Raw genomic sequence first — 255,204 nt, forward strand, 5'->3', positions numbered from 1 at the left:
AATCTCATTGTGGTTTTGATTTGCATGTCTCTAATGATCAGTGAAGTTGAGCTTTTTTTCATGTTTGTTGGCCACATAAATGTCTTCTTTGGAGAAGTGTCTGTTCATTCCTTTGCCCACCTTTTAATGGGGTTTTTTTTCTTGTAAATTTGTTTAGATTCTGGATATTAGACCTTTGTCAGATGGATAGATTGCAAAAATTTTATCCCAATCTGTTCACTCTGATGACAGTTTCTTTTTCTGTGCAGAAGCTCTTTAGTTTAGTTAGATCCCATTTGTCAATTTTTGCTTTTGTTGCAATTACTTTTGACATTTTCATCATGAAATCTTTGCCCGTGCCTATGTCCTGAATGGTATTGCCTAGATTTTCTTCTAGGGTTTTTATAGTTTTGGGCTTTACATTTAAGCCCTAACCCATCTTGAGTTAATTTTTTTATAAGGTGTAAGGAAGGGGTCAATTTCAATTTTCTGTGTATGGCTAGCCAGTTCTCCCAGCACCATTTATTAAAAAGGGAATCCTTTCCCCATTGCTTGTTTTTGTCAGGTTTGTCAAAGATCAGATGGTTTTAGGTGTGCAGTCTTATTTCTAAGATCCCTATTCTGTTCCATGGGTCTATGTGTCTGTATTTGTACTAGTACCACGCTGTTTGGTTAATGTAGCCTTGTAGTATAGTTTGAAGTCAGGTAGCATGACTCCTCCAGCTTTGTTCTTTTTGCTTAGGATAATCTTGGCTATACAGGCTTTTTTTTTGGTTCCATATGAATTTCAAAGTAGTTTTTTCTAATTCTGCAAAGAATGTCAATGGTAGTTTAATGAGAATAGAATTGAATGTATAAATTACTTTGGGCAGTATGGCCATTTTCATGATATTGATTCTTCCTGTCCACAAGCATAAAATGATTTTCCATTTGTTTGTGTCCTGATTTCCTTGAGCAGTGGTTTGTAGTTGTCCTTGAAGAAATCCTTCACTTCCCTTGTTAGCTGTATTCCTAGGTATTTTACTCCTTGTAGCAATTGTGAATGGGAGTTCATTCATGATTTGGCTCTCTGTCTGTTGTTGGCGTATAGGAATGCTTGCAATTTTTGCACATTGATTTTGTATCCTGAGACTTTGCTGAAGTTGCTTATCAGCTTAAGATGCTTTTGGGCTGAGACGATGGGGTTTTCTAGATATAGGATCATGTCATCTGCAAACAGAGACAGTTTGACTTCTTCTCTTCCTCTATTTGAATACCCTTTATATCTTTCTCTTGCCTAATTGCCCTGGCCAGAACTTCCAATACTATGTTGAATAAAAGTGGTGAGAGAGGGCATCTTTGTCTTGTGCCAGTTTTCAAGGGGAATGCTTCCAGCTTTTGCCCATTCAGTATGATATTGGTTGTGAGTTTGTCATAAATGGCTCTTATTATCTTGAGGTATGTTTCTTCAACACTTAGTTTTACCACAAATAATAAGAGCCATTTATGACGTTGAATTTTATCAAAGGCCTTTTCTGCGTCTATTGAGATAATCATGTTTTTTGTCTTCAGTTTTGTTGAATTATGTTTATTGATTTGCATATGTTGAACCAGCCTTGCATCCGAGGGATGAAGCCGACTTGATCATGGTGGATAAGCTTTTTGATGGGCTGATGGATTCTGTTTGCCAGTATTTTATTGAAGATTTTCGCATTGATGTTCATCAGGGACATTGGCCTGAAGTTTTCTTTTTTTTTTTTTTTTTGTATCTCTGCCAGGTTTTGGTATCTGAATGATGCTGGCCTTGTAAAATGGGTTAGGGAGGAGTCCCTCCATTTCAGTTGTTTGAAATAGTTTCAGAAGAAATGATACCAGCTCCTCTTGGTACCTCTGATAGAATTCAGCTGTAAAGCCATCTGGTCCTGGGCTTTTTTGGTAGACTCTTTATTACTGCCTCAATTTCCAAACTTGTTATTAGTCTGTTAGTCTATTCAGGGATTCAACTTCTTCCTGGTGCAGGCTTTGAGGGTGTATGTGTCCAGAAATTTATCCATTTCTTCTAGATTTTCTAGTTTATTTGCATAGAGGTGGTTATAGTATTCTCTAATGGTTGGTTGTATTTCTGTGAGGTCAGTGGTGATATCCCCTTTATCATTTTTTATTGTGTTTAGTGTTTATTAGTCTGGCTAGCAATCTATTTTATTAATTTTTTCAAAAAGTCAGCCCCTGTAGTTATTGATTTTTTTGAAGGTTTTTTTTTGTTTTGTTTTTTGAGATGGAGTCTTGCTCTGTCACCAGGCTGGAGTGCAGTGGTGCTATCTCGGCTCACTGCAACCTCCACCTCCCAGGTTCAAGCAATTCTCCAGCCTCAGCGTCCTGAGTACCTGGGACTTCAGGTGCACGCCACCATGCCCAGCTAATTTTTGTATTTTTAGTAGAGATAGGGTTTCACCATGTTGGCCAGGATGGTTTTGATCTCTTGACTTCATGATCTGCCTGCCTCGGCCTCCCAAAGTGCTGGGATTACAGGCATGAGCCACCGCGCCTGGCTGAAGGGTGTCTCTATCTCCTTCAGTTCCGCTCTGATCTTTGTTATTTCTTTTCTTCTGCTTGCTTTGGGGTTTGTTTGCCTTGGGTCTCTAGTTCTTTTAGTTGTGATGTCAGGGTGTAGATCTGAGATTTTTCTAGCTTTTAGATGTGGACATTTAGTGCTATAAATTTACCTCAATACTGCTTTAGCTGTTTCCCAAAGATTCTGGTACACTGTCTCTTTGTTCTCATTGGTTTCAAAGAACTTCTTGATTTCTGCCTTAATTTCACTATTTACCTAGGAGTCATTCAGGAGCAGATTGTTCAGTTTCCTTGTAGTTGTGTGGTTTTAAGTGAGTTTCTTAATCACGAGTTCTAATTTGATTACGCTGCGGTCTGAGAGACTGTTTGTTATGATTTCAGTTCTTTTCCATTGCTGAGGAATGTTTTACTTCAAATTCTTTGATCAGTTTTAGAGTAAGAGCCATGCAGTGCTGGGAGAATGTATATTCTGTTGTTTTTGGGTAGAGAGTTCTGTAGATATCTATCAAGTCCACTTGATCCAGAGCTGAGTTCAAGTCCTGAATATCCTTGTTAATCTTCTGTCTTGATGATCTGTCTAATATTAACAGTGGAGCGTTAAAGTCTCCCACTATTATTGTGTGGGAGTCTAAGTCTCTTCGTAGGTTGCTATGAACTTTTTTTATGAATCTTGGTGCTCCTGTGTTGGGTGCATATATATATTTAGGACAGTTAGCTCTTCTTATTAAACTGAACCCTTTACCAATATGTAATGCCCTTTTTTTTTTTTTTTTAATCTTTGTTGGTTTAAACTCTGTTTTGTTAGAAACTAGGATTGCAACCCTTGCTTTTTTTCTGTTTTCCGTTTGCTTGGTAAATTTTCCTCCCTTGCTTTTTTCCGCTTTCTGTTTGCTTCGTAAATTTTCCTCCATCCCCTTATTTTGAGCCTATGTGTGTCTTTGCACGTCAGATGGGTGTCTTGAATACAGCATACCGATGGGTCTTGACTCTATCCAGCTTGCTGTTCTGTGTCTTTTAATTGGGGCACTTAGCCCATTTACATTTAAGATTGTGTGAATTTGATCCTGTCATCATGATGCTAGCTGGTTATTTTGCAGACTTGCTGATGTAGTTGCTTCATAGTTTCATTGGTCTTTGTATTTCAGTGTGTTTTTGTAGTGGTTGGTAATGGGTTTTTCCTTCATGTTAGTGCTTCCTTCAGGAGCTCTTGCAGGGCAGGCCTGGCGGTGATGAATTACCTCAGCATTTGCTTGTCTGAAAAGGATTTTATTTCTCTTTCGCTTATGAAGCTTAGTTTGGCAGGATATGAAATTCTGGGTTGGAGATTCTTTTCTTTAAAAATGTTGAATATTGGCCCCCAATCTCTTCTGGCTTGTAGGGTTTCCACTGACAGGTCCACTGTTAGTCTGATGGGCTTCCCTCTGAGGTGACCTGGCCTTTCTCTCTGGCTGCCCTTAACATTTTTACCTTCATTTTGACCTTGGAGAATCTGAAGATTATGTGTCTTGGGGTTGATCTTCTCATGGAGTATCTTACTGGGGTTATCTGGATTTCCTGAATTTGAATGTTGGCCTGTCTTGCTAGGGTGGGGAAGTTCTCCTGCATGATATCCTGAAATATGTTTTCCAGCTTGGTTCCATTCTCCCGTCTCTTTCAGGTACCCTAATCATTTGTAAGTTCAGTCTTTTTACATAATCCCATAGTTCTCAGAGGTTTTGTTTGTTCCTTTTCATTCTTTTTTTCTCTCATCTTTTCTGACTGTCTTATTTTAGCAAGATAGTCTTCAAGCTCTGAAATTCTTTCCTCCGCTTGGTGTATTCAGCTATCGATACTTGTGGTTGCACTGTGAAGTTCTCATGTATTTTTCACCTCCATCAGGTCATATATGTTCCTCTCTAAACTGGTTTTTCTGGTTAACGGCTCCTGTAATGTTTTGTCATGGTTCTTATCTTCTTTGCATTGGGTTAGAACATGCTCCTTCAGCTCAGCGAAGTTTGTTCTTACTCACCTTCTAAAGCCTACTTCTGTCAGTTCATCCATCTCAGCCTCAGCCTAGTTCTGAGCCCTTGCTGGAGAGGTGTTGCAATTATTTGTAGGAGAAGAAGCACTCTGGCTCTTTTGAGTTTTCAGCAATTTTTCATTGATTTTTTTCTCATCTTCATGAGTTTATCTAGCTTCGATCTTCAAGGCTGCTGAACTTTGGATGGGGTTTGTGTGGGGACTTTTTCGTTGATGCTGTTTTTGTTTTTTCTTTCTGTTTGTTTGTTTTTCATTTAACAGTCAGGCCAACAAGCATATGAAAAGATGCTCACCATCTTTTTTTCAAGCATATGAAAAGATGCTCACTAATCACCTGGGAATTGCAAATCAAAACCACAACGAGCTATCACCTTATGCCCATTAGAATAGCTACTATCAAAAAAACAAAAAGTGGGCTGGGTGCAGTGGCTCACACCTGTAATCCCAGCACTTTGGGAGGCCGAGGCGGGCAGATTACCAGGTCGGCGGATTATGAGGTCACAGTTTGAGATCAGCCTGGCCAACATAGTGAAATCTTGTCTCTACTAAAACTACAAAAAAAATCAGGTGGGTGTGGTGGTGGGTGGCTGTAATCCCAGCTACTTGGGAGGCTGAGGCAGAAGAATCACTTGAACCCGAGAGGTAGAGGTTGCAGTGAGCTGAGATTAAGCCACTGCACTCCAGCCCAGGCAACAGTGCGACACTCTGTCTAAAAAAAAAAAAAAAAAAAAGTATCAAGTGTCAGTGAGGATGTGGAAAAACTGGAACTCTTGCAAACTGTTGGTGGGATTGTAAAATGGTGTACTGCTATGAAAAATAATATGGAGGCTCCTCAAAAAATTAAAAATAGAACTACCATATGATACTGCAATCCCACTTCTGAGTATATATCCTAAAGAATGAAAAACAGGATCTCAAAGAGATATCTGCATTCCCATGTTCATTACGACATTATCCACAATAGCCAAGATGTGGAAGCAACCTAAATGTCTGTGGATGGATGACTGGATTAAAAAAACATAGTATATACATACAATGAAATGTCATTCAGTCTTTTTTAAAAACCGGAAATCCCGTCATATACTATACCAATGATAACCCTAAAGACATCATGCTAAATGAAATAAGCCAATCACAAAAAGGGAAATATTGCATGATTCCACTTATAAGAGGTACCTAAAGTAATCAAATTCATAGAGACAGAAAGCAGAATGGTGGTTTCCAGGAGCTGAGGGGAGGGGAAATGGGCAGTTGTTGCTCAACGGGATAGAGTTTCAGTCATGGAAGAGAAAAAAGTCTGGGAGAACTCTTGTACAACAATGTACATATAGTTAACAATATTGTGATGTACACTTAAAAGTTGTTAAGAGAGGGCCGGTGCAGTGGCTCACGCCTATAATCCCAACATTTTGGGAGGCCAAGGCGGCAGGATTGCTTGAGTCCAGCATTTCAAGAACAGCTTGGGCAATATGGAAACACCTCTTCTCTACTAAAAATCAAAAAAGAGGCCAGGCACAGTGCCTCATGCCTGTAATTCCAGCACTTTGGGAGGCAGAGATGGGCGGATCACCTGGGACTGGGAGTTTGAGACCAGCCTGACCAACATGGAGAAACCCCGTCTCTACTAAACATACAAAATTAGCCAGGCATGGTGGCACATGCCTGTAATCCCAGCTACTCGGGAGGCTGAGGGAGGAGAATCACTTGAATCCGAGAGGCGGAGGTTGCAGTGAGCCAAGATCGTGCCACTGCGCTCCAGCCTGAACAACAAGAGCGAAACTCCACCTCAAAAATAAAAAAATAAAAATAGCTAGCCAGGTGTGGTGGCACACACCTATAGTCCCAGCTACTCAGGAGGCTGAGGTGGGAGGATTGCTTGAGCCCAGAAGGTCGAGGTTGCAGTGAGCCAGGTATGTGCCACTGCACTCCAGCCTGAGTGACAGAGCTAAACCCTGTCACAAAAAAGGAAAAACAAAACACAAAAAACAGAAGGGAGTCACCACACTGGGGCTAAGAGGCAGCCACAGCCCCTGGCCCTTTCACTCTTGCACCCCAGGCTCCTGCCTGGATCATTGCTGAATTGACTTGGTTTGGGTATTTTACCTTCCTTAGCAAGGAAAGGGCACTTCCACTGGCAGGCTCTTCCATGGCTCTCTCAGGCTCTCAGGCTGCTCATCTGAATCCCACTGTGCCCCTTCCACAAGTCTGCTGAGCCTATCTTTCTGGGCTACTGTGAACACAAGCTCTGGCTTAGCCATCTCTACTTCTCCAGAGCTTGGCTGCAAGCTTGGCTTAGAGTGGGCAGCCAACCAGTGTCAAATGGATCCCAAAGAAATTGGGTTTACTCGGCTCAATGGCAAGACTCAGTTAAGCCCCTCCAGTCTCCCCAGCTGGAAGAAATGCCCCTTCAGCAAAGAACACAGGGGAGAAAGAGAGGTGACATTATCTCCAATTGACAAGTGACTACACAGAGGCCCAGAGAAGTTGGCAGCTTGTCCAAGGTCACCCAGCTAGTTAATGGCAGAGCTGGAACCAGCTTCCACAGTCCTGGCTCCAGGCCTGGTGTTCCTTCAGGGACACACACACAAATCACCATCACTGCCCTCAAACAGGCAGATTTCTCTATTAGGCAAGACAGGCCCAGGCCTAGTGCCTATGAGCTTTACAAGGGCCCAAGAAAATGTACTGGCTCCTAAATTTAAAAAGAAAACAGCAAAATTAATAAAAGTAAATGTTTATGAACTGTAAAGCTGTCATCTGCAATTAAGCTCAGGCCTTCTTTAATTATTTTTCGCTTATAACCACGTGCCCCCATTTTTCTATGAAAAAGAGAATGGAAGCCAGGTGCGGTAGCTCACACCTATAATCCCAGCACTTTGGGAGGCCGAGGCGGGTGGATCACCTAGGGTCAGCAGTTTGAGACCAGCCTGACCAACATGGTGAAACCCCATCTCTACTTAAAATACAAAAATTAGCCAGGTGTGGCAGCAGCTGCCTGTAATCCCAGCTACTTGGGAGGCTGAGGCAGGAGAATCACTTAACCCAGGAGGCGGAGGTTGGAGTGAGCCGAGATCACGCCATTGCACTCCAGCCTGGGGAACAAGAGTGAAACTCTGTCAGAAAAAAAAAGAAAGAAAAGCCAGGCACAGTGGCTCACGCCTGTAATCCCAGCACTTTGGGAGGCTGAGGCGGGTGGATTCCGAGGTCAGGAGATCGAGACCATCCTGGCTAACAAGGTGAAACTCCGTCTCGACTAAAAATACAAAAATTAGCTGGGCGTGGTGGCGGGGGCCTGTAGTTCCAGCTACTCGGGAGGCTGAGGCAGGAGAATGGTGTGAACCCAGGAGGCAGAGCTTGCAGTGAGCCAAGATTGTGCTACTGCACTCCAGCCTGGGCAACAGAGCGAGACTCCATCTCAAAAAAAAAAAAAAAAAAAAAACAAACAAAGAAGAAAGACAGAGAGAGAGGAAGGAAGCGAGAAGGAGTTATTTTTAATTATTTTTTCTCTTCTCTTTCCTCTATTTCCCTATTATCTACGTCCCACTTGTCCCTTTAGGAATGCAGTTATAACCTTTTACTTCCCCTTCACCAGACACTCCCTACAGGGCAAGTTCATCTAACTACGTGCTTAGAAGCTCCAGGGTGGAACTCTGTCCCACCAGGGGACTGCCCCTTGAGAGACAACAGTCCATTTACAACCCAAAGTATGCCTGCTATGAAACTCTCTCCCACCTGGAGAGTTTTGGCCACCTTCACAACCCAGTTCTGACCTCAAAGACGCCAACTCTCGGCCACCTGGTAGATATGGCACCAAAGCAAGTACACAGCCCCCCACCTGCCTGCTTCCTCCGCTGTGTGCCATTCATGTCTGTGTGCCAGGCACCCTTTAAAAACACCCACCTTCCACTCCAAAAGTAAAGTGATACTCTTTTTTTTTTTTTAGGAGTCTTGCTGTGTTGCCCAGACTGAGTACAGTGGCATGATCTCAGCTCACAGCAACCTCTGCCTCCTGGGTTCAAGTGATTCTCCTGCCTCAGCCTCCTGGGTAGCTGGGATTATAGGCATCTGCCACTGCGCCTGGCTAATTTTTGTATTTTTAGTAGAGATAGGGTTTCACCATGTTGGCCAGGTTGTCTCGAACTCCTGACCTCAGGTGATCTGCCTGCCTGTGCCTCCCAAAGTGCTGGAATTACAGGCATGAGCCACTGCGCCCAGCCCAAAGTGGTAGTCTTTTTTGTTTTTGCTTTGTTTTGCTTTGATTGTTTTTGAAGCAGAGTTTTTCTCTTGTGGCCTAGGCGGGAGTGCAATGGCGTGATCTCAGCTCACCACAACCTCCGCCTCCTAGGTTCATGTGACTCTCCTGTCTCAGCCTCCCGAGTAGCTGGGATTACAGGCATGTGCCACTACGCCTGGTTAATTTTGGATTTTTAGTAGAGAAGGGGTTTCTCCATGTTGGTCAGGCTGGTCTTGAACTCCCAACCCCAGGTGATCCACCCACCTTGACCTCCCAAAGTGCTAGGATTACAGGCTTGAGCCACCTCGCCCAGCCCCAAGGTGGTACTCTTAAGGCAAGAAGCCTGTACCTCTTCCCCTAAGCTAGTTTTGAAATAAAAAGTCACTTTATTTATACCAGACCTCACTCTTATTATCTGGACTCTGCAAGTGGCAGGCAACTGAATCTGTGTTTCGGTTACAATGCTGCATGTGGAATGTAGGCATGTTTTAATGTGTTTGCCCTGATGTGCAGTGGGGCCTCCCTAATCTGAGTGCTGGGCTCCTAGAGGTCTTCACACAGATCCACATACAGCTCTGAACTCTGAATGGTGCAGGCCTGAGTGTCCCAGCTGAGGTCACTGTACTCTGGTAAAATCAGACACCGGCAAGCAAGAGCAGAGAGCAATTGGTAAAAACTCTTCCTGTCTCCAGTGAGCCCTGGGGCCCAATGCCATTCAGAAGTGCTCATCAACTCCATTTCCTTAATTTGCTTAAACAACCATTAAGATTTAGACACTCCAAGAGGCAGTAGTGGCTCAAGTGAGACCCAGTCAGACAAAGCTCAAGACCTTTTCACAATGCTTGTGAGATGGGGCAGGGCAGGGGGTCCTAACTTTACCCCTGGAAGAAGGAAGCCTGCAGCTCTGGAGGCTGCTGGAAGACAGCCGGAGGATGAAGCCCGGTGGATGGGAGCGGATCTGAGAGAATCACAGAGAAACGGGGCCCAAGCCCTGATGGAACCACGTCTAAAGTCCACCTCGTCTGGGCTTTTCAACTCCACGAGTCAATAAATGCCCCTTGTTGCTTAATCTATTGTGGGTTGGGTTTTGTTGCTTGAAAGCAAAGTCATCCCGACTGAAGCGAGACCTCCCAGCTCTCTCCTCCATCCACCCAGGGCACCATCTCAGAAGCCATGTCTCTCCAGAGTGATTTTCCCTGGAGTATTTTTCACAGGGGTTGGTCTGGAGGCAACTGCACTCAGCCCTTCCATCCTAACACTGACAGTGATGACAGCCCATCTGAAATTCAGGACCTTTTCAGAAATATCCTCCTTCCCTGGGAATGGCAGAGAGTAAGGGCATGCAAGAAGCCTGGCTCGGGTGGGATATCTGTGCCAAGGACTGATCCCACAGTAAGACAGAGCTGCAGCATCCAGCATTTTTATTTATTTATTTTTTTGAGATGGAGTTTCACTCTTTTTGCTCAGGGTGGAGTGCAATGGTGCAATCTCAACTCACCGCAACCTCCACCTCGTGGGTTCAAGCGATTCTCCTGCCTCAGCCTCCCATGTAGCTGGGATTACAGGCGCAGGCCGCCACATCTAATTTTGTACTTTTAGTAGAAATGGAGTTTCACCATGTTGGCCAGGCTAGTCTTGAACTCCTGACCTCAGGTGATCCACCCGCCTCAGCCTCTCAAAGTGCTGGGATTACAGGCGCGAGCCACCGCGCCTGGCCCAGCATCCAGCATTTTTGTTGTTCCCGCTTATTCCCTCCATGCCTTGCTAGGGATAACCTGGTAAACAAACAGAAATCTCAAATTCAATAACCACCCCCATTTGATAAGCATTTACTAAATCCCCATATGGGAGGCACCATGCTGGGTCCTGGGCAAACAGTGGAATGACAAGTGGATAACAGGATGGAGCCGAATGATCTGGGCAGTGGGTGGGGACGAGGAGCGGTTCAGAGTGTGGGCTCTGGATTGGAATAGCAGGTGTGTGTCCTTGGGCAAGTTACTTTGTAGTTCTGTGCTTCGGTTTCCTCACCTGTCAAATGACATGTTTGGCCTATGTAGTAAGGGGTCAAGAAGTATCTGCTTTTATTAATAAGTATTAGTTTTTATTCTTACTTGATTCATTTTAAGAAAAGAGTCTGAGTCTAACCCACCTAGCTGGGTGGAGCTTGGGCCTGAGGACCCCTGCCCTTGGAATACAGGAGTTTCGGGCTAAAGAGCTGACCAAGCTGGTTGGGCTTAAGGCAAACTCCAGAGACCAGTTCCAACTCCCGAGCCTCCCACTCCAGGCTCTTATGGGGAAACTGCAGGACGGGCCCTCCCTTACCTGGAGTTAAGTGCAAAGAACCATCTCTCACGGGGCAGTACTGGCTCAAGCAAGACCCAGTCAGACAAAGCTCAAGGCCTTTTCACAATGCTTGTGAGATGGGGCAGGGCAGGGGGTCCTAACTTTACCCCGTTTCGTCCCCCAGCAGGGCAAGGATTCCCCTTTCTCACAATGATTCAATCACATCCAACCAGAGTCTTAGCTGAGGCCCTGCCAGGTGCCAGGGCCTGGTCCCATTCCTGGGAGCAGAGATGAAGACCAGCTTCCTACAAGCCTCCTGTGATGCCTTCCTACGAGCCTCCCCTATGATGATGCAATGGCACAGGGCCTCCTGTCATTCAGTAAAGGCCGAAGGAATAAACATTAGCAGGAATAAGAGACAAGCTCTGAATCCAGGAAGACTTCTCGGCAGAGGCAGGATCTGGACTGCAGCTTGGAGAAAGGGTGGGTCTTTGATAGATAAAAGTGAACAGCTAGGGGAGGAAAGACTTCAGCAAAGGACAGAGGCGGGGGACCAGGGGTGTTGTGGGGCACCCCAGGGGCTGGTGTGGATGAAGCAGAGGACTGATGGGGCCCAGAGGAGAGACACCAGAGGACAAGCCCTCAGGCAGCCCCATGAGCCTGTTTTGCCCCCTGCCAGAGAGCTGAGGCTGGCACACAGGGGCGGGTGAAGTTCCTTTGTCCTTCTCCTCTTTCTCTGCAACCCTGCCCAGGAAACCAATGATAGCCGCTTGGCACAGAGTTCCCTGTGTTTTTTCATAATCACATAACTGTATGTGAGCACTGCCAGAAGAATTTAATCTCAGGAAGCAGAGAAGCATGAGGAAAGAAGGCTGGTGTAGGAGTCAGAAGGCCTAGGTTTTGGTCCTTGGCTCAGCCACTGACTTTCCCTGTAACCCTGATCTGGTCACCCCAAATCCCCAGCCCCAGATATCATTGTCTTCATCTAACCCAAGGACTGGCATAGAGCTGGCATTTTAAAATGTTTGAAGCCAGGTGCAGTGGCTCAGGCCTGTAATCCCAAGCTTTGGGGAGGCTGAGGCAGGAGGATCTTTGGAGGTCAGGAGTTTGGGACCAGCCTGGGCAATATAGTGAGACCCCATCAAAAATTGCTTTAATTAGCCAGGTGTGGTGGCATGCACCTGTAATCCCAGCTACTCAGGAGGCTGAGGTGGGAGGACTACTTGAGCCCAGGAGTTGGTGGCTGCAGTGAGCTACGATCGTGCTACTGCACTCCAGCCTGAATGACAGAGTTGAGACCCTGTCTCTATTTTTAAAAAAATAATAACAAAATAAAAACATTAGTTGAGTGATTGAAAGTATTAGATAGTCTCAAAGGCTCCTTCCTGTCTTGAAAATTCTGTAACCCATGCAGGAATCAGTTGCCATTTAGATGATGTAAAACAGTGGTCCCCAACCTTTTTGACACCAGGGACCGGTTTTGTGGAAGACAATTTTTTCCATGGACAAGGGATGGGGGAGGGAGATGGTTTCAGGATGAAACTGTTCCACCTCAGATCATCAGGCATTAGTTAGGTTCTCCTAAGGAGCACACAACCTAGATCCCTGTCATGTGCAATTCATCACAGGGTTCACACTCCTATGAGAAGCTAATGCCACTGCTGATCTGAAAGGAGGCAGAGCTGGGGTAGGCAGCAGACAGAGCTCCGAGGTAATGTTCATTCACCCACTGCTCACCTCCTGCTGTGCAGCCTGGAGGTGCACAGTCTATGCACCTCCCGTACCAGTCTATGGACCAGGGGTTGGGGACCCCTGATGTAAAAGGTAAGTTGACTGAAAAATCTGTTGCAAGTAAAACAAAACATGTCTATCCCTGAATCTAGGGATGGAGGCAGTTCCAATTATAGCACATCACAGAGGTTGGAGGGAAGCAAATAGTTCCCCAGAGGAAAATCTGGATCTAGTGTCCAGAAGGTGGTGGATATTGGGGAGTAGGTATGGATCTGGAGAAATCAATTCCAGAAAAAAGCAAAAAGCAAAACATCCGGATTCCTGCCACTACACATACACACCCCTGTCCACCCACATACACACCCACGATATTGAAAGGGCAGCTGGATAGGTGAGTAAATAGTGGGGAAAAACGAGAGCCACTTGGTTCCAACTAATGCTTTCAAAGAATTACAAAAGGCAGGGATGTTTGACAGGGGGTTAGAATATCATCCGTGCAGCTGGAAACAGATGAGAAAGCTAATAGCATGTAAAGCCCCTTCCCATGGGAAGGCTCTCCTGGCTCTGACTCGGGCCGACTGGCTTCTGAGCATCAGAAGCTTTGTCAGAAAGGTGGGTGAGCCCTCTGCACAGAAAACCAAGGGTGGGCTAAGGCCCCAGGGGAGGAGCTGGTGTTGCCCCAGTTTGGAGGTGGGTCATCCTATGCTTTCCGGCATGCAAACAGCTTCAGCTCCAGAGGCCCCGAGACTCTTTCAGGCAAGTTTATACGGTTCTCAGATCCTACATAGGAATGAGGCACCAAGAGACCCTCAGGGAAGCATCTCCCACCGCTCCCTAATATGGTGTGTCTTGTGGCCCCCAGCCCCTGGGAGGACCAGCCAAGCACAGTGGGAGTACTGAGGGTCTAGATGAGCCAGCCATGGTCCCTGGGAATTACATGCTCCAGAAATACCCTTAGCTCTCCCATGTGGGCCTAGACCCACTGCCCTGCTCAGAATGCCACCAGATAGCCACCAGTCTCCAGGCTGCCCAGGCATCTCCTGGGCCTGCCAGCCATTAGCACCAAGTCCAGATAACTCAAGACCAAGTCCAATTCGCTAAGCCCTGCCGCGAGATCCCCAAGAGTGCCTTCCGAAGAACCACTAAACTCCCACCAAGCAAACAGACTTCAGTTACTAATCAAATCAGCCCATTAATTTCAAAGATCACCCGTGACAGCTTTGCTGCTGGTAGAATCACAGCAACTACTTTGAAAGCACCCGCGGCCAACTCCGGTGGCTTGAAGCGGGGTGCTGGCTCGCCTTCAGGATTCAGGGCTGCAGGAAGTGCTCTCCACCTGCAGGGATATTTCAGAAGCCTCAGCAAGTGGAATCTTGGAGCTCTTCTTCCTGCGTGCTTCAAGATTAAGGGTAATGTATGTGCTGAGTTTCAGAATTGCCGTCATGGCTGTGTCAGGGCACCAGATTTAGAAAATTGCACCACAATCAGAGTCCAGATTCTGGTCAGAGCCCTGTCTCTTACCAGCTGTGCAATCTTAGGCAAGGCTGTCTCTTAACCTCTCTGACTTCCACTTTCCTCATTGGATAAAGGAAACCTCTGCTGCCAGCACGGCTACCTGCCCTACCTACTCAGAGGTGCTGTCAGTGTCAGCCCCAAAGGTGTCAACTTACTTTATGTAAAAATCTCTGTTATGTTTATGGAATGAAAACCCCAACAATGCACTGGCCCACCGCCAGGAAGGATAGGACATTGTTTTGTAGTAGCAAACTGATTTTATACCAACCCTTCTTGCTTTCCTCCCACATCGGTCCCTAGTGACAGCCCACAGATTCCTCCAGTTGAGGAAACACTCTGTGGCCACAAAAGCAAGCCACAGGAATTGGTCCTCAGAGCCACGGAGCCTGTGACTGTGACATCTCCATCCCCTTGGCAACGCTGGTCCCAGCCCTGACTGCCTCACAGTGTCTTCAGGTCTCTGCCTAGGAATAATCCTGCCTAGGAGGTAGAAACAGCTGGTAGTCTTAATTAAGTAAAGATGGAAAAACCAAACCTGGCCGGGCCCAGTGGCTCACGCCAGCATTTTGGGAGGCTGAGGTGGGCGGATTGCTTGAGGCCCGGAGTTCGAGACCAGCATGAGCAAAATGGCAAAACCCTGTTCTACTAAAAATACAACAATTCGCTGGGCATGGTGGTACATGCCTGTAGTCCCAGTTACTCAGGAGGCTGAGGTAGGAGAATCACTTGAACCCGGGAGGCGGAGGTTGTAGTGAGCTGAGATGGCCCCACTGCACTCCAGCCTAGGTAACACAGCAAGACTGTCAAAAAAACAAAAAACCTATGAGGCACGGGGTAGTGGTGGGGCAGCCTAATGCTCAGTAACAGAAAAGATGAATAAGAGTTGGGCTAAGAGCTAAGTCCAAGTTAAATCCAGCCCATATTTGTCGGTAGTCTGGGAGCCTGTGAAACTGTGAGTGCTTTGCCAGGTGCTGAGGTGGGAAAGGCAAAGGCATGGCCAAGATAAACAGGGCAGAAGTTCCCTTGCTGTGGGGGAGGTGAGTATGGAGCAGGTCACTGCAGTACTGTGTGGCAGTGGAGACCACGGACTTGGAGTGCTGGAGGGCACAAAGAATGGAAATTCTCAGCTCCGCGGGGCAGTGCGGGGAGCTTTGGAAGGATATTTGAGCCTGGATGTTGAAAGCTGGGTACTTTTTCATGCAGAAGAGTGAAGGGCAGGCCGTCTGGGCAGATCAACCAGCTGTGCCAAGTCCCAAGGTGTGAGGGGAACCCTGGAGGGCTAGAGAGAAGCCTGGGGGTGAGTGGCCGGGCCACACCCAGGAATTACAATTATATCCCAAGGGCAGTGGAGAGCACTTAAGGAGTTTTATTTTATTTTTTATTTTTATTTTTTTAGAGACAAGGTTTGGCTCTGTCGCCCAGGCTGGAGTACAGTGGCACAATCATTGCTGACTGCAGCTTCGAACTCCTCGGCTCAAGCAATCCTTCTGCCTCAGCCTCCTGAATAGCTGGGACTACAGGCCTGTGCCATCATACCTGGCTAATTTTTGTGTTCTTTTTGGAGAGAGGGGGACTCGCTATGTCACCCAGGCTGGTCTCAAACTCCTGGGCTCAAGCAATCTACCCGCCTCGGCCTCCAAAGTACTGGGATTACAGGTGTGAGCCACTGTACCGGCCTCCTTTAAGGAGTTGTAATCACAAAGTACCTATCTTTGTATTTCGTAATGCTGGGACAGACAGAAAAGAGACAAGTTAGAGAGAGCGGGACTGCAGGAGGTGGTACAGGCAGGAAATAAGGAGCCTGGGACAGTGGGAACAGTCACAGGCTGGAGGGAGGCCTGATCCATGCTGAGGGTGAGATCTTTGGGGTCCTGACCCTCTCATAGGACACTCAGGATTTCCCTCTGCTGACCGAGGCCCCATCTGCTGGCCCAGCAAGACTCACTAGCTCTCCTGGATTGTGCCCCTTCTCTGGGGGCAGGAAAGCTCTAGCCGCTCCTTCCGTCTGCCTCATTCTGCTGCCTCCCAGCTGGGTTAGTCCCTGGCTGCTGATCTCTCAGATCCTCTTGATCCCTACTCCCTCCGCCCCGGTGCTCAAGGGACTGTGCTGTGCAGCCATCGTTCCCCTCCACCATAGTGAGTGTCTACACGGTGAAAACTCCTGAGGCACAGTTCCCATTTCCATGAGGAGGCACTCCCAGTCCCTGGCTGCCAAGGCCTCTGGCTGCTGAGGTCCCTGCCCAGACTTGCAAGACATTTTTCTGTTTTTTCATCTTCCTCCCAAGGCTGCTAGCCATGGCTCCCACCTGTCACCTGCGCTGAGCTGGGCCTCCCGTGATTTGGCCAGGGTGAGCACAGCTGAGCCTGGATGGGGTGATGTGGGGATGCCATGTGGCTGGGTCCCAGCTGACGGGGTGCAACGGGAACTGTGGTTAAGAGGGCGCCCAGAGCGGGTACTCAAGGTAGCATGGGAGAGGGCTGGCTTCAGATACCGTAAATAATACAGGAATCAAAGTTCAGAGAGGCCAGGTGGCCTCTTCGCTGTGTGCAGATCCCAGGGGCTCACTGGGAAGGATACACCTGGGGACTGTTAAAGGCAAGACCCTTGATCTCCAGGAGCCGCTAGTCCAAAGGTAGAGAGCAGATGCTCTGCTGGGCATGACCATTCCAGAGAAGAGGTACAGAGCTGCAAACTGCTAGAACTGGAAGGACCCCTGGGCTGTGCCAGGGTTGGGGACACAGCTTGAAGTTCAAAGTCCAGCCAGGAGGTAAACACATAGCTGGGGCCCCACGTGATAAGGTCTCTGGCAGAAGTCTGGAGTGTAGTGAAGCCTGAGTTAGCATTCAAAAATGGGCCTTGCCTTCCATTCACAGTTGTCCTCAAACATCGCAGGCTGTGGCTCTCGTTAACCTGGAAGGGGTGATTCCGAGTACCTAGACTCTGAGTTTACATGGCCTCAAGGGTTTTCAAGAAATGATTTAAGGACAAGCTCTGTGAGTACGATTGCATCATCCAGAAATGTACCCAAATACTGACTTAGTATTGTTTTTCCTTTGGTCTGAATTTCAAAACTCGAATTTCCTGCTTTACTTCACTTCAGGGGAAATCCCAGACATTTAAAACACCAGCGCTTCAGTTAAAATATCACGTAACCCATTCTCTCCCAATCCTCATCTACGTCTCCAGCCCTGAGGTTTTTCTTTGTTGCAATCAGCCTGTGGAACGGTTTGGGGTCTGGCCTTTTCCCATAGCATTCCTGCACACACACATTCCAGCAACACACTTATTAAACACACTTACTGTATTTAATGGCCATGCGGGGTTCCATCATGTGCCCTATCCTAGTTTTCAGCTTGTGTTTCAGCCAGTGACTCTATGGCTTTGGGCAAGCCTAACCTTTTTTGGGTCTCACCTTATCTGTAAAACACGATGATTTGGAAGCTCTAACGTCCTTTCCAAAGCCTTAAAATTTGTGGGGGGTCTATGATTTCCTAGCTGTGGATCCTAAATTGTGACCACACAATAACAATCCCTAGAAGAGAAAGAGACTCAACATCTATTGAGAATTCCCCATGCGGCGGGAAGGCACTGAGCGAGGGATAGGTAGGAAAAGTGACACCTCGGCTTGCCAGCAAAAACACCATCAGAGGTCCCCCTGGGTGATCTCAGACCCCTTTGTTCCCAGTCTGGCCTCTTGACTTTGTCCCATTAGGAAATGAGGGGAGGGGGACACTCGCCCTCCTTCCCTCCCTCCCTCCACAGTGAAGCCACAGCCCTCCAGGTCTTATGACTGCTCCTCTCCTCCATGACAAAGCACTTTTTGAGCCCAAGCCCAGTCTAGCAGAGTGCTGAGTCACGGTGGGACAGCAACTCTCCACCACAACCCCCAACGCCGCCCCCTCCTGCTCCAGGATGTGCTGAACCTCCAGAAACCACCGGCTTGGCTCTTCTCTCATCCGTGGTCCCTCCCGCCACTCCTGGCCCTGGGAGGCGGCTGTCCTGGGAGACCAGCCAAACTCTCTGCTGCCTCCAAGTCACGAGGAGCTGAGCTGGAGGGTGGGGGAGGTAGAACCCTGGTCAACAAAGGTCCCGAGACCAGGCCACAGCTTCGGAAGAATCTAAAGGCTTGGACATTGCAGTTCTGACACCTCAAGTTACCAGAAAGTAGGACACAAGCAATCATATAAACAATCATAAACACACACACACACTCACACTCCCCTACCAATAGATTTCCCTTCCATTGTTCCCAGCCAGCCTCCTCCCAGTGACCTTCCACAGCACAAGCTGTCCCTCAGTCTTGCTGCGATGTTCACTGCAGCTACGTGCATGTTTAGCCAAGCATGGAGCCAACACTGATTCAGGAAACCTACTCCCTGCAGCAGACCGACTTCCCTCCGGTGGGTCCAACAGCTTCATGCTGGCTTTGTCCCCCTGGACATCCCGGAAGCCTGGAAACTCAGCACATCTAGTCCAAAACCAAGCAGGCCTTCCCCAAGGGCTTTCCCCGAAACCTTCATTTCCTCCTGTGCTCCTTGGCTCAGGGAATGGCAGCAGCAGCCAGGCCTACCAAATCAGAAAGCTGGGAGATCTCTTACACACTGCCCACCCCTGGCCCCCGACTTTCACCAATCAGTCTGTTCATTTGATCTTCTCCAGATCTGTCAAATCTGTGTTCTATCTTCTCTGCTCACTAATAACTAAGGCTGCTGCCTCCTGACTGGTGCCCAGCTCTCTAGCCTCACTCTCATCCATCCTCCACATTCAATCATGAATCCATCTGTTCATGCAACAGATACTGGGCACCAAGTAACAAGCACCTTGCAAAAAGCTGGGAGTGCAGAGACAAGACAGAAACAATGTCTGCCTTCCAGGAGCTTACCATCTACAGCACCAGTGCAGGCAATCAAAAGGGTCTCATAAGGCCAGGTGCGGTGGGTCATGCCTGTAATCCCAGCACTTTGGGAGGCCAAGGCAGGTGGATCACTTGAGGTCAGGAGTTCGAGACCAGCCTGGCCAACATGGTGAAACCTCATCTCTATTAAAAACACAAAAATCAGCCAGGCTTGGTGGTAGGCACCTGTAGTCCCAGCTACTTGGGAGGCTGTGGCAGGAGGATCTCTTGAACCCGGGAGGTGGAGGTTGCAGTGAGCCGAGATCAAGCCACTGCACTCCAGCCTGAGCAACAAGAGCAAAACTCCATCTCAAAAAAAAGGTGTGACACATATATAGTATTTCATTAAACATATAAATAGATATTATAGTTCCTAATCTTCATCACTTATATGAGCTACAAATATCAACCCAATTTGTCATCTCTGTTTTAACCTTGTTTACAACATCTTTTGTCTTACAGCTTTTCATTTTTAAGCAGGCAAACCTGCCAACTGTACTTTTACGGCTTCTGACAGCCTCAGAAGAACATTCCCTACCCCAAAATTATAAAAATAATCTTCTGTATATTCTTCTCAAAACTTTATACTTTTTTTAAGGCTTGGATTTTTAATCTATCTGGAATGTATTTTTAAATACTGAGTGAGTCATTTTTCTCCATATGACTGTCAATTGTTTCAACATAATTTGTTAAACCCATTCTTTCTTCCCTAATTTGACACAACAGTTTAGCATATCCCAAGTTCTCATAATAGGGGGGCAGGACTATTTTGTTGCATTAATCTAGTCATCTCTTCCTGTGCCAGTACCATACTGCTTATAGCACTTTACTGTACCTTTATTATAGCACCAAATGCAAATCTATCAACACACTGACTCCTCCAAATGAACTTTAGAATCATTTTGTGAAGTTTCAAAAAAAAAAAAAAAATACTGTCCCAGAGACAGTAATGGCTGAGGAAAAACAAAAACAAAAAACTGCCTCTTATGGAAATTGCAGTGAATTTATGCTTATTTGGAGAAACTGACATCTTTACAGAATGAAGATTGACTGACCATTTGGGAATATGGTACCTCTTCATTTATGCTAGGCTTTTTGGATTTTTTTTTTTTTTTTTTTTTTTTGTCCAGCAGTAAGCATTTATAGTTTTTTCTATATATTTCTTGTTAACTTTATTCCAAGGTACTTTAAGCTTGTGTTGTCAATGTAAGTGAAAAACATTGTTTTTTTTCCATTCTTTTTTCCCCCTATTTTCTAACTGGTGGTTACTGTTATAAAGGAAAGCTTTGGATCCTATATATGGTGACTTCGCTATACTCTTATCCTAAGAGATTCCCAGTGTAAGGTTTCTAAAAACAAAGCTAATGTGGTGTCTCTATGTTGTCTCTAGGATCAAGTTTAACCTCTTTTTATGGAACACAACCCTGCCCGATCTTGCCCCTATTCTCCACCCTAACCAGCGTCCCCCAACATAAACTGTACTTTCCAGGCCAACATTCTTTCCTTCTTTTTTTTTTTTTTTTGAGACGGAGCTTTGTTTTGTCTTCCAGGCTGGAGTGCAAAGGCGCGATCTCGGCTCACTGCAACCTCCGCCTCCCAGGTTCAAGCGATTCTCCTGCCTCAGCCTCCAGAGTAGCTAGGATTACAGGCGCATGCCACCACGCCCGGCTAATTTTTGTATTTTTCAGTAGAGAAGGGTTTAGCCATGTTAGTTAGCCAGGCTGATCTCCAACTCCGACCTCAAGTGATCTGCCCGCCTTGGCCTCCCAAAATGCTGGGATTACAGGCGTGAGCCACCGCGCCCAGCCCCAGGCAACGTATTTTCTTAAGGCAGCTTGAACAGGCCATGCGTTTCCACATTGCCACACCTTTGCATTGCTGCTCACCCTGCTCCAAATTCCCTTCCCTGTTTATCTCCCGCACTTCACCTTCCTTTTAACCTTTTCTTCAAACTTAGCTCACGTGTCTTGCTTAGGGAGGGCTTCCCCGACCTCCTCCTAACCCAGACTGGGTAAGGTACTCCTGGTCTAGCAGCACCCTTCTGTTTACCTTATTCTTGTAGCTCTAGCACCACTAAAACGTTTTTCCTGTAAGTAACATAGGTGCATTTTTAAATGAAACCGTGAAAAAGAAGTCACCCTAATTCCGTCGGCAATTTGTTTTCGTATTTCAGTACAGTTGCTTTTTTAAAGTAAGGTTTGGAAGTCTAGCTTCTAGCTGCAAGTTTGTGAGCATCCTGAAATTGATAGTTCTTCCACCGATGCGTCAAAAGACGCGACAGAACAGTGGACCTCGAAGCCAGGACCTAGGTAAGGGCAGGGCCTAGCTCTAGCTCTGCCACCCATAAATTCACATCCACCCTGTGCCTGGGACTCAGCTGCAAGCCACACACACTGGCCCCGCCCCTCCGGGGGTCTCTTTCACCTGTCACCCGCCATTAACCCCGTCAGCTTCTCTCCAATGACACCCCAGAGTTGTCCTACAGGGCCACCGAAGCCTGAAGCTCCTGTGAGTGGGGCCGATAAGAGGCCATTTTGAAAAGGCCTCAGCATGGGCTTCGCCTTTAGATCCACGTCGATTCTCCTTTCTAACCCGAGATGTCTCCCTTGGGTGCGAAGCGACACCAGCGATTCTCTCGGAGGCCCCGGTGGCTCACCCCCACGACTCCCGGGGGAGGCGGTCCCCATCCCTAGGGAAACCGGCCCGCCCACCCTTTGTTGCAGAAACTGCACACGGAGCCATATTTGCTTTCAGCCAAAGGCAGACGTGGTCGGAGGAGTCGGAAGGGCAGGGGCGGACCCGAAACCCGCCGTGCGCCCCACTTCTCCATCGCGCTCCTTCCTGGACTCTGAGGAAGAGAAAGTGCGCTCGACCACCTAAGGACCGCGTCTCCACCTCCCACCTTCCCAAACTGCAGCTTCCCAGTCTGCAGCAAGGTGTCACAAGGGCTTCTCCGCAGCTATGATTTTTAACACCATGCCCCGGGCCAGGAGCCTCAGGGTGCCCGTTCGGGAAAATGGGAGCCGAATCAGGATCACCCCATGCGCCCCCGCACCCTGCCCCCGCCGGTTCCAAGGCCCGGGCGCCCCTAGAACGGAGGGAGCTCTGAGGTGGACTTCCCGCGCCTCCTCGCAGCTTCCCTCCAACTCCACTAAACGGGCACAGAGACGCCACCGCTGTCCCCCAGGCAGTCGGCTACCGGTCCCCGCTCCCGAGCTCCTCCACACCGCGCGAGGGCCTCCAGCGGCCGCCCCTCCCCCACAAGCAGGGGCGGGGTCCCGCGCCCACCGGAAGGAGCGGGCGCGGGGCGGGCGGCGCTGATTGGCCGGGGCGGGCCTGACGCCGGCGCCGCTATAAGAGACCACAAGCGCCTCGCAGCGCCAGACGTTCTTCGCCGAGAGTCGTCGGGGTTTCCTGCTTCAACAGTGCTTGGACGGAACCCGGCGCTCGTCCCCCACCCCGGCCGGCCGCCCATAGCCAGCCCTCCGTCACCTCTTCACCGCGCCTTCGGACTGCCCCAAGGCTCCCGCCGCCGCCGCCGCCGCCTCTCCTTAGTCGCCGCCATGACGACCGCGTCCACCTCGCAGGTGCGCCAGAACTACCACCAGGACTCAGAGGCCGCCATCAACCGCCAGATCAACCTGGAGCTCTACGCCTCCTACGTTTACCTGTCCATGGTGAGCGCGGGAGGGCCGGAGCGGTGGCGGGGGCCGGGCGCGGTTCCCGGGGCGCGCACTGGGGCGGGCCGGGGGTGTGGCCACCCGCGGGCTCCCCCGCCTGCCTGCGTCCTTCTGGAAAATGGAGGCTGCTCGAGGTTTCCGAGGACTTCTCTGGCGCAGAAAGTCGGGGCAGCTGGTTCTTCTCGGCTGTGCCCTGAGAATGCTCCCTCCTAGGCCAGGGCCGCCTCTGCACACCTTGCTTTTTTTAAGGAGAGCTTGGTGTCCTGAAATCCTGGGGTTGCAAGACTGCCAGCCTGTGTGATCAATCCTGCAGTTAGGAAGGTGGAGTTTTGCTTTCCCATCTTTTCCTCTGCCTCCGGCATTTGGCCCTAAAGCCCAGCGTTTTTTGCTTAGGTATCCAGCTCCCGTCCGCCTAGGTGTGGCGGAGCTGCTGGGTAACGGTGTCGAATAGCAAACCTTGGGGGCTGGCGGGAGGTGGCTTATCTTGCGGGCAGATCCCTCGAGCAGCCGTATCCACCTTTCGGCTCTGCTTATCTCTAAGTCCCACTTGCTTTGAAGCATATCTCTAGAAATCGCCCCTTCTGCAGTCACCGAAGTGTCACCTGACCTTGCGCCTAGGGAACTTAATTTATCTTTTATGTATCTTACCGTAAGAGGTGTGGAGTTTGGCCTACTAATTGAATCCCCAGTTCTTGGATAAAGTCCACCGACAGTTACTGGGCAAGAAATTTTTCAGTGATCAGTGGAATCAGTTTTCCCAAATCTTGGTCTTAGGCAGTGTCGTGGGAGTCTTCCTTAGAATTGCCTTGTGATTGTCCAAACTATCCCAAGAATAAATGTGTTCCAAATGGATTTGAAAACAGGCCTGTATTTCTGTGACTGTCACTGCCTTTCACAAACACTTGACTACATCAGATGTCTAAAACTGAAAATCAAATTTTTGTGATATAATTATTATAAAAGTATATTTACATCAACATACTGTCCACATTTGCCACCTTGCATGGGGGTTTTTAATTTGTGTGTGTGTGTGAGAGACAGAGTCTCGCTCTGTCGCCCAGGCTGGAGTGCAGTGGCGCGATCTCGGCTCACTGCAGCCTCCGCCTCCTGGGTTCAAGTGATTCTCTTACCTCAGGCTCCTGAGTAGCTGGAGTTACAGGCGCACGCCACCACGCCAGCTAATTTTTTTTATTTTTAGTAGAGACGGGGTTTCACCATGTTGACCAGGATGGTCTCGATCTCCTGACCTCGTGATCCGCCTGCCTTGGCCTCCCAGAGTGCTGGGATTACAGCCACCGCACCCAGCAGGGGTTTTTAATTTTATAAATAAATCTGCGGTACAGCTGGCAGGCTCCTGAGCTCAGTTTTAACCATGCTTTAACATGGTTAATACAGGAGTAGGGAGGAGAAAAGGACTAAGTGCAGGGTCAGTACTCCAGCTCCCTCTCATCAGACAATGAATTTTGACACTGGCTGTAAGTTTTCTGTGCACTAATACAGATCCTTAAGACATTGGCCCAGGCAATGCCCATAATATCCTAAAGGTTCCTTGAAGTTAACTTTCAAGGATCAAGTTTCAGTTTTCTATTTTAGAATAGAAACATTACTCTTGGGTTCAATCCAGTAGCTCATCTGCCCCCAGTCTCCTTAGGCACTGACTCCTTCATGCTGTGCTTTGAGAAAGGAAGCCTAGGCTGACGAGACCATCTTGCCCCCCTGTAGACCGTCACAGCTACTTGTCTGGGGATCCCCAGTATAACACATTCAGTGTTCCCCTTTCAGTCTTACTACTTTGACCGCGATGATGTGGCTTTGAAGAACTTTGCCAAATACTTTCTTCACCAATCTCATGAGGAGAGGGAACATGCTGAGAAACTGATGAAGCTGCAGAACCAACGAGGTGGCCGAATCTTCCTTCAGGATATCAAGGTGAACAAAAGATCCCAGGGGTGTCATACTTCATCATCTAGCAGTGTTCGGGTATCAGAAATCACTTAAACTAGCAATTGCCCTTATAAAGTGATGATACATTGGGCTTTTGCCTTTTGTGCTTTTTTAGGCTTACCATCTAAACTAAATTAGGCAAATAGTAATGTCCCTTTTGCCAAAACGTGGTGGTTAGAGATGATGGGCTTGCTGACTTCTAGGTTAGTTGGTAGAGATGCGTTAACCTATTCTCCTCATTCAGAAACCAGACTGTGATGACTGGGAGAGCGGGCTGAATGCGATGGAGTGTGCATTACATTTGGAAAAAAATGTGAATCAGTCACTACTGGAACTGCACAAACTGGCCACTGACAAAAATGACCCCCATGTGAGTATTGGAACCCCAGGAAATAAATGGAGGAAATCATTTGCCTTAGGGATTGGGAAAGCTGCCCACTAACTGTATTCCCCATTGTTTTGTAGTTGTGTGACTTCCTTGAGACACATTACCTGAACGAGCAGGTGAAAGCCATCAAAGAATTGGGTGACCACGTGACCAACTTGCGCAAGATGGGAGCGCCCGAATCTGGCTTGGCAGAATATCTCTTTGACAAGCACACCCTGGGAGACAGTGATAATGAAAGCTAAGCCTCAGGCTAATTTCCCCATAGCCGTGGGGTGACTTCCCTGGTCACCAAGGCAGTGCATGCATGTTGGGGTTTCCTTTACCTTTTCTATAAGTTGTACCAAAACATCCACTTAAGTTCTTTGATTTGTACCATTCCTTCAAATAAAGAAATTTGGTACCCAGGTGTTGTCTTTGAGGTCTTGGGATGAATCAGAAATCTATCCAGGCTATCTTCCAGATTCCTTAAGTGCCGTTGTTCAGTTCTCATCACGCTAATCGAAAAGAAACGAGTATTTGTATTTATTAAACTCATTAGTTTGGGCAGTATACTAAGGTGTGGCTGTCTTGGATTCAGACAGGACTAAGGGTTCCTGACTTTGAATCCAGTGTCTGAGTTAAATGTTTCCGATGGTTCAGTCTAGTTTTCACAGCTTTTATGAATAAAAGGCATTAAAGGCTGAAGTAGTCCTGGGATTTTTATCTATTAAGCTAACCATTTGATTCAGACTGTTGTAGGACATGTTCTTCAGTGTGGACAGCTGTATGGCTGTGACTGGATCAGTGTCCTGCTGGTGTACACAGGTGAGGACCTGTCTGGCGAAGCATCCCCGTTAGGAAGCAGGTTAGGAATGTGCTTCATCCCTAGTGAGAATGAGAGAATTAACAGCATAAGTATGGAAGGTACCTTCATTTCAAATACTAAAATGTTGCAGTAGGAGGGCAAAGGTTGAGACGATCCTTTTTTTTTTTTTTTTTTTGAGACGGTCTCACTCCGTTGCCCAAGCTGGATTGCAGCGGCTCAATCTCACTGCAACCACCACCTCCTGGGTTCAAGCAATTCTCCCCTCAACCTCCTGTGCTGGGACTACAGGCACACCACGATGCCCAGCTGATTTTTGTATTTTTTTTGGTAGAGATGGGGTTTCATCATGTTGGCCAGGTTGGTCTCAAACTCCTGACCTCCTGTGATCCACTTGCCTCCACACCCAGCCCAAGACAAGATTCTTAAATATTAACATCCTTTGCTAAACAAGCCACAGATGTTTGCCAAGTTCCTGTCTAGCCCTAGAAGCAAGACCGAAATTGTTGCCCTTTTAAGTTTTCAATCATAATAGCTGGGTGTTCTGACCGTGAAAGTAACTGCTTGAGAATCCAGGAAAGGGAAGTTATACTTCCTCCCACGTGATTGGGGTTGAAGTGGGATGTTTCTAATTGGGTGAAAGTGCCCAGGAAATCTGGAATAAAGGGAAACATCTGATTTTGTGACAGCTTTGGGCTGACCCCAAGGAAGCAAGAAGTATTTTGGTGAGGTCCCCAGGCAGTGAGAAAGTGACCTAAGGGCCCTGGATACCCTCAACGTCACCATCTACCAGTTCCTAGGAGTGAGGCAGTTCCTGCCACCTTTTCCTGTAGTGCTTGGGTACTACCCTAAATAGTTACAGGGGAAGTGTTCATCTGTCATCCAGCTGACTGCCACCCCGTGGTTTTGGGTCAGCCACCCTTGCTCAAAGTAAGTTGGGGCCAGTGATATCTGCTCAGCTAAGCCTGGCCTGTCAGCCCTGGGGCAGTTCTGCAGCAGCATTCTGGTCAGCACAACCTCATCTTCCTTCACCTGGTCCCAAGCAATCTTCCTGGTGATACCAGGGTGAAGTGAGAAAAGGTCCCGAACACTTCCCTAGGATCCCTGTGAAGGTGGCCAAGTATATACCCCAAGCCAGTGCTGGGCATAGGTCCAGTGTGCTCTGGCAGTGATGGAACCCTAGGAAATTGTGGAGGAAGGGTAGGCTCAGAGCAACGGAAGCTGGGGTGGGGCACAGGGCAATGCAGTGCCCCTGGTTCGGGTGGAGGACAGACCTGTTTTCCAAGGCCCAATAAGGATCCATGTGATCTTTGAGTGTAGTGTGTATGTTGGTTGGTGATTGTTCCAAAGGTTCTTTGAGGTGATTTTCAGGGATCTCTGGCATATCCGTCAGGTTAAACTCCACGGTTTTCCTCCTCACTTGAGATACTTCTGGGTGCTCCATCAAGGCCCCATCACTCTCTGAGAGCAATTCAAAACTTTTCTTGGCCCCAGAACTCACAGTCTTTAAGCTTTTGTCTTTGGTGTCTATGCCTGTGACACTGTGAAGCTTTGACGGCGCTGATGGTTCTAGGGGGAAGAACATGGGAGTGGGGCTGAGGGGCGTCTGTGGGGCACTGTAGTAGCCTGGCCTCTGATACAGTGGGGCAGACTTGAAGGCGTCCACAGCCTTAAGCTTCCAGGCCTTGTCTTCCTGGCCCCTAACGTTCTGTTTGGCTGCCTTGTGGTTTTTGGGCAGGCCCTCGTGGAGAAGGGATTCCCTCTTGGGCCACAGTAGTTTGGTCCTTGAGTTTGCCCTGGGAGGATGGTGATCATGGGACTGCAGCCCTAGGAAGCGGCCAATGATGCCAGCATGAGCGTCCTCGTCATCCTCCTGATTGGGCTGGAACTCCATCTCCTCTTTGTTCAGGCTGGAAAGAAGCAGGAGATGCAGGGCTGAGCCAGTGGACAAAGGACCGACACCTGGCCTTACTTCTCCCTTACCCCCGCTCCTCTCTCTCGGCTGGCCCAAGCCAAGGCCACACCATCTTCCTCACCATGCCCCAGCTCTCACCTCTCTCCTGATCCATCCTGTACCTCCTGGTGATCCCTCCAGGCCCAGCTCACCTCACTGTTTGTTGATTCCCTCTTGACCAGAGTTAACATCCAACCCCCCCAACCACCCTGCCTGGCGTGTAAAGGCCTCCTCATCATTCACTTCCCCTGTAAAACCCCTCACTCCAGGCAGTCAGAAACACTGGTGCCCTGGCATGAGTGGTTCAGATGAGGCCCATGAGTGACTCTGGGCAATGCCAGGGATTTGTGGTTCCAACTGGGAGTGACATCCACAAAGAGAAATTTGGCTTCCTAGCAACAGGCATCCCGGGAGCCCAAGACCTTTACCCTGCAAGGGAAAGCTTATCTACCACAGAGTATGGCCTGCCCTTGCCCAAGTTCAGATTCTTCCCATGTTCCACGGTCCAGCTCCAGACCCAGCTGGAAGCCGCCTCCCAGGCAGACAAAGATGACTGTGTTCTATGTTCTGTCCCTTTCCTGGACATCCAGTACTTTGTACCTTGTATCCAGAGTTTGAGGCTTGGGTTTGAGCTCCCTCCGTAAATTGCACATTCCTTGGAGATGAGGTCTATGCTTTATCGTTCTGTTTTCAGCCTTCCCCCCCCCCCCGCCCCAACAACCTTCAGCTGCTGGGGTACAGACCATGTAGGGCTCAAAGTCATCCTCCAGAAATGTTTCTGACCTAAGCAAGCCTCCAGCCTTCATTTGATCACCTTCCCAACCCTTCCTCACACTATCTATAGACTCTAGTTAAACTCGATTGCAGTCTAGTAGGATATTTGGTTCTTAAAAGAAGAAGCAGCCAGGCACAGTGGGTCACACCTATAATCCCAGCACTTGGGGAGGCTGAGGAGGGTGGATCACCTGAGGTCAGGAGTTCGAGACCAGCCTGGCCAACATGGTGAAACTGTCTCTACTAAAAATACAAAAATTAGCCGGGCTTGGTGGCTGGCACCTATAATCCCAGCTACTCAGGAGGCTGAGGCAGGAGAATTGCTTGAATCTGGGAGGAAGAGGTTGCATGAGCTGAGATTGTGCCACTGCACTCCAGCCTGGGCAACAAGAGCGAAACTCCGTTTAAAAAAAAAAAAGAGAAAAGAACAAGCGAGAACAACACTGGATACCGTGGAAGAAACCCTTGAGTATGAACCCTGAAATGTGCCCAACACTCTCCAAGGCACTTTCAACTCTGTTATCGTGGGGAGAAAGGACCAGCTGGGATAGCCCTTCAGCCCACTGCAGCTCAAGAGGGATTCAGATGGAATCAGGGAAGTGGGACCATATAGGGATAAGTCTGGCTGCTGTGGGTGACCTGAACCCTTTACTCGGTAGGACAAAGTCAATTCAGGAGGTACCTGTGATGGCCTGGCTGCCTGCTGGGACATTTGCTGCCCCTCCCCCCTCCCAGGGAACCCCACTTCCACTTCCCATCCAAGCACCGTAGCTTATCAGAAAACATAGTTTTGACACGTATAATTCCAGCACTTTGGGAGGCCAAAGCAGGCAGATTACTGGTCAGGAGTTCGAGACCAGCCTGGCCAACATGGTGAAACCTCATCTCTACTAAAAGTACAAAAATTAGCCAGTTGTGGTTGTGGGCACCTGTAATTCCAGCTACTGGGGAGGCTGAAGCACTTGAACCCAGGAGGCAGAGGTTGCAGTGAGCCAAGATCACGCCACTGCGCTCCAACCTGGGCGACAGAGCAAGACTCTGTCTCAAAAAGAAAAGAAAACATAGTTCTGGATGACAGGAGCCAGGTCCTAATGTTCCACTGCATCACTGATCACAGGCTGTCCTTCGAGTAGCAAATGCACCATTTGGTAGCTATGTGGCCTTGGACAACTTACTCTCTCTGAACCTGTACTTTAATTGTCTGAAAACTTGGGATAACAAACCAGAATTATTGGGAGGAAAAAAATAGTTAATATTTATAAAGAGCATAGTACAGTGCCTGACACTTACTGAGGCACCCTGTATATATTAACTAGTGCTATTCTAAGTTCCTAGGCAGACCCCTGCACTAGGAGGGGCTTCCCACCCAGCCCCCTGGCACTGGCCACACCTGATGTTGAAGGTGGAGCCCATAAAGGAGGCTCGACGGAACTGGGCGGAAGCAGCTGTGTAGGGGGGCTGTGGCTCGGGCTCATTCCAGTACATGTCCGGCTCCATCCGAGGCAGGTCCTGGTGCATCTCATCCACAGCCAACAGGGACACCTGGTCACCAGGGACAGAAGAAGTCCCACAGAAAGTTCATCCCAGGCAGGACCTTGTATGTGCCTGATGACTTGGAGGAATCTCTCCCTCTCTCTGGACCTCAGTTTCCCTGCCCGTGAAATGGGGAGATGGGTGCCTGCCTGCAGCCTCAAAGATTGAGGTGAGAATCCTGTGAGTGAATGACTGGCTGCAGGAGGGAGGAGGGGAGGGGGTGATCATTCACTGTGAGGCCTCCCTACAGAACAGTGGGGTCCTCTCTTTGGGTCCACTTTGGGGAAGGTCCATGATATGGTCTGTCTCCCTCTCCCCGTACCTGCAAATTCCTGTCGACGATCCAGTTGGTCTCAAAATCATCATCATCCTCTCCAAAGGGGTTGATGAGCTGCTCTGCCACCTTGGGGACAGGCGAGGCTCTGTAAACCCTCAGGCAGAACTCCTCAAAGCCAGCCTCCCCCTTTAAATCTCAGCTGCTGCCATTTCCACACCCCATGACACCCTTCCTGCCTGACCACTGTCTTCAAAGGCAGAGTTTAGGGCTCCAGCCCCCCACACTTGTGGGCACCCACACACTTCTGGACACAGCCCCTCTAACTCTTCTGAGCCAGTCCTTCCCTGAACACCAACAGCTGTCCCTGAGTGTATCACTCAGCTGAGTCACCGTCTTTATCTCACCTCATGTATCTTACCTGGAGTTGCATAATTTTATTCATTCATGCAACAGAGATATATACTGAAGCTGGGCTGAACTAAAGGTCGGTCTAGGTGGGCAGATTCCTGGACAGCAATCTCTAAAATGCCCTAACAAAGCCCCGAAGAGGTGACACGCCTCTGCCTTAGGGGTCCAGGGGACATCTTGCAGGCCACTGGGGCACCCTGGAGAATTTCAAGCACAAAAGTGTGATTTGTTTTGATCTGTAGAAACCAAAGATAACTGCGGGGCAGGGGGAATTTAGAGGAATAGGAATGCACGTGTGTGTGTGTGTGTCTGTGTGTGTGTGTGTCACAGCGACAGGAAGGGCAGAGACAGAGACTTACACCCCCACTACCAAAAAATAAAGGAAGGTAGGAAGGGAGAGAGAGCGGGTGGGCAACAGAAGGAAGGAAAGATAAAGAGGTGGAGAGAAAACTGTGTGATTCAGAACACCTGTTCGGAGTACTGGCTGTGGTGGGAGGGAATACCTGGACAAGCCACTTGAGGTGAGGAACAAGACAGCCCAAGAGGCATCTTGAATAAGGAGAGGTGGTGCCAATCTGCCTTCTAAAAGGCGGGGGCTAGTGAACCTTAGGGCTTTGTTTTGTTGTTGTTGTTGTTGTTTTTGAGACAGAGTTTCATTCTTTTGCCCTGGCTGGAGTGCAGTGGCACAATCTCAACTCACCACAACCTCTCTGCCTCCTGGGTTCAAGTGATTCTCCTGCCTCAGCCTCCTGAGTAGCTGGGATTACAGGCGTGCACCACCACGCCTGGCTAATTTTTGTATTTTTAGTAGAGACGGGGTTTCACCATGTTGGTCAGGCTGGTCTCGAACTCCTGACCTCGGGTGATCCACCCGCCTCGGCCTCCCAACGTGTTGGGATTACAGGTGTGAGCCACAACACCCAGCCTCAGGGCTTTGTTTTAAGCAGAGATGAGACGTGGCCTCACCAGCAGGGCCTGCCACTGCCACTCTTATTCCATGAATTCCCCTAGTCTCCAGACAAACGTTTGAAGAATATTCTCTTGAGGGAGCAGCAAATGGTTAGACTGACTGAGCTCTCCCTGTCCCTCAGGCTGCTAAGTCCAGGCCTTGGGTGCAGCCTTGGAAGCAGACCCAGGCCTCAAGAAGTCCCCACTGGAGTCTCAGTTTCCTCATATATAACAACATGGGAAAGTGCAGACCAGACAGGGCTGTGGTTGGGGCCCTGCTGGCTACTTTCTACCCATGAGACTTTCCTTTCCTGACACTGCATCCTCATCTCAGGCAGCTGCTGGCCATGACCCCTCTGGCCATGCCTCCAGCCCAGCGGGGCCCTGGAGAGGCTCACCTTCAGCCAGCCAACGTAGAAGAAGAACTGCAGGAACGTGAAGACGGGCACAACGAGGTCCAGCTCATGGCCTGGGTAGGCCTTGGCCGGGTTCAGAAACTGCCGCCCAACTAGACAAGTCAGGAAGAAGCTGTACACCGCCACAGTCACCACCTGGGAGGAGGAAGAGGAGGGTGTGGTAGCAAAGGGCTAGGTGGGAACCCTGAAATCAGGATGCTCCCGGGGCTGGGAGTCCGAGACAAGAGACCAAGGCCTTGTTCTGACTTACACACTCATGTGACTTAGGGTCTCTGTTAACCCCTTTTTTGTTTGTTTGTTTGTTTGAGACAGAGTCTTGCTCTGTTGCCCAGGATGAAGTACAGTGGCGCGATCTCAGCTCACTGCAACCTCTGCCTCCCGGGTTCAAGCGATTCTCCTGCCTCAGCCTCCCAAGTAGCTGGGATTACAGGCATGCACCACCATGCCCAGCTAATTTTGTATTTTCAGTAGAGATGGGGTTTCACCATGTTGGCCAGGCTGGTCTTGAACTCCTGACCTCAGGTGATCCACCTGCCTCAGCTTCCCGAAGTGCTGGGATTACAGGCGTGAGCCACTGCACCCAGCCAACCTCTCTTTAATATAGGGATAATCACGTTGCCTCTACTGGACTGGGCCAGGCAGGAGCCTGGACTCTTAGAACTTGGCACTTCAAAGTCCAGACCCAACTTCAAAGTGTGGACCCAACTCCCAGGGGAGCCACTTAGCCTCTAGGTGAGCCCTTCCCACCCCAGCTGCTTCCTTGGTCCTTCTAGCCTCAGTTTCCCAAAAGGGCAGCCTCACCAGCCTAGTCCTCACCTGTGTATACACCAGTGGGATACTAATCCAGTCGTAGGCATACAGGTGTCCACACTGAGTACGCAAGGTGTTCATCTCCTGGGGGGCAGCAGAGAGGGATGGGGTTCTGAACACCACCTGCCCCCACCCTGGGCTCGCCCCCACCTCTTCTCCAGGTACCAGGGCCTGGTACCCATGGTCCATCCCTGGCTGTGTGGTCTTGGGCAGCTCACTAAACCTCTTTGTGTCTCAGCTTCCTCATCTATCAAAAAGGAACCAGGACCTCACAGACTCGAAGAGGAGGGAGGGGCATGTTAGGAGGGACCACCTCGGGCTGTGGATTGCTGTTGGAAAAGATTCTGCAACCCCACCTCAGGCTCTCGGAAGACCCTCAGGGGCTCGAGGCTTCTGTTTGTAGGAAACCTTGTTTCCTGTGGACCACAACCCTTCCCACTCTGCGGCAGCCCTGTGCACAGTGGGCTCACGTTCAGCAGGCTCTGGAGCAGGATAGGGTCCCGGATTCGACCTCCAAGCCACGCCTTCATCGACAGGTTGGCAAACCACACCCAGGGCACCCAGAACATGTTGTGTGGTAAGCTCAGTTTCTCCAACTGCTTGTGTTCTGCTGGAGTCATAAAGCCTGCAGAGTGGAGTGAAGGCGGTGGGTGGGAGAACCTGCAGAAGGGATGGCCAGCATCTGCTGACCTATAGGAACCTCAGCACTCCTTTGCAATCCTCTTTCTTTCAACAACAACAAAATTTCTGAGCACCTACTATGTGCTATTGTGGGCTGAGCATGTGGGCAGGGTATTTATTTATTTCCAGAGACAGGATCTGGCTTTGTCACCAAGGTTGGAGTGCAGCGGTGCGATCCTAGCGCACTGCAGCCTGGAACTGCTGGGCTCAAGTGATCCTCCTGCCTCAGCCTCCCGATACTCAGCCTCAGACTACAGGCACACGCCACCATGCCCTGCTAATTTTTAATGTTTTTGTAGAGATAGGGGTCTCGCTATGTTGCTCAGGGGCGTCTCAAACAGCTGGGCTCAAGCGATCTTCCCACCTTTGCCTCCTAAAGCGCTGGGATTACAGGCAAGAGCCACCACGCCTAGCCTGGGTCTGTCTTATTAACCAGCACCAGGTCAGGCCAGGCTGAGGGGGTGTCAGAGACCAATGTCCCATACCTCCAGAGTGGAAACCGGAGATCAAGAGGGGCAAGGGCAGAGGGAAGTAGACCCTAGTACCTCACCAGTTCCCAAGCCGTCACCCTTCTTTCCATTATCCCTCGAGGGTCCTTAGCCCTGCCTCAGACTCCTACTCTCGGAGGGTGGGCTCCTGGCCTCGCCCCACCTTCAGACACCCGACTCTGTCCCGCCCAATTGGACCCCCAAATCTTGACCACACCCCACTCCTGGCTCCACCCAATCCCCTGAGTCCGGGGGACTTTGGCTCCACCCATCTTCCATTCCTGCCGCGCCCATCTCGGCCCCTGGCTCTGCCCGGTGCCTCCCGGTTGCTCCCGATCCGCCCACCTGCTTGCACCAGGTGCTGGGCGCTGGGGAAGCGCTTGTAGACGGCGGTGCTGACGCTGCGCAGAATGAGCACGTTGCCCAGGTTGGCATAGCGGATAAGCGTGCGCCGCAGCAGCCGGCCTTGCTCGTCCTTGCCTTCGACGAAGCCCGACACCAGGCTCATGAGGCGGTCGGGCCACGGCAGGTTCTCGTACTGGTTCCACCAGCGGGTCACGACCAGCGTCACGTAGAAGCCTGGGCAGGAGGGGCGGGGGGCGAGGGGCGAGGGGCCAGGATACGGCCAGAGCCCAGGGTCCAGCACCCGGCGATGCCTCGGCTCCTCCAGCTTTCTGCTGCGAGCAGGCCTAGCCCCCAACCCTCCTGGAAGGCGCTCGGGAGCGGGAGGCAGGCAGAGCCTCGCATGGAGGCGCGAGAGCCCCAAGGGGTCTGTCACCCGGGGGTCCCCATGCTGGTCCCAGAAATCCGCCAGACCCTCTCCCCTCCCGTGCAGAGGCTCCAGGGACCATGATGTCAGCGCTTCCCTCAGAAAATGGGGTTTTCATTGCTAACGGCAGGACGTCTTAGCTAACGTCTAACTTCAGTTTCTCTGGCTGCAGTCCGCACCTTTCCCTGAACTACAGAGATGCGCCGACCTGCCGCTGGCTTTCCCCCGCCCGCCACCCCAGCCCCTTGCCGCAGCTCCTCGTGATCCTCCCCCGGAACAGCCGGAAGGGGGAACTCACCCAGCACGAAGGAAATGGGGATGAGCTGGATGTAGCTGTCGCAATACAGAGTCAGTTTCTCAAACATCAGCTGTTGCTCTTCCGTGAGGGCCAGCCTGGGGGTGGGGGTGGGGGTGGACATGTGTGGACGCGGCGAGGAGATGGCTGAGACTGTCCCCAGGTCTAGCCCGGCCCTGGGTAGGAGTGGGACTGCCTCGATGCTGTCCCACATTTTCCCCAGCCCAGGGCCCCTCCTGAGGCTTGAGACAGGTCCATGATGCTCCTTGTGCAGCCCCAAACCCGGACAGGAGAAGGCCCCCTCCAGTGGTTTCTTGTGGGGAGAATCATCACACTGGCCACTGGGAGATGTGTAGGAAGGAAGGTCCTGCTGCAGAGGCCAGCTTCAGACACCCTGATCCTTTGAAAGCAGCCAAGGGTCAGTTGTTTAAAAGCAGGTAGAAACAGAGTGTTTGGGATGGGCTCGGTGGTTCACGCCTGTAATCCCAGAGCTCTGGGAGGCTAAGGCAGGACCAGGAGTTCAAGACCAGCCTGGGAAACATAGCAAGACCCCATCTCTACAAAAAATTAGCTGGGTACGGTTGCCATATGCCTGCAGTCGTAGCCACTGGAGGCTGAGGTAGGAGGATCACTTCAGCCCAGGAGTTGGAGGCTGCAATGGGCTGTGATTGCCACTGCACTTCAGCCTGGGTGACAGAGCAAGACCCTGTCTCTAAAAAGAAGAAAAAAACAAAACAAAGAGTGTTTGGCTTTAACGAGAGGGGTGAATAGGCAGACAGAGGATTTTGTTAGAGCAGTGAAACTACTCTGCCTGATGCTGTGATGGTGGAGACATCATTACACATTTACCCAAATCCATGGAATGTACAGCCCAAGAGTGAACCCTGCTGTACGCTATGAACTTTGGGTGATAGTGATGTGTCACTGTGGGTTCAGGGATTGTAATAAATCTACCACTGTAGTGTGGGGGTGTTGATAGTGGGGAGGCTGGGGGCAGGGGGAGGAGCAAAGAGACACATGAGAACTCTACCTTCTGCTCAGTTTTGCTGTGAACCTAAAACTGCTCTAAAAAATGAAGTCTGACTTTTTTTCAGCATACATTGGTGCCCAAGTAAAAACCAAAGACCAATGTGCTTTGTTTTTGGTATTAGGAGGAACTCAAGAATTTTATGTATTTGATGTTTTATAATCCATTGTAGTCATTAGTGCTTTTTCAGTTTAAAATGCTATCATATATTCGGTGATTATATCTGTCCTTTATTTTATTGTTTAGATAAATGTTTTTGGTTTATTGGTTTTTGTTTGTTTGTTTGTTTGTTTTGAGATAGGATCTTGCTCTGTTACCCAGGCTCAAGGGCAGTGGCACAATCATGACTCACTGCAGCCTCAACCTCCTGGGCTCAAGCAAGCCTCCTGCTTCAGCCTCCTGAGGAGCTGGGTGGGACTACAGGCATAAGCCACCATGCCCAGATCATTTTTCGATTTTTTTTTTTTTTTTTTTTTTTAGACGGAGTCTCACTCTGTCACCTAGGCTGGAGTGCAATGGCATGGTCTCGGCTCACTGCAACCTCTGTCTCCCGGGCTCAAGCAATTCTCCTGCCTCATCCTCCCGAGTAGCTGGGACTACAGGCGCCCGCCACTACACTCGGCTAATTTTTGTATTTTTAATAGAGACGGGGTTCACTATGTTGGCCAGGCTGGTCTTGAACTCCTGACCTCATGATCCACCCACCTCGGCCTCCCAAAGTGCTGGGATTACAGGCATGAGCCAATGCGCCCAGCCAATTTTTTTTTATTTTTTTATAGAGACAGGATCTCCCTATGTTGCTCAGGTCCTAAACTCCTGGGCTCAAGTGATCCTCCTGCCTTGGCCTCCCAAAGTGCTGGGATTATAGGTGTGAGCCACTGTGGCTGGCCCTAACTTTTTTTTTAAGTACCTTGGTGCCCTAGTAAAAATCGAATGTGCTTTGTTGCTAGCATTATTAGGAACACAAGAATTTTATGTATTTGATATTTTACAATCCATGTAATCATTAATGCTTTTTCAATTTAAAATGCTATCATATATTCTGTGATTATATTTATTGTTTAGATAAACATTATTTTGTTTGCTTTTGAGACAGCCTGTGACTCAGGCTGAAGTGCAATGGTGCAATCATAGCTCACTGCAGCCTCGACCTCACAGGCTTCAGCCATCCCCACACCTCAGCCTCCCAAGTAGCTAGGACCACAGGCAAATGCCATCACTCCCAGCTAATTTTTTAAATTTTTGGTAGAGACGGGGTCTCACTATGTTGCCCACGCTGAACTCCCAGGCTCAAGTGATCCCCGCACCTTGGCCCCTCAAAGTGCTAGGATTGCAGATGTGAGTCACTGCTACTGGCCTTAGATAAACATTTCAATTAAAAAATAATTTTAAAAAATGTACCATGTGGGCTGTGCATGGTGGCTGACACCTGTAATCCCAGCACTTTGGGAGTCTGAGGTGGGTGGATCACTTGAGGTCAGGGGTTCAAGACCAGCCTGGCCAACATGACAAAGCCCTGTCTCTACTAAAAATACAGAAAAAAAAAATTAGCCAGGCATGGTGGTGTGTGCCTATAATTTCAGCTACTCAGGAGGCTAAGGCAGGAGAATCGCTTGCACCTGGGAGGCAGAGGTTGCAGTGAGCTAAGATTGCCCCCACTGCCCTCCAGCCTGGGTGATGGAGTGAAACTCTGTCTCAAAAAAAAAAAAAAAAAGTATACCATGTGATTGGCCAGGCGCAGTAGCTCACACCTGTAATCTCAGCACCTTGGGAGGCTAAGGCAGGGGGATTGCTTGAGCCTAGGAGTTCAAGACCAGCCTGGACAACACAGTGAGACTCCATCTCTCTCTCTCTCTCTCTCTTTTTTAATGTACCATGTGGGCCTATGAGTCTGTGTGGGATTCAATAAAACAGGCGCGTTGAGTGGGGCCAGACAAAGCCTGGGCTCCAGGGCTCCTCCTGGGGTTGGAGGAAGGGTGGCTAAAACCCTGCTGGCCTGGGTTGAGCAGCCTCTCAGTCTGACTTCTTTTCTCTCCCCAGCCCCCAGCCCCCAGCCCCAGCCTCAGCTCCAGTGCCCAGGACCTGGTCAGGAGCTCAGCTTAGTCTTGTAGTGAACTGGTACACTGGCCCCTGAGCTGGCTGGGAGGCCCCCAGGAGCTCCCAGCCCCAGCCACATCCCTCCCAGGCTCCCAGCCCCAGCCCTGCCAGCTTTACCTATAAATAAAGCGGATGATGTAGTAGCAGAGCAGGAAGATGAAGAACTCGCCATATAGCAGCTTGTAGATGCTGCCCCGCCAGCACAGCAGCAGGCGGGAGAAGGAGCCTAAGCGGGCATTAGCCACTTGGCTTGTGTAGGTGATGGTCATGGCCAGGCAGTGGGCTGCAGCAGGTGGGCTTGGGTCCTGGTAGAGAGGGACACTGATTGGGGGTTTGTAGGGATCATAAGCCCTGGTCAGAGCCTGTCAGGACCCTTCCCTGCTCTGGGCCTCAACTCTCCCATAGGGACCCTGGGAGGTGGATGAAGTGGTCTCCAAGGCCCTGCCAGCTCTGACTGCCTGCTGGAAGTAGAAACCCAAGAAAGTGAGCCCAGAGGCTGCCCATTGCTTTGGCAGGGGAAAACGTAGATAGGCGTGTGCATTGCCATGTGCCTTTAACTTTCTATAATCACTGGGCGCGGTGGCTCATGCCTATAATCCCAGCACTTTGGGAAGCTGAGGCAGATGGATCACCTGAGGTCAGGAGTTCGAGACCAGCCTGGCCAACATGATGAAACCCTGTCTCTACTACAAATACAAAAAAACTATCCAGGCGTGGTGCAGGTGCCTGTAATCCCAGCTACGCAGGAGGCTGAGGCAGGAGAATCGCTTGAACCCAGGAGGTGGAGGTTGCAGTGAGCTGAGATCACGCCATTGCACTCCAGCCTGGGCAACAAGAGCAAAACTCTGTCTAAAAATAAATAAATAAATAAATAAATAAATAAATAAATAAATAATTTGTACAATGACAAAGGCAGTAACAGCAGCAATGTCTACACACTAAGCTCAGGTCCTCTGGGCTAGGCAGTGTTCTCAGCCCATCTTGTTCATTAGCTCCCAAGCTCTCTCAACCACCCTAGTGTGAGAAGTATGGAAGGGACCAGGCAGCCCTGTCCACCATCATATTCCTATTCCCATAACGGAACCTAGCTGGTAGAGATGCTCAGACGATGTTTACTGAATGGTGGCTCCAGGGCCTTTCCACCTGCTGATCTTCCTGCCTGGAGGAAGCTCTTCCTGAGATACCTGCACGGTTCCTTCCCACTCCAGGTTCCCTTTAGAAAGGATGTTCCCAGCCATCCTACCTGGAAACAGAGCCCCACTGCCACCGGTGCTCTGTGTCTCCTCACCTTGCTTGATATTTCTAGAGAGCACTTATCACTACTTGAAATTATACAGGATATCTGCCTGTTTACTGCCTGTTTCCTCCTCAGAATGGAAGCTCCTCTTTTGTTCTCATAGAAGGTGCTCAATAAAAATTTACCGAAGCAGTGATTGATGCCACCTCCATTCTTTCCCTGTGTTTTGCTGCAGCCACAGTGGCTGGCTGTGCCTGATGCACACCAAGCTCATTCCCACCTCAGGGCCTTTGCACAGACACACAGGTGCCCACACACCTGCACAAGTGCTGCCTGTGTGTGCACATCCCACACACATATGCAAGACGGCCATCCAACCCTGAAGGCCTCAAAGCCCCAGCCCAGTCCACCTGGGGCACCTTGTACTCACAAGTGGGGTTCCAGGTGGGTCCGGTGATCCCACAGAAGGTCTGGCCACTAGGCTGGTGGGACTCCCTGGGACTCTGTGGCCAGTGCCCTTGCCTACTCTTAGAGGCTGGCACTGCCCATGTGAGTGCTGAGCCGTCACTTGACTCCCTAAGCCAGGACCTCCACAAAGGAGTCCTTGTCTTGGTTCCTCCTTGTAATCTGCTCAGAAGCAACAGCCAGCACAGCCTGGCCATGGCCCCTCTAATTTCTTCTTGGAGGGCGTTGGGCTGAGACCAGGGCTGGAATTTAGGGCAACACCTCCTCTACCATGGCCCTAAAATCCAGAGGCTGAAGGATCTGCTCCACCAGTGTTCTGACCCCTGAGGCCTTGCAGAGAGAGTTGGGGGTTAGGGGGCTGTGCTGAGCCTCAACTCCTGTGCCAGGAACTCTCCAGGAAGGAGGGGCCTCTGACTAGGCCCTGGGGACTTTGACAGCCCTGTGGGTTGTGGAGAGAATGAATACCAGGCTGCAGTCACCAGTCCTGGTTTCTGGTCCCAGCCTTGCCACCTGTGTGTGGTGACCCCGGGTGGGTTTCAGCTCCTCTCTCAGCCTCAGTGCCCTTATCTGAAAAGGATGGTGTTGCTTGGGAATTTCATCACCCTAGTAAAATGACAGAATTCTGCATATACTGATGAGGAGCTCTGATTGGCTGCTGGTGACATCATATGTTATTCTGGCTGTGATTGGCTGGCAGGGCCCATCAGTAGGTTGCTTCAGAGAGATGGAAGGAGAAGTCTGCCAGGGCTGGTGGAGGGGGGTGAGTCTGGTGGAGTGGGGTGAGTCTGGTGGGGGTTGACAGAACAGCCCTGGAGTTTATGCTGCTGGCTTCCAGCCAGCCAGTGCAATATGGGAATAAATGCCCAGATCCCCACGGGCAGCTGGTGAAAATCTCAGCATGTGATTCAATAAATTTTAATACATCAATCCATACTCAAGGGCTCTCCTAAGCTGTTGGAAGTGATGGGTGTCTACCTACACACTCCTCTTGTATTGTTCAATGAAGAGAGCAGAGCTCTAGGCAGCAGTGGTTCTTGGTCTTTAGAGGCCATAAGAATAGCCCAAATGTTTATTAAACGTGCAGTTTTCTGGATCTTTCTCCAGAGTCTGAGTCTGTGGCCTTAGGGATGTTGCATTTTAATCAAGCACTGCCGGGGATTATGAAGTGTGTGGTTTTGGGACTAAACTTCCAGAAGCCCTGATTTTATAATATGACCTCGTGCCTTAAAATAAACCCACTCTCATCCTCCCTTTCCTGTCACCCTCTCTCTGAAATGTACTAAGCGTTAACTATGCGGAGATTGCAGGTGATTTTTCTACACACCACTTTTTTTTTTTCACTTTAAGTTCTGGGATATGTGTGCAGAATGTACAGGTTTGTTCCATAGGTATACATGATGTGCAGGTTTGTTACGTAGGTATACATGTGCCATGGTGGTTTGCTGCACCCATCAACCCCTCATCTAGGTTTTAAGCCCCGCATGCATTAGGTATTTGTCCTAATGCTCTCCCTCCCTTTGTCCCCTACTCCCGCACACCATTTTTGCCTTTATATAATTATCTGCCTAGAAAAAAAAAACACTATTTCACAATGACCTTGAATATTTTTCTAATCATGGCAAACAATAAAGCTGTTGTTATTATAAGAATCTCTTTAGAGGCAGCCTTGTAGGAGTATTTGCTGCCTCCCTGCTGCCCCATTGCTGTCCTCAACTGATATGGGGAAAGAAGCAGGTTCACTTCAGCCTCAGTCTCCTCATATGCAAAATGGGACAACGATGCCTACCTTGGCAGCTGAGTGAGAATGATGGATGGGACATGTGGCTGTCAACTCTCCAAACCACTGGTGCCTGTGCCTGACCCCTACGAATTCTGATTTGATTGGTCTGGATGGACCCCAGGTGTTGGGGTTGTTCAAGTTCTCCAGGTGATTCTGATTTTATGGCCTGTGCTGAGTCACTGCTTAAGGGATTATTTCCCTATCCTATATTCCCTTCCCCACCAACACATCCTGAAACTCAAGAGAGAGTTTTCCATTTAGAAGATGATAAATAAATATATATTATATATATTTCTATGTTAACATATGTAAATAAGTATTAATATGTCTATAATATTACAAATATATTTATTTATCTGTATACATATATTTATACATATAAATATATAAGTAAATATATAAGTATATTTTTGAGACAAGGTCACCCAGGCTGGAGTGCAATGGGTGTGATTTTGGCTCATTGCAAACTCCACTTCCCAGGCTCAAGCAATCCTCCCATCTCAGCCTCCCAAGTCACTGGGACTACAGGCACACGCCACCACACCCAGCTAATTTTTTTTTATAGAGATAAGGTCTCACTACATTACCAAGGCTGGTCTCGAGCTCTAGGTTCAAGCAGTCCTCCCACCTAGGCCTCCCAAAGTGGTGAGATTACAGGAGTGAGCCGCCACACTTGGCCAATAAGTATGTTTTAACTAAAGTTAACACACATGCCTGGCACCATGCCTGGAACATTGATGCTCATTCTGTACTCTCTGAAGGAATAAATGAAAATCCTGCCTTTGTGGAGACAAGTTCTTGCCTTCCCTTTGGTGGCCACTAGAGAGCGTGCTTGACTAGCTGCCTCTGGCTGGGGAAGCCTGGTTCACTGGTCGGGATCAGTGTAGACCACGGAGCTGGCACTCCTTCATCTCCCCGACCCCGACCAGCAGCCATAGAGCCATGAGAGGGAGCTGGAGACACTAGAGTCCCTCCTCCCTGTTCCCTGAACCGCAGGCTCCTTGGCAATATCCCAGGAGTACCACCAGGACCATCCACAGTGCATGCCCAGTCTCCCTTCCCCTCCCAGAGGCCCCAGCATGTCCCCAGAGACATCTCATGAGCAGCTGCTCCTGGCCCTGCCCCAGAGCTGAGACAGGCACACCCTGGCACAAGTCATGGCCTCTCCTACTGGGTCTCAGCTATGAAAATGTCCCCAGTTAGCCAGGCACGGCTCAGGCACACAGCAAAGTCATGAGTGCTGATTGACCCAAGCCGTGCCTGGAACAAGAGTCCCAGGATTGACCCCTGCAGAGATTGCACCCAACCCAGTCAAGGTCGCCCTCTTCTGCTTTCCGTTCCGCAAAGAAAATACTCGCCAAACCATTTCTCCTTCCAGAACTGAGCCTAATCTGATTCCTGCCTGTATGTATTCATAGTCAAAAAATATGGAAACACTTAAATAACTCTAACACAGAATGGCAAGGCCTAAGATCTGTGCCAAGTGCACAGAGGTCAGGGAAATTTTTACAGACAATGGGGCATTTGGGTTGGGTCTTGAAGCATGAGTAGAAGTTCATGGAGCTGAGAAGAATGGAAGAGCATTACACATCAGGGGAACAACCTACGGAAAGTCATAGAGGTATTACTGAAGGATGGTTCAGTATCGCATGTTTATTCACATTTTACAAAGGAGGACACTGAAGCTCAAGGCCTGCCTTGTCCAAGGTCACACAGCTATAAATGGCTTTAGACTAGGATCTAGGTCTTTTGATTTTGGATCCTGAGCCCTTTCCCACTATCAGCTCTACAGTAGAGGTCAGTATCTGAGAGGTAGAGTCTTACCTGCTAGGGTAGTGGTCTCTCTTGGGGTTGAAGGGAGGTCCAAAGGATGGGGCCTGCATGAAAGATACTTGTTTTTTTTTTTGAGACGGAGTCTCGCTCTGTTACCCAGGCTGGAGTGCAGTGGCACGATCTCGGCTCACTGCAACATCTGCCTCCTGGGTTCAAGTGATTTCCGGCTAAGTTTTGTATTTTTAGTAGAGACGGGGTTTCACCATGTTGGCCAGGTTGGTCTTGAACTCCTGACCTCAAGTGATCCACCCGCCTCAGCCTCCCAAAGTGCTAGGATTGCAGGCATGAGCCACTGTGCCTGGCCACATGGAAGAGACTTTGACTGCAACAGATTCCAAGCTCTCTAGCTCCCCAGCAGAGAGCCATCTCTTGGGGCAGCAGAGCAGAGCTGGGGAGATGGGCGGGGGTGCCAGACACAGAATGCTATGGCCTTCTCACCTAGGATTACCATGGCAACAGGAGCATCACAGAGGGCCTGCCACGGTGCCCTTCTAGGCCCTGCCTCAGCTGGGCAGGAAGAAGGAGACCCAGCTTGGCTGGGGGCAGTGGGCAGGGGGCCCCGGGGTAAGTCAGCCAGGCCTGGATGCTGCCTCCAGGCTTTATGTGGGACACCTGCCAGCCCACACCCCTCTCTTGGGCCAGTCACAGAACAAATAGGGCAGAGGCCAAGAAAGAAAAGGAGGGGGCTTGGCATAGCTGGACGGGGTGCTGGGGGACACTGCCAGTCCAGGGCCCAGAAGCCAGACAGACAACAGCACCTCCACCCTGAGCTCAGCCAGCCCTGATCCCTGAAGGGCGGAGTAAACTCAACATTCAAAGAGATGGAAACATAAGCCCTGGGCACCACAGAAAGACGACAGAAACCAGGAAAGGCAGGAGAGGCTGGGATACACCTAGGTCCAACTTCATCAAACCCAGTCCTGCCCATGACAACGGAATAGCATGGAATAGACCAGAGCTGGACCAACTAGAGACACGAGGCAAGAGGATCCACTGTGCTGTGAGGTCCCCCATGGACTCTGCCAGGCTGCAGCCGGCCAGGTGAGGCACTGACCACTATCCACCTTCCACCCACCCCCATCCCTCCAGCTCAGAACTGGGGCTTGTAGCAGGTGAGTAGCGGAAAGGACATCATGGGTCAGGCTTCTCCTAGACAACTGTGCAGGGCCTGGATGCTGTCAAAGGTTCACACCCAGTGAGTAGCCTCAGTGTCTTCAGCTCAAATGGGCATGTTGAGTTTGATGTGCTGTGAAAGAATGGTAAGTTTCTCGTCCAGCTGCTCATTTTGCAGACAAAGAAACTGAAGTATAGAGAAGGAAAATGACTTGCCTGAAGTCACAGTAGGCTGCCTGTCTAGGTGAGTGCAGCATCTCCCCGCTGCTCCAGGATGCTCCTGTGGTTCGCTTCCACGACGAGCACTGAATGCTGACCGACCGTGCTTAGCGCTGCGGTGGCTACGTGAGAGGGAAAGAATAGTAGAAACATCTTGACCACTTACCAGGTGTCAGGCAGTGCACTAAGCGCTCTTTAGAAATGTCATCTAATCATCAAAACAACCCCTGGGGAAGAAGGGTCATCCATCTATCATGGTGGATGGATGTGGGGGAGGACGGCACAAGGGTAGGCTGGATGAGGAGTAAGCCACATTTGGCCACTATCTTTCAGGTCAATGGGCTGACAGCAGGCTGCCTTAGCTGCCTTTCCCTGCCTCAGATGCGGGCTGGTTGGGCTTCCACAGCTACAGCCGTCTCCACCCATGCTAGGGCTACCAGACTTAGCAAATAAAACTACAGGCCAGGCCACGCCAGGCGTGGTGGCTCCTGCCTGTAATCCCAGCACTTTGGGAGGCTGAGGCGGGTGAATCACCTGAGGTCAGGAATTCAAGACCAGCCTGGCCAACATGGAGAAATCCCATCTCTACTAAAAATACAAAAATAATTAGCCAGGCATGGTGGCGCATGCCTGTAATCCCAGCTACTCGAAGAGGCTGAGGCAGGAGAATCACTTGAACCCGGGAGACAGAGGTTGCAGTGAGCCAAGATCGCACCATTGTACTCCAGCCTGGTTGACAAGAGCGAAACTCCGTGTCAAAAACAAAAACAAACATTAGATGACATCCTGACAAAACAACTACAGGACAGTCGGGCAAATAAAAACTTCAGATAGAAAAGTGAATAATTTTTAGTGTAAATATGTCCCGGGGGAGGGGCCCGGGAGCATCGTCCTTTTTTCTGTGGTCCCTCTGCTTTGCTGATTTGCTTAATCTGTCCATTTCTTCCTGCTGCTGACTTCTAGAACCTGGCTTCTCAAACTGAGGTCTGGGGCCCAGTTACATCATTTGGAAGCTTGTTTCCAATGCAGAATCTGCCCTGGTGCAGTGGCTCACACATATAATCCCTGCATTTTGGGAGGCTGAGGTCGGAAGATTGCTTGAGCCCAGGAGTTTGAGGCTGCAGTGAGCTATGATCACACCAGCTCAGAACTGCAGTCCAGACTGGGTGACAGAGCAAGACCCTGTCTCAACAAAGGAAGGAAGGAAGGAGGGAAGGAAGGGAAAGAAAGGAAGGAAGGGAAGGAAGGGAAGGAAGGGAAGAAGGGAGGGAGGACCCCAATCTGTAGGTCGTCTTTTTTACTTTGTTGAGGAGGTTCCTTGATGCACAAAAGTTTTTAATTCATTTTGAAGGAGGGACGGAGGGAGGAGAGGAAGATTCATGTATGCCTGCTTTATACAATTATGAGAGATTTGAGATTATCGCTTACACTTCAAAAGGACTAAATGCTTGTTATAAACAATTAGGAAACTACAGAGCAGTTTAAAACAAAACAAAACAAAACAAACTCCCAAACAAGTTTATCATTTTGATGTATTTCCTTCCAGTCTTTTTTTTATAATTTTAATATTGAGGTGCAATCCGTGTCCCGTAAAATTCACCTCTTCCACTTATGTATGTAGCGTTTACATATTTATTGATGCTAAAGCCATCCTAGTAGATGTGCAGTGGTATCTCATTGTGGTTTTGATTCTCATTTCCCAGATGGCAAACGATGTTAAGCATCTTCTCATGTGCTTATTGGCTATTTGTTTATCCTCATTGGAGAAATGTCTATCCAAGTCTTTTGCCCATTTTTTCAGTTGGATTGTTTGCCTTCTTGTTGTTGAGTTGTTAGAATTATTTATATATTCTGGATACTAGACCATTATCAAGCATGTGATTTACAAATATTTTCTCCCATTCTGTAGATCATCTTTTTTACTTTCTTGAAGAGGTTCCTTGATGCATAAAAGTTTTAAATTCATTTTGAATTTTAAACATTAAAATTTTAGTTTAGATAAATTTTGACCCTGTCAAATCCAAGGTCATGAAGATTTACCCCTATGTTTTCTTCTAAAAATTTTATCACTTTAGTTCTTACATTTAGGAATTTGACCTATTTTGAGTTAATTTTTATATATCATTTGAGGTAAAGGTCCAACTTTCTTCTTTTGCATGTAGCTATCCAGGTGTCCATGTATATTTGTTAAAAAGCATATTCTTTCCTATTGACTTGTCTTGGCATACATGTTGAAAATCAATTGATAATACATATATGGGTTTATTTCTGGACTATCAATTCTATTCTATTGCGCTATATGTCACTTCAATATTGCATTGTTTTAATTATGTAGTTACGTAGAAATTTCGAAACCAGGAAGTGTAAGTTCTCCAACTTTGTTCTTTTTCAAGATGGTTTTAGCTATTTGGGGTCCATTGCAATTCCATGTGAATTTTAGGATCGCCTTGCCCATTTCTGCAAAAAACGCAGTTGGAATTTTGATGGAGATTACACTGAGTCTGTAGATCACTTAGTCATCTTTACAATATCAAGTCTTCCAATCCATGAACATAGGATGTCTTTTCATTTATTTAGGTCTTCTTTAGTTTCATTCACCACTGTCGTAGGGTTTTCAGTGTACAAGTCTTGCATCTTCTTGGTTAGAAATATTCCTAAGTCTCTTATTCTTTTTAATAAGAATAAAATTCCATTTTGTAAATGGCATTATTTTCTTAATTTTATTTTCAGATTGTTTATTGCTAATGTATAGAGATACGGCTGATTTTTGTATATTAATCTTGTATCCTGTAACTTTGCTGAATTTCTTTACTAGCTGTAATAGTTTTTGTGCGGATTCTTTAGGGTTTACTACATATAAGATCATGTCACAGTTTGCCAGGTGCAGTGGTTCATGCATGTCATCCCAGCATTTGGGGCGGTCAAGTAGGGAGAATTGTTTGAGCTCCGGTGTTTTTTGTTTGTCTGTTTGTTTGTTTGTTTTGAGACGGAGTTTCGCTCTTGTTGCCTAGGCTGGAGTGCCATGGTGCGATCATGGCTCACTGCAACCTCCACCTTCTGGTTTCAAGCGATTCTCCTGCCTCAGCCTCCCAAGTAGTTGGGATTACAGGTGCACGCCACCATGCCTGGCTAATTTTTGTATTTTTAGTAGAGGCGGGGTTTCTCCATGTTGGCCAGGCTGGTCTCGAACTTCTGACCTCAAGTGATCTGCCCGCCTAGGCCTCACAAAGTGCTAAGATTACAGGCATGAGCCACCGTGCCTGGCCTTTACACTGATTTTCATATGTTCAACTACCTTGCTTGCATTCCCATGATAAATCCCACATGGACACGATGTATAATCTTTTTAACACGTTGCTGGATTGGATTTGCTAGTATTTGGTTGAGGATATTTGCATCTATATTCATAAGGGATATTGGTCCGTATATTCCTTCTTCTTCTTTTTTTTTTTTGAGACAGAGTCTTGCTCTGCTGCCCAGGCTGGAGTGCAGTGGTGCCATCTCGGCTCACTGCAAGCTCCGCCTCCCGGGTTTACGCCATTCTCCTGCCTCAGCTTCCCGAGTAGCTGGGACTACAGGTGCCCACCACCACACCTGGCTAATTTTTTGTATTTTTAGTAGAGATGGGGTTTCACCACGTTAGCCAGGATGGTCTCGATCTCCTGACCTCGTGATACACCCGCCTCAGCCTCCCAAAGTGCTGGGATTACAGGCCACCGCGCCTGGCCTGGTCTGTATATTTCTTTCCTTGTGAGATATTGTCTGGCTTTAGTTTTAGGATAATACTGGCACGAGAGAATGGGTTATGAAGTATATTCTTCTCTATTTTTTGGAACAGTTTGAGGATTGGCGTTTATTCTTTATTTGCTCCTAATCGTTTCTCTATTGGAAGTTTTTTGATTACTGATTCAATCTTGTGTTTGAGGTCTATTCAGGTTTTCTGTTTCTTCTTGAGGAAGTTTTGGTTTCTAGGCATTTGTTCATTTAATCTAGGTTATCTAATTTGTTGTCATACAATTTTTCATAGTGTTCTTCTATAATTCTTTCTGTATCTGTAAGGTTGGTAGTAGTTTTTCTTTTTAAAATGTTTTATTTATTTTATTATTTATTTATTTATTTATAGAAACAGAATCTCACTTTATCACCCAGGCTGGAGTGCAGCTGTGTGATCATAGCTCACTGCCACCTTGAATTCTTAGGCTAAAGGGAGCCTCCCGCCTCAGCCTCCCAAGTAGCTGGGATTACAGGCACGTGCCACAGTGCCTGGCTAATTTTTACTTTTTTTTTTTTTGAGATGGAATCTTACTGTGTTGCCCAGGCTGGAGTGCAGTGGTGCATTCTCGGCTCACTGCAACCTCCACCTCCCGGGTTCAAGCCATTCTCCTGCCTCAGCCTCCTGAGTAGCTGGGACTATAGGTAAGTGCCACCATGCCCCACTAATTTTTGTATTTTTGGTAGAGACAAGGTTTCACCACGTTGCCCAGGCTGGTCTCAAACCCCTGACAAGTGATCCGCCCACCTCATCCTCCCAAAGTGCTGGGATTACAGGCGTGAGCCACCACGCCCAGCCTAACTTTTAAACTTTTTGTAGAGATAGAGTCTCACCATCTTGCCCAGGCTGGTCTCGAACTCCTGGGCTCAAGGAATCCTCTCGCCTTGGCCTCCCAAAATGCCAGGATTACAGGCATAACCACTATGCCTGGCCACATTTTTATTTTTAATTTTTATTCATTCATTTATGTATTTACTTTTTTTTTTTTTTTTTGAGACGGAGTTTCACTCTTGGTTGCCCAGGCTGGAATGCAATGGCATGATCTCGGCTCACCGCAACCTCCACCTCCCAGGTTCAAGTGATTCTCCTGCCTCAGCCTCCTGGGTAGCTGGGATTACAGGCATGCACCAGTATGCTCGGCTAATTTTGTATTTTTAGTGGAGACAGGGTTTCTCCATGTTGGTCAGGCTGGTCTCGAACTCCCGACCTCAGGTGATCTGCCAGCCTCGGCTTCCCAAAGTGCTGGGATTACAGGCGTGAGCCACTGCGCCCGGCCTATGTATTTACTTTAGAGACAGCATCTTGCTCTATCACCCAGGATGGAGAGAAGTGGTACGATCATAGCTCACTGCAGCTTTGAACTCCTGGGCTCAAGGCAATCCTCCTGCCTCAACCTCCCCAGTAGCTAGGACTACAGGCACGAGACACTATGTCCAGCTAGTAGTAATTTTTCTACTTTCATTCCTTTTTTTTTTTTGAGACAGGGTCTCACTCTGTTGCCCAGGCTGGAGTGCAGTGGCAAGATCATAGTTCACTGCACCCTCAATATCCTGGGCTCAAGTAATCCTCCTGCCTCAGCCTCTCGAATAACTGTGACTACAGACATGTGCCACCACACCTGGCTAATTTTTTAATATTTTATTTTTAGCAGAGACAAGGTTTCCCTATGTTGCCCAAGTTGGTCTTGAACTCCTGAGCTCAAGCAATTCCCCCGCATTGGCCTCCAAAAGTGCTCAGATTACAGGCGTGAGCCACCCCAGCCTTATTCCTAACTTTAGTAATTTGAGTCTTCTTTTTTTTTTTTGGTCAGTCTAAAGTTTCATCAATTTTCTTGATCTTTTTGGAGAATCAACTTTTGTTTTCATTGATTCTTTCTGTTGTTTTTCTCTTTTCTATTTCATTTATCTCCACTCTTAATTTTTATTCTTTACTTTCTTTTGCTTGTTTTGGGTTTAGTTTATTCTACTTTTTCTAGTTCCTTAAATTGGCAGTTTAGGTTATTAATTGAAGATCTTTCTTCTCTTTGATGTAGGTTTTTACAGCTATAAATTTCCCTTTGAGTACTGCTTTTGCTGTATTCGATAAGTTTTGGTACGCTGTATTTTCATTTTTATTCATCTCATCTAATTTCTCTTGTGATTTTTTTCTTTGATCCATGGGGCAGTTAAGAGTGTGTTGCTTAATTCCCACATATTTGTGAATTTTTCACTTTTAATTCTGTTATTTCTAATTTCATTCCCTTGTGGTCAGAAAGATAATTTGTATGATTTCAATCCTTTAAAATTTATTAAGACTTATTTTGTGGTCTAACATATGGTCTATCCTGGGGAATGTTTTATGTATACTTTGAGAAGAATGTATATTCTGCTATGGTTGGGTAGAGTTAGCACTGTTCAAGTCTTCTATGTCCTTATCTAGTGTGTAGTTCTAGCCATTATTGAAAGTGAAGTATTGACGTTTCCAACTATTCTTTCTATTTTGTTTATTTTTTTTTTTTTACTTTTTTTTATTTTTTGAGACAGAGTCTTGCTCTGTCACCAGGCTGGAGTGCAGTAGCATGATCTTGGCTCACTGCAACCTCCGCCTCCCAGGTTCAAGCCATCCTCCTGCCTCAGCCTCCCAAGTAGCTGGGATTACAGGCACGCACGGCCATGCCCAGCTAAATTTTGTATGTTTAGTAGAGACAGGGTTTTACTATGTTGGACAGGCTGGTCTCAAATTCCTGACCTCAGGTGATCTGCCCACCTCAGCCTCCCAAAGTGCTGGGATTAGAAGGGTGAGCCACTGTGCTCGGCCGATATTTCCAGCTATTCTTGCTGGCCTGTTTCTGCTTTGAATTCTGTCCATTTTTGCTTCAAATACTTTGAGGACTCTGCTGTTAGGTGAAATATACAATTGTTATATCTTCTTGATGAATTGAGTCTTTTATCATTACAAAATGTTTCTCTTTGTCCTTTGTAACAATTTTTGCCTTAAGGTCTATTTTTTATAATATTAGGATATCCACTCCAGCCCTCTTCTTGTTAGTTTTCATGGAATATATAAATTTAGATACAGAGTCCCTTGTCACTCAAGCTGGAGTGCAGTGGCTGCAGCCTCAAACTCCTGGGCCGAAGGGATCCATCCTCCCACCTTAGGTTCCTAAGTAGCTGGGAACTACAGGTGTGTGCCACCATACCAGGTGTTTTTTTTTAGTAGATAGCATAACTTTGTTGCCCAGGCTGGTCTTGAACTCCTGGCCTCAAGAAATCCTCCCACTTCAGCCTACCAAAGGGCTGGAATTACAGGTGTGAGTCACTGCCCCTAGCCTGGAATATCTTCCATCCTTTCACTTTCAACAATTTGGGTCATTTGAGCTAAAGGGAAGCTCTTGTAGACAGCATATATAGTTGGATAATGTGGGGGTTTTTTTATTTTTTTATTTTATAATGGAAATCTTCACAAATTTGCATGTCAACCTTGCGCAGGGGCCACGCTGATCTTCTCTGTATCATTCCAATTTTAGTGTATGTATTGCTGAAGTGAGCACTGGATCATGTTTTTTTAAAAAAAAATCAATTCTACTAATCTCTGCCTTTCAATTGGATAATTCAATCCATTTACAGTTAATGTAATTACTGATAAGGATTTATTCCCATTTTGCTATTTTTTATATGCATTATATATTTTTGTTTTTTTGTTCCTCAATTCCTTCATTATTGCCTTCTATCGTGTTAAATATTTTCTAGTGCCCCATTTTGATCCTCTTTTTTTCTTTTGATTCCCTTCTTTTCTTTTCTTTTAGTTATTTTCTTAGTGGTTGTCTGGGATATTGAACAATTTGGCTGGGCAGGGTGGCTCAAGCCCTACCACTTTGGGAGGCTGAGGTAGGAGGATTGCTTAAGGTCAGGAGTTTGAGACCGGCCTGGGTAATAAAGAAAGACCCCATATCTAGCCGCACACCCCCCCCCAAAATTAGCCAGATGTGGTGATGTGCACCTGTAGTCCCAGCTACTCAGAGGCTGAGGTGGGAGGATCACTTGAGTCCAGGAGTTCATGGCTGCAGTGAGCCATAATCGCAACACTGCACTCCAGCCCAAGCAACAGAGCAAGACCTGGTCTCAAAAACAGCAACTACAACAAAAAATTTAAATAATAATATTTAACAATCTAATTCTAATTAATACCAACTTAGTTTCAATAGCATACAAAATCTTTGCACCTCTACAGCTTCATCCCCTACCTTTCATGTTTTTATTGTCAGAAATTACATTTTTATGGCTTGCATGCCCATCAACATAGATTTATGGTTATTGTAGATGTATTTAAATTATATAAGGGAAAAAAGAGGAGTTTAAACTAAAAATACAGTAATACTAAGTTTTATATTTATCTATGTATATTTACCTAAATGTATTTATTTTAATGTTGTTCTTTATTTCTTCATGTGGTTTTGAGTTGCTATCTAGTGTCCTTTAGTAGCAACCTGAACAGCTCCCTTTAGCATCTCTTATAGGGCAGGTCTACTAGTGACAAACTCTCTCAACTTTAGTTTATCTGAAGATGTCTTGAGTTCTCCTTTTTTTCCTAAAGGATAGCTTTGCCAGATATAGAAATCTTAGTTATATATAGATAGATATAGAAATCTTAATCCTCTTTTGTTTGTTTGTTTCAGCATTTTCTGAATATTATCATCCCACTATCTGGCCCCCATGGTTTCTGATGAGAAATAAACTGTTAATCTTATTGAGATTAGCTTATATGTGATGAGTCACTTTTCTCTTGTTGTTTTCAAGATTCTCTCTTCAGGCAGGGAATGGTGGCTTAAGCCTGTGATCCCAGCACTTTGGGAGGTCGAGGTGGGTGGATCACTTAAGGTAAGGAGTTTGAGACCAGCTTGGTCAACATGGCAAAACTCCGTCTCCACTAAATATACAAAAATTAGTCAGGCATGGAGGAGGCAGATGTTACAGTGAGCTGAGATCGTGCCACTGCGCTCCAGCCTGGGCAACAAAGTGAGATTCTGTCTCAAAACGACAACAACAACAACAAAAATCAAGATTCTCTTTTTATCTTTGTCTTTCAATAGTTTGATTCTAATGTATCTTGGTTTTGATCTCTTTGTGTTTATCCTACTTGGGATTCATTAGGCTTATTGAATGTGAAGACTGAGTCTTCCATTACATTTTGGAAGTTTTGGGCCATTATTTCTTCAAATATTCTGTCTTCTTCTTTCTCTGCCTCCTCTCCATCTGGGACTTTCATTATGCATATGTTGTTATGCTTGATGGTATTCCATGGGTCTCTTAAACTCCATTTGTTTTTCTCCATTCTTGTTTCTCAGATTGTTAATCTCAATGGACTTATCTTCAAGTGTGCTGATTGTTTCTTTTGCCTGCTCTAATCTATATTGAGCTCCTCTAGCGAATTTTTATTTCAGTTATTATACTCTTCAACTCCAGAATTTCTTTTTCTCTTTTTTCTTTTTTTTTTAAATGTTCCTCTTGGCTTATACCTAAAACTCCAGGATTTCCGTTTGTTTTCTTTTTATAATTTATCTTTATTTATACTCTATATTTAGTGAGATATAGTTCTCATGGTTTCCTTTAGGTTTTGAATAGATTTAAAATAGTTGATTTAGGCCAGGTGTGGCGGCTCACTCCTGTAATCCCAGCACTTTGGGAGGCCAAGGTAGGTGGATCACCTGAGGCCAGGAGTTTGAGACCAGCCTGGCCAACATAGTGAAACCCCATCTCTACTAAAAATACAAAAATTAGCCAGGCATAGTGATAGGTGCCTATAATCCCAGCTATTTGGGAGGCTGAGGCAGTAGAGTCACTTGAACCTGGGAGGTGGGAGTTGCAGTTAGCTGAGATAGTGCCCCTGCACTCCAGCCTGGGTGACAAAACAAGACTCCATCTCAAAAAAAATTAATTAATTAATACAATAAAATAGTTGTTTTTAAAGTCTATCTATAAAGTCTAATGTCTGTGCTTCCTCAGAAACCATTTCCTTTTTTTTTTTTTTTTGAGACAGAGTCTTGCTCTGTCACCCAGGCTGGAGTGCAGTGGCTCAATCTCAGCTCACTGCAACCTCTGCCACACAGGTTCAAGCGATTCTCCTGCCTCAGCGTCCCAAGTAGCTGGGATTACAGATGCGTGCCACCATGCCCAGCTAATTTTTGTATTTTTAGTAGAGATGGGGTTTCAGCATCTTGGCCAGGCTGGTCTTGAACCCCTGACCTCATGATTCATGGCCTCCCAAAGTGCTGAGATTACAAGCGTGAGTCACCGTGCCTGACCTAACAGTTTCTATTAATTTATTTTTCCCCACACATAAACTATGCTCTCTTGTTTCTTTGAATGTGTCATAATTTTTGTTTGAAACTGGACATTTTTAATATTTAAATGTAGCAACTCTGGAAATCAAATCTGAAATCCCCCAGTACCCCAGAGTTTGTTATTGAGGCTTGTAGTACTTGTTGGGTTGTTTTTGTTTTGTTTTGTTTTGTTTTTTGGTGACTTTTCTGAACTAATTTTGTAAGGTCTGTATTTTTTCTTGTGTATAGCCACTAAAGTCTTTGTTTCATTGGTTAGTGATCAGCTAATCACTTGACAGAGATTTTCTTAAATACCTAGAACAGTGATAAAAATCTTCCAGTCTTTGCAGATGGGCTCTGTATGTGTGTTGGCACATACCTTCAACTCTAAGCCAGGCAATTTACAACTGTGCCTTAACCTTTGTCTTCTGCTTACAGAGAGCCTGAAGATCAGGTAGAGGTGGGAATTTAGGACCCCTTCAGGTCCTTTCTGAGCATGCACCCCGCCCTAGGCACGCATGTGCACCTCTATTCCCTGGACTATGTAGGAGATTTTCAAAGCCCTTAGGGACTTTTGAAGTTTTCTACTATACCATTTGCACTGAAATCTGATCCTTTTCTTTAGGCATAGAATATATATATATATACATACACACACACACACACACACATATGTGTATATGTGTGTGTGTATGTATATATTTACTCAGGCCAGACACAGTGGCTCACACTTGTAATTCCAGCATTTTGGGAGGCTGAGGTAGGAGGATCACTTGAGCCCAGGAGTTTGAGGATGCAGTGAGCTAGGATTGTGCCACTGCACTCCAACCTGGATGACAAAAGAAGATCCCATCTCTTTTGCTTGGAAATCATCTCTACTAAATATTCAAGTGCATCACTCACAAATTCTGCTTTCCATGCAACTGTAGGACAAAGTATAGCTAGACTTTCTACCTCTATAGAACAGGGATCTCATCTCCTTCAGTTTCTAGTAACATTTTATTCATTTTGTTCTGACTCCTCACTGGTAGAGCCTTAATATCCATCTTTCTTTTTCTTTTCTTTTCTTTTTTTTTTTTTTTTTTTTTTTTGAGACAAGGTCTTGCTCTGTTACCCAGGCTGGGGTGCAGTGGCGTGATCTTGGCTCACTGCCACCTGCACCTCTTGGGTTCAAGTGATTCTCCTGCCTCAGCCTCCCTAGTAGCTAGGACTACAGGCCACACACCACTATGCCCAGCTAATTTTTGTATTTTTAGTAGAGACAGGGTTTTGCCATGTTGGTGTGAGCCACCACACCCAGCCAATATCCATATTTCTACTAACAATCTGTTCAAGAAAACCTAGGCTTTTTCTGTCATGCTCCCCAAAATTCTTCATCTCTACTCATTACCCAATTCCAAAGCTACCTCCACATTTTTAGGTTTTGGTTACAGCAGCACTCCACTCTTGGTTCCAAAATCTGCATTACTTTTTTTAATGATAATTGTAACAAATTATCACAAACTATGTGACTCTAAACAACAGAAACTTATTTTCTCACCATTCTGGAGGCCAGGATGTCCAAAATCAGTATTACTGGGCCTAAAGCAAGATGTCAGTAGATCTATGCTCCCTCTGGAGGCTCCAAGTGAGAAACCATTTCTTGTCTCTTTCAGCTCCTGGTGGCTGCCAGCACTCCTTGGCTTTTGGCCACATCATTCCTCCATCTTGTGCCTTTTCCTCTTTTGTCTGTGTCAGATCTCTTTCTGCCTCCCTCTTATGAGGATACATGTGATTGCATTTAGGGTCTACTCCAATAATTTGGAATAATCTCCCCATCTCACGGTCCTTAACTTAATCACATCTTTACAGACTCTGTTTTCATATAAGGTAACATTTACAGTTTTCAAAGATTAGGATTCAATATCTTTGAGAGGCCATTTTTATCCTACCACAGTTATGGTCCTATCATGGAATATTATACAGCAATAAAAATGAATGAACTGGCCAGGCATGGTGGCTCACGCCTGTAATCCCAGCACTTTGGGAGGCTGAGGCAGGCAGATCACAAGGTCAGGAGTTTGAGACCAGCCTGGCCAACATGGTGAAACCCCATCTCAACTAAAAATACAAAAATTAGCTGGGCATGGTTAGCGCAAGCCTGTAATCCTAGCTACTCAGGAGGCTGAGGCAGGAGAATTGCTTGAACCCAGAGGCAGAGGTTGCAGTGAACTGAGGTTGTGCCACTGCACTCCAGCCTGGGCGATAGAGCGAGACTCCGTCTCAAAAAAAAAAAAATGAATGAACTATAGTTACATAAAATAAGGTATGTCTTGGACATAATGTTGAGTTAAAAAAGTTCTAGAAGATTTTATCACTATTCTCTATTTATGTCTTTGTTTTCTCTTTTATTTATGTCTTCTATTTCTTTGTAATGTCTTTTATTATATTGTAAGCCCTATAAAGCTTAGAATGTAAACCTCATAGGGCAGGGCCTTGTTTTGCTCATTGCTGTACACCCAGTGCCTGGAAGAGTGACTGTCAGGCAAAGAAATACCAAACAAATAACTGCTGAATGAATGAACTATTAAAGTGGATGTTTTTGAAGACTGATATAAGCAAATAAAAAATCTTACAGTATAACACTAATTTTTTTAAAAACCAGAATCCCAAAGTGCTGGGATTACAGATGTGAGCCACCATGTCCAGCTAAGGTGGCCTTTTTCAATTTGAAAACTCATATACTTCAGTTTTGGGAAATAATCTTGAATTATTTATTTGATGCTTTACCCCCTTAATTTTCTTTTTCTTTTTTCTTTTTTTTTTTGAGACAGAGTCTCGCTTTGTCACCCAGGCTGGAGTGCAGTGGTGAGATCTCGGCTCACTGCAAGCTCCGCCTCCCGGGTTCACGCCATTCTTCTGCCTCAGCCTCCCGAGTAGCTGGGACTATAGGCACCCGCCACCACACCCAGCTAATTTTTTGTATTTTTAGTAGAGACGGGGTTTCATCGTGTTAGCCAGGATGGTCTCGATCTCCTGACCTCGTGATCCGCCCGCCTCGGCCTCCCAAAGTACTGGGATTACAGGCTTGAGCCACCGCGCCCGGCCTACCCCCTTCATTTTCTTCTGTTGCTTCTTTATTCAGACATTGAATCTCCTAAATTGATTCTCTACTTTTCTAATCTTTTCACTATTTTCCATTTCTTTCTTTCTGAGGGATATTCCCTCAACTGTGTCTTCCAACCTTACTCGTTGTTTTCATTTCTACCATCATGCTTTTAAAAAATATATTATTTTCCAGTAGTTTTTGTTGTTCTGTGAATGTTTACTTTCATAGAATCAGGTTATTATTTCATGAATGCAATACCTTCTTTTCTCATCCTGAGGTTATTAATGCCTCTCCTTCTTCCTCCTCCTTGCCTTCCTTCTCCTCCTCCTCCTCTTCACCTCCTCTTCTTCTTTTTCCTACAGAGTCTCTGTTTCCTGCAAGTTGCTTTTTCTCTGCTTACTGGGTTTGGTCTCTCTTAAGGTAGAGGTTCTCCTTAGTTGTCTAATAATCCTTGATTGCTCATTATTAAGAGCGAGATCTTAAAAACTGATGGCAATCATGTTGACTTTGAGCTGGATGGATATTTTGTTGGGTAACATTCGTCTTAGATCTCTCTTCTTGGGTTGGCCAGAGTCCCATAGAGGGGCTGTCTGGAGGGTAAAAGTCTGTCTTTACCCTCCTGGCGACTGAGTGAGTTGCCACTTTGGCTGACCAGTGAGATAAGAGGGTTGGAGGTCTCCGATTTCAGTGTGTATACAATCACTTAACTCCCTTATTCAGCTACTGGCCCAAAGACCTTCTGTTTTGCCTTCTCCAGAGAATAAATCTCCAGTGTTATGCTAGACTAAGAAAGGGGCAGTTGGTCAGTGACATGGAGTAGAGGAGGGGACCTAGGGATCAAATTGCTTATTGGTTTGCTTTGATCTAGTGCTTTATACTTCAATTACTACCAAGGCCAGTGATCTCTGCTGCCGCCAGCTCCTGATGTTTTGCTGCCTTGATGTAGCCATAGTTCAGAGAGATTTGTTGACATCTCACACCATAATGATAGATGTGTCTATTTTCCCCTGTAGCTTTAATTATTTTTGCTTTAAATATTTTAGGCTATTTTATTAGGCACATATTAATTTAGATGGTTATATGTATCTGGTGAATTTTTTTTAAACATTGTCATCATTTTATTATTACTGCATAGTGACCACCTCTACACTAATAATGTTTTTCGTCTTAAAGTTTGCTATTAATTTGGTCTTTTTGAGACAGGGTCTTGCTGTGTTGCCCAGATTGAATGCAGTGGCATGATCACAACTCACTGCAGCCTTGACCTCCCAGGCTAAAGTGATCCTCCTGCCTCAGCCACCCAAGTAGCTGGGACTACAGGCCTGCACCACCACGCCTGGCTAATTTTTGATTTTTTGTAGAGATGGGGTCTCCCCATGTTGCCCAGGCTGGTCTCGAACTCCTGAGCTCAAGTGATCCTCCCTTCTCAGCCTCCCAAAGTGCTGGGATTACATGCATGATTCACCATGATTCGTCTTAAAGTTTGGTTATTAATGCAGAAATACCATCTTGCTTTTGGTGTAATTTTTCAAGCTCAGCCTTTCCATATCCTTATGCTTAGGTGGTCAGATATGACTTTTTAAAAAATATTTTGAACATTTTTAAGTATATAGTTTAGTGACATTAATTACATTCCCATTGTTGTGCAACCATCATCCATCTCTAGAACATTTTTTACCTTCCCAAATGAAACTCCATACCCATTAAACAAATATCACCTCCCCTCCATTCTCTATTTTCTATTTTGATTTCATAGACCTTATAAGTCTATGCTTGGCTGGAAGCGGTGGCTCAGCACTTCAGGAGGCTGAGGCAGGTGTATCGCTTGAACCCAGGAGTTTGAGACCAGCCTGGGCAACGTGGCAAAACCCTGTCTCTACTAAAACCACAAAGATTAGCCGGGCATAGTGGTGGCGTGCTCCTGTAGTCCCAGCTACTTAGGACGCCAAGGCAGGGGAATCACCTGAACCTGGGAGGCAGAGGTTGCAGTGAGCCGAGACTGCACCACTGCGCACCAGCCTGGGCAACAGCAGAGTGAGACTCTGTCAAAAAAAAAAAAAAAAAAAAAAGCCAGGCGCGGTGGCTCACACCTGTAATCCCAGCACTTTGGGAGGCTGAGGCAGACAGATCACTTGAGGTCAGGAGATCGAGAACATCCTGGCCAACATGGTGAAACCCTGTCTCTACTAAAATACAAAAAATTAGCCAGGTGTGGTGGCGCACACCTGTAGTCCCAGCTACTCAGGAGGCCGAGGCAGGGGAATCGCTTGAACCTAGGAGGCAGAGGTTGCAGTGAGCTAAGATCACGCCGCTGCACTCCAGCCTGGCGACAGAGCAAGACTCTGTCTCAAAAAAAAAAAAAAATCTGCTTGGTTCTCCTTGATAATCTCTTGTTTATTCATCTTCAGTTGATACATTTTTTTTTTTAATTTTTTAAAAATTTTTTGAGACCAAGTCTCACTCTGTCACCCAGGCTGGAGCGTAGTGGTGCGATAAACTGCACCTCTGCCTTCTGGGTTCAATCGATTCTCGTGCCTCAGCTTCCCGAGTAGCTGGGACAATAGGCGCGTGCCACCAAGCCCAGCTAATTTTTGTGTTTTTAGCAGAGACAGGGTTTCACCATTTTGCCTGGGCTGGTCTCGAACTCCTGGGCTCAAGCGATCCACGTTCGTCAGCCTCCCAAAGTGCTGGGAGCCACCATGCCCACCCATACATATATATTAACAATAACTTATCATACATGTCAAAATAGCTACAAGAGATGATTTGTAATGTTCTCAACACAAAGAAATGATAAATGTTTGAGGTGATGAATATCCCAGTTACCCAGATTTGATCATTATACATTGTATGCTTGTGTCAAAAGGTCACATATACCCCACAAATATGTACAAGTATAATGTAGCCATAATTAAAAATTTTTTTTTGTTTTTTGTAAATTTTGTGTGTTCTTTTTCTTTAAAAATAGATTCTAAAAATTCATGTGTTAACCTTTCAATATCATATATAGGAGACCACTACCTGGAGTCCTGTAGCATCTAAATCTGTTTTGTGTTGTTTCTGTTGATTCTTACTCATAGTAGCTAGCATCTTTATGTGCTGGTGATCTCTGATTGTGAGCTCACTGCTTAATATTGAGCAATAGGAATCTTTCATATCTAAATTTGGACACATTCCTCCAAAGAGGAGTTGAATCTGCTTCTGCCTGGAGCCAGGGGTGTCACCAACATGAAACACTTCAGCCCTCTTTGAGGGTCCTAGCTCCATGTATTTTGAGGGTCCTCACTTCGTGTAGTTGGAGGGTCCTAGCTCCAAGTATTTGTAGGGTCTTAGCTCCATGTATTTGGAGGGTCCTAGCTCCATGTATTTTGAGGGTCCTAGCTTCATGTATTTTGAGGGTCCTAGCGCCGTGTATTTTGAAGGTCCTAGCACCGAGTATTCTTAGGGTCCTAGTGCCGTGTATTTTGAGGGTCCTAGCGCCGTGTATTTTGAAGGTCCTAGCACCGAGTATTCTTAGGGTCCTAGTGCCGTGTATTTTGAGGGTCCTAGCTCTGCGTATTCTGAGGGTCCTAGCTCCGTGTATTTTGAGGGTCCTAGCTCCGTGTATTTTGAGGGTCCTAGCTCCATATATTTTGAGGGTCCTAGCTTCATGTATTTTGAGGGTCCTAGCACCGTGTATTTTGAGGGTCCTAGCGCCGAGTATTCTGAGGGTCCTAGTGCCGTGTATTTTGAGGGTCCTAGCTCCGTGTATTTTGAGGGTCCTAGTTCCGTGTATTTTGAGGGTCCTAGCTTCATGTATTTTGAGGGTCCTAGCGCCGTGTATTCTGAGGGTCCTAGCGCCGAGTATTCTGAGGGTCCTAGTGCTGTGTATTTTGAGGGCCCTAACTCTGTGTATTCTGAAGGTCCTAGCTCCGTGTATTTTGAGGGTCCTAGCTCCATGTATTTTGAGGGTCCTAGCACCATGTAGATGCCCAACATTCATGTCCCCAACCTCCCTCCTGGAGGCACTTTCCTTTGTGGGTAAGGAAGTGGCTTTGGCAGACAAGGCCTAGAGCTTGATAGACAACATGTCCTCAAAGAATTATAGCCTCTTTTTCTAGAATTTCTTTTTCTGTAGCAGGAAGGTTCCTCTCTGCTCCAAGTCCACCACATCACTAAGGAGCAGAAATTCTCCAAGCCATGCCACACTTATCCATAGGAGCCATCTTTTTGATACGTAAATCCGTTCACATCACACTCCTACGTAAATCCTTCAATGACTCCTCTTAGTCTTTAAGTATAAAGTTTGAACTCCTTACCTAGCATACTGTATTAGTTCATTCTCACATTGCTATAAGAACTACTCAAGGCTGGGTAATTTATGAAGAAAAGAGGTTTAATTGACTCATTGTTCTGCAGGCTGTACAGGAGGCATGGCTGGAGAGGCCTCAGGAAACTTACGATCATGGCTGAAGGTGAAGGGGAAGCAGGCACATCTTACATGGCCAGAGCAGGTGGAAGAGAGCAAAGGGGGAGGTGCTACAGACTTTTAAACAACCAGATCTTGTGAGAACTGACTCACTATCACAAGAACAGCAGGGGGGAAATATATTACCATGACTCAGTCAACTCCCACCAGGCCCCTCCTTCAACACTGGAAATTACAATTCGACATGAGATTTGGGCAGGGATGCAGAGCCAAACCATACCACATACAAGGCCCCACATGATCTAGCCCCTGACTCTCTTGCCAGCCCCAACTCTTTCAATGGTCTCTGTTTCCACTCCCAAACTCCTGCCTCAGGAAATTTTTCCAGACTCCTAACCTTAAGTCTAGGTTAGGAATTCCTGGATGTGCTCCCAGATGACTTTGCACTTCCCCTATCCTTGCACCTGACCTGTGGTCCTGTGTGTTAGTCTGTTTTGCATTGCTATAGGGAATACCTGAGTCTGGGCAATTTGTATAGAAAAGAGGTTTCTCTGGCTCGCAGTTCTGCCAACTGTACGGGAAGCATGGCACCAGCATCTGCTTCTGATGAGGGCCTCAGAAAGCTTCCAATCATGGTGGAAGGTTAAAGGGGGGCATGCATGTCACATGGTGAGAGAGAGAAAAAGAGAGAGATGGAGGGAGGTCCCAGACTCTTTTTAAGAATCAGATCCGGCTGGGTGCGGTGGCTCATGCCTATAGTCCTAGCACTGAGAGGCCAAGACGGGTGGATCAGCTGAGGTCAGGAGTTCGAGAGCAGCCTCGCCAACATGCTGAAACCCCGTCTCTACTAAGAATACAAAAATTAGCTAGGCATAGTGCCTGTAATCCCAGCTACTCAGGAGGCTGAGGCAGGAGAATCGCTTGAACCTGGGAGGTGGAGGTTGCAGTGAGCCAAGATTGTGGCATTGCATGGGCCTGGCACCAGGCAAGAAAGAGTGATGAAATAAAAGTTTTCTGTATCTCGGCCAGGCGTGGCTCACATCTACAATTCCAGTACTTTGGGAGGCCGAGGCGGGCAGATCACAGGGTCAGGAGTTCGAGACCAGCCCGGCCAACATGGTGAAATCCCCATCTCTACTAAAAATACAAAATTTAGCCAGGCGTGGTGGTGTGCACCTTTAGTCCCAGCTACTCTGGAGGCTGAGGCAGGAGAATCACTTGAACCCGGGAGGCAGAGGTTGCAGTGAGCTGAGATGGCGGCACTACACTCCAGCCTGGGCGACAGAGTGAGACTCGATCTCAAAAAAAGAATCAGATCCTGCAGCAACTCATTACCACAGGGACGGCACCAAGCCATTCATGAGGGAACCAAGCCCCCATGACCGAAACACCTCCCACAAGGCCCACCTCCAACATTGGGGATCATATTTCAATGTGAAATTTGGAGGGACAAATACCCAAACCATATCATGCTGTAATTAGATGTCTGAATCCCCCCCTACACATAATCCCCTCCTAAACTGTATACTTCATGAGTGCAGAAACATTGTCTGGTTCACTAATATGCCATCAGCACTTGGCATGTGTGTTCTTAAAAATCTGATGAATGAGCGAACACCTCTACTGAGCTCCCAGTGTTTTTTCTTATTGATTTTTGCAAATTCTTTATATGTTAAAGATATTAACGCATTGCCATTGCCTGGGAATATTTTCGCCAAGTTATTTGCCTTTTAATTTTGGCTTTTTTTTTTTTTTTCTGGCAGGAAGGAGCATAAAGCAGCTTTACATTTGAATGTGGACAGATCTATTGATCTTTTTCTGTTAAGATCTCTTCAAAATGTTTCCAAGTTTAGAAAGTCTTTCCCTTGCTAGATGTGTAATAAGTGTTCACTTCTATTTTTTATGCACACAGCTGTCCATTTAATCTTCCCAAAGCAGGGCTCTGATCATTTCTCTCGTCTGCTCAAAAATGTTTAACCATCTCCTCGGAGCCTTTAGAATAAAGTCCAAATTCTTTAACTCGCCTCCAAGGCTTTTCAGGATTTAACCTGAGGCTGCCTTTCCAGACTTTTTTTTCCTGTCCCAAATGAGCCTGAGCTCCTGGCAAAGTGAAGGGTTTGCCTCTCTCTGTCTGTGTTCTGCCCTTCCCACCTCCAGGCCTTGTACCTGTTGGTCCCTCTGCAGGGGATGTCCATCCTTCATTTCTATATGGATTTTTTTTTTTTTTTTTTTTTTTGAGACACAGTCTTGCTCTGTTGCCTAGGCTGGAGTGCAGTGGTGTGATCTTGGCTCACTGCAGCCTCCATCTCCCGGGTTCAAGCAATTCTCCTGCCTCAGCCTCCCAAGTAGCTGGGATTACAGGTGTGTGCCACCATGCGTGGCTAATTTGTGTATTTTTAGTAGAGACAGGGTTTTTACCATGTTGGCCAGGCTGGTCTTGAACTCCTGACCTCAAGTGATCCGCCCACCTCAACCTTCCAAAGTGCTGGGAATTACAGCTGTGAACCACTGCACCCGGCTCTATATGGATATTTAAATCCTATTTATTCTTCAATCCCTACTTTCTTTAAAAAGCCTCACTTTACCCTTCCTCCTGAGAGAGTGAGTGGTGGAGGGATAGGAAAACAAGCTTTGGAGTCAGACAAACCTGGGTTAAAATCCGAGTTCCTTTACTTGTTAGCCATTGGCCAAATCCTTTAACCTTTCCAAATCTGTTTCCTCATCTTTAAAATGGGAACAGAAAGCAATGAAGGACCACCAAGGACTGTTGGGCCGCTGCAAGGATGAACAGAGTCTGAGATTGCGCATAAAGATCCTAGCACAGTCTCCAGTTCACCCCACATTTGGCCACCTTGGAAGGCAGTCATCAGCCCTCTGGGGGTCACACCCTCCCCCACTAGTCATGTTTTCCCCCTGAAGGTTTCTGATGGATTCTGTGTTCCCTAATAATTCCACAAGGTGGCTGAGCTTTCCTTCTGAGGAGTTGAGAGTGGGCGAACAGGTTTCATCTCTAGGAATTCAGCTCAGGCCCCAGGCACCTTGGTTGGACTCCCACACCCATCTGCGCCCAAAGGAATCCCCTTCTCCCTTCCTTCCTTCTTCATCTGAGGTCAGTTTCATTACCGGGAAATGTTGACATTTCCAAAGGGGTTCACCAGCCCCTCCCGCCCCTCACCATCAGCACCCCACAATATGATGATAAGTCAAGTGGAACAAAGATAATCCTCCCAGGTTTAAGGTGGGTAAACTGAGGCTCAAACTAGCTTCCATATATTTGTGTCTAGAACTTACGGTTCTTCACAGCCAGAGAACGGATTTGTTTCGGCGGGGGGTGGGGGGCGCTGAGGGGCCTGGGCAGCTGTGGTGGAGAACTGGGGGAGCTCTGGCCCCAGAGCAGGAGATGGGCCAGGGATCCTCTCTCAGGGCCTCTGCCTTGTCCTCAAGTAGGTTAATGCCAGTCTCTCAGAGGCTGGCCTGGAGCTCAGTGTCTGTGCTTGCTTTGTGAACTGACTTTGTGAGTAGATTCTTTTGCCTGCGTCATTTGGGGAAGAAGCAAAGATGACGACTCACTGGCAGGGGCTGTATCTCTGGGGCTGAGAGTGAGGATGGGAACTTCCTGGACAGTGAAAAGAGCAATTTTAGCTTCCGGAGGCCTGGCTGCTAGCCCAGCTCTGTACCCAGCCTGCTGTACCACCTGGGACAAGTGCCTGCCCTCTCTGGACCCCAACTGCCCTCCCTAAAAAATGGAGATGGTGTCGAAGGAGGTCTGTTGTGAATCTTAGTGTTCTCAAAGTGCTGTCCTGGGCTGAGCTCCTCCCTGAGCCCAGACTGTCCCCGGGGCCTGGCTTCACCAGGTTGGCCTGACCAAAGCTGTGACCCCATTCGGCCGGCCGCCTCCACACCCTCTGTCCTGCCCTTCCCTGAGGGGCCTGGGCCTGGTCTTGGTCAGGCCTGGGGACAGAGCAGGGAGCCTCCAGGCCCAAGTTTGACCTCCTGAGTCGCTTCCCCTCTCCCTGGAGCCAGAGCCAGCGTACTCTTTCCCTCCTGCTTGAAATCTGAGCTCAGAGATCCAGGGAGGACTTTGGCTGCAAAACATTCCATCCCCGCTGTCCAAACACCCTGCACAGCTGGCGGAGGGAGGGGCAGCCAGAACCGGCTTTCAGGAGCCCTGGGGCTGTTGTTTTCATGGAAATGGGGGAGCCCTCACTCTGAAGACCAGCACCGGCTGACCTGAGGAGGTTCGCAGGGTCAAGGAGACCAAGGAAGGGCCCACCTGCACACATGTTCCTGGAGCTTACCCAGGGCCCCTCTGCTGAGCGCCCAGCCCTGCAGGGGAAAATCCAGGTGCTTCAAAGTCTGCCCAGCCAGGTGTGCGTGGCTGCCTCGAGCCTGCCAGCTGGGAGGTGTCTGCGCCACAGGCAGGCGGAGGGTGGCCTTGTGAGCCTCCCCTCGTGACTGAGCTCTATGCAGAGGCAGGGGAAGGGCAGGCAGGAATGACGCTGAGATAGCAAGCAGGGGAGGTGACTTCAGGCAGCGGCTTTTACTGACAAGATGTCCCAGACCTGGCTGCTTCTTGCTGTGACTCACCAGTGACCCTGGATGAGTCTCTGAGCCTCAGTTTCCTCATCTGCAAGAAGAGACAATCGGGCCTTTTCTGGCTCTGCTTTTTTCTAAGAAGTTACAACCAAAGACAAGATCCTCAAAGCTTCCCATCCAGTCCAAGCTGTGTCTAAATGTCCAGAAACATAACAGGTTTTTCCATACAGTCTCCAGCAACTCTGACTCAGTTTCCCCTTTCCCCTCCCACCAAGAGGCTGGTGGGGCCTTGGCAGGGAGGGACCAACTCCCACATACGTTGCCACCAGCCAGGCCAAGCCCCTTCCCCTCCTGCCATGTTGGGGTGATGGGGAGACCCCCACCCTTCACATATCCTGTTTTCCATTAATTGTTTCCAGGTGGGCCCAGAGGTTGCCCAGCAGAGGAAGGTGGGGGCACAGGAGAACTGAGCAGGGGGATCAGAGAGGAGCAAAAACAGGAAGGGGGTGGGAGCAGGCCATGGAAAATTCATTGCCAGGAAAGGGAGGCCAGCATCTGGTTTGCATTAGGCTGGAGAGCTTCGCAGCCCAAAGCCCAAGTGGGAGATATTGTTATCCGCTGGGCGGGGCAGGGCGGGGCGGGGTGTGAGGAACTGGCAGCTTCTCCCCAGCAGGGACTCAGAGGCTACCCAGAAAGAAGAGGGAAGTCCGGGGAGAAGGGAATAGGAAACACTTCTTTCAGTCTACACTGTGGCAGACACTTCACAAATGTTATCTTCTTCTTCTTTTTTTTGAAACAGAGTTTGGCTCTTGTTGCCCAGGCTGGAGTGCAATGGCGGGATCTCAGCTCACTGCAACCTCTGCCTCCTGGATTCAAGCGATTCTCCTGCCTCAGCCTCCCAAGTAGCTGGGATTATAGGCATGCGCCACCACGCCCGGCTAATTTTGTATTTTTAGTAGAGATGGGGTTTCTCCATGTTGGTCAGGCTGGTCTCAAACTCCCAACCTCAGATGATCTGCCCACCTCCGCCTCCTAAAGTGCTGGGATTACAGGTGTGAGCCAACGACCCCAGCTGTCTTCTTTTTTTAAACTTTTTTTTTTTTTGAGATGGAGTCTCGCTCTGCCACCCAGGCTGGAGTGCCGTGGCGCGATCTCGGCTCACTGCAAGCTCCGCCTCCCAGATTCACTCCATTCTCCTGCCTCAGCCTCCCAAGTAGCTGGGACTACAGGCACTTGCCACCACACCCGGCTAATTTTTTGTATTTTTAGTAGAGACGGGTTTTTTTAAAAAATAATAGAGATGAGGTCTCGGTTTGTTACCTAGGCTGGTCTCCTGGGCTCAAGTGATCCTCCCACCTCGGCCTCCCAAAGTGCTGGGATTACAGGTGTAAGCCACAGCACCTGGCCACAAATGTTATCTGCTTTAATACTCACTACTTCACAGGGGAGAACTTCCCATTTTATATAGATGAGGAAACTGAGTCCCAGAGAGGTTAAGTGACTTGCCTAAGGCCACACAGTCAGCGAGTGGCGGAACCAGGATGAGAATTTGGGCCAAATGAAGACAGGGTAGCACATTCACACCATCCCACAGGTGGATGGAGTCTGTGTACCAGGCAAGGCGACACTGAGAAGGGTGACAAGGATGGCCCAGCCTCTGCCCAGAGGGCCACTCAGTTCTTGTGGGAGTGTCCAACAGTTCCAGGGGGTGTTTGTCATAACGCAGGGCTAACCATGTGTCTGAGGGCTCTGGTGCCTGCAGAGGAAAAAAGTAACCCACAGGGGAGGGATTCCTAGAGGAGGGAGTATGAACAAAAGAGAAACTTACCAGCAGAGGCAGGATGCAGTGGAGATAGCAGTCAGAGGGGATAGTATGTGGAAAGAAGAGGAATGGGCACATCTGGGCAATGGCAACTGGCCTGGTGTGCTTTGGAGGGTGAGAATCCATTTCACAGTTGGAGAAACTGAGGCACAGAGAGGCTAACGTGCTCAAAGGCACACTGTCTGAAAGTGGGGTTGAATCCAGTCTGTCTGACCCCAGGCCTGTGTTCCCAGCTGCTACCACTGAGTTGTTCCTGGGTGGTGGTGGTGAAAAGTTTTAAGGGTAGTGAGACCCCGTCTCTCCAAAAAAAAAAAAAAAAAATTAAAAAATTAGCCAAGCATGGTGACACATGCCTGGAGTCCCAGCTGCTCAGGAGGCTGAGGTGGGAGGATGGCTTGAGCCGGGGAGTTTGAGGCTGCCCTCCAGCCTGGGTGACAGAGCGAGACCCTGCCTTGAAAAATTAAAAACAAACAAACAAACAAACAAAAAACAAAACTGGGAATCTCAAATCTAAGAAAAAGATTTAAAATAAATCTTTTAAATCTTTTTTTTAAAAGATTTAAAAAAAATCTTTTAAATCTTTTTTTTAAAAGATTTAAAAATAAAGAAAAAAATAAAAAATAACAGTTTTTTGTTTGTTTGTTTTGTTTTTTGAGACGGAGTTTCGCTTTTGTTGCCCAGGCTGGAGTGCAGTGGTGCAATCTCAGCTCACTGCAACCTCCGCCTCCCGGGTTCAAGCAATTCTCCTGCCTCAGGCTCCCGAGTAGCTGGGATTACAGGCATGCGCCACCATGCCTGGCTAATTTTGTATTTTTAGTAGAGACAGGGTTTCACCATGTTGGTCAGGCTGGTCTTGAACTGCTGACTTCAGGTGATCCGCCCGCCTCAGTCTCCCAAAGTGCTGGGATTACAACCGTGAGCCTCCGCGCCCAGCCAATAACAAAGTTTTAAGGGGATATTCAGGTCTGTGGTCACAGACGGGAGGGCCTGTCTAGGGCTACACAGCCAGCTATGACAGCTATGACAGGATCAAGGCTGGACGGGCTCTTTCCAACACCCCAGCCTGCGTGGTGAGGGGACAAGCAGACCATCTGGGAGCCTGGCTGAAACACGGGGCCTCCCCTAGAGGTGTCTCACCTCCCCAGAGCCCAGGAAGGAGGGCCCAGTGTCTTCTGCTGCCTGAGGAGCCACAAGAGTTAATAATTACGGGGTTGAAGGAGATAGTGGCTGTCCTGGGAGGTGGTGCCTCCCTCCCAGGCTGCTGCTCTGGGGAGATAGCAAAGGTCAGTGTGAGGCTCAGCCTGGTGGGGGGAAGAAGGCTCCTGCTACCTCCCTTCCCGGCACCCTCCAGAGGGACCCTCAGTCTGGCCTTCCAAGCATGGACTCTTCTGAGGAGCGCGCTGGGTGCCCCGCCCGAGGGACATGTCCCGTGTTCCTGGCCATGAGTGCAGGGACTGTCCGCTACGCCCCATCAGGCCTGTGCCCTGCACTTGAGGGGAACTTGAGAGAAGAGCCCTGGGGCACAGACAGGTGAGCTCAAGACCTGGGGCATGGAGGGGAGGGGGAGTCTTGGCAAGCTTCAGGGCAGCCGGTGTGAGAAGCTGGGCTCAGAGAGTCCTAGGCAATGGCTCTGATTGTCTTGTCCAATTTGGTGGCTGTACAGAGGTGGAGACTGAAGCTCAGAGAGGGCAAGACACTCATCCTGGGTCACACAGTGTGCTGAGGACAGACCTCTAAGTCCAGAATCAGGGCCTGGGTCATCCAGGCTGACTGTCTCCTGCTTCTCAGCTGCCTTCAGCCAAGGGTCTGTGGTCAAGGCTGCCAGGCTTGGGATGGAGCAGGCAGAGGGAGATGGAGGGAGGGAGGCTGAGGAGGGCAGTGGCTTGTGGGCAGAGGACACAACTTTTATTTATCCCTTCCCTGCCACTGGCCGGACACCTAGCATGTGCTCAGGAACCTCTTGTTGCCTGGCTGCACACAGCTGCAGCTGCCAGTGAGCCTCTAGTTTCTGGGTGGTCTTTTTGGAAAACGGGTGTAAGAGGACTCAGCCCCACTGCCCTGGGTGTGTGATATCAGACAGGTTCCTTAACTTCTCGGAGCCCATCCTTTTCAACTGAGGAGCAAGTTCAGCTGAGCAGTAGGGTCCTCCCTACTGGGGGTGGCAGTGAGGCCTAGGAGTCCATGGTAGCAGGAAGCATGGATGACAGGCTATTTTTCGTTAGAAACTGAGTGTGGATGCTTCCAGAGTGGTGACCACAGACTTGTCCTTCGAGACCTCGCTCAAAGGCCTCCCCGGTCCACCAGCCCTCCCAGCCTGAGGACTCTTCCTCCAGGGACATAGCCCTGAGCTGACACCTCCTCCACCCTTTATCTCCCATTGGTCTGGGTTGCCATGACTTATCTCCCGCCGGGGCTTGTGAAGACTTGGAGGGCAAGGGCCCCTGCTGGGTTCCTTTTGTGTCATTTTCTCCTCCTTCTCTAAATAGTGAATAAAACAAGGGCCAGGAAAACAACAGTCGCTCAAGACCAACTGATGAGGGATTCAAGCCAGCAAACACATGTGGACATCTGCTTTGGGTGGGCCAGACCCTGAGCTGGGCTGGGTGTGGGGTGGCGGAACACAGCTCCAAGAAAGAGAGACTCCCTATCCGCTGGAAGCCATGGCCATGGAAACAACTGCCCTGCTGAGTGATGGCTATGGGAGTCCTGGGCTGAATGATTCTAAAAAGTTGGAAGGGATGCTATGGAGAACTGCCTAGGTTGTTCACTGCACAAAGTGCTGGCCAAGGGAGCAGCAAAGCATAGAATCCAGCCTCGCCTCCACTCTCCAGATTCCATACCTTGGTGTGCGCTGTGCCCAGCGGGGAAAGAGCATTGTTGTCTATTTGTGCCCTGGACGTGGAGGTCTTAGAGAATACGTCCCCCATCCTCCATCCTCCACCAACGTGGAGCCCCAGGAGGGCAGAGCCTATGTCTGTACAGTTTCCTTCTGGGTCCCCAGCCCTTGCATGGCCCACAGTCTATCCTCAGATGGAGTGGCTGAATATATGAATGAGTAGAATGAATGAATAAAATGTGTCCTCAAATGAAGATCTGACTAACTTGAGCCTGCGGCCTGAGTCAGTGGGCCTGGAGGGGTAGCGCTGGGACCTCTGGTAGCACCTAGAAGGGGAAGTACCTCCCACCATGCTTCCAGTCCTCCCCTAGACAGGGAAGGTTGGGAGCCACGGTTCCTGGTGGAGAGAAGACGGGTTCTGCTCTTACTGGTCCAGTCCCAGGCTGAAGTTGAGACGAATGATCAGGACTCAGAATGGGTGGGACGGAGGAACTGAGGGACAGGTAGACCAGTCGTCTGGGATTCAGGGACGGTTTCACAGAGGATGTGGGACCAGACAGGTGTGTGTATGTGTGTGTGTCGGTGGGGGTGGGGTGGGGAATACTATCCAGAGGGCAGATGGTGGGTAAAGGCAGGGATGGGCAGAGCATGTTAAGTGGCAGGAGGCTGAGTGAGGAGAGTTGGACCAGAAGTGGAAACTCCTTCGGGATAAAACTCAGAGAGTAGTACTCAGAAAACTTGTTTCGGGTTTGTTCCCTCCCCTTCCCAGCAGGCAGGATGTTGCACAGGGACAGGCACTAAGCAGACAGCCTAGGGAAGGAGTGCCGGGTGAGGAGGGGGGAGGGTGTCTGCTGGCCTTAAGTGACAATCTGTGTGAGAATCGAAGAGCAGAGAGCTCGGGAGCCATTGTAGGTTCTTGAGCAGGGGTGGCCCAAAGTGGGTGGTGCGGAGGGCGACTGGAGAGGAGGGGTCAGCTGGGAAGTCTGAGCGCGGCGCGGGCCGCGGGATGTTGGGGGCCGGGTTCCTTCCCAGTGCCGCGGTCTCCCTGTCCCGGCGCGGCGGGCCGGGTGGGGCCGGGCCTTGGGAGCGCGCGCCGGATCCCAGCGCCGGGCCGGCGGAGGGGCGGGGCCGGGCACGTGTCCTCGGGCCGCCCCCCCTCCGCCACGTGACCCGCCCAGGGCAGGGTCGAGGCTGGGCTGGGGGCCGCGAGCCCAGGCGGCTGAGACCTACTGACCGGCCGCGGGCAGGGCTGACGGGCGGTGGGGCGGCTCGGCCCCGGGCGGAGTCGGCGGCGGGCGGCGGGCGGGGACGCGGCGCTGGGAGGACGCGGCGGCGGCGCTGGGAACGGACGCCTGGGCGCCCCGAAGCGCCGGGATGTGGAGCGGGTAGGTCCGCGCGCTCGCGGTCCCGCGCTGGGTCTGGGCCGCGGCCGCCTCCCGGGACGAGAGGATTGGGGGGTCCCCGCCGGGTCTGCGCCGCCACCCGGAGGTGCTGTGCGCCCCCGCCCTGCCTGCAGGCGAGCCGACTCGCAGCCAGGAGACTCCGGGGGAGGGGTCGGGGGTCTCTCTGGGGGTTCAGGGTGCGAAGGGTGGGCAGCCGACCGTCCCGGGGTGACAGCGTCAACTCTTAGCTCATCAGGAGCGCAAGCGAGAAGAGTCGGGGTGTGGGGAAGAGTGTGCACGACTCTGGGGCATGCACCTAGAGGAAGGACCCCCAGCCCACCCTCCCAACCTGTCCTTCAACCCCCTCGGCTGGATGAACTCTTGGAAAGCAGTGTAGCTGGGAAAGAGGGGCTGGGTCTTTGCCAGGGTGGCTCCCAAGTTAAGGGCAGAACCTCCTTGTGGGGCGGGCTCTCGAAGTACGGAGGTTCTCAGAGGTGTGGAGTGGGACCCCCCCCCCCGGCAGCCTAGAGTGGGGTAGCACAGACTCCGGGTCCTGGATTAGTGGCCCCAATAGCTGTGTCTGTTCAGGCCATTGGTTCTCAGGGGCAGTTGCAGTTCCTGGCCCATCTGATGTGGGACCCCTGCCCTGTATGTGCAGAAAGGTTGTGGTGTTTTTGTGGAGTTGGGCAAACACTTCCTCTTCCCCATGGTCTGGAAAGACCAGATCCTGGAGGAAATGTAGCCAGAATGGGGGACAGGTTGTACTCCTGTGCCCCCTGGGCCAGATGAGTGGTCCCAGGAGAAGGCTACTGCCCAGCTACAGCTGAGGAGTGAGGGAAGCCCCCTTGGAAAGGCAGGCAGGATCCACTTCACTCCATGACACCTAGCAAAGGTTGAGCTGCGATGCTAGGGGAGGGATGGCCTTTCATTCCCCAGCAGGGGGTGCGGAGAGAGTGGGCTCCTGGTAGGGGTGAGGTGTGGAGAGGCTTGGAACTTTTTTTTTTTTTTCCCCCCCAGACGGAGCCTTGCTCTGTCACCCAGGCTGGAGTGTGGTGGCGAGATCTCAGCTCACTGCAACCTCCGCCGCCTGAGTACAAGCAATTCACCTTCTCAGCCTCCCGAGTAGCTGGGACTACAGGCATACGCCACCACACCCGGCTAATTTTTGTATTTTTAGTAGAGACGAGGTTTCACAATATTGATCGGGCTGGTCTCGAACTCCTGACCTCAGGTGATCCGCCAGCCTCAGCCTCCCAAAGTGCTAGGATTACAGGCTTTTACCACCACGACCTGCCCTAAGACTTGAGACTCTTTTTTTTTTTTTTTTTTTTTTTTGAGACAGAGTCTCGCTCTGTCGCCCAGGCTGGAGTGCAGTGGCGCGGCTCAGTGCAAGCTCCACCTCCCAGGTTCACACCACTCTCCTGCCTTAGCCTCCCGAGTAGCTGGGACTACAGGCGCCCGCTACCACGCCCAGCTAATTTTTTTGTATTTTTAGTAGAGACAGGGTTTCACCATGTTAGCCAGGATGGTCTCGATCTCCTGACCTTGTGATCCGCCCGCCTCAGCCTCCCAAAGTGCTGGGATTACAGGTGTGAGCCACCGCACCCGGCCTGGGCTTGAGACTCTTAAAGGGAGAGAGTTGAAGGCCACTAGTGTATTTGTTGGCATTGTGCTTGGAGGAAGGAGGCTGGTTTAGGAGAAAGTGCTTGAGGTGGGTTTGTGGTACCTGGAGAGGTTAGGGCCGTCCTGCCTGGGGTGAATTGTGTTTGGGGAGCAGCCTCGTCTGCAGGAAGCCTGTGTCTTGTGCCAGCTGGGTGGACTCAGGCAACACAGCCGCTGAGTTAGTTGCTGTGTTACCTTGAGAGTGTGGACTTCCTTCTCTGGGCCTCTAGGTAAAATAAGTGGTTTCTGGGGTGGGAGTGATCTCAGGTCAGAGAATGTCCTTCCCTGGAGGCATCCAGGCCAAGGCCAGACACAGCTGAGAGCCACCAGTAGATGGATGGTTGCTTCAAGGAGAGTCAGAGAGCCTTAAATCCTGGGCAGGGACCCCTCCCCACCATCCAGCCCCCCTGCCATATTCCCCAGCAACACTCTGGATGAGCCAGCTGCCAGGCTGACCCCCACAGAATCCTCAATATGGCTCACTTCCTGCATGCACCCCTGTACCCCTGCACCCCCAGGGGCCTAGCTGGGTGCTGAGCTCATATCATAATGGGTGCTTCATAAATGCAGATGGAAAGGATGAGGGGCAGTGAGAAGCTGGCGGAAGGGGTGAGGCAGAACTTGGGGGTTACCTTGAGCTCTGTATTTTTATGGCCCCCCATTTGGGTGAGGAAACAGGGATTTAGAGTCGGGGCCAAGCTGCCAGCCCCCACTGGGTGCCTGGTGTCCTAGAAGCTCATCCAGACCCCAGCAGCAGTTGGGAGAGGTCCTGTTCAGAGTCATACTTGCCAGGTGACTGACCAAATCTGATGACAGCTCTGGCAGGTGTATATTTGGGACTGTTGATCCTAGAATAGAAGGAGCTGGGATTAGGAGTCGGTGACCCCGGCGGGGCCGGTGATGTTTCTGGGCTTCGTTTCCTCACCTGTGAAATGAACTGAGATCATTCTCTTGGCGGCTGTGCTTTGTTAATGGCCAGGTCCTGGTTATGGCCCCAGCCCTGGGCTACTCTTCTGGGGTGGGCAGCAGTGAGTGGCTGGACTCTGCCACAGCCTGGGTGGGTCCTCTTCTTTGGGACTCCTGAGCCTGGGCCCTGAACTCCAAACCCAGAGGCAGCTCCAGTCTGACTTTAGGTGCCCCGCCAAACTGGGCTGCTCCCCTTCCAATTCCCCACAGTTTCACACATTCATAGTTTTGGGTGCCAAGCCTGCTCCAAGGTGACAAGGTAAGGACAGCATCTTGAGTACTTCTGTATCTAACACAGTGCTGGACACTTGGGACTTGGTCAGCAGAAGCCAGCGTTCGAGTTCCTACATGACACTGTTCCAGCCCCCCAGTCTCAGTTTCCCCAGAGACGGGGCTCATCATACCTATGGCTAGAGAGAGCCAGGCATTGATGGATGGCCCAGGAATGAGATGGGACCACTCCAACCTCCCAAGGGTTGGGGAGCATGTTTTTGTGGCAGGCAGGGCCGTAGGGGCCATCAACTGGTTGTGTGATCCTGAGCAAGTCACTTCACTGCCCTGGGCCTTGGCTATTCTAAGGGCATGGATCTGTGGGCTCCTGCCTGTAAGGCCCAAGTCACAGGGGACTAGAGACCATGAGACAAGGGTCTGAAGTATGGCCCGAGGGCTCCAGGGTCAGGCACGCAGGCCTCTTCATTAGGAAGGGGTTGTATAACCCTCACTGTTGCTGCTCCCTGGAAGCCCTCCGTGATCTAACTGCCTACCCTACCCCTCAACAGGTGGAGATCTCTCCTGCTGTTCCTTAATCAGGACATGGGTGTCAGGGGCAGACATCCTCATTAGAATCCTGCTTGTCCTAGACCCTCCAAGCTCTGCACATGATTTATGCCCAATAGGTCTTGGGAAATGAGGTAGCGGGAGGGAGATGCAAATCAAAATAGGATGTGGTAAGAAGGAGGCTGCCTGGTCATGCAGATTGGATGGATCACGGCTGGTGGGGTGCCTGGCACATAATGGGTGCTCAGTATACACACTAGCTATTGGAGGTCTTCGGTGTCAATTCTTGGACTGAATGGGCAGAGTCGCCGCAGGCAGATTTGAGGATGTACTGCGTGCCCAGCCCTGTAGAAGAGTAGTGAGATGCGCCCTTTCCTAGGCCCTGTGCTGGCTCCCATGGAGAGACAGGGCTGGATTCCCCCACCAGGGCTGGGCTGGACTGGCCTGGTGGCCTGGGGCTATGGCTGGCGGAGGCGTGGTGTGACTCACCTGCTTCGGGTGTTCTGATCTGCTTCCCATCCCCAGCTGTTCCTGACCTTCTCCCCGCTCCTCCTCCATGGTCGCTACTAGGACGTGCTATTGTACCCTTCTCCCTGCTCTGGCTCCCCCGTCCCCTGTGGCCCAGGCCCACCTTGGTTCCCACCTGTCCCTTTGTCCCCTCCTTGCCTTGAGCTCATCGGATCCCGGCCCAACTCAGTGAGACTCATGACGATCTCTTTCATCCCCGGGTCCCGGACACTCTTCGGCTCTGGTGTCCAACACTCTCGTCCTTTCTGGCTCTCAAACCCTTGTCCCCTCTGACAGCCCCTCTTCCAGGCTCAGGCTGCAGCTGCTCTCCCAAACCAGTGCCACTCGACAGCGTCACCCCATCCTGCCTATTCCCCCTCAGCTGCCTATGGGACGTGCCACTTCCCAGATGCTTCAGCCACCCACTTTCCTGTCGCTGAAAGACCCCCTCCCAGTTCCTCACTCGCAGCATGGGTACTGCTGTTCTCAGCTTTCACCTTTTCCTTAGTTTTGAATTATCTTAATTAATTACTGTTGTTGCTTTTTCCTGCCCCCCTATCCAGCCCCTGGTCCTCCCACAATTCCCCTTCCCATCTTTTGTTTCTGTGTGTCCCCTCTGCTGTCTCCTGTTAGCCCAGGTCCTGCCTGGCTGTACAGCAGTCTTGGGTGGCACCCCCAGTACTTGGGCGCTGTCTCAGACTTCCTCAAACCCCATCTGCCTCTTGCCTCACTTCTCCGAAACCGCCATTCATCCCCTTTCCTCTGGGTGACAGGCCACGTGATGCGCTATGCCTGTACTCTGCGTTCAGTTCCCATCCTGCCACTTCTTTGTTGTGTATTCTGGCCAGGTCACCATGCCTCTCTGAACCTCAGGGGCCTCATCTGGAAACTCAGGTGGAGGAGCGCATCTCCCTGCAATTGTCCCGAGTTTCCAGGCCATGACACCTGTGGAATGGTGGGCTGGCGTGGATATGGCCAAGCGCTTGGGAACCTGACATGCTTGTGGGTTTGGGGCTGAAGACTTGGCCGCTCTCTAGGGGAGCTAAGCTTTGCTGGGCTTGCAGGCTGGCCTGAGAGCCAGCCCACCAACCCTTTCCTGGGACTCCCTTGGTCCCTGGATATGAATCACATGGCTGTCAGCGCCCGTACCCTCAGCCTCACTTCACAGGCTGAGCGTGAGTCTGAACAGGCCCCTGTGCCAAGGCACCACCCCGGGGAGCCAGGCCCTCGGTCGGGGTTTCTGCAGCCTCCCTAGAGGCCTGGGCCCTGGCAGCCCGCTGAGTGGTCCCAGTGTGCCCTCCCAGCCCTTTCCTTCGCCCAGTTTCAGAGCCACCCTTGCTGTCCCCTCCCCTACTTATTTAATGAATCCATTGTACCCATGACCAACAGGGGTCTTTAGTTCCGGGAGGTAACTAGACAGGGTCATCTTGGGCACTGCTTGAGGGATAGGCTGGTCTGGCCACTGGCCAGGCCCTGCTGGCTTGGGGACACTGAGAGACCGAGGGCCACGGAGTCTAGGTCTCCTTCTTATTTTGTGGGTCGGGGCAAGAGCCCTGCTGGCCCTCCTAGGGCGGGCCTGGTGGGGTGAGGATTGTGGTTACTGCGTTTTCTCTTGGTTGTGTGTTTCCTGGGGAAGTGACCCGTGGGGCCTTTCCTGTATGAACTGCCCGGGCCTCTTGGCAGTGGGAGCTGGCTTTGGGATGGGGGATGTTGGCTGGCTGCCCCATCTACCTCTGACCTTGACTCCTACCCTCTGAACAGGCTCCTTTCCAGAGGCATCTGTGGCTCATCTCAGATGCTGGGCTCTGTTTCTGCAGGGAACGGGGACTGAGGAGGTTTGTTCAGAGAGCGGTGGACCTGGACTGAGGAGGGTAGGGACGTTGGGCAGCAGAACATTAAGTGATCCTGCTTGCCCCACGACTGAGTTTGCCGCTGACTTGGGTGTTCACAGCCAGGTTTTCAGGCCTCTGGTCTGGGAGGCTGAAGTGTGTGTGAGATCGGAGATTCTGGCTTGGGCTGGACCCGAGGAGCCTAGGGTCCCTTCTTTGAAATTTCTGAGTCTCAGGAGTGGGCCTTGCAGCCTGGAAATAAGGGGGAAGAGGGTCTGCAGATTCCGGCTACCCTCCAAGGGCAGGTCAGGCCCTTCTTCCCCTCCTGCTGCTGCCACCTTTGGTGTTGGGGAGTTGGTGGCTACCGGGTGGTCCCACTGTTCCCATGTTCCCACACTTCCTGCCATTAGGATTTGGCTTTGGGCTCTTCTACTGGGGGGGTTGGGAAGGGTGTCACAGACTCTGTCTCAGGCCTCCTGGACCACTGTTTCCTCTGGCTACAAAATTGGGCCCTGTCCCCACTCTGCCCCACAAGGCAAAAGTGAGAGCCTGTTGGGAAAATGGTGAGGTCAGCCAGCCACACCTCCAGCCCATGTGCTTGGGACCAGCAGGAGAGAGAGTTAGTCTTTCACTGTGGCCAGAGGCCCAGACCACACTAGTGGATGAAGCTTGGCGCCCGTGGGAGGGCCGGCAGCCTGGTTCTCCTCGGTCAGGGCATAGGCAATGGCAAGAGAACTCTGTCCTGTCCTGTGCTGTCACCTCTTGCCCTTGGCCTGCAGTGAGCAGCCCCCAGCCCAGCCTGAGTGACTATGGCCATCCTCTCCTACCTGAGGACTTGGGCCGTGATGATTAAGGTGGGGACACATATCCATCACTCCATCAACAGTGTCCATGCCAGACAGGGCTCTCAATACCCTTGTTCGGGGAAGTCTTCTTGGCAGGGGTCCACAGGCCTCCAGTTTAAGCTGTGGGACCCAGAGCCCAGGCAGGCTTCGTGGGTGTCTCAGCCAAACATGGCTGTGGATTGAACATGATTCACCCAGCACCAGGTCAGGACTGCTCTTAGAGCTCTTGATTCTTAGAGCACCTCCTGCAGGATTTCAGCTCCTATCCCTCAGGTGTGGAAGCAGGTTCAGAGAATTTCAGTAGCATTCCCAGGGGCTCATGTGTACCCCAGGTCAGAGGCCGACATGGACCCCAGGCTTGCCCGATCTGGCCTGTTCTCTGCCACAGCTCCCCCTGCCCAGGCCCTGCCTTCTGGAAAGAGGGTTTCTGGGCCTGCGCAGAGTCTGAGAAGCCAGCTCGGGCCAGAATTGGGTCAGATTTCCCTACTGCAGCCAAAGAGGAGCCTCCGAGTCCCCCTGGGCCCAGCAGCGCTTTATCCTGAAGCAGATGCACCGATTCCAACACTCACACTCCCCACCCACCTGCCCTTCCCCTGCAGCGGGGAAGCTTTGGGCCTGGGCTGAAGACCTGGCCACCTGTCCCAGCACTGTCACTGACCAGCTGAGTGACCCCTGGCAAGTCCCTTCACTCTGTGAGCCTCCGTCCCCTCATCTGTAGAATGGGACAATACCACGAGTGCTGTTGAGAGAGTTTTTTGTTTGTTTGTTTTGAGACAGAGTTTCGCTCTGTCGCCCAGGCTGGAGTGCAGTGGCACAATCTTGGCCCGGCTAATTTTTGTATTTTTAGCAGAGATGGGGTTTCACCATGTTGGCCAGGCTGGTCTGGAACTCTTGACCTCAGGTGATCCACCTGCCTCAGCCTCCCAAAGTGCTGGGATTACAGGCGTGAGCCACTGCGCCCAGCCGCTGTTGAGAGAATTTTAAAGGAGACAGCGTGGTCAGAGACCTGTGTAGAGTCTGGCAGTGTGAGTCCCCAGGGCACAGACCCCAGCCCAGGGCGCCGCCATAGCTCTCAGGCTGCGGGGAACCCTTGCCAACAGGACTTCCCCAAACAGGAGTATTAGGAGAGAGCCCTGTCTGGCATAGACACTGTTGAGGAGCCTTGAGGCCACACTCTGGGCCGGTTCCAGAGCAGAGGGCAGGTAGGGCTGGGCAGCTGGACAGGGCTGTGTGAAGAGACTCATTGCTGGAAGTGGGCTGCTTGCTGGAGTCTCTGGGGGCCCATTTTCTGTGTGTTAACCAAGGGAGAAACTGAGGCTCAGGGGCTGCTTGGTGACCTTCCCAAGGTCCTGAGGACAGGGAGGGGAGACTGGTCCACAGACTTGCCTCTCACTCCTCCCTCTGCCTCAGCTGTCCTGAGTCCCCCATTCTCCTTGGCCTTGCCTTCCCCCTCTGGTGCAGCCTCCCTGAGCCCCTCCCCCCAACTTCCCTCACTGATATCAGCGGCCCGCCCAGCCCCCCATCCCCAGCCCTAGCTGCTGCGGCCCAGAAGCTGCTGGCTCAGGAGCCTCCAGCTTTTGCTGAGTGAGCGAGTCCAGAGGTGCTGTCTTGGCACAAAACACTGCTGGCCGGGCCCTCGCCCTCCCTTCCCTCTCCAGGGTCCACTTTGGAGTGGGGAGTGTGGATGGTGGGGGGAATGAGGCCTCACACCACCTTTAGGGTCTTCAGCTTCAGGGAAGGGAGGGTCCTGAGGCCCAGAGAAGGGGGTGTTTGCCTGATGTCACAAGGCAGGCCAGGGGAGAGCTGGGACTGCTCCCCACCAAGTCCAGGGGGACAGGAAGTGGGTCTGTCTTGCCCAAGCTGTTTGCAGAATCTTCTTGCCTCAGCCCTGCCTGCCCTGGCCTCATCCTTCCTCTCTGGTCCACCCTGAAAGTGGCAGAATTCACATTAACTGTATCAGTGAAGGCAGCTCCTGCTTGAGTGCATCCGAGGTGCCAAGGTTTTACCCACACCTCCTCTGATCATTCAGTGACCTTTGAGGTAGGGCCATTGGAATAGGCTTCACTTTATACAAGTGGGACTCAACCCTGATGCATTTACAGTCACCTGTTAGACAAAGACGCTGACCACCTACTGTGTGCTGAGCACCTACTGTGTGCTGAGCACCTACTGCATGTACCAAACACAGCCCTCAGCCCTGGGCTGGAGGGGGTGGTTGACAAAGAGGAGTAAGCCTCTTGCCCCAAGAGACTTTGTGCTTGGACATTTGCCCTTGTAACAACCCTGATGATAGCTGGTAGGGTCCCAGTTTTCAGATAGCCTTTTCAGATGGAAAGGCTGAGGCTCAAATGGCAGGCACATTGCCCCGGGGCGGTTTCTGGGCTCAGCTCTCCAGGCCTCAGGACCCCACCCTGAACCTGCTGATACCCTTGTTTGTCTCCAGCCCACCCCAGCCAGACCAGGGCCTCCCGCCGCCCCTTGCAGCTGTCCCGGTCCCCTGGAAGAGCACGGACCCCTGCCAAAGCCACAGGGAGTTCCCAGGAGCCCTGGTGGAGACTTCTGCAGGGGAGGAGGCCCAAGGCCAGGAGGGCCCTGCAGCTGCCCAGCTGGACGTGTTGCGCCTGCGCAGCTCTTCCATGGAGATCCGAGAGAAGGGCTCTGAGTTCCTGAAGGAGGAGCTGCACAGAGCGCAGAAGGTGGGTGCCTGCAGCAGGCTGGGGGGGCTTCGGTGGGGAGAAGTCAGCTTGGAAGAGCTGTGGGCTCTCATCAGGTGCCCAGAGATGTGCCCGAGGGAGAGGGATGTGCCCTCACCGAGGCCAGCTGCAGGCCAGGCCTGTGCTGGGCACACCGACGGTCACCCGTCTTGACTGCAAACCTGCCCTGAGCTCTGATGAACTGGCAGGCAGGGCTTCGGCTTCATGCTGTGGCTAAACGGAAAAAGCATCACAAACTGTCAGGCACCAGAGGAAATAAGCTCTGAGCCCCACATAAAATGACGAGGGGATGGAGCCTGGTACGGTGGGCCTGGTCCCTCCCTTGCCAGGCCTGGGGATGCTGAGGTGTTCAAGTGCCTGCCCTGCCTCTTTTCCTCCAGGAGCTGAAGCTAAAGGATGAGGAATGTGAGCGGCTGTCCAAGGTGCGGGAGCAGCTAGAACAGGAGCTGGAAGAGCTGACGGCCAGCCTATTCGAGGTACGCCGGCTGGGCGCGGGAACAACTTGGGGAATGGGTCATCTGGACATCCGTTGGCTCCTCACCACTCACGCAGGGACTGCCTTCTTCCTAGGAAGCTCACAAGATGGTTCGAGAAGCCAACATGAAGCAGGCGGCATCAGAAAAGCAGCTGAAGGAGGCTCGGGGCAAGGTGAGGACCGTCCCCGCCTGCCCAGGCCAGCCCAGGCACCCGCCCTGCCTCCCGGCTCAGCGAGCACTGAGCTTTGCTGCCCGAGTGGACGCTCACCTGGCCCGGTGGGGCCAGCAGGAATGGGTGAACCCAGGCCCAGGGAGGGAAGGGAAGGGTGGGGGTCTGAGATCACAGGACCCAGTGCCCCGGGGCTCCATCAGTGATTCTGCTCCATGGCAGAGCCTTTTCTGGGATCGTGCTGGGGCTGGGAGGACCCTGTGATTATTGTACCTTCTTCCCTCTCCTCCCAGCCCCACTTTACAAAGCAGAAACCTCACTCAGTATGGCTGTCTGAGCCTGGGCAAGTCGCTTCCTCTCTCCAAGCCTGGTTGCCCATCTGCAAATGTGAGGCCTGGGCCTTTCCTGGCTCCTGGGGGCCGTCCCAGAACTCTCATGGGAGGCCCAGCCAGCTCCCAGACACTTGTTCCTAACAGAATCCTGCTCATAGCATGACCTTGGGCAGGCCATGTTGCCTCTGTGAGCCTCAGTTTCCCTATGTGTAAAATGAGTGTCTGGGTCTCTGCCTCGAAGGCTGTTCTGAGGGCGTCGGGTGGGACTAGGTGCCCGTCACTGCAGGGGTGCATTGTCCTGAGTTAGGCTGATAGGCGGTGGCAGCCAGGATGGCATCCAGTCTGGGTGAGGGTTGACAGCCATCCCATCCCATGCAGATCGACATGCTGCAGGCAGAGGTGACAGCCTTGAAGACGCTGGTCATCACGTCCACACCAGCCTCTCCCAACCGCGAGCTTCACCCCCAGCTGCTGAGCCCCACCAAGGCCGGGCCCCGAAAGGGCCACTCTCGCCACAAGAGCACCAGCAGCACCCTCTGCCCCGCCGTGTGTCCCGCTGCGGGACACACCCTCACCCCAGACAGAGAGGGCAAGGAGGTGAGGGCGGGAGGCGGGCTCTGGGCACGGGGAAGGGTGGCAATGCCTGTGGTAGGCAGGGTCCGAGCCCAGTGAGGACCAGCCTGCCCCATGCTGTGTGACCTGGAGCCTGTCCTGCACCTCTCTGGGATGTGAGGGCTGGGCAGGTCCTTTCTCTCCAACCTCCTGTGATCTGAGGCACTTGGCCTGCAGCCTCCAGGGTGTACCATCTGGGGACCTGAGGCCCCCTCCCTGCCCCACTGACTACAAGCAGTAGGTAGTGGTCTCTGCATCTGAGGCTGGCTTTGGCCCTGAGGATCTGGGGCCTCCACTGAGAAACACACTTCCTTGGTCTTAAGAGGCCAAGCAGCAGCCACTGGGCCTCGGGGGAGAGGCTGCCTGGACCCCGCGTGGCCACAGCCTTGAGCCCCAGGACCACCTGGTGACAGCCCTGTGCTCAAGGGGTTTCTGGCATCCTCTGACTGTGGGGCTGAGACAAGCATGGCCTTTGGAGGGGTGTCTCTGTCCCACCTCAGCTGGCCACACCAGTTGCTGGGCCCAGGCTGGGCTGACACTCATGGTCATGGGTCCGTAGGCAAATGAGGCCACCTGTCAGCACCTCAGCTTTCTCACCTGATAAATGGGGTCTCCCGGGGCTGCCGGAGGAACCGGAGACAGGGACATCAAGAGCTGAGTTCAGGGCTCAGAGGGCTGTGGTGCCTTCAGCTTCCTGGGTCTCTGGCGCCAGCCCACTCGACTCCATCCTGGCTTCCACCTCTGTCTCCAGGGCCTCCAGGGAAGACAGGCAGGCCCTCATCCACCTCCTGAGCTCTGAGCTTCTGAGTGTACATTAACTTCTCCCCTTCCTCCTGTTCTGTCTCTGTGCACCTGTCTACCTGTCTGTCTGTCTGTCCGTCTGTCTGTCCATCCGGCCCAGCCCGGGCTGGCCCCGCTGCTCTCCCTGCTCCTCTGCGTGGTCCCCAGCAAGGCGGTTCACCTCACCTACGAGCCGGCCTGGCCGCTCCCACCTGGGGAGCCCCCAGCCCCCGCCTCCACTCCCTCTCCCTCCTTTTCCCGACAGGTAAATGGCTCCAAAGAGGGGCCTCCCACTTTGCCCCCTCACAGCCTCCCTCACTGTGCACGTGGCCTGGAGCAGGCCAGCGGTCGCCTCCGAGGCGACAGGGCAGCCTGTGTGTGTCCCCTCCTGTGTGCACATGCCTGTGTGTGCTTGTGTACCTGCTGGTACCTGTGGCCTCCTGCCAGTTGCTCTTTGACTTTTCCTCCTCAAGGAGGCAGTGAGGGTCTTCAGGACAAAGCCCTGCACTCCACTCTAAAATCTGATAGCGCCGAGAAACTTAACACCGGCCTGGAAACAAAACTTTTAGTTCTAAATTATTTGGTGCAAAGGGCAGAAGGGAGCTCTGCTGCTGCTGGACTTGGCTTCCCTGCACGGCTGCTGGGAATCGACCTGCTGGCTTGCTGGGCCTGCCCCACGTCCTCCCTCGCTCCCCTTCAGCTCAGCCCGCATCTTCTGTGCTGGCCCTAGTACCCTGACTGCCGCCACCCCCGCTTGCCCTCCCCCACAGGTGGACACAGTCCTGTTTGCAGAGTTCCGGGCCTGGAGGGAATCCCCCACCCTGGACAAGACCTGCCCCTTCCTGGAAAGGGTGTACCGGGAGGACGTGGGCCCCTGCCTGGACTTCACAATGCAGGAGGTGAGGCATGGCGGAGGCGGGGCCAGCTGGGGGACACACCCCTCCGCCAGGGCCCAGCCCCTTACCACCCTGCCTGCCGCCCTGGTCTGCCATAGCTCTCGGTGCTGGTACGGGCCGCCGTGGAGGACAACACGCTCACCATTGAGCCGGTGGCTTCGCAGACGCTGCCCGCAGTGAAGGTGGCCGAGGTTGACTGCAGCAGCACCAAGTAAGCTGAGGGTCTTAGCTCCTTCTTGCCCATGCGGGAAAGCCCCAGCAAGCCATGTGCTCACTGCGCCGAGGGGTGATCAGGATGCAGCAGCGCCATGGGACAGGGACAGTTGCTGCCCCCACAGGGCAAGGAGGCAGTTTGGCAGGTTTCCTGTGGACCCCCATGCTTTCCAGAGAGGCCGGGAGCTGGGGTCTGCCTCTTCCTGACTGGCCTGCCCTGTACCCTCCCCTTCTCTTCTTGAACCATGATTATCAGTTGCTGGCTGTGCCCCTGCCAATAAATAACGCAGTAGCCCTGGCATTTGTCCTCCAGCTACTCACCTGGCATTAAGCAGGGGAGCAGCAGAACAAAATAGCCAGGTGGAGCAAGGGGCAGAAACTGGGGAGGATTTCACCTTGGCAGCCAAGAGCCTGGCTGGGGATGGCTGGTGCCCTGGTGGGAGGCTCATCACGGAGAGGGAGCATTTGAGCCAGGTTTTGAAGGGTGAATAGAAGTTTGCCAAGCAGGGAAGGGATTTCATGCAGAGGGAACAGAATGTGCAAAGGTGTGAGAAGCCGGAGTATTAACGGAAGCACCATTGGGGCATCTGGCTAAGCAGTGGGGGGACAGGGAATTGGGGTGGAGGCTGCAGAGGCTGTTGGGGCCAGAGTATAAAGAGCCTTCACAGGTTTGGGCTTTAACCCACCAGCCAGTGCGGCAAAAGTCATCAATAGGCCGGGTGCAGTGGCTCACACCTGTAATCCCAGCACCCTGGGAGGTTGAGGCGGGTGGATCACTTGAGGTCAGGAGTTCGAGACCAACCTGGCCAACATGGAGAAAACCCCATCTCTACTAAAGATACAAAAGTTAGCCGGGTGTGGTGGCACATGCCTGTAATCTCAGCTGCTCGGGAGGCTGAGTCAGGAGAATTGCTTGAGCCTGGGAGATGGAGGTTGTGGTGAGCTGAGATCGCACCACTGCACTCCAGTCTGGGTGACAGAGTGAGACCCTGTCTCAAAAAAAAAAAAAAAAAATTCATCAGTAGCTGCCACCTGAAAAGAGGCTCTCTGGTCCATCAGAGAGTCCCAGTGAACCAGGAGGCAACAAATGCTCTGACAAGTCCTGCAGCCAAGGAGCTTTTTAAACCTTCTTTTATTTGGGATTCTCCCTATTTCTTGGGAATTAGGAAAGCAAGAGAGAAAGATGATGGGTTAGATGTGGGTTTTTGGAGGAGCCCTGGCTCTGATGTGGAGAAGAAAGAGAGCGATGAGGCAGAGAGCCGGCCAGAAGGAGCCAAGGGGATACAGGCCGAAAGCCCTGCTGCTGTGCCCTGGCCTGGGGACTTGGTGACCAAGCGGAGGGTGAGGAGGAGAGAGCTGAGCAGGTGATGGCCAGTGAAGAGCAGGTTTGGGGAGTGGGGCCCAGATGGGGGTTGCTCAGGGCCTGCAGAGACGCCGCATATGGGTGGCTGAAGATGCTGAGCGACGTCACGCAGGACTGGGGGAGGAGAGAAGAGGGCGTGGGAGAAGGCTCTTAGACGGGGTTGGTTGGCACATGGCTCAGAACCATGGGGGTTAGTGGGATCAGAAGGCCTGGATGGATAAAGCAGGGGAGCCGCTGGGTGTTGGGAAGTGGGAGGCAGCCAGACCTCAACTCTGGCCTAGTTGGGGGAGGAGTGCCTGGTCTGAGTCCCCAGAAGTGGAGGGAGAGGCATTTGTAGAGCCTGCAGAGGGTGGGACTTTGTACACCCGGCATGAGATTAACCAAGCTCTCTTGCCCAGTAGGGGCAAAACAAGGGTTCTAGGGGTAGAGCTCAGCTTAGTTCGAGGTCTGTCCCAGGGATGGCTGGGGTCAGCTCCCTTCTCTGCCTGGCTCTGGGTTCCTTTGGAAGCCGGGTGGGGGAAGGGAGGCCTGCCCCTCCCCATGCATCCTCTCAGCTGCTGCATCTTCCCTGCATGCAGGGGTGGGGGAGAGGGGTGATCCCCAGCCAGCCCCCATGACCCATTTTGCTTTTCCCCAGCACATGTGCCCTGAGCGGGCTGACCCGCACCTGCCGCCACCGAATCCGGCTCGGGGACTCCAAAAGCCACTACTACATCTCGCCATCTTCCCGGGCCAGGGTGAGTCAGCCTTTGCAAGCGTTACTTGACTCCTTTGGGGCCACCTGGGTGCTGGGACGCTGGGCCCTGGGCCTGGGAGTATGAATAGCACTACACCTTGATTTACTTATTTTTATTTATTTATTTTTTTGAGACGGAGTCTTTGTCACCCAGGCTGGAGTGCAGTGGCACAACCTCGGTTCACTGCAACGTCTACCTCCCAGATTTAGCAATTCTCTTGCCTCAGCCTCCCAAGTAGCTGGGATTACAGGCATGTGCCACCACGACCGGCTAATTTTGTATTTTTAGTGGAGATGGGGTTTCACCATGTTGGCCAGGCTGATCTCGAACTCCTGGCCTCAAGTGATCCGCCTGCCTCGGCCTCCCAAAGTGCTGGGATTATAGGTGTAAGCCACCACGCCCATCCTTACATCTTGATTTACAGAGCAGGGTACAGGCTCAGAGAGGCACACAGACTGACTCGGGCCACACAGCCAAGCCAAGGGCAGTGGTTTGCTGTTACCGTGTAACAAATGACTATCAACCTGGTAGCTTAAAATAGCGCAGTTCCCCATGTTGGAGTCTAAGCACTACTTACTGGCTTCTCTGCTCAGGGGCTTGCAAGGTCGCAGTAAGCTGTCAGCAGACTGTGTTCCTTTCTGGAAGTCAGGGTCCTCCTCAAAACTCACACTGTTGGCAGCATTCAGCTCCTTGTGTTTGAAGGACTGAGGTCCCTGTTTTCTTGCTGGCTGCTGGCAGGGGACACCCTCAGCTTCTAGAGGACACCCGCAGTCCCCTGCCACAGGGCCTTGTCACACAGGGCAGCTGACTTCAGAGCCATCAGGAGGAGGGCCACTCTCCAGTTGGCTGAGACGCAGCCTTATGTATGAAATGTGGTCATGGGATGACATCGCCCCCCTCTGTCATTCAATGTCACCTAATCCAGGAGTGATGCTAGAGTTCCGGTTAGGGTGCGGGGCTCCTGACGCCCAGACTCAGGTGCTGGCCAAGGCTTTGGAGAAGGTTCAGAGGTGCGTCTGGTGCACCAGCCTTAAGTCGGCCGTGAGTGCCAATGGGCCTCTAGGAATCCCAGCTCCCAACCTCCCCTGCCAAGTGACCCAGACCAGGACAGGGGTTCTCACTGAGCTGGGGATTGAGGACAGGGATTCCTCTTCCTCTGTCCCTCTGTTGACTCTTAAGAGGATTGAGGGGAACAAGAGAACATGTTTGGAAACACGTTTCTAGTGACACAGCTTGAGGAACCATCTCAGCCCTGCTAGAGGCTCCTCGCGGGGGAGTAGGTCTAAAGGGGACAAATGGTCCCTTTGCTGGCAGCAGACTGTACTGTCCTTGACAGACTCCACAAGGCATCCAAGCGTGAGTCCTCCCAGCGGTGTGCTGAGCACCCATTTACCAAAAGGGAGGCTGAGCCTTGGCAAAGGAAAGGGCCACACAGCCGAGACCTGGGATCCTGGCTCTGAGTCCACTGCAGCCCCTACCCTGTGGATTTGTGCCCACTGAGCCTTGTTCAGTGGCCACATATCTCCATCACCCCTTTCCAGGCCCAACCAGGGCTCAAGAGCAGGCCCCACATAAGATGTTCCCATGCTCAACAAAGTCACCTCTAGCACTTTAAGTCCCTGGCCTGGGTGTCCTGCTGCACTGGATGAAGCTGGGGGTGGGAGATGAGGTGAGGAGGGTCTGAAGTTTTAGGATGTGGTCCCTGCCCTGAAAGACCAAGACATGTGGGGTCGACAGGGAGAAGTGTTTTCTCCCCAGCACACTCCCTGGAGAGAGAAGCCCCCTCCCTGCTACTCCCTGCTCATGAGCCTCTGTGGGCATCCACTGTCCCTGCTCCTGTCCTGAGCTCTGCCCTGCCTCACCCTCCTGCCGCAGCCTCTCAACCCTCCCTGTGCAGCGGTGTCCCTGCCACGACGGGCTGGTCCCCCGACCTCGCCCTGCTCTCTCGCACCTCCCTATCTTTGCCAGGCCACCACCGTCCCGCCCCTCCCCAAAGCTTCTCCACTCCCTAGCCTGTGGGTGCCCCTCTCACTCGATGTCCCTCCCCCGGAGTGTTGGACATTCAGTAGGGGCTGTTGTGGGCGGGCACAGCTGCCGGCTACCTTCTACCCTGTCTTAGGCTGGGTTCCGTAGAGGCAGAGCCTTACCTGGAGATTGTGTACAGCTCCCAGGAGAATGAGGGAAGGGACGGGGGAGTCCAGCCAGGATGTGGCCTCAGCTGCAGCCCAGCTTCAGCCCCATCCACCGGGCTCTTAGCAGAGTTGGTTCCACCCTGAGGCAAGGGGACTGTCCTTTCTATCTCCACACAAGTCAGTCATCGGCTGAGGTCTACAGGAGGAGGGGGTACAGAGGGGGGCACCTCTGAGCCATTAGTGCCACCACTCTTAGCAGCTGGGAGATGGGGCCCGGGCCTGGGAAGGGGCCCTGGGCCAGGCACCAACAGTGCCCTCTCCGTGGTGTGAGTCCTCATAGCAGTGTCTGAGCCAACACAGGGTCCCCGGGGCCTGGCATGGAGCAGGCCTGAGGCCCCAGGGGCCCCGGGCAGCCCAGGTGAGCGGCTTCTGACCCCCTTTCCTTTCCCAATGTTATAAGTAGCACTGGACTGAGGTCTGGCTGGCCCAAAACTCCAGCATCTGGAGCAAGCCGGCCTGTGAGAGGGCGAGCATAGACTCCGGGACAGCCTGCCTGGTTCATCTCACAGCTCTGCTGCACGCTGGTTCATTAGCTCCGCCATCATCGTGATGGATGTCAGTGGCTTCCACCAGGTGGCTCCGCTTTCCCCCGTGTAAGACAGAATAATAAGCGCATCTGCTCCGTTCGCTGCAGGCGCTTGATGAAATGGCTGCTGCTGCTGCTGCTATTACAGCAGGGCTAGTCATGCTGTTGTTGATTACTGCTTGAAAGCCCAGTCCCAGCTGAGTCAGGCAGCACTGCCTGGCTCTGTGGGGACCTGGGGCCTCCTGCTCTGGACTCAGATCCGCTTGTCAGGGGACCCCCAGCGTGGGGCTGGCAGGTCACACGGTCCCCACCTCTGCCCACAGATCACCGCAGTGTGCAACTTCTTCACCTACATCCGCTACATCCAGCAAGGCCTGGTGCGGCAGGACGGTGAGCGCCCCCTGGTGGCCAGTGCAGGGATGGCACACGGGAGTAGGGCTGGACGGGGAAGCGCCCTCTGGGCCCACCTGCCCTTAGCGGAGGCAAGACTCAGCTAGGAGGCTGGGGAGCGGGGAGGGTTGTGGGTTAGTAAAGGGTTCACAGACTTCCTGGGTGCTGAGCTCTGTACCTGAGTCCGTCCGGCTGGTCTTTCTCCTGTCCCCAAACCTCTCCCAGCCCTGCACAAGGGGGCCGCCCCTGTGAATCTCTCCCTGGCCCTGGTGTGGCCACCTCCTCCTGGTCACCTGAACACAGGGTCGCCCGCCTCCAGCCTTTGCTCCCACTCCACTCCATGCTGGACAGGGCCTCCCTCTACTCCCTCCCCCCACAGCCCATTCTGCAAGGCCTGGCTCCCTGCTCCTCCACCAACCTTTGCTCCCTGCTGAGTCTTCTCCTGAACCAGTCTGGCCCAACCCTCTGAGTAAGGAGCTGTCTCCTCTCCATCCTGGGGGTCAAGTCCTCTTGGAGGCCAAGGCCGAGGCCAAGGCATGCTGGGTGTTGACACCTGCTAGGTCCCCGAATGGCCGCTGTGGTCCCTGCCTCACCGCGCAGGGTCCTTGTGAGACCCCAGGGAGGCATCTGTGCCTTGTCTAATGTAGTTCCCAGGTCTGGACCACCGCTGTTGCGTGTGATAGTGTGTACCTGCTTGTCTGCGTCGGGCTGTGGGGGTGGCCATCAGTGTGGTGCAAACAGATCCCTCGGGTGTGGTCGGCACTCAGCAGTTTCCAAGGCTCAAGAGTGGAGCCTCAGAGAGGTCCAGCCACTCGCTGAGGTCATCTGTTTTGGGGGCCGGGGACCCTAGGGTGCTGTGCCAGCTGTTCTGTCCAAAGCCACAGGAGGGGAGCTGGCCATCTGCCCGAGGTGACCCTGAGCTATCCCCGACCTGTTCACCCTCTCTCTGCCTGCAGCAGAGCCCATGTTCTGGGAGATCATGAGGCTACGGAAGGAGATGTCACTGGCCAAGCTCGGCTTCTTCCCCCAGGAGGCTTAGGGCATGGCCCAGGCCTGAAGGGGAGCTCTGAGACAGAGCAAACGCCCACCCCAGAACAAGCCGACACACAGGGAGACGGGGGCCTGGAGCCAGCCCTGAGCCAGATGCAGAATGGATGGACAGACAGGCCATGGAGGCAGCACTGAGCCCGTACCACACGTCCATCCTGGGACAGACAGAGGGACAGACGGCCCTGGACTTCACGGCAAGACCCCCCTCTCCTCCCCACTGGGTTCTGCCACCACCAGGAGGATTTCAAGAAAGCACCAAAGACCAGGGAGCTTGGATCCATACTCGGGGGCCCTCAGCCCTTGGGAGGGGACACCTGAGGCAGCCAGCACCCCCCTCCCCAGTCCCCAGAACTGCCTGCAGGTGCCTTGTTGCTGGCATGTCTTCAGAAAGGGACTGTTCTGGGTGGCTGGATCTCCAGGGTACCCTCCGCCCCAGCTGCCAAGGCCTGGGCCAGCAGCACCCCCTTGTGGCCATCCCGTGCCTTGTTCCCAGTGGCCTTCCTATTGGACTACTAGGAGGGGCTGGCAGGGCCTCCATAGCACAGAACTGCCCCAAAGCCTTGTGAAGATGAGTCAAGGCGCCTGCCCCCCTTCCTCCCTTCCTTTCCCCCTTCTTCCTCCCCCTTCATAAAGGCCTCCCTTGTCACCTTCCCTCCCACCCCGTCTCAGCCCTGTGCTCCTGGAGGCCCTGCTCCCAAAACCGCTGGAAGGACTGGGGCACTTTCTCCTACAGTAGGACATAGACAGGGCTTCAGATCGCCCACGCCTGTTTTCAGCTGTGGGTGGCCATGCAGACACGCGCCCTGGCATGTGGGACCTGGGTGGGCAGGCAGGACCTGGGCCCTCTCACCCATCAGAGCCCACTCGGGACCAGGGTTCGGAGCTCCCACCTGGACACATCCCTCACCACGTCCGGATTTCCTTCTTTGGATGGAATGTAACGCGATCTCTATTTAATAAAGGAAGGCTTTGTTGGTACGGGCTGGGTGGCCACGCGCCCTCACTCCTGCACCCTGGGGCTCTGGCCAAGGCTTGGGCATCTGAAGGAATGAAACCAAATCCTTTCCCTGCCCGCCCTCGTGCTTGGGATTAAACCCAAATCCTGAAGCCACCCCACCTCCGCCATCACCACTTACTTGCTGTGGGGAGGACTATTTGAGTCCTCCCTTAGTATTCAGAGGGCTGTGGGTTACTGGGGGATGAGCCAGGCCTCCCTCTCCCCGTGGCTGGTGGCCTGCTGTCGGGAAGAACGGCACCAAGGCTGGCTCTCCCACTGCCTCACTGTGGCACCTTGGGCAGGTCCTCCCCTGGGTCTCCTTGCCTCCAGCAATGGCTACCTCCAGTCTCATAGAAGCCTGCAGCTCAGAGGCAAAGCATCGAGGCCGCTTGGTGCTCAGTGGGACAGTGGCAGGATTGATTGGTGATGTCTGCTGGAAGCACAGGCGGGGACCATGGAAGCTCTGGGTTTCCCAGCCCAGGTCTTAGAGGAGCTCTCAACAAGGGGCAGCAGTCACAGTTGGAAGAGGTAGGGGTGGCCAGGACCTCTGAGGACCCAGAGTGGGGCTGGGAAGGTGTCTTTTGGTGGCTGAGCCCCTCCCCACCTGTAGGGATGTGGGCCCAGGCCAATAGATGCCGTCCTGGGGTGGTGGAGAGCACAGCAGCTTCTGAGTCAGGTCAGTATCTACTGGGCTGGTGACACCTTGTGGGGACTTCCCTATTGGCCTGAGGCCTTGGTGCCACTCAGCTGGTAGGTCAGGTTAGCTGTGGACTGGCCAGGACCACAGGAAGCCCTCCACCCATGCTGGGGACACCTGTGCTTGAGCTGAGAATGTCCAGGGGGAAGACTGGCAATCAAAAAACATACCAGGAACACGCACAGGGCATCAGATGGAAGAGAGGAAAGCAGGCAGGCAAAGGAGGATGTCAGAAAAGGGCGCGAGAGGCTGTGTTCGCTGCTGTGATCCCCACAGCCTCTCTTGCGTGGCAGTCGCTTTCTCTCCTCTCTGTCAGTCCTGGGTCAGCTAGGGGCCAAAGGAAGTTGGAGGTCTGGGCCCTGGAGCTGTCCACCCTACCCCCAGCTTCTGTGCTTCTGGCCCAGCAACACCCAAGACCTAGGAGACACCAGACCACACTCCAGGGGCCAGGCAGAGGGTCCCACACCCCAGACCCGCGCTGCCTGCCCCTGCAATGGCATAGCCTGCTGTCAGACCCCAAGTGGGGTCATAAACAGAGAACTGAAATGCCTGGAGGATGGACATACACTTTCAGTATCTCCCAACGAGAGCTAATAGCTGAGCACTGACTGTGCCAGGCATGATTCTAAACCCTTTAAATAATCTAATTCATTTCATCCTCACAGCAACCTTATAAAGGACTATTCTCCCATTTTGCAGATGAGTAGAATGAGGCACACAGAAGTGACACAGAGGAAATGATGGCCCCAGGATAGGAATCATGAGGCCAGCCCTGGAGCCCACAGTATGAACCAGCACCCTGGATGCCCTTTCCTAGACACCTGCAATGTGCTTAAAGGTGGCTGGGGAGGGTTAGCCAATGTCAGCCACGAGGGAGTTGTTCCTCTTAAATGGATTTTCTAGATAACCCACTTGGGCCTCTCTGAGTACCCCTGGCACATGTGAACATTTTAACCCTCTTTGGTCCCCTCTTCAAACCTAGCAACGACTCTGGCCTCTGAGCGTGGAGGCACTGAGCTGAGACCAGCTGCGCACTGGTGTGCTTCACTCCTGCAGGATGCTTTCCAGTCTGCCAAGACTGTCCTGATGGAACTCCTGCCAGGGCTGTGCACCTGGGCAAAGTCGCTCCTCTCTGGGCTTCAGTTTCCTCATCTGTGAGTTGGAAACATAGGACTAAATGGCTTTCGCAGCCTCCTTGCCTTTTTCATTTTATTATGGTAAAAAACCCATAACTTGTACTACCTTAACTCTTTTTTTTATTGTTGTTTTTGTTTCGTTTTGAGATGGATTCTCACTCTGTCACCCAGACTGGAGTGCAGTGGTGCAATCTCGGCTTACTGCAATCTCCGCCTCCCGGGTTCAAGCGATTCTCCTGCCCCAGCCTCAGAAATAGCTGGATCTACAGGCATGCGCCACTATGCCCAGCTGATTTTTTGTGTGTGAATTTTTTTTTTTTTTTTTTTTTTTTTTAGTAGAGACGGTGTTTCACCATGTTGGCCAGGCTGGTCTTCAACTCCTGACCTCAAGTGATCCGCTCGCCTCAGCCTCCCACAGTGCTGGGATTACAGGTGTGAGCCACTGTGCCTGGCCCTCCCTTAACCATTTTTAAGTATATAGTTCAGTAGTGCTAAGTCCATTTACAGTGATCTGAAACATCTCCAGAACATTTTCATTTCACAAAACTGAGACTCTGTACCCATTAATTAACCCTCTATTTCCACCTCCTCCCAGCCCCAGGCAACCCCCATTCTACTTTCTATGAATTTCACTGCACGAGGGCCTTCATTTAAGTGGATGATGCAGTATTTGTCCTCTCATTACTGGCTTCTTTCACTTCATGTCCTCAGTGTCCATCTGTTGTAGCGTGTGACAGGATTTCCTTCCTTTTTAAGACTGAATAATATTCCATTGTATGCATAGACCACGTTTTATTTTTTATTTATTTTTAATTTGATTATATTATAATTAATTATTACTCCAGGCTGGAGTGCAATGGCACGATCTCGGCTCACCGCAACCTCCGCCTCCTGGGTTCAAGCGATTCTCCTGCCTCAGCCTCCTGAGTAGCTGGGATTACAGGCATGCGCCACCATGCCTGGCTGATTTTTGTATTTTTAGTAGAGACAGGGTTTCTCCATGTTGGCCATGATGGTCTCAAACTCCTGACCTCAGGTGATCCGCCCGCCTCAGCCTCCCAAAGTGCTGGGATTACAGGTGTGAGCCACCGCACCTGGCCTGACCACGTTTTGTTTATCCAGCATCTGTGGATAGACAGTTGTGCTGCCTCACAGTGACCTCCTGGCCATTGTGAATAATGCTGCTAAGAACATGGATGTACAAATATCTCCTCAAGACTCTGCTTTCGGTTCTTTTGGGTATATGCCCAGAAGTGGAATTGCTGAATCATAGGCATTTTAAAGGCATTTTCATACTCTTTTCTATAGTTGGCTATAGCACTTCACATTCTTACCAACAATGCACGAGGGTTCTGCATCATTGCCAACACGTGTGATTTGATTTTTTGAGACCAGGTCTCCCTCTGTAGCCCAGGCTGGAGTACAGTCGGGCACTACAACCTCTGCTTCCCAGGCTCAACCGATCCTACCTCAGCCTCCTACGTAGCTGGGACTACAGGCGCACGCACCACCACGCCCTGCTAGTTTTTGTATTTTTTTTTTTTTTTTTTTTTTTGTAGAAATAGGGTTTCGTCATGTTGCCCAGGCTGGTCTCGAACCCCTACGCTCAAGAGATCCTCCCAAAGTGCTGGGATTACAGGCGTGAACCACCATGCCTGGCATGATTTTTTCATTTATGTATTTATTAATTAAAGACGGGGTTCCTGCTATGTTGCCGAGGCTGGTCTTGAACTCCAGGGCTCAAGCAATCCTCCTGCCTCGGCCTCCCAAAGTGGTGGGATTCCAGGCCTTTTTCTTTTTTTATAGGAGCCCTCCTAACAAGTGTGAGGTGGTATTTCATTGTGGTTTCATTTGCAGCTCTCTGATGATTAGCAATGCTGAGCGCCTTTTCGTGTGTGTGTTGGCCATTTGTGTGCAGCCCCTCTTTCCTGAGGTGCATTCTGAGGAGCTCCGCCTGGCCTCCACAGTGATCCCTTCGAGGAGGACTTGGCCAGTAGGGCAGGGTGGCCCCACCTTCATCTTCCCCATCTCTTCTGGGGGCAGCTGGGGAAGGTGGAGGTTCTAACCTATCACAACCCCCAACCACCTCACACACAGCGGCTGAGACCAGGCCAGGGCTGGCCCCAAGGAAGGAGCCCCTAGGATGGCCACATCTGACCACTCACGGCTGCTGAAGGTGGGGCCAGGGCCAGGTCCATGCCCCCAGTGGATGGGCTGGATTTTGGTGCAGGGGATGCATTCCTTCAAGAGTCTGCCTTCTCCATTCCTGTGCTGTGTGAACATGGTGGGGGCAGGGTTGCCTGCAGCCCCCGTGGGCCAGGGCCACCAGCCATGCTCTTGCACCCCCACACACATGTGCCAGGTTGGGGTTCCAGGATATGGTCAGTGGGTGCCTCAGTGGAGAGGGCCCAGGCAGCCCCGGTGCCTGATGACATCATGGGCCTTGCTGGATGTCCTGACAAGCAAAGGCAGGAGCCCCTGGTACCAGGGAGAACTCAGAGGCCCCCTCTGCCCTTCTGGGGATACTGGTCCTCTTTAGACCAAGACAAAATATTAGCATATCAGAGAAATATACTTAGGGTTTTCTAAGTGCATTTCCCCAACCAGCCGGTCAGCATCACCTGTGAACTGGCCATGTAAGTCTCTGCCTCCACACCAGACCCACCGAATAACCCTCCTGGGTGGTTCTGATGGAAGCCTTTCAGGTGGTTCTGATGGAAGACTGACGACCAGTGCTCTGGAAGTAACAGCCTGATTTGAATTCCTTGCTGGTGTGAACGCTTAACTTTTAGGAACAGGTATATTTATCACAAAGAAATCCGAAGCAATTAGGGGAGCTACCTACACTTTCAAAAAGACTTGAATGTATTTAAATTAAAAAAAGGGGATGGGGCCCGGGTGCAGTGGCTCATGCCTGTAATTCCAGCATTTTGGGAGGCGGGAGGGTTACTTGAGTCCAAGAGTTCGAGACCAGCCTGGGCAACATGGCAAGACCCCATTTCTACAAAAATAAAATAACACCAAAAATTAGCCGGGTATGATGGGGCGCGCCTGTAGTCCCAGCTACTCCCGAGACTGAGGTTGGGGTATCTCCTGAGCTCAGGATGTTGAGGCCGCAGTGAGCTGACATCATGCCACTACACTGCAGCCTGGGCGACAGAGTGAGACCCCTGTCTCAAAACAAAAAAGAGGGGTGGGGAAGCAGTAACAAACAAGCACAGGTGTCCTCAGCCCATGGATGGCAGCGCCCGCCTCCACGCGCCAGTGCCCTCCTGCTCCCCTACCTCCCCTTGGCCACCCCTGGGCATCCCCAGCCCTGCAGCGCCGAGGGCGGAGGGGAGGCCACCCGCCCCCAGCAGAGGGCTCCGCGAGAGCTGCAGCGGCGGTGGGGGCCCCGCAGAGACTGGGGCCCATGGTTTGAAGGCCGTTCACAGGCACCCCGAGACAGCGTCCCCGCTCTGGGCGCACTGGATTTGACGTTGCAGGACGCGCGGCTGGAAGCCCCCCAGGCCCCGCTGCTCACAGACCGGGACTCGGCCTCGGGTCCCCGAGGGCGCGGCGAGGCGCTGCGGGACGCCCAACAGGTGCGTGTTGTGTCCCCAGGCCCCGCGCTCCGGGCGGAGTCAACAGCCTGGAAGCCGGCAGCCCGGGGAGAGGGGGCGGGACGGTGCCCCGGGGCAGGGCTGGGTGGCGGCCGCCGTCCTCCCGGGCGGGGCGGGCCGCCTCGACGCCGCCCTCCCTGGCGGCCAATAGAGACCGAGGCCCCGCGCCTGGATTGGAGCGGACGCGGGGGGTCAGCCAGCCTTGGGGGCCGGGGCCTGGCCGGGGGCGGGGGGGCAGGCGAGGCGAGGCGGGCGCCGTCCGCGCGGTTATAAGGCGGGGAGTTCCCTGCGCCGCGAGCCGGGAGGCGCACGCTCGCTCGTACGGCGGCCGCGGCGGCAGGGCGGGGCCGGAGCAGCGGGCGGCGGCGGAGGCGGCCCCCGGGAGCGCTCTTCGCTTCCCTCGGGGTCTTGCTCGGACCTCGGCCACCGCCTGGGATCCCCAGGACTCGTGCGTGCAGCATGGGCGGCGTCGGGGAGCCGGGACCGCGGGAGGGACCCGCGCAGCCCGGGGCGCCGCTGCCCACCTTCTGCTGGGAGCAGATCCGCGCGCACGACCAGCCCGGCGACAAGTGGCTGGTCATCGAGCGCCGCGTCTACGACATCAGCCGCTGGGCACAGCGGCACCCGGGGGGCAGCCGCCTCATCGGCCACCACGGCGCTGAGGACGCCACGGTAAGGAAGCCGTAAGGAAGCCACCCACCGGCGGGTGGAGCCTGGAGCTCGGTCGTGGGCGTGATGTCCCGCTCCACCTGTGGGGCCTTAGCATCCTCCCTCCCCTCGCTGACCTTTGACCTCCACGCCGGGACCCAGAGTTGGGGTGGACTAGCCAGGGCTAGACGTGGGGTAGGGAGGCCAGTTCCCTGCGTGGAGGACCCGCAGCTGTCCACGGAGCAGGTCTGCGGGGGAGGAGGGGGCCTCAGAGGTGGGTGTGTCATGCTGCAGAGCCTGCCCTGGGTGAGGGGCTGCCCTGTTGCTCCCAGGTCCCTGTTTCAGTTCTGGGTCCCCATGCTGGGTGCTTGCTGAGTGCTAGGGGTGGGGCAGGGCAGGGTCCCCAGGGGCCGGTAAGGACATGCCATTAGAGGCTGGGGGCTGGGCCGGCCTGAGGTCTGTGGCTTTCCCAAGAGCTTCTGTAAAGGGCTCAGGGACAGTGACTCACCTCTCCGGGCTAGCAGCTGCACGTGGGAGGGCTTTGCCAGCCAGGCTGGGTGGGCCTCTCCTGGAAGCACAGTCACCCCAGGGACAGGCTGGCCCCTGGGGACCCCAACTTCCCAATCCCAGCCCCTGTCTAGACAGGGAGGGATGTAGCCTGGCCCCAGGGTACTGTCTGGCTGGAGTCCAGTGATGGAGCAGCCGGACCAGCCCCTTTTCCTTAGTTACCCACCTGGATAATAGGGTTTGGGGCCACGATGCCCTGTCCTTGACCCTCCAAATTTCTAGGTTGGCCACACTGGGTATCAGGAAGGTCTTCAAGACCCGAGGACATGAATCCTGAATGCTGGCTCTTTGGGCAGCAGCGGAGGTTCTGTCCGGTCCCAGGACTGTTGGTGTCCCTCTTGCCAGGGCCACCTGCTCTCTGCCGATTGCCATCTCTAGCACGTTGGACAATCTTCACTGGACTCTTTGAGGAAGAAAGCCCCTCTTTTCCCCTTCCACCCCATGAAGCTGAGGAGTGAGAATAAGAATCCTCCTGAAATTCTAAAAAAAAAAAAAAAAAAAAGAGAGAACGCCTTGTCCGTGGGTGCTCAGGGGCCAGACGCTGGCCCGAGGGGACAGCACAGCCGTGGGATGAAGCAGCCCGGGGGCAGTATTTGAGCATGCAGGTGTTTGCATGTCTGGGTGAGTGTGGTGTGTGTGCCTGCCTTTCTGCCAGGGCGTGGGGAGATGAGGGGCACGACTTCTCCCCAAAGGCCTGGCTGAGCCCTGGCCTCCCTTCAAGGAGTCTTGTGGATGCCTGCTCTGGTCTTTTTTAAAAATATATCTATTTTATTTATTATTATTTGTTTAAAAATAGAGACAGGGTCTCACTATGTTGCTCAGGCTGGTCTCAAAGTCCTGGGTTCAAGCATTCCTCCTGCCTCAGCCTCCAAAAGTTCTGGGATTACAGGCATGAGCCACCACTCCCGGCCTGCTCTAGTCTTTTGTAACCTAGAGGACGGTATGGATACAGAAAACTTTACTCCCCTCACCCGCCACCGACCGCCGGAGACAGAGCCTTGCTCTGTCACCCAGACTGGAGTGCAATGGCGCCATCTTGGCTCACTGCAACCTCCGCCTTCCAGATTCAAGCGATTCTCCTGCCTCAGCCTCCCGAGTAGCTGGGATTAAGGGCACGCGCCACCACGCCTGGCTTATTGTATTTTTAGTAGAGACGGGGTTTCACCATGTTGGCCAAGCTGGTCTCGAACTCCTGACCTCGTGATCCACCCACCTCGGCCTCCCAAAGTGCTGGGATTACAGGCGTGAGCCACCACGCCCGGCCGGGATACAGAAAGCTTTTATTTCATCACTGTCTCCTGCCTGGTGCCAGGCCCATGCTGGGGTTCCTCCCAAGTGGAATTACTGACTTAACATTTAGCTTGGGATGCTGATACTTCCATCACACAGTTTTCTCATTGATTCGCAGCCAATAATATCTGTTTTAAAAACACCTCAGGCCGAGCGCGCTGGCTCACACCTGTAATCCCAGCACTTTGGGAGGCTGAGGTGGGCAGATCACCTGAGGTCGGGAGTTTGAGACCAGCCTGACCAGCATGGAGAAACCCTGTCTTTACTAAAAAAAATACAAAATTAGCCAGGCATGGTGGTGCATGCCTGTAATCCCAGCACTTTGGGAGGCTGAGGCAGGAGAATCGCTTGAACCCGGGAGACGGAGGTTCCGGTGAGCCGAAATCGCGCCATTGCACTCCAGCCTGGGCAACAAGAGCGAAACTCCATCTCAAACAAACAAACAAAAAACATCTCTCTGCTCCTTGGGGCCGGGTCCCAGCTCTGCTCTTGGAGGCGCTGAGCGACCTTGAAGCAGGCATGTCACTCCTCTGTGCCCCGGTTTACTCGTCTGTAAAGTGGGGAGAGCTGGGGCAGACAGTGAGCTGGCTGAGGGCAGGACTACGTCTTCTCAAGCCCATGGTCCAGGGCTGCCATATGGTAGTTTGTATTCGGTAAATGCTGCTGGCCCCTAAGTGTGAGCGTGCCCTGCAAACTGCAGCGTACGGTGGGACAGCCCTGCACGGCTACCCCTTTCCTGGGTGACCTTATTTGGTTACGGTCCTATCTGAAGTAGGAAGGGGACACTTTAGGCTGTCTCTTAGCTCCCTAAAGGCCCCACAGCCTGGACTAGAGTTGCCAGAAATACTTGATCCATTCAGGCCAAAGGGACTGTGGGGTTGCTGGGATGGTGCAATTAGTCTTTGTCCATGATGACCCCACAGGGTAGACCAGGGGTTGGGTCAGCCCAGTGCCCTGTGTAGTTGAGCCCAGGCCCCAGGCATCCCATCCCGGGCGATGGCCTCAGGTGGAGGTGGGGCAGCCAGTTGCCAGAGATGTGTTTCGGCCTTCACCTCTCACCAGCCCCGGCTGCCCATCAGCTGTTCTCAAGTCCAGGCAACGAAGCCTTCCTGCCAGGAAATTCCCAGAGTTTCTGTGCCATGAAGTCAGCCTGTGGCCATCTTGGGACACAAGGCCGGGTGCCCTGGGGAGAGTACTCTGGGCCCTTGGCCAGGTTTGTCTGAGAGTCATAGGCAGCCTGATACTAGTGGAGCCAGCCAGGGAGGGATGAGGCCCAGCTGCTGCTGGCCATAAGTCTATAAGGGCCATGTGCTGAGCGCCTACTATGTGCCAGGTTTTGAAATCAGTACTTGATTTATTGAAACCCTCTTTTTTAATCCTCAAGGTGCCCCTATGAGGCAGGTACCGTTTATTGTTATTGCCACTTGACAGATGAGAAAACAGAGGCTCAGAGAGGCAAAGTGGCTTGAAATTCAGTGATTGGTCCGGGATTTGAATCCACAGCCATGTTCTTAAGTGCATGCTATGCTGCCACCTAGCCTGTTTGTTTCCGGCACTCATTCATTCTTCAATGTTTGACTCATTAAATCCATCAGTGAGCATCTTCTCTGCGTCATGCATGGTTCTCATCCCTGAAGATGTAGCTGTGAGCAAAACTTCTACAGGGAATGAGTTCACAGCAGAGGGATCAGCTAGAGCAAAGGCTCAGAGGTGGGACCGTGCGTCCTGTGTTCCAGGAATACAGTATGGCTGCAGCAGAGAGCAGTGGAGAGAGGGCCTGGCAGTGAGGTCTAGAGGCGGCCGGGCTGGCTTATGCTGGATGTTTGTGTCCTCGGAAGGACTTTGGCTTTATTCTGAAGAGGATGGGGAGCCCCAGATAGCAGAGCAGGGAAGCCTAGGGAGTCTGATGGACATTTAAAAGGATCCTTAATGGAGAGAGCGAAGGCAGAGCCTTCCAGAAGGGTAAGAGAAGGGAGGATGGAGACCTGCCCTCCCCCAGGGGAGGCCACTCAGAAGAGGTAGAGTACGGCCAGGGCAGAGAGCAAGAGAGGCTGTGGACACAGGCACACTTGTCCAGTGAGAGCCATTAGACATTAGATTTAGCTTCATGTTGTCTTTAGAGAGGGAGCCAGCCTGGCCTCGCTCTATGATCTTGGACACATCCTTTCACTTCTGGGTCTCAGTTTCCCCATTAGTGTGATGAGGATGAGAATGCTTTTGTCCTGGGCACACTATGAGGGTGGTGCTGGGCACCTGGGTGCCTAGTTACCATGGGCAACAAAGCTCTATTCATGGGTGTGGTGAATGCATTGCCCACAGCTCCTCAGGGTGGATGAGGGGTTTCCCAGCAGCCCCTGGTGCGCTTTCGGCTGAAGCCCTAACAACTGTGTGAAAATCCAAGTTCCAGCAGACCCCCTGAGCCCTCTGCCTTAGGACCCTCCTTCTAGGTGGTTCCCTGAGCCTGGCCTGAGCTGGAGGAGGTAGTGGCCAGTGCTGCAGCAGAGGCTGCATCATAGTAATTGCAGCCAACAGTTATTGACTAGGCACTGTTCTGAGGGGTTTAGATGTGGTAACTGATTGAATTCACCTAACAACTTCATGAGGTAAGTCCTATTGTTAGCCCATTTTGTAGATGAGGAGACTGAGTTTGAAACTGGGTGGTGTAATGGAAACTTCTTGGGACCCTTGAAGGGTAGGGCCTTTGTACTTGGGCCACCAGGGTGGGGTTTGTGTCTGGGTGGGAGCTGGGGAGGGGCAGGACTAGGACTGGGCAGATCTGAGGCCACGGGAGTTGGTTGGGGGGTGGCTCCAGAGCCACTCCACTCCCTCCTACCACATTGACTGCCTTGAAAGTCCCCTAATGGCCACTCCCATGAAGTGTGACTGCTCTGGGCTCCCCGCAGGCATTTTCTGCAAGGCCACCGCCCACCCAGGCCCCTTCCCCAGAGGGGCTACGGTGCCTTGCTCCTTCCTTGTGGGAAGAGTTGGGATTGTCTGGCGTCAGCAAGATACTGCCCCTGGGCATCCCTCCCGGTCTCTTCCTGCGGGTTTCTGATGAAACATCCAGGCTCCAGTAGTGGAGCCAGAGGTCAGTAGTGGAGAGAGGACCAGGAGCCAGAGGGTGTAGCTGCTTTGGGGGTACTGTGGGGTCAGGGACACTTGTGAGGCCAAGCGTCCTGGCTGCAGGAGCCCTCACATATATGCCCATCCTTCACCAGGACATTCAGGGGTGCTGGGGGACAGGGGTAGCTTTTTGGGGGTGTCTGCCTTCGACTTGGGCTCTGCTACACAGGCCAAATTTGGATGTCCCATGTTTAGAGCTGTGTTTCTTTGGGACCTCTTTGGGCCTCAGTTTCCTCCTCTGTAAAATGGGATACTGATAGTGCTTCCCCACTGGCCTCCTCTGACGGGCGCCAGGGAGAGGATGGGACGGAGCATGGTGTGCTGGGCATGCTGCTGCTGTACCCACCCACCTGGGAGAGGAGAGAGGCAGGAATGTCCTGGGGGTGTCCTTTGAGGCATAGCCCTGTCACCCCAACATCCTACAAAGGCATGAGAAGGCAGCGAGGACAGACCCCGACCACCTGAGCCCTCAGCAGCCCTGCCACACTCCCTGCTTCACCCCCTTCCTGACTGATCTGGTACATTCTCGATTCTTCTAGGGAGTGACCAAAAATCCCTCCCTGCCCTGCTGTGTCTCTGGGGTGGAAGGAGGCTGCCAGGCCCTCCTCTCTCCCAGCCTCAGGCTTGGCCAGGACTTAACAGGCAGGCAGAGAAGCAGCTTCTCCACTCTCTTCCCCGACACCTGTAGGCCCCTCCTGCAGGCACTTACCTCTAAGTGGCTCTCAGGAGGAGGCTCATCAGGGCTGCAGGGCTCAGAAAGAGCTGGGCTGTGGAGCTCTTGCCAACCACCAGGCCCCTTCTAAGTGCTTTAGCGCCACCGACTCCATCCTCCCAGCAGCCTTGTGAGATGGGGATTTGTGGTTCCCAGTTTACTGATGAGAAATACTGATGAGAGATGGGTGTGGTCTTGTCTGGGGCTCCCTGGCTCCTGGATAGCAGCTCAGGTTCCATCCTGGTCAGGCTGGCTCTGGGACACCCCCCCTGACCAGCTGCTGTGTGGGATTCGTGGTGGGGCTGGGGCAGGGCATGGGATCTTGGGGCCAACTGAGCCACTCTAGGCTTCCAGGGACCAAGGCCAGGCTGAGCTGTCTCTGTATCCTGAGACAGCGTGAACATCACAGAAGATAGGCCTGGGTTCGAATCCCAGCTCTGCCACTACTAACTGGGACCTGGGCAGGTGTCCCTTCCCGCTGAGCCTTCATTTCCTCACCAGCAAAATGGTTCGTGCCCCTGCTTTGGGGGCTGTGGAGGGTTGGCTCTTGTCTACTTGTTCATACCTGCTGTTGAGCAGCTGCTGCTGGCCTCTGAGGATGCCACTGTGGACAGAGCCTATTGCTGCCTCCAGGAGCTTGTGTTTAGGGGTGCCATTTTGATTCCAGCACTTTCACCCAGCTCTGCTCCAGTACCCAGTGAGAGACCTCGAGTGCCGCTTTCCACTTGCTTGGGTGTGTGTGGGGGTTGGGGGGACAGGGCTTGGTGCACATACCCCTGGGTGGATGTTCCTGGGTGCACTTAGGGTGGGTGAGGGTGGGACCTCCCACAGTTCCCTGAGGCTCCATTGATGAGGCCCAAGAACCGCCCTCCTGCCCCCCAGCCCAGGCTCCCAGCACCTGGGCCCTTGGCTTCTTGAGATAGTGACTGGCCTCATGGCAAGGACCCCCGCACCCCATCTAGGAGAACTGCTGCCTCCCCTCTGGTCCAGCAGTGGCGACAAGCACAGTTTTTCGCTTTTGTTTTTGTTTTTTTCACTTTAAGTTCTGGGATACGTGTGCAGAATGTGCAGGTTTGTTACGTAGGTATACATGTGCCATGGTGGTTTGCTGCACCCATCAACCCATCATCTAGGTTTTAAGCTCCACATGCATTAGGTATTTGTCCTAATGCTCTCCCTCCCCTTGCCCCTCACCCGCCCAATAGGCCCCCGTGTGTGATGTTCCCCTCCCTGTGTCCATGTGTTCTCATTGTTCAACTCTCACTTATGAGTGAGAAGAGACCTGGGCTCTGATCTAACCTCAGTCAAATGGAACTGTGTGACCTTGAACAAGTAGCTTAACCTCTCTGAGTCTTAGCTTCTGCCTGACACCCCCATTCTTAAGGAGAGGCCCACAGAGGACCAGGTCACATGACCTCAGCCAGTTCCAGAAAAGGCTGTTTGCTAGTCTGTCAGGTTTCGGCCTGAGTCCAGACCCCTGCCCTACTCGCACTCCCCGATAGCATGAGAAGCACAGCCCCGGGGTGCCCACCCAGCTCTGAGAGCCCAGCCTGCTTCCCAGGGAACTGTCACAGCCCCACCTGTCCCTTCCCCAGCTGGAGCCCTGTCAATGGCTTTGGGGTTCTCTGACAGCCCTGAGGGGGCTCACACCTCCCCTTATCATTGCAAGGGGTAGATCTGGCTTGAAGGCCCTTGGGCGGGCTTGGCTCTGTGGTCCCCTGTCAGTGCCTTGACAGGGCTGGCCTGGGTGAATCAGGACCAACGAGAAAGGAAGCGAGGAGACCAGTCTGGACCCACGATCCTCAGCTCAAGAAGGTGGCCCCAGAACTGACACGGGGTGATAGAGGGAAGGGCTGGGAGGGAGGAGATTCTGGGGCCGCAGCCGCAGCTTGCACGTTGTGCCGGGTGCGTCTGTGCGTGCTGGCTGCATCTTTGAGTACCATGTGTGCAAGGCTGTGTTTGGCTGAGTGTTCATGTGGGCCGTGATTGTGGGCATGTTTCTGAGTGTCTGAGTGATGCCTGCTGGGGTGGGCTGGTGGGTGTGTCTGCATGTGCGTGTGTGTCTGGGGAGTTTCAAAGGAGAAGGAGGGACCCGCCATCACGCTGGCTCAGCCTTAAAAAGGTAGGACATCCTGACATGTGCTGCAACATGGATGGACCTTAAGGACATTGTGCTGAGTGAAACAAGCCAGAGGCAAAGGAACAAACATGTGATTTCTCCCAGATGAGGTTCCTGGAGGAGGCAGATCTGTATGGACAGAATGTAGCGTGGTGGTTGCCAGGGGCAGGGGGAGGAGAGAGTGGAGAATTCGTGTTTAGTGGGGACAGAGTTTCAGTTGGGGAAGGTGAAAAGGTTCTGGAGCTGGATGATGGTGATGGTTGGACGACACTGTGCATGCACTTAATACCACTGAGCTGTACACCTAAAAATGCTTACAATGGTAAATTTCATGTATATTTTGCTAAAATTTTTAAAAACTTGGCTGGGCGTGGTGGCTCACGCCTGTAATCCCAACACTTCGGGAGGCCAAGGCGGGAGGACTGCTTGAGCTCAGGAGTTCAACACCAGCCTGGGCAATATGGTGAAACCCCGACTCTACAAAATATACAAAAATTAGCCCGGTGTGGTGGCTTGCATCTCTAATCCCACCTACTCAGTAGGCTAAGGCGCAAGAATCTCTTGAACCTGGGAGGTGGAGGTTGCAGTAAGCCGAGATCATGCCACTGCACCCTAGTCTGGGCGACAGAGCAAGACTCTGTCTCAAAAAATAAAAAATAAATAAATAAATTAGAGGCCAGGTGTGGCTCACACCTGTACTCTCAACACTTTGGGAGGCTGAGGTGGGAGGATCTCTTGAAGTCAGGCGTTTAAGACATGCCTAGGCAACATAGTGAGACCTTGACTCTACAAAAAAATTCAAAAGTTAATGAGACATGGTGGCATGTGCCTGTAGTCCTAGCTGCTGGGGAGGCTGAGGTGGGAGGATCACTTATGACCAGGATTTCAAGGCTGCAGTGAGCTGTGATTGCATCACTGCACTCCAGCCTGGTGACAGAGCGAGGCCCTGTCTCAAAAAAATTTTTCAGTGTTTTTCTGGGCTGGATGTGGTGGCTCATTCCTGTAATTCCAGCACTTTGGGAGGCTGAGGTGGGTGGATTGCTTGAGCCCAGGAGTTTAAGACCAGCTGGGCAACATGGCAAACCTCATCTCTACAAAAAATAAAAATAAAAAATTAGCCGGGCATAGTGGTGCACACCTGTACTAACAGCTACGGGAGAGGCTGAGGTGGGAGGATCACCTGAGCCCGGGAGGTTGAGGCTGCAGTGAGCCATGATTGCACTACTGCACTCTAGTCTGGGCGATACAGCAAGACCCTGTCTCAAAAAAAAAAAAGTCACCCAGTGGGGTCAGCAGAGCCCCAAGAGTCTTCTTCCCTCCCAGCTCCCCTGTATACCAGCCCCAGCTCCGCAGGTAGCCGGGGGCCCAGACAACTTCCTGGGGACCCCCAGCCTTCCCTCTGCCCCTTTTTCTACCAGTTTTGCTGCCCCTCCTTCAAGATTCATGTCCAGAGGGGGTGAGATCTGCACTTATACAGCCCCCTCCTCTGTAATGAGGGAGCCAAGTCAGCCCAGGTTATTCCAGAAGGGGCACCCTACCAGCCCCCCAGTCCCCAAGCTGCCCTGGGCCTGTAAAAGCAGGCAAAGGGACCCCTAGTAGATCATGTAGGTGTTACCTCTTAGTGGGTGCTGGAGGGGCCTGAAGTGCTTTCTTCCCCCAGGGTGGTAAGAGAATGTCCTGGCAGTGACTTCAGGGCCCGCTGTCACTTCCGTTTTAAGATACACCAGCTGGTAGGCTTATTAGGAAGAGGACAATAGGAGGCCCCTGTCCTCAGTCAGCTTTCTTCAAAGGTGTTTCCTTTAGCAACTGGGAGGCCTCCCTTCTCCAGAGCCATGGGGACACCACCACCCAGCTCCTGGTTCCATAGTCGAGGCTGCTGTATGGCTCTGGCTAGCCCATTCAGAGAGAGCCTCTCAAAGTACAAGGAAAAAAATCAGTCCAAGAGCTGTGAACAATTAGTGAGCCGATTACAATACCAAGACCACAGGCAGACCCGGAAGGCTAAGTGAGCCCAGGTGTAAAGTTCAAGCTTACTTTACTTCTGGGGCCACTTCCTGGCTGGTCTCTTTCCCTGGCCCTTATCTTTCTCCTGGTCTGTCTTTTCTTCTCACCCCCTTTCTTTACTCTTTCTTCCTTCTCCCGCATCGTACTCCACCCCCACTCCAGCTATTAGACAGAATCGCAAGAATGTTAGGTTATTCATTTTATTTATTATGTTTTCTTTTTTGTAAAAATAGAGACAAGGTCTCACTATGTGGCCCAGGCTGGTCTTGAACTCCTGGCCTCAAGCAATCCTCGTGCCTCGGCCTCTTACAGTGCTGGGATTACAGATGTGAGCCACCATGCCTGGCCCATTTTATTTACCTTAAAAAAAATTAGGCTGGGCGCGGTGGCTCACACCTGTAATTCCAGCACTTTGGGAGGCCAAGGTGGGCAGATCACCTGAGGTCAGGAGTTTGAGACCAGCTACTCCGGAGGCTGAGACAGGAGAATCGCTTGAATCCAGGAGGTAGAGGTTGCAATGAACTGAGATGTGCCATTGCATGCCAGCCTGGGCAACAGAGCAAGACTGTCTCAAAAAAAAAAAAAAATTATGTTTTCTGCTCCTGCTTCCTGCTTTGTAAGTCCAATCAGTTTAACTGTTCAAGTGTCTTCCTTGCAAACCCCCAAGGACTCAATGTGTGTGGCCTTTGACTGATCCCCCCACCTCGTGCCCAGTGGTCCTCAGTTCCAGGTTTTCCCATCTACCCTTCACCCACTGCTTATGTTTATAAAAACGGGGTAAATCAAATGTTTGTGACCCAGATCTTATTCTACATGCAGTGGAAACATGTATGACTTAAGCTTTTTGGAAAAGCAGAACCTTTTTTCGTGGTTCAAGAAATCAGAGTCTTCCCGAGAGGTCTTTCTGTAAATCCAGAGCTGTAGATGTTTCACTGTGTTCAGAGAGGGGCCCTTGTGCTGGGTGAAGTGGATGGGGCACAGCAGGCAATGGGTGAAAAGCAGGACAACCTGGGGCCCTGGGAGGACCAGAGAGGGCCCATGGGCAAGGCGGTCCCATGTCTTTGACTTGGTCCCATGTCTTTGACTGTCCATCAGCCGGCTGACTTTCTGTCCACCTGTCGTCTGCTCTGCCCATCCATCCATAGTCCTTCCGCCCATCTCTGCTGGTTGCTGCTGTGCTACTCAGCTGTGTCTGTCTGTCCACCTGACTGACTGCTCTCTTTCAGGATGCCTTCCGTGCCTTCCATCAAGATCTCAATTTTGTGCGCAAGTTCCTACAGCCCCTGTTGATTGGAGAGCTGGCTCCGGAAGAACCCAGCCAGGATGGACCCCTGAATGTGAGCAGGGCCCTAGGGGAGGCTCAGCCCCTGAGGGAGGGGGATGGCTGGAGGGCTGGGAGACATTGCCACATGGCCAGGAGCAGCTCCCTCGGCATTCACCCAAGGGGATGCAGAGCCAGGGCTGGGCCTGCCCTCCCCTCCCAGGGGGCAGGCAGTTGAAAGTGAAGCTGTAGGGATGCCCTGAGAAGTCCAGGGCTCCAGATCTGGTTTAGCCAGGCACTCGTTTGGATCCCAAGGCAAGCTCCCTCCCTGTTGTCGCCCAGTGTCCCCGTCTACAAGGAGGATTTTGATGAACTGATTTTTCTCCTGGCTCTAGCGTCTTACCCACCCCATACCTTTTGGGAGGGAGAGAAGGCTTCACCACCAGCCTGTGCTCCAGCTCACACCCTGGGCTGGGTACTCCTGTCACTTCATTCCCCTTTGCCCACACCCCTTGGGCCTGGCAATGGGAGGAGTGGCTGGGGCTCCAGGAGAATGGGGGTGGGGAGGAATTTCTTCCTTGGCTGATCGGCCCCTCTGCTATGGCAGGCGCAGCTGGTCGAGGACTTCCGAGCCCTGTACCAGGCAGCCGAGGACATGAAGCTGTTTGATGCCAGTCCCACCTTCTTTGCTTTCCTACTGGGCCACATCCTGGCCATGGAGGTGCTGGCCTGGCTCCTCATCTACCTCCTGGGTCCTGGCTGGGTGCCCAGTGCCCTGGCTGCCTTCATCCTGGCCATCTCTCAGGTGACCCCAGCTCTGTGTTGCAGCCACCCTAACTGCCCAACAGACGTGGGCCCCCATGCACCTGGGCATTGTGAACATATTTGCTAAATGAATGAATGGACCTATGAAAGGATGAATGGATGAATAAACGGATGAATGAGTGAACAGTCTGAAGGCCCATCAGGCGTGTCTGTGGGTCAAGCTGCATTCCAGATGAGCCAAGAAGTTCCTTCTTGAACAGATCCCGATCAAGCACAGGGCCACTGAGCCAGAGGCTGCTGCCCTGCAGCTTCATGACACTTACGAGCCCCTCCACCTCCCTGGGACTCAGTTCTCATCTGTAAAAAGAGGACACTGGCCCACAAGGGTCTTGAAATGGAGCATTAGCACAGGGGTACCCTGCAAGCTGAAAGGATTCACTGGGGCCCCAGGCCCTGGCAGGCTCTGTCCTTCCCAACAGCTTCTGACCCTGCCTCTCTCCCCAGGCTCAGTCCTGGTGTCTGCAGCATGACCTGGGCCATGCCTCCATCTTCAAGAAGTCCCGGTGGAACCACGTGGCCCAGAAGTTCGTGATGGGCCAGCTAAAGGTGAGGGTGGGGTGGGTGAGCAGCCAGGTGCTGGGCGGCGCTGGGTCTGCCCAAGTGTGTGGGCACAGAGTGAGGGGCACAGCCTGCCCCTGAGAGCCCCCTCCTCCTCCACAGGGCTTCTCCGCCCACTGGTGGAACTTCCGCCACTTCCAGCACCACGCCAAGCCCAACATCTTCCACAAAGACCCAGACGTGACGGTGGCGCCCGTCTTCCTCCTGGGGGAGTCATCCGTCGAGGTGGGTGGGGAAGGATGTGGACACCCTCTGGCTGGGCCTGCAGCTGAGGGGGAGCTAATGCACTGGGTCCCCACTCTGCCCCTGACCTAGCCCCTATCTAGCCTCCACTCTGGCTGGGCCAAGCCCTGCCCCCGTGTCTTTCCTTCCCACCTCCCAACCTGCTGGGGACGACCAGCCCGCTTGCTAGAATCTAGAGTTGCCTTTGACCCTTGGCCCCAGCCAGCCCCGTGACCTTGCCCGGGAGAAGGAGGTGGCCTGGAGAGCTGCTGTCTCCAGCCGCCGCCTGTCTCCACAGTATGGCAAGAAGAAACGCAGATACCTACCCTACAACCAGCAGCACCTGTACTTCTTCCTGAGTGAGTGTCCATCTGTCCTTCTGGGGTGGGGGAGCGCCTGGGCCTGCACTGTCCTCCCTGCTGTCCTGGACCACTCCCAGGCACTTCCTGGGGCAGGGGCACGCCTGTCAAATCTCCCTTATCATGGCACCCTCCCAGCCTCTGCAGTCTGTACACACTCTCCCAGCACCATGCCTTTGCCCCAGCTGTCTCCTGTGCCTGGGACACCTTGCAGCCATGGGCCATCACAGCCCTGCTGGGAGCTTCCCCAAGCCCCATGCAGAATTTCTTCTTGCCCTCACTAGAGTGGTCTGGAGCCCTAGAGTCTTTGGGCAGTCGTTGGGGTGGACAGAGCGAGGACTCAAGGCTGGCCCTGACCTGCGGTGAAGGGTGGTGGGAAGTGGTGGGGTAAGGGCAGCCTGAGGAGGCTTGGACACAGGGTCGGGGGTGATATGGGGTCATTCCAGCTGGATGTGACCAGCACCAACGTCCCAGGGGCATTCCTGGAGTAACAGAGCCCCTCACTCTGCTGCCCACCCACCTTGGCAGCCCAGCCCCACTCCTGAGCGCTCTCGTGCCCCTTCTTGCAGTCGGCCCACCGCTGCTCACCCTGGTGAACTTTGAAGTGGAAAATCTGGCGTACATGCTGGTGTGCATGCAGTGGGCGGTGAGTGGGGTTGCCCAGGACCCCGGGCATACGGCTGCCGTGGCAGGAGGTGGTACCTCGGGGGACAGTACCTGCCCATGAAGGCAAACAGGGTGCACATGTGCGTGCAACAGTGTGGCTCACATGCGTGCGTGCAACAGTGTGGCTCACATGTGTGCGCGCAGCAGGAGAGCGAGTGTGCCCGTGACTGTACGTGTGGGGTGGGGGGGTTGAGGAACGGGGGGGTGTGTGGGTCTCTCTTGGTGAGGGTGTCTTCCCAGGAGGAATTGCTGGGCTGACTCTGCCAGGCATATGTGTCTCTGGCAGGGTCTTCCCCAACACACCCTGCGTGACACCTTTGTCACTAAAATCAGCCTCGTGAGCTGGCAGGGCAAGGACCCTGTTCCTTTACTCAACTGAGAAAACCAGAGAGGGTGGTGGCCTGTCCTGGGCTCTGAGGCAAATCAGGCAGAAGGGTTGGATGCCTGAGGTCCCCCTCCCACCCACCAGGCCTCCAGACCTCCGGGCACCTGGAGACCTCTCGGTATCGCCTCTGCTCTCCTCTGCAGGATTTGCTGTGGGCCGCCAGCTTCTATGCCCGCTTCTTCTTATCCTACCTCCCCTTCTACGGCGTCCCTGGGGTGCTGCTCTTCTTTGTTGCTGTCAGGTATGGCAGGGAGTGGCGAGGTCACACACAGGCGACAGGTGACCCCACCGCACCCCCCCCCACCAGAGCATCCCTTTCCCCGTCTGCAGAATGGGGCCAGTGGTACTGCCTCCCTGGCTTGCTGGCAGAATCACATAAACACAAGCGTGACAGGAGCCCAGGGTCGGTGGGTTTAGGGAGCATGGCCTGGCTTGTAAGTGGCCCCGTGGGTGTCGGAGCTGCTCTGGGCTCAGCCTCACAGTGGACACTGCTCCATTCAGATTCTTTAAGCACTGGCAAGGGGGCGATGACCACAATCCTATTGTACAGATAAGGAAGTCAAGGCCACTTGGGGACAGCTGCTCTCCAGCCTCCACTCAGGGTGCCTAAGTGGTGAGCTGGACCTAGGGCAGTGCCCGAGCCTCCCCACAGGGTCCTGGAAAGCCACTGGTTCGTGTGGATCACACAGATGAACCACATCCCCAAGGAGATCGGCCATGAGAAGCACCGGGACTGGGTCAGCTCTCAGGTGGGCAGCAGGGGTGGGGCTGGGTGGGGCCCATCCTGGGTGGGGTGGGGGGTCCCAGCTAGGAGCCAAATGGCAAAGCAGGGATGAGGCCCTGACGGGGCTGCCAGGTGGGGGATGGTGCCGTAGGGTCAGGGATCTGCAACGGCCTCCTCACCTGTTGCCCCGCTGGCTTCTGGCAGCTGGCAGCCACCTGCAACGTGGAACCTTCGCTTTTCACCAACTGGTTCAGCGGGCACCTCAACTTCCAGATCGAGCACCAGTGAGTGTGGGTGCTGGGGGCCAGTGGGAGGTGGGGAGGGGGTCCTGGGAGGGGACCCGTGGGTGGGGCCTCTCTCTGGAATCTCCCACTTCAGGTGCCAGCATACGCTCCCCACCCCCAGCCTCTTCCCCAGGATGCCGAGACACAACTACAGCCGGGTGGCCCCACTGGTCAAGTCGCTGTGTGCCAAGCACGGCCTCAGCTACGAAGTGAAGCCCTTCCTCACCGCGCTGGTGGACATTGTCAGGTGAGGCTGCAGCCCGGCCCCTCTGCTCTGGTGGCTTCCCCAGGGCCTATGCCTGCCCTTGTCCAGGTCAGTCTCATGCTGAGCCCCCGGGGTCCCTGAGCCTTTCTGTCCACGTCCCATGCCCTTCCTCCCTTCCCCAGCCTTCATGCACACAGTGAGAATTTCTGGAGCACCTACTGCAGACTCACAGACACAGCAGTGCCTGCGGTGAGCAGGTCTATGCAAACCTACCCCCAAAGGCTGAGGGAAAGAAGCTAACAGATCCAGTTTCTCAGAAGGAAACACTTAATAGAGACTTACAAACAGAAGCCATGTCTCAGGGCTGGGCACGGTGGCTCACGCCTGTAATTCCAGCACTTGGGGAGGCTGAGGTGGGCGGATCACTTGAGGTCAGGAGTTGGAGACCAGCCTGGCCAACATGGTAAAACCCCCTCTCTACTAAAAAAAAAAAAAAAAAAAAAAAAAAAATACAAAAATTAGCTGAGTGTGGTGGCAGGTGCCTGTAATCCCAGCTACTTGGGAGGCTGAGGGAGGAGAATCACTTGAACTCGCAAGGCGGAGGTTGCGGTGAGCTGAGATTGCGCCACTGCAGTCCAGCCTGGGCAACAGAGCAAGACTCTCTCAAAAACAGACAAAAAAACCATGTCTCAGGCAGCCAAGAGTTGGGACATCCCCTCACACGCCCTCCAGAAAGAGCCGTCTATATAGCAAGCTTTTAGAGTGAACCCCATGCAGGTGGTTCTTATGAACCTGGTGAGCACTGGAGGTTAGATAAGCGTCTACCAGAGGAGGTTATCTATGCCATGAGCTTGGCATTTAGGGTCAAGCATTGGTCATCAGACAGTTTTGCTTGAAGATGGCATTGCCCTTATGGCATTGCAGGCTCCAGAGAGCTTCCTGCCCTCTTGGAGCTGATGTTCCTTCTAGCAGAGGAAACAGCAAGCAGTTAAAATAACAAATAAGTAAATTACAGAAGATGGGCAAAAGAACAATGAAAAGCCCCTCAGGGTGGGGACAGGGGAGGGGAGGGGGGCGGCCAGGCAGGGGCTGCAGTTTTTAATAAGGTGGTGGGGCAGGCAGTATTGACAGGCTGACATGTGAGCAGGGACAGGGAGGAGGCGAGAGGCCTCGCCACAGGGACATCTGGCGAAGAGCGTTCAGGCAGAGGGCATAGATAGCCGAGGCAGGCATGCAGGCACTCAGAGAAGGGACGCGCCCAGCTTGCATCTTGGAAAGCTGCCCCTACTGGGAATGACTGGCAGGCAGGAGTCGAAGTGGAAAAGGAGAGCAGAGGGCACTGCAGCCATCCAGGCGAGGGGTGATGGGGCTCAGCCCTTGTGGTCACCTTGGAGGTGGGGAACAGAGGCCAGATTCCAGGTCTTATACCTCTGCGCCTTTGCACACACGCTGTTCCCCTTACTTGGTTGCCCTTCCTTCCTGTGCTGGTGTTCCGATGCCCACTTCTTCATGATCCCTCCCAGCCTGATGCTCTGAGCCCCTGCCATTTGGCACAGCCCTTTAGAGCGCCTGACACAGGGCTTCCTAGCAGGTTGTTGACATTTCTGGCTCCACCGCCCAATATCAGGCTCAAGATCGGATGGGCAGGTTCCACGTCCTCTCTGTCCCTGGGTTGCAGCGCCCAGCAGGAGGAGGCAATGGAGAACTGGGTGCAGGAGGGACAGGCCCACCCAGGCTGATGCCTGGACTTGGCCTTGGCTGCCCTCCAGCTCCCTTACCCCACACTCCTCACCCCAGTCTAGATTCCATTCCAGAGAATGAGCATTCAGCTGTTCTCCCAACCCACCCTCCGGGCCCGCATCGCTGCCTGCGCCCAGGGAAGGGAACCCAAAGGGAATGGGGATATCTCCGCTCACACTTACCATGGGGGATACAGGGGTGTTAGGATCTTGCAACTGAGCTCCTAACACCCACCCCCACCTCCCAGGTCCCTGAAGAAGTCTGGTGACATCTGGCTGGACGCCTACCTCCATCAGTGAAGGCAACACCCAGGCGGGCAGAGAAGGGCTCAGGGCACCAGCAACCAAGCCAGCCCCCGGCGGGATCGATACCCCCACCCCTCCATTGGCCAGCCTGGGGGTGCCCTGCCTGCCCTCCTGGTACTGTTGTCTTCCCCTCAGCCCCTCGCATGTGTATTCAGCAGCCCTCCGGCCTTGGCTCTGGGCCTGATGGGACAGGGGTAGAGGGAAGGTGAGCGTAGCACATTTTCCTAGAGCAAGAATTGGGGGAAAGCTGTTATTTTTATATTAAAATACATTCAGATGTATTATGGAGTGGAGTGGTGAATTTGCATGAGTTTTGAAGCTGGGGTCTGCCCCGACTCCCCAACAGCATTCAGGCCCTCGGCCATCAATGTGTGTGTTGGGGCCGGCGGCGGGGTGAGGGGGAGCACTAAGGAGCTCCCTTCAGCTCTAGATGCCCTGGGCCTGGGAGCCCAGGGCTGCCTGGACTCAGACCTGCCCGAGGGCCTATTCACTTCCTATTCATGCTGGACTTCAAGTCACTTGACCCTTCTGCATGATGGGATGAGCAGGCCCAGCAGATGAGGACCCAGGGCTGGGGGCCATGTCTGCAGACGCTTCTGGACATGGACTGGGGAAGACGGTTGTGCCTCTTGACCTGCACTGGCCTCCCACAGCCCTCCATGACGGGGGGCCTGAAAGGGCCCCGCGCAGCGGGCCACCTGCTGATCTTAGAACACCACACCTGGCATCACACCAGTGGTGGTGGTGCAGCCTGTGCCCGGTGCCCCAAGGAGGCAACGTCGATCTCCCTCAAGCCCACCTGGGACCAGGTGCTTGTCTGTAGTTACTGCAGTGAATAAGCTGGACCCCTGAGGCATGGCCGTTCCTGTCCCTGAGTCCCTGGAGTCAGGTCTTAGGCTCCTCATCTGGCAATGGGCTGGACTGTGCCTGTGGGTTTCGGACGGTTCTGGGGAGGGTTTTGAGTTACCTCTTGGGGCACCCAGAATTGGGAAGAAGATCTGGCTGGACCGCTCAGTCCCCAGCATCCACACAGCCTGACAGCTCCAAGCTGAGCTGAGGGTTTCATCTGAAGTGTCGGCAGCTTGAAAAAGAAAGCTGAGCGAGGATTTCTATGAGGCCTTTCTGGAGTGGGAGTTGGGGTCGCCCTACCAGCTGCAGGGGTTGCCCCCCACTTTTTGGGCTTCCATTGGCCTGGACTGGGTTCTCTTTGGGAGGTGGAAAAGGCGCAAATTCTGCCAATTTTTGTTCAGCCCCTCCAAGGTGGCTCTGAGTGTTGATGCCCATGAATTTCTTCTCTTCCGAGACAGCCAGAAAGCTCCTCAGTGCTAAAGCTGATCACCGTAGTCTCACACCTGCTTCCTCTCTGCGGGGGGGGGCTGTCCGCACATTCCCATGGACTCTTGCAGCTCTTCCCAGGGGCTCCCCTTCTAGAAAGTTCTCTCTGACCCGCAGGGCTCCTCCCCTTCCCTGCCCAGCCTGTGACTAGGGTCTCTGTGACAGCACCTGGAATACTGACGTCATTTGCTGCTGGAGGCTGGTGGCAGCCCAGACCCTGGCCCAGGAGACCCTGGTGTGTGTTTTCTGAGAGGATGACAGACAGACAGACAGGGTGTTTGTGTCCTGCTTCCCTCACCCTGACTTCCGGGGCAGGAGAGCACTGGGGGAGGTCCTCCTCGGCTCACATAATCTCCCAGACCCAGGAGCAGACAGCCCAAAGCTCCCTATGGCCTCCCAGCCCAGGGCAGTGCCAGCAGAGGCCTCCTGGTAGGGCCAGGGAAGCAGAGGGTGGCAGCCCCTTCGGCTTGGTTGTGAGTGAGATACCTGCTCTCCTCCGGGTGTCACCCAGCTCCACCTGATCCACTCAAGTCAGACAGACGGGGGTGGGCGGGTGGGGGCAAGTCCTGTTTCTGCCAGGACACAGGCTGTGTGACCTTGGGGGAGTTCCTTGACCCCTCTGAGCAGTAGTACCTAGGGTGATGGAAGAAAGGCTCTTAGCAAAGGGCACAGCAGCAGGCTCAGTTTATTCACAAATTTTGTGCACACAACCCAGTTCCCCAGGGTGACCATTTGCTCTGTCACATAGGACAAGTTCTTTTTTGCCTTCCCTGAGCCTCAGTTTTCAGCCGAGGGTAAGACTGGATGCTCCTCGAAAGGTACTTCCTGCCTCAGACACACGCTTCTCATGCCCAGCACGTGCCTTGCATTCAGGGTCTCTGCACAGGCTGTTCCCTCTGCGGGGACTCCCCCTTCCTGTCACCGCCTGTTTAAATCCCGTTGGCTCCTAGTGCCACGCGGGCGCCCTGAGCCAGCGCAGGCTCCGAATGGCATTCCCTCCGTCCACACCCTGGTAGAGATCGCCGTGCGCTGGCTCCGAGACGCTCACCGGGGAGATGCTAACACCGAGGACCCACGACAGCCGAGCCTGCAGCGCCACCCAGGGGTGCCCGGAGCATCTGCGCCAGTGTGGGGCGGGCCGTGCTCCCTACCGTCCCTGGTAACTTGCTTCGAGGACCCCTGGGAGGCCCCGCCCTCAGCAGCCACTCCTGGGTTTCTCCGGACCGCCTGGGATCGATCACTGGCAGGGGAATCTTTGCTCTTGTCCCACTGTCCCCCATGCTAGATCCCCTGGGAACAGGTCACCCTCAGTCCTGAGTTGAGCTCCCCCTTCTCCATCTGTAGGTCTCCTAGTCTCAGGACAAAGGCTTAGGGCACAGGGGCCAGGCTTGTAAAAGGAAAGAGGCTTTGGTGGAACCTCTGAACCTCTGAGAAACCGTGTTCCTTTTTTATTGTCTGTACAAGAGGCGTGGGCCCAGAGGAAAAACAGCTCCCAAGGGAAACCGTAACCGTAGTGTTGGTTTGTTCCTTCGATCATCCACATTCACTACAGGTCTCCCAGCCCAGGCAGATGTTGGAAATGATGATGCCCAAGAGCCAGCCCCTGCCTGGCATATTGGGAGTAGCTGGCAGGGGGCAGGGGGCCAACAAACTCCTTTGTAACGGGACAGGCCGTGGGTTTCTCAAGGTTCCTCCCCCCACTACACTATGTCCTCAGGCAATGAGCCACCACGACTACTGGGAGCTTGGCCTGTTCCAAGCTCTTGGCTGCTGTCACTCTTTCTCTTGGACACTTGCTCTTGAATGGGATGATTTAGAAGAAATAACTGAATGCCTTTAAAATCCAAAGCAAAGTGTTTGTGATGGTGGAGGACGATGGGGACGTGATCCTGAAATCTCAGCACGCTGTGGGGCTCCTTGTTCTTTGTATGCACTGGCCACAGGAAGCCAGTCTGCTGAGAAAAGGAAAACCAGTCCCGAGGGCAGTGGCGTTTCAGCCTGGGGCAAGCCGTCCCCACGGCGCCCCATTTCCCTCTCAGATGTTGGAACAGGGACTCTTTGAGAGGCAGCTTCTTTGTCCAGAGGGGCACACCTCTCAGGGGAGGGTGCAGCCCGGCTCGCTGAGGAGTCCCAGTGGGCCCAAGGCACTGTGTCACACAAGCAATGGCCAGTGGCTCCTGATGGCAGCCCAAGCCTAGCCCCAGTGGCTGCCAGCTCTGCCCTGGCCCAGCTTGGTAAAGGCTTTCTCTCCTCTCCGACTAGGCACGAGGGCTTCGGAGTGTCCAGCCAGACACCCCGAGGATCCGCCTGTGGTTCCACAGCACCCCCTGTCCCCGCCCCACAGACACACAGTCTAGGCTTGGGGCACCGCAGATGTCCCTGCTACCCACAAAGCTGATACCCTTTTATCTGCGTAGCTATCCCGCTCTTATCTCCTCCTCAGAGACTAACTGCCCTCCACTGCCCCCACTCCTCCAGCCAGCCGCTGGGCCTCCTGGGAGCTGTCTGACATTTGATGTGATGGGGGCAGGGTCTGGGAACCAGCCCTTTCTGTGCAGGAGAGGTGGCCAGGGGCCTGCCGGTTAGGAGCAGGGTCCTGCTGCTGTGTGGCCTGCTGCAGTCCTGTCCTCTCTCTGGGCTCAGCCTCTTCGCCCACGATAGAGGTGTTGGGGTTTGATTGCTCAGGGCCTTGAATATTGGGGCACCATGACTTTGGCAGGGGATAGGGATTAGAAACTCACAATTCTGGGTGTGTTGGCAAGGGGGTCAGCTGAGTACAGGGACAGGAGGGGGCGGTTAAGCAGAGAGCAGATATGAATGTCCTCAGCTTCTTGACCAAGGGAAGTATTCAAGGGCAAGGCGGGGCTGGGTGGGGCTGGAGAAGTCAGAGAAGCTCCAAGTGCTCAGTGAGGCTGGGCCAAGATTTACCTGGTGCCTTCATAGCCCCAGTGTCCATCTGGCCTCCAGTGTACCCAACTCCAAGCCCCCTGGTTGTTATGGGTGATGGACCCATGGATTTCCAACTGGCAGGGTTGGGAGGCCTGGGCTGGTCGCCATCCTGGAGGCGGGTCACAGGCACTGCGCAGAGGGTGGGAGGCGTGCCTGCCAGGGTCTTGCAACCTTGAAGGCCGCTGCCAGCGGGTCCACCAGGAGGGCAAGGCCTAGGGTAAGCGGGTGTTGAGATAATGGCATCCTTGGGGCCCCTCTAGCCTGACCCTGTGAACTATGGCCCACAGGGCCAGGGAGGGCAAAGGACTCCCCAGAGCCACTTGGTGAATCTGAGATGAGTCTGCCGCCTCGCTCAGGGCTTCTGTAATGCCAGGCCCTACTCAGGACACCCTGTGGCCACTGGGGAGCCATACGTACCCCAGTCAGTCTGCTGGCTGTCCCTACCTGGCTGGATTTCGGCCAGGCAAAGCGGGGGTCAGGGAAGCAGGCGGGAGCTGAGGTCTACTCAGGAGCCCTCCCCAGCCCTGCTGGAAGCAGCTACAAAGCCAAGGGGAGGACCCAAGGTGTTGACTAGCCAGTGCCTCTTGGCCCTTCCTTGGCACACTTTCCCAGACTCAGCCCTGCCAGGAGAGCCAGCCCAGAGACGATGACGGAGCAGCATGGGGGTCCATGGGAGGCCGACTGTACAAGCGCCCCTGGTATGTTGCTTTAGACTCTTCCCAGCCTCTGGGGTCAGACAGACCTAGGATCCAATCACTGTGCCTATGAACTGATGAACCTGGGCTAGGATGATATCAGCCTCCCCACAGCCTGTGGGTTCTGAATGAACCACTGCAGATATGGGCACGGGAGCCACCAGACAGAATCATCAGCCTCCAGAGCCTTCTTCAGCCCCCTTTTTATTTTATTTATTTATTTATTTATTTATTTTATTTTTATTTTTATTTTTTTTGAGATGGAGTCTCGCTCTGTTAGGCTGGAGTGAGTGATCTTGGCTCACTGCAACCTCTGCCTCCCAGGTTCAAGCGATTCTCCTGTCTCAGCCTCCTGAGTAGCTGGGACTGCAGGCACGCACCACCATGCCCAGCTAATTTTTGTATTTTTAATAGAGACGGGGTTTCACCATGTTGGCCAGGATGGTCTCGATCTCTTGACCTCGTGATCTGCCCGCCTTGGCCTCCCAAAGTGCTGGGATTACAGGCATAAGCCACTGCGCCCGGCCTTCCCCAGCCCCTTCTAAGGAAGCCAGGAATTCTGTTTGGCCTGGCGCTCTGTGGAAGCCGGCTGGCCCAGGGATGGGAGGGCAGACTGCACTTGGGGAGACAGCTGGGGAGGGAGGATGTTAGGAAGGGTCTCTGCAAGCCCCTCCATGCCACCCTCCCTGGGTAGGGGTCAGCTGCTGAGAGGTGGCTCTCAGCCCAGTTTTAGAGTTGGGTTGGGGTCGGCTGCTGAGAGGAGGAAGATGGGCCAATGTTTTTGGGTCATTTCCACCAAGTTCCAGGCCCCAGAATGAATTTCAGAGGCAGCAGGGAGAGGCGGGTGGGATGGCCACAGGGGAGAGGGGATACAGACAGATGCAAGCATGGGGACCCCTCCTGGTGCCCAGGCTCAGCTAGGAGGGCCTCATCTATCACCCAACACCATGGCCTGGCACTGGCGTGCAGGAAACACAGGAAGTGAGAATAAAATTCCTTATTTTATTTCAAAAAATGTAGGGGTGGGGAAGCAACATGATAAACATTACGATCAGCTCCCTATGGGCTCATTCTGCCTCTGCAGGGGTGAGGGGCATAGAGTAGCTGGAGGGCATGCCATTGCCATGGCAACCCAGACGCTTAGATGCAGGTCCCTCCTGGCTGCTTAGAGCTGGGGGGACTAGGCGCCCTCCCCAAAAGCCCCCATTCTGAGTTGTTGGTGCCCGCCCCTCCTCTGAATCTAAGAACTGATTAGTGGGTTAGACTGCAACAGCAGCTCAGGATCCCCCCAGGACTTCCCTCCCTCCCCTCTCACTTGCCCGTCCCCTCAGCTACCAGCACCTCCAGCCCCCACCTCCTCCTCTTCTCAGCTCCACCCTGGTCCTCATGAGGTACCCCCCTCCCCAGCCCCTCAGGGCAGCCTCCTCCTGAGACTCCCTCCCGCTCTGCCTCCCTGACCCTCCCTGACAGTCAGGGCCACCGAGGCAAGGCCATGTGGTGAAAGGCAGATTGTCACAAGGCCCAGCCCTGCCGCCCACTCCTATCACAATGCATCCTGGAGCAAAAGGTTAAACACAGTAAGGGCAGGTACAGACAGGAGAGTGCCTGAGGCAGCGCCGTCCACACAGCAGCCCCAAGATGGGGAGGGCTGGGACGAGACCTCCCAGCTCCAGTGCCCTCCTGCAGCCTGCAGGGCCCACGTCCCCTGGGGCCAAATGGCCAGGGATTGGCTGGCACTGCCCAGCTGATAACAGAGCATTTGGAGAAGGGTCGGATTGCTCCAGAATCTTGGACCTCAGGACACCCCGAGGAAAAGCTGGGGGGTGAGCTGAGCCTCCAGGCCAGCTGGCCCCTCCCTGAACGTGGCCACTGCCTCTGCTGAGCCACAAGAGATGAGGGACTCCCCCTTTGGTCCCAAGGTCACAGGCTCAAGTTGGGGAGGCGGTGGAATGGGGCCCGTGAAAGCCCAGGGTCAGAGCACTCTAGTGATGGGGTGGAGGACTCTTCCAGGGCCCAAGGTTTGGGCTGGCTGTGCCTGCAGGCCCAGGGCCCTGGACATCTTAACAGAGGCCTCGGGTACTGATCCCAGCTGCGGGAGGGAGACCCGAGCTTTGTAACAAAGCAGGCCTCTCTACGAAAGGGCGGACCAATGGCGGCCGTCAGGGAGAGCGAAGCCAGGCCGGGAGGGTCAGGGGCCCTGCCCGACTAGGACCTGCCCCTATGAACCCCAAGAGCATCTGAAGAACCAAAGCGGGGTGAGGCCTAGTGACCAGGCTGCAAGGGGAGACTCACAGGCCAGACCCATGGACCGCTGGTCTCCTCCCACCTTTAGGGGCAGAGAGTGGAGGTAGGACAGAGGCACCCCCGGTGGCCACCTCTCTGCTCCTTGGAAGAAGGGGCTGGGAGGCACTGGGAGGGCCATGGCTGATGGCTGATGGCTGAGAGAGGGCAGGCCCCATGAGGGCAGGGTGCTATGGGGGAGAGGTGAAGGGAAAAAGGAGAAGGGAAAGGGAGAAAGATCCAACATGGGGTCCGTGAGCGGTGCATACACCAGCCTCTCGGACACCCCTCAGAACAAAAGCCCATCATTCCTATGGCCATCACCCCACCTGCACCCCTTCCCCACGGTGTCCCGGGGGCTGTGGCTTCATTTGTGAAGGTAGGCGTCCAGCCACAGCTTCCCAGACTTCTTCAGGGACCTGCAAAGTTGGGGATGGACCAGGGTCAGGGACCAGGACGGGCCTGGCCTCAGGGAGTGCAAGGGCTGAGGAGGCCATCATTAAGGCGGCATGTATGTCCCCTTGGCCCTAACCAGGGCTTACCACTGCCACTGGGCCTGCGGGGCTGTCAGCTCAGAGCCCACCAGGAACCCCACGCAGAAAGGGATGGTCTTCTTGCAGCCCAGGGAGAAAAGCCCAACAGTTCCTAATACAGGCTCAGGAGTAAGGCAGGTGCCCTGGTAGGTGACTGTGCCAGGAGAGCCCAGCCTCTCTTGTGATCCCACTGTCTGCACCACGGGCGATCCCAGGGCCCAGCGCCTGTGGACCTCCACTCCTCACCTGATGATGTCCAGCAGGGCCCTCAGTAGCGGCTTCTCCTGGTATTCAATGCCATGCTTGGCACATAGAGACTTCACCAGTGGGGCGATCTTGTGTAAGTTGTGCCGGGGCATGGTGGGGAAGAGGCTGAGGAGCGTGTGGGGTGGGCAGAGCGTGAGGACTCCAGAGGGCTGTGCTGCTCCTGCTTCCTCCCACCACCCAGGGAGAGGCTGGCTGGGGCCCTCAGAGACACTGTCCACCGCCAGGACCAGGCTCAAAGTGTGGCTCCTCGTGTGTGCCCAGTGGGGTGCTACATGTGTGGAGGGGAGGGTGCAGCCCTCCGTGAGCAGGAAGGCGTTTGTGCTCTATGGAGCTGGGAAGATATTTGGTGGCCGAAGTGTCATGTTTTTCAAAAAAGAAATGAAATAGCTGGGGAATGCTAGGAAAGGAGGCAGTGAGGTGGGGCACGGTGGCTCACGCCTGTAATCCCAGCATTTTGGGAGGCTGAAGCAGGCAGATCACTTGAGGCCAGAAGTCTGAGATCAGCCTGGGCAACATGGCAAGACCTCTTCTCCACAAAAAATAAAAATAAAAAATTAGGCCGGGCGCAGTGGCTCACACCTGTAATCCCAGCACTTTGGGAGGCCGAGGTGGGTGGATCACTTGAGGCTGGGAGTTTGAGACCAGCCTGGCCAACATGGTGAAACCCTGTCTCCCTAAAAATAACAAAAATTAGCTGGGCGTGGTGGCATATGCCTGTAATCCCAGCTACGTGGGAGGCTGAGGCCTGAGAATTGCTTGAACCTGGTAGGTGGAGGATGCAGTGAGCCGAGATCGCGCCACTGCACTCCAGTCTGGGCAACAGAGCGAGATTCTGTCTCAAAATAAATAAATAAATAAAAGTAAAAAAAAAGAAGAAATTAGTTGGGCACGGTGGCATGCACCTGTAGTCCCAGTCACTCAGGAGGCTGAGGTGGGAGGATGGCTTTAGCTCAGGCATTCGAGACTGTAGTTAGCCAAGAAAGCACCACTGCACTCCAGCCCAGGAAACAGGGTGAGACTCTCTGTCTCTACATTTTTTATTTTTTAATAAAAAAAAAAAACAGTGACAAGAAGGCAAGGACAAGGGGCAGCAGGGCAGTCCCTCGGCCAATGTTCCAGGCAAGCTACGTAGCCCTGCCCTGCTAGCCTCACACGGTCATGAGGTGTGTGTGCAGGCTCCATAACTACAAAGCCCCAGGCCCACGTGGAGGGAGGTGGTAACCACTATGCCCAGGGGCACAGAACGAGGGGCACAGGACGCCCCTCGGGGAGATGGAACAGGGGAGCCCCTCTCCTGACCTCAGCGGGGCTGGCTGGGAGCCTTGCTCTATATTGGGCAGAGACCTTGTCAGAGAGACAAAGAGGTGGCCCCCACATTCTGCACTCTGCCCAGATGGGGTAGCGGCCACTTCCCTCCCGCTGTGGGTCTCCCCGCCTCCCCGCAGCCCCGCGCTCACTGGTGCTCAATCTGGAAGTTAAGGTGTCCACTGAACCAGTCGTTGAAGAAGGACTGCTCCACATTGCAGGTGGCTGTCAGCTGTCAGTGGAAGGGATGAGTGTCAGGGAACAAAGGAAGGCCCAAGGGCCTGGCCTCATTCCCAGGGGGCCCAGCCTTACCCAGGGTCTCCAGGCCACCCGTCCACATCATACCGTCCTGCCTGATGGCCTCGGCCCACCCAGATGCCCCACCTGTCCCTCTGGGGGACTCCTGCTGCCCTTTCTTGCTTAGCTCTGAAGCTCCCAGCAGAAGGACACAGGCAGCCCCGGGAGGCCCAGCACAGCCCTGCGTTAGCAGGTGCAGAGCATCTGGGGCCAGGACATGGACATCGGGACCAGGCTCTGGTGACCGGCCCTGACTTCCCTACCTGGCTACTGAACCAGTCGCGGTAGGCCTCCTGGTCAATCTCCATGACGATGTGATTCATCTGCGTGACCCACACAAACCAGTGGCTCTCCAGGAACCTGCAAGAGAACACAGCTCAGGGCAGGGGCCTCCAGGGGCCCGGCCACGGTGGGAACAGATCCACTCTCCCAACCAGCCCAGGACAGCCCCTGCCAAGGGGCCAGGATGGGAGGTCCCCGGGCAAAGTGGAGCCGTCCGAGCCTCTTCTCATGCCAAAGCCATCATCAGTGCCAGTGGAGGGCCCAGGGATGAATCAGCAAAGCCCAGGCACCTGATGAAGTTGAGGAAAAGGAGGGCTCCCAGGATGCCGTAGAAAGGGATGTAGGTGATGAAGAATCGGATGTAGTAGCTGATGGCCCAGGCCAGGTCCTGCGGGGAAAGATGAAGTTAGGCGCAACCTGCCCTCTCCTCTGCCCTGGCACCAGCTGCCTGCCCCAGATGTGCACACATCTCACACTCAGGCCTCTAGAAGCTGGACTGCAGCCCACCGAAATGCGATGGGCAACTACACGCCACCTGTTTGCTCGGGGTTTGCATGGTTGCCTTTGTTTCTAGGGAAATGCCGAGTGTTTTAGCATCGGGAAGTGACTGTGCCCTGTTTTTCGGGAGAGAAATGGACCCTCCTGCTGAGGGGCAGCCGTGGGGTAGGGGTGGGGGTCAGCAGCCCTCTCGTGGGGCAGGGGCGATTCTGAAGGTGCGCCCCCAACCCTGGGCCAGGTCCCCAACGGTCCCCCAGTCCTGTCCCTGCTCCTCAGCACCTGGGTCTCCGCCTGGCCTCTCCTTCCAGCAGGACAGAGGGCTTGGAGGGGTAGGGAAGGTCAGAGGTACCATCGTCCCTATCTCAGAGCTCTCGCAGCAGAGGCTGGCCTCCCCATGCCCCACTGTCATCCTGTGCGCCTCCACTCTACTCTCCTCCCTGCCCCTGGCTGGAGTGGTGTCAGGGACTGGGCTTGGACGTCTTCTCTCATGTGTTGGGAGGGTGACTTCACGGCTCCACCCTGTCCACTGCCTCTCTGCCTCCCAAGTCTTCTCTCAACTGGACCACAGCAGCAGCCTCCCACAGTCCCCTGCTTGTCCTCGTGGCCATGGCAACCAGAGTGGCCTTCGCTCCAAGCAGGTCCCAACTCTCCCCTGCTAAAGCCCCCATCCCACCCAAAGTTACCCACAGAGCCTCATGGGGTTAAGAACCTGTCTTTACTCAGCCCCCTGACCCGGCTCACTCCCTCCCCGGGGCCTCTGCACGGCCTGTTCCCACTGCCAGGGCGCTCATCCTGCCGTGAGTTTAGGTATGGTGACATATGCCACAGGCTCAGCACAGGTGCCCGAGGTGGAAGGTGAGGCCAAGGGACTGCCCCGTCTCACGTCAAACGACTGAAGAACAAGGTCACATTCGTGTCTTAGAATAGATCCCCACCCACTGGAGAGGGGGAGACTAGGAAGTTATTCCAGCGGCTCAGACATGAAATGACAGAGGCGCTGCCAAGGAGGAGACAGATTCCAGAACTGTCAGAGGCAACGGTGGCTGCATTTGTGCCTGCTTGGCTGTGGGGAATCTAGGCTGGTCCTAGGTGATCAGGGGTCGGGTGCCAGCAGCTGAACAGGAAAGGAGGAGGGGAGCGCTCAGGAGGGGCCAGAGATGGCCTCAGGGCCAACCTTGGCCAAGGGCAGGACCTCACGTTCCAATGAGGTGGCCTTCAAGGTGACGACGGAGGCAGATGTAGCCAGTTCTGCTCCCACTTTCCATCACATTCCTTCTATTTTGTGTGTGTGTTGCAATAGTGTGCAGTGTATCTACACATATATGGAAACAAAATGAGGATGTGGTTATGGATTTTTTTTTTTTTGGAGGTGGGATCTTGCTTTATTGCCCAGGCTGGAGTGCAGTGGTGTGATCATGACTCTGTCCCAGGCTCAAGCCATACTTCTACCTCAGCCTCCCAAGTAGCTAATTTTTTTTTTTGAGAGGGAGTCTCGCTCTGTCGCCCAGGCTAGAGTGCAGTGGTGTGATCTTGGCTCACTGCAAGCTCCACCTCCCGGATTCATGCCATTCTCCTGCCTCAGCCTCCCAAGTAGCTGGGACTACAGGTGCCTGCCACCACGCCCGGATAATTTTTTGTATTTACATTTTTTATATTTATTTTGTATTTATTTTGTATTTATTTATATTTTTTGTATTTTTAGTGGAGATGGGGTTTCACCGTGTTAGCCAGGATGGTCTCGATCTCCTGACCTTGTGATCCACCCGCCTCGGGCTCCCAAAGTGCTGGGATTACAGGCATGAGCCACTGCGTCCGGCCTTACCTGGATAATTTTTTTAAAGTTTTTATAGAGATGCGGGGGGAGTCTCACTTATTTGCCCAGGCTGGTCTCGAATGCCTGTGCTCAAGTGATCCTCCAGCCTTGGCCTCCCAAAGTGCTAGGATTACAGGTGTGAACCATTGCCCTGGCCCAATTTTTATTTTTAAAAGACAGGGTCTCGCTCTGTTGCCCAGGCTTGAGTGCAGTGGTGTGATCACAGCTCACTGCAGCCTCAAACTCCTGGGCTCAAGCCATCCTCCTATCTCAGCCTCCAAAGTAGCTAGATTACAGGCGCGCATCACCATGCCCAGCTTTTTGTAGAGACAGGGTTTTGCCACGTTGCTCAGGCTGGTCTCAAACTCCTGGCTTCAGGTGATCCCTCCCACCTTAGCCTCCCAAAGTGCTGAGATCACAGGCGTGAGCCACCATGCCTGGCCTGGACTTTTTTTGAGTGTAGAGAGCAACACATACTCAGAGACCGCTGGTTTCAGGGGCAGAGAGCCCAAGAGATCAGAAGCAGCCAGAGAGGCGGAGCAAGGGGGTTGGGAAGAAGCCAGCAGAGGTGGGGACCTGGAAGCCAACAGGAAGAAGAACTGCAAGAGGGAGTGGCCAGTGGTGTCAGATACAGCAAAATTCCAGGAGGGTGAAGCCTGGGAGCATCTCAGGATCCAGGACGTGGCCCCGGGAACGGGAACCTTGCCAGAGCATGTAAACCTCCCCGGGAAGCCTCCTTCAAAGATCTTAGGGTTTATCACCTCTTTCCTCTAAGCCAGGGTCCCCCAACCTCCACACTATTGGCACCTGGGACAGGCTGCTTGTTGTCATGGGCGGTTCTCCAGGGCATGGCAGGGTGCTAAGCACCATCCTGGCTAGATGCCAACCAGATGCCAGTAGCACCCTCCTCTCCTGAAGTTGTGACAATTAAAAGTGTCTCCAGATACTGCTAAAGGGCAGAACAGCTCCCCTGAGAACCAGTGCCCCAGGTCATAGGTGCGCTCCTGGCTCTGAAAGTCCCACAGGCTCATCACATTGTCCCCACTCTGCCATCCCCTTTTAGGAACATAGGGTGATTTCTTTTCCTGTTTAATGCTTTGTTCCTTAGGGAACAAGCACAGTCAAAAACAAAAAAAAAGAGGTTGCTCACTGCAAGCTCCACCTCCCAGGTTCAAGCGATTCTCCTGCCTCAGCCTCCTTAGTAGCTGGGACTACGGGTGCACGCCATCATGCCCAGCTAATTTTTTGTATTTTTAGTAGAGATGGGGTTTCACCATGCTGGTCAGGCTGGTCTCGAACTCCTGACCTCATGATCTGCCCGCCTCGGCCTCTCAAAGTGCTGGGATTACAAGCATGAGAGACTGCGCCTGGCAATAGGCCATTTATGAGTTAGAACAGGATTGAATGCTAGAGGCAAGAAGAGGGTGTAACATGTATGAGGAGGGAAAAAACATAATGATGCTAGTCTCTAGCTTGAGCCACTGGGTGGATGATGGACCCATTCATTAACATGGAGACCATCAGAAAAGGATTAGGTTGTGGGAGAAGAGAAGGACTTATATTGAATATGTTGGATTTGAAATGGCTGGGACACCTCCAAATGGAGTCAGATTGGATATATGGGTCCAAGACTTGGAGATAAAATTTGACTTGGCTGCTCTTAAATTCACAGTCAAGGTGAAAAGGACAATTTCAGTTAGCAAGCGATAAAACGTAATCAATAGGCCGAGCGCAGTGGCTCACGCCTGTAATCCCAGCACTTTGGGAAACTGAGGTGGGCAGATCACCTGAGGGTGGGAGTTTGAGACCAGCCTGACCAACATGGTGAAACCCTGTCTCTACTAAAAATACAAAATTAGCCGGGCGTGGTGGCGCATGCCTCTAATCCCAGCTACTTCGGAGGCTGAGGCAGGAGAATTGTTTGAACCCAGGAGGCAGAGGTTTCGGTGAGCCGCGATCGCGCCATTGTACTCCAGCCTGGGCAACAAGAGCGAAACTCCATCTCAAAAACAAACAAACAAACAAAAAACAGTAACCAATAAACAAGTCCACATTTGGTTAAAAGAGGAAAAACTTCTCCATGGCTATTGGTTGGAGCATGAGGGACAAATAGACTGCTGAGAAAGAGTGGATTTTAAGCAAGCATTTCAGAAAGTGACAATTTAGACTTTTGAAAATTGCCAGATAAACAATTTATCTGCCAGGCACAGTGGCTCACGCCTGTAATCCCAGCACTTTGGGAGGCCGAGGCGGGTGGATCATGAGTCAAGAGTTCAAGACCAGCCTGGCCAACATGGTGAAACCCCATCACTACTAAAAATATAAAAATTAGCCAGGCATGGTGGCAGGTGCCTGTACTCCCAGCTACTCAGGAGGCTGAGGCAGGAGAATCGCTTGAACCCAGGAGGCAGAGGTTGCAGTTAGCCGAGATCGCACCACTGCACTCCAGTCTGGGTGACAGAGTGAAACACCGTCTCAAAAAAAAAGATGACATAATAACAGTGGGCCCTAATGCAATATGACCGATGTCCCTGTTTTAAAAAAAGGAAAAATTTTCAAGTATCCACTTTTGGTGAAGAAAAAAAGAAAATTAAAAAATAGGCCAGGCGTGGTGGCTCATGCCTGTAATCCCAGCACTTTGTGAGGCTGAGGCAGGCAGATCACTTGAGGCCAGGTGTTCGAGACCAGCTGGGCCAACATGGAAAAACCCCATCTCTACTAAAAATACAAAAATTAGCTGGGCATGGTGGCCAGTGCCTATAACCCCAGGTACCTGGGAGGCTGAGTCACAAGAATCGCTTGAACCCAGGAGGTGGAGGTTGCAGTGAGCCGAGATCACACCACTGCACTCCAGCCTGTGTGACTCTGTCTCAATAAATAAATAAATAAACAAAATAATGTTTTTTTAAAGAGGGAAATTTGGACACAGATACAGATACAAATACGCAGAGAGACGATGTACCGAGAGGGAGGGCGAAAGCCATCAACCAACCAAGGAGAGGCCCAGAACAGAGCCTTCCAGAGCCCTAAGGAATCCACTCTGCTAACACCTCGGTTTTGGACTTCCCGTCTCCAGAACTGGGAGAAAACACATCCCTGCTGCTTATGCCACTCAGTTCGTGGTGCTTTGTCATACGGTCTTCGCAAATGAACACACCTGTCCTCTCAGCCAACGCCCAGCTGCTCCAACTTCAAACCAGGGTGTGGGGTGACCCAGTTCATGGGACTCAGGGCCCACAGGGAGTGGGGAAGGGAGATGGCCACACTTGCCTCTCATCATGCTGCCTTTGAGAACTTTCTCGGGGGCTCTGCAAAAGCAGGGGCTGCCCCAGTGAACTCCCTGTGTCTGAGGGAGAGTAGAGATCTTTAGGACTGGGTCCTGGTGGCCCCAGAGGGAGTCCTTTCCTGAGAGGCAGCTACCCCAGGGAGGAGATGCATGGGGCCCCGCAGGCTCCACTGAGGCACACGAGGAGGCAACGTAGGACCCCCGGGTCCACCTGTCCCAGTCACCCTCCTCCCCGTGCCAAGCCAGCTGTGTCCCCAACTCACCACCCAGTTCTTATGGACTATCATGGTCATGATGATCTGGTACTGGAAATACATGGGGATGAGCAGCGGCGGCCCAACTGCAGGAGAGAGACAGGCGCTTAGAGGCATCCATTCCACTCTGCCTGTGCCGGAAGGTCGGGGGAACCCAGGCCCAGCACTATGCGCAGGGGCCAGCCCTGCAGACGTAGGCAGAAGCAGCCAGGGACCCCGGGGTCTGCAGAGAAGGCTGGGAGCCCTTGAGGACGTGTGTCACCCCTGGGACTCTCTAAGCCTCTGTGTCCCCATCAGGCCTGTAACACGGGCTGAGGGGGTCTGCACGGGAAGGCTGCTGTGGCCCCCGCTTCTAACAAGTTTAGTGTCACTTTCTGGATCTGAAAAAGATGTCAGGCAGGAGGGAGAGAGACGCCACTCTGTGGGGAGGGGAGGGTCCCAGAGTGGTTTCAGGGCACCGAGCACTCACTCAGGAAGAAGTATTCGTGCTGGTGATTGTAGGGCAGGTATTTCAGCTTCTTCTTGCCGTACTGAGGAGAAAGGAGAGATCGTGAGCGCCCAGCAGCCTCAGCTCCCAGCCTCCCATGTTCCCCAAACCGCCCTGCAGCCACCATCCCTTCTATCTGCTCAGGGCACACCACTGTCCCTTTCCTGTCAATCTGCACCCTGGGCCCACCAAGCCTGGGGCACCTCCAGCCCTCTGGGCTCCCCATGCTACAGCCAGCAGTGGCCAACGCTTCCTCAGCCCTAGCTGAGCACTGGCCCAATGGCATCGATCCTCCACAAGGCCGGCACTTCTGAGGCTGAGGCTCAGCGTTAAGCCATGGCCCAAGGCCACGGGAAGTGGCCCTGGCTGGGTTCAGAACCCAAAAAGCTGACTCTGAGCCTATGTGACAGGCACTAAATAAATGTTTGTTGAATGAGTGTGCAACAGAGCAGCTCTCGGCAGAGCATAAGCACCCAGGGGAGTTCCTAGGTCACCATGGAGAGCTCCCGGAGTCCGCAGTGGCAGGGAGAACCTAGGTAAGGGTCCCAGAATTGCTGCCAGTCATCAGGCTGGGAGCATCTACCTCCCTGGAGCCTCCCTGTAATTTACAAGAGTGAATCACTCCTCCCCAGCTGGAGCCTAACCTTGAGGACAGAGGAGGCCACAGGACAGACTCCTCAGGCCACATCTGGCTACCTGAGGTCCCCATGAGGGCACCGGTTTCTTCCCCATCAGAGCCTGCACCTTGGGCAGCCTGACGCCCAGAGGCTCTGATGGAGGAGGGCTGGGCTGGGTCCTGGGCATCGTCATTGTCCAAAGCTGCTCAGGCCACTCAGTGTGAGCCAGGCATAGGAACCACGGCCCCAGGGGATCCCCGGAGCCCTTAATTCCATGGTCCAGCCCCTAGGGACCAGCCCACCCTGCTCTTCCGGGACTGAGACCAAAATATGCCGCTCACTGAGTGGCACCTGCTCCTCTTGCTTGCAGCGTGGGGAGGCTGGGCTTGCAGCCAGCAGATGCGCTTGAGCCAACTCTGCCTCTCACCAGCGCTGAGACTGTGTGAGTCGCTTAGCCTTGCTGAGCCTTGTCTGGCTTTTGAATCAGTGGTTGGTAAGAGGAGCCAATGAGAACATGGGCATAATGCCAAGTGCTGACCCCAGGACCACTGCCCGTCACCCTCCCTATACCCCTGGATCCAAAGGCCAGAGATGCCTCCTCCTATAGTGTCCGGTCATACTTATTGCAGTCAGGAGGTCAAAGTGAGTTACAGAGGGAAGGAACCTTGGATGGTGCCTAGGCCAGCACCCCGTCATCCAGGTGAGAACACAGAGCAAAGTGATTGCCCAAATCACAGGGAGAGCACAGATTCCTGAGGGAAGAGGCTGTGGGTGGGAACCAGGTCCACCCTGTCCCCAAGACTTGCATCTTGGCGCCAATGGCCATGGTCACGGCACACCCAGCTGAAGAACCCCCAGAAACAGTCCCTTTGTTCTGTGTGGCCTCCTGAGCCTTGGCAAGGATCTCACTCATTCCCAGAAAGGACGGCCACTTGCAGTAGGACTATCATTAAGGCCAGGGCTGAGGCGGGCCATGGAGAGGTCCGAGCCAGGGAGGCCTCACAGGAGCCTTTCATGAGTCTCCAGTGGACGGAGGTGCTGGAGGAGCCAGCACTGCAGATGTTGCCCTCAAGGTGGCCAGTCTCGGGGCCTGCAGCGGCCCACAGAACAGGCCCCTGAGTCCTGCTCTAAGCTTCTCCCAGAGGCCAGGGAGCAGGCTCACAGCCCCAGCCTTGGCATGCAGTGTCTCCAGCTCTGGTCAAGAGCTCCTCCCCACCGCATCTCTCCCACAGAGCATCCCGTCCCTCTCAGGCTGGGCCGGCTATACTCAGAAGTGAGCACAGAGGGCAACCCAGGCAGGTCAGCAGGGGCCAGGGCATCCTAAGGAGGGACTGAGGGCTGGCCACGCTGTTGTGGGGGCCTGGGAGGCACCTGGGGAGTCTGTTTGGAGTTGCATGTGCACAGTAGGCACCCTGTTCTCATGGGTGATGGTGGCCTTTGGGTGGACAACACAGGTTACAGGGGCTGCCTCCGCCGGTAAGCACAGCTGGCTCTAGTGTGCGTCCCTTCAATGCCCCAGAATGGCCCTCAGAGCCAGGGGACCCTGCTTGCCAGGCAGCAGCAGGCCTCAGAGTGGATCTCTGTGGGACGGTGAGCAAAATGCTCATCACAGTCACGTGCGTGTATGTCCATGTGTATGGTGACATACCACTACACATCTGTACCCATCTCGATGGCCTCAGCTGCAGTGGGTCTGCTGGGGGATGGCCAGTACTCCCCTCCCAAACCAGAAAGTACAACTGTGGGCTTGGGATACGAAGCCCTGCCCTGTGGCTAACTCTCTGCTCTCATCTTTCCCACGCTCAGTTCTTTGCCAGAGCTTTGCCATTTAAGTCATAGGAGCAGGGAAGGGAGGGAGAGGTATTTTAGAATGTATCAAGCTAGGGGGGTGAGTGCCTGGCTATTTAATTGATCAGAAAGCTGGGGCTACCCAACAAACATATTTCACAAGGGCCCCCAGGACTCCGAAGCTGTGGTTTGCAGCCAGATGGTTTGGGTTCGGACAGTGGTGTTGCCTTTTCGTTGCTGTTACCTTGAACAAGTCACTTCATATCTCTTGGCCTTAGCTGTTCCATCCATGAAAGGGGTCGATGACAGCTCCTGCCTCACGGGTTAAGCAGGGACTAAGTGACGTGCACGCACACTGCCCATTGTGGTGCCCGGTCCACAGACTCACTCAACAAGAGTCAGGCTTCTTCCCAACTGGGGGCTCAGAGCCCCAAGTGTGGGGAGTGCAGGATCCCACACATCTCCTCCTCCCGAGGAGTCCCCGTCACACACACAGAGAAAGCCCAAGAGGCAAGGAAGACACATGACTTTCACCCGGCTGGGCTGCGGCCAAGGGTGTGGGTGGCACACATGGACCTCCCCTTGATCAGGAACGGCGCCTTCCCAGGCTGCGGTTGACAGGCAGGGACGCAGGCCAGGGGCAAGGGAGGGAGTGCAGCCAGCCCTGGCGGCGGGGCTGACTCTCCTGTCCCCGGCCTCTCCACGCACCTCAAGGCCAGGCTTGGATGAGGGCCTGGGGGATGCCGGGCCACGTGGAGGGGAACTTTCAGCTTTGGAACAAAATGTCTGAGGAATGACAAGGGCCCTCCTTGTCCATCGAGGGTTGGGGGAGGGGAGCTGTCGCAAAGCCCAGTCTCTGCCTCTGGGAACCTGCAAACTCACACACAGAGAGAAACAGGCGGCACGACCTCCCCAGCAGGAGCGGAATGGCAAGGTCCCTGAGAGGGCGGCATGTGTGTCCCAAGGCGGGATGGGTGACTTTAGCCTGTTCATGAAGGTCTGCCTGAAGCAGGAAGCCCAGGACGTTAGCTTCAGATAGTCAGAGCAGCAGAGGTGGTTTCCCGGATGGGAGGAGGAGGATCTCAGGCACGGCACGACGTCTGAGGCCCCTTTACACTGCTACCGGGATAATGGTCTCACCAGCCCCCTCAGAAAACTGGGATATGGCAAAAGAAGAACAAAACAAGGCTGCTGCCAATATCACCGCGATTAAACTTAGCTCTGAAATTTCCCGTCAATGCAATAAAACCCAAAGCAGAAAACAGAGTGGAACTATTAGAAAGAAAGAGACTACTTCAACATCCAGATAAGAAAGAAAGAAAGAAAGAAAGAAAGAAAGAGAGAGAGAGAGAGAGAGAAAGAAAGAAAGAAGGAAGGAAGGAAAGAAAGAAACAGAGAAAGAAAGAGAGGGAAGAGAGAGTGAGAAAGAGAAAGAAAGAAAGAAAGAAGAAAGAGTTACTACACCTTTTTTGTTTGTTTTGTTTTGTTTTGTTGTTGTTGTTGTTTTGAGACGGAGTCTCACTCTGTCGCCCAGGCTGGAGTGCAGTGGTGCAATCTCAGCTTACTGCAACCTCCGTCTCCCGGGTTCAAGAGATTCTCTTGCCTCAGCCTCCAGAGTAGCTGGGACTACAGGCGTGTGCCACCATGCCCAGCTAATTTTTTGTGTTTTTAGTAGAGACGGGGGTTTCATTGTGTTAGCCAAGATGGTCTCGATCCCCTGACCTCGTGATCCACCCGCCTCGGCCTCCCAAAGTGCTGGGATTACAGACGTGAGCCACCACGCCGGGCTGAGAGACTACGTTTTCATTATTTTCTAGGATATGATCATCTAATCAGGAAACTCAAAAGAATCAACCGAAACACAACTAGAATTATGAAGAGACATAAGCGGGCACTAGCGGGACAAAAGATAACTATCCCATTCATCAGAAGGCTATGCAAACAAAAATTTAGAAAAAAAAGAAAATTAAGATAACTACCCCAATATCCACTGCTTTCCTGAGTACTGGAGAACCCCCAATCATGATGACAAAATATAAAACGTATAAGGATTGCGTTTTAAAAGAAACATCCATGAGACATATAAAGAAGTACAGACCTTGGCCGGGCACAGTGGCTCATGCCTGTAATCCCAGCACTTTGGGAGGCTGAGGTAGGCGGATCACTTGAGGTCAGGAGTTCGAGACCAGCCTGGCCAACATGGTGAAACCCCATCTCTACTAAAAATACAAGAATTAGCCGGGCATGGTGGCGGGCGCCTGTAATCCCAGCTACTTGGGAGGCTGAGGCGGAAGGATGGCTTGAGCCCAGGAGGTCGAGGCTGCAGTGAACCGAGATTGCACCACTACGCTCTAGCCAAGGTGACAGAGCATGACCTTGTCTCAAAAACAAAAACAAAAACAAAAAGAGAGAGAAAGAGAAGGGGAAAGGCATCCCACTACGAGCTTCCAATGAGTTAAGTGCCAAGGATGAGTAAGTGTGAGTGTGGCCCCCAAGTCATCCAGATGGTGGCCTGGGAGAGGACAGACAGCCCAGCCCAGGCCAAGCCCAGGCTCAGGAGCACTCACTGCCTCATATGAAGAAGGAATGCCACCTCCTGGGGATGCCGGGAAAACTGGCCAACTCTGGAGAAAAGTGAAGGCCGAACATCATCCTACCCATATCCCATTTGGCAGAAGTTAAAGATTGAAACACGAAACCTTAAAGAACTGAAAATAATACGTATGAAGAACTTTCTAAGCACACAAGAAATGAATCTCTGGGTAAAGGAGTATACTTTGCTACATATGACAAAAAGAACCCTCCTGGACAGCATCAATAAGACCAAAATGCAGAAAACGAGGAAAAGGGCTTTACTGCAGAGCCCGCGCTATTCACAGTTCCACGTGCTGGGAGCCGCCTGGCTGGGCTGCTTTGCTTATCTGTCCCGAGAGATAGGAGCCCTGGCCGGCGTCCTTGCTCTGGAGACTGGGATGGTGGCTTGAGACCCTGGGGCCTGGGCCGCCCCACCTGGCCCTGCTGTGGTGTGTGGGACTGGCATGTGACAAGTCCCATCAGACCCACTGTCACTTCAGTCAAGAGACCAGGGTTCCTTCCAGGGCAGCCAGGTCCTGTGAGAGCCAGAGCACAGGTCAAAACACCAGGAACCCAGGAAGCACCAATCCTTTCCCCATGAGTGTGAGAGAGGGGATTTCCACAGAACACCGCGGCACCAGCTGGGGACTTCCAAACGCCACTGGTAACTGAACAACCAGATCCTCACAGCCTCCCACCCCCGTCTCCTGCCCCAAAGTCAGCATTCCAGAAGTGTTGGGGGTGAGAAGATGTCAGGAAAGGAGAGGCTTCTCTGGCCACCACGCACAAGAAAGACGCCTTCTTGCCAGTGCAGCTGGTGGGACTAGACTTTCTTTGTTAGAGACACAGAGAACATCTGTCAGGACAGCCAACGGCTCTACAACACAAAGCCTCGCCGAGAAAACGAAGCCTTTGTCCCCACTTATCAGAAGGCCTCAAGTTCATCAGTTCCGTTATCTAGACACCTCTAATTAAAGCTGGCAAACCGTTTCCTAGAAGCATAACCATACCCTGTACTTTGGCAAAAAATAGAATCCCTGGCAGCTTAGAGAGCCTTCCAAAGTACAGAACTGTGGCTGATTTCCTGCGAATTGGCCATGTTACAGAAAAATCCACGTTTCTGCTCAGATAGTCTCACGGGTGGAAATGAAATAAGAAGAGGGTGTACAAACCAGAACTGGGGAGCCAGGCTGTCTCCTCGCCTTGTTCCAAGCCTTAGGCGCCAAAGCTGTCAGGAATACTACTTCACTCACGGCGCCACTCCTTAGTGAGGGAAAATTGGCCTCACTTGGCAAATGCTGATTGAACCCTACTCTATGCATGGCTTTGTGGCTCCTAAGAGCTGCATAAAAGCAACAAGGATCTTCTAAACTTTCACTGTCATCATTAATGTATTTCCAAAAAGCAGTGCATATATTTATTTTTTTCTTGTAAATTAGGTCCCGACATAGAGGCTCTACATAAAAAAAAAGAACGTATTAAATAAGAACTTTTTTTTGTAGAATGCATTGGTGGGGCTTTTATTCAAAAGAAATTATGGGCCGGGCGCAGTGGCTTACACCCGTAATCCCAGCACTTTGGGAGGCCGAGGCGGGCGGATCACAAAGTCAGGAGTTCAAGACCAGCCTCGCCAACATGGTGAAACCCCGTCTCTAATAAAAATGAGAAAATTAGCCAGGCGTGGTGGTGTGCACCTGTAATCCCAGCTACTCGGGAGGCTGAGGCAGGAGAATCACTTGAACCTGGGAGGTGGAGGTTGCAGTGAGCCAAGATCACGCCACTGCACTCTAGCCTGGGCAAGAGAGTGAGACTCTGTCTCAAAAAAAAAAAAAAAAAAAGAAAGAAAAGAAAAAGAAATTATGAATTACTAACACTCAATTTGTCTACCTTGTAAAATAATGTAGGTCCTGTTATGGTTCAGAAATACAACAGAATATCATATGGCTACAGGGAGATGAGACCTGTCTACATGAACTGGGGTGGGGAAGGGTATCCACATTTGCAGAGGTGGCAAGTTGCAGGATACAAGGTTGAATTTTTTTATTTTTTATTTTTTTATTTTTGAGACAGAGTCTCGCTCTTCTGTCCCCGCTGGAGTTCAGTGGTGCAATCATAGCTCATTGCAGCCTTGAGCTCCCAGGCTCAAGTGATTCCCCCACCTCAGCCTCCCCTGCACCTGGGACCACAGACGCACACCACTACACCTGGCTAATCTTTTGTATTTTTGGCAGAGATGGCTCAACCTCCTGGGCTCAGCTCAAGGGATCCACGCACCTTAGCCTCCCCAATAACTGGGACTAGGCAGGTGCTACCATGCCTGGCTAACTAAAAAAATATATATTTTTTTTAGAGACAGGGTCTTGCTATGTTGCCCAGGCTGAGACTCGTGTTTTAATTCTGGATATTTCTATACTGTTTAAAAGTTTATACCAAGTGTGTTCTATATTTGTAGTAATACAATGAACTAATATGAAAATAAAATGGTGTAGTAAATGGAAGGCAATAGCCTAGCAGTCAAAAGGTCTGGGGCCTCACCCTAGACTGGCCACTAAATTACGTGACTCTCTCGGCTGGCCACGTTGGCTCATGCCTGTAATACCAGCACTTTGGGAAGCCGAGGCAGGCAGATCGAGGCAGGCAGATCATGAGGTCAGGAGTTCAAGACCAGCCTGGCCATAGTGAAACCCTGTCTCTACTAAAAATACAAAAATTAGTAGGCATGGTGGCACATGCCTGTAATCCCAGCTACTTGGGAGGCTGAGGCAGGAGAATTGCTTGAACCCAGGAGGTGGAGGTTGCAGTGAGCCAAGATTGTGCCATTGCACTCCAGCTCTGGGCAACAGAGCAAGACTCCATCTCAGAAAAAAAATAAATAATGTGACCCTGAACGTGTTCCATCCTCTCGCTGACCTTCAATTTCTCATCCACTGGTGAAGCAGATTGGACCAAGCCATGTTGAGGCTCCTCCCAGTGTACAGGATGATGATTCTCCGAATAAGGTTTTCTCAACATGAGCTAGTCAGTTGGCGACCAAGCTTGAGCCCCTGAAATCTTGCCTTCCTGCTGAACTGGGACAAGATTTCCCTCTACCCTGGGAAGAAACAAGCCAGAAAATGCTCTTCCTGGCCTAAGGGCAGGACGGAGGCATCTACCATTCTAATGAGGAGCTGCATCCGTATTTACAGGTGAGGCCATTCCACATACATTCCAGCCAGAACAATTCAGGGTACCTAGGAGAGGTATCTGTGTAGCAGGAGATGTGGACTGGCCTGGCTGAATGTCAGCTCTCTAGGCTTCCTTCCCTGCTCCCTGCTCAGGCCAAACACTTCCTAGGTCAACACCATCCCCTTAGTCATACCTCAATGGGCTGCCATTCGCCCAGGACAAACACTTGCTAGGTCAACACCATCCCCTTAGTCGTACCTCGATGGGCTGCCATTCGCCCAGAACAAACACGTGCAGCATGTTCACATCGGGATCCTTGTGGAAGATGTTAGGCTTGGCATGGTGCTGGAAGTGGCGATGATTCCACCAGTTGGCAGAGGCACCCTGTGGGGAGAGAGGGGTTGGGATGAGCCATGCAGGCCACCAGGGAACTGAGCTCGCCTGTAACAGGCCCTGCTTAGGAGCAGTTCCCAGAACCTTCAACCCTCGGGGATAGCACCTCAGGCCCCCACAAGGTCAGAATCCAGCCCTGCCACGACTGAGCTCAGAGCATGGGCCAGCCCCAAATGGAGTGAAGTCACTTTATCTCTCTAGGCTTCAGTTTCCCCATCATAAGATGATGACGGCGGATGAGGCGTGCTGCTGTGGGACCACACGGTGAGCACTCCAGCAGGTGTGGGAGCCGGTCTCTACCTCTCCGCCACCAGGTGTGGAGCCAGAGCTGTACAAGGTGAAGCCGAGGTTTCAGGGACAGCGAGAAGTGGTCCCTACTATGTGGCCCAGAAATCTCCCTCCTGAGTGTATATCCAAGAGAAATGAAAACATGTCCACACACCAACTCATAAAGGAGTGTTCACAGCAGCATTCTTCAAAAGAACGAGAACAGCAAAAACAACACAAGTGTTCATCAGCAGATGAGTGGGTGAATGAGATGCAGATTCTCCACACAATGGAATATTGTTTGGCTGTGCCATAAAACAGAACCAATCACTGACACTTGCTACAACACAGATGAGCCTGGAAAACACGCTAAGGGAAGGAAGGAGCCACAAAAGACCACATATCACATGATTCCACCGACATGAAATGTCCAGAATAGGGACATCTATAGAGACAGAAAGTTGAGCAGTTGTGTAGGGCTAGGACTGGGGTAGGGGAGGGAGTGAGGGGGTTGGGATGCGATGGCTAAGAAACGTGGGGTTTCTTTTGAGCATAATGAAGACGCTCTAAAATTGACTATGATGATGGTTGCATAAATCTGTGAGTATACTAAAAGTCATTGATTTGTCTGCTTTAAATGGGAAAACTGGCTGGGCGCGGTGGCTCACACCTGTGATTCCAGCACTTTGGGAGACAGAAGCGGGTGGATCACTTGAGGTCAGGAGTTCAAGACCAGCCTGGGCAACATGGTGAAACCCCGTCTCTACTAAACATACGAAAATTAGCTGGGCGTGGTTGTGGGCGCCTGTAATCCCAGCTACTCGGGAGGCTGAGGCAGGAAAATCACTTGAACCCGGGAGGCAGAGATCACACCACTGTACTCCAGCCTGGGAGACAGAGCAAGACTCTGTTTAAAAAAAAAAAAAAGTGAGAACTGTATCTCACTAAAGGATTTGGAGAGCGCAGTTGTGCTGCTATGCTGAGGGTGGGTCCTGAGATTCATGTCACACCAGGAAAGCTGGAGGGAGGGTGTAACAAACAACTGCTAACATGAACAAGAAGAACTTTCCTGTTTCTAACACTCAAATGGGATCCCATGAGACAAGATGCATAACATGGATATTTCTTTTGAGGCCGCAGGTGTCCGTCTCCTCAGCTCATAGTTATGGCCTTCAACAGTTGCCCAGCGACAAATGAAAGAAAACACACTTTCCTGACCCTTTGGCATCACGACTATCCTGGTGAACTGTTGCCGGATCAATGCTTTGGCTAAGGGTCTGCAAAAAATGCCTATTTGCTAAACAAACATTTTACTTGGGAGATGCTTTTGGCACACACAGTCTACAAACACTAATAGCCATGGGTGGGAACAGCAATGGACAGCTGTGGCCTTTGCAGTGACCTCAGGGCCCTGGAAACTGGCAGGCCTCAAAACCCATGAGAGAGAGAGAAAAAAAAAAAGTCAGAGAGTGAAAGCTTAGAGGCTTCACTTTGGGAGGCCGAAGCGGGTGGATCACTTGAGGTCGGGAGTTCAAGGCCAGCCTGGCCAACACAGAGAAACCCCGTCTCTACTAAAACTACAAAAATTATCTGGGCGTGGTGGCGGGCACCTGTAATCCCAGCTACTCAGGAGTCTGAGGCAGGAGAATCCTGTGAACCCAGGAGGCCAAGATCGCACCAACTTCACTTTAGCCTCGGCAACAGAGCAAGAGTCCGTCTCAAAAAAAAAAAAAAGAAAAGAAAAGAAAAAAAAAAGAAAAGAAAAGAAAGAAAGAAAGCTTAGAGGCTTGAGGAATCAAATGACACATTTGCGTTTGTTGTCAAAAGGAACAAAATTCCTGGGAAGAATCAAATGGAAAAATCTCTGGCACAAAGAAACTGAGGAGCAAGGCATGAAACAAGTAAGCGTGATGTTTGGAGGATACCAACCCAGAGATGTTTATTGAACAAACAGATGGAGGAAAGCAAGACGGGCTGACAACAAGGAGGCAGTGAGGTGGGCAGTCCCGGTTCTCCCTGGACTTGGGATGAGATGTAATGAAAGCATTTTTTGTTCATGCCACTTCCTCTGCTGTGATTCTCTTCCATTCTTTTTTTTTTTTTTTTTTTTTTGAGACAGAGTTTTGCTCTTGTCGCCCAGCCTGGAGTGCAGTGGTGCAATCTCAGCTCACTGCAACCTCTGCCTCCCAGGTTCTCCTGCCTCAGCCTTCTGAGTAGCTGGGATTATAGGCACCCGCCACCACGCCCGGCTAATTTTTGTATTTTTAGTAGAGATGGGGGTTTCACCATGTTGGCCAGGCTGGTCTCGAACTCCTGAACGCAGGTGATCCGCCCACCTCGGCCTCCCAAAGTGCTGGGATTACAGGCATAAGCCACCACACCAGGCCTCTCTTCCATTCTTCTTTGCCAGGTGAAGCCCTGCTTATCCTTCAAGAGCCCCTCCTTCCAGGCACCGGGAAGCCCACCTTGTACAGGAACAATGGCCAGCTCCGTGTTCCCAGAATGTGGTGCAGATGTTGCCTACCCTAAGCCAGCTGCCGTGCTCTGCCTGGGAGGTGAACCAAGAGACAAAGCCCTTGTCCTCACGGAGCTGCGAGGGAGGGTCTGGCCTCATCACACCAAACCCAAACTGAGCTGGGGCCAGGAAAGCTAAGTGTCCACGCAGCTGGAGAAGTTGGCCAGGCAGAGTGAGGGGTGCTTTCCTGACAGAGGCAAGAGCCTAGGGGAGGCCCTGGGAGAGGAAGTGGGAGTGTGGAATTTTCCAGAAGCCAGAGGAAAGCTCCTCAGTATAACTGTGACCAGCAGTGGTGGGTGGAGCCATATCAGAGCCTGAGGCAAAAAAAAAAAAAAGTGCACTCCTGGCTTTAATGGACGCAAACTCATCGATAACATTTTCAAAGTCTACTTTTTGCCTCATTTCATTTTCTTTTTCTTTTTCTTTTTTTTTTTTTGTTTGAGACAGAGTCTTCCTCTGTCGCCCAGGCTGGAGGGCAGTGATGCTGTCTCAGCTCACTGCAACCTCTGCCTCCTGGGTTCAAGTGATTCTCCTGCCTCAGCCTCCCAAGCAGCTGGGACTACAGGCATGTGCCACCACGCCCGGCTAATTTTTTGTATTTTTAGTAGAGATGGGGTTTCACCATGTTAGCCAGGATGGTCTCGATCTTCTGACCTTGTGATCTGCCCGCCTCGACCTCCCAAAGTGCTGGGATTACAGGCGTGAGCCACCGCGCCCGGCCTCATTTCATTTTCAATGGAAAGAATTGCTGAGTTTGATGGTTTCTGTCAACGAAGCAATTAGCTTAAATAATTTTTATTTTTATTTTTAATTTTTGAGATGGAGCCTCACTCTGACAACCCAGGCTGGAGCGCAGTGGCACGATCTCGGCTCACTGCAACCTCCACCTCCCTGATTCAAGTGATTCTCCTGTCTTAGCCTCCCGAGCACCCTCGCCTGGCTAATTTTTGTTTTTTTTTAGTAGAGACAGTGTTTCATCATGTTGGCCAGGCTGGTCTTGAACTCCTGACCTTAAGTGATCTACCTGCCTCAGCCTCCCAAAGTGCTGGGATTACAGGCGTGAGCCACCACACCCGGCCAAGCCACCTCGCCCAGGCTTAACTAATTTTTAATTACATTCAACTGAAGCAAAAGTATAAGTTCTGTTTTGGTATAAATAAAGCATTTACACTTAGAATGTTATGACTTTTAATACATCAACTTCTTCATTGTTAAATATTCTTTCAACTACTTTAATCCTCTGGAAAAAAAAATCAACCATTAAAAAATGACACACGAACATGTTTAAAGGGTTGCATGTTTTTCCATTTGCCTCAGTTCATCCTGATCTTTATTTAAAATTTTGACATTTTGTTCATTGTGGATTTTTTTGGATTAATTTTGGTTTTTAAAAAAACATATTGCAGGCCGGGCGCGGTGGCTCATGGCTGTAATCTCAGCACTTTGGGAGGCCAAGGCAGGTGGATCACCTTAAGTCAGGAGTTCAAGACCAGCCTGGACAACATGGAGAAACCCCATCTCCACTAAAAATACAAAAAAATTAGCTGGGCGTAGTGGCGCACACCTGTAATCCCAGCTACTCGGGAGGCTGAGGCAGGAGAATCGCTTGAACCCGGGAGACGGAAGTTTCAGTGAGCTGAGATCACGCCATTGCACTCCAGCCTGGGCAAGAAGAGTGAAACTCCATCTCAAAAAACAAAACCAAACCGCATTGCATTAAAACATCATTTATCTTGATAACTGAATTTGTCTGGTGTCCGCTTAGATTTTATACCCTAAGCGAGCGCCTTACTTGCTTCACCCTAATCCCAGCCCTGGTGGCCTGAGATGAGGCTGCAGAAAGTCTGGTGATGTCCATTTCCAGATGCAGCGCCCAGATAGCACTGGGCCTTTCAGCTTGCATTTATTTATTTAGAGACAGTGTCTCACTCTGTCGCCCACGCTGGAGTGTAGTGGCACCATCACAGCTCACTGCAGCCTTCAAATCCCAGGCTCAAGCCATCCTCCCGCCTCAGCCTCCCCAGTAGCTGGGACTACAAGCATGCACCACCAACCCCGGCTAATTTTGTTATTTTTAGTAGAGACAGGGTCTTGCTATGTGGCCCAGGCTGGTCTGAAACTCCTGGCTTCAAGCAATCCTCCTGCCTTGACCTCCCAAAGCGCTGAGGTTATAGGCGTGAGCCACTGTGCCTGGCCAAAGTTTGCATTTTATCCTAAGTACAGTGCTGAACTACGAAAGAGTTTTAACCTCAGAATCGTCTTTGTAAAAGATCACACTTTGGAAGAAATGTCCACTAGGCGTGACACGGGCTGAAGGCAAACAGAAGGTCAGGATGTGGAGAACTCCCATTAAATCCCATTAGCAGTGCAGCCAACAGGAAGGAGGGGATCCCAGCCTCTCACAGCCCCTGGTAACCTACTCACAGGTCTCTCCAGCCTGCGCTAAGACATCTGAGTTGGCAAGGCCCTTGAGGACCTCCCTGTAGCCAGTCCCCTTTTTCCCAGTGATGGGAAGAGACACAGACCTACAAGATCTGTCCCCATGGCTGTGCACCTGCCGAGTGCTAGAGCCAATTTCAGGCAAGCTTGACCTCCTTGCTCTGGGGCACCCCTGAGCGAGCTGCGTGTCCATGTCCTTGGCCTGGCTTTGTGACACAGCACCAAGGACACAGCCAGTGGGGGCTGGTGGGCCATGAGTGGAGCCCACATCCCCAAGCCCAAAGATCCTGTTTGCTGTCATCCACGTTCTACATGGAGACCAGTCCTCTGTCCTGGCCCCGTCTCCCGCCTGACGCAAAAGCCGTGCTCTGGGGCCCCTCAAAGACTGAGGGCAATTGGACAGGAACAATCCCCCCTGCCCGGCCCCTGCCCAGAATCTGGAAGCAGGACACAGCCCATCTTTGTTAAGTGTGTGGGGGCTAACATGGGTCAGGAGTTAAATGTTACTTTGCCATACTGAGGAGGGTTTGATCCAACAGAGAAGAGTATAAAATGAAACAAAGCACTCCACTATGTGCACCCTCTCCCTTTGCCCCTGAGATTCTGGACAGAGACCAGGTTCTCAGGCCACTTCAGGCTCAGGGCCAGGCAAGCTGCTTGCTGCAAAACTGGTGACCAGCTCAGGGGTGGTTGGCCGCCAATGGGATCTGCAGCCAGCAAGCCAAGGGCCCCGTTGTGGTCTGGGTGGAAGAGGAGATAAGCTACACCCAACATGTAGCTCTTCCCTCGCCAGGGTGTGGAGGGATGAAGTCTTTAGGACCCAGCTTTTCTCAGGAAGCAGGTACTGTTGGGTTGGGCTGGGATGGGGATAGTCTATTTCAGAGAGCAAGTTGGCAAAGACTCATTTTCAAAACTGAGGAGATAACGCCTGTCAGATCAGAACAAGGCAGTTGGCAATTCCAGCTTGTCTTTCTACAAGCATGCTGAGACTCTGCGGTCTGCTTCCTTATCTAGGGGGAGGTGAGAGTGGAACTTCCTTAACTCCTGCGCTTCTAACGACTTTTGTCCTTTGGGCCAACTGATCATTCCATAGTTTGGTGTCCCCTATCTGATGCCTTATAGGATAACTTTTACTTTTTGTACCCCGCTTATTTCCAAAGAGTATTTGAAGTGGCCTGAGACAAAAGGCTCATATATAACAGACAGCTAAAATAAAGATAAAAGCATAAATGCCAGATGAGGAAGGGGAGAATGGGGGCACCAAAACACAGACTAAAGATAGTTGCTGTTTCAAATGCTGCTTTGTACCTCTTGGCTTCTGAGGGGAAGAGAGGAACACAATGTGTTTCTTTTTTTTTTTTTTTAAGAGATGGGAGGTCTCACTATGTTGCCCAGGCTGGTCTCAAACTCCTGGGCTCAAGCAATTCTCCTGCCTCAGCCTCCCGAGTGGCTGGGATTACAGGTGCATGCCACCACACCCAGCACAATGTATTAAAGAGCTCACATCCCCAGTGAAAGGAAGCATACCAACTCATCAAAAAAGACTGCTACAGGCCGGGCGCGGTGGCTCACGCCTGTAATCCCAGCACTTTGGGAGGCCAAGACAGGTGGATCACAAGGTCAGGAGTTCGAGATCGGCCTGGCCAACATGGCAAAACCCCATCTCTACTAAAAATACAAAAATTAATCAGGCATGGTGGCGGGTGCCTGTAATCCCAGCTACTTGGGAGGCTGAGGCAGGAGAATTGCTTGAACCCGGAGGTGGAGGTTGCAGTAACCCAAGATCATACCATTGCACTCCAGCTTGGGTGACAAGAGCAGGACTCTGTCTCAAAAAAAAAAAAAAAAAAAAAATACTGCTACTTTACTGTCTCCAAACAAAAACAGATTTGTTAGATGAGTCCTTAGCTAAGGAACACCAAAAAATACAATCCGCTGAGCCAACAGACAAGAAGGGTGTGTGCCTGTCTTCATAATGAGTAGTACATCGTGGCTTTGTGGTTCGGACCTGATCCAGAGACAGGGCTCAGCAAGGCAGCAGAATGGAGAGTCACCATGGCCCTCAGCATAGGCACACCTGTCTTGTCACCCTGCAGCCTCAGAGCACTGAGCAGAGAGGAATCCTGGTCCCTCTGTCTCACCTGCTGTCCAACAGGACAGGTGCGCAGGGCTGCTGACACTTACCTTTAAGTGGCCAATGACGAACTTGTGGACAAGGTGGTTCCACTTGGGTTTTCTGTAGACAGACAGGTGGCCATAATCGTGTTGCAGCCATCCAGCTTGGGCCTGGGGAAAGAGGGTCACACATGCTGTCACAGCCTCAGCAAACAGGCACCAGGCCTCTCTCAGCTGGGGGAGGTGAGGGTGTCACGCCTCACCTGAGAGGTAGCAAGGACAAAGGCTGTGATGAGGGTAGAAATCCAACCATTGCCAAAGTAAAAGACAGTGAACCACGCAATGCTCTCCAAGGCGATGATGTGGGCCAGGAGGAGGAGGAAGAACACGTGGTTGGTCTTGAACAGGTTCATGTCCTCAGCTGTCTTCCTCAGGGCCCGGAAGTCCTCAGTGATCTTTGACTGTCGACCAAGGGCACAGGGAAAGCAGTCAGCCACCAGCCACTCTGGAGGGAACATATATCTCGGGCTGCGGTTTCAACAGCCAATGCACAACCCAGAGAAGCTGTGGCAAGAGGGGGCCAAGCCACAAGCCTCGACCCTCCAGTAGTCCCTACAATAGCTGCTGTTACCACATGCCCCACACAGCCCTGGAGCCTGTATATTTGTCACAGCTAGATAAGAGTGACAGAGAAAGGCTGTGACTCAAAAGCTTGCATTTTGTACACCCTGTGTTCATAGCAGCTCTATTCACATCAGGAAAAGGGTAGAAACAACCCAAAGATCTCATGATGGATGAATGGGTCAACAACACATGGTCTATCCATGCAATGGAATATTACTCAGCCTCGAAAAGGGAGGAAATTCTGACACATGCTACAATGTGAGTGACCTTTGAAGACATCATGCTAAGGGAAACGGGCCAGTCACCAAAGGACAAATATTGTATGATTCCATATACAGGAGGTCCTTGGAGAGGTCAAATTCAGAGACAGAAAGTAGAATGGTGCCTGCTAGGGGCTGAGAGGTGGCAGAATGAGGAGTGAGTGCTTAATGGATGTGGAATTTCAATTTGGGGAAGATGAGAACTGGATGGTGGTGATGGTTACATAACAATGTAAATGTGCTTATTTAATGCCACTGAACTGTACATGTCAAATGACTAAAATGGTTAACCACACTTTTTTAAAAAAGAAAACTTTAATCCCAGCGCTTTGAGTGGCCGAGGCAGGCAGATCACCTGAGGTCAGGAGTTCGAGAGCAGCCTGGCTAACATGGTGAAACCCCATCTCTACTAAAAATACAAAAATTAGCCAGGCACGATCATGGGTCCCTGTAACCCCAGCTACTTGGGAGGCTGAGGCAGGAGAATTGCTTGAACCTGGAGGCGGAAGTTACAGTGAGCCGAGACGGTGTCACTGCACTCCAGCCTAGGTAACAAGAGCAAAACTCCGTCTCAAGAAAAAAAAAAAAGAGAGAAAAGAAAAGAAAAATAAAACTTGCATTTTCCACCACCCAACAGAGCACCACTTGCTCTGTGCACACTGTTGGGTCTTGAGGGGTTGAGTTGGGGGCGACACAAACTAGTGCAGGAGGGCGAGCTGAGGCAGGCAGGAGGGGGCTGTGATCCCCGGGCACGTGGAACCAGGGAGGCAAAGCGGAGTCAAGGAGGGCCCTGGGAACACAATGGCATTGCAAGGAAGAGGCAACTTGGGACAAGAGGCAGGGGCAGGGCCGGACGGGGAGGAGAGTGGATACAAGGAGAGAAGCGGTACCCACAGGGCATGACCAGGGTGCTATGAAGGGTGGTTCTGGTGGTGCCTGGTGGGAGCTTGGATGCTAAGTGGTGCAGGATCTGCAGCAGAAAGGGAGAGCAGTGGACAGAGCCGAGGAGCAAGGCCATGGAGGAGGGAGCTACAGGGCAGGACGAGCAGAGCTGGGGAAGCTGCAGGCCAGGAGGTGCTGGGGGTGAGAGTGGGAGATGGACCCACTTGTGAAGGAGGCAGGAGGGGACAAGCATGGGCTGGCATGGGTACGGGGCAGGTGATCTCATGTGCCCTGGAGGGAAAGGTGAGAGGAGGGGCATTGGCCTCTGAAGGACCTGCAGGGTGGCCCGCAGCTCATCAGGAAAGCCAGAGGCAATGGGGGCGGTGGAGGACTGGCCAAGAGTCCAGGCCAGGAGAGACCCTGGTCCTGGCCTGGCTCTGCTAAGCAGGGGGATCCAGCCCAGACTGGCAACAAGAGGAGGAAGGGCTCGCTGAGGCCAGGGTGGGACTTCCCCAGTCCAGTCTCCGTTCTGGACAGGAGGGTGAGGGAAGCTCAGAAGGAGCCATCCCATGGGGCAAACAGCGGCCACAGTGGCCCAAGAGCAGAGTGAGTAATTGACCCAGCCACCTCGCTGGCACAAAGGCCCCACACGGCATCTACAGCCCTACCTGGCGGTGATGGGGAAGAAGAATTGCCACAGTGCCAGCCTTAACCCTGGGGTCACAGCGGGCCTAGCAACGGCCTAGTGCAGACCTACTTGCTCTACCTAGGACAAGGCTGGGCCAGATGGATGCAGGGAGGGAACAGGGAAGGGTGCCCTCAGCCCTGCAAAGGACCAGGGTAGAACCAGCTTCCTGGGAAGGAGACTTGGGCAGGGGAAGGCTGGGATGAAGGAAGGAGGGGAGGAGGCCAGCAAGGGGAATATTGGAGACCCTCAGGAAAGCCGGGGCAATGGGGGTGGTGGGGGACTGGCCAAGAGTCCAGGCCAGGAGAGACCCTGGTCCTGGCCTGGCTCTGCTAAACAGAGGGGTCCGGCCCAGGCTGGCAACAAGAGGAGGAAGAGCTTGCTGAGGCCAGGGTGGGATTTCCATGACCACCCTGGTCATGGCCTGTGGGTACCACTCCTCTCCTTGTAACAACTCTCCTCCCCATCCTGCCCTGCCCCTGCCTCCCGTCCCAACTTCCTTCTACACACCGCTCCGCCATTTACATGGGGACTTCACTGTTGAACAAAACAGCCCATGAGACCTCAGGGGTTGCTATTTTCACACATCGCTGTCCTGGAAGCCCAGCACCCAGGGGGGCGTCTGACCCGCAGACGATGAACAGATGACCAGGGAATGGTCATTCTTTCTCAAAGAGGTGCCCCGGACCACACACCCCAAAGCCACTCTTGTCATCAAATGACATTTTTCAGTGTTTCTGTCCTGTCTTTCCCCTAGATTGTCATCTGGCACCTTTCTGGAAAGGGATGGAGGAGAAGGAAAATGAAACTGGCTAGGAGAGAGGAGACGCCACTAGCTCTTGTCAAACCCCACCTCCCAGGGAGGCTCTGAGGCCCTCCCTGACCACAGGTGATCCACAGTGGCTCCTCCAGGAAAAAAGCACCCCTGCCTCAGCCCCAGTTACTGGTCCTGGGACGAGGGGAGCCTCTCTCAGACTCCCAGCCACCCCCAGCCTCGTCTCCACCCCCACCCATGTTGCAAGCCTGACTCACGTTCTTGCCGTGGTCCTGGCTGGGCTCCTCTGGGGCCAGTTCACCAATCAGCAGGGGTTTCAAGAACTTGCCCACGAATTCCAGGTCAGGATGGAAGGCGCGGAAGGCATCCTGGAGAGCAGAGGGCAGCGGTGAGGCTGAGACCCGACCTGTCTGCTCTCGGGCCCCAAGGGGGACAGTGCTCACCAGCAACAGCTCCATGTGTGCACCCAGACACCAAACAGGGTCTCCTGTGATCTGGCTCCAAATGCCGTCTCCAGCATTTTTCCAGGACAGAGCCCTCAGTGCCCAACGCCAATGGCAATAGCCACCTGGGCTTCTGTGCTGGTGCAGGCATGCTAAACTCCCCAGGGGCTTGTGAATAGATGCATAGGCTGCCTTTGGGCAGGTCGGGAAATGGTGACCCTCCAGGAAGGCGCACCAGGCAGACACGGGGCTCAGGGAGGACTTGAGCCTCGACTGCTCATGAGCTGAGTGCCTTGCATGGTGCACAAACCGCACCACCCACCATCTCTTATCAGTTCCTCACCTACATGTCCAGGGTTATCAATGAAAAGGTCAAGACCGAACACTACCATGGCATTAGAAATGTGCTGTGATGAAGTAAACAAAAAAATAAATGCAGAATTATGTAAAAAGCATTCCTGAAAAAAAGCCTAGGAGAATCTAGGCTATTATTACACATGTGAAGGTAGTTGGATTATGCCTTGCTTTATTTTCATTACTTTCCAAACTCTAACACTGCTATAATGATACACATCTTAATCTTTTTTTCCCAATTATAAAGTAAAAACGTGCTGAGTTTTGGCCAAGTTAGAAAAGGCACAGCAGAATAAAGAGGAAAATAAATATCACCCAGAAAGTGATCATTATTGCTAATATTTTAGCATTTTTCCTTCCAGCTTTTTTCTATACATATTATGCATATTACATGAATTATCTCATAAAAAATCTAGTATTTCTATTAGAGATGAGCCAGCACCAGGCACCCCTGAGGGGATGCAATAGAATGTCCCAGTGGTGAACACTGTTTAATCTGCATCAAATCAAGCTTCCAGACACTGGTAGGATGGGCAAACCAGTCAAACTCCACCATGAGAAACAATCAGAAAAATCAATATAGCTGGGGAAAAACATACAAGTTTGTGGGGAAAAAAAAAAGTATGGAAGCATGGTCTAGATTAAAAGAGACTAAAATGATATAAAAACTGCAACTCTTGACCCGGTCGCAGGGGCTCATGCCTGTAATCCCAGCACTTTGGGAGGCAGAGGCAGGAGGATCACTTGAGGCCAGGAGTTCAAGACCAGCCTGAGTAACATAGCAAGACCCCTGTCTCTACTAAAAATAAACAGAATTAGCCAGGCATGGTGGCCTGCACCAATAACTCCAGTTACTCGGGAGGCTGAGGCAGGAAGATACAATAAGCAATGATGGTGCCACTGCACTCCAGCCTGGGCAAGAGAGTGAGACCCTGTCTCAAAAAACAAACAGGCCGGGCACAGTGGCTCATGCCTGTAATCCCAGCACTTTGGAAGCCGAGGCAGGGGGATCACCTGAAGTTAGGAGTTTGAGATCGGCCTAGGCAACATGGTGAAATCCCATCTCTACTGAAGATACAAAAATTAGCCAGGTGTAGCGGTGCACGCCTGTAATCCCAGCTACTCAGGAGGCTGAGGCATGAGAATCCTTTGAAACCAGGAGGCGGAGGTTGCAGTGAGCCAAGATTGCACCACTGCAGTCCAGCCTGGGCGACAGAGTGAGACTTTGTGTCAAAAAACAAACAAACAAACAAAACAACATCCTGCAATTCTTTAATGTGAAAGGCCCTCACTTGAAGGAAAAAATTAGTTATACCAGGTTTTTTGGGGGTTGAATGAGAAAAAATGAATATGGACCAGATATTCGATCATATCAAGGAATTACTATTAATTTTCTTAAATGTGACAAAGGTACTGTGATGATGTTAGAGCATCTCTTCCTTTTTTCTTCGGAAATAATGAAGACCTTAGGGATGTGATCACATAATGACGCAGCTTATTTTCAACAGGCAACTGCACACGTGTAAAGAGGAAAAACGCAAATGTGGCAAAATGTTAAGACTAGTGAATCTTGGTTGAGGATACACAAGTGTTTGCTTGTTCTTTCAACATTTCTGGATGTCGGGAAAATTTCAAAATTAAAAAGAGGGGGCCGGGTGCGGTAATCCCAGCACTTTGGGAGGCCGAGGCGGCGGATTGTCTGAGGCTAGAAGTTTGAGACCAGCCTGGCCAACATGGTGAAACCCTGTCTCTACTAAAAATACAAAAAAAAAAAAAAAATTAGCCAGGTGTGGTGGCACACGCCTGTAATCCCAGCTACTTGGGAGGTTGAGGCAGGGGAATCGCTTTAGCCAGGGAGGTGGAGGTTGCAGTGAGCCGAGATCGTGCCACTGCACTCCAGCCGGGCAACAGAGCGAGACTCCATCTCAAAAAAAAAAAAAAAAAAAAAGCGTCGGGGGAAGGTGGAGAAAGTGCTAACCACTCCTGGAAATCTTTTCACCCCCACACGTAAGGATCTCCCAAGGGTAACTGCCAGTCTCCCATCATCTCCTTACTGCATCCCTGGCATCAAGTCCTTTGCTCGGTCTTTGTTCTATTTGTGTCTAGAACAGACTGACAAAGCAACACTTCGTGCAGGAGAAAACTGGGCCCACGGTTTCTTAAAAAATGCCCGTGACCCACTAGCCGAGCAGAAAAGGGATGGTAGCAGAGGATCAGGTCAAGTGTATTTTCAGGGAAAAGAGATGTGCTGTTCCAGGGCCCTGGGGAGGCAGGGAGAACGCCCTGGGGGCAGGCAGGGAGGAGGGCCGGGGGGCAGGCAGGGAGGAGGCCCAGGGTGCGGGCAGGGAGGAGCCCCGGGTTGCAGTGGTGACCAGCTTTGCTGGCTCTGGGTGGGGTGATCAGTCCCCACCAGAGCCTCACCCGCCTATGCAAAATGAGCAAGGCCCTGGGAGAGGCCCGGAGGAGCTGCCAAAGTTAGGGCCCAGGGCTGGGCCTGAAAAAGCTCCTTCATTGGTCCTCCTCACATCACACCACGGCCTTTGAGAAATGAACAGGAAGTCCCTGGTAAGGCAGTTTCCTGAGAAGCAGCTGCAGTGACTGATAACTAATGGATTCCTCTTGTCTCATTGAAAGGCAAGACTCCGTGGCTTGCAAATAGACTCATCTCCGCTCCTGCTGCCTCCTCACACCCGAACCCTGCAGTCTAGGTTCCAGCTCCAAGGGAGCAGACAGATGACAGAGCCCTGCCTTGACCTTGGTTGCTCCTCAGCCATTTCCAGAGGGCTCTCGGACAGCCTCACTTCCCTGAGCCCAAGGGTAATGGGCATGCACCAGGCAGGGAGCCAGGAGTGTTGTTCATGTTACTCCCTTAGGCCTCAAGACCCAACTTTTGAGATGAAGATGCAGGAGCGCAGGAAGCAAAGTCCTGGGCTCCAGGTGGCAGAGCCAGGATCAAATCCAGGTCCATCTGCCCGCCCTTGAACGTACCACGCTCCTTTCCACACCAGGGCTGCCTCCATTCGGGACTCAGCCTCAACATCACCTCCAAGAGGCTTTTCCCGACATCACATCCAAAAGAGCTCTGCCAGCCCTGGGACTTCCCTGGGTCATTGCCCTGTTAGATCTTCATAGCAATCATCAAGATTCATCATCAGACCACGTGACGTACTCACTTATTTATGGCCTGTGTCCCCCGCTGGAGCATAAGCCCCAGTTGGGAGCACCTGTCTTGTTCGCTGCAATAAACCCAGTGCCTGTAATGGGGCCTAATAAGATGGCTCACGAGGGAATGAATGGACCCAGGACCCCACAGCTGCACACACTCTGATCTCATACTTTCCCACTGTGCAGTCACGACCAGACACTTGTCCTCTTCCGCATTTCACACAACTTGGCTTCTGCCTCTGGAACACCAAAAGCCTTCTCCGGCATCCCCACGCTGGTGGTTGCTACAGCTGCCACCTGCTGAGGTGACGCAGGTGAGCCACGGAGCCATGGGACTGGCTTGCATACATCAGCCAGGAATCTACCAAACTTCGTGAGGCAGGTCCCTTTTTAGAGATAAGAAATGAGGCGTAGGTTGGCAGAGCCACCTGCCTACTATCACACTCGGGAATGAGCTGAGCAGAGTTTGAGTCACATGTGGCTACCTTGAGCATTGCCCGCTGTTCATACAAAGGCTTCCCTCAACATGAGCGTCCTCCTCCCTGAGAGTTGATTATATTTTGTGTCTCTCCCTTCACATTGCCATAAATGTGTCTCACACGCTGGCAGAAGGTTCCCAGCACCTGCCGGGTTACAGAAATATCTGGCAGGTATAAGGCAGACCAGGATTCAAGGCAAGGGAGGCCCAACCCAAACATTGTCTTTGGACCAAGAATTGGAACCAGTCTCTATCCTCGTGTAACAGGAGAGAAGCCAGAGACTTTCCAGGAAGAGGACCCGGGACATGGGGAAGAGAAAGGATCGGTAAACAGGTGGAGAAAGCAGAGATGCACCCGCCTCGGCAGGGCAGGTGTGTGAGGTGGGGAGGTCAGAACACCCAGATTCTGAAGCGCATGTCACACTTCTCTCTTTGCCAGTTCCTGCTTCTGCCATCACCCAGCTCTGATGCCAGTCAACTTCTCCACAGGGACATTTTCCCTGCCCCTGCCCCACTCTGGGTACAACTCACAGTTGCTCGCCATCCACTGAGCACCTGGTGCCAGGATTCGTTTATGGCTGTGCCCATGTCCTCTGGGGAGCAAGGCTAATCTCTGATCAAATGCTGCACAACTGGGCACTTTGCCTAGAATTTGGGAAGTGCAGCACGGGCAAGCACAGGGCATACAGTGCAGTAGGTGGCAGCCCTGCAGACCAGAACTTTATGGAACAAGTGATCTAAGAGTGTGGAGATGCACAGGAGGGACCCTCGTGTTCTCCAGTGGAAATGAAGAGCAAGGCAGGGACGCTGACTTCCTTTCTGCAGCAGAGAGATGCAGGCAGGGCAGGAAGCCCCTATGCCATGTCCCCTCCAAGGAAAGAAGCAATGGAGGCTGGTGGGGCAGCACTCTGTGGCCAAAGAGCCCCGCAGTGAGAGCATCCCCCATAACACAGGGTCCATGCACTATCCTGAGGGCAGAAAGGCAGGGCTGCACAGGAGACAGGCCCCTACAAAGGCAACCTGGGCATGAAGAAATTGATGCCATTCACCACTTTCATCTCAGAACTGCTTCCTGGGGATGCTGAGGCTGCAGCCACAGGAATTGGATGGCTCCCACCCAGATCTCAGCTGGGGAGATGGAGCTGCCCTCCACGCCTGGGAATTCATAAAGCTGGGGCTGGAACCCAGGTCCTCTGCCTCTAAATACTACAAACCTCCTGCCCCATGCAAAGGAGGCCAGAGTTCCACTTTAGATCTGTTGCATTTTCACAAGAACAACATAGGAGCTGGTGGAAAGGTGGAACAAACCTCTGGTCTCTTCTCACCTTCCCTTGATTCTAAGAGGTCACCAATGCAGACCAGGCAGGAACAGTTGCTGAGACAAGGGCTAGGGGTAGGGGGCTGATGTCTAGAGGCAGAGGGTCCAGATCCAAGCCCCAGCTTGAGAGAGAGCAGGGGGAGCACGTCCCACAGCTTCAGGTCTCTGTCTGTGAATAATTCATCTTTGTGTCTGGGCCCAGCTCAGAGACATGGACACACTCAATTAATGTTTGATGAATTGTTGCTGAAGATGAACAGTTCTGCAGTGGTGGGACTGCTGTGAAAAAAGCAGACACGCTCTTAGGGCGTGGGTGAGGGTTCCTTTTGCCCACAGCGAGGAAAAGGCAAGAGGGGCACCGCAGTACCAAAGGGAAGAGATCAGAGGTAGAAACAGGAAGGGAAGGAAGGTGAGCTGGGAGGACTGGAGGTCATATCCTGAGTTTAAGTCTGAGCACTGCCACTTGAGCCAGGTTTGATACCTCAGAGCAATGAGAGATGTCTACGGGGCTGATCTGAGTATGAAATGAAGTGATACATATGAATGTGTTTTGTAAGTTGCAAAAATCAAGCAACTTGTGTTATTATAGGCAAGGCCAAGGTTTAGCTTCTGTGGAAGGACCACGTAACAGTTGCATCCTTCTAGAGAGATGGATCCTGACTACCTGGATCTTTTGCTCTTCAGAAAAAAGAAAATGCCCTATTGAGGCCCCTGATTGTCCCGAGAATGGCTTCCTTGACTTCCGAGATTGTCCCAAGAATGGCTACCTTGACTTCCGACCTGTTTCCAGCCTTGTGTTAGGAATGACTGCACTGTGACGGGTTCAGAACATTGCCTGGGAATGTTCCAGGGAATCCAACCTGTCTTCTGATCAGTCCCTCCCCAGACTGTGCCTGGTCCATAAATTGTCACTCTCCATGCTCTGGGGGACAAACCGTCACCCCAAGGGGCAAAGCCACTTGCTCAACAGCCTAGGCAAGGGTCTCTGGATTTCAGTAGCCTGTTCCTGCCTCTCTCTTTAGGTCTCCTTTCCATATGCCTCACCCACCCCATGCTGCTCAAGACCTTTTTCCAACCTGGTCCTGGACAGTTTAAAAAAACAAAACAAAACAAAGAGAACCCAGCTGCTCACTCCACCATCACCATCATTCAATTCTGTATTCCCAGTTCGTGTGTTTCATGCCCCAAAAGTCTTATTTTAGAAGACAGGAAGCTCTGGGAACAGGGATTGTTTTTACATGTTGCTACACCAAATAAAGCTAGCATAGATTTAAATTTTTTCTTCAAATTCCTCTTTGCATACTTTCCATTCTAGCTGTTTCATAATCCTTGTTCTTATTCCCGTTTGCCTGATAACACCCCACTGCATTCATCTAGTGGTTACAGTTGCTGGGTGCTTTGCCACAAATCAGTCTCATTGAAACAGGTACCTTATAGATGAGGAGATGGGGCTCAGTCAAGTGACAACACTTAGTGGATGAGCCCAGTAATGACATCTTTCTCGAATTCTAGATCTGTTTGCAGCCCAGGTTGGCTCCCACCCTAGCTTATGAGAGTAACAAAGCAACTAACATCCAAGATACCAGATTTATAGTCCGTGAAAGTTATACAGAAAGCGCTGGAGCAGGACCAGAAATGAAGAGACTATTACATTTTTATGAGACAGAGAAAAGTTCAGGGAAGAGTAGGTCATCCTAGTCCTCTGCTAGGAGAGATGTGAGCACTGATTTTTGGAGGGAACTCAGTGTTAAGGTCAGGTAAGCACTGAGAACATCCAGAACAAGGAAGAAATAAATCAATCTGATATGGTAATTAAACCAGAAAGGTCAAGGCAATTGCCAGACTAAGCATTCACATAAGAAAATATGTTTAACAATGTGGAATAATCAGACCAAATTCATCGTATTCGACTTTTCCTTCTGGAAACTTTTTGGTGAGGGTCTGGACAGGACAGGAACCTTCTACAATTTACCTATGAAATCAGAAACAGACCAGCCCAAGTCCAGCAACATATAGTGTAAAGATCCCAGCCAGGATCCAGAAGGTCCTTTACTTAGGAATTACCTTTACCCAACCTCCTCACTGGGCTACGGAAAGGTCCAGGTGAGATAGCGCTGAAGGTATGTGAAACATACCCACCTAAGTTCTAAATAGCATCACAAACCCACTGGGCTTAAGCAATGTCCACTAGCAAGTAAAACAGGATGGGGCTGAAAGCTGTAGGGAATTTCAATATCGCTGACCTTCCCAATCTTATAAACCCTGGCCCTGCTGGCCCACACCACCTGTCCATTGTCCAGCTTGGGTTATGGTGGCCTGGTCTGGCCTTCCCCTAGGCCTGTCTCCATGAGATGTAAGAGGTGGGGAAGTTAAGAGTCGGGCCTACACAGCTTAGAGAGCAAAAGCCCACCAACAGTTCGGGATCCTAGACCTCCAGGTGGAATGATCTACGTCAAGTTCATCCCTCCTTTCTGCCTCTCTCCTATTAACTTTCCCCAATTTCTGTATCCCATCAGACCTTTTTTCTCTGCATCCAATTCACTATCACCAAGAGCCGCCCTTTCTTCCCTCCTTGCCTCTGTTCTTTTCCCTCTGGCCCATTCGAATCCATGGGATACCAGCTGCACCTTTAAATAAACGCCAGGATTTCAGACTGGGGTCCCCGGTGCGGGTAGCTGGTGCGGGGTAATCACTGGGCCACGCGTTTGGTGCGGGTAAGATGGGCTCCAGAGAGGCCCACTACCTTTAGGAGTGCAAGATGAGGGAAGGGCGTTTTTGGCAGGATTTAAAAACAGAGAGCCATTGAGTTGAACGCCCGAGAGTAACCTCGAGTGCAGATGGACCTGTTGCCAAGCCAGTCTAGTGCTGCTAAATCCACCGGCTCAAGGCCTCACTCGACCTGGGCTTTGCAAACCCCGGGCCAGTTCTCCTTCCACCAATCCCCGACGCCAGTCCCCAAGAAGGCCGGCTCGAGCTTGGGGTGAGTCTAGATAATCCCTGGAGCGTGGGAACCCGAGCTACTGGGCGGTTTTTCCCAGGCGGCCATTGAGGAACTTCTTAGACAAGAGTCCCAGCGGGAGCGATCCCCGGCCGGGGACGAGCTTTCCTTTTCGCCACCTAGTCAGGATGGAGAGTGCGGGACAAGCGCCGAGTCCCACACCTGGCTGCCTGCGCTCCCGCTCCTTTCAGCGGCGTGCGGGGGCGGCCATCTTCCCCGCTGGGGGCGCCAAAGCCGCTGGCCCGAGCGACCCCCTTGGGGAGTCCATGCCTCCGGACAAACCCCGAGGAAGGGGAAGACGCGTGGGTCCCGGCGCGCGCGGTAGATGCTGCCCTGTTCTCCACCGCTGGGACCTTCACCGCAGCGCCGCCTCCCCGGGTCCCAGATCCGGTCTCCACCCCAGTCGGCCCAGAGGAGGAGGAGGACTGGGGAGGTGTAACGAGTGCAATAGATGCACTTTCCTTCCCTACAGGACGTCCCAAGCTCCATTCAGCGCCGGAGGTCTGTTTGGCGCCCGGGGAGCCAGGGATCCTGACTCCGCCTGCAGCAGAGAAGGGTGGCTGGGGCGCCCCCAGACCCTTACCGTTGCATCTTCTCCAGCGTAGTGCCCGATGACCCGTTGGCCCCCCGGGTGCTGGATGGACCATTTGGTGATGTTGTAAACCTTGCGGTCAATGACCAGCCACCTGTCGGTGCGCAGGTTATGCTTCTGAATCTCCTCCCAGCTGAAGGTGGGCACCGACACCTCGCGCTCGGCGGCCCCCTCGCCCTGGTTCCCTCCCTTCCCCATGCTGCCTGCCGATTGTGATGCCCCTTGCACTGCGGCCTCCCCGCGCCGGCTGCTCGCTGCACAGACGGCTGCCTCCCAGCCGGTGTGTGCAGCCCGGGCCCTCTTCGCTTTCGGCTTTTGTCTTCTCCTACTCCTCCCACCGCGCCCCCTCCCCCAGCCTCCTCGCCTGAGCTCGGGAGTGTCCCTGCCTTCCTGGCGGAGGATCCCTGGCTTCCCAGTGCCCCCAAGCGGTCCCCTTCCTCCGCCCCTCCCTCAGCCCGCCTGCTATGGACTTTTGCCTCCAGTAAAAACTCCCCGGGAGCTCAGGGCCTCGACACCTCCTCTGCCCGCCCCTCCGGCTCCCCCCGCCTCGGGTTCCACATCCTCCCGCGTTCCCCGCCGCCCGGGTTTCCACAGCGATCAGCAGAGCGCCTGCACCAATCGGGTCGCGTCGCCCCGCCTGCCATTGGCCCAGGAGGATCTTTCGAAGGCCAGCGGGCTGGAGCGGCGGGTCCCCGGCTCCCCCGCCCTCCCGCGTGGAGTCGAGCCCTGCTGCGAGGCAGGCTACGTGTCCGACCTCCCCCCTCCCCCACTCTCCGGCCCTGGGCGCCGGAGGAGATCCTAGAGGAGATCCCGGTGAGGGCGACGAATGGGCTCCGCGCGCTCCGGAGCGCGTGCACGCACGCCCGGCGCTCTGGGGGTTTGCACCTGACGCCGGCACAAAGCCGGCGAGGCCACCAGGGTGCCAGCAAGCGGCCAGGCGGGTGGACGGGCGGGCTGCGGGGCACTCAACTCCAGGGCCGGCTTGGCTAGGTGACGCCCTTCCTTGGCGCGCGGCAGTCGAGACTCCAGTATCCCACATTGTCCGCGCCATCCACATTCTGGCGCCTTTCTGCAACCTCCCTAGAGACACAAGCCGGCCTTGGATTAGAGGGCTTTGAACCCTCTAATCAGACAATCTTATAAAAGAATTGCGGAACCTCTGCTCTGCTTTCTTGGGCTGGGCGCCATGGCTGCGGTGAGGGGGAAGGGAGGGGAAGGCAGAGGAAGGGGGCGACGAGGAACTGGTGCGGTCCTTGCCCTGGTATCAGTAAGCTCAGTATCTTTGGGAATCGTGGAAGCAGACACATCATTGGGCAGTGATGTTGCACAGACTCCAGGAAATAAAGACGGCCGTATCAAAGGGATAGGGGGAGGGTTACGTCTTTTAGGCGTGGGGCTAGAGGCAGGCCCCTCAGACCCCAGCTGGATGGGGCGGCTTACTGCCCGGCGTCCTGGGGAAATGGGCCTGACTGCATCCGGAGGGCTAACGGGACACGTGGGAAGTAAGGATGAACAGAGCGGGTGGGGTGCACGAGGCTTGGGAATCACTAGAGGAGTTATAGGGCCCTCAGATTTCAATGGGATTTACAGGTGCCTGTGAGCTAGCACACCCTAATCATTCGATTCTCATCACAGGCTGAGAGGTAAACAGGACGCATATTATTACATCTCACTTGAAAATGGAGAGCCGGAGATTGAGAGAGATGGTCAAAGGGGCCCTGCCCTATCTAAACTTCACAGGGATGCAGGGGTGGTGGGGGCTCACTCTGCCCAACTAGTGGGGATGTACTTGGCGGGGCAGATGGGCTCCCTTTCCTCACGTTCACACAGTCCCCAACCTCTCCCATCGCATTTCATGCTGGTGTCAGCCCTTAGCATCCCTCATTCACTCCACAAACTGCAGACATAAAGACAGCAAGGCCTCTCTGTCTTTGAGTGGGAGCAGACATCCCAAACAAAAGCCTTCGGTACAAGATAAGAGGATGAAGCAAGACCTCCAGAGAGTAGGGCGGCCTTGAGGCCTGTCAAACGTTGACGGAAATGGAACCAAGAAAATTATTTTTTCAGAAATGGATTAGCACACCACATAGATAACTTCAACGAACATCCGTAAAGGGTGTGGAGCTCGGAGCACGGAGTGATATCTGAAAGGCAGAACCAGGGAATATCTCAGAGAGGAGCCTTTGAAGGTTCAGGCCCTAAAAGGGAGCACGTATGGGTGGCCTGTGTAGGCTGGCCGAGAAGCGTGGACCGGCCAGGGCCTGGGGTCCCCAGCGGCTCCCAGCACAGCACTAGCCAGCGTAGGTCCTGAAAAAACATAAAAACATGTGTTGAAGACACAAATGAATGAATGAAGTTCAAAGAATGGCTCCAGTGAGGCCAGCGGTAGATGGGGCTCAAATTGGGAAAAGCCCCAGCTGCCTCAGTAAGGGGTAAGAAGGGAGGACTTGACCATGGAGGAGGCTTGGACATCCGCAAAGCAGGTGTACTATGATCAGATCCATGGTGTAGAAAGATAACTCCAGAGGCTGGGGCTGGACTGGGATGTAGGGGAGAAACTGGGGAACAGTGATGAGTTCAAAGATGAGGGCAGTGCTCTAGGAGAGGGGAGGGGAGGCCTGAATTAAGAGAGAACTTAAGGGGGCTGACCCCACACCGGACACTGCCATGTGCCTCCCTGCCCTCTAATTTTTTTTTTTTTTTTTTTTTGAGATGGAGTCTCTCTCTGTTGCCCAGGCTAGAGTGCAGTGGTACGATCTCGGCTCACTGCAAGCTCCGCCTCCTGGGTTCACGCCATTCTCCTGCCTCAGCCTCCTGAGTAGCTGGGACTACAGGCTCCTGCCACCACGCCCTGCTAATTTTTTTGTATTTTTAGTAGAGATGGGGTTTCACCGTGTTAGCCAGGATGGTCTCGATCTCCTGACCTCGTGATCTGCCCATCTTGGCCTCCCAAAGTCCTGGGATTACAGGCGTGAGCCACCACGCCTGGCCCCTGCCCTCTAATTTTTTTATTTTTTGTACAGACAGTGTCTCATTATGTTGCCCAAGCTGGTCTTGACTCCTGCTCCTGTCATATTTCTTGCTCTCTCTACTTGGAGAGACTGATGAGACTGTCCAGAGACAGTCTGCCCAGAGAAAACCCTGTAGTATCCATCCAACCCCAAAGTCGCTTGGGAAAAGGGGTGATCTCAGAGGGGAATGAGGTTCCCATGGCTTCCTCCTGCCGCACAGAATCCTCCCACCCTCCATCCGCAAGCAGCGCCAAGGACTGCAGCTTCCTGGGGATCTTGCCAGGACCTTGTTGTGATCATCGTACTCTATTTGATCAGGGACAAAAGAGATTGGCCTGGGTGGCTTGGAGCCCAGACTCTTTCAGGCAGCCAAGTGGGTGAAAGGCTGGACTGGGTGGGGGACGTGCTTTGGGAGACGGGGCCTGGTGGGCTGGAGCCCATGCCCATGCCACCAATCCCCACTGAATGGGTGATTCTTGTCCTCACAAGGAGTCTGAGGTCTGCTGGGAGACTCGCAGGGTCATGGGAGCAAAGAGACTGGCTGATTAGAGGAAGAGTGAAAGTGAAAGGCATCCTTCAGCCACCCAGCAGCCAGCAGGGGCACGAGAGGGACTGTGACACTGACACGGAGCACCTGGTGGGCAAAGGACCAGCAGAATACCTTTCCTGGCCTCTTCCATCTCTCCCTTTCCTTGGTTGATAAATAATCTTTATCAACCAATGTTTAAAAAATCTGAGTTGCGTCTTTCTCAAGCCATCACCCCAATCTATCACAGTCCATTCATTGTCAAATTTTGTGAATGAATAGCTCTCTCTGGGTCTATTTTTTTCCTTCTTTCCTTCCAGTCAGGGTCTTGCTCTGTCACTCAGGGTGACTGCAGTGGCACAATCACAGCTCACTGCAGCCTCGACCTCCCAGGCTCAAGCAATCCTCCCATCTCAGCTTCCCTGGTAGCTGGGACTACAGGCACGCACCATCATGCCTGGTTAATTTTTTAAGTTTTTGTAGACACAGGGTCTCGCTATGTTGCCCAGGCTGGTCTTGAACTTCTGGACTCAAACAATCCTCCCAACTCGGCCTCCCAAAGCATTGGGATAACAGGTGTGAGCCACTGTGCCTGGCCTCTGGGTCTACTTTCTGTCCCATCCATTTCTCAGATCATTGCAATCTTCCCTGATTCTGATAGTAAAGATAACAATCCTTCGGATTGGCTTATCAATTTAGGTGTGCAAAGGACTTTCAAATAATGGACAAAAGCATTTGCACACTGTCCGGGGCTGAGGAAGCATTCAGTAGGTGGTGATTCTTATCCTTCTTCCTCCTAGCCTCATCCTCATGAGAAGGCATAAGGTGGGTATTGTTACTCTGTCTTTTCAGATGAAGACACTGGCGCTCATGGAGATAAGTCTGGCCCTTCCATCTGCCCATGATAGATTGAGTCTTGGAACACAAACCCCAGACCCTGAAGGCAGCCCTCTTGGCCTGCTCCCATCAAGCCTTCTGGAACCCTCTCTGAAAGGTCAGCAAGTCCAGCTGTGCCTTCTCAGACCTCTTCGAGGCATCCAGCTGGCTGACATCCTGAAATGCCTTGCTTTCTGATTCTCTGACAATGCACAGTTCCCAGTTTGCTGCTGGACCAACCCCCTTCCTCCCTCCTCCGTTTGTTTCCCCTTCTCCTCCTCTGCCTCCTCCTCCTCCCCCTCACCCCTCCCCCTCCTCCCTTCCCCCTCCTCCTCCTCCCCCTCCCCTCCTCCCTTCCCCCTCCTCCTCCCCCTCCCCCTCTTCCCCTCCCTGTCCTCCCCCTCCCCCTCCCATCCTCCCCCTCTCTGTCCTCCCCCTCCTTCCCCTCCTCCTCCCCCTCCTCCTCCTCCTACCCCCACCTCATCTTCCCCTCCAAATGCTCTGGGCCCTTGGCTCACTCGGTGTTTTCTCCTTTAGAGAGATGACTGCATCTCAAATGGACATCCACAGACCTTTCCCAGGGCCAGAGCAGATTTCTAGTCAGCTCTTGCACAAGCAAAACTGAGCTTCCTGCTAGCAGCTCAAAGACAATACAGCCTTCTCAGGGCAAGGGAGAGGTCGCACCAGATGTGCTCCGGGACCTATCCAGGTCTAACCCTCACTGTTTCTGGCCCCAAACTGACATCATCATCGTCCCTTCCAAAAACTGTCCCTTCCTTTTAAGTCCTTCATTTCTATTCATGGTACCACTGTTCCTCCTGTGACTTGGTCTCGGAATTCCAGAATGTCTTTTGCTGCTTCTCATCTCCCACCGCCCACTCTTGAAAAAAAAATTGTTGTGTTCAGCAGATTGTACCCCCAATGGTGTTTTCTTCTGCCTCCGCTGCTGCCTGCACTGGCCAAGGCTCCCTGGCAGCCAGCTGTTGCACACACTGCTGCACGGTCATCTTGCTGGGGCCAGATCTCGCTGCACCCAAATTTTCAGTGGTTCCTTGTGGCCTAGAGAACTCAGCAGTTGGGGGGGGGAGGTGGGGGAGGAAAACGCAGAGGAGAAGTGCCACGGAAGCAGAGGCACCGCTTCTGCCCAGCCCTGATGGCTCCTGAAGGCCCCTTGGGGAAAGAGCCCTGGAACAGAAACCCAAAGACATAAACTCTAGTCCTGGCTCTGCAGCCACCCAGCTTTGAGATCAGTTTCATGTCCTGTCAAATCAGATGATTAGATCAGATGCTAAGTTGTGGCCAGCTCCAACATCATAAATATGCGTAGATGTCATATCTATAGATAGGTGTGGGAATCATTTAACTTGCATCATACCAATTTTAAAAGTGCTTTTTCTATCAGTTATTTCAAATGATTGTCACAATAGCCCTTTGAGGCAAGCAGGACGTGTATGTTTCTCTTTTTTACAAATGGGGAAGCAGCATTGAACAGGTTAAATGAGTAGCCAGAAGTAAGCCTAGTTAGAGAACAGAGTATACTTTGGAATCAGATCTAAAAAGTCAAACTCCAATGACTTAACTTTGCAGAGCTTCAATTTCCCTGATGTAAAATGGGGATCATAAAGTAGTGCCCACTTCTCCATATGTTGCCTCCTTTGGGTTACACCACGTTTGGGCACCAGCAGTGAGAGTCAGCCATGCCTCAAACCAAAGGCTGGAGGTAGGTGCTGGATGCTAGCTTGGTAAGACCCTGAGAGGGTCTCTCAACATGAGACCCTCAACCCAAGAGGTTCTCTCAACCCTATCCCAGGCAAATTGTGGCCTCCTAATGCTGTGTCTCTCAGCAAACACTAAGGTGAGAGGAGGGGGCCCAGATGCAGCAAAGGGTGACCACAGGGGGATCCCCCAGGATCCAGACTCTGAGACCCTTTGGAGCTCTTTGACCCAGTAAGCATCACCCTCAAATGCTTTCATTTGTTTGTGGTGTTGGATCAGGTCTTATCATGCATATTTGTCTTGGCTGTTATCACTAAGGCATTGACCTCAGCTCTGAGAGAGGACAGATGTCTTCTGAGTCAAGTTGGTGTATGGCCAACTTGAGAGGCTGGAGAGGGGGAGAGGAGGTGCCACCAAGGAAAGAGAGCCTGTGGCAGCTACGAGGGCAGTACTGAAGCAGAGGGGGAATGTGGTCAAGGTGCCAGCAGGGCAGGAGCCCTCAGAAATACGCAGCCGGAGGCACAGGCCAAGAGATCATGGGGTAGGAGTGCTGTACCTTGGGGCAGAGAGCAGCCTGGCAACTCTCTGGCTTTACCTTAAGACAGGGAAACTGAGGCCCAGAGATTGGCTTATCCAAAGTTGCACAGTAGGAAATCTGAGAGGTTTCCTATTTCTAAGATTAGGATGGTCTACGCATCTGGATCCACCCTCTCACCAAAAACACATACAAAACCTCAGTAAAATACATAAAGCATCACTGAAATGCAGGAGTCACCAGTTGCTTCATCTGTGCAAAGGTTTTTCAGATTTGGCTGACCTGTCTCTGATGAGCTAATGTGCTAATGAGCAACATCCCCCACCTTTGGGTCTTGCCCCCAGGGGAGATGACACCCTACCCTAGCACCACCACTTAATGTCGTTGGCCATCTCCATCTGAAGGCCAAGTCAAGCAGGGGGAAACCAGATGACAGCGCACTGTGGTAAGAAGGATGCCACATGGGGACAGGATAGGCTCAAGTTCATTGCCCTGGTTCTGTCTGCTTGGCTTTTCTCTTTCTGGTAAATGGTTTTGAGTAGACAGCCTCTAAATTCCTCTCTCATCTGTGATTCTGCTTTCTCCAAGGGTGGTAGGTGGCTTCAGGCCCAAGGCACCACCTCCTTTGTTCCAAGGTGGCCAACCTTGGGCGGTCAGTGTGCGCAGGAGTCAGCCCACTCCAGTGCTGGCTACTAGAAGGAACCTCCTGCAGTCTGGAGGTCTCTGAGTCATCTCGGAATCCTGTCTGGACTGGCACTGGCAGACTGGCAAACACTAGAGACCTTCCTGCCTGTAGGAGTCTGTCCCGGAGTCCAGAGTAAAAGAGGTTGCTGGTCTCACCCCTCCTCACCGCATGTCCCAGGCCCTGACATTGGGTGTGGTGCAGGGAGGGGCTTCTTCATCCATCTCTGCCATTGCTGTAAGCCCTCAATGTCAAACCTACACCTCTCACACCCTCAAAGAGATCCTCCAGGTCTGCCAAGTCAACTCCTCCCCCTGATTGTCTCAAAAGTGTATTTCCTCTCACCAGCCCTAGGCACTGCCCATGTCCGGCCATCTGCACGTTCCTGCCAGAGTTCTGCACCCAACATTTAAGAGCCTTGGTGGTCTGGCACCTACTTCACTCTCCTGGCTCTATTCTTTCCTCCAGTCATCCTTCCCTCCGGCCATGCAGGATGGCTCCCCATTTCCCACGCACGGCCGTGGCCTGCCAGTCCTCCTGGCCCTTGGTCTGAGCTCATCTCCTGGCCAGAGTGCCCTTCCCCACCTTGGCTGCCTGCAACTCCTACTCCACCTTAAGATCCAGCTGGTGATTGGCCTCCACTGTGGCAAAGTGAGGAATCCTCTCTTTTGGGCTCCCAAATCACTTCTTATACACATAGCATCAAATTATGTGTGCGTCTACCTCCACCAGCCAGCCTGGAAGTTCCCTGTGAACACAGGCGGACTCTGATCAGCGTGGAGTCCTCGGTGTGGGCCACGTGCTGGATGCTTACTAAACATGTGTGGAATTCAACTCTAAAGAGAGCTCTGGGGAAAGTCTGAGCCACAGGCCTTACACCTGAGCAGTGGGTGTGTCCTGTGTTGTCACCCTGTGGCTGGGCTGAGCTTCCAGGTCCTGTCCAGAAGTAAACATGGCACAGTGGAGCCCCCTCCACCCACCCCACATTACATTCCAGCTTTGCCTCTCAACTGCTTACTGCACGCCCCGGGACAAGTCGCTTCATTCATTCATTCATTCATTCATGTGTTTATTCAGCATTTAATGGGCATCGGGGTGGCTTTGTAGTGCGTCAACTTAGCTAAGCTGAACTAAATTGCCCAGAATTCCCTTGCCCAGAGGGTGGTGGGTTGGGGTAGGTGGGCCAGGAGAAAAACCTGCACAAGATTTGGAAAGTGGAAGGGTAGCACAGCTGTTTTTGCTGTGCTCTGAGGCCGTGCAGGGCAGGCGCGTGGCGGCACCTCCCCCAAGCTGTTGCTGAACGCTGGCTTACCTTGTTGGCCCGGGGCAGCAGCGAGGCCCACAGGTCATCCAGCTCCTGGACCAGGTGTGTGGCTCTGGAGTGAAAATCCCCAGTTTGTCCCTCAGGGCCCTTGCATCATGGAAATTGCAGGTGGTGAGAGCTAGATACCATTCCAGTTTGGTCTTTGTCTTTCCCCCTTCACATCCAGCCTCTCTCCCTGAGCCGCCCCAGCTGACCTCAGGCCCAGCAGAGACACAGAGATAACCCCTTACATAGACTAACCAACCAGCTCCTACCACTGAGGAGTTCTGACACCTGGAGAAACTCCTTATTCTCTATGGCTCACTGGAGTTCGGCTTCTGATGGAACCCCAGTGGATCCTCTGTGACAGGCACCCTCCTTGTCCATGGAGTTGGGAAAATAAGCAAGACATCACCCCCCTGGGCCTCAGGTTCCTTACTTTTACAATGAGGGTGGAGGGGCAATCGGATGATCCATCCCTAAGGTTCCCGGCTGCTCTGTTTAGGGTGTAATTGAACAAGCCCCCAAGTGAAAGGCACATAGAGCCACTGTTTGCACACCCATGGCTTAGGAAGCCGCTACTCCTGGGACACAACACTGAGAGTCCAGAAGCCACCCAGAGTCCGAGCACGGTGGCTCACACCTGTAATCCCAGCACTTTGGGAGGCCGAGGCAGGCAGGTCACCTGAGGTCAGGAGTTCCAGACCTGCCTGGCCAACACGGTGAAACCCTATCTCTACTAAAAATACACAAATTAGCTAGGTGTGGTGGCGGGCGCCTGTAATCCCAGCTACTCGGGAAGCTGAAGCAGGAGCATCACCTGAACCTGGGAGATGGAGGTTGCCACTGCACTCCACCCTGGGCAGCAAAGTGAGACTCCAAAAATAAAGAAGCCACCCAGGAGCCAGGCTTTGATGACCTTGAGGCTGGGTCTGCACCGGACTAAAGAGAGACCTTTGGGCTCTGATCACCTGTTAGTTTGGCCAAACAACCACTTGTTATTTTTCTTTCTGTTAATCCTGAGGTCAAAGACCTTCCATGCTCTGTGCAGGAAGTGGGAGGTTTGCAACCTCTACACTGTGCTTTTTAAACTATCAGTAGTGAAGGAATAGCTTATTAAAAAGAAAAATCCAATCTGTCACAGACTGACATTCATAAAATATAACAAAAATGAATCATTAGAAAAATAAAATGAAAAAAAGAAATACCTGAACCCAGATTTTTTTTTTTGACAGAGTTTTGCTCTTGTCGCCCAGGCTGGAGTGCAATGGTGCGATCTCAGCTCACTGCAACCTCTGCCTCCCGGGTTCAAGCAATTCTCCTGCCTCAGTCTCGCGAGTAGCTGAGATTACAGGTGTGCGCCACCACACCTAGCTAATTTTGTATTTTTAGTAGAGGCAGGGTTTCTCCATGTTGGCCAGGCTGATCTCAAACTCCTGACTTCAGGCGATCCACCAGCCTTGGCTTCCCAAAGTGCTGGGATTACAGGCATGGGCCACCACGCCCAGCCCCAGATAGTTTTTTAAAATTAGAGCTAATAGGCATAAAATTACACCATCAAATTGCTAGAGATATTTCTAACTGCTTACTCCCAATTCTTGCACTTACCTCATCATGAACTGGCACCAACAATCTGTGGAAAGTGCTAACGTGTGGACCACACCCCAAGTAGGATGTACCAGGGGGCAACCCTGGCTTCCTAAAGTGTAGGCACTGCTGGTGAGGTTTCTTGCATTCTCGTGCAGAACAAAGAACATAGGCCTTAGCCTCTCACCGTGTGACCTTGCTCCGAGACCAAACCTCTCTGGGTCTCCAGTTTGACATCTGTAAAGTGGGGCACTGGTGGACCACGGGTGATGTAAGTGACAGCACATTGTACATGCTTTCCGTCATGTAGTGAAGACCAGCTGAGTCTACGCTGGGAACCGGCCGTGGCTGCTGATTGGTAGTTGGTAAAAGGGCTCTGCAAGGAGCACATTTTGGGGGTCCCAGGAGCAGGGACGGAGAAGGATCACTGTCATATCTCTCTAAGGAAGGCCACGCATGCTTTCTCCAGGCCTGGAGACACAGAAGGGGACAGAGCAGAGAAGGGAATGTGCCTCCTTTCTGGGAGACGCACAGCATGGTTTGGGGCAGAAAGGTCTGCAGGAACCTTGTGCCTTTAGCTCGCCAAGGCTTCTGCTACTTTGGGAGTGTGGACAGGCTGGGAAGTATGGGGTCCTCTGCAGTGCTTGCTAGCGGGGGCAGCAGCGAGACACGTTCTTAAAGGAGACCACAGTGGGCTTGTTGGTGAGCCCAGATGAGATACTCTCTGTGGGCCCCCATTATAACTGGGGGAGCCTTAAACTACAGTATGCCTGCTGGGTGCAGTGGCTCACGCCTGTAATCCCAGCACTTTGGGAGGCGAAGACGGGCGGATCATGAGGTCAGGAGATCGAGACCATCCTGGCTAACACAGTGAAACCCCGTCTCTACTAAAAATACAAAAAAAATTAGCAGGGCGTGGTGGTGGACGCCTGCAGTCCCAGCTACTTGGGAGGCTGAGACAGGAGAATGGTGTGAACCTGGGAGGCGGAGGTTGCAGTGAGCCGAGATCGCACCACTGCACTCCAGCCTGGGCAACAGAGGGAGACTCCGTCTCAAAAAAAAAAAAAAAAAAAAAAAAATCTACAGTGTGCCTTCTCAATGGGGCAGTATCACCCTTAGAGGGGTGAAAAAGTCTTGTTCTTTTAATGCATACAATATGTAAACATATATAGCATATCTATGGCTTTAACATTTCAAAGGGGGTGGTTGCAATTGAGGAGGAAAATGTCTAAAATGGCTCCTTAGGGGTGCAATAATGGAAAAAGCATTTAGACACACTAACCTAGAAGGTCTAAAGTCCTGCTCTTATGTGAATGGATGCAACAAGCCAGTGAAATTCATTCACAGGTTCCATTGTAAGCTCACTGGCTCCCTCCGGGTTGCTAAGACCCAGGGATATCCAAACTGTGTTATTTGTAACAAAAAATCCCAAACTCCTGACTTCCTGCAAACAAGGACACCACAGGAGTGGTGCTGCCCACTGTGCTTCCGTACCAGGCTGGCCTCTTCCAAAGCCCTGATCTGTCCACGGGTTGCTCCTCGGCTTACTGTTATCTCTGAGCCATCTTAAGAAGCTACCAGTTCACTCCAGGTGCTGAATGAGAGGATCCAGGAGATTTAGTAGAGATTGTGCTTAGCCCTAATAAGCAAATCCTGTCTCTGATTGTGTCAGCTTCCAGAACAGTACTCCAAGCCTGTGGCTATTCTGGACACAATCACTGAATGGGGATCCCTTGCCTTCCCAGCCCCTGTCTCAATGGTCCCCATAGACAGCCTGGAGGCCGTAGCACCAGCGACCTCCTTTTCTGTCTCCACCCCTCTCTTGTAGCCTCCTGATGATCCTCCGGCTTCCGCTCTTAGCCTGCTCCATTCAGTTTGGGTGACCTTAAAATATAGGTTGGGTCCTGTCATTTCCCGGCTTAAAAGTTTCCCATTGTACTTAGAATAGTCCTAATGCTTCACATCTAGGCTGCTTGATGGTTTTGAAAAGTCAAGTTCTTTCCTGTATCATGGCCCTTGCCTAAACTGTTGCCTCTGCCCAAAATGTCCCTCTTCTCCTCCAACTCATGTCTAGCTCAAAAGTCATATCTCAGGTGAGTTTTCCCACTTTTTTTTTTTTTTTGCCACCCTGTTTGTTCTCTTCATACATACGTTTGTTTGCTGATTGATTTATTGTCTTTCTTCCCACTGGAAAGGGTGGAACTTCCTGAAGGCAGAACCTGGTCTATCGTGTTCACTGCTGTCTACTCAGCCCTTTGCAGACAGCCCAGGACATAGTAGGCATTCAATAATTAGTTGTTGGGCGAGTAAATGTATGCATGAGCAAACGTGCTGCAGGAAGGAGCGGGCTGGTGTGAACATACATGGGAATGGTCAAGGAACTGGAAGACTGTCCCTCACTGGGCCTGCCACCCACACCCAAACCCCAGCAGTGCTATTAAGGATCCACATGGGCTGGTGACAAGAGGGGGCTGAGGTCAGAGAGGGTGCAGCCCAATATCTTCCAAGGTATAGGCCCAAGGGACCCTGGGGGACTTCATATTTTTTTTCTAATCCACAAGGCCTATTGGAAATTAACTCTGAGGTTAACTTTCAAATTTCTACCGCCTCCTTGGTAGACTTGCTCTATGAGCAGGTAGGAAGGGTGGTTCCTCCTCTGCCTGCCCTAGTGAATATGTCCCAAAGGCTGGACAGGAGGGAAGAGAAGGCTTAGTCACCACTCTTACAGTGCCAGCAATGAGAGCAACACCGATACTTTTCTAGGGTGCTTTTTATTTTCAAGGAACTGTAATGACTTCTATACAATTTCCATGAAAAGTGTCCCATCCATCTGACTCAGCCACGCTAATTCATTGTGCTATTTGTAACGCCAGTGGGTTTATGTTTTCAAGGAATTGTCATGTTTCTAATCTTCCTGATTGAGTTAGCTTAATCATCTATGCCATCCTCTGGGGAAGAAAATAGAAGGAAAGAGTGTCAAATAACTAGTGTATAGAAGAACTGTGCTTTACGGATTTTATCTCATTGATCAGTCACTACCTGAGAAGTAGGTTGCATCATTTCCATTGTACAGAAGAGGAAACATAGACTTGGGGACCATGAGTAATTTATCAAAACCACAAAGGTATTAACTGAAAAGCCATTAAGAGTTTTTCAAAAGAACAGGTTGTATTTTTCCATCTTAAGGATATGCGATAAAATATTTGGATTAAATGCATATATCCACTGCACACTCTATGATCAAGAGAGATTTCCTTAGAAAAGATTCAATGTTAACAAAGTCAAATGACATCTGTTTATCAGCCACCAGATGAGTATTGGGAGATCTTGGCTGCAAGAAAGTGAGATTAGAGATCTTTCTGTGACATAGAATGAAAACCTCACTGGACCAGGAGGCCTGAGTTCAGGTCCAGTTTCATTTTTCATACATGATGTGCCTTTCACCATCCCCTTCACCTCTCTGAGCCTCAGTTTTTTCAACAATAAAACAAAGAGGTTGAACTATATATCACTTACAAAGTTCCTTCTTGCTCAAATGTTCTGTGAGTGAATCATTCATCTTCTCTAAGACTCACTTCAACCTTCACGGACACAGCAGCATATTTCCTGAATTCTTTTCTGCCCAGCATTACCAGGTTTCCTGGTGGCAAGTTGTGAAAATTCTAGGTCCCCATTCCCCTCTCCAGCAAATGAGTATTACCTCCACAGCCAGTATTCTTTCTTTCACGTTATTCGGATTTCACTGCTTCCCACCCACCCTGCATCCCCTTTCCTGCCGCCACCATGCTGGTCCAGGTTGCAGTTGCTTTCCAACTGGTCTCTTCCTCAACGTCAGCTCTGGTCCAGACTGTAGATGCCACCAGACTGAGCTTATTAAGAGACCGCAAAACTGTTCTCTCTGTTCTAAACTCTCAGTGATATCTCTGAAGCCATGGCCCTTCCCTCCAACCCCTCCCAGGTCTAGTCCCAACCCATCCTCGGTGCCTCTTAACTAGTCCCTTGGAAACATGACTTCTCCTGGCCTCTTTCCTTGCCCCTAAAAAAACAGAGAGTAGATAAAGTCCTGCTCAAAGTCCCCTTTGATTGAGAGTTCCCTAACTCTACCATAGCCAGGCTCTCATTCGTCAGCTGCCCCTAGCATTTCCAGCCCCCTGCCTGCCTACTCACTATTCTGTTTGGAACGTCTTGGGAGCAACTGAGAGTGTGACTAGTAGAGACAGCAGAGGGTCTAGGCCCATGATCTGGGCTAGTTCTAGGATTCTGGGTACAGTATTTAATTCCCTGAGCCTGTCTCTTCAACTGTGAAAAAGGGAAAGCCATCCTTTTCCTGTCTCCCTTACAGATTTGTTGAGAAGATCAAATGAAGGAATGATTATAAAAGTAACACTTCCTTCTTCCCTTCCAAAAGTGTCAATGCTGGGCACCAGGCACTTTGCTGGACATTAGGTATGTTGTGGTGCACCGGGCAGATTTGGTCTCTGCGCTCAGGAAAAGTTTGCAGTGTAGACCAGAGCTATCCAATAACACTTTCTGGGAGGTAGAAATCCAGTAGCCGCTAATCACATGCGGCTACTGAGCCTTTGAAACGTAGCAAGTATGACAGAGTCTGAATCTTTAACTTGATATAATTTTTTTTCTTTTTTTTTGAGACGGTGTCTTGCTCTGTCACCCAGGCTGGAGTGCAGTGGTGCGATCTCGGCTCACTGCAACCTCCGCCTCCCAGGTTCAAGCCATTCTCCTATCTCAGCCTCCCGAGTAGCTGGGATTACAGGCATGTGCCACCATACCCGGCTAATTTTTGTATTTTTAGTAGAGAAGGGGTTTTGCCATGTTGGCCAGGCTGGTCTGGAACTCCTGACCTCAGGTGATCCACCCACCTCGGCCTCCCAAAGTGCTAGGATTATAAGCGTGAGCCACCGTGCCCAGCCAACTTTGTTTAATTTTTAACTAATTTCATTTTAAATAAGCACACGGGGTAGTGGCTACTATATTGCATGGTGCAGGCCTGGACATTTAGTGAGTAAAAGAGGTATTAAAAACAAATTAATGGAAAGTCCTAGCCAGAGCAATCAGGCAAGAGAAAGAAATAAAGGGCATCCAAATTGGAAAAGAAGAAGTCAAACTATCTCTGTTTGCTGATAATATGATCTTGGATATACACAACCCTAAAGACTGCTCCAAAAGATTCCTAGACTTGATAAATGAATTCAGTAAAGTCTCAGGTTACAAAATCAATGTACACAAACCAGTAGCACTACTATGTACCCACAACAATCAAGCTGAGAATCAAATCAGGAACTCAATCCCTTTAACAATAGCTACCAAAAAAGTACCTAGGGATATAGTTAACCAAGGAGATGAAAGAGCTCTGCAAGGAGAACTACAAAACACTGCTGAAAGAAACCACAGATGACACAAACAAATAGAAAAACATTTCATGTTCATGGATTGGAAGGATCAACATCGTGTAAATGACCATACTGCCTCAAAGCAAACTACAGATTCAACACAATTCCTATCAAAACACCAATTTCATTTTCCACGGAATTAGAAAAAAAAAACTCTGAAATTCATACAGAACCAAAATAAAAAGCCTGAACAGCCAAAGCAATCCTAAGCAAAAAGAACAAATTTGGAGATATCATATTACTCGACTTCAAATTATACTAAAAGGCTATAGTTACCGAGACAGAATGATACTGGTATAAAAGTAGATGCATAGACCAATGGAATAGAATAGAGGATCCAGAAATACTTACAACCAACTTATCTTCAACAAAGCACACAAAAACATAGACTGGGAAAGGACATCTTATTCAATCAATGATGCTGGGAAAACTGGATAGTAACATGTACAAAAATGAAACTGGACCCCTGTCTCTCACCACATACAAAAATTAACTCAAGATGGATTACAAACTTAAATCTAAGGCCTGAAACCATAAAAATTCTAGAAGAAACCCCAAGAAAAACTCTTCTGGACATTGGCCTAGGCAAAGAATTTGTACTAAGACCCCAAAAGCAAATGCAACAAAAACAAAAAGAAATAAATGGACTGAATTAAACTAAAAAGCTTCTGCACAGCAAAAGAAATGATTAACAGAGTAAACAGACAACCCAAAGAGTAGGAGAAAGTATTTGCAGACTATGCATCTGACAAAGGACTAATATACAGAATCTACAAGGAACTCAAATCAGCAAGTAAAAAACAAATAATCCTATTTAAAAAGTGGACAAACGACATGAATAGACATTTCTCAAAAGAAGATACACAAATGTCAGACATAAGAAAAATGCTCAACCTCACTAATCATCAGGGAAATGCAAATTAAAACCAAAATGAGATATCACCTTACCCCAGCCAGAATGGCCATTATTTAAGACTCAAAAAAAAAAAAAAGCAGGGTGCAGTGGCTCATGCCTGTAATCCCAGCACTTTGGGAGGCTGAAGCGGGTGGATCACCGGAGATCAGGAGTTCGAGACCAGCATGACTAACATAGTGAAACCCCGTCTCTACTAAAAACACAAAATTAGCCGGGCATGATGGGGCATGCCTGTAATCCCAGCTACTTGGGAGGCTGAGGCAGAAGAATCGCTTGAACCCGGGAGACAGAGGTTTCAGTGAGCTGAGATCTTGCCACTGCACTTCAGCCTGGGCAACAAGAACGAAACTTCTCCTCAAACAAACAAACAAAATGTTGGCAAGGATGTGGTGGAAAGGGAATGCTTATACACTGCTGGTGGGAATGTAAATTATTACAACCCCTGTGGAAAACTGTATGCAGATTTCTCAAGGAACTAAAAGGAGATCCACCATTCAATCCAGCAATCCCACTATAGGGTATCTACCCAAAGGAAAAGAAGTCATTATATCAAAAAGACACCTGCATATGTATGTTTATTGCAGCACAATTCACAATTACAAAGATACGGAATCAACCTAAGTGCTCATCAACCAATGACTGGATAAAGAAAATGTGACATATATATAACTACTATGCAGCCATAAAAAGAATAAAATAATGTGTTTTGCACAACTTGGAACTGGAGGCCATTATCCTAAGTGAAGTAACTCAGAAATGAAAAACTAGATACCACATGTTCTCATTTATAAGTTGGAGCTAAACTATGGGTATGCAAACGCATACAGGGTGGTACAATGGACATTGGAGATGCATAAGAGGAGTGGGGAAGTGGGGGAGGAATGAAAAACAATGTACGCTATTCATGTGACGGGCATAAAATCCCAGACTTCACCGCTATACAATTTGATATGGTTAGGCTTTGTGTCCCCACCCAAATCTCATCTTGAATTGTAATTCCCATAATCCCCATATCCCCACATGTCAAGGGTGAGACCAAGTGGAGGTAATTGAATCATGGGGGCCGTTTCCCATGCTGTTCTGGTGATAGTGAGTGAGTTCTCACGAGATCCGATGGTTTTGTAAGGGGCTCTTCTCCCCTTCACAAGGCACTTCTCCTTTCTGCCAACTTGTAAAGAAGGTTCCTTGTAGGCCGGGCACAGTGGCTCATGCCTGTAATCCCAACATTTTGGGAGGTCAAGGCGGGCGGATCACTTGAGGTCAGGAGTTCAAGACCAGGACAGCCAAAGTGGTGAAACCCCATCTCTTTTTGTAAAAATACAAAAATTAGCCGGGCGGAGTGGCACACACCTGTAGTGTCAGCTACTCAGGAGGCTGAGGCAGGAGAATTGCTTGAACCCGGGAGGTGGAAGTTACAGTGAGCCGAAATCGCACCACTGCACTCCAGCCTGGGCGACAGAGCGAGACTCTCTCTCTCAAAAAAAAAAAAAAAAAAAAAAAAAAAGCCTTTCTTCCTCTTCATCTTCTGCCATCATGATTGTAAGTTTCCTGAGGCCTCCCCAGCTATGCTGGACTGTGACTCAATTAAACCTCTTTATAAATTACCTAAGCTCGGGCAGCTCTTTATGGCAGTATGAAAATGAACTAATACACACTTCATCTATGTAACCAAAAACTACTTATACCCTTAAAGCTACTGAAATAAAAAAAAAAAGTTTAATAAATTCATGAATGATTTCTGAAAAAGTTAAACATAGAAGTACCTTATGACTCAGCAATTCACTCCTGGGTATATACCCCTCAAATTGAAAACAAGTACAGGCATTCCTTGTTTTCCTAAGCTTCACTTTATTACACCCTGCAGCTATTAAGTTTTTACAAACTGAAGGTTTGTGGCAACCCCCTGTCGAGCAAGACTATCAACACCATTTTTCCAACAGCATGTGCTCACCTCCTGTCTCTTGTCACATTTTGGCAATTCTCACCTCTGTTATAGTGATCTGTGATCAGTGATCTTGAATGTTACCACTGAAATTGTTTTGGGGTTTCATGAACTGTACCCATATAAGACAGCAAATTTAATTGATAAAAGTCATGTGCTCACTTGAGCCCTGGAGTTTGAGATCAGCCTGGGCAACATAGTGAGACTTCATCTCTACAAAAAAATTTAAAAAAAATAGCCAGACATGGTGGTGCATGCCTGTAGTCCCAGCTACTTGGGAGGCTGAGGCAGGAGGACTGCTTGAGCCCTAGATGTCAAGGTTGCAGTGAGCTGTGAGCACCACTGCACTCCAGTCTGGGCAACAGAGCAAGACCCTGTCTCCAAAAAAATAAGTTGTGTGTGTCCTGACTGCTCCACTGACCAGCTGTTCCCCCATCTGTCTCCCTCTCCTCAGGCCTCCCTATTCCCTGAGACACAACAATATTAAAATTAAGCCAACCAATAACCCTCTAAGTGTTCAAGGGAAAGAAAGAGTCACATGTCTGTCACCTTATATCAAAAGCTAGAAAGGATTAAGTTTAGTGAGTAAGACACATCTCTACTAAAAATACAGGTGGCGGGTGCCTGTAATCCCAGCTACTTGGGAGGCTAAGGCAGGAGAACCACTTGAACCTGAGAGACGGAGGTTGCAGTGAGCCGAGATCACGCCACTGCACTCCAGCCTGGGCTGTAACAGAGCGAGACTCTTAAAAAAAAAAAGAAAAAAGTTATGCTAAGTGAAAGAAGCCAGATGCAAAAGACCACATATTTTTCTATTCCATTTACATAAAATGGCCAGCAAGATAAATCTTTAGAGATCATCTGGTGGTTGCCTTGGGCTGAGGGGAAGTGGGCACTGGGGAGTGATTGCTTAAGGGTATGGAGTTTCCCTATGAGATGATGAAATGTTTTGGAACTAGATAGAAGTGATAGTTGCACAACATTATAAATGTACTAAGTGGCCCTGAATTATATACTTAAAATGATTAATCGCATGTTATGTAAATTTCACCTCAACAAAAGTAAATAGATATAAATTAATACTTATTGTGATTGATATTTTAAAGGAAAAACCGGGATACTTTGGTAGAGAATAATGGGGAGCCAGGAGGGAACCTTGTATCCAAGGTTGATAAGGAAGGGCTATCCAGTTGATACCTGCAGGTGAGTTAAGGACCTTGCTGTGGAAGAGTGGGGCTTCGAGCTCTCTAGGGAGGAGCTCTATGGCTGGAGGGGAGAGAACCGGGCAGTTCTGGGAGTTGGAAGGAAGCCAGGCTGGGAGCCACAGCACATGCTGGATGAGTTGGAGGGATGATAGGGACCAGATTGTGTGGAGCCCGGGGGCCGTGTTAAGGGGATCACATGTGGCAGTGCCTTTCTTTTCAGACCCACAGTTTATGTAGGACAACCCTCCACACACCCCAGGAAGAGAACAACAGCATCACTGATTTTACTATGTTTTCAGTTGAGTTGCCTTTTGTTGGAAGTGTAGCTAGGACTAGAGATGTGCACCACCACGCCCAGCTAATTTTATAATTTTTATTTATTTATTTATTTTTGTAGAGATGGGATCTCGGTGTGTTGCCCAGGCTGGGCTCAAGCTCCTGGGCTCAAGGGATCCTCCTGCTTTAGGCTCCCAAAGTGCTGGGATTACAGGCATGAGCCACTGTGCCCGGTCGGTGCTTTACACTTTGTAAAACACTTCCACTGACTTCTCATTTGATTTTCACAACCACCTGCGGGTCAGCCAGGCCAGCTGCCTTCCCTGTCATTTTACGGGATGAATCCCAAGGGTATACTTGCTTCAAGGTCATCCAGCAAGGGTTAGGACTCAAGTCCCTGGACTCCCAGGCTCAGAGGTCTTTCTTCTGTTGCCGGTTCTCAGATGCCTCCTGCAGATCTTCCAAAGGGAAACATGCTTCTCTCCAAAGAGCATTTTACATTAATGCTAGAGTGATGGACAGGCAGAAGGAAGGACTGTCCTGGGAGTTTCCTAAATGAATAAGGCTGGCCCTGGCCTTAGAGAGACAGGTGCCAAAGTCCCTGGGCGCAGGTGCTTCCTGAAGGGCTCTTTCCAAGCCAGCATCCAGGAGCTCCCGGGTTGGCCAGGCCTGCCTCTGACCCCTAGCTGATGTGATTCTGCCACCGAGGTACCCACCAAGGGTCTCAACAAGGCCAGGGGGGCTTCACTTTGGGGAGAGGCCCTGGAGCTGCTGCACAGATCTGGACTGTCTCCTGTGGTGCCTGCTGCCCAGCTAAAGCTAGAGGAAGCACATGGATTCTCCCAAGGTCATTGGAGTTCAGGAGGACAAGGCAGAGGCAGGAGGCAGAAAAATGACATGAATGAAACAGACATGATCATTGGCCTGAGACAGCCCAAGCTTCACTTGGATCTGCTGGGTAGATCCTGGCCTTTACCTGGCACAGAAAGTGCCAGGTTGGAAGAAGCAGGGTCTGCCCCACTGTTTGTCTATCTATACATTCTCTGAATTTGTTTGCTTTGTTAGCACTAAAGGGTCAGAGATAAGAGGTTGTGGGATCACTGGGGAAAAGCTGCAGATCCCCCCAGATAGAGCTCCCATCCGTGCTCTGCTGGGAGGCCCATGGCCTCCAGGAAAGAATGCCTGCCCTCTCCCCAGCCTGAACTTGTGCTGTCCCCCTGCCAGACTTGAGTTCAGTGAGGGGAAGGTTTCCAGTAACCATAGATCCTGACATTAATTTGTCATGTGATCTTTAGCAAGCCCCTTTCTTCTGTGTCCCTTTATGTCTTTATCTGAGTAATGAGATACCCAAGGCCCTCTTTACCTCTGGAATTCTCCAGGCTAGAGTGTCAGGGCAGTCAGCACTGAGCCATCCGCCTCTGTGTGCGAGGCTGGGAGGCCCAGGAAATGTGTTGACATCCTACACCTGCAGGAAGGTCATGCCCAGGGCCTGGGCATTCGTGCCCCACCTCTTTTCTGGGCAGGACCGCCAAGGTAGAGAATCAGACATGCTACCAGTGATCGAGGGGACCCAAATCAGGTGGGCTTTGCTGGTGTCCTCTGAGAGGGTGCTGCATCTGGGCCTGGGCCACCACTCCACTCCCACACCACCTCACTCCCCAATCACAAACATACACATCTCTCCTCCTGAGGCTTAATGATTAGCATAGGTGGAGGGGTCAATAGTCCCTGGGCCCACAGGCCAGAGGCAGAGGGCCAGACTTGGTCACAAAGCACCTCCACCTACATTATCTCCACATCAAAGCTTTATGTGGCATTATCTCTATCTCGATCAGATGAAAAAATATAGATGAAGAGAACTATGAAATAAACAGCCCCAGATCACACTGCAAATACTTGGTAGACCTGTGTCTGCGGCTTAGCTCTTATATCCTCTTTAGCAGGGCTCCTTGTCTACATCTGTGGCTGCCAACATTTGTCCTTGCAGCCACGCCAGGCTGGCTACACTGGGAATCGAGGACCTTGCTTCTAGAGATGCTGATTCAAGAACACAGGAAGTCCGTGGTCTAAACCAACAAAAGGCTTCACTTCTCTACTACTCCCACATTTTGATATGGATTCTAGCTCCCTATATTCTCCTCAGCCCCGACTTTGGCCATCACCAATGGGGACATCCATGTCTATGCCAAGTTCCATCTCATGTGGTAGACTGGTCTCAGAGCTTCCACTGCCACGCCCCAACCGCACACCACAGTCTCTGTGTGAAGGCGCCATCTTGAGTTGCCAAGGTTGGGGGTCTTCCTCCCTAACATCCTCCTCGATCATTGCTCCTTGCCTTACCATGCAAAGCACACACAGAACTCACCCGGACCTCAGGTAGAGGGATAAGCTGCTTGTTCATTCCCTAGCCTTCGAATTGTTTTTGTTTTTGTTTTTAAGGTATGACTATCCATCTCTATTTCATTGCTGGCTCCACAGAACGGGCAATGGGAATGAATTACAAATAAGAAAATACACCATCTCAGCTGCCTGTAGGCCCAGCTTATCAGGAAGCTGAAGCTGGAGGATCGCTTGAGCCCAGGAGTTCAAGTCCAACCTAGACAACATATTGAGAACTCTCTTAAAAAAAATAGGAAGAGGTTTAATAAACAAAACAAAATGAAAGCCTCCAGGTGGCTCTGACGCCCAGGCAGGTGTGGGAATGACAGCAGGCTCCCATCGCCATCATCCCCCAGCCTCCCTCCCAGCGCCATCCCAGCTTCTACTTCCCGCAGCCTCCAGTGTGTGCCCCACTGCCCATCCCTCTGTCCCCCAATTTCTGAAGCCCAGGCTCCCTCTGGGGCAGGCTGCCTCATCGTCTGTTTTCTGATATGTCTGCTTGGACAGCATGGTCATTCAGTCTGCAGTCCTGGCCTCCCCTCGCTGAGAGAAGGCAGAAGCCATGCTGGGCCACAAAGGCTCTCCAGGGTGTCAGTCATCCTCCACATCCGCATCTACCTGGGCTCAGTCTGCAGAGCTGCAGGGGCTGGCCAGCCCTCCCTCAGGCCCAGGCTTGGTTAGCCACCACCACCAAGGACCAAGGGCCAAGGACCAGCAGGAGCAGTGGAAGGCAGCTCCCACACTCATCTGGAAACCCCAGGGCTATGGCTGAGATGGGGCTCCCAGAAGGCAATGGCCTCTGCTAGGAGAACAAAGTGCCACCTCTCAGCTGTGGTTAGGAGGACAAGGAGAGAAGGCACGAAGAGGTTGGGGTTAATGTCATCCCACTGCCAAGGGCACAGGATCTGGGCTCTGTGATGCTAGATCCTGAGACCCCCGAACAGCCAAAATGGCTGCAAAGCATTCTGAATGTCCCAGGGGCACATATTGCCCTAGGCTCAGTGCCACTTATGCCTCCTTTCCTCCTGTCTGCAAGTAGATGCAAACGCACTGCAGGGCCAGCCCTAAGGCAGAGATACCTGTCCCTCGGGTGTTCACAGTCCTCAAAGAAGATAAGATCCTGGTAAAAATGAGGAGCAAGAGCCATCAGGCTACAGGAGCTTGGGGCAGGCACTGCAGAGGAGGGTGGGAGTCCTGAGATGACAATCAGATTGGCTTTTTGAGGATGAGGACAAGACTGCTAGCTAAAAGGGTGGGGAGAGAAGGCGACGTTCTAGACAGAGGGCATGTCATGGGCAAGTCACAGAAATCATTGTGGGACCCCAAGGTTCCCCATGGACAGTAGCCTGTTGGAGAGAACACACTGAAATTCCTTCATTTGTCCAAGAACCCTACCCTAAGCCCTCACCACATGGAAAGCTCTATACTGGGTGATCAGGGGTGGGGATCCAAGAATAAACTCATCTCTGCCCTAAAGGACATCCGTTCTGCAGGAGAAACAAAAGGGAAACAGTAGCTGAGGATTATGGAGTCTTATCTATGAATGGAAATTTCCAGATGACTTGGCCTGATTTTTTTTTTTAAACATAGAGAAAGAAGAGGTGGAGCGATATGTCCAAGACAAAAATCCTGCTGGTAGGAGGGCCTGGATGAGACTCAGGTCTTCAGATTTCCATTTCTTATTCTTTTTCTTTTCTTTTTTTTTTTTTTGAGACAGAGTCACACTCTTGTCACCTGGGCTGGAGTGCAGTGGCATGACCTTGGCTCACTGCAGCCTCTGCCTCCCTCGTTCAAGCGATTCTCCTGCCTCAGCATCCCAAGTAGATGGGATTATAGGCACGTGCCGCATGATCTCAAAAACACAGCTCAGATCCCACAACACCCTCCAATGCCTCTTCACTTCCTCATTGCTCAGAAATACAGTTATCAACTCCCTGGAAGGTCCTCCCATGCCTGGCTCCAGTGGGCCCCTTCTGTCCCCTTTGTCTCATGGCCACGGGACACATTTCCTGAGCACATACAGTTTGGCCTTCCTGCCTTCCAGGTCCAGCTCCGGGGTGCCTCGCCCAGACACCACCCAACCAGAAGTCTTCCCACTCTCCTCCCAGTTCCCACGGCCAGCTAAACTTTTCTGTTGTGGTGTCTGCCATGCCTGGTACAGGGAAAGAAGCATGAAATGGAAATCTGGGCAGGGCGCAGTGGCTCATGCCTGTAATCCCAGCACTTTGGGAAGCCAAGGCAGACAGATCACCTGAGGTCAGGAGTTTGAGACCAGCCTGGCAAACATAGTGAAACCACGTCTCTACTAAAAATACAAAAATTAGCCAGGCATGGTGGTGCACGCCTGTAATCCTAGCTACTCAGGAGGCTGAGGCAGGAGAATCACTTGAACCCAGGACGCAGAGGTTGCAGTGAGCTGAGATCTCACCACTGCACTCCAGCCTGGGCAACAAAGGTGCACTCCACGTTTCTAGGCTTATGTCCCAGTGTTCCTGTGTGTATATACTGCTCCAACCAGACTTGACTCTGGTTTGAGAGCCACTTAATGCTATCGAGCCTCTGTTGCAGCTACACAACTACTCAACTCTGCCAGTGTAGATGCAAGCAGCCATAGACAATAAATACGCAAAGGAGCATGGCTGGGTTTTAATAAAGCTTTGTTAACAGAAACAAATAAAGGGCCAGATTTGGGCTGTGGGCTATGGTTTGCGAACTTGATCTAGAGGTCTGCACCTCTATGTGACTTTCTGTTGACTACTGATTAAAGGCTTCTGGGTCTGTGAAACTCCACGTTTTTTTTTTTTGTTTTTTTTTTTTTTTTGAGATAGAGTCTCTGTCGCCCAGGCTGGAGTGCAGTGGCGCAATCTTGGCTCACTGCAAGCTCTGCCTCCCGGGTTCACGCCATTCTCCTGTCTCAGCCTCCCGAGTAGCTGGGACTACAGGCGCCCGCCCCCGCGCCTGGCTAATTTGTTGTATTTTTAGTAGAGACGGGGTTTCACCGTGTTAGCCAGGATGGTCTCGATCTCCCGACCTCGTGATCCGCCCGCCTCGGCCTCCCAAAGTGCTGGGATTACAGGCGTGAGCCACCGCGCCTGGCCAACTCCATGTTAACTTGTAGATTTTTGTCAGGCAGAGTGAAAATAATTTCTCTCAGGTAGAAAAGATCATTCCAAAGGATTTTTGTCCTAGAGGACAACACCGGTTTTGTATCTGACCTATCAATTTTACTCTAACATTCATTTTTTTAAATCTCTATACTCTCTTCCTCAAATTCTCCCTAGAGAATTTATACCTGCTGAATCCCTCATTAGTGAGTTAAATAAACCTGTAACCCATGTTCCTTCTTTAAAAAACAAAAACCTGGCCAGGCACAGTGGCTCACACTTGTAATCCCAACATTTTGGGAGGCCAAGGCAGGAGGATTGCTTGAGCCCAGGAGTTCAAGACAAGCCTGGGCAACAAAGTGAGACCCCCATCTCTACCAAAAAAAAAAAAATTAGTTGGTCATGGTACATGCCTATAGTCCTAGCTACTCAGGATGCTGAGGCAGGAGGATTGCTCCACAGTAGGGCTAACACCCCCATCAGGCAGTATCAGCTCCACTGTGCTGAAGAGCACGCTGTGGTTTGGAGGGAAAGTGATTCACCCAGCACTCAACATGTTGCAAGCAGGGTTGGGGCTTGAGCTCTGTGGCCCAGGTTTTTATGACTCTGTGGCCCAGGGCCTTCCACTTCCGTCCACTCCTTTCATATGAGCACCAGGGGCTCTGCCAGAGGCCCAGAGGCTGTGCTGGGTGCTACCAGGCTGATGACGCAAATGGAACAGTCTCTTAAACTGTTTACAGTCTGCTTCCAATGATGTTATGATGTTTCTGGTTGTAGGAAGGGCTTGCTATGAGTCATATGCAGCTGCTGGTCTTCAGCATTCCAGGCTGCGCCCAGAGTGTGCACACTGAGTGCTGGGCGTTTAAGGCTATCTCAATCTGTTTGCTTGGGGATTGCTGCCCGTCTGCCTTAGGACATTAATTTGCTGGCCGTGGTGGTGCCACAGGCTGAGCTCCGCGGAGGCACTGTCCTGCTGTGACAGGGGCATGTTGGTTTGTTCCTTGGCTTCTCACTAATCAGGACTGATTCTAAAAAACTTAAAATCCTCCTCTAGGCAGACATGAACCCTGGGACCCTGGCCTGAGCCAGTGAGCCTCTCTGCAGCCACAAGGATGTGAGCTTATTCCCCCAGTCACTCATTGAGCTGTGGGGCCCAATTAAGAAGCACAGGTAAACAGCCGGGGAGGTTCCTGAAATGCCTGCCTTGAAACAAGCTGCCCAGCCGTGCTCTGGGTTATGGGGATTAAGCAAGGTAACCTTTCTGCAGTCTTGAGGTTCGCTCTTCAGATCAGCCTCTGGCTGCTGCCTCTTCCAGAGAGGGATGATGTTGTCAGGCGCATGTGCTTCTCACCATCCCACAGTCTAGAGCTCCTTCTGTCGTGTCATTCATGGCCAGGACAAATCCCTGCAGATCCTTCTGTTTCCTTAACAAACAAATCATGAGCCAGCAGCTCCACTGCTAGATATAACCACAAGAGAAATGAGTACATCTGCCCACCAAAAACACATGCAAGACCCATCAGGGGAGCTTCACTCATAATAGCCCTAAATTGGAAGCATGCCAAATGTCCATTAGTAGTAAGAAAGGATAAGCATATTCAAACAATGAAATACTACTCAGCAGCAAAAAAGAACAAGCTACATACAACAGCTTGGAGGAATCTCACAGACTCCATGATGAGCAAAAGACGGTAGACATAAAATGCCCCCTATGTATGATTCCATTTAGATGAAGTTCAAGAACAGGCAAAACTAGTCGATGGTGCTACAAGTCAGAAGAGTAGTTACCTTGGGTCAGGGAGGTACTGTCTGGGAAGGGGAATAGGGAATTTTCACAGTGTTGGAAACATTCTTGGTCTGGGTGGTGGTTGCCTAAGGGGTGAGTGTGTGCATGCAGATGTGTAAAAATTCTTCAAGTTGTACACTTGAGATTTGTGCACTATACTATATGCATGTCATGCTCAATAAAAAACTGGCCAAACACATTCAAAATTTGTCCTTTAAAATATACATTCCTGGCCAGGTGCTCATGCCTGTAACCCCCACATTTTGGGAGGCCAAGGCAGGAGGGTTGCTTGAGCCCAGGAGTTCAAGACCAACCTGGGCAATATAGAGAGACTCCATCTCTACAAAAAATACAAAAGTTAGCAGGGCAGGCCGGGCACGGTGGCTCACACCTGTAATCCCAGCACTTTGGGGGGCCGAGGCAGGTGGATCACCTGAGGTCAGGAGTTTGAGACCAGCCTGGCCAACATGGTGAAATCCCGTCTTTACTAAAAATACAAAAATTAGCTGGGTGTTGTGGCACGTGCCTGTAGTCCCAGCTATTTGGGAGGCTGAGGCAGGAGAATCACTTGAACCTGGGAGGTGGAGGTTGCAGTGAACCTAGATCGCACCACTGCACTCCAGCCTGGGCGACAGAGTGAGACTCCGTCTCAAAAAAAAAAAAAAAGAAAAAAAGTTAGCCAAGCGTGGTGGCACATGCTTGTGGTCCCAGCTACTCAGGAGGCTGAGGTGGGAGGACCACTTGAGCCCAGAAGGCCAAGGCTATAGTGAGCTATGATTGCACTACTGCACTTTGGCCTGGGCAACAGAATGAGACCCTGTCTTTTGAAAAAAAAAAAAAAAAAGATATACATTCCTACTCTCTTTTCCAACCAGCTGAAGTATCCCAGGAATACCTGCTGTCTCCATCAGCTGGCTACTGGATTAGTTGCTTCCATAAGTGGCTCTTCAGAGTTTTCAGCTCTGAAATGTGGAACACTGTGACCTGCTGCCCCCAGGACCTGCCCACATAAGCAGCTTCTTCTCTTTGCCATTTGTCCCCTAATCCTTTATGTTCCTGTATTGGTTCATTCTCATGATGTTAATAAAGACATACCCAAGACTGGGTAATCTATGAAGAAAAGAGATTTAATTGACTCACAGTTCTGCATGGCTGAGGAAGCCTCAGGAAACTTACAATCATGGCAGAAGGCACCTCCTCACAAGATGTCAGGAGAGACAATGAGAGCCAAGCAAAGGGGGAAGTCCCTTATAAAACCATCAGATCTCATGAGAACTTACTCACTATTACGAGAATAGCATGGGGAAAACCACCCCCGTGATTCCAATACCTCCCACCAGGTCCCTCCAGTGACATGTGTGGATTATGGGAACTACAATTCAAGATGAGATTTGGGTAGGGACACAGCCACACCATATCAGTTCCTATATAAAGTGTCCCCAGGGGCAAAAACAGAAGAAAAAGAGGAATCCTGAGCAAGGATCTGGGATGTGGGAAGGCTTTGGGAAGGAGTGAAAATTTGAGCAGGGCTATGGTGGAAAAAGGCCTGGAAGGGGCACACGAGATTGGTAACTGTGGTTGTCTCTGCAGAGAAAATGGTTGGTGGGGGGGGGGGGGTGTTCACAATTTACATATTTCTGTAATAGCTGAAGGTATTAAATGAACATGAATTTATGACTTACTTCTGCATTTAAAAATAATAGCATATATTCACAACCTCATATAGTCCAACCTCCTCAGCTTGCCAGTGGCGAGGCTGAGGGCAGAGATGAGAGGAGTGCTTTGCCTGAGATGATGTGACTGTCCCACTGTGGGCCAGAGCTGGTCTCATGTCTCTGCCTACCAGGATCTTGTTCTTTGGAGCTTGTTTTATACAGGACCCAGCCTGGAATTACAGCTGAATGCTTTTGGTTGTACCCCTCGGTGACAAGCTGATTACACTGGCCTTGTTCAACCTCGAAAAGGTCAGCAATTCATCTTGACTGTAATTGGTACACATATCAGTCTTTCCTGCCCACAGAGCCTCAGCCAGCACTGAGGGCTTGCAGTGCTCAATATGACAACATGAGACCCCACATTGTCTAGCATGGGACTAAGGCACACACTCAAGAGCAAAGGAGGTGTGGCAGTGGGTATGTGGCCACGAAATCCACTGGCCCTATCTCGTAGGGCTCCACCTAAATGCTGACAGCCTGGCGGAGTGATGGAATAACCTTTTGAAGGCACCAGCATGGAGACCATAGCTTTCAAGGAATGAGGTGGCATCCTCCAGGATGCAGTATTCACCCTAAGACAATGACTTTTATAAGGTACCATGTCCGCAGTAGGTAGAATCCATGCCTGTGTCCAAGAACCAAAGGGAAGAAATATGTATGAGAGGCCCTGCTCACCATTACTCCCGGTGGCAGGGCTAATTGTCCTCTGATCATCATGAACAGGTGGGATTTCTGTTATACAATAAGGGCAGGGAAGAATATGTCTGGCATCTAAGTAATCCATGGAAGGCATCTTTTGATAGCCAATTGTCTATGTCAGCTTTATTGAGATAAAACTGACATACAATAAACTTCCATATTAATAAGTGACCAATTTAATGAGTTTTGACAAATATATAGAAGTAATGTAACCACTCCCACAATCATATTACAGAATATTTCTATCTCTCTCTCATTCTATCATTTCTTTCTCTCTCAAAAACAAAAGAAAACAAACAAAACAACAACAACAACACCACAAAACCTAACCCAGGAGCCACATTGCATTTAGTCATCATGTCTCCTTAGGCTCCTGTTGTCTGTGACAGTTTCTTAAACTTTCCTTATATTTTTAAATTTTTTTTTATTTTTATGTGGGTACATAGTAGGTGTATATATTTTGGGGTACATGAGATGTTTTGACCATATTACTGAACATTTCTGTAATATGATTGTGGGAGTGGTTACATTACTTCCCAGAAAGTCTCTTGTGCCCCTTCACAGTAAAATCTCTCTTCCTACCCTGTAGTGCCTGGCAATCACTGAGGTGCTTTTCCTGTCATTATAGTTTTGCCTTTCCTAGAGTGTCATAGAAGTAGACTCACACAGCATGTAGTTTTAGGTGTCTGGCCTTTTTCATTTAGCTTAATGCTTTTGAGATTCATCCATGTTGTTGCATGTAGCAGTAGCTTTTTCCTTTTTACTGCTGCATAGTATTCCATTATATGGATACACCACAATTTGTTTCTCCATTCACCAGTTGATGGACATTTGAGTTTTTTCCAGTTTTCAGCTGTTATGAATAAAACTGCTATGCACATTGTGTACAAGTCTTTGACCAAATATTTCCTTCTCTCTTGGGTAAGTGCCTAGGAGCGGAATTGCAAGCGAATGCCTAACTTTAAAAGAAACTCCAAACTATTTTCCAACGCAGCTGGACCATTTTAGGTTCCCACCAACAATGCATAAGAGTTCTTAATTGGCTATTGCCTTGCCAATACTTGGTGTTTTCAGTGTTTTAAATTTTAGTCATTCTATCAGGTGCAGTGGTACCTTGCTGTGATCTCACTGTGGTTTACTTTGAATTTCCCTAATGACTAATGATGTTGTGATATATATCTATAGAGGTAGATATATATAAAATCTTTAGTGAAGTGCCTTATTTGCCACCCATATGTATTGAGGAACTGACTATTGAAATATTTTGCCACCTTTTATTGGATTTTTGCTTTCCTATAAGTGGGTTGTTGGAGGTCTTTACATATTATGTGTACGAGCCCTTTGATGGATTTTTGTTTCACAAATATTTTTTCTCAGTCTGTAGCTTGATTTATTTTATTAACAGTGTTATTTGAGGAAGAAAACATTTTTGATTTTAATGGAATGCAATTTATTAATTTTTTCTTTTAGAGTTTTTGCCATTTTTGTGTATTCAAGAAATCTTTTCCTAACTCAAAGTTACTAAAATTTTTTTCTTATGCGTTGTTCTAGGATTATATCATTTGAGCTTCTAAATTTCTTACATTTAGGTTTATGATTCTTTCAGAGATATTTTTATATGGGAATTATTTCTTCATCTTCTAATTTTGGAAGTTTTTATGTAGAACTGATGCTATTTTTTCCTTAAGCGTTTGCTAGAATTCACCAGAGAAGCCATTTGGACCCAGAGTTTTCTTTGTGGGATTTTTTGTTTGTTTGTTTTTTAAGTTTATACTTTGTTGAGCTTTCCCTAGTTTCAACCTAATGTCCATTTTCTGCTCCAGAATCTAACCCAGGAGCCACATTGCATTTAGTCATCATGTCCCCTTAGGCTCCTCTTGTCTGTGACAGTTTCTCAAACTTTCCTTATATTTTTAAATAATTTTTTATTTTTATGTAGGTACACAGTAGGTGTATATATTTTGGGATACATGAGATGTTTTCATGCAGGCATCCAATGCATAATAATCACATCCTGGAGAATGGGGTATACATCTCCTCAAGCATTTATCCTTTGTGTTACAGACAATCCAATTATACTCTCTTAGTTATTTTAAAATGTTCAAGTAAATCATTATTAACTATAGTCACCCTATTGTGCTATCAAATACTAGGTCTTATTCATTCATTCTTACTATTGTTTTGTACCCACTAACCATCCCTAACTCCCCTCCACCCCCACCCCCAACTACCCTTCCTTGCCTCTGCTAACCATCCTTCTACTCCCTATCTCCAAGGGTTCAATTGTTTTGATTTTTAGATCCAACAAATAAGAGAACATGCAATGGTTGTCTTTCCGTGCCTGGCTTATTTCACTTAATATAATGACCTCCAGTTCCATACAGGTTGTTGCAAATGACAGGATCTCATTCTTTTTTGAAGGCACCAGCATGGCGATCATGGCTTTCAAGGATGAAGTGCCCTCTTCCAGGGTGCAGTATTCACCCTAGCAAAATGACTTTTATAAGAGATTAATGTGGTTGAGTAGTACTCTATTGTGTGTATGTACCATATTTTCTTTATCCATTCATCTGTTGATGGACACTTAGGTTGCTCCCAAATCTTGGCTACTGTGAACAGAGCTGCAACAAATATGGGAGTGCAGATATCTCTTTAATATACTGATTTCCTTTCTTTTGGTTATATACCCAGCAGTGGGATGGCAGGATCATACGGTAGCTCTATTTTTAGTTTTTTGAGGAACCTCCAAACTGTTCTCCATAGTGGTTGTAAACTTTCCTTGTTTTTGACTACCTTGGCAGTTTTGATAACTACTGGTTTGCTAATTGTCAGATATCTCTCAATTGGGATTTATGTGATGTTTTTCTCATGATTAGACCAGGGCTATGGCTTTTGGAGAGGAAGACCACATATAGATCAGTTATGGCAATAATTAGCAATGGCTTAAGTTCCTCCAATAAAAAGCCCAAGACTCAGACTGGAGTGAAGATGAGAGTGAAATTATAGGTTGTTTACAGAAGACTCACTAAAAACAAAATGACCCCGAACAGTTACAAATTAAGGCTATGGCAAATGCATACACAAAAGAAGCAAAAATTAATATCGGATAAAGTAGAAACCTCTATTAAATGTCAAAGACACTGTTCTTTTTTTTCAACTTTTATCTTATGTTTAAGGTTCATGTGCAGGTTTGTTACATAGGTAAATGCATGTCATGGGGGTTTATCATTTCATGTCCTAGGTACTAAACCCAGTACCTAATAGTTTTTTTTTTCTGCTCTACTCCCTCTTCCCACCCTCTACCCCCTCCTCCCACCCTCTACCCTCACTTAGGCCCTAGTATCTGTTATTCTCTTCTTTGTATCCATAGGTTCTTATCATTTAGTTTCCACTTACAAATGAAAATATGTGGTATGTGGTTTTCTGTTCCTGGGTTAGTTTGCTAAGGATAATGGCTTCCAGTGCCATCCATGTTCCCATGAAAGACATTATCTTATTCTTTCTTACAGCTGCATAATAGCCCATGGTGTATATGTACTACATTTTCTTCATCCAGTCTCTCATTGATGGGGATTTAGGTTGATTCCATGTCTTTACAACTGTGAATAGTGCTGCAATAAACATTCATGTGCATGTGTCTTTATGGTAGAATGATATATATTCCTCTGGGTATATACCCAGTAATGGGATTGCTGAGTCGAATGGTAGTCTGTTTTTAGTTCTTTAAGGAATCACCACACTGCCTTCCACAATGGTTGAACTAATTTACACTACTACCAACAGTGTATAAGTGTTCCCTTTTCTCCATAACCTCGCCAGCATCTGTTATTTTTTGACTTTTTAATAATAGCCATTCTGACTGGCGTGAGATTGTATCTCATTGTGGTTTTCATTTGCATTTCTCTAAAGATCAGTGATATCGAGCTTTTTTTCATATGCTTATTGGCCACATGTATGTCTTCTTTTGATAAGTGTCTGTTTATTTCCTTTGCCCACTTTTTAATGGGGTTGTTTGGTTTCCCTTTTTTTATTTTTTGGAAATTTGTTTAAGTTCTTTATAGATGCTGGATATTAGACCTCTGTCAGATGCATAGTTTGAAAATATTTTCTCTAATTCTGTAGGTTGTCTGTTTATGTTGTTGACAATTTCTTTTACTGTGCCGAAGCTGTTAAGTTTAATTAGATTCCATCTATCTATTTCTGCTTTTGTTGCAATTGATTTTGGTGTCTTCATTATGAAATCTTTGTTCATTCCTGTGTTCAGAATGGTATTGCCTAGGTTGTCTTCCAGAGTTTTTATGGTTTTAGGTTTTACATTTAAGTCTTTAATCCACCTTGAGTTGATTTTTGTATACGGTGTAAGGAAGGTGTATTCATTCATTCTCACACTGCCATAAAGAACTGCCTGAAATTGGGTAATTTATTTTTAAAAAGAGGTTTAATTAACTCACAGTTCCAAAGGCTGTATAGAAGGCGTGTCTGGGGAGGCCTCAGGAAACTTACAATCATGGCAGAATGCAAACGGGAAGCAGGCACAGTCTTCACATGTCCAGAGCAGGAGAGAGAGAGTGAAGAAGCAAGTGCTACACACTTTCAAACAACCAGATCTCATGAGAACTCTATCAGGAGAACAGTGGGGGGATGGTGCTAAACTATTAGAAACCACCCCCATTATCCAATCACCTCCCACCAGGCCCCATCTCCAACACTGGGAATTACAAATCAACATGAGACTTGGGTGGTGACACAGAGCCATACCATATCAGAAGGGGTCCAGTTTCAATCTTCTCCATATGGCTAGCCAGTAATCACAACATCATTTATTGAATAGGAAGTCCTTTCCCCACTGCTTGTTTTTGTCAACTTTGTCAAAGATTCGATGGTTGTAGGTGTGCAGCCTTATTTCTGGGCTCTCTATACTGTTCCATTGGTCTATCTGTCTATTTTTGTGCCAGTACCATGCTGTTTTGCTTACTGTAGCCCTGTAGTATAGTTTGAAGTCAGGTAACATGATGCATCTCTCCAGGTTTGTTCTTTTTGCTTAAGATTGCCTTGGCTGTTCGGGCTCTTTTTTGGTTCCATATGAATTTTAAAATAGTTTTTCTTAGTTCTGTGAAAAATGCCATTGGTAGTTTGATAGGAATAGCATTGAATCTGTAAATTGCTTTGGGCAGTGTGGCCATTTTAATGATATTGATCCTTCCTATCCATGAGCATGGAATATTTTCCCATTTGTTCATGTCATCTCTGATTTCTTTGAGCAGTGCTTTGTAATTCTTATTGTAGAAACATTTCACCTCCCTGGTTAGCTGTATTCCTAGGTATTTTATTCTTGTTGTGGCAATTGTAAAAGGGATTCCATTCCTGATTTGACTCTCAGCTTGGCTGTTGTTGGTGTATAGGAATGCTAGTGATTTTTGACATTGATTTTGTACCCTGAAATTTTGCTGAAGTTGTTTATCAGCTGAAGGAGCTTTGGAGCTGCGACTATGGGGTTTTCTAGATACAGAATCATGTCATCTGCAAACAGGGATAGTTTGATTTCTTCTCTTCCTATTTGGATGCCCTTTATTTCTTTCTCTTGCCTGATTGCTCTTGTCAAGACTTCCAATACTATGATGAATAGGAGTAGTGAGAGACGGCTCCCTTGTCTTGCGCCAGTTTTCAAGAGGAATGCTTTTAGCTTTTCCCCACTTAGTATGATGTTGGCTGTGGGTTTGCCATAGACGGCTCTTACTATTTTGAGGTATGTTCCTTCAATACCTAGTTTATTGGGAGTGTTTAACATGAAGGGATGTTGAATTTTATTGAAAGTTTTTCTGCGTCTATTGAGATAATCACGTGGTTTTTGTCTTTAGTTCTGTTTATGTGATGAATCACATTTATTGATTTGCATATGTTGAACCAATCTTGCATCCCAGGCAAGAAGCCGGCTTGATGGTGGTGGATAAGCTTTTTCACGTGCTGCTAGATTTGGTTTGCAAGTATTTTCTTGAGGATTTTTATATCAGTGTTCATCGAGGATATTGGCCTGAAGTTTTCTTTTTTTGTTGTGTCTCTGCCAGGTTTCGGTATCAGGTTGATGCTGGCCTCATAGAATGAGTTGGGGAGGAGTCCCTCCTCGATTTTTTAGAATAGTTTCAGTAGGAATAGTACAAGCTCTTCTTTGTACATCTGGTAGAATATGGCTGCGAATCCATCTGGTCCTGGGCTTTTTGTTGTTGTTCTTGGTAGGCTATTTATTACTGATTCCATTTTAAGCTCATTATTGGTCTGTTCAGGGAATCAGGTTCTTCCTGGTTCAGTCGTGGGAGGGTGTATATGTCCAGGAATTTAGCCATTTCTTCTAGGCTTTCTAGTTTGTGTGCATAGGGGTGTATGGACTAGTTTCTGGTGATTATTTTTATTAAAGATGCTGTTCTTTAGGAGATGCTTAAAACACACCTCTCCAGCCCTTCTGAAGCTGGAACTTTTGGAAGAGGAAGTCTGCTAGAAAGGCTCAAGGTGGGCTTGCCAGGGACCCAGGTCACGAAAGTGGTTAAGACAGGCTGAGCTTCTTCACGCCCTTGGGACGTAAATGATTAGGCTGACATCTTTCCAACGTTTGGGAAAGTAGACATGGAAGAGATCCCCTGCCCTTCTTCTCTGGTGACTTCAAATCACCTCCCTCACCCCAGAGAGAACCAATTAGAAATAAGTGACAGGAGAGACCACATGGGAGGCCTTAGCTGCCCTGGGGCACCACGTTACTTTGGCAAAGTCACTTCTCCCCTCTGGACCTCAGTTTTCTTAATTGCAAAAAGAGCTTGGACCTGGACCTGCGGATCTCCAAGTTCCACTTTAACACTAACATATGAAGGCTCTTCCTGCTATTTTATTTCCTCTCTTTAAAAAAAAAAAAAAATCTATTCAACCAGTGTTATTGATCATGTGCCAAATACACCAGACGTGGGAGGCAGTTAATGAGAGCTCTAAGCCAAAGTCCCTGCCGGAGGGACACCATCAACCCATGCTTGACTTCAGAGTTAGCTAAGGGCTCAGCAGAAGATGACGCAGGGGGCTGTCCCTCCCCATCTCCCTCTTCCCAAAGGTGAGGATGCATTCATGGGGGTGAGTGTTAGGGGGGCCTCCTTTCATGCTCTCCCCTTTGCAGTCTTCCAACCTCGCAGGAGACCCCCTTCTGCCTCTGACTGCCTACTTCATGAAAAATAACGCTTACCTTCCCTACCTTAATTGTAAGATAAATAAAATAGTAGATAAATGTACTTTGAGAGCTGACACATAAAGCTATTTTTAAAATGATAATTTAGGAAAGATATCCCCTCCATAAATAGGACTGTCATAAGCAGTGCGAGGTAAGAGATAAGCAGGTCTACACACATTTGTGTCTTTTTTACAATGTCAGGCTTTTATTGGTGCTGTTTCAATCACAAAAGCCACGGACTACACGGAGTTCCCAATTTTATGATCTCCGGGATTTGCTTCAAAACACTGTGGGTAAGAAGCAGGTTGGGTGTTGATGGCACATATCTGGCCTTGGGCTGAAAACTGTTGAAGTTGGAGATGAATACATGAGGGTTCATTATACTATTTTCTCTACTTTTGTCTATGCTTGAAAATTTTTATAATAAACAATACAATGAAAACTATCCTTTCCCTCTTCTCCCGCACACGAATCTCCCACATCTGAGGCAGGTTCTCCTTAGTACTGCCCGCTCACCCGGGAGTCACAGCCATGGCACACAGTCTCAAGCCATCCACAAGTCAATCAGTATTGCGAATCATACACAGCACTTAATCAACATGTAAGTTTCAGATTAAACATTTCACAACAAACAAAGTAATATTTAACATCAAGAGGAAAAAGACATGGGAGAAAGCATTAACGAACCAGTTGAGGGGAGTGAAGAATACAAAAGTAGTCCTAGTCTGGGTGGGGTGATCCATCGGCCTTGCAAAGAAGAGGCTTTGAGGTGGCAGAGCCTTCGGCAGCACATGCTGAGTTTTTATCACGCATGACTGCGAGACGGTGTCAGTTAGGACGACCCTTTGGAGCTGCTGAAGGCCTAACCTGTTATAGCCACAGAGTCCTCTGGTGAGGACTAACAGTGGAAGTGTGTGCTTGTTTGTGTCCTTATCTGGTTGGATACAGTCTTTTTTTTTTTTTTTTTAATTTGTTTATTAAAGAGAACATCTTATCCCTGTTGGCAACGTGTCCTACAAAATATAAAACGGAGTCTTTTTCTAAGATGGAATTAGCTATGTTAAGGGTGCTCTATGCAAAGACCAATGCTACCCATTTGAGGGAAATACTCCTATTTCTACATATAAGCAGCCACTAAGGTTTGGAAATGTTAACCGTCTTGCTTGAGGTCTTGCACAGCAAATCAGAATTGAAAGACAGACCTTCCTACTCTGTATCTCATGTTCAATCCACATAGCAGCCACCTTCCCTCGCTGTTAAATTTTTCTTAGGGGTGATAATAATGGTCTTGGGGTAATGTATTTACATAAATATAATATATATAACATATGTATACATTTTTTTTGAGATGGAATCTTGCTCTGTCACCCAGGCTGGAGTGCAGTGGTGCAATCTTGGCTCACTGCAACCTCCACCTCCTGGGTTCAAGCGATTCTCCTGCCTCAGCCTCCCAAGTAGCTGGGATGACAGGCGCCCGCCACCACACCCAGCTATTTTTTTTTGTTTTGTACCTTTAGTAGAGATGGGGTTTCACCATGTTGGCCAGGCCGGTCTCAAACACCTGACCTCAGGTGATCCACCCACCTCGACCTCCCAAAGTGCTGAGATTACAGGCGTAGCCGCCACACCCAGCCGTATTTATGTTTTTAAGAGTCTTAATCTTTATGACATACATAATGAACTATTTACAGATGAGATTTTATGATCTCCGGGATTTGCTTTGAAACACTGTGGGTGAGAAGCAGGTGGGGTATTGACGGCACATATCTTTGGCCTTGGGCTGAAAACTATTGAAGCCGGAGATGAATACATGAGGGTTCATTATACTATTTTCTCTACTTTTGTCTACGCTTGAAAATTTTTATAGTAAACAATACAATGAAAACTATCCTTTCCCTCTTCTCCTGCACACGAATCTCCCACATCTTTTTTCCCAGCAAGAGGATTACACTTTTTGACAACATCTAACCTCTTCTGTCATCCAAGAACCCGGGTCATAGAAGAACCAGGGGAAGGACAGCAAGAGAGGCCAGCCATCGGCAACTGCAAAGTGGCAAGGAGGGCACCTGGCAGGTGATGCCCGCCACCTTCTGAGTCCTCCAAGAATAAACCCAACATTAAAATTATTTTGAGGCCGGGAGCAGTGGCTCACACCTGTAATCCCAGCACTTTGGGAGGCTAAGGCAGGCAGATCACCTGGGGTCAGGAGTTTGAGAACAGCCTGGCCAACATGGTGAAACCCTGTCTCTACTAAAAATACAAAAATTAGCTGGGTGTGGTGGCGCATGCCTGTAATCCCAGCTACTTGGGAGGCTGAGGAAGGAGAATTGCTTCAACCCAGGAGGCAGAGATTGCAGTGAGCTGAGATCACGCCACTGCACTCCAGCCTGGGTGGCACAGCGAGACTCTCTCTCAAAATAAAATAAAATAATTTGATACTTTTATTGCTTGAGACCCTTTAGGAGATAATAGGACAGTAAAAACAGCTGAGGCAGGATCCAAGAAGAGGGTAGAAGGTGGGGTTTAGGGAAGGCCAGGGCCTCCCTGGGGATGCTTGAGCAACTTTTCTGCAGGGATTAGCAAGAGTTCACTACTGGGACCTCACCCTGATGGCTGAATGTCATGGGTTTTTGCCAGCCTACCTGGTAGAAGTAGATCTAGCCTGGGCCCAGGGAAAGTAAGCTCAGAGCCTGCCTGTTCACTCTAGAAAAGTGTTCAGACACCAAATGCGGGCCAGGCGCAGTGGCTCATGCCTATAATCTCAGCCGTATGGGAGGCCAAGGCAGGCAGATCACTTGCACCCAGGACTTTGAGACCAGCAACATGATGAAACCCCATGTCTACAAAAAAATTTTTAAAAATTAGCCAGGAGTGGTGGCGCATGCCTGTCGTCCCAGCTACTCAGGAGGCTGAAATGGGAGGATCACCTGAGCCTGGGAGGTTGAGGGAGCAGTGGGACGAGATCGTGCCACTGAACTCCAGCTTGAATGACAGAGTGAGGCCCTGTCTCACAAAAACAAAAAAGCCACAATGGCTTTTTTTAAAGAAAAAATCCACGAAAACTGTGGACCCCAATTAGGCTTAGAAAATAACAGAAGTGGGCTGGGTGCGGTGGCTCATGCCTGTAATCTCAGCACTTTGGGAGGCCAAGGCAGGCGGATCACCTGAGGTCAGGAGTTTAAGACCAGCCTGGCCAACATGGTGAAACCCTGTCTCTACTAAAAATACAAAAATCAGCCAGGCATGGTGGCAGGCACCTGTAATCCCAGCTACTCTGGAGGCTGAGGCAAGAGAATCACTTGAACCCAGGAGGTGGAGGTTGCAGTGAACCGAGATCACGCCACTGCACTCCAGCCTGAGAAACAGAGTGAGACTCCGTCTAAAAAAAAAAGAAGAAGAAAAGAGAAAAAAAAAGAAAATAAGAGAAGTGTAGGTCAAGGGAAGAGTAGCAAAAAATGAAAGATGGTGAAACTCTTTGCGGTCAGAGGGTGATGTCACCGATGTGATGCCAGAGTTTAGCAAGAGCACCAGGTTCTAGACCACAGGAGAACAGGAGAGCTTCCTACAAAATGATTTTGAACTCTGGTAGGGAAAGACACCATCAGTGAAGTTCCATGACAAACAACAGATAGGAAAAAATATGTTACAATTAATATCTTTACAAATGAATGAAAAAAGACTATCATCCCCATAGAAAAATGAAGCCTGGCACAGTGGCTCACGCCTATAATCCCAGCACCTTGGGAGGCCGAGGCTGGTGGATCACTTGAGGTCAGGAGTTCAAGAGCAGCCTGACCAACATGGTGAAAACCCCCTGTCTACTTAAAATACAAAAATTAGCTGGGCATGGTGGTGAGCACCTGTAATTCCAGCTACTCCAGAGGCTGAAGCACGAGAATTGCCTGAACCCGGGAGGCAGAGGTTGCAGTGAGCCGAGATTGTGCCACTGCACTCCAGCCTGGATAACAGAGCAAGACTCCGTCTAGGGAAAAAAAAAAAAAAAAAAAAAAGGCGTGGGGCGGGGGATATGAACAGATAGATTAAGAAATAAAAATAATGAGTGACCTATGAAAAGAGGCCCATCTCAGCCAGGTGCAGTGGCTCACACCTGTAATCCCAGCACTTTGGGAGGCCGAGGCGGGTGGATCACTTGAGGTCAGGAGTTCGAGACCAGCCTGACCAACATGGTGAAACCCTGTCTCTACTAAAAATACAAAAAATTAGTCAGGCGTGGTGGTGCACGCCTGTAATCCCAGCTATTCCAGAGGCTGAGGTGAGAGAATCGCTTGAACCCAGGAGATGGAGGTTGCAGTGAGCCAAGATCGTGCCATTGCACTCCAGCCTGGGTGACAGAGCGAGACTCCATCTCAAAGAAAAAAAAAAGAGGCCCATCTCATTAGTGACCAAAGGAATGCAATATAAAACATCAACGAGAAATGTTTTGGGTTATACTGACAAAGATCTCTTAAAAATGGACAATATTCAACATTTGTGAGGATGTCATTACCAAAGAATAGTTGCCTTAACTAGTTCAAAGTTTGTGGAGGGCAATTTCATAATATATAATGAAATGTAAAACATATCGGCCGGGTGCAGTGGCTCATGCCTGTAAGCCCAGCACTTGGGAGGCCAAGGCAGGTGGATCACCTAAAGTCGGGAGTTTAAGACCAGCCTGGCCAACATGGTGAAACCCTGTCTCTACTAAAAATACAAAATAATCCGGGTGTGGTGGCCCATGCCTATAATCCCAGCTACTCGGGAGGCTGAGGCAGTAGAATCGCTTGAACCCGGGAGGTGGAGGTTGCGGTGAACCAGGATCACACAATTGCACTCCAGCCTGGCCAACAAGAGCGAAACTCCATCTCACAAAAAAAAATGTAGCTTTTGACCCCGTAGTTCTACTTCTAGGAATTTATTCTAAGGAAACACCTGGACAAGTGCCTAAGGGTGTGTATACAAGGAAGGCCATGTTGTAATTGGAACATAATTAGAAACACCCAAATGTCCTCCACGGGGACTTGGCACTCTCCGGCTTTCTATTTGGACTTTCCAATAAACATGTAAACACGCTGACACCTGGAGTATCTGTAAACACCTCCTCCACTCCCTGTCCCCAAGTTCACTTCACTGCCAGACTTGCCGCAAGCCCACATCTCTCAGCGCCTTGCAACCATCTCTGGTTACATCTGTGCCTGTCTCTTCCATGCCACTGCTCTCACTAAGGTCATCATCATGAACCCCAGTAGCCTGGCCTCTGTCCACAGCCTCTCAGAAGCTTTTTGTTGTTGTTGTTTTGTTGTCTTGAGACAGAGTCTCGCTCTGTTGCCCAGGCTGGAGTGCAATGGTGTGGTCTCCCTCACTGCAACCTCCACCTCCCGGGTTCAAGTGATTCTCCTGCCTCAGCCTCCCAAGTAGCTGGGATTACAGGCACGGACCACTACGTTCAGCTAGTTTTTGTATTTTTTTAGTAGAGACGGGGTATCATCATGTTGGCCAGGCTGGTCTCAAACTCCTGACCTCAAGTGATCCACCCACCTCACCTTCCAAAGTCCTGGGATTACAGGCATAAACCACTGCACCGGGCCTCTCAGAAGCTTTTGACACTTGTGCACTTTCTCCTTCTTAAACCACGCTTTTGCCCTGGCGGCCGTGAGCCTGTCCTCCCCTGTTCCCTCTCCCATCCTGAATGCTCTTCCCAGGCTCCCTCGCCACCTCCTTTCCACTGCCCAGCACCCCGCTATGGGCATTCCTCAGGGCTCTGTCCCAGGACACCCTTCTCACTCTCCCCAGGTGGCTTCCATCACCACCTAAGGGCCCAGGGCCCCCCAGACCTGAGTCTCTCCAGAGCTCTGTCTCCAGCGGCTGAGTGAACAGCTTTGCCCGGTGTCACACACGTTTCTCAGACTCAGAACACCCAAACCTAAGCTCATATTCCCTCCACCTGCCCCTGCACCTCTCTTTCCTTCTCTTGGCCAATGGTACCACTGTTTGTCCAAAACAGCAATCGCTATTGGTTTCCCGCTGCCTCGCCATGTTCAATCCACATAAGGCCTGTCTATCCATGTGATGCCACCCCACCCAGACCACAATGCAGCCAGAGGGTCCTTCATGGCAAGCCCACTCATGCCCCTTTGCTACTTAAAATGGGTCCAGGTTCCTTACTCCCCTTAGAATAAAGTCCAAACCCCTGACCATGGCCCCCACGCCCAGGCCCCTATCTGTGTGTCTAGCTTCCTTCTTACCACTCCCCATCTCGCCTCCAGCCCTCTCTACTAAACATCCTATCCCACAGCCTTCCCTCTAGGTTCTCCAGGGTCCTCCCCTTCTCCCACCCTCACGGTCCTGTGCACTGTCCTGCTTTCCAGAAGATGGGGAAACTGCCAGGACAAGCACTGAGTCCTGTGCACTCCTGGATGGACAAAAAAGACTCACATTTCTCCAGAAGTTCATCAACACAGCAAAAAGCAAAAGAGAGAGGGGAAGAGAGAGACAGGAAAAGAGAGAGAGAAAGAAGAAGAGAGAGAGAGAGAGGGACCTCCTCCATGGCAGGAGGTCCAGGGCTATTCATTCACAGAGGTAGGCAAACCGAGACCCACCCGGCATCAGGGCTCCTGGCTCCCCTTCCCTTGTGGGGCTGAGCTCCAGAGATTGACCCAAGGCTTGGGAAGTGGTTCCTCGGTCACTGATGACACCCACCCTGCAGACCTGTGTATTCTGTAAGGCAAGGATCCGCTGCCTTTCAGGGAGACTAATGAGGGGTGCCTTGCTCAGTCTTCTGGCTAAGAGCTATAGTGGGCTGTGGCCTAACTGCCAGAAGATAGTGGGGAACTTATTACAGAATTTTGACAAGATTTCAGGAAACCGCAATGAAAAGGGGAACTCCAAAACTCACACTGGAAGTTCCTCACCTTGGATCTAGCCAAGCGGATCCACCTCCTCTTCTCTGCTTTACGAAACCTAGGTCTGCTCTCTCTGAACCTATAAAATCCAGCAAACCCTGTCTTCTGAATAAGTCACAGCTCCTCTGAGTCCTGGGTCCCTGAGAACTACATTCTATTTATTTATTTAGAGACAGGGCCTCACTCTGTTACCCAGGCTGGAGTGCAGTGGTGCAATCATGGCTCACTGCATCCTTAGCCTCCCGGCTGAAGCCATTCTCCCACCTCAGCCTCCCCAGTAGCTGGGACCACTGGTACACACCACCACACCTGGCTAATTTTTGTTTTGTTTGTTTGTTTGTTCGTAGAGATGGGGTTTCTCCATGTTGCTCAGGCTGGTCTTGAACTCCTGGGCTCAGGTGATCCTCCCACATCAGCCTCCCAGAGGGCTGGAATTACAGGCGTGAGCCACTGCACCCAACCCCAAGAACTACATTCTTGAGACTCTGCCAGCATTAGAGGAACAGGCTCCAGCTCACCCCAACTCCAGGAACCCTCCCCTTATTAGGACTCACATTAGCAGGTCGGGTTGTGTCTCACTGGCCATTGGGACTGGAAACAACTCCCTTGTCTGGATGCAGGAAGCCAGACTCCATCACGCCCAGGAGTTCAAGGGGCCCACAGTCCCTTCCCCTGGCTCAGCTGTGCCCAGAAAAGCCTTGGAAAACAGCCAGTTCTGTATTCACCCTGAGACGCCTGGGCTTACTAAGACTTAGCTGCTAGGCCTTCTGGGAAGTTGCTCACTTGCCAGCGACCCCAAAGCCCTTGTCAGTTTATTCCTCCAGCCTGGAAGCCTGGGACCAGATTGTCCTTAACCTTCAGAATCCACTTACAGCATTCACAGGAGTTCCAGAAAAGCTTGGAACCCACACTGACTAGCAATGATGAATGCCTTCTGTGAGTGCCCTAAGAACGTGGGAGGAAGCTTTCCTGCACATCAGGGAAGGGTGGGCACCCAGTGACTATCCCATTGCTGTACCTCTAGGGGCCAGTATCTCTGAGGGTATGCAAGGCCATGCCCAGGTCCTCACCCCATCTCCTGTCATAGTGGCACTTAAGTGGAAGACTCTAAGACACGGTGTTCCCACAAACAGAGGACTCCTAAGAGGTAATGGTGTCAAACCTAAAAGGCTGGCTGGGTATGGTAGCTCATGCCTGAAATCCCAGCACTTTGGTGGGGCTGAGGTGGGTGGATCACTTGAGGCCAGGAGTTTGAGACCAACCTTGGCAACACAGCAAGACTCTGTCTCTACAAAAAATTTAAAAGGTAGCTGGGTGTTGCATGCCTGTAACTCCAGGTACTTGGGAGGCTGAGTTAGGAGGATCACTTGAACCCAGGAGTTCAAGGTTACAATGAGCTATGATTGCACCACTGGGTGACAGAGCAAGATCCCATCTCTGAAAATAATAACATCAACAACAAAAAGTCAAAAGGCTATTCCAATGGTTGCCATGGAATGACATTTATGACCCGAGTAACAAACACCTAGACTTAATTCCCAACACATCTCCAGAAGTGCCTGAGCAGGTAATGATTGCCTCACTTATTTATTCATTCTTCAGCATCTATAAGCCAAGGACAGTGTTAAGTTTTCAGGAGTAGAAGTTGATGTCACAAATATGCTTGAATATAGTTCCCGTGGTTTCCCTGATGCTAAAGGCTAATGCAAGGACATCAGGACCAAGTTTAAGATTCCCAGAACCCCAAGGATAAGCAGCCGCCATATCTGAGTTTCAATCATTCTTAAACATTTTTTGTAGAGATGGGATCTCGCTACGCTGTCCAGGCTGGTCTCAAACTCTTGGCCTCATGCGATCTTCCCACCTTGGCTTTCCAAAGTGCTGGGATTACAAGTGTGAGCCACCATGCCCAGCCCAATTCTTTAAAAAGACACCCCTTCAGATATTTTTATACTGAATGTGAAGTGGACATTATCCCAACTTGAGGCTTGGAGAGATTAAGAAACTAGTCCAGGGTCACACAGATAAGTTTGAAAGCTGGCTTTAGATCCTGGCCCTGTCTGCCTCTAAAACCTATGCATGCTCTTTGCCCCATGGCTCAAAGCCCTTGAGAGAAGATATTCTTAGTGCCAACCCTGACACTTAGAAACCTTATGTGGAAAAAAAAGGGGGGGCTTCTCCCAGGGGCTGGGGAAGATGGGGAGAGACTGCCTATGGGTACAGGATTTCCTTTCAGGGTGGTAAAAATGTTTTGGAACTAGATAGAGGTATTGTTGCACAACATCATGAATGTCCTAAATACCATGACTTGTGCACTTTAAAAATGGTTAATTTTCTGTTACAGGAATTTTTATCTCAATTTAAAGAAGAAATTGTAAATAAAAAGTCTTCTCTTTAAGAGGCTGGGCATTGTGGCTGCCACCTCTGCTGAGACAGTAAGGGATTTGGCTTTTGAGTACAGACAGCCTTCCTGTTAATTTCCCTCAATAATCTGTCTCTAGACATTTCTGACACATTGATCTGAACCACTTTTCAATACCCTTGTCTGCTGATTCCATTATTTGTCAACACGGAGTCTGTTTCTATTCATATTTTCCCTAAGTCTTAGTGTTCCAGAACATCCAGCATGAAGTTCACATATTCTCACATGACTGAATTCCACAGATTTTATTCAGGGCAAGTGAGAAAAGCAGATTCCATTGTTCTTACAGGCACCAAGGATCAGAAGTCAAAAGTCGGCTTATGGGTTCTGGCTCAGGGAATAATTTCAGGACAAAACTGCAGAGGTCGCTCGTTAGACCAGGATTACATAGGCCTTTTGTTGTTGCTGTTGCTGTTGTTTCACCTTAGCAATATTACTCCATTGTTTAAAAAGCTTTCATGAACCACAGTATCTCATTCCTAGAAACCCTCACCTTCTTGCTGAAATGAGGGCGTGAGCAGAGGACCGGGGATAAGAGCTATGTGCCTGGGTCAGGCCAAGGCCTCTGAGCAGAAGAGGGGCAGCCAGCAACATCGTTTCCATCCTTAGCTCATCTTGACTGTCTTAGTCCATTTGGGCTGCTATGACAAAATACTATAGACTGAGTGGCTTCTAAACAACAAACATGTATTTCTAAGTCCTGATGGCAGGGAAGTCCAAGGCACCATCAGATTCAATATTGGACAGCCCACTTCCTGGTTCATAGATGGTATCTTTTCATTGTAGCCTCGTGTGGTGGAAGGGACAGGAAGCTCTCTCTGGCCTCTTTTATGAGGACAGTAATCCCATTCCTGAGGGCTCAGCTCCCATGACCTAATCACCCCCTCAAAGTCCCCACCTCCAAGTACTATCACCTTGGGGGTTAAGCTTTCAATATACGAATTTTGGGGGGACACACATATTCAGGCTATAGCATTGACCAAGTCACAGGAGAGTCTCAAGTCAGGAGGACTGCACAGAGAACTGCAGGAGGATCTCCTCAAGTCTCTGGCTGAGTGGTGGTATGAACACACATGAGCGGAAATGACTCAAGGCCAGGGGAAGAACCACCAGCCAGCTGGAAGCCAAATGATTTCTGGAGCACACATAAAGCCAAGATGTTTCTAGTAGCTGAGTGGAAAGACCTTACAATCACACAGGGCAGTGCCATAGTAGTGGGAATGAGTTAACCCTGGATTAAAGGCTGCTATGGATCCACTCTAACAAAGCTTAAAAACAAGTCTCAAAAGCATCAATCAGATTCCAAGTCACTAACTGCATGCCAGAACAAAGGCCAACATCATTTAAGTGAACACAACAAATCCATCATCTAACAGTATAAAACTGACACTGTCTGGCAGCCAATCAAATATTACTACACATGCAAAGAATCAGCAAGTGTGGCTCATATCCTGGGCCATACTTAAAAAACTTTCATGAACCACAGTATCTCATTCCTAGGAACCTCTACCTTCCTGGAGAAAAATTGATGAATAGAAACAGACTCGGTGTTGACAAATAACAGAATTAGCAGACAAGGGTATTGAAAGAGCTATCAAAAATATGCTCCATATTTTCAAGAAGTTAGAGGAAAATGGGAACAAGATGAAAGAAATGAAAGATATGTTTTTAAAGATCCAAATGGAACTTCTAGAAAAGGAAACTACAGTGTCTGAGAGGAACACTAGATTGAATGGGATAAACAGCAGATTAGACATTGTAGAAGAAAAGATCAGTGAGCTTGAAGGCATAGCAATAGAAGCTACCCAAAATGAAGAATGGAGAGAAAAAAGACTGACAAAATATGAACAGATCATCAGTGAACCACTCTAACATACGTGTTATTAGAGTCACAGAAGGAGGGGAGAGAAGGGGGCAAAATAGAAAAAATAGCTGAAGAAATAATCAGGCCACTTTTTGCTGAAAACCCTTCAATAATTTTCCGTGTGCCTTAAAGCAGTGCCCACAGTCCTTACATTGACCTGCAAGATCCTACTAGCCTCCCTGCTGCCTCTCCAATCTCAGTTCCACCACTCATTCCACCCACTTCACTCCAGCCGTGCCAGGCTTCTCTCGACTCTGTGAAATTCCTCCTCTCCTGGGCTTTCCCACATGCTGTACCCTCTACCAGAAGGCTCTCCTGACTCTCAGTTGACTTCTACTCCTCCTTTGGATCTGAGCTAAATACCACATACCACTTCCTCAGAGAAGCCCTCCCTGACTTCCCAACCAGACATGGTCCTCTCAGCACCCTTAACACTCACACTTCTCCATGGCAGCATTTGGTACATTTCAGATGAATTAATTATGGTTTTAATCTCTTCTTCCTTACAGTCTTGTTCATGGCCACATTCTTAGTGCTTAGCCTAGTGCCCCAGCCCCTCAAGTAGAAAGTGAAAGAGATGAAACTTCTTTGCCTTGGTTTGTCTCTCTCTTAAACTGTGTTTGCAGTGGTAAGCAATTACCTGGTGGGACTTCTACCTCCTCGGCATGGAGTGGCTGTCTCAATGCAGTCCATGGTAGCCCCTCTTCTATCTGCTGGCAAATACTGTCTTTTCTATGAGCAAATGGGCCAGGGGAGCCCTTGGAGAGGGCCACAGATATCCATCTGTATTAGTAAGAGCTCTCCAGGAAAAACAGAACCAATGGGATTGGGGGCAGGGGGAGAAAATTGGCTCACAGCATTATACAGGCTGACAAGTTCAAAGTCTGCAGAGTGATGGCTGGGCGCAATGGCTCATGCCTGTAATCCCAGCACTTTGGGAGGCCGAGACTGGCTGACCACCTGAGGTCAGGAGTTCAAGACCAGCCTGGCTAACATGGTGAATCCCGTTAACTACTAAAAATACAAAAATTAGCCAGGTGTGGTGGCAGTGCCTGTAATCTCAGCTACGCGGGAGTCTGAGGCAGGAGAATCACTTGAACCCAGGAGGCGGAGGTTGCAGTGAGCCCAGATTGCGACACTGCACTCCAGCCTGGGCAATAAGAGCGAAACTCCATCTCAAAAAAAAAAAAAACTCTGCAGGGTGGACAGGCTGGAGACCTAGGGAAGGGCTGATGTTGCTGTTCAAGTCTGAGGTCCTGTCTTCTGACAGAATTCCTTCCTGCTCAGGGGAGGTCAGTCTTTGTTGTATTAAGACCTTCAACTGATTGGATGAGGGGTACCTCCTTAATGGAGGGCAATCTGCTTTACTCAATACCACTAGCCTAAATATTAATTCATCCAAAAAACACCTTTATGGAAACATTCAGAATAATGTTTGACCTGATGTCTTGGGCACTGTGACCCAGCCAAGCTGACACATAAAATTAACCCTCATACCATCTAAGAACGAACGCTTCTCTGCACAGCAAAGGAAACTATCATCAGCATGTACAGGCAACCTACAGAATGGGAGAAAATTTTTGCAATCTACCCATCTGACAAAGGTCTTATATCCAGAATCTACAAGGAATTTAAACAAATTTACAAGAAAAAAAAAAAAAGCCCCATCAGAAAGTGGGCAAAGGATATGAACAGACACTTCTCAAAAGAAGACAATTTATGAGGCCAACAAACACATGAATAAAAAGCTCATCATCACTGGTCGTCAGAGAAATGCAAGTCAAAACCACAATGAGATACCATCTCACGCCAGTTAGAATGGCGATTATTAAAAAGTCAAGAAACAAAAGATGTTGGCAAGGCTGTGGAGAAATAGGAATGCTTTTGCACTGTTGGGAGTGTAAATTAGTTCAACCATTGTGGAAGATAGTGTGGCAATTCCTCAAGGATCTAGAACCAGAAATACTATTTGACCCAGCAATCCCATTACTGGGTATATACCCAAAGGATTATAAATCATTCTACTATAAAGACATGTGCACACATATGTTTACTGCAGCACTATTTACAATACCAAAGATGTGGAACTAACTCAAATGCCCATCAATGATAGACTGGATAAAGAAAATGTGGCACATATACACCATGGAATACTATGCAGCCATAAAAAAGAATGAGTTAATGTCCTTTGCAGGGACATGGATGAAGCTGGAAGGCATCATTCTCAGCAAACTAACACAGGAACAGAAAACCAAACACCGCATGTTCTCACTTATAAGTGAGGGTTGAAAAATGAGAACACATGGACACAGGGAGGGGAATATCACACACTGGGGCCTGTCAGGGATTGGGGGGCAAGGGGAGGGAGAGCATTAGGACAAATACCAAATGTATGAGGGGCTTAAAACCTAGATGATGGGTTGATAGGTGCAGCAAACCACCATGGTACATGTATACCTATGTAACAAACCTGCACGTTCTGCACATGTATCCCAGAACTTAAAGTAAAATAAAATAAAAAAATTAGAGCAAGGACTGCTTTATGTTAGCTTTACACATTCAGAAAAAAAAAAAAAAAAGAGAATGAATGCTTCAGACACACCCTGCCTGTGAAACCTCTCCCATCCCCATGAATGCACCCAAAACACTTTGGGCCTTTGTTATGGAAATTATACCCTGCTTGAGTCTGTCTCCCTCTATGTAAATGGAGTGACGGGTCAATCTTACTCATTTCTGTGCCCCCAAATCACAGTCGACACAGATAAACACTTGCTAAGTTGAATGGCATGAATTAACATCAGGGCACACGCTTTGACGAGGTCTTTCTAGACTCGCCAACCTACGCCCAGGGCTCACATTTACCTGGAGAAGCAAAGGGAAGTCAAAGGAGCCAGGTGAGGCTGGAGCGCTGGGTCCAGACCTCTTACAATGCCTTGTGGAGGCTGAAGCTACTCTGTGGTGGATGCTAATCTGACATCTTGACTTCTGATTAACCCCAGCTCTGGGAAGGCCTCTAAGATTTCCAGTTCCTTGCGTAATAGCACATACTTTCCATGAATCCTGACCTTAGGTCTAAACCTTAATGTTATTGTACTTTGATTATCTTACACATTCCTTCTGAATCACACATACTCTTCACCTATGGTATATAAGCCCCGGATCTGGGAGTAATGGCACAGGATCCACCATCTTGTCTTCCTGCCGCCAGAGACACAAACATGGCTTCTGTTCCTAAGTGCCTATTAAATGTTTCTTTCTAAGAAACTGGATCTGTTAGCCTCTTTGGCCTCTCAGCTCCCTCAGACTTTTGGGGGTAGGCTTACATAGACCTGCCCACAACAAAACACACCTCCCCCACCAACCCCAACTGGCTGTGGGGCCTTAACAGCTGATGGAGACACTCATTAATCCCTGCTACGCTGATTCCATGATTAAGGACACAAGCCTTCACCATAAGGCACTAGATACAGGATACGGGCTTTGGAGTCCACATAATAGGAGTTGAATACCAGCTTCTATCTTTAAAAAAAAAAACAAAACAGAGAAAGATGAATGATACAATGGAAAAATGGCTAAGGAATGTAAGTCAAATAGCCAAAAATATGCTTAATTTCATTAGTAATTAAATAAATATATATTAAGCAGGGCACAATTTTTCATCTAAGAGATGAACAGAGATATAAAAGAATGATAATATACAATGTCGGGCGAGCTGTAAGCTGCAAGGAAACAAAAAACCCTGCACAGGGGAGCATCATCGAAATGTGTACACCCTTTGAATGAGTAATTCCATTTCTAGGAACTTATCCTATAGAAATTTGCAAAGATATGCCTGTAAGTATGTTCAAAGAAGTACCAGTTTTAAGTACATATAATTTAAAAACACTCATAAAGTGATATATGCAGCTATTTTTTAAATGGCACAGAGCCATATGTTCTAATATAAAATGATATACAATGATATTAAGTGACCACAAGCAAGTTACAAAACATGTCATCTAATCTTTGTTTAAAAAATTAAGATAAGGCCGGGTGCAGTGGCTCATACCTGTAATCCCAGCACTTTGGGAGGCCGAGGTGGGCAGATCACCTGAGGTCAGGAGTTCAAGACCAACCTAGCCAACATGGTGAAATCCCGTCTCTACTAAAAATACAAAAAATTAGCCAGGTGTGGTGGTGGGCGCCTGTAATCCCAGCTACTCGGGAGGCTGAGGCAGGAGAATCGCTTGAACCCAGGAGGCAGAGGTTGCAGTGAGCTGAGATTGCGCCACTGCAGTCCAACCTGGGTAACAAGAGTGAAACTCCATCTCCAAAAATAAAAATTAAAATTAAAATTAAAATAAATATGTCGAGCCTGCCGCTGCCACCGTTGCCTGAAGGCAGCAAGAAGAGACTGAGACCAGGGAGAAAACTCAGGAGAGGAGTCGACTCCCTAGCTGCAGCCGCTGCCAGAGAGGCCCACACACCCATTTCCCCATCCCCCTGCCCCGTTCACAATGCAGCCTGCTTCTGCAAAGCAGTACGATCAATCGAAGGGATTATGTCTTCGTTGAATTTTGTGCTGAAGATAGCAAAGCTGTTCATGGACATTTTGAAAAATCCAAACTTACATTCAGTTGTCTTGGAGGAAATGATCATTTTAAGCATTTAAATGAAATTGATCTTTTTCACTCTATTGATCCAAATGATCCTGAGCCTAAAAGAACAGACAGATCAATTTTATGTTGTTTATGAAAAGGAGAATCTGGCAGTCATGGCCAAGGTTAACAAAAAAAAAAAGGGCAAAGCTTAACTGGCTTAGTGTGGACTTCAACAATTTGAAAGACGGAAGATGATTCAGATGAAGACATGTCTAATTTTGATCATTTCTCTGAGATGATGAACAGCATGGGTGGTGGTGAGGTTATAGATTTACCAGAAGTAGATGGAGCAGATGATGACTCACAAGACAGTGATGATGAAAAACTGCTAGATCTAAAGGATATTGTCATCACTTGGATTTTGAGAAAGAAAAATAACTGCTCTGCAAGATTTCAGAATTGAAAGAACTCCTGAATTGATAGCTCCACAGGCATGCTGTATTTGCCTACTTTAACCCATTTTTCAACCTGTTTTGTTTTTGAAAAGGCTTCACAGAGGGTTGATATGTACCATTGTATGGGGCAATTTTAAGTCAGCTAAGGCAACAACCTGATGTATGAAGACTTCCCAGATTTCCAGGAAGCTGTTGAGGTCCTAGGCAATTGATGCAGCAGTTGGAATAAATACAAACATCTCACCGAAGTCTCCTTTTCTTCATAGCATAGATACTGACATGATAGGAAGCTCTCAGCTTAGGGAAACAGAACTAAATTTTAGATTATGGAACATGGATGCAGAAGTGGCTGGAACAAATTGGCTGACACCTTACTGGTAACCTGCTATTCCTCTGGTGTTATCCTTCAGGATTTTTCACTAAAGTTTACTTTTCAAAAAATTTACTTCACATGATTCTATGTAAGTGATCACTTGTCAGTGTTCCAGATGCATCTTAGCTAAATCTAGTGAATGCCCTGACTTAGATGTTTTTTTTTAATTATTCATTTGGGCCGCATGCGGTGGCCCACACCTGTAATCCCAGCACTTTGGGAGGCCAAGGCAGGCGGATCACCTGAGTTCAGGACTTCCAGACCAGCCTGGCCAACATGGGGAAACCTTGTCTCTACTAAAAGTACAAAAATTAGCTGCGCATGGTGGCGGGTGCCTGTAATCCCAGCTACTCAGGAGGCTGCGGCAGGAGAATTGCTTGAACCCGGGAGGCGGAGGTTGCAGTGAGCCGAGATCACGCCATTGCACTTCAGCCTGGGTAACAGAGTGAGATTCTGTCTAAAAAAAGAAAAAATATATATACATTTGGCATTGTTTGACCCTTAAGCTTTTACATCTCTTAGCATGGAGGACGAAGAAAGCTGTACATAGTCGCTTGAGAGTGTGTACATTTAGACCAGATTTGTAGTTGCACTGTCAGTATGGCAAATGAGTAAAAAAAAAGTTTAATACTTTTTTTATTTCTTTTTTGGATTCAGCTTATACCAGAGCTGAAAACCTCAAGTTAAGTTCATGACAGTGGGGATTTTTTTAAACATCTACATTCTTTCTAATAAACTGTTGGAAGACTTAAGAAAAAATAAGATACATATCTACTGGCATATGCGTAGAAAAAGTCTGGAGAAACAGAAATAGAAGCTCTTTCTGGGGATACTTTTACTCTGTTTGGTTTAAATTTGTTAGAATAAGCATGCATCCTGCATACCACCTTCATAATAAAATAAAAGCAATCAAGACTTTAACAACAAATGGGCATCTGGGGCAGGTCCCTTCTAAAGCACCTGTAGGTGCTGGGAGTCGCACAGCCCACTGCCCACGCCTGACCCCGCTCTGTGCACTCTGCACGCCGACCCAGGCCACCGCTCAGCAGCTGGAAGGAAGATGATGCCTGATGGACACCAAAGGCTTTGATGAAGACATGAAAGAACTAGCCGTGGGAATAGCTCTGCAAAACATGGGTGCAATGGCCAGACCAGATTGTATCATCTCTCTTGATAGCAAAAACCTCACCATAAAAACTGAGAGCACTTTGAAGACAACAGTTTTCTTCTTACACCCTGGTTAGAGAAGTTAGAAGAAACTACAGCTGATGGCAGAAAAACTCTGACTGTCTGTGCTTACAGATGGCGCACTGGTTCAACATCAGGAGAGGGATGGGAAGGAAAAACACAACAACAAGAAAATCAAAAGATGGGAAATCAGTGGTGGACTGTGTCACGAACAATGTCACCTGTACTCAGATCTATGAAAAAGTAGAATATTACACCATGGAATACTATGCAGCCATGAAAAAGGATGAGTTCATGTCCTTTGCAGGGACATGAATGAAGCTGGAAACCATCATTCTCAGCAAACTAACACAAGAACAGGAAACCAAACACCGCATGTTCTCACTCATAATTGGGAGTTGAGCAATGAGAACACATGGACACACAGAGAGGAACATCACACACTAGGGCCTGTTGAGCGGTGGGGGGAGAGGGGAGGGATAGCATTAGGAGAAATACCTAATGTAGATGACAGGTCGATGGGTGCAGCAAACCACCATGGCACGTGTATATCTATGTAACAAACCTGCACGTTCCGCACTTGTACCCCAGAACTTAAGGTATAATTTAAGAAAAAAGAAAATGAAAAAAAAAGTAAAATAAAAATTTCACCATCACTTTGGACAGGAATTAGCTATGAAAATAAACAAGCTCAGTTCAATGAGCGGAGCTCCATACTGCTGGGTTGTTTTTTTTCTTCTTCATGACTGTGTTCAATTATCTTTATCACAAACATTTTACATGCAACTATTTCGAAGTGTTGATTTGGTTAGGATCATCCCTTTGGTTAATAAATGTGTCCATGCTAAGAACAAAAACAAATATAAAACAAACAAAACAAAGAATGCAGTGTGTTTCCTTTAGCAGCTATATGGCCTCAGGGCAAGTTACTGACTTCTCTGACTCACAGATTCTTCATTTGTAAAATGGTCAACAAGAATATTGTCAATCTCAGAAAGTCGTTGCCAGAGTTAAATGAGGAAATATATGTGAACGCTCGAGCACAGGGCTTAGCCGATGTCCATGCCTAATAAATGGTCCTCTCTCTCTTCTTTACTCCCTTTATCCCTGTAGCCATGTTCTGTCCCCCTAGGACGTTAGTCCTGAGTGAACGGCCAACTTTGGTTCTCTGTACAGGAACAGTTTGTCTTTCTCTTCCACGTCGCTGGTTTTCATCCTTGGATTGTCATTTTGTGTTTATTAATGACGGCAAGGTTGACTATTCCAGTAGCCAGTGGGCATGTCCTGTTTCCCCAGAGTCTCTTTCTGGACCAGCCCATCTGTGCACCTGGGTAGGTCTTGCTGATTTGTGTGTGTCACGTTAGGATGAATGGGCTGGGAGCTGGCCTTTGGGTTGTGGGAACCTGAAGTGGCAGAACGGAGGGGCTCTCCTCTGGGATGCCAACTCACCATAACTGCCAAAGCTCTCCTTTAGCAGTTCCTTCATCTAGGGCTAAATGGCTGGTGTCTACCAGCACAGGATAAGGGGAGAGGGAGAGGGTGCAAGAGTGTGAGAGTGTGAGCAGCTGATAGATGCAGCTGTTTAGCAGATAGACTTTCATGAATCCCTGGCACGGCCCTGCCGGCTCACTCCCATCCCTGGCCATCCTCCTCTCCGGGACTGATAGTGCGCAATGGGCTAGCTGTATCCTCTCGCATTCCTTTTTTTTGAGATGGAGTTTCCGCTCTGTTGCCCAGGCTGGAGTGCAATGGCATGATCTCAGCTCACTGCAACCTCCGCCTCCTGGGTTTTAAGCGATTGTCCTGCCTCAGCCTCCCAAGTAGCTGGGATTACAGGTGCCCACCACTCCACCTGGCTAATTTTTGTATTTTTAGTAGAGATGGGGTTTCTCAGTGTTGGCCAGGCTGGTCTCGAACTCCTGACCTCAGATGATCTGCCTGCCTCGGCCTCCAAAAGTGTTCTCCCACGCTCATTCTTGGCTGTGGTTTTCTACATTCCACTTCCTCCATCACGATGCTTCTGTTTTCTACCTCCCTGAAATTCATTTAACTCCCTTGTCCACTGAGGGGCCATCCTATTTTCTTCAGTTTTATGAGCTTAGTTTTCCTTCCTTCCTTCCTTCTTTCCTTCTTTCCTTCCTTCCTTCCTTCCTCCCTCTCTCCCTCCCTCCCTTCCTTCCTTCCATTTTTCTTTCTTCCTTTTCTTTCTTTCGCTCTCTCTTTCCTCTTCTTTCTCTTCTCTTCTCTCTTTTCTCTTTTCTTTTCTTCTTTTCTTTTCTTCTTTTCTTTCTAGGATCTTGCTCTGTCACCCACGCTGGAGTGCAGTGGTGCAATCACAGCTCACTGCAGCTTTGAATTCCTGGGCTCAAGTGATCCTTCAACCTCAGCTTCCCATTGTTCCTTTTCCTAATTTTAATGGCAAATCAGGAGGTGAGAAAGACAAGTGTTTGGTTTGCTACACTGCAAAGGATGTCCAGACTAGTCTTTTAAAAGGCTGACTTCTTTTCTGACTTCTTTTCATTTGAAGGTTTTGATCCATGCCAAAGTTCCCATGTCCCAGAAGAAGTACTACTTGCTGTTATGAACATTGACGCCCTTATATAAATGCAGGCTGTGAGCACACCTTCTGATCCACCTTGATGGATCAGTCTAGATGTCATGCACCGTAGGAGTTGCTGTGCATGCATAACTCGCTTACTCCTCATGGGAACCCAATGAAGTGGGTATTACAATCCCCACCTTAAAGATGAGGTAATTGGGGCTTAGAAAGGAAACTAACTTGTGTGGGAATTTTTACAATATTCATTCATTCAAGAAATATTTACCAAAAGCCTTCTATGTAGCAGTCACTATTCTAGGTGCTGGGGATAGAGAAGTAAACAAGACAAAGTCCCCGACCTCCTAGAGCTTATATTCTAGTTGGCACAGATGGACAATAAAGGAACTAACAAACAAACAAATACATGGTGTGTCAGGTGGTGACTGTGCTATGGAGAAGAACAAGGCAGGAAAGGGAGGGGGGACAGGAATTGAAGTAGGGAGCCCTCTTAGACTAGATGGGAAGGCCTCACTGAAAAGGTGGCATCAAGACCCAAAGGGGGACAATACAAGCTCCCTCTTTGATAAACGACAACCACAAAATGAGTCTTTTTTCAAGAAGGGAATCAGCTCTGATTAAATAGAGACTATGAACCCCAGGTGCGGTGGCTCACACCTGTAGTCCCAGCTACTTGGGAGGCCGAGGCAAGAGGATCTCTTGAACCAAGGAGTTCAAGACCAGCTTGGGCAACATAATGAGACCTCTGTCTCTTCAAAAATAAATAAATAAATGGAGACTATAAAGCAAGGTACTTTATTTGGGTACTATACAGGCATTTCTGTGGGAAGCTGAATTTCCAACTGTAAACAACTACATAAAGATACTGGATGAGCTGAGGCATGAGCTCAGGTGAAGGTCCCAGTGAGCTCTGCTCTGTTCTCTGTCACAAGTTACAGGTTCCTCCACTTCGTTTTCCTACCATCTGACATAAGGAGATAAGAACTCTCCTGTCAAACTGTTTGATTGTAATATGCCTTTACTACCTAAAATATAAACTTTCATGTTCGGTAGACATCAAGGATTGTGAACCAGGTTTTAGCTACAAGAAGCCATAAGACAGTATGCTACCACTTGTGTAACAAAAGAGGAAAAGGTGCATACGCACACACGTGCGCATATACATGTACTCATCTTCACACCCATGTGCTGTCATACACAGCAGAGAATGCCCTCAATTCTTCTCCTCTCTAAATGTGTGCCCTCTTGCGATGAGACTTTACAGCTCCTTCCACCACGATGTGGGGTCTATTTCTCCATCCCTTGAACCTGGACGTGGCCATATGAGGTTCATTAGCAAATATGATGAAAGCAGAAGCTTGAGAGGGCATGCGTGTTGGAACATAACCCCTTTGGCTGCTGGGAACTCTTCTGTCGTCACGTTAGTCGGAGCTAGTCTCCCAGATGATGGGAGGCACGTGGCCATCACTTCAGCTGACGTTAAGTCAACTTCCAGACACGCAAGGATTCTCTGGTCCGCCCAGCCTGACAATTCCAGACACGTGACTGAGGGCCATCCTCTACCACCCAGCCCTGCTAAGCAAGCCCAGACTGAAGTGATCCACTGGCCCATAGATTCCCAAGCTTGTTTCTTCCTTCACTCACTAAGCTTTGAAGTGTCTTGTCATGCAGCAAAAGCCAACATACATGTGCAGAGAATATCTCTGGAAAGATTTTCTTAACTGCTGACATTGGTGGCTGCTGGGTAAGATGGGTGGGGTCAGAGGCAAGAATCACAGGGAAACGTTGTTCACTGCATTATACTTTTTTTTGTACCTTTTGAATTTTGAACTCTATGTATTAACCCGTCCTCAAAACACACACATACACACACACACACAAAATTGTAAAATGTTACAGTCATAAAGCATGACTGATGGAGAAGAGAGTTTTCATCCATAAATTGTACATTTTGCTGTTACTTCAAAAATACAGTAGGTCATCATTTAAGGTTGCTGATAGGTACTTGGGAATTGCAACTTTAAATGAAATGACGCATAACAAAACCAATTTGACCATAGGTTAATTGACAGAAACCAGAGGTAAGTTCATACAGTATATTTCTGTCACAAAAGCATCACCAAACTTCTAGATAAAGACCAAACACTCCCAATATATTAACACTGAAATAAATGTGAACTACACATACATTTATTTAAGATTGGTAAAAACAAATAAGATAATTACTTACCCAATTATTTCAGTTCAGGTGGCCGGAGTCTATCCCTGCAACTCAGGGTATAAGGGGGGATCGAACTCCAGGCAGGACACCATCCTGTCCCAGGGCACACGTTCACACACTCACACACACACACTCTCACACTCACTCTCTCTCTCACACACACATTCTTTCTCCCACACACACTCACACTCACACACACACTCACACACATACACACTGACACACACACTCACACTGTCTCCCACACACTCTCATACAAACACACACTCAGACACACTCTCATGCGCTCACATACTCACTCACACACTCATACTCACACACTCTCACACTCTGTCTCACACACACCCCACAAGCCTCTCACACACTCTTTCTCACACACACACACTCTCATGCCCACACTCACATCCCCACATTCACACCCTCTCTCCCTCACACACACACTCATATCCACACATACACCCACACTCACTAACACACACCCACACTCCCTCACACACACACCTCCCCACACTCATACATGCACAGTCACGTACCCACTCACACCCCACACTTACCCACACCCTCACACACACCCACGCTCACTCACATATCCATACTCACTCAAACTGGGACAGTTTAAACACAATGTAGACAATTTAGATGTGCAGTTCACATCTTTGCACATCTTTGGGATGGGGAAGGAAGTCAGGGGACCTGGAGAAGACCCTGCAACACAAGCTCAGACACCCGAGGAGAACGTGCTAACTTCACTCAGAAAGAAGCCCCAGCAGGGAATCGATTTTTCCTCTCAGCAGCGTTACAATGAAATGATGTTAATCGAGGACCCGCTGTAACTGAACTGAAAATGAACGTGCACGGCTTTTTCTTTTGTTTCCCTTTCTCAGATACATCTAAGACCTTTGTCCTCAACACAATAGAAGCCTCACCATACTGTCTGGTGCTCCAGACAACAGCCCAGGCTGCAGTGGCTGAATGTGAGTGCTTCTGACAGTTTCTAAGCCTGTAACACCATGCAGTATTGTTTTTTTACATCTTGCCAAAGTTCTTATTCCGAGGTCCACTTTCTTTCCACTGTAGTGTGCTACCTCCTTACTGGGGAAGAGGGATGAGAGCACTGGGATCTGAGCTATACTGGTTGCATCTGATTAAACTTGAATTGGCTTAGAAAATAGGAGGAGGCTGGGCGCGGTGGCTCACGCCTATAATCCCAGCACTTAGGGAGGCCAATGTGGGAGGATTGCTTGAGCTCAGCAGTTTGAGATCAGTCTGGACAACACAGCGAGATGCCATCACTACTAAAAATTTTAAAAATCAGCCAGGTGGGCTGGGCATGGTGGCTCACGCTTGTAATCCCAGCACTTTGGGAAGCAGAGGTGGGCGGATCACGAGGTCAGGAGATCGAGACCACGGTGAAACCCCATCTCTACTAAAAATATAAAAAATTAGCCGGGCATGGTGGCGCCTGTAATCCCAGCTACTCGGAGAAGCTGAGGCAGGAGAATGGCGTGAACCCGGGAGGCAGAGCTTGCAGTGAGCCGAGATTGCGTCACTGCACTCCAGCCTGGGTGACAGAGCGAGACTCCATCTCAAAAAAAAAAAAAAAAAAAAAAAAATTAGCCAGGTGTGGCAGAGCACGGTGGCTCACACCTGTAATCCCAGCACTTTGGGAGGCCGAGGCAGGTGGATGACGAGGTCAGGAGATCGAGACCATCCTGGCTAACAGGGTGAAACCCTGCCTGTACTAAAAATACAAAAAAAATTAGCTGGGCATGGTGGCAGGCCCCTGTAGTCCCAGCTACTCCAGTGGCTGAGGCAGGAGAATGGTGTGAACCCGGGAGGCGGAGCTTGCAGCGAGCGGAGATGGCGCCACTACACTCCAGCCTGGGCGACAGAGAGAGATTCCGTCTCAAAAAAAAAAAAAAAATTTAGCCAGGTGTGTTGGCACATGCCTGTAGTACCAGCTACTCAGGAGCTTGGGGTGGGAGGATTGCTTGAGTCTGAGATGTTGAGGCCGCCACGGGCCATGATCATGATCACGCCACTGCCCTCTAGCCCGGGCTACAGAGTGAGACCTTGTCTCAAAAACAAAGAGAACAAGGAAAGAGAAGGATTTATTCGCTTGCTCAATTCAGGGAAAGGCTGAACAATCTAACCACGGGAAAGGTGGGGGCGGGGCAGCCTCGGGAACAATTGGATCCGGGGACTTGAACGCTGCCAGGTTCTCTCTCCTGTTTCTCCTTGAGGTGGCCTCATTCCCTCTTCCTGAAGACAGTTTATGGCAGAGGGACTGCTGAAAACAACTGAGTCAGCATTTACGGCTTGCTGCATTAGAACGTAATACCTTCTAATCTCTGGAGGTATAAGCTCAGACACCCGAGGAAGATCTCTGACTGGCACTCCCTCCTTGGGTCAAGCTCCTATGACTGGATGGGTCAACTATGGCTTGGAGATCAACCTCCCTTGAGCTCAGTCCAAACGCTGGAGTAGGAGAAGAAGCCATTTTCAGAAGAGATGGCTGCTTCCAGGAGTAAAGTAAGTGCTAGACATAATACCAGAATCTGGGTGCAGAGAACTATGGGCTTTGGAGTCAAGATTAAGTAAGCTACTCAAAGTCACACTGTGATGGTGTCCACTCCACTACAGTGTGACTTTGGGTAGCTTAATCTTTCCAAGCCTCAGTTTTGTCATCAGTAATACCTACCCCATAGGATTGCCTTAAGTGTTGACGATAGGACGCCCGGCGCGCATAGTACGGGTGTCGGCACAGGTAAAAGCTCTTCACTGTTTCTGCTCAGCCCGAGCGCTGAATACACCTACTGAGGACCCTTCTGCAACACGAAAACTACTTGTGCATAAAGTCTCAGAATATTAGGTTGGAAGAGACCTGAGATATCATTCAGTCATCCCCAAGAGCTGGTCCACAAACTGGTCCCAGATATGACAGAGTTTTCAACAGCTAATGAAAACACTAGAAAAATAAAAAAGAATGTAGAATATTCCATAAAATTAAGGGTATCCCATTTAAATGTTTGCCTTTTGTGAAAAAATTATGTCCTAATTTCTTGGTACTAAAATGGCTTTTGTTTTTTTGTTTTGCGTGTTTTTGTGGGGATTTTTTGTTTATTTTTTGAGATAGGGTCTTGCTCTGTCACCCAGGCTAGAGTACAGTGGCACAAACACAGCTCACTGCAGCCTCGACCTCCTAGGCTCAAGCAATCCTCCCACTTCAGCCCCCTGAGAAGCTGGGACTACAGGCACATACCACCATGCCTGGATCATTTTAAAAATGTTTTGTATTAAAATGTTTTTATAATGAAATGATGACAGTTGGTGAGTTTTAAAAAATGTTTATTTGGCAAAATGAAAAGTTGGCAACCCTACACTGATTTCTATTTTTACTTCTTCATGAGAAACCCAAAAGTACAAGAACCACTGATCTAGCCCAACTCTTCAAGTAGAAAAAAAGAAAAAAATCAAGCCCTAGGTTAGTTACATGACTTGCTCAAAGTCCTAGAGTTAGAACTACAGAGATCACCCAGCATTTTGACTCAAGGTGGGAATACATCTGCTAGAACAGGTGGTTTTCTATCTTTAAAGTCTCTTTCATTATTATTATTATTATTATTTTTTTTTTTTTTGAGACAGAGTCTTGCTCTGTCGCCCAGGCTGGAGTGCAATGGCGTGATCTCGTATCACTGCAACCTCTGACTCCTGGGTTCAAGTGGTTCTCCTGCCTCAGCCTCATGAGTAGCTGGGACTACAGGCTTGTGCCACCACGCCCGGCTAATTTTTGTATTTTTAGGAGAGATGGGGTTTCACCATGTTGGTCAGGCTGGTCTCGAACTCCTGACCTGGTGATCCACCCGCTTCAGCCTCCCCAAGTGCTGGGATTACAAGCGTGAGCCACCGCACCCAGCCCTGACTGCAGTTTTGAGCATCTGAAAGAAGTTCAGTAGGTCTGGAACACAGAAGCGGCCAAGGGATGGGGAAGTGGAAGGGAGAGTTTCAGGCAAGAGGAAGAGAGAGAGACAAGGCTGGAGGGGCAGGCAGGCTCAGGCTGCAAGGGCCTGGCAGGACACTCTGAGGAGCTGGACTTTATCTTCAGGTCAGGGAGAAGCCAGGAGATTGACTGGCTACTGATGGAGAGGAAAGTAGAGGGTGGCAAGACTGGAGGTAGGAGGTAATCTACTCATTCATTCAACAAATATTTGTGGAATATCTACCCTATGCCAAGCACTGTTCTAAGAAATGGAAGTACAGCTGTGTGCAAGCGCTTGCTCCCACGCTGCTCATATTTTAGTCAGGGAGACAGATAACCAACAAATAATTTCCGAGAGTCGTCAGTGTGCTGGGAGGAAACAAAAATAAGGTAATAGCAACTGATAGAGGACAGGAAGAGATGGGGTACCACAGGGAGACAGGTTATGGGGAATATTGAAGAGCTGGAAGGAAAGACGTGGTTCGTCTCCTAGATGAAGATGGAGTCTTGTCAGTGCTGAGTACAGTTAAGGACTAGCAGATGCCAGTATTTATAAAAGCTACCCTTAAATGGAAGCATACAGATTGTTAGTGTAGTCTTCCCACTTGGTGATGTAAGCCTGAGTTTTAAAAAGCAGTAATGTGGCAAAAATCCGGTTTCCTTCTCAGTTCTGGCAGGAGCTTTCTTGTGCAAAGGGGTTAGGAGCAAGGGAAAGGCTGAGACAGATGTGCAGCCTTGCTCGTAGCCATCTCTCTTCCTGCAAGTCTGGTACCATTGGCTACGTAAAGTAGGAACTTAGAGTAGGAGTGTGTGTCTCTGTGTTTGTGTGTGTGTGTCTCTGTGTTTGTGTATGTGTGTTCTCTTCTTGCCAATCTCTAACCTAATCTAACACTGCAGGAAGGTAAGAAAGGCCTCTCTGAGACAAGGATATTTATTGAAGCTAAGAACTGAATGAGCCAGGTGCAGTAGCTCACTCCTGTAATCCCAGCACTTTGGGAGGCCGAGGCAGGAGGATGGCTTGAGGCCAGAAGTTCTAGACCAATCTGGACATTATGATGAGACCGCATCTCTGCTAAAAAATTAGCCGGGCCTGGTGGTGCATGCCTATAGTTCAAGCTACTCAGGAGGCTGAGGTGGGAGGATCACTTAAGCCCAGGAGGTCAAAGCTGCAGTGAGCCATGATGGTGCCACTGCATTCTAGCCTGGGCAACACAGTAAGACCCTGTCTCAAAAACAAAAACTAACTGAACCCTAAGGAGCCAGGCTAACAGAGATCTGAAGGAAAAGTACTACAAGAAGGCAGAACAAGAGAGTGGTGAATTTGGCATGTTCAAAGCACAGAAAGAGAGGCGGTGTGGCTGAAGTATGTAGTGCCTGAGGGGGCACCAGTAGAAATGAGGTTTGAGAGGGAAGCAGTGGCCAGATCACCAGAGATCTTGAAGGTCTTAGTAAGGTATTTTTAAGTACACTGAGAACTCCTGGGAGTTCTGAGCAAGGGAAAGAAATTATCTGACATATTGTTTAAAAGAATTACTTTCGTTTATTTGTAAAGAATCAGTTGTAAAGGGGAAAGAAGGAAAACACAGAGCTCAGTTAGGAGACTATTGAAGAGGTCCAGGCAAAGACAGATGCCGCTTCAATCAGTGGCAAAAGTGATGGAGATGGAGAGAAGCAATCAGTGGCAATCATCAGCTTCAATCAGTGGCAAAAGTGATGGAGATGGAGAGAGAAAGATATTTAGAATATCTTTTCTTTCTTTCCTTTTCTTTCTTTCCTTTTCTTTTCTTTCTTTCTTTTCTTTCCCTTCCTCCCTCCCTCCCTCTCTGTCTCTCTCTCTTTCTTTCTGACAGAGTTTTGCTCTTGTTGACTAGGCTGGAGTGCACTGCGCCTTCTGGGTTCAAGGAATTCTCCTGCCTCAGCTTCCTGAGCAGCTGAGATTACAGACACATGCCACCACGCCCAGTTAATTTTTTGTATTTTTAGTAGAGACGGGTTTCACCATGTTGGCCAGGATGGTCTTGATCTCCTGACCTCGTGATCCACCTGCCTCGGCCTCCCAAAGTGCTTTTTTTTTTTTTTTTTTTTGAGACAGAGTCTCACTCTGTTGCCCAGGCTGGAGTGCAGTGGTGTGATCTCAGCTCACTGCAACCTCCTCCTCATGGGTTCAAATGGTTCTACTGCCTCAGCCTCCCGAGTAGCTGGGATTACAAGCGCCCGCCACCACACCCGGCTAATTTTGTATTTTTAGTAGAGACAGGGTTTCTCCATGTTGGTCAGGTTGGTCTCGAACTCCTGACCTCAGGTGATCTGCCCACCTCAGCCTCCCAAAGTGCTGAGATTACAGGCATGAGCCACTGCACCCAGCGGAGATAGTGATTTCTAACCTATCTCATCTATTTTAATAACGAGGCTCAAAGGACACAAGGTATGTGAAAGTGCCATACATGTATTTTCTTAGCTAGCAATATTGGTGAGGTCAAACTTTAACCAAGCTCACTGGATAATGATTTATTAATATGTGGTGAAAGTCATAACTATTTTTAAAAAATAAATAATTTTCAACAACAAAAATGGCATCAACTTAGTAAGTGCATCAAATGTAGATACCTTAAATGACAGGCTGGGGACCCTATCTAAGAAACTGGGTTAGGCCAGGCATGGTGGCTCACACCTGTAATCCCAACACTTTGGGAGGCCAAGGTGGGAGGATCACTTGAGCCCAGCAGTTTGAGATCAGCCTGGGCAACACAGTGAGACCCTGTCTCTACAAAAAATAAAAAATTAGCTGGATGTGGTGGTGCATGCCTATAGTCCCAGCTACTCGGGAGGCTGAGGTGGGAGGAATGCTTGAACCTCAGAGGTGGAGACTTCAGTGATCCATGATCATGCCACTGCATTCCACCCTGGAGTGCAAGACAGAGCAAGACTCTGTATCAAAACTCAAATAAAATAAGCTGGGTTATTATCTCTAGGTGGACATTGATAAAAGGTATGGTATGTTAGGTAAAACTTTAAAGCACAGATTGCTAGTGCTGGAAAGCATCTGGACAATCTCTTCACTTTACAGATAAGGGATCCGAAACCCATAGAGGTGGACATAATTGTCCAATATTACACAGCAGTAGGTGGACTAGCAGGTCCAGGTTGCAGGTGTCTCAACTACAATCCTTATTCTTTCTGTTCTACCACATTGCCTCTGTTCCTTGGTACATTCTACTGAAACTTGATGGATCCTTCTCCAACTCTGAAGTGCACAGAGAATAGAATTTGAGATCTTCACATCCCAGAGTCTAGTGCTTCGTTACAACATCTTTAGTGCTCATAGTATTGGTGGAGAGGTACTTGGTCAAAGAGCTGTAGGACACCATTCCTTTCCTGTTCTGGTGACAAGAAGTGCGGTAAAACTAAGGAATGCATACTAAGTGCTCAAGGAATACCTGTGAAATAATTCGGCGGCAAACTGGTAATTTGGCAACGAATGACAAGAGCCTAAAAATGTTGTTATTACTTGATCCACTAATTACACATGTAGAATTTATCCTAAGAAAATGTTCAGAAATAGAAACCAATATCTATATACAAAATTATCCATCGCAACATTTATACAAGTGAACCTTCTACACAAATGTCCAACAATAGGGAAAAAGTTAAATATATTGGGAGTATATATATAAGTGTGTTTATAGATATATGATGACTTACTATAGTGAAGTAAATATTCTCATTATAAAATTTTAAGCTTAGCTTTTTTGTTTTATTTTAAAGAGAGATCATTTGTACTGGAAAGTTGCATTAAAGGCCCAGCAAAATGCTTACAACAATGCCTAGAGGACTCCAGATCCATTCCTCGGGCAATCTGAAGATCTGGGACCTACCTGCCCAGGCCTCCCTTCTCCCACTTAATAGAGGTAGGTCTAAGGGCCTGGGAGGAAGAAGGCACAGCAGAGAAGCAAGGACAACAGCCTCCTCCTCTTTGAACCAGGGTGGCCTTATGCCAAAACATTTATTGAACTCACTGCTAAGGAACTCCTGTAGAGAGGAACTAAAAGTTATAAATAAGTTCTGGGGTAAATTCTAGCCCCAAATATACTAAATTTCATGTGTGGCTCCACCTCTTTGGATCTGTCACCTTATCTATAAAACAGTGGGTTTAATATATCTGTCCCTAAGGCATCTATATTCTATACAATGATAAGAAGACTGGGCCGGGCGCGGTGGCTCACGCCTGTAATCCCAGCACTTTGGGAGTCTGAGGCGGGTGGATCACAAAGTCAGGAGATCGAGACCATCCTGGCTAACACGGTGAAACCTCGTCTCTACTGAAAATACAAAAAATTAGCCAGGCATGGTGGCGGGCGCCTGTAGTCCCAGCTACTCGGGAGGCTGAGGCAGGAGAATGGTGTGAGCCCGGGAGGCGGAGGTTGCAGTGAGCCGAGAGAGCACCACTGCACTCCAGCCTGGGTGACAGAGCGAGACTCTGTCTCCAAAAAAAAAAAGACTGCATTAAGGAAATCCCATGAATTCCTCCATGAGCTGACTCTGCCCCATCCCAATCTCCCACATTCTTAGAATGCAGCAAAATGAAAGAGTCTTGTTTCTAGCTCTCGCTCTGCCTCTGATAGAGGTATGATTGGGATTCTCCCTTTAGTTTAAGCACTATATGTCATAAATTATTTTTAATATTACTTAACATTAATCTGCAGAATTATTACAGATGACTTTTCTTAAAACAAAGACTGATTCGGTTAACTTTATTAGTGCCTACTGTGTTGTAGTCACTGCACCTGCATAAGTTATCCAATTTCACAGAAATCCAGATTTTTCAAAAATGGTTTTGGTCTTTAATGGCCTGAGGGGCTGCGACTGAGCGGAGGCTGCAGCAGAGGCTGAGCACAACCGGTATTGCTCCTCCTATACGTGTTGACTTTGTAAAGGATCCAGGCTATTGGCCAACTATTATGTTTAGGATCTTTTGTTAAAATGGATCAGAATTTGAACTCACAATTCAGGTTATTCCAACAGCCACTGGCAGTTAGGTTATTCAATTATGGCTTCATTACAATTGGCATTAAGGTCTTTTTTTTTTTTCTTTAGAGAGAAAATGGTGGGGCAGTGGGGAAGGGGTCTCACTATGTTGTCTAGGCTGGTCTCCAACTCCTGGGCTCAAGTAAGCCTCCCACCTCAGCCTCCCAAAGCACTGGGATTATAGGCACGAGTCACTGTGCCTGGCCTGGCATTAGGGCCTTAAGCTCATTTCGTTCTGTTCCTTGAGGATTAATTCGGCCAGAACAGTTAGTATTCATAAGTGGCAACCTAAAATCAAGCAAGAGATTCATATCCAGGATGAGGCAAGTTCCCTTAGGATCAACAGGGCCCACAAGGCAAAGGTTTCCTCTAGTTGACCTGGCTATGGGTTTATTGCAGTCTGTGTGACCACCTGTGTAGGTGGGTAAGGAGATGAGAGGGCAACACGACATTTGCCTAGTGGCCTGTAGGCTTACTCACCTGTATTTTTTCAGGGTGAAATCATCAGTTGATTCAGCAAATTATTTATTTATTTATTTATTTATTTAGAGACAGAGTCTGGCTCTGTTGCCCAGGCTGGAGTGCAGTGGTACAATCTTGGCTCACTGCAACCTCTGCCTCCTGGGTTCAAGCGATTCTTCCTGCCTCACTCCGCCAGTGACTGGGATTACAGGCACCCCCCACCGCGCCTGGCTAATTTTTGTATTTTAGTAGAGACAGAGTTTCATCATGTTGGCTAGGTGGGTCTCGAGCTCCTGGCCTCGGGTGGTCCACCTGCCTCTGCCTCCCAAAGTGCTGGGATTACAGGTGCGAGCCACTGTGCCCAACCTAGTCTTTTTTTATAGAACAGTTATCTCTGTAGCCAAACTTACATCACATTATTTAATTTTCCTTGATTCAGGGGAGGGGGGAGGGATAGCATTAGGAGATATACCTAATGCTAAATGACGAGTTAATGGGTGCAGCACACCAACATGGCACATGTATATATATATAACAAACCTGCACGTTGTGCACATGTACCCTAAAACTTAAAGTATAATTAAAAAAATTTACATTAAAAAAATTTTCCTTGATTCTGTATTAAAGGAAAGATGATATTATTTTCAATGTCTGCAAAATATTTCACTGATGGGCATCTAGAGGGTTTCCATTTCCCGCTATCATAGATACTGCTTTAATGAACATTTTTTGTTTATAAATAGTTTTCTTTTTTGTGTGTGTGGAGATGGAATCTTGCTCTGTTGCCCAGGCTGGAGTGCAGTGGCACAATCTCGGCTCACTGCAACCTCTGCCTCCCGGATTCAAGCAATTCTCCTGCCTCAGCCTCCTGAGTAGCTGGGACTACAGGCGCACGCCGCCACGCCCAGCCAATTTCTTTTGTTCAGGCTGGTCTTGAACTCTCGAGCTCAGGCAATCCGCCTGCCTCCACCTCCCAAAGTGCTAGGATTATAGGCGTGAGGCACCCCACCTGACCTATAAATATTTTTCTAAGAACATTTCCTTAGGCTATATTCCTAAACATGGAATTATTGGGAACATTTTTATTTTTCTAATTTTTTTCATCTCTTCAGTATTCAAAAAATTCCTAAATTCTGGCCCGGCGTGGTGGCTCACGCCTGTAATCCCAGCACTTTGGGAGTCTGAGGCGGGTGGATCACAAAGTCAGGAGATCGAGACCATCCTGGCTAACATGGTGAAACCTCGTCTCTACTGAAAATACAAAAAATTAGCCAGGCATGGTGGCGGGCGCCTGTAGTCCCAGCTACTCGGGAGGCTGAGGCAGGAGAATGGCGTGAACCTGGGAGGCGGAGGTTACAGTGAGCCGAGAGAGCACCACTGCACTCCAGCCTGGGTGACAGAGCGAGACTCTGTCTCCAAAAAAGACAAGACTGCATTAAGGAAATCCCGTGAATTCCTCCATGAGCTGACTCTGCCCCATCCCAATCTCCCACATTCTTAGAATGCAGCAAAATGAAAGAGTCCTGTTTCTAGCTCTCGCTCTGCCTCTGATAGAGGTATGATTGGGATTCTCCCTTTAGTTTAAGCACTATATGTCATAAATTATTTTTAATATTACTTAACATTAATCTGCAGAATTATTACAGATGACTTTTCTTAAAACAAAGACTGATTCGGTTAACTTTATTAGTGCCTACTGTGTTGTAGTCACTGCACCCGCATAAGTTATCCAATTTCACAGAAATCCAGATTTTTCAAAAATGGTTTTGGTCTTTAATGGCCTGAGGGGCTGCGACTGAGCGGAGGCTGCAGCAGAGGCTGAGCACAACCGGTATTGCTCCTCCTATACGTGTTGACTTTGTAAAGGATCCAGGCTATTGGCCAACTATTATGTTTAGGATCTTTTGTTAAAATGGATCAAAATTTGAACTCACAATTCAGGTTATTCCAACAGCCACTGGCAGTTAGGTTATTCAATTATGGCTTCATTACAATTGGCATTAAGGTCTTTTTTTTTTTTCTTTAGAGAGAAAATGGTGGGGCAGTGGGGAAGGGGTCTCACTACGTTGTCTAGGCTGGTCTCCAACTCCTGGGCTCAAGTAAGCCTCCCACCTCAGCCTCCCAAAGCACTGGGATTATAGGCACGAGTCACTGTGCCTGGCCTGGCAATAGGGCCTTAAGCTCATTTCCTTCTGTTCCTTGAGGATTAATTTGGCCAGAACAGTTAGTATTCATAAGTGGCAACCTAAAATTAAGCAAGAGATTCATATCCAGGATGAGGCAAGTTCCCTTAGGATCAACAGAGCCCACAAGGCAAAGGTTTCCTCTAGTTGACCTGGCTATGGGTTTATTGCAGTCTGTGTGACCACCTGTGTAGGTGGGTAAGGAGATGAGAGGGCAACACGACATTTGCCTAGTGGCCTGTAGGCTTACTCACCTGTATTTTTTCAGGGTGAAATCATCAGTTGATTCAGCCAATTATTTATTTATTTATTTATTTATTCATTTATTTATTTTGAGACAGAGTCTGGCTCTGTCGCCCAGGCTGGTGTGCAGTGGTGCCATCTCGGCTCACTGCAACCTCTGCCTCCTGGGTTCAAGCGATTCTCCTGCCTCACCCCCCCCCCCAGTAGCTGGGATTACAGGCACCCCCCCGACCACGCCTGGCTAATTTTTGTATTTTAGTAGAGACAGGGTTTCACCATGTTGGCCAGGTGGGTCCGGAGCTCCTGACCTCAGGTGATCCGCCCTCCTTACCCTCCCAAAGTGCAGGGATTACAGGCATGAGCTACCACGCCCGGCCAATTCAGTAAATTTATGTGGGATTCCACCTAGAACTCCAAACCAAGGTGCTCTGAATATGTATTGGTAGTATAAACAGAATCCACAGCCCTATCCTGGATTATAAGTTCATTAGGGAGGTAGCAAAATACATGACACTGACCTAAGAACACATGAAAAGCAAAGAAACATGAATGCAAAGTCATGTCATATAAACTGTTTAAATCCTGAGTAATATGAATTTAATTTGCATCTATCCTACTGACCTATAATCCGTGATTCACTTGTCTCTCTCCTCCAGTAGACATGGCTAGGCATGACCCATATAGTACTGAACTTTGTATTCCCAGCACCTTACCAAAGTAGGTGCTGGGAATACAAAGAGGAGACACCCCACAAATGTTGAATAAAACACTTAATGAATGGTTCTAGGTAGGTGGGGTTGATCAAGGAATTATCCTACAAGTGGTATGGGTTTTTTGGGTTTTTCTGAGATGCGGTCTCACCATGTTGCCCAGGCGATTCTCCGGCCTCAGCCTCCCAAGTAGCTGGGATTACAGGCACTAATTTTTGTATTTTAGTAGAGACAGAGTTTCACCATGTTGGCCAGGTGGGTCTCGAGCTCCTGGCCTCGGGTGGTCCACCTGCCTCTGCCTCCCAAAGTGCTGGGATTACAGGTGCGAGCCACTTTGCCCAACCTAGTCTTTTTTTATAGAACAGTTATCTCTGTAGCCAAACTTACATCACATTATTTAATTTTCCTTGATTCGGGGGAGGGGGGAGGGATAGCATTAGGAGATATACCTAATGCTAAATGACGAGTTAATCAACATGGCACATGTATACATATGTAACAAACCTGCACGTTGTGCACATGTACCCTAAAACTGAAAGTATAATTAAAAAAAAGATTTACGTAAAAAAAATTTTTCCTTGATTCTGTATTAAAGGAAAGATGACATTATTTTCAATGTCTGCAAAATATTTCACTGATGGGCATCTAGAGGGTTTCCATTTCCCGCTATCATAGATACTGCTTTAATGAATATTTTTTGTTTATAAATAGTTTTCTTTTTTTGTGTGTGGAGATGGAATCTTGCTCTGTTGCCCAGGCTGGAGTGCAGTGGCACAATCTCGGCTCACTGCAACCTCTGCCTCCCGGATTCAAGCAATTCTCCTGCCTCAGCCTCCAGAGTAGCTGGGACTACAGGTGCACGCCGCCTTAGTCCCTTTTGTTCAGGCTGGTCTTGAACTCCTGAGCTCAGGCAATCCGCCTGCCACCACCTCCCAAAGTGCTAGGATTATAGGCGTGAGGCATCCCGCCTGACCTATAAATATTTTTCTAAGAACATTTCCTTAGGCTATATTCCTAAACATGGAATTATTGGGAACATTTTTATTTTTCTAATTTTTTTCATCTCTTCAGTATTCAAAACATTCCTAAATTCTGGCCGGTTGCGGTGGCTCACGCCTGTAATCCCAGCACTTTGGGAGGCCAAGGTGGGCAGATCACGAGGTCAGGAGATCGAGACCATCCTGGCTAACACGGTGAAACCCCAACTCTACTAAAAATACAGAAACAAAATTAGCCGGGCGTGGTGGCGGGCACCTGTAGTCCCAGCTACTCGGGAGGCTAAGGCAGGAGAATGCCGTGAATCTGGGAGGCGGGGCTTGCAGCGAGCTGAGATTACGCCACTGCACTGTAGCCTGGGCGACAGAGCAAGACTCCATCTCAAAAAAAAAAAAAAAAAATCTTAAATTTCTCTATAAAGTTGTCAAACTATTTTTTCCAGAGTAATCAACTTATACTTCTACCAGCAGTATGAGAGCTTTTATCCCACTGTACAGTCACATAGGAAAAATGGTTTATGTAAAGGACCTGTCTTCTGTTATTTAATACCCATGAATTTCTTATATAGTTGTAATCAGTGAACCCATACTACTTGGGGTTCTGCTTATTTCATGGGGAAGGATTCTATATCTATCAATATAGTTCACATTCTGGCCATCTAAAATCATTCTTTAATTCTTCATTGTGTTAACAGATCCCAATAAGCTTGGCGATTTTCTTATTGTCAGGACTTGGGGTTATTTCCAGTTTTTGCTATTAAATTGGCTATTTCTGCATCTTTGCACAGTCTTCCCTACTTTACCAAGAGTGAAACTGCTTGATCAAAGAATAGAAAATGTTTTGTAGCTCTCATTAGACACTGCCAAGTTGTTGGGCAAGGTTTTTTAAAAAGGAATATTGGCTGTACAGAGGTGCAGCTGTGTGGACCATCATTCTTGAGCAGGGTCCAATAGTCTGGCATCTTACCTGGAAGTCAGGACATCTAAACTTCCCTATGGGAACTTGGTAAGTCCCTTCCCCATTTCGAACCTCAATTTTCTTACCTACAAAATGAAGAATTTGGATGGAATGAATTAAATCCTTTTCTACCAGAAATCTAGCCATATTTCACCTAGTCTATTCTGTATCACCCTCTCCTGACCCCTAGGTGCTCAGAATCTAGCTCAGTGCTTGGGACAATTATGTTTCCTTTCCCTTTAAAGTGCCCAAATACCAGTGTAATGAGAAATGTGGCAGAGCCTGGGAGTTCAGAGCACAGGCCAGGGTCAAATCTCAGCCCTCCACTTACAAGCTGTGTGACAAAATAACCTACCCCCGGCTCAGTTTCTTCACTGTAAATTAGGTTAATAGTTCCTACCTCATAGGGTTGTTAGGAGAATTAAATGAGTTAAGGTTTGCAAAACGCTAAGAACAGTGCCCAGCACACAGTAAGTGCTTTATAAAGTGTTTGTTGAATAAATCAAATTTTGGACCTAAACTCTGGGTCTCTTCAGGACTGCAACAGCTTCGTAACTAGCAACCCCACTTTTAGATGCGTTCCCACTCCTCTAAAACCCAGAGATCTAAATGCCAAATCTCTCTGCTTAAAAAGTCTCCCAGGGCTCCCAGGCGCCTCCAGGCTAGAACAGAAAAACTTCAGCTTCAAGACCCAGGCTTTTCAGGTGAAACACCTAAGGGTCAAGAGATGCTAGGATCATCACTCAAGGATCCCAGTGAATTTTTCAAAATATAATAAAAATAAAAACAAAAACAGGCAAACAGGGTTCTAAAAATTGTGGGGCATTTTAAATGTTTCATTGAACAAATTAAAGCATTAACAGCCCTCCGCCAACCACCACCAAGCCCAAGAAACCGTAAATATGCTGTTCACAAGATAACTGCAACTTTCAAGGGCTCTCAGGCTGCTACTTTGGGCAGCACAATTGGCGGCACGACGTGGCGAGCAGGCAGTAGTTTCCATCCCTGGAGGGTCAGCGTCTGGAGACCCCGGCCAAGGCATCCACAGCCTAACGATGATGTCCGCGACCGCCCGGGCAGCCTCGTGCACGGAAAAGCCTCGGCCCCGGCCCCGACCCCGACCACCCTTCCTGCGGCCACCCCGCAGCCCTGGCCCCTCAGTCCATCCACTCCTGGAGCGCGGCCCCGCTGGCCCGGCCCCGCACCCAGGTCCTGCACCAGAACCGCTATTCCCACCGCGGCGCCCGCTGGGAGCCAACGCCGCGACGCCCGCCTGACGTCAGGAAGTCGAATCCGGCGGCTACGCCTTTAGGGAGCCCGCGAGGGGGCGCGTGTTGGCCGCCCAGCTGTGAGTTGCCCAAGACCCGCCGGGGGGCGGGGTCTCGCTCCCCGCGCCACGAGGCTCGGCCAATGGGAACGCGCGCTGAGAGGTCCGCAGGTCTGCGCTGCGAGTTCCGGAGGTCCGCGCCGCGGTGCTGAAAACCCGGCGCGCAGGCGGCTGGCTCTGGGCGCGCGCCAGCAAACCCACTTCTGGAGCCCGCGGACCCCGAGCACGCGCCCGACAGCCCCTCCTGGGCCGGCGCGCGGCGTCGCCAGGCCAGCCATGGCCCCCGACCCGGTGGCCGCCGAGACGCCGGCTCAGGGACCTACCCCGCGCTACTTCACCTGGGACGAGGTGGCCCAGCGCTCAGGGTGCGAGGAGCGGTGGCTAGTGATCGACCGTAAGGTGTACAACATCAGCGAGTTCACCCGCCGGCATCCAGGGGGCTCCCGGGTCATCAGCCACTACGCCGGGCAGGATGCCACGGTGAGCGCAGCCAGGCGGGGGCACAGGAGAGGGCGGGACCGGAGGCTGAGTGCAGGGGAGACAGAGTTAAAGCACTCCGAGCCAAACACCGACTAATTCGGAGGAAAGCCCGGAGGTACCTGATCATACCTGTTGCCCGGTGATTGGGTGTCCTGCGAATGCGGGATGAAAAGGCGGGAGAGAGGCCTTGACAAGTGGAGTCTGGGGAGTGGGGATGGAGGCCAAAAACACGCACACACAAACAAAGGGCCCCGCCTCCCTGCCGTGCATTCCATCTGCAGCCCCGAGCCTCAGGTCTCCGGGCGGGGACAGGACCCCGAGCTGGGTAGGCTAGGAGGGAGGATAGCAAGGATGCAGGCCGCCTGGGGAGGGAGGGGGTCAGTGGCAAGAGGAGGGAGTCACATCCTGTCTCGATGGCTAGGAGAGGCAGCGCAGCCGCGTCTGGACCTAGGTGCCGGTCTCCACTCGCCAGCAGGAGCGGAGAGGGAGCAGGAAAGGAGCCCATTCTCGAGGATGGGGCTGAAACGGGAAGCTTGGGGAGACCGCTGCCTTGGGGACCCCTGCGTCATGTGAAGACTGGAGGACGCGGAAGGGACAGCACTGGCCGGGGAGGGCAAGCGGCCGCTGGCGTACATAAGGGATTGGGAATGGCATACACTTAGCGAGGACCCCCAGAGCTGTTCTCGAATCGCCGGGGAGGCCACTGAGCCGCAGTCCAGCGAGGTCTTCAGCTATTCCGCGGAGCGGACCGCTGTTTACGCTCTGGGGCGGTAGGCCCTTCGCGGGGTCCTGTCCCTTCTTCCCTTGGTCTCACTGCGGGGTCGGCGCGCGCCCCAGCCCTGGCCTGCTGCTTCTCTTTCTAGACCACAGCCCTCAGAGCTAAGGCCCCGGCGCCTCTCTGCTGGGTTGGAGTGCTGGGGACTCAGCCCTGGGGACTCGAAAGTCGGGGCGTTCGCTTCACCGCGTTTCCCCCTTGGCGGCCGGAATGGCGTCCCCTCCCCTTGCATCCCTCTCTGATCCCGTGCCCTGCAGCGTGACGCTCTCCACTGTGCCTATCCACTACCCTGGCGTCCCAGAGTGTGCCGCGGGTCACCAGGGTTCCCATAACGTCGCAGCAGAGCTTAGACGCTAAGGGGCGAACACCCGCCCCACTCTCTGACGCGACCAGCCTAGGGGGGCGAGGCCAGAGCTTGCGCGGGTTAACCAGAGTGACCACTCCGGAGCCCTGACTGCGGCCAAGGACGCAGGCGTGGGCCGGCGCATGCGCAGACGAAACAGGCACCGACGCTGGGGCTTCCCGCAGTGTGATTTGGGGCCGGGGATGCCGCGGCGGGGAAGGCGATTGGTCCGGATGTGTGGTACCACCGGCCGCCGGCTCCGCCCCGGCCCCCGCCCCACACGCCGCATCACTTACAGGGCCCGGGGCTGCTGGACCTGCGGACGTGAATCTTATCGCCATGGACCTTACCTTGCACAACCCAAAGTAGCTGCTTTGGGGCAGGGGGTGGCCAGAGTGCTTAGGGAAATGTGGAGCCCTACCCAGAACAACGGTGGAGGGAAAGGGAAGAAACGCAGAAGTGCCCCAGTTCGGACGTAGGGAAGTCTTCCTCTTCGTGGTTTTTGGAGAACCCTAGCTAAGAGAGGAAAGGGACTTATTAAAAGACCCGCAAGAAGGGACGTAAGTCTCATAGCCCTGAGAGGTGAAGCCAGCTGGACTTGCTGGGTCAAGTGGGGACCTAGAGAACTTTTCTGTATCTAGAGGTTTGTAAAATGCACCAATCAGTGCTATGTAAAAACGCACCAATTGGCGCTCTGTAGCTAGCTAGCGGTTTGTAAAATGAGCCAATCAGTGCTCTGTAAAATGGACCAATCAGCAGGACGTGGGCAGGGACAACTAAGAATAAAAGCTGGCCACCCCAGCCAGCTGTGGTAACCCGCTCTAGCTCCCTTACAGGCTGTGGAAGCATTGTTCTTTTGCTTTTCACACTAAATTTTGCTGCTGCTCACTCTTTGGGGCTGCACCACCTTTAAGAGCTATAACACGGGGAAGGTCCACTGCTTCATTCTTGAAGTCAGTCAGACCACACCCACCGGAAGGAACCAACGCCCGACACAGCCCCACGCATCCCTCCTGTTCTCACCTATACTGAAATTCTTGGGCAAAAGCTGTCTGTGGACACACCCAGGGGAAAGGCCAGCCCAGGCAGGTATTTCTTAGTGGTCCCCCTCAGCCAATGCTTCCCATTCCTTGATGCATCCTTCTAACTAGAGCAGATGCTCGGTGATCTTAAACTGTGGACACCTGGGAGCACCCTCAAAAGCCAGCTGGGCCCAGGGAGATGGCCTGTGCTTCTGTGTCGGGAGTTGGTTCCTTCACGTGGGTTCGTGGTCTCGCTGACTTCAAGAATGAAGCCATAGACCTTCGTGGTGAGTGTTACAGCTCTTACAGGTGGCGTGGACCCAAAGAGTGAGCAGCAGCAAGATTTATTGTGAGGAGCAAAGAACAAAGCTTCCACAGCGTGGAAGGGTACCCGAGCAGGTTGCCGCTGCTGGATGTTGTGGGGGTGTGAGGGGGAGCAGCTTTTATTCCCTTATTTGTCCCTGCCCATGTCCTGCTGATTTGTCCATTTTATAGAGCACTGATTGGTCCATTTTACAGGGTGCTGATTGGTCCATTTTACCTCTAGCTAGCTAAAGAGTGCGGATTGGTGCATTTTACAAACCTCTAGCTACAGAAAAGTTCTCCAAGTCTGCACACGACCCAGGAAGTCCATCTGGCTTCACCTCTCACTTCAACTTCACCTCTGGCTTCACCTCTCACTTCAACAGCCTTCTGGCGGGCAGGAGGATGGCCTTTGGTGCGAACACTGCTGGAGTCCAGGGGGCTGGCTCCCTCACCTTTCATCTTCTCCCGGCACTTGCAGGATCCCTTTGTGGCCTTCCACATCAACAAGGGCCTTGTGAAGAAGTATATGAACTCTCTCCTGATTGGAGAACTGTCTCCAGAGCAGCCCAGCTTTGAGCCCACCAAGAATGTAAGACCCTGTGTTTGCTATGTGGCAACTATTGGTTGTTGAGGGGGACAGAGAGCGGGTGGAAGGAGCGTCTAGATGGGATCCCAGTCATAGTAATCATAGTCAGTAGTAGCTCTGGGGAGTCTTGAGGTCCCTGTTTGTCTTGCATAGTCATGAGGTCACAGGCCCAAGGGAGCATGGCTTTGCAACCTATGGCTCCCCCAAAGCTGCCACTACCATGGCTGCCATCATTGTTATCATCATTGTTATCATATGAGCACTTACTATGCACCAAGCATAAACTCATAACTCTTACACATTTACAGATGAGATAACAGGCTCATGGAGGTTAAGCAACACAGCCAAGGATCACACAGTTAGTAAATGGCAAAGCAAGGACTTAAGGCCGCTGAACTCTTAGGCACTATCCCATAGCACCTCCTCCTGTCATCCTCATTGTCGTAGTATCTTTGCCTAGGACTGTGGACTTCCCACAGCTACCTCAGTGGGAGGTCCTTGAGCCTGAGAGGGCCCTTGTCTCCAGTAGCGTTGGGATGCAGATGAGAAGAATAACAGCTCCTCTTCCTCTTCTGCAGAAAGAGCTGACAGATGAGTTCCGGGAGCTGCGGGCCACAGTGGAGCAGATGGGGCTCATGAAGGCCAACCATGTCTTCTTCCTGCTGTACCTGCTGCACATCTTGCTGCTGGATGGTGCAGCCTGGCTCACCCTTTGGGTCTTTGGGACGTCCTTTTTGCCCTTCCTCCTCTGTGCGGTGCTGCTCAGTGCAGTTCAGGTGAGAGCCTTTGGCTTGTCAAGGGCACAGCAATGCTCAGCATCCCTGGGGAAAGCTCCTTGGGTGTTTGAGGAAGGCCAAGAATACCTGCCCTCCAAGTAGGGCAGATCTGAAGGTATGCGGGAGAGTGAGTGCAGGAACATGCATTCCACTGTCTTGACCTGTCTGCTCTTTAGTCACATGGACATCTTCATTTCTCTCACTGCCTTTTTAGCTGCTTCTCCAAGGGTTCCCTTCTTCCTATGCTGTTTGTTCTCTGCCACAGCCCACCTGTGCCAGGAACCAAGTTTCTGGTTTCTTAGCAAAGCTTGGCTCCCTCCCCACCACTGACTGCCCAATATGTTAATAATAATTGAGCGCTAATTCTTGACTGTCAGGACCCATTTGGCAAGCCTTCTGCTCATGTTTGAGTCCTTTCTGTATTCTGGATGTCAGTCCATCATAAGTCATGAGCTTCAGGCTGGGCATGGTGGCTTATGCCTGTAATCCTAGCACTTTGGGAGGCCAAGGTGGCTGGATCACCTGAGATCAGTTCAAGACCAGCCTGGCCAACGTGGTGAAACCCCACCTCTACTAAAAATACAAAAAGGCTAGGCACAGTGGCTCACGCCTGTAATACCAGTACCTTGGGAGGCCAAGATGGGCAGATCATTTGAGGTGAGGAGTTCGAGACCACCTGGCCAACATGGTGAAACCCCGTCTCTATTAAAATACAACAATTAGCTGGGAGTGGTGGCGGGTGCCTGTAATCCCAGCTACATGGGAGGCTGAGGCGGGAGAATTGCTTGAACCTGGGAAGCGGAGGTTGCAGTGAGCCAAGATGGCACCATTGCACTCCAGCCTGGGCAACAGAGTGACACTGTCTCTCAAAACAGGCCAGGTGTGGTGGCTCACGCCTGTTATCCCAGCAGTTTGGGAGGCCAAGGTGGGCAGATCACCTGAGGTCAGGAGTTCGAGACCAGCCTGGCCAACATGGTGAAACCCCGACTCTTACTAAAAATACAAAAAAATCAGCCAGGCTTGGTGGCGGGCACCTGTAATCCCAGCTACTTGGGAGGCTGAGGCAGGAGAATTACTTGAACCCAGGAGGCGGAGGTTGCAATGATCTGAAACCGCACCATTGCACTCCAGCCTGGGCAACAAGAACAAAACTGTCTCAAAAAAAAAAAAAAAAAAAAAAGTCATGAGCTTCGGAGCTGGCGAAACAAAAGAACAGAGAAGGGATGGTGATTTGCCCCAACTCACGTGTGAGTCAGTGGCAGAGGCAGAACTAGGACCCGTGTTTCCTGACTCCTGAGGTGCATCACAGGCCTTGGCAGATGAAGGAATTGGGAGAGGCTGAAGGAGGCATTGAGGTCAGTGAAGGCGACACTGGGGCTGGTGGGCTGCTCTCAGTGTTGACTCTTCTCACCTAGGCCCAGGCTGGCTGGCTGCAGCATGACTTTGGGCACCTGTCGGTCTTCAGCACCTCAAAGTGGAACCATCTGCTACATCATTTTGTGATTGGCCACCTGAAGGTCAGTGGGATGGGGAGGGGCTCTCTAAAACTCCAGGCAATGAAGGGCTGACTCGGGGGAAGCTTTTCATACTCGTGTCCCTGCTTTTCTGTAGGGGGCCCCCGCCAGTTGGTGGAACCACATGCACTTCCAGCACCATGCCAAGCCCAACTGCTTCCGCAAAGACCCAGATATCAACATGCATCCCTTCTTCTTTGCCTTGGGGAAGATCCTCTCTGTGGAGGTGCGTGGAGGTATCAGTGGAAAGGTCTTGGGGAATAGGAGGCAGCCAACATAGGGGAATTGGGGAAGATGCCCACGATGTTGTCAGTGTGGGCAAGACACTGGGGCTGGGCTGGCTGGGGCTTCTGCCATTTTGGAAGTTCTGGAAGGCAACAGGCAATAAATGGGGGCTGCCCAGGAGGGAATCACCATCCTCCCTAGAGAGTTCAGTCAGCAAACCATTACTGCATAAAAGGCACCTCATTTTGCAAAGGATCCAGCGGATGACCAGAAGGATCCAAATGATGAGATAGCCTATCCTTGAAGGTGCTGATGGCACCTCCTGGAGGTGCTTTTTTGACACTCTTGCCCCAGGCAAGCATTCCCCTTGCACTTTGTATTTCTCTCCCACACTTAGGTATCCTTCTTGTCACAGTCTTCTCTGTCCAGGGCTGGACTGTCTTACTCTTCTTTGATGTCCAATATCTGGAACATTCATTCACTGAGTACTTCTTCCCACCCTGCTGATCCCCAGCCTGACTTCCTGGGTGGTCAGCGTTGGGTTTGAGTTGTCATCTGAAGTTGTAAGCAGAAATAATGTAGCTGCTGAAGGAATAATGCCTGGGGGTGGAGATCTGGTGAGCTTTTAGTGAGCATTAGGCAATGGAAGGTTCTGAAAGGCCAGCAGAATTCTTTGAAAAGTTAATTTAAAGCCCTTTGTCCCAAGGCTGTAGGCTGCAGAGTTCTTCCAGGTCCACCTCCTCCACTTTGTGACATTTCAGCTTGCCAGGAATTAAATTGTCATTAAAACACATTTCAGTTCTAGGCATGAGTTCAAGGTAGCCTGGCTCTCCTCTCGCCCCTGGCCATGAGAACTTTGAAAGAGCTTTGGCAGCACTGGCTGGCCTGGCATGAGGAGCTCATAGCTTGAAGCTCATGCCCCACCTGTCCATAATGTTCTTATTTTCCCATCATGAGCATGGACTTGGGTTTGTTACATGTCCGATACCATTATGGTCAGTACTACGCAGATGATGAAGCAGCCCTGTCCCCCGTCTGACTCCCGTGGCTGCTTCAAGGGCAGTGTGATTATTTGCTGGGCAGTGGCATGGGGCTTGTACATTTCTACTGTCACTACAGAGGGTTTAAAAAAAAGACATGGGCAGGTTAAGTGGAAGGGAACAGTCTCACACCACTACCTTTATTGCTTCTTGGTACTTGGGTTTTCAGGAAATTCCTATCAGCAGACATCAAAAATAGAGAATGAAGGGACGCAGTTGGCATGTGCCTGTGGTCCCAGCTACTTGGGAGGCTGAGGTGGGAGCATCGCTTGAGCCCAGGAGGTGAAGGCTGCAGTGAGTATGATCACACCACTGCACTCCAGCCTGGGTAACAGCGCAACTCTGTGTGTAAAAATAATAATTTTTTAAAAAGATTAAAACCAAAAAAAAATTGTAAACAGAGCTCAACGTAACTTAAAGATTAAAAACAGTAAAATATGACAGAAACTGAGAGGTAGTCATGATCAGATATGGCCTCCTTCAGGTGCCAACATCTGAACTGAGACCTGAATGATGAAAAGGGTCAGCACTGCAAAAATTCAGGGAAGGAATATTTGGAACAGAGAGAACAGTCAAGTACAGAGGCTCCTGGATGTTCAGGGACAGTAAGCAATGAGAGAATGAGAAGACCAGAAAACTAGGGAGGGGCCGGATCATGTAGGGCCTTAGAAAGCCATGGTAAGGGTGTGGTAAGAAGTTTGGGTTTTATTCCAATAGCAATGGGGAGTCACAGGAGGGTTTCTGGTAGGTACAGCAATCTGCTTTGCACTTTAAAAGGCTTGCTTTGGCTGGAGGTGGAGAGGATGAATTATAGAGGGTAGGTATAATCACAGATATAACCTCAGTGAGGAGGCTGGAGCGAGTCCAGACCAGACCACGGAGGAGCAGGTGAAGCCAATGGATTTGGCATATGTTTTGGAGGCAGTGTAAACAATGCTTGCTGAGGACCTGGATGTGGTGGTGAGAATCACCCCATCTCGAGCAACATTAACTGAGGGAAAAATTGAAAAAGGGGCGCCCTTGCTTGGTGGCCTCCTATTGTGGAACTGTTATGGAAAGGAGCCCCATCCATTACTTCCTCCTTGAATGGCAAATGCCTTTATGATCCCTATAACTTGTCCCATTATCTTAGACCCTTGGTGGTCAGAAGGGTTCTATTTAGGGCAGTATCCCCTGCCCCTCCTTGTCCTCCAGGAATTTTGAGAGGCACTGACGTGGATGTCATGGGGTCAGCACAGGCATCAACATCCCCAGAGGGATGGAACCAAGCAGCCTATTGCTCAGGCATTCACTAACAGGCAGCCCATCCTCAGCCTCATAGCTGGCAGGGGAGAAGAAAGGCTATTTTGGGTCCCAAATTTTTTTTTTTTTTTTTTTTTTTTTTTTGAGACAGAGTCTCACTCTGTCGCCCAGGCTGGAGTGCAATGGTGCGGTCTCAGCTCACTACAACCTCTGCCTCCCGAGTTCAAGAGATTCTCCTGCTTCGGCCTCCTGAGTAGCTGGGACTACAGGTGCGTGCCACCAAGCCTGGCTAATTTTTGTGTTTTTAGTAGAGACGTGGTTTTGCCATGTTGCCCAGGCTGGTCTCGAACTCCTGGGCTCATGCAATCCGCCTACCTCAGCCTCCCAAAGTGCTGGGATTACAGGCGTGAGCCACTGCACCCGGTCTCTGTTTACAAATTTATCACCAGCTTCATCCCCTAAGGTTATACGCTCCATGAGGGTGGGAAGTCTGTATTGTTCACCTCTGTATCCTGAGCATCTAGAACATAGCCTGGCACACAGTAGGTGCTGAAGAACTTGAATCTGTTAATGTAGAAAGGATGTTTCATCTAGCTGAAGTGCCTTGTACAGAATAAGCTCTCAATAAATGAACTGTGGACACATGGAAGGGTGAGCTAGAGCTCTGCTCAGGGGTTGAGTGCTCCTCTTGTGCCCTTGCGGTTGTCTGGTTACCTGAACTAATTGGAGTGCGATGCAGACATAGTCATGGAGTGAGACAGCAGAACTTTGCTGTCTTGTTTGTGAGCCCACACCAGGGGTTCTAGACTGGCTGGTTGACATGGTGGCCCCAGCCTGTCTCTTCAGCAGCTCGGCTTATACAAAATAACTACCACCTACTGGGGAAAACTGCTGGAAACTTCAGATTGCCAAAATGTTCTTGGTGTCTTTTCCAGAAATTGACAAACTCGAATTAGCCTTCAGGGGATTTGATAAAGCTCATGTTTAAGTCAAGAGACCAAAAGATTTTGATGGGGAGAATTAGGGGCTGGATATAGAGGGAATACTTAACCTGTATAGGGGCAGATATGGTTGTCCATGGAGATTCTGATGTGAAAAAGTACGATGGCGGCTGGGCGCAGTGCCTCACACCTATAATCCCAGCACTTTGGGAGGCCGAGGTGGGCGGATCACCTGAGGTTGGGAGTTCAAGACCAGCCTGAACAACATGGAGAAACCCCATCTCTACTAAAAATGCAAAATTAGCTGGGCGTGGCAGCACATGCCTGTAATCCTAGCTACTCAGGAGGCTGAGGCAGGACAATCGCTTGAACCCAGGGAGGCGGAAGTTGTGGTGAGCCGAGATTGTGCCATTGCACTCCAGCCTGGGCAACAAGAGCGAGACTCCGTCTAAAAAATAAACAAATAAAAAAGTACGATGGGAGAAAGGGGAAAGGGCAGTGGGGCCCGGAAACCTCATGACAAAGAGAATGAACACAAGATGGCCTGTGGTCCTGTAGACTCTGTGCTGTGCACATCCCTCATGTGAGCATGGGCCATCCAGCTGCAGGCCATGGTGTGACACGCTCTGCAGATTACAGCCTAGGGCTTCATGTTCCATGTGCTGGAGGTAAGGCTGGGCCTCTTGGAGCTTTCCAATGGCACCAACAAGCTGTCAGCCCTGGAGGAGGCCTAAACCTCCAAGCAGGGAAAGGTCAAGTCACAGAGGGAGGAGTCACTGGTCTCTGAATGCTCATGTGTTTGCTTTTCTTCACAGCTTGGGAAACAGAAGAAAAAATACATGCCGTACAACCACCAGCACAAATACTTCTTCCTAAGTGAGTGTCCCCATCCAACACAGGGGAGCTGCCTCAGGAGGGAATGCTGAGGGAATGAGGAGGATGTGGCTCTCCAAGGGATTATGGTATTTTAAGGAAAGGGGCTAGAGGAAGTACCCCACCCCCACCCCCAGTTACTCCCTGCATGAGAGCAGTTTGCCATCTCAGCTGAGCGAACTGAAGTTAGGCTGATGATTGGTTGAAGGCAAACTAATTCTTCCCATCCAACCCCAGTTTCCATTGGGAAGCTGGGTGTTGGGGTGTAGAGGGGCCTCTTGCTTTATCCTCAACCTTATCTTAAAACTTTGTCAAGATGGGCCAAGGTAACCTGGTAGAGCCCAGTCCAACCCCCAGAGGAACAAAGGTACAGATAGTTCTGGAAGGATGGGTCCTGAGGAGAGAATGGAAGAGCTGTTAGAACTGAGAAGATCTTTCTGATGACTGCCACATATTCCCAGCTTTAAAAGTCTGTCCCAGCTACTAAGGAAACTGAGGTGGGAGCATCCTTTGAGCCCAGGAGTTTGAGGCTGCAGTAAGCTCTGATTGTGCCACTGCACTCCAGCCTGGGCAATGGAGTGAGATCTTGTTTCTTAAAACAACAACAACTCTGCTCCATAATGCCTAAAATGAGCTTTAAACACCTGTAAATTTTCAAATTTTTTAAAGAAGGAAGGGAAGGAGTCCACTAATCTTATTTTAGTTTGAAGGAATTCATCCTAACTGCCTATCACCAACTATCACTAATAGAGAAAGGCGATGGGGCAGACGGGTAGAGCAGAGACCTCTGGAAGAAATAGTTTTAAAATCCATGGCACATCAAGATGGAGGAGCCATGGGTGAGCATTGTCATGCTAGGAGTTATGGGTAGCATCAGGTGCCACAGAGAAGGGCTACAGAAAAGGAAATGAGGCAGCATATAGAATGCAACACTACTTCAACTCCCAGTTTTCTTTCAAGAGAGGCCCCTCTGTTCCGTCCCCCAGCTGACCTCCAGGGCTTCAGATTGGGGTAGCACAAGCCCATCTCCCTAGTTTAAGGAAGTGAGCTTCACAGCCTGTGAAGGATCCACAGGGTCCCTCCTAACACACACACATTTTCCTGCTCCTGCCCCTTCACCTGCATGGTGGAGCTGCCAGGAACAAAGGGCAGCTGACTGTAAGGACAGGGCTGTGGCCAAGGTAAGTAAGAGAGTATTAGCACCCTTTTAAAAGTGTGGGATCCATGGAGTGTGTATGTAGAAAAGAGAAGAAAAATGAAAAATAATAAAGGTGTGGGAGCAGAGCAAGTCCCATGCGTGGGGCCTGAGTTCCCAAGCGCCTGTCACTGAAGAGTGCCACTCACACCCCTTACCTTCCCTGGCATCCTCTTGGGAGTTTTTGCCTTCCCCAGACTTGGATTTATGCCCACCTTCAGTGCCTGCTGGTTCCAGTGGATTGCAGAGCACTCAAGCAGCTGGAGGGGAGACAGAAGGGATGGTTGGAAGAGGCAGCCCCCTGCTAGAGGCCATCTCTCCAACATCAACTGGCCCTTTCATGACCTTCCTGTGCTCATGCCTCCTCTTTGTCTCGGTTTCCTCCCCAGTTGGGCCCCCAGCCTTGCTGCCTCTCTACTTCCAGTGGTATATTTTCTATTTTGTTATCCAGCGAAAGAAGTGGGTGGTGAGTATCCATGGCCCAAGAAGCCCACATCCTTGTCTCCAGCACCCAGAGTGGGGGATAGGGGTTCCCCAGGGGAAACTTGAGACTGACTCCAGGCCTAATTTAGAACAAAATAATAGAACCAGACACAGATCCTCCTTATCTCTAAGTGGGACGAAATGATTTGAGCTTAGCAGGCAGCCTGATTCCCAATGTGTAATTTCATGTGGTCAGTGTCTCCAGAGGTTCTTGTACTGGGCATAATGCCGGGGGGCTGAGTTGGGAATGGAGAAGATGAATGAGAGACAATACCTACTTTCAAGGAAACTTCTGATGAAGCAGAATGTGGTTGTTAATCAGAAAAGAGGTACAGGCAATAGGTTCTAGGGACTCCAAAAGGGGCCTGACTGCACCTGGCTTTGTGAAGTCACTTTTCTAGCTGGCCTTGAGGCTGGGCAGGGTTTCTGACAGGCAGAGGTGGAGCAGGGGGGATGAACTCCGAGCAGAGAAGCTGGAAATGAGGGGTAAGTTTGACCACCGGACATATTGTGGAGGACTAGTGTCAGGGGAAGAGTATGGTGTTTGGTTCAGTCATGAGAGATTTGAACAGGGCACTGGCATGGACTGAGCCATGGTCCTGGCAGATGCATTTGGTGGCATGCTGAAGGATTTAGATTGGCTGGGAAGAGCTAGAGGCAAGGAGACCTTGTAGGCCTTAGTACTTTTGAAGGGGACATGCAAGAAGGGCTGGGGGGTGCCAATGGGAATGGAAGAAAGGAGCAGTGGCACTAGATATTGCAGGATTGGACCCCTGAGAAGCTGAAGATGACTTGAGTCTGGATACCCAGGAGAATGGCTGCACCATACAAAGAAAGAGCTGCTGAGAGGAAGAGGAAGAGTTGTTCGTGACTGTTAAGCTCACTGCTTTTCTCACTATAGGACTTGGCCTGGATGATTACCTTCTACGTCCGCTTCTTCCTCGCTTATGTGCCACTATTGGGGCTGAAAGCCTTCCTGGGCCTTTTCTTCATAGTCAGGTAGTATTTGGTGGGGGCGGATAGGGACTGGTGAAGGAAATGTTGGGGAGTGACCAGTCTGGTCTAGGGGCCGTGCTGGGGCTTTGGGTAACAGTGGGTGTTTCAGGAGTTGGCTTGGGAAAGTAGACAGGCTGAAGCAGTTATCTGAAGGGGAAATCAGAATTCTGGGCTCTGTGTGTACTGTTTTTGTCTGTGTAACATATCCAACAGGTTCCTGGAAAGCAACTGGTTTGTGTGGGTGACACAGATGAACCATATCCCCATGCACATTGATCACGACCGGAACATGGACTGGGTTTCCACCCAGGTAAGGGACAGTCACTCAGAAGACTGGAGCATAACACAACTATTGAAAAGGGTGGGTAGGTGAAAATAGCAAAAACGAAAAGTCCCCCAAACAGCATTTCCTCATTAGCCTGAGGCTCCTGTTCTGCTACCATGTGAAGGGAGTGACCAAGACAGTCTCATGTCCCTTCCTCAGCCAGCTTTACCTGGAGAATGCTGGGCTGGCCTTTCCATCTGATACTCAACATGCTCTCCCCTGACCTTTTCCTCCAGCTCCAGGCCACATGCAATGTCCACAAGTCTGCCTTCAATGACTGGTTCAGTGGACACCTCAACTTCCAGATTGAGCACCAGTGAGTAGGGAGCCTGGGGAAGCAGGGTCCTGGGGAGGGTGTAAGTGTTGGGTACAGGTGGGAGCAGAGAAGCAGGAACCACTGACTCCCTCCGTTCTCCCTAAAGTCTTTTTCCCACGATGCCTCGACACAATTACCACAAAGTGGCTCCCCTGGTGCAGTCCTTGTGTGCCAAGCATGGCATAGAGTACCAGTCCAAGCCCCTGCTGTCAGCCTTCGCCGACATCATCCAGTGAGTATCTGAGACCAGGAAGATGGCTAGTAGGGAGAGAAGAGGGCAGGGCAATGGAAATGATGACATGTAGGGTGGGGAGTGAACAGAAGGTGTTCCCAGTCATGTGGGATGGAGTTCACCATGGCAAAGGCAGGATTCTTTATTGGACCTGTGGCCAGGTCAGGCCTTTGCCCTCATTGGGGTTCCCCTCAGTACCATGGCCCAAGCTAGCTTTCTGTAAAGTAGAGGGGAGGAAAGCCTCCAGATGGAAGAAGGCCTTAACCTCACTCCTCCATCTCTGGTGGGTTCAGCTCTGCTTGTCTCCCTCACTGTCTGCCCCCGTTTTGTCCCTGCAGCTCACTAAAGGAGTCAGGGCAGCTCTGGCTAGATGCCTATCTTCACCAATAACAACAGCCACCCTGCCCAGTCTGGAAGAAGAGGAGGAAGACTCTGGAGCCAAAGCAGAGGGGAGTTTGAGGGACAATGCCACTATAGTTTAATACTCAGAGGGGGGTGGGTTTGGGGACATAAAGGCTCTGACTCAAACTCCTCCCTTTTATCTTCTAGCCACAGTTCTAAGGCCCAAAGTGGGGGGGGGGGGGTGGACACAGAAGTCCCTAGGAGGGAAGGAGCTGTTGGGGCAGGGGTATAAATTATTTCCTTTTTCTAGTTTGGCACATGCAGGTAGTTGGTGAACAGAGAGAACCAGGAGGGTAACAGAAGAGGAGGGACCTACTGAACCCAGAGTCAGGAAGAGATTTAACACTAAAATTCCACTCATGCCGGGCGTGGTGGCTCACACCTGTAATCCCAGCACTTTGGGAGGCCGAGGCAGGCAGATCACGAGGTCAGGAGTTCGAGACCAGCCTGACCAACATAGTGAAACCCCGTCTCTACTAAAAATAGAAAAATTAGCCGGGCCTGGTGGCGCGTGCCTGTAATCCCAGCTACCCAGGAGGCTGAGGCAGGAGAATCGCTTGAACCGGGGAGGTGGAGGTTGCAGTGAGCTGAGATCACGCCATTGTACTCCAGCCTGGGTGATAGAGCAAGACTCCATTTAAAAAAAAAAAAAAAATCCACTCATATAAAGGGTGAGCTCAGCTCACTGGTCCGCTTCTCAGTGCCTTCTCCATCCTCATTTGCAAACCTCAGAGGGATAAAGCAGTTGAACCTGATGAGCAAGAATTATAACAGCAAGGAAACATTAATGCTTAGAATTCTGAGATCCAGCACAACTCAAGTCTGTGGGAGCTCAGCTCACTGCCCAGGGATAGGTATGACCTATGTCTGCCTTAGGCTGCTGGGAGATGCCATTCTCCAGTTTCAGAAGCAGGCAGGGCAAAGGTCAAGACTGTGGTATTGGGGTCTTTTGGCTCTGAAGGATCCTGGAACCACTGATTTTGGTTTATTCCCTCCAGGGTCTAAAGAGAACAAGAGGTGCTAGCTCTTACCAAAACAGATGGTAGAGAGAGTTGCTGGCTATTTAAAAAGCTCTTTCATCTTTTAATTCACCTCTTCTTTTCACCTCTTTAACCACTCCTCAGGAACAGAACACTTCTAAGACTGGAGGTCTACTTTTAGCTCCATAAGCAAGTGAGCAGATGGGACAAGTTAGTCTTTTCTCCCTAGAAACAAAGGGGATGCCTAGTGGTTTCCCTTTGCTTCCCAACCTAAAATTTCAAGTTTAATAAAATAGCAGTTAGCAGAAGTGACCAAATTGGGAGATAATTATCAGTCATGAGGAAAGACACAGATTTCGGTCATAAAGAATGTAAGGGCTATAAGCAGAAACTTTCTGTAACTTAAATGATGTTATAGAATTATTTTTGAGCAGGAGCAGAAAGATTAAATATGATCACTTCATACTTCTAAATCAGAAATAGGAAGATTAAAACCACAGAACAGTTTGTGATTGCTATTGCTGTAGCTAGGTATCTTACTCTGTCCATTCTTGTTCAAGTATCTAACTCTTCTGGAAACCAAATAGGCTTTAGAAGAGATTATCCTAAATTCCTATCAGTGTAATACTAAAATGTAACTTTTTAATCATCTGGTTTTTAAAAGATAAACAGTTTAGCCCATCTCTCCAGAGAGCAAACATAGGAATATGCCTCAGGAGCCTCCTAGGGCTTATCATCAGCCCTCACACCAGCTTCCCCCTCCAACTCACAGCCTTTGCTTCCAGGTGGCGGGATTACTACTTTGCCTCTTCAGCAGCATCTACTCTAGGCATATTGATCATTTTGGACACTGGGAGAAGAGAACCTCAAACTAGGAGGAAAAGATAGAGCCTCCACTTAGTTTTGGGAGGGGATGGCAGACAGTCAAGGAGATGAGCATCCTAAGGCATGTTGGGATAGGGTCAGATGCGCCACCCATGGAGAGGTTTGTCAACACAGAGACATGGAAGGTTAGAGGTTTGTCAACACAAAGACACAGGAAGAATGGGCTGCAGAAGATTTAGATGTTTTCCATTTGGGCACATTTTACTTAGCTGGAGAACTTGGCAAAAAGACATGGAAGGTTAGGTTTGTCAACACAAAGACATGGAAATTAGAGGTTTGTCAACACAAAGACACAGGAAGAATGGGCTGCGGAAGATTTAGATGTTTTCCATTTGGGCACATTTTACTTACCTGGAGAACTTGGTTTAAAACAGTCTGGGTAGGAAAATTAGAAGCAAGCTGGGTGCAGTGGCTCATGCCTGGAATCCCAACACTTTTGGGAGGTCCAGGCAGGAGGATCAACTTGGGCCCAGGAGGTCAAGCCTGCAGTGAGCTGAGATCACACCACTGCACCCCAGCCTGGGGTGATAGAACAAGACCCTGTCTCAAAAAAAAAAAAACAAAAACTTAGAAGCAGAATTGAGGAGATGTACCTCCATTGGCTTCCTCACTCCAATAGGTGCTGATCCTTCCTATTCCTATTCTTTGCCACCTAAGTTTTGGGTGTGGTGTCACCAGCCTGTTTAGCCAAGTAGCTTTGGGCATAGGCTACCCAATCTGAGCAAACACCAGTGAGGCTCTATTGAGCCAAGACCAGGTCCTCAAAGCACCTGAACCACTGTGGCCTTCTCAGCCTATAGCAGTATGGTCTCTTACATGGCTACAAAGGGACACACAGTGACAAAAGGCTCAGGATGTTACAATGGTAAAATGAGTGATCTCAAATCCACTGACAGATGTAAAATAGGCTTAGAGAGGAAAAGCTGCCTCTGGTCAAGTAGACCATGGCAGAATGAATTCCAACTCACTTTTTTACAACTCCAACTTCTATTGTTTGTCTTTGTTACTTTCATTTTTTTACAACCTGGCCAGAGGCATTTTTTTAATCAGGCCCAATATCAGTATCCTTTCTGTGTGTGCCAATTTTGTTATCACATCCCTATGAAGTTGAAAAATAAAGTTAATTTTGACCAAAAGACTTCATTTGTAACCCATGATGTTCATCTGTGTGTGCACAGGATTCCTGAGTGCCTCTGCTACGAGTTACTGTTCACCTCTCTGTGCTCTTAACTTCTTGAATCACTAGACTCCCCTTTGTATTGGGCGGAGGAAGAAACATCAGGACCCTCCAGAAAACACCAAGGCAAGGGTGGAGTGTGGCAAGGAAGAGCAAGGCAAAGTCCTTCTGATGACTCCCGTGTTCAAATGTGAGATTGTCAGTAATCTCACCAAGTTTCACATGTATCACTTCTCCTATTCATGAGGCAATGCCCTTGCCCTTTTGTCCTTCAGCTCTCCATTCTGAATTATTTTCTCTTTATTTTTACTTACTTGTTTTGAGACAAGGTCTGGCTCTATGGCCCAGGCTGGAGTGCAGTGGTGCTGCCATCTTAGTTCACTGCATTCTCTGCCTCCTGGCCTCAAGCCATCTTCCCATCTCAGGTTAATTTTTTTTTTTTTTTTTCTTGAGACCAGAGTTTCACTCTTGTTGCCCAGGCTGGAGTGTAATGGCGTGATCTCAGCTGATTGCAACCTCTGCCTCCTGGGTCCAAGCAATTCTACTTCAGCCTCCCGGGTAGCTGGGATTACAAGCATGCACCACCACGCCCAGCTAATTTTTTATTTTTAGTAGAGACAGGGTTTCACCATGGTGGCCAGGCTTGTCTTGAACTCCTGACCTCAGGTGATCCACCTGCCTCGGCCTCCCAAAGTGTTGGGATTACAGGTGTGAGCCACTGCGCCTGGCCTCCCTTTACTTTTAAACTCATTTCTAGTTTCCAAATAGTCTCCCTAAGTCCTATCTGCCTAAATCTTTCTCTGCAAGTGTGATCCCTCAGAGCTTGACTGCAGAGCAATGCCTCTTAACCATCCAACTAGAACAGCTCTCCTGAGCAAAAACATTTGTAGGCATCATTAATCTTCCCTGCAGTGTGCACACAGAAAGTTAGATTAACAAAATTCTATAGGAGACAAACTTACCTTCAAAAGACAAAAGAAAACCGCTACATTCTTGACCACCACAGGGTATAAGCCCTTAATTATGAAGAGCTACTGCACTGAGGCAATAACTCCTAAGAAATCTTAACATTTCACCAGGCAAGGTGGCTCATCCTGTAATCCCAGCACTGGGAGAGAACGGCACACGTAATCCTAGCCTTTAGGAGGCCGAGGCGGGAGGATTACTTGAGCCCAGGAGTTCAAGACCAGCCTGGGCGACAGTGAGATCCCATCTTTACAAAAAATTGAAAAATTATCCAGGCATGGTGGCCTGTGCCTGTAATCCCAGCTGCCTGGGAGGCTGAGGTGGGAGAATCACT

General features: G+C 50.3%; 6 protein-coding genes, 1 long non-coding RNA gene, 1 other non-coding gene and 3 pseudogenes across 39 annotated transcripts; 7 read left to right on the forward strand and 4 right to left on the reverse strand.

The window, feature by feature from the left end:
* Positions 1 to 20,314: 20,314 nt before the first annotated feature.
* On the reverse strand, positions 20,315 to 22,771 carry LOC129008574 (uncharacterized; annotated as a pseudogene).
* FTH1 (ferritin heavy chain 1) lies at positions 21,504 to 25,622 on the forward strand. The gene is made up of 4 exons (XM_054438232.2): positions 21,504 to 22,883; positions 24,669 to 24,815; positions 25,075 to 25,200; positions 25,296 to 25,622. The coding sequence occupies exons 1-4, from the start codon at positions 22,770 to 22,772 to the stop codon at positions 25,458 to 25,460; spliced, it is 552 nt and encodes a 183-aa protein (XP_054294207.1). The 5' UTR covers positions 21,504 to 22,769; the 3' UTR covers positions 25,461 to 25,622.
* Positions 25,623 to 25,725: 103 nt separating this feature from the next.
* On the reverse strand, positions 25,726 to 44,250 carry BEST1 (bestrophin 1). Of its 8 annotated transcripts, XM_054438229.2 has the most exons (12): positions 44,048 to 44,250; positions 43,804 to 43,856; positions 38,615 to 38,802; positions 35,377 to 35,471; positions 34,655 to 34,888; positions 33,611 to 33,765; positions 33,147 to 33,224; positions 32,313 to 32,465; positions 30,604 to 30,684; positions 30,139 to 30,290; positions 27,295 to 27,930; positions 25,726 to 26,082 (listed from the first exon to the last, which is right to left on the reverse strand). In XM_054438229.2, exons 3-12 carry the CDS (start codon positions 38,764 to 38,766, stop codon positions 26,064 to 26,066), a joined length of 1,755 nt encoding a protein of 584 aa, XP_054294204.1. In that variant the 5' UTR covers positions 38,767 to 38,802; positions 43,804 to 43,856; positions 44,048 to 44,250; the 3' UTR covers positions 25,726 to 26,063. The 8 variants fall into 8 exon arrangements, with proteins under 8 accessions (XP_054294204.1, XP_054294205.1, XP_054294203.1 ...); XM_054438230.2 differs by having other exon boundaries at positions 43,804 to 44,248; XM_054438228.2 differs by lacking the exon at positions 44,048 to 44,250 and having other exon boundaries at positions 33,611 to 33,822; positions 43,804 to 43,942.
* Positions 30,256 to 36,662, forward strand: LOC134740315 (uncharacterized). The gene is made up of 2 exons (XR_010127690.1): positions 30,256 to 30,450; positions 32,249 to 36,662. It is a non-coding gene; the product is annotated as an uncharacterized LOC134740315 (long non-coding RNA).
* Positions 44,251 to 44,269: 19 nt separating the features above from the next.
* Positions 44,270 to 93,300, forward strand: RAB3IL1 (RAB3A interacting protein like 1). 24 transcript variants are annotated; one of them, XM_063671780.1, is made up of 11 exons: positions 44,298 to 44,853; positions 82,316 to 82,568; positions 82,967 to 83,062; positions 83,157 to 83,234; positions 83,942 to 84,160; positions 85,077 to 85,220; positions 85,726 to 85,854; positions 85,950 to 86,062; positions 88,065 to 88,164; positions 91,206 to 91,272; positions 92,229 to 93,300. In XM_063671780.1, the coding sequence occupies exons 1-11, from the start codon at positions 44,825 to 44,827 to the stop codon at positions 92,309 to 92,311; spliced, it is 1,311 nt and encodes a 436-aa protein (XP_063527850.1). In that variant the 5' UTR covers positions 44,298 to 44,824; the 3' UTR covers positions 92,312 to 93,300. The 24 variants fall into 24 exon arrangements, with proteins under 24 accessions (XP_054294210.1, XP_054294212.1, XP_054294219.1 ...); XM_063671778.1 differs by lacking the exon at positions 44,298 to 44,853 and adding an exon at positions 70,380 to 70,598 and having other exon boundaries at positions 92,232 to 93,300; XM_063671777.1 differs by lacking the exon at positions 44,298 to 44,853 and adding an exon at positions 70,382 to 70,598.
* Positions 52,339 to 52,445, reverse strand: LOC129009084 (U6 spliceosomal RNA). Its single transcript, XR_008492629.1, has one exon. It is a non-coding gene; the product is annotated as a U6 spliceosomal RNA (small nuclear RNA).
* A 5,712-nt stretch (positions 93,301 to 99,012) lies between the features above and the next one.
* FADS3 (fatty acid desaturase 3) lies at positions 99,013 to 117,032 on the forward strand. 2 transcript variants are annotated; one of them, XM_063671790.1, is made up of 12 exons: positions 99,013 to 99,426; positions 110,444 to 110,554; positions 111,086 to 111,283; positions 111,748 to 111,849; positions 111,964 to 112,086; positions 112,382 to 112,442; positions 113,012 to 113,088; positions 113,637 to 113,734; positions 114,146 to 114,242; positions 114,422 to 114,501; positions 114,596 to 114,748; positions 116,694 to 117,032. In XM_063671790.1, exons 1-12 carry the CDS (start codon positions 99,214 to 99,216, stop codon positions 116,743 to 116,745), a joined length of 1,365 nt encoding a protein of 454 aa, XP_063527860.1. In that variant the 5' UTR covers positions 99,013 to 99,213; the 3' UTR covers positions 116,746 to 117,032. The 2 variants fall into 2 exon arrangements, with proteins under 2 accessions (XP_063527860.1, XP_054294221.1); XM_054438246.2 differs by having other exon boundaries at positions 99,017 to 99,426; positions 114,623 to 114,748.
* A 5,680-nt stretch (positions 117,033 to 122,712) lies between these two features.
* On the reverse strand, positions 122,713 to 161,865 carry FADS2 (fatty acid desaturase 2). The gene is made up of 12 exons (XM_054438249.2): positions 161,471 to 161,865; positions 152,389 to 152,499; positions 149,169 to 149,366; positions 148,975 to 149,076; positions 141,435 to 141,560; positions 133,015 to 133,075; positions 132,555 to 132,631; positions 126,985 to 127,082; positions 126,676 to 126,772; positions 126,268 to 126,347; positions 124,790 to 124,915; positions 122,713 to 124,429 (listed from the first exon to the last, which is right to left on the reverse strand). The coding sequence occupies exons 1-12, from the start codon at positions 161,675 to 161,677 to the stop codon at positions 124,378 to 124,380; spliced, it is 1,335 nt and encodes a 444-aa protein (XP_054294224.1). The 5' UTR covers positions 161,678 to 161,865; the 3' UTR covers positions 122,713 to 124,377.
* A 52,165-nt stretch (positions 161,866 to 214,030) lies between these two features.
* LOC129008575 (prostaglandin E synthase 3-like) lies at positions 214,031 to 214,577 on the forward strand (annotated as a pseudogene).
* Positions 214,578 to 215,465: 888 nt separating this feature from the next.
* On the forward strand, positions 215,466 to 217,280 carry LOC129008576 (fatty acid-binding protein 5-like; annotated as a pseudogene).
* A 19,593-nt stretch (positions 217,281 to 236,873) lies between these two features.
* Positions 236,874 to 253,863, forward strand: FADS1 (fatty acid desaturase 1). Its single transcript, XM_054438248.1, is given in 13 exon segments — positions 236,874 to 236,912; positions 236,914 to 237,270; positions 240,195 to 240,305; positions 240,881 to 241,078; positions 242,494 to 242,595; positions 242,690 to 242,818; positions 246,856 to 246,916; positions 248,498 to 248,574; positions 249,493 to 249,590; positions 249,801 to 249,897; positions 250,149 to 250,228; positions 250,335 to 250,460; positions 250,799 to 253,863. Coding segments are annotated over 13 exon segments (1,527 nt in total). The 3' UTR covers positions 250,851 to 253,863.
* The last annotated feature ends 1,341 nt before the right edge of the window (positions 253,864 to 255,204 follow it).

The sequence above is a fragment of the Pongo pygmaeus genome, chromosome 9, assembly GCF_028885625.2.
Source record: "Pongo pygmaeus isolate AG05252 chromosome 9, NHGRI_mPonPyg2-v2.0_pri, whole genome shotgun sequence".
NCBI lineage: Eukaryota > Metazoa > Chordata > Mammalia > Primates > Hominidae > Pongo > Pongo pygmaeus.

Excerpts from the sequence above, each read along its gene's own strand:
- FADS3 (XM_063671790.1), top strand. The coding sequence starts at position 99,214 with ATGGGCGGCGTCGGGGAGCCGGGACCGCGGGAGGGACCCGCGCAGCCC. Across the intron at positions 112,087-112,381 it reads TGGGGGAGTCATCCGTCGAG|TATGGCAAGAAGAAACGCAG; the intron begins GTGGGTGGGGAA and ends CTGTCTCCACAG. Across the intron at positions 114,502-114,595 it reads AACTTCCAGATCGAGCACCA|GTGCCAGCATACGCTCCCCA; the intron begins GTGAGTGTGGGT and ends CTCCCACTTCAG.
- FADS2 (XM_054438249.2), bottom strand. The coding sequence starts at position 161,677 with ATGGGGAAGGGAGGGAACCAGGGCGAGGGGGCCGCCGAGCGCGAGGTG. Across the intron at positions 149,077-149,168 it reads TTGTCCTTGCTACCTCTCAG|GCCCAAGCTGGATGGCTGCA; the intron begins GTGAGGCGTGAC and ends CTCTTTCCCCAG. Across the intron at positions 133,076-141,434 it reads GCGAATGGCAGCCCATCGAG|TACGGCAAGAAGAAGCTGAA; the intron begins GTACGACTAAGG and ends CTTTCTCCTCAG.
- FTH1 (XM_054438232.2), top strand. The coding sequence starts at position 22,770 with ATGACGACCGCGTCCACCTCGCAGGTGCGCCAGAACTACCACCAGGAC. Across the intron at positions 22,884-24,668 it reads CCTACGTTTACCTGTCCATG|TCTTACTACTTTGACCGCGA; the intron begins GTGAGCGCGGGA and ends TTCCCCTTTCAG. Across the intron at positions 25,201-25,295 it reads CTGACAAAAATGACCCCCAT|TTGTGTGACTTCCTTGAGAC; the intron begins GTGAGTATTGGA and ends ATTGTTTTGTAG.
- RAB3IL1 (XM_063671777.1), top strand. The coding sequence starts at position 70,447 with ATGGACTCTTCTGAGGAGCGCGCTGGGTGCCCCGCCCGAGGGACATGT. Across the intron at positions 83,235-83,941 it reads TGAAGGAGGCTCGGGGCAAG|ATCGACATGCTGCAGGCAGA; the intron begins GTGAGGACCGTC and ends CATCCCATGCAG. Across the intron at positions 88,165-91,205 it reads CGCCATCTTCCCGGGCCAGG|ATCACCGCAGTGTGCAACTT; the intron begins GTGAGTCAGCCT and ends CTCTGCCCACAG.
- BEST1 (XM_063671773.1), bottom strand. The coding sequence starts at position 38,766 with ATGACCATCACCTACACAAGCCAAGTGGCTAATGCCCGCTTAGGCTCC. Across the intron at positions 34,889-35,376 it reads CCCCATTTCCTTCGTGCTGG|GCTTCTACGTGACGCTGGTC; the intron begins GTGAGTTCCCCC and ends CCTCCTGCCCAG. Across the intron at positions 27,931-30,138 it reads GGCTCCACCTTCAACATCAG|CCTGAACAAAGAGGAGATGG; the intron begins GTGTGGCCAGTG and ends GCTTCTTTCCAG.